Genomic DNA, 272798 nt, shown 5'->3' with positions numbered 1-272798 from the left:
TGAAGAAATATATGGAAACAGCCAGCATCAGCTACTCTCTCAGAAAGTGCGCTTGTGCACGGGAGGGATCCAGGGAGGAGCAGAGGTGTGAGGGAGGGCCTTCTTATTTCGCGGTGAGAATGAATGAGTGCAGGGTGGTGGCCACACTCTCTTCTGAGCACATCGACATACGACGGCTGCTTGGCTGCGGCCAAAGAGCAGTTTCTTCCCTTCCCAGTCCAGAGTGAGCCTCCAGCCTCATTAGGATCCCTCGACCTCAGTGGCTGCCGATCTAGAGAGCCATGTGACATGGAGCGGGACCCCGTGTAAAAGACAGCAATCTGGAGAGGCTTCCAGAGGCAGGGGCTGGGCAGAAAGGGGACCAGCGGGGAGCCAGCCTCCCATGCTGCTGGCCTGGCTCTCTGCAGGCTGCGGGGGCGGGTGGCAGTGTGGGGGCTGTCCAGAGGCTTCGGCCTGGCCACCCAGGAACCCTGGATCCAGTTTGCCACCATCCGAGACAACATCCTCTTTGGGAAGATGTTTGATGCCCAGCTGTACAAGGAAGTGCTGGAAGCCTGTGCCCTCAACGATGACCTCAGCGTGAGTGCCTGGCCGCCCACTTCCCCGCGTCCCTAACACCGCAGGTCAGAGACTTGCTTCTCTGGGAGGGGGTTGCTTGTACTCAGGCATCATTTACCCAGGACTGGCCATCAGGCTTTGATCCTCCCAGAGTGTCCAGCTTCTGCACAGGGCCTGGGGGGTGGGGTGGAGACTGGGTGTTCCACACAGCAGCCGAGGGAACCCTGCAGCCTTTGGGACTAGGGGAGGGTTTCCTATGAGGCTTAGCTCTCTGTAGGTCTGGCTGATGGTCTGATTCAAGAGGCCTTCTCCCACCTCCCACTGGAAGAGTCAAGGTTATTCTAGAGAAGTCTGGCAAGCCCATCAGACCCCCCACATCCAGAATGCTAAATTTAAGGGGGATGAGAGTCCAGCTCTCTCCCGTGACTTTCCCACCCAACCCCCATATCCCCTGCAGGATTGTCATCAGCACAACCCTGTCCAGGTAGATGTGGAACTTCCCTGGAGAGGAGGACCTTTGACTCCAACCATGGAGCACCTTATGTCCACTTATCATTTGTTTCTACATCAGGCATTTCCCAAATGTCTCCTGGGTACTGGGAGCTGTTCTGGGTACTAAGAAAAATGAATCACAAAGCTTTTCCCTCAGGGGAGCCACCATCTGGTCGACCACAGGTGCTTCCTCTGGTATGGGGACCCCTTAGCTAGGGAGACCTCTCCCAAGGCCACAGGATACCTCTTCCAAGGCTCGGGATACCTTCCTTCTCTAAAAACCTAGGAAAGTTTCACTTTGAACTTGGCCATCTTCATCCTTGCCTGTTAAAAAGGCAGGGTAGTGAGTGTGACGGAGTGGTTAAGGATCTACATTCATGTCCTGCCCTTTACTAGCTGTGGAATGACCTTGGGCATGGTACTTACTCTGAGCTTTGGTCTCATCTGTGAAAATGAAATAATGTCAACTTCATAAAGTTGCCGTGGGGGTCAGATGAGATGATGCCTGTAATGTGCTCAGCACATAGAAAGTGTTCAACAGGGGACTTCCCTGGCAGTCCAGTTGTTAAGACTCCGCGCTTCCACTGCAGGAGCCACGGGTTCGATCCCAGGTCGGGGAACTAAGATTCTGCATGCTGCGTGGCGCAGCCAGAAAAACAAAAAGAGGAAAGCTTATTAAAAATTCCTCAAGAAAAAAAAGAAGAAAAACGTGTTCAACAAATGCTCTTTTTTGTTGGAGTTGTGGTTTGTCCCCTCTGGCTCACATACCCCAAAGTCAAGTCCAGTCTCCTCAAGTTCCCTGGCTCTCTGACCCCCGCCATCTCTTCCCTGCAGAGGGATAGGAAATGGGGTGGAAAGTATTGGGGGGCTCGCTGACCAACACTGCGGGGCCTGTCCTGTCAGATCCTGCCTGCTGGGGACCAGACAGAGGTGGGGGAGAAGGGTGTGACCCTCAGCGGAGGACAGCGGGCCCGGATTGCCCTTGCTCGTGCCGTGTACCAGGTAAGTTGAAGATGGGGGAGCCCGGAGCCTCAGGAGCTTCGCTGGGGAGGGGGCAGTGTGGGGATATTTTCATAGGCATCCGGTTTCTTCCCTCCCCCCCCCATACTCCTAAGGTGTTGGTCCCTTGGCCATCCCATCCCCCTTTTGTAGATTGAAGGCAGAATTAAAGGCTCTTTAAAAAGCATTATGTGGCTTGAGGCACTGGGACCCAGCAAAACTGAACACTGGCCCTGGGGCACTGGCCTTGCATAACTGGAGGGAAGTCCACCCTCTGGTCTCACCACCTTCTTTACTGCTGTAGCCCCAGAGTTCCTCTCAACCGTATTCCGGGATGGCCTCAAGATCACGTCCTAGGAGAGGTCTGGGTTCTGGCCAGAGGACTTGATATCCGTGATGCCCCCACCCTCCCTAGGAGAAGGAGCTCTATCTCCTCGATGACCCTCTGGCCGCCGTGGATGCGGACGTGGCCAACCACCTGCTGCACAGGTGCATCCTGGGAGTGTTGAGCCACACCACGCGGCTGCTGTGCACCCACCGCACCGAGTACCTGGAGAGGGCTGACGTGGTGCTGCTGATGGAGGCTGGGCGCCTCATCCAAGCTGGTAATGTGGGCCACCAGGGTGGGAGCCCGGCTGAGCGAGGGAGCCATCTGCTCGGGTGCGACAGATGGATTGTCAAGTGCAGACTCTGCCACCCCCTCTGTGTGTGATCTGGGCCCCGTCATACTTCTGTCTAATGGGAGACCCTCTTCTGCCTTCACAAAACTGGTGTGAGGAACAGAGAGCAGGAGGGAAAGGAGCCTTGTGGCTTTGTGACGCAGGCTTTGTGACTGGGAGCTTTGGGAACTTAGAGGCCCAGGATCTCAGAGAACAGTTGGATGTCCTCGGAGAAAGGAAAGCAGTCAGGTTTAGAACAATCATTTTATTTAAAAACAAATAAACAGAAACTCTGATGGATTATTATCCAGAGGGACATGACCATTGGCACGTTCAGTGGAGAGAAACAGGAGCAGATGAGGCTCCACCAGCGGGTTAGGAGTTCCAGGAAGCATGAGGAGAAAGCCCAGCGGTAGTGAGCGGTGCCTCTGGACAGGGTTCTCACAGGTGGCCGTGACTCTCCTCCCAGGGGTGAACATTTTCTGTCTGTGCTGATCGGACACCAGACACAGAGGGATGGACTTGATGGTCCTGCTCAGGGTCTGCGGGTCCAGGGCACAGCCCTGCTAGGGTAGGTCAGGGAGGGGGTCCAAAGAGCATGGGAGGTGGATTGGCTCACATGTCTAGAAAGGCATAGAATATACCCAGGAGAGCCCCCTCCTAATCTCCCCTGCTGCCTTCCAGGGCCCCCTTCTGAGATCCTACCATTGGTACAAGCTGCCCCCAAAACCTGGGCTGAGGATGGACAAGAGTCTGACCCAGGTACGGCCCGGGGTGAGAGGAAAGAGCCTGCTCTTCGCCACCACACTTGTAGGGAGATGTTTCTAGGAAGCTTGCCTGCCCCTGAAAACACTAAGGTTTTCAACTGTCATCCTGTAAGCTTAATACCCCCCCGCCCACCTCTCTGATTCTCACAGTCACAGCCCAATCAGTACAGAACCCAGAGAAAACAAAGGAGGGCCTGGAGGTGGAGGAGAGCACGTCTGGCCGCCTGCTGCAGGAAGAAAGCAAGAAGGAGGGCGCCGTGGCCTTCCACGTGTACCGTGCATACTGGAGGGCCGTGGGCTGGGGCCTGGCCCTCGCCATCCTCTTCTCTCTGCTCCTCATGCAAGGTAAGAGTAAACCCTGCAGGCCTTCATCCCACCCCCAGCCCTGTCGCCTAGGTCCCCATCACATCCATCACCTTGTACTAATCACTACAAAGCCCAGACACTCAACCATGTGTGGGCGGCAGCTGGGACTAGAGACATGTCCCCAGTTCTGAGGGTCCCAGGGGCCGGGAGCCGGGGGGGAGCAGGGATGCTCCGTAGCCTTCTTCTGATCTGCCCCCAAGGCTGACTCCCGTTCTGCGGATTCAAGATCACACTCTCCCCAGAGTTGAAGGGTGATGGGCCCAGGAAAGAAGTGCACACTGGGGAGGACATAAGGTGGGGATGGCTGGGGAGGAGGGTAGAAACGGGGCTGTCTGAATAGAAAGAAGAAGATGAGCTGTCTGGCAGCTTTCTCCTTCCCACCCCCACCCAGCAACCAGGAATTCGGCTGACTGGTGGCTCGCCCACTGGATCGCTCAGCTGAAGGCAGCCAAGAATAGCTCCCAGGAGGCGCCAGCTCCCACCAGCCTGGGCTCCGCAGGGCCACTGTCTGCCCAGTTGCTCCTCTTCTTCCCCGGAAGCCTCTAGTGAGTGGCTGGGGCCGGGAGCAGGCCTGGGGCTCTCAGAGTGGTTGCCAGGCAGGGAGTGAGTTGGGGGGCTGGTGTTCCAGGGCCTGTGTCTCCTGGAGGGTGGGGAGCAGTGGCGTTGGGAGGGGCCGTGGGGAAGGGACCCCTGAGTGGCCCCACTTTTGGTTACCCACAGCCCCCTCCCCACCACCCAGCACCTCAGTGTTCCCACTGCCCAAAGCTGCCCCCAATGGCTCCTCAGACATCCGCTTTTACCTCACCGTGTATGCGACCATTGCTGGCGTCAACTCCCTCTGCACCCTTCTCCGGGCAGTGCTCTTTGCAGCGGGCACCCTCCGAGCAGCCGCCACCCTGCACCGCCGCCTGCTGAGTCGAGTCCTCATGGTGAGGGGATGGGAGGGTGGGGGTGGCATGGGGGGCCCTTCCCGGTACCTGGGCTCCATCAGGGGCCTGTCCCCACTCCTGGTGCTCAGGAGAAAACAGCCCCTCACAGATGGGTGCAGCACTTGAGACCTGGAGAGGCCAAGAGCAGAGCAGCTGCCTGGGTTCAAGCCCAATTACTTAGGCCTATAGCTTTCTCATCTATAAAGTGGGGAGAAGAGAATCTTCCTCAGATTTACTTCCGGCGCAGAGGACTGAATTAATCACCCCTGAGTTCATGTGAGATCCCTTTTTAATTTTATGTATTGATCCATTCCTATTTACCTGCAAACCCTGTTTTCGTTTCCTCTGCTTTCCTTGATAAGCAGCCATCCTGGGTGTGTTTAATATGTATCTTTTTGGCTTTTTGCAAAATGCCTGTGTTTTGTGTGCCCATAGTTTCACAAATGACATTCCTTTTCTCACAGTTTTTACTTAGAGTCTTTCTGAGGTCCATCCCTGTTGCTGTGTGTATATATAGTCTGTTGCTTGCCCCATAGGTCATTATAAGGATTAATCAGTACATCGAAAGTGCTTGGGATATAGTACCTGGCATATACTAAGTGCCCAATTACAATTATTATTACCGATGTTGTTATTATTACGAAGCTCTTTTTTTGTCTGTTATCTTATTAGGGCCTCATCATAACCCTGTGAGGTGGGTACTATTATCCTCCTTTTACAGATGAGGAAACAGGCTCTGAGAGTGTGTGCAACCTGGGCAAGGCTAGTTCTGTGGCCGTGAACCCAGGACATGTGGGTCTTTCCCTTGCCTTTCCAGGAGCAGCTACCCATTGTCTGCCCACATCTTCAGGCTGTGAAGGAATTAATTTCTCATAAGCTGGCTTTAGGAAATGCTTCAGCAAGCCTTTTGACCTAGTGCCCTGCCTTAAGATAGGACTGATCCCCAAGTAAAGGCAGAGAGTTGGGGGACAGGGAAGGTAGAGAAAGGGAAAGGGTCTTTGAGACCGTACCTCCCAATAGTAAGTAGTCTAAGTAGCTAGCAGTTACCAAGCACCTGCTCTGTGGCAGGCAGACCCTACTAAGCTCCTGACTGCTGTCTGTGGCTTCAGTCCTGCTGTCAGCCCCGGGAGGTACAGTTTCATTACTATCCCCCTTTTTGAGATGAGGGACAGGGGCCTTGAGGAGATGAAGCCCTCTTACGTGGGGTCTCACATCTGGTAAGTGGCAGGGCTGGAATCCAAGAAGCAGTCTGACTCCGGAGCCTGAGCGCTTGACCATGGGACAGTGTGGACTTTGACTGCCGCCCTCCCCACTCTGTCCCGCCCCAGGCAATCAGGATGTTCCTCCTAACATCTAACTAAATCTCACTCATGGCCTGAAGACTCCATCTTCTGAAAAGAGATTAGCTACCTGCCCTTGAAAGGGGGGTAGGCACGCCTAGCACAGAAGTAGAGGGGTGGCCCGCCTGGCCTCTCAGGGCCCCCGCTAGCCAGAGGGATGGGAGAGACTGTCTCTTTCCCACCTGGGGTATTCTTCCTCTAAGCTCCTCCAGCCCCGCCTCAGTGCCCCCAAACTCTGGGGACACTTTACTCCTTTCCTCTTCTCTACCTTGGGCCTTTCCCCCCATCCCACCTCCCCCGGGGGCTGCCTCCATGGCTTCTCCGCTGGCCCCTGCCCTGGCCCACCCACACCCCTCCTCCCAGGCACCGGTGACTTTCTTCGACTCCACGCCCACGGGCCGGGTCCTCAACCGCTTTTCCTCCGACGTGGCCTGTGCGGATGACAGCCTGCCCTTCATCCTCAACATCCTCCTGGCCAACGCAGCAGGCCTGCTGGGCCTCCTGGCTGTGCTGGGCTCTGGCCTGCCCTGGCTGCTGCTGCTGCTGCCGCCTTTGAGCCTCATCCACTACCGCATGCAGCGCCACTACAGGGCCTCCTCGAGGGAGCTGCGGCGCCTGGGCAGCCTCACCCTCTCTCCTCTCTACACCCACCTGGCCGACACCTTGGCGGGCCTCCCTGTGCTCCGGGCCACTGGGACCACCTACAGGTGTGTGAGGTCCGCCTCCTCCAACCAGTGCGAGGGGGGTGAGGTGCTGGGGGGAGGGGGGACCCCTGAGAAGGAGGGGGTCGGGTCTCAGTCTCCTGAGAAGGGAAGGGTGGGTGAGGGCATAGGGGGAAGAGGAAAGAAACAGAAAAGGGGGAGAGTGACGCTGAGCAGACCCCTACGAGAGAGCACATTGGCTCTTCTGTACCACTGAGGTGCAGCCCGTGGGCGTGCAGGTCAGCTCCGAGGAGGAGGCATCCTACGGGCAGGGCGTCTGGGCAGGTCCGTGCAGCTGTGGTGTGGCTTCCCCCAGGTTTGAGGAGGAGAACCAGAGACTCCTGGAGCTAAACCAGAGGTGCCAGTTCGCTGCCAGCGCCACGATGCAGTGGCTGGACATTCGGCTACAGTTAATGGGGGCTGCAGTGGTCAGCGCCATCGCAGGCATTGCCCTGGTGCAGCACCAGCAGGGCCTCGCCAACCCAGGTGCCGCCCCGGGACCCTTCACTCTCACCTCAGAAGTCTGTTACTCCCAGCACCTGCCCCAGACCTCTCCCTGCACTGCCCCTACAGCCCCAAGCATTTTCACCTCCCAGCCGGGGTTCCCCGTGAGGATATGTTGTCATTCTCATCACCCGCATTTTAGAGTTGAGGAAACTGAGTCTCAAGGAGTCACTCACCCCGGTGGTCGTGGATCTGGGACTAGTCAAGTCTTCTGATCTCCGCCCCTCCCTGCTCACTCGTCCTCAGCACTTAGCAACTGGCCCTAGCCCACCTGCCTTCCACCCGTCCTCCCTCGTAGCCTTTCCACTCTGCTGCAGCCAGCCTCCTGTGGGCCTGGGCTGGCTCCTGCATCTTCTTCCGTCAGTGCCAGCTTCCTCTAAATGCCCACGGTCCACAGCTCAGGGTTCGCCCGTTCTCCCCAGCCATCCCCACACACGTCCCAGCGTCCAAGCCTCCCCCGGCGATTGTGTTCCCTTCCCCCAGGACTCGTGGGCCTGTCACTGTCCTACGCCCTGTCCCTGACGGGCCTGCTCTCCGGCTTGGTGAGCAGCTTCACACAGACAGAAGCCATGATGGTGAGCGTCGAGCGGCTGGAGGAATACTCCTGTGACCTGCCCCAGGAGCCCCAGGGCCAGCGGCCGCAGGTAGCCTGCGCCCTCACCCCAGCCTGGGTGCTGGAACCCTGAAGGATCCTCCTGACGGCCCCAGTCTCTCCCCCAGTTCCTTTCCTTGTGCCCCTCACCATTTTTTCTCTGCTCCTGTACCGTCCCCTGTGATCTCCCTGATTTTTGTGTCCATCCCCCCATCACTCCTCGTTTCCCCCACCTCTCCTCTCACGGCATCCACCCCTCATTCCTCTCCCTTCCACTCTCCTCATTCCTCCCCGTCTCACCCATCTCCCTCCCTCTCCCACCCACGGACCCCACCAGCTGGGCATTGGCTGGCTGAGCCAGGGGAGCGTGGAGTTCCAGGATGTGGTGTTGGTGTACCGGCCAGGGCTGCCCAATGCCCTGGATGGGGTGACCTTCTACGTGCAGCCTGGAGAGAAGCTGGGCATCGTGGGCCGCACGGGCTCTGGCAAGTCTTCCCTGTTGTTGGTGCTCTTTCGGCTGCTAGAGCCCAGTTCTGGGCGAGTGCTGCTGGACGGCGTGGACACCAGCCAGCTGGAGCTGGCCGAGCTCAGGTCTGGGGGAGGGAGGAGAGGGGACCAGACTACTGGCACTTAGAGGAAGGCCCAGTTAGGAAGGCTTTATATAAACTCAGGGCAGACAGGGTTGATCAGGTGAGACGGAGGATGGGACAAGCAGGCGAGGATAGTGAGCTGCCAGTGCTCAGGTCGGGGTTCATAGCTGTGGTCCTAAGGTTTTCACCTTCCCAGGTTCACCTTGTACTTCCCAGCATACACCTTCCGCTCTAGACCACCAGTCACTGCCTCCTGAATCAGAGCCTCCCAGGTGCTGTGACCTTGGGCTTGGCAGGCGGTGCTTGGAACAGCTGGAGACCTGGGCCAGTTTCCTCTGGCCACGAGGGGTCTCATCTGGAGCTAAACACCCCTCCCAACCACGTTGCCCTAGTATCATTTTTTCTGAGTTCCATGATGTGGAAAAAGGTAGGGATGCTCTGTCCTAAAGCCCATTACTGATCCCAGGCCCTGGCCCTGGCCTTCCTGCCTTCTCTTCTAACCTGTGGTGGCCATAGGTTGACCATATGGCTCCTCAGGACCCAATTTCAGGCCTGCTTCCAACCTTGAAGCATCCCCTACCCAGTCATTCCTTGGTCCCCTCTGGTCATTCTTTGCCATCCACTGCTGTCCCGTGATTGGAGTCAGTACCATACTGTTTAGCTCGTGCTTGTTCTGTTTTGCCCCTCAGTGAGATGTAAGCTCCTTAAGGGCAGAGTCTAGGCCTTTGGTTCCTTTGGTATTCCTCATAGCACTGGCACAGTTCTAGGTACATGGCTGACCAAGCGGGGAACAGGACGGGGGTTATGTTCAGGTCTTATCCCCAAGCTTTTCTGAAGGGCTGGACCTATAGCTAAAACCTGTGCTGGGAGCAGAAGTGGCCACATCTCCAGCCAAGACCCCCATGTCCTGTCCCATCCTCATCCCCCAGATCCCAGCTGGCAATCATCCCCCAGGAGCCCTTTTTGTTCAGTGGAACTGTTCGGGAAAACCTGGACCCCCGGGGTCTGTACGAGGACAGGGCCCTGTGGCAGGCCCTGGAGCAGTGCCACCTGAGTGAGGTGATCATATCTCTGGGTGAGTTCTCGGTCCTATCCTGCGTGGTGGCAGGAGTGAGCGGGGAGGGGTTGAGGGAGGCTCAGAACCCAGGGATGAAGGTGCCGCGCTTCGCAGGTGGCCTGGATGGTGAGCTGGGCGAGGGGGGCCGGAGCTTGTCTCTGGGGCAGAGGCAGCTGCTGTGTCTGGCCAGGGCTCTCCTCACAGATGCCAAGGTAAGACAGACAAGAGGAGGGGGCATTCGAGAGGGCCGGGAAGAAGGCAGGGGACGTGTGAGAGGTGGGGGGTGAGGAAGTGGACTGGGGAGAGGTCTCAAGGGACCTAGTTAGTTTTTCTTTTAGAGCTGGAGGTGGGGAGCTGTGGGCTGGCCTGCGCCAGACCAGGAGGCGGGGGCTGGGGCTTATGTAGCAGCCACGGCTGACCCTCTTCTCCCTCCTCCCTGCTCATCCTCTCCACATGGTCCAGATCTTGTGTATCGATGAGGCCACAGCAAGCGTGGACCAGAAGACAGACCAGCTGCTCCAGCAGACCATCTGTAAACGCTTTGCCAGCAAGACAGTGCTGACCATCGCCCACAGGTGTGTAGGCATCCAGAGTGAGAATCTAACCAGGGGCTAAGGTGTCATGGACCCATAGCCTCCCTTCCTTTCAGAAACCCCAGGGGTCAGGGCTCTAGAGATTCCAACCCCCATGAATCTCAGCTCCGTGTTCTCCAGGCACCAACCCAGGCCCTTTGTAGCGCATTGTCTGAGGGAGCCTGCAGCCCCTCCCCTAGCACAGAGCCAGGGGCTGAAGCCTGTGGGGCAGGCTGGTGCTGTCCAGAGGAGAAGAGGAGGGAAAGCAGGTCAGCTTTCTCTAGGGCGTTGTCCTGCATCCCCACGCTGACCACCCTCTCCCACGCAGGCTCAACACGATCCTGAACTCAGACCGGGTGCTGGTTCTGCAAGCCGGGAGGGTGGCGGAGCTGGACTCCCCCGCCGTCCTGCGCAGCCAGCCCCACTCGCTGTTCCAGCAGCTGCTGTAGAGCAGCCGGCAGGGAGCCCGCTCCCCTCCCTGAGGGCCCCGAGTCCCCGCGCCACAGGGCCTTCCTCTGTCCTACCCACTGCTGCCTGGCACAGGGGGGCCTGCCGCCTGTTTACACCCTTCTGTGGCTCTACCTCTCTCTCACCTCCGCAGAGGGGAAAAGGGTACCCTGGGTTCCTCTTTACAAACCACTCCTTCTCGGGGGCAGAGTCCCGCGGCTTCCCCAGAAGCAGGCCTCTGCTCTGGCCCTCTTGCATCTGGGACTCCAGGCGGATTTTTTCTGACAAAGGAGCCCACATGCACTTCCATAGTTTTATTTGATAAAGTTCCATCTTACACTCTGTATTAAAAAAATAATATTTCTGGCGTGAGGCTGAGGTCCCTCAGTGTTGGGTATCCCAGCTGAGGGGTGGCGAGAAAGGGCCAATCCACTCTGAGCGGCAGAGGAGGCGAAGGAGGGGGCAGGAAAGCCCCCACCTCCATCACAGGGCTGTGGTCTTCCCAGGCTCAGGGGGCAAGTCAGGCGGCAGGGGGAGCCCTGCCGACAGCATGCTAACCTGACACTCCTGGTCCTGGCGCGCCGGGACATAGTGTGGGGCAGGGTAGCAACAGGGTCCAGGGGGGCAGACACCCCGGCGCCAGGCCCTCAGGGTCAGCAACACCGTGGACAGGACCAGAGCGGCAGTGACAGCCCCAAACAGCACTACGGCCACCAGGCTAGACTCGCCCAGCCTGGCCTCTTGCCTCCGCACTACCTCCTTCACGGAGATGCGCAGCAGACCGGCGCCCCCGCTGTGGGGAACAGGCCCCGTGGCAGGTACCACCACAGCCAAGGTGGGCCCTGGGGGGATGTCCGCTATGGTGGCGGGATCTGGGACGGGTAAGACTAGCTCACAAGTCTTGCCACCATAGCCACTTGGGCAGAGACAGTCAAAGTCGTGGACCCGGTCCCGACAGCGGGCCCCTCTCTGGCATGGGTGGCTGGCACAGTCATCCAGGTTGATGGTGCAGAAGCGCCCAGCAAAGCCCTCAGGGCAGAGGCAGGAGAAGCGGTTGATGCCGTCCAGGCAGGTGGCGCCGTTAGCACAAGGCCGCATCAGACAGTCGTCCACGTTCACCTCGCAGCGGGCACCCACAAAGCCCGCCAAGCAGCGGCATGTGAAGTTGAGGGCGAAGCCCTGGTCGTCCTGGCACTGCCCACCATTCCGGCACGGGGAGCTGAGTGGGGTGGGGGAGGGCATTTTACCGACTGCCATCTGCAGGGTAGCCCGGGTCGACATTCTGATCACTGCCACCACTACCACCCCCCTTCTAGGTATGTCACCTTGAGCCACTTTTCTGTGAGCCTCAAATGCCTCATTTTAAAACTAGGATTAGAGGAATTCCCTGGTGATCCAGTGGTTAGGACTGTGCTTTCACTGCCAAGGGCCTACGTTCGATCCCTGGTTGAGGAACTAAGATCCCACAAGCTGCACAGCACGGCCAACAAATAAATAAATAAAAGTGTTAGAAGAAATTTTAAAATAAATAAGTTTAAAAAATATATAAAAATGGGATAAGAGCAGTACCCAGCTTCCCAAATGGTAAGGGTTAGATGAGATAATCCAGGGTCAAGCAAGTAGCAGAGGGCCTGGCCCCAAAGCAAGGCTCAAGGCAAGTGTACAGTTATTATCCACGCAGGCTCTCAGGCTTGACGTGGAAATGAGGAAGAGTCCAGACCTGTAGGCTATTTCCCCATTCACCACGAGGCATAAGGCTGCTGTGTGGAACAACTTTAGGGGCTGCGTGCCACCCTTCCTGGGAGGATGAGGGGAGTCCTAGGCCCTCAGCCTCCCCACCCAGGGGAGTCACACATTGATGTGTTACACCTCCAGCCCCTGTAGATTTTTGTCGTTGGAGAAATGGTTCACATGGTACCAAAAAAGTTGAGAAACCCTACAGATACTCTGACAGACTGGGTTTTATCTTCGAGTACCCCTGTGTGGGACTTCTGACTGTCAGCCCTAACACTGCCCCACCATCCTCTCAACAGTCCTCTCTCCTCCATCACCAGATCCTCATCTAACCTGGGGCCAGCACTCACCCTGCCTGCTCACAGGGTCCGGCCTTGCGCTCACAGTCACGCCCGTAGAAACCCGGTGGGCACACACAGTGGTACTTGCCGCCCCCGTCATATACGCACTGGCCTCCGTTCCGGCAGGGGGACTGTGTGGTACAGATGTGCTCATCTGGAGAGGAGACCAGGAGGGCTCGGGGTTAGCCCCTCATGTCTGGCACCCGGACCTGCCCAGGCCCCACCCAAAGTTCTGTGAGTGTGGCTCATACTACAATCCCAGCCCGGGCTGGTACAGTGTAGTGGGGGAAAACAACAACACTGAATTTGGAGTCGGGAGGCACTCAGCCCTGGCCCTGTTAGTCTGTCTCAAAGTGCCTTTGGGCAAGTTGTATCTTGTCTGTAGATCTCAGTTTCCTCATCTGTGATATGAGTACAGTTTTCTGCAGGTGTCTTGCCTACCACATAGGGTTGTGTTTAGGACCAGTTCAGACAACAGATAGGTATAAAGTCTAAAATTATAAGCTACCATATATTTTCGGGTTTGAGCCAGACACAAGAGGCGCTCAATAAATAAGGATGGACGTTCTCCCAAGACACATGGGGTCCCCAGACAACAGCTACCCTCTCTACTCCCCTACCTTTGTCACAGAACTTGCCTGCCCAGCCACTGTGACAGATGCACTGCCAGGGCTGGTGGCAGGTACCATGCTGGCAGCCAGGCATCCTCACACAGCGCTCACAGTGCAGCCCCTCCCAGCCTGGGTCACACCTGATGGGGAGAAGCATAGGGTCAGGGCTCTGGGTAGAAGGATGTGAAGAAATGGAGGAGGCAAGATCAGAGCTTCTAGAAAACAGACAAATATGACAGCCCCCAAGTGAAAGCAGGCCTATCCCAGGTTGATATAGGGCTGTGCAGGGTCACGGGACACATACATGGTATCAGACCATCAGACACCAGCATTCAAGTCCTGGTTCTGCACTTTGTCTAACCTTTCTGAGCCTCAGTTTTTTCACCTGTAAACTAGGGATACACCTGGCAGGGATGTGTGGAGGAGGAAATTACGATGATGTCTGTAAGTGCTCCCAGCACAACTCCTGGCATGTCTGAGGTGCTTAGAAACATTTTTTTTAAAAGAGTGACCTTGAAAGGTCATCAGGACTATCTTCCTACCCTGATTCCAGGGCAAAGGCCTGCTCTACTTCGGAGAGTCCCAAGCACCCTCAGCCCCTCCAGGACCTTGCCCTGTCAGCTCATTTCCTTATGACCAGACACTCCTTTCCTCCTGCTGCAGAATTTGCCCAACCCCACCCCACTGAGTCAATTACTCAAATTCATCAGAAAAGACTCTCGTAAGCGCTTCTCCCCAGCAACCCTTGCAACAGCCTTTCTTTTCCAGGCTAAACCAATTCTATTTATGTCTTTCCTTTATCTCCCCTTTTCCTTATGGCTCCCACTCTCCACACTCCCTCAAGCTTCGGGTCTTTCTCCTGGTATCTTGAAGAGGAATGTTGCAGAATGCCTGGTTGGGAGAGTGAAGTGGGGAGCCATAGGCTAGAAGAAGCAAAGGAGAGGCAAGGCAAAGGGGAACTGGGGAGGAGTAAGCACAGGGTGAAGGGCTGGCCTTCTGCCCTGTGTACCATGTGCACGAGGGGATGGGGAGAGAGCAGTAGAGTCTTAAGCCCCTAGACATTCTGCTCTGGGGCTTGAGCTGGTTGTGGGTGTGGAGGCCCGGGAAATGTGGAGCACAGCGTTTGGGAGCATGTGCTCGGAGAGGTACCTGCAGGAGCCATCAGGCGCACAGCAGCCATGGGCCAGGTCACAGTGGGAGCTGCAGTCATCAGCTGAAAGAGATTGATGTGAGAGGAGTGATCCCGGGGTCAGCGCTCAGCTGCCTGAGATGCGGGGCTAGGGAGAGGATGCAGGGTCCCAGTAATTGGGTGGACTCAGCTCTGGGACAGGGCAGAACAGAGACTCATCCCATTCCAAAGGGATGTCCTGGGTGTCGCCAACCCCGCGGGTCGGAGCGCCTGCAGTGCCATCTCTGGCCGGCAGAGGTCAACGTGCAAGCGAGGGACAGCCGGACAGGGACGCGACCTGAGCCCAGGGGAGCGCTCACCTCGGGCAGGCTTTACGGGTGCCCCCAGGATGCACAACAGGCACACGAGATGTAGGCAGCGGCAGCCGCTGGGCATGGTCAGCCCCGGCCCCGGGAGGGACAGACGGACCGCCAGACGTGCTGACACCTGTGGGACGGCACAGGCTGGGAGGCGGCCGGACGCGGAGATAGCGGCACAGATTCCGGTTCCGAGTGATAACGAGCCGAGAGGGGAGAGGGGCATCCAGACAGAAAAAAGCGGTGGGGGCAGCGGAGGGCGGGGGCTGGGAAGGTCTGAGCAGACGAGGGGATTGGAGACAGGAACCGGGAGCGGGCTCTGTAGGAAGGAGTTGAAAGATGGGCAGCGCAGAGCGAGGTCAGGACACTGGAAGGGCCGGGGAACGCAGTCGGACGGAGAGGGACATGGAACAGCGCCGAGGGGCGTCCTCGAGCACGGGGGCGACTAGGGGGCTGGTTCCCGGCAGCGAGCTGTCTCTGCCCCCCACCTCCGACTCCCCGCAGGACTTGCTCCCGCATCCCCTTCCTACCTCCACGGCACTCGGCTCGGCCGCGGCGCGGGGCCTGGGCACCCCAGAACGCCCCCAGCCCAGCGCGCCCCTGCCCTCGCGGTCCTCACCTCGGGCTGGGAGGCGGCGCGCCCCGGGGCGCAGAGCGAGGCCGGATCCGACGGACTCACCTGAAGGGCTGGGCCGGGGCGCTGGACCGCCCTTAGCGGGTCGCGGGGCCAGGCGCCCAGGCGGCTGCCATGCGAGCCAGCGCTGGGGAATCTGGGGCTCAAGGCGACCCCGAGCGGCGGCAGCGGCGGCTCTTCGCACGCGCTCAGGCCGCCTGCCAGGCGCGGCGTGTGCCGGCGGAGCCCGCCCCCCCCTTCCCCTCCCGGCCCGTAGCCGGCCCGCCCCACACCCGCCCGCGCCCGGCGCCCACCCCCGGCGACGCACCGCGCACCCCCGCCCAGGCGCTCACCCTTCCTCTGGGCCTCGCGCTCTCCTGGGACCCCACCCTCCGCAGCCGCCCGACCTCTCCGCACCTCGCTCTCCCTGATGGGAGGAGGAAATTATGGGAGTCTAAATGGGAGCAGACTGTAAAGGGTCGGCCAAATGTGCACAGCCGTTATTCTCCATCTCACATCTCCGCTTTCGTGACCCGCACTGCTCACCCCACGCCCCATCTCTGCTCTCACCAGCCCGCTTCCCATCACGCTTCTCATATATATCCCATGCACGTTCAGGGCATATTTGCCGCTCCTGGCCCTCCTCCTGTCACCAGCCCACGCCTCCTCCATTTGTAAATCCTACATCACCTGCTTAATCTGTCTGCTCCCCTCCTCCTCCGCCCCGTCCGCTTCTTTCCCCCCTCATTGCCAACCACAGCCTTCCAGGATCGATCCGTGCCTAAGTATTAGCCTGGCCCACTCACCCACCCCCTCCATCCCTCCTTCCGTCACGTCTGTCTTTCCTATCCCACTACTTTCGTGACCACTACTGGGAAGCTTCTCTGAACTGGGAACGCCCCTGACTTTGTAAATGTGCCCCCCAAGTTCCCACCTGTGTACCCCGGAAAACATCCATTCTTGACCTCAGGCTAATCGTCGACTGCCCCAAACCCAGAGCTCAGACTGAGAGAGTTATGTAGGGGGAGTGAGGGAGCTCTATCCCTCCAGGCTAATGGCTCAGAGATATCTGTTCAAGGCAGAGGCAAGGGCAGGAAACCGTTTCTTGTTTGCACAAGGCAAGGGGGCAGAGATTAGGACCACCATTGTCCATCTCTAGTCCTTCAAATCAAGATTTCACCAACTTTGGACTTCCCTGGTGGTTCAGTGGTTGAGAATCCGCCTGGCGGTGCGGGGGGACACGGGTTCAAACCCTGGTCCGGGAAGATCCCACATGCCGTGGAGCAACTAAGCCCGTGTGCCACAACCACTGAGCCTGCGCTCTAGAGCCTGTGAGCCACAACTACTGAGCCCGCGTCCCACAACTACTGAAGCCCGCGCGCTTAGAGCCCATGTTCCACAAGAGAAGCCACCGCAATGAGACGCCTGCGCACTGCAACGAAGAGTAGTCCCCGCTCGCCACAACTAGAGAAAGCCCGCACGCAGCGACGAAGGCCCAACGCAGCCAAAAATGTAAAAAAAAAAAAAGATTTCACGATCTTTAAGTTCAAAACATGGGAAGGAGGAGTCCTAGCCCGTGCAGAACAGCTTCCCATAGACACCCCCCAACAAGTCGGAGCCGCTGGACTAATTTTTCTTGCATTCTCCATTGGACAGAACAGCCACACCCACCCTATCTTCCTAGCCACCTTCCCTGGAACTCTGATCACCTCTTTCCTCAAGAGCTTTCTAAATTTGAGTTGAGTAATGCCACGGCTCTGACCATTTATTTTAATTTTTTTCACTGAAAAATTGCAAAGAACCTATCATGTCCAAAATTACTGTAAGTCAAATAGATTATGGTATATCAACCCTATGTGACTATTAAAAGTCACCTCTTGGAAGTCTAAAGATATATTTTTTTAAAAGCTAAGAATACGTCAGGTGAAGGGGAAAAAAAGCAAGGAACAAAACAGAATGTGTCTCAATGTTGGCAGTGACTTTTTTTTCCTGGATGATGGAGTTATAGGTTATTTTTTCTTATTGCCGCTTTTCAACATTTCTCATCTTTCCAAAATGAATGTGTTCAACTTTTTCTTACCATAAAAGAAATTCAGTAACATTAAGAACTTTTAGAATAAACTAAAAATTTGGGGAATTCCCTGGTGGTCCAGTGGTTAGGACTCGGCACTTTCACTGCCGTGGCCCAGGTTCAATCCCTGGTTGGGGAACTAAGATCCCACAAGCCTCGTGGTGTGGCAAAAAAAAAAAAAAAAAGTAAAAAGTTAAAAATCACTCATGATTCTATTTGCTTCATAAAACCACTGCTGTTGTTTGACTCCTTTTCCTATCCAGCTGTTTTTACACAGAACCTGTAATGTTATATCCTGCTTTCTTTTCACTCCTCATCATATATTGATAGTCCTTAAAATCATAATTTTTGTTATGGCTGCATGATAGTCTATGAAATAGATACACCCAAATTTAACCTAGCCCTCATTATTGGATACTTAGGTTGTATTTACTTTTTGCCATTATAAATTCATTCAACATATATTTACTGAGCACCTATGTGTTACTGCTCCATGCCAGACATCATCCTAGGCACTGGGGCAGGCACTGGGGCTACAGCTCCCAGATAAATAAAAGTGCTACAAATTTTCATGCATAAGTTTTAGGTTCCTTCCTTAAGATAGAGTCTGAATTGATGAGTGACTGAGTCAAAGTTGTGAAAAATGAAGAGTTCCTTTTCATTAATGAAATTCACTCGCATTCACTGATGAAACAATAAAGATACTTGAAGCTTTAGAAGTTGATAGCATCAGATTGTATCACTTACTACTCCCTCATGCTTTGAAGATTTTAGCACCTGGCTTGTCACTCTCTTCACTCTCCCTTCTGTCAAATTCTTGGTGATGCTTGATTTGGTACCACATAGACAATTTTTCCAACATGTGCGATACTTTGTTTGCAAAGATGGCCTCTCCAGTTCCTCTTGTCCCACGTGACACTTTGCAGTGATTTTGCTGCTCCTTGCAACAAGAGGTGGAGTCTGTTTCTCAACCCCTTGCATCTGGGCTGGTCCTAGGACTTGTTTTGACTAACAGAATGTGGCAGAAATGACACTGTGTGAGTCCGCAGAGTCTGGGCTTCAAGAGCTCTTGCAACTTCCCCTTTGCCCTCTTAGAAAACTTCCAACATCATGTAGAGAAGTCCAGTCTGGCCTGCTGGAAGATGAGAAGCCACATGAAGGAGAACTGAGATGCCCTGAGCAACATCCACCACATATGAGGTCCTGTTACCCAGCCCCAGTCAAGCTTCCAGCTGACTGCAGCCTCATGAAAGAGCCCTGGCAAGACCAAGAGAAGAACTGCTCAGCAGAGCGCAGCCATATTACCGGATCAATGGTGGATGAGCAGATAAATCGTCGGTAAACAGATAAATGGTGAGTGTTTTAAGCCACTGTGTTTTGGGATGTTGTTAATATGGCAGTAGATAACCAATAAAACCAGCTTCCCATCACCTTGGTTTCTTCTCCACCAATGAGAAGGATGTTCCCACCCAAACCTTGTTACTACCAATTGCTTCACACAGTCCATAATCTCAGTTTTAAGTATCACACTTTCCTATTACCAACTCCTATCTTTTCAGCCCGTCGTACCTGGACTCAAACAATTCTGGATACTTAGGTATGTTTACTTTTTTGCCATTATAAATGAATTCAACAAATATTGAACTTGGATCCATTGGGATCACTCATAAGGGTCACATTATGACTTTTGTGGGCCCTAGACACTTCGCCTTCATGGGCCCCTTCCTCTATGAGAGAATATTAAAAGTTATATTTTATGATTTCCTTGGTATCAGGATGAATATAATCCAGGCTGGGTCCATTATTATATATTCATTTTTATTATATTCACTTTTTTCTTCTGATTTTAAACTAAATTAAAATATTTTGTGGACCCCTAAAACTATTGTGGGCCTTCGGCACTATGCCTCCAGGGATAAGTCAGCCCTGTCTCTCATCCATTGATCCTACCCCCTTTTCAGCAACACCTACCCCCATCACATCCACCCTTCCCTCCTTACTCAGCTTTGATTCAATGATCTATCATCATAATCAGCTCCTTGCATATACCAACTCCCCGGCCCTTCTTTCCCATCATATTCATCTGGGAAGACCCCACCGCAGTGACTTCTCCAGCCTGCACCCAAGCAGCTGAACGTGGCTGGAAATAACACATATCTAGGCTGACTGGTCTCCCTTAAATTCATGCCCTCAAACACCCTTTGTGTTGACCATCCATGCTCCTGCCTTTCCCCAGTTCTGTGCACTCTCTCAGCCCCCTCGACGGCTATTTTTACTTCCTCCTCTCTCCTCCAAACCTCCAGCCCCTCCTGTTCCTCCTCCCTCTGCTGGTGGTCTTGTTTCCAACTTCATGAAGAAAATAGAAGCAGTCTGAAGAGAATTTCCACGTGCTTCCTCCGCCTACCTACATCTGTCTCCATATACTTGCATCTGTTACCATTGATGCGATGCCAGTGTTCTTACACAGGTGAAGCCCTCCCTCCTCCTGGGCACTAGTTCCCATCCCTTCTCACCTGTGTTACTATGGGGCCCCAGCGGTTCTCCACATCCCCTCTGCATCATCAGTTTGCTCTCTATGAGATCATTTTCATCGTCCTGTCTCCCATCTTAAAATAACCTCGCTCAATCCCATATTCTCTTCCAGCTACATTTTTCTGCTTCTCTTTACTGAAACCTCTTCAGAAACATTTGTCTATACCTGCTGTCTTCGCCTCGTCTCCTCTCATTTTCTGTTGAACCCACTCTTGCCCCACCACTCCACGAGATTTACTCTTGTCAAGGTCACCAGTGCCCTCACCATTGCCAAATCCAACAGTTGCTTCTCAGTCTTCATCTTGATGGCTCTGTAAGCTGCACTGGACACAGTGGTTCCCTGGGCTTCTAGGCTCAGTCTCAGGAGCTTCCCTACCTACCACAATGGCCGCCCCTCCTCAGCCTCCTTTGCTTCCTCCTCAACCTTCCAATTTCTTCCACAGACCCAGGGCTCAATCCTCAGACCTCTTTTCATTTGTTTACTTATTTGGTTGCACTGGGTCTTAGTTGTGGCAGGCAGGCTCCTTAGTTGCAGCTTGCCAGCTCCTTAGTTGTGGCATGTGAACTCTTAGTTGCAGCATGCATGTGGGATCTAGTTCCCTGACCAGGGATCAAACCCGGGCCCCCTGCACTGGAGGCACGGACTCTTAACCACTGCGCCACCAGGGAAATCCCCCTCTTCTCTTTTCTACCTTCACCCACTCCCTTCGTGATCTCATCCAGCCTAATGACTTTAAATACTACCTCTAAGCTAATGACTCCCAAGTTTATATTTCCAGCTAAGATGTATCCTTGAAATCCAGCCTCGTGTATCCAACTGCCTGCTTGACGACTCCACTTAACCACTGTCCAATAAGCAACTGAGACCTAGCATGTTCAAATGCAAACTCCTGATTTCCAGCCCCCAATAGTCTTCCTATGTCAGTCTCACCCATATCAGTGAATGGCCAAGTGTTTTAGGCTAAAATCCTTGGCATCATACTTAACTCTCCTCTTTCTCTCACATCCCATGTCCTGCAAATCCTGTTGACTCTGCCTCCAACCGAGAATTTGTCCGCCCTCCACAATCTGACCTCTAACACTTGGGTTCAAGCCCCACTATCTCCTTCCTGGACTACTGCAACAGCTTCCTAATGGATCTTCTATTATCATGAAGAAGCTGGGGTGATCCTGATAAAGTGGAAGCCAGCTAAATGCCATGTGATATTCTAAACTGAATCCTGAAACAGAAAAAAAAAAAAATCATTAGCGGAAAAACTGGTGAAGTCTGCGTAAAGTCTGAAGTTTAGTTTACACAAGGTACCAATACTGGCTTCATAGTTTTGACAAATGTACCACGGTAATGTATAATGTTAACACTGGGGCAAACTGGGTGAATGGTGTATGGGAACTGTCTTTACTATCTTTACAAACTTCCTGTAAGTTGAAAATTATTCAGGGACTTCCCTGGTGGTCCAGTGGGTAAGACTCGGCGCTCCCAATGCAGGAGTCCCAGGTTCGATCCCTGGTCAGGGAACTAGAGCCCACATGCATGTCACAACTAAAAGAGCCCGCATGCCTCAACGAAGATCCGGTGTGCCACAACTAAGACCTGGCAGAGCCTAAATAAATATTTTTTTTAAAGGAAAATTATTCAAAATAAAAAGTTTGTTTAAAAGATAGAGGTCATAATTAAGTCACATCTCTGCCCAAAACCTTCCAGTGGATCCCATCTGACCTTGTTCCCTACACTCCCCCTGCCTTGCTCTGCTCCAGCTAAATTGGCCTCTGTGTTGATCCTCGAACACATCAAGCATGTTCCCTGCCTCAGGAACTTTGCACTAGCTGTTCCCTCTTCCTGAAATGCTCTTACTCAGATATTTTCGCAGTTCACTCCCCCCATTTCATTCAGTCTTCTGTTCAAATTTCATTTTAGTAAAGAGGCCCTCCCTGGTTATCCTATATAATAACCCCTCCCACCCCGGCATATTTCCATTACCCTACTTTATTTTTCCCCAGAACACTTTTTCCACCTGACATGTATATGTATTAGCATATTGATATATAGACTGGCTCCCTCTACTAGATTATAAACTCCGTGAGGGGAAGGACGTTATTTTTCTTTACTGCTATAACCCAGCTCTTGATTTATCATATCACATCTTGTACTGTGTAGCACTGAATTTGTTTTTCTGTCTTTATTGAGACTTGGGTTTGTTTCATGGTCAGGGTGCAAGATTTAGGTTGATGGTGTGTTCACTGCTTTCTCATAACTTGGAAGAAGAAAAAAAGATGAATTTTCTATGGGCCAGGCCCTTCCATTCAATCCTTACCCCAACCCTGCAAGACAGGCATTACTACTTTTTTTTGACAGGCGTTACGATTATTCTGGTTTCGTGGATGAGGAAGGAGGAGATACGAGGGGTTAGGTGACTCCCCCAAGGTCACAGAGCTAGTGAGTGATGAAGCCAGGGCTTTGACCCAGGCTGGCCTTTGCCCTGTGCCAAGCTATCGATTTTGGCAATTGTGCAAGGGTATAGCAGACTGTGGTCTCCAAAAGCGGCTGCCACAAGATCTCCCGCTCCACATGCTCTTCTTATGTGACTTTGACATTCCTCCCATTGAGAGATAGGGTCTATGTTCCCTCCCCTTGCCTTTAGACAGGCTTGTAACTATGGTGGAAGTGATGCTATGTGACTTCTGAGGTTAGATCACAAAATATGATTCAGGTTTCACCTGACTCTCTTGGGACACTTGCCTTTGGAGGCCTGAGTTGCTGTGTAATCAGTCTTATTGCCCTGAGGTCACCATGCTGTGAGGAACCCAAACTAGCCCCAGTGGAGACGCCACATGGAGAGGACCTGAGACACGTGGCGAAACAGAGGGGCCCGGAGAGCCCAGCCGCTCCCGCTCCTGCTGTTTCAGCTCCAACTGACAGTTGCATGAGAGACAAAGTCAGAGCCGCCCAGCTGAGCCCTTCCTGAATCACCCACAGGAATCTGAGAGATAATACAATGATTGTTGTCTTAAGCCACTAAGTTTTGAGGTGATTTGTTATATTCAGTGATAGATACCTGGAACAAAGGGAGTAACAAAATGTCAGAAGCATTCAGTGGGCAAGTCCCTTCTTTCTGGCCCTAAGTTTCCCTTGTAAACAGTGGGCATTAACTCAGTGGCCTCTAAGGATGGTTCCAGCCCTAATGGTTGGTGCTTATCCATAATGATGCCACATCCCTCATTGTCCATTTTTTTGCTGCCTCCTTAATACCCAGTCATTATCCCACCACACCATTATTCCCAGAGAGAAAACGAATGCCCTCCAATACCAAGGAATGTCTGTGGATCTGCTGGGGAAAGGAGATGGGCGCCTCTGGCCCTAATCTGCTTGAGATGTCTTGAAGTGGAGGTAGTGAAGTAAAATGAACAGGATTTGGAATCTGGCCACTGATTGGCATTGGCTGTGTGACCTCTGAGAAAGTCTCATAACCTTTTTGGGCCTCAGTTTCCTCGTTTGTAAAATGGGGAGAATAGTACCAGCCTTCCTCTCTAACGGGGTTGCTGCGAGGGCAGGATGAGATAGTGTGTGTACAAGCGAAGCTATGTGTATAGGAGGCGGGAGAATGGAGGCTGGGATGAGTGGTTGCTGAGGTTTTGGGGAGGGGGTGGTCCCTGGTAAAGTCAGTTTCCTGCCCTGGAGTAGGAGAAGGGGTTAGTGATCAGAGCAATGATGGGAAGTTGAACTGGGCTGTGCTGGGCTGTGCTGGGGCTTGTATCTCAGCATCTGTTTCTGTTCCACTATCTTTTTTTTTTTTTTTTAATATTTATTTATTTAGTTGCACTGGGTCTTAGTTGCGGCAGGCAGGCTCCTTAGTTGTGGCAGGTGGGCTTCTTAGTTGCGGCTCGCCAGCTCTTTAGTTGTGACATGCATGTGGGATCTAGTTCCCTGACCAGGGATCGAACCCAGGCCCCCCGCACTGGGAGCGTGGAGTCTTAACCACTGTGCCACCACGGAAGTCCCCCGTTCCAGTATCTCTGAGAATCCATTACTAGGGGTGGAGGCACATTGACGTAAAGGACACCACTGAGTCCAGGCTTCAGTCTCTGCAAAACTTTCTAACACACACACCCCTCGCCTATTTAACAGTCACCCAGGAAAGAGGGCTTGTCTCACTGCTTGGATTTCCAAGAATCCCCTGAAACAAACCTATTTCCAGCAGAGAACTTTCTATTCTCTGGGTAACTGAGGCTTCAAACCTTAAAGCCATCCTCACCTCCTCTATTCCCTTGTTCAGGCTGCTCACCAAACGTTGTCCAGTCCTCTTTCTCTTGGGACCCTGGGTCCATTCGGTCTCACTGTCTCAGTCCTTGTCCACCTTCCTCAACACACCAGACTCAAGACAAGCATTTCCTACCTGGTCTCTCAGCTTCAGAACTGCTTCTTCCTCCCACGCACCTGTTCTGCAGCATGCCTTGAGGTTAAACGCTCCGCATCACCATCCTCCCTGGCTCAGCAGCCTGAGATTGCTCCTATTACTCTTCAGGCCATGTGATATCAAGGTAAGAGTACCAGAAGCTGCTTCAAATCCTGGCTCCATCATCCACAGCTGAGTGACCTTCAGGAGATAACTAACTTCTCTGAGCCTCAAGGTCCTCGCTGATAAAAGAGAGGAACGCCCTATGTACCAGGCATTGTTCTAAGCACTTTACATGCATGAACTCATCTGAGCATTACAACTCTGTGAGGAAGGTACGATGCTTAACCCCATTTTACAGATGGGGAAAGTGAGGCACAGAGCACTTCAGTCATTTGCCCATGTTTTGCAGCTAGTTAACTGCAGGATAGCAACCCAGGCAGTCTGTTTCAGACACCCTGCTATTTTTTTTTTTTTTTTTTTTTTTTTTTTTTGGCCACGACATGTGGAATCTTAGTTCCCTGACCAGGGATCACACCCTCGCCCCCTGCAGTGGAAGCACGAAGTCCTAACCACTGGACCACCAGGGAAGTCCATCAAAGACCCTGCTCTTATCCTTGGGAAAAGTGACTGGTATGGGCTGTCTGGTGCTAATCAATTCTTGTCTTTAATTTCTGCTTCACAATACCACTTAGTGGCTACTCTTCGGAGGACTTTGGGAATAGGTTGGGCTAGAAGCCTGATGACTTTGGGATCCTCCTAAACCTACCTGAATAGTGGCCTCTTTTGGAGGGGTGCCAGTAGACATCTGAGACTCATTTCTGGCTTTGATCCCAGACCCTACCAGTAACTACTGCTCTAGAATACCCCAGATTCCCAACCCTCTGGATTCCCCACTTCCCTGAGCATTTCCTTTCTGAGTACCTGCCAATCAACCCTTCCTCCAGGGCCCCCAGCCACGTGGATTCATCTTTTTGGCCTTCCCTTGGGGGCGGGTTCCCAGGTTCCCTTCCTCTCTCCCTAATCTCCTTTCAAACCAAAAGTTTTGTGTATTACCAACACCAAATAAGGGTGCAGAGACAAGAGAACAGGGAGCAAGAGGAGCTCCTCATTCATTTGCATATTTATTGACCCACCCACAGATATTTCTCTGTCTCCCCATCAGAGCCTCACATATGGTCAGGAGCTGGGAAGGGATCACAGATGCTCAGTAAGCATTAGTCAAATGAGTGCAACAATTAATACGAATGAAAACAGGTACTGGGCCTTGATCTCAAGCAGCTTACAGTCTAGTAGGGCAGGCACACCCATTCACTACCCACACACCCCAAGTAAACAGGGGACCAGATGCACCTGCGGGGCCTGGGCCTCACGGAGATCCAGGGGCATGCAGGCCTGGCCCTTGTCCTCACCAGGTAAGGGACCATCATCTGCCTGCTTGTTTTGTCCTGCCACTGCCCCTCCAAGCCGGTTCTGACCAGTCCAACAAGTAGGGGCTGCAGGTGGGCACTGAATTCGTGCAGGGAGGGAGTCAGGTGTATCCATGTTGTCCCACCCTTCGCTGGGCCTTTCTGCCAGCACAGGGCCCTGACACAAATGCCCTCCCCCTCTGGTTGTTTCCTGTCCTCCACCCCAACCTCTCCCTCACAGCAGGAGTTGGAGACAGCTGCTTAAGGCCTGAAATCTAAACCAACAATTGTGCCCCTCCTTTTGGCTTTGTTGGACTGTGGGTGTTGTGGGGGGAGAGGGCTTATTATGTGCCTTAGGGGCTCCCTGAGGAGTGCCAAGTCTCAGGCCCTGGATGCCACACTTGGGGTATCTGGAGATACCTGCTCAGGGAAAGGAAGGAAGCTGGATGAGGGTAGATGCTGACTGTGGGTGTTGGGTTAGTTGAGAAGTGGCAGAGGGGGACACTTTGCCCGCTGATGTGCTAAGTGCGCAGTCGCGCAGTTAGTGTCCAAATGTCAAGAGAGGGGATGCATCCATTTGGAATCATGAGAGTTTGCAGATTCCTGTGCACAGGTCTGAAAGGGCAAGAGGTTCACCCATATCCAGAACTATGAGTGTAAAGCATAGCACTACCAGTGCCCATGAGGGGGTGGTGGAGGAGACAGCCCAGGCAGGTCCTGCTCCAGCCTCTCCAGCAGCCGCTAAAGGAGCCATCCCAGGAGGTTTACCTGAAGCTTCTGGGAGCTGGGCCTCCTCTTTTAACATTTCATGTATGAACAGTTACTTGGTCTATGGGACAGCACAAACATTCAAGGCCAAGTTTCAGGTACAGACCTGGGATGGAGGGAAGCCCTCTTGATTCGGCAAAGAGACAGGGGATGGCAGAACGACCCAGATGCTACTGGGTCAGAGTGAAGTTGGACCTGCCAAACAGGCCCCAGTGCCGTCCAGAAGAGGGAGGTAAGCTGGTGCTTCTGCACTTTCTGAGCTTCCCCAGGACTCAAAATTGAAGTCTGAGAAGGGAGGCACCTGCCCAAAGTCTGAGTGGGGAGACAAGCCCTGCCCTCAGGGAGCCCACCAGAAGCCAGAAGACAAGACTCAGTATCATATAAAGATATACGGGATGTATATTTTAAAGTTTTTTTTTTTACCGGAAATATTTTTATTGTGGTAAAATATATATAATATTTTCCTTTGTAGCCAACTTTAAGTGTACAATTCAGTGGCATTAACACTGATTGCCAACATACACATTGTTGTACAACGATCACCACTATCCGGCTCCAGAATTTTTCATCTTCCCAAACTGAAACTCTACACCCATTAAATAGTAACTCCCCATCCCCCATTTCCCAGCACCTGGCAACCACCATTCTATTTTCTGTCTCTAAGAATGTGATTACTCTAGGAACCTCGTATAAGTGGAATCGTGGAGTATTTGTGACTGGCTTAATGTACATAGCATGGTGCCTTCAAAGTGCATCCATGCTGTAGCATGTGTCAGAATTTCCTTTTTACGGCTGAAAAATATTATATTGTGTGTATATACCACATTTTGTTAGTCCATTTGTGCTTTACACTTGGGTTGCTTCCACCTTTTGGCTATTGTAATAGTGCTGCTGTGCATAGCATTATTTCATATATATCAGTGAAGAAATATTTATTTGAGTTCCTGCCTTTATTAAGTACCTTTTAAGAGTTAAGTGGGTTTAAGAATATTTAAGAATACAAGATCCTGCAAAGACTCAAGGTCTTGATTTATTTATTTTTAAAAATATTTATTTATTTGGCTGCGTCGGGTCTTAGTTGCAGCATGTGGGCTCTTACCTGGGCCCCCTGCATTGGGAGTGCAGAGTCTTAACCACTGGACCACCAGGGAAGTCCCTGTTTATTTATTTATTTATGGTCTTTAAAATTACATTTCTTAGGGACTTCCCTGGTGGCCCAGTGGTTAAGAATCCACCTGCCACTGCAGGAGACACGGGTTTGAGCCCTGGTCCGGGAAGATCCCACATGCTGAGGAGCAGCTAAGCCCATGTGCAACAACTACTGAGCCTCAGCTCTAGAGCCTGTGAGCCACAACTACTGAGCCCGCGTGCCACAACTACTGAAGCCCGTGCGCCTAGAACCTGTGCTCGGCAACAAGAGAAGCCACCACAATGAGAAGCCCACGCACTGCAACGAAGAGTAGCCCCCGTTTGCCGCAGCTAGAGAAAGCCTGTGCACAGCAATGAAGACCCAATGCAGCCAAAAATATAAATAACTAAAAATAAATAAATTTTAAAAATTACATTTCTTAGACTCCCATCAAATTCAACATCCCAAATTAGGAAAAAGACATTTATACATAATAAAAGCTTATCCACCAGTGTGGCAGTCATGGACTTCTATTAATAGACAGAAGAATTAGGAAATGTGTACAACTTAAATCTAGGGAAGCAGACTGAGTTTTCACCTGTTGAGGTTTTGAAAACATTGTCAAAACAACCAGGTAAATAGGGTTCAGCTTGTCTAATCAGGTCATAAATGAGAAGATAGGTAGCCTTTCAGCTTCAAACTATTAGTAGATAATGTCAGTTGCAACCAGAATGGCTGAATATGGTTTAAGGCCCTTCAAGCTAACATGATGAACAGTTCAAAGGACTCTGGGGCTGAAGCCAGGATGGTTTCAGCTCTTTTCCCAGCAGTTTCCTCCAATACCTGCAGCTCAAATTGCTGTCTTATTCTAAGACCCACTTCTTCTTCCTTTTTAAAATTTTTATTGAAGTAGAGTTGGTTTACAGCGTTGTGTTAATTTCTGCTGTACAGCAGTGTGACTCAGTTACACATCTATGTACGCTCTCCTTCATATTCTTTTCCATCATGGCTAATCACAGGATATTGAATAGAGTTCCCTGTGCTCTACAATAGGACCTTGTTGTTTATCCATCCTATGTATAATAGTTTGCACCTGCCAATTCCAAATTCCCAATCTTTCCCTCCCCTAACCCCCCTACCCCTTGGCAACCACAAGTCTGTTCTCTATGTTTGTATGTTTCTGTTTCGTAGATATGTTCCTTTGTGTCATATTTTAGATTCCATATATAAGTGATATATGGTATTTGTCTTTCTCTTTCTGACTTACTTCACTTAGTATGATAATCTCTAGGTCCGTCCATGTTGCTGAAAATGGCATTATTTCATTCCTTTTTATGGCTGAGTAATATATATATATATATATATATATATGCCATAGGTTCTTTGTCCATTCATCTGTCGATGGACATTTAGGTTGTTTCCATGTCTTGGCTATTGTAAATAATGCTGCTATGAACATAGGGGCGAATGTATCCTAAGACCCACTTCCATTCCGAAGCTCTCTTCTGCTAAGTGTGGACACCACACAAACATTCATTCCAATGGGGAGACTGGATCTACATGAGTGAAATCAGGAGAAAGAACTGTCTTGGACCTGGGTGGATTGTGACCTGGGAAATACTTGCCCATGCTTACTCAGGTGGGCCCTACAGCCCCTGTAGCCCTGTGAACACCAAGGCACAGTCATGAAAACTGCCATCAAAAGGTAGTTAGCTTGACTCTACCACAAATTGCAGCTACTTCGTAAAACCCTGAAAGCCTAGAAGAGATCCTTAATCTTTACCGCCTTCCTCATAGTTCTTTTACAGTGAGAGCGAACAAGTATGTAATTGTGGTCTAATGAATGTATAGGTACACACGCATGTGTGCATTTGTACATCCATGGAGAAAGGAGTGATGAGGTCAGCCAGCCTCCTCATAGTAAAAAGAACTTTATCTTACATATCCTAAAAGTTAAAAACTCTGGAGGACTGTGACTCCCTTTCTTTTCAAAGGTATATTTATGTTTACTGACACGTCCCCTGTTTACAAAATATAAACTTAAATCGTTTTTCAGATTTATATACCCTAAGTTTGTTTACCTGACAGTTCATGGGCCTCCCTTCTCCTCTGGATCCCAAAACAATTTAGGGAAAAGTAGAGAGACGATCTTTCTTTTCTCTTTCTTCTTTCAGTCAGATTCCTTTAGCAAAGAGTAAAAGTCATCTCAAAAAAATCTGAGTTTGTGGTCTTATATCGCAATGAATGTCACATTTTGAAAGTAGTGTATGGACAATTTAAAGGGAACCATGTGGAAACGTACAATGACCGGGAACCCCTATTTGATAAAGCTCTGCAAGAACCAATATAATTGATTCATTTAGTATAATTTTATTAAATTAATAATAATAAACAGTTGAATGGGATTGAAAAAAGTGGACAGGATGAGAAATAAAGATGACTGACCCCTCCTTCCAAGGGCCTGGGGATCTTTGCTGAGGTTTTATTTGTTGTGCTGTTAGAGGAGTGAGTGCTTGAGGCCAGCTCCACCAAGGGACAAACTGGGCGCCCAAACCTCGGCCCAGGGAAATGGGACACCTCTCCACTCTAAAATGTTGATGAGCTGTAGAGGGGAGAAGAACAGGGGAGCAGATGGAATTCCTGGACAATTGTTCCGGCTGTCACCAGAGAAGACAGGCAGGAGGGAGCACTGGATAATTTACAGAGGAACAGATGCTGAGGCTCCTCCGGAACCATCTGGCCAAAAGAGGCCTGGGCTCGGGGTGGATTTCGTCTTTAGATCTGAGTAAACTCCTCAGCCTCCTGCCCATCCCATTTCCTCTACCTGAACTGGGGCTTTCCCAGGAGAGCTCTGCTCCCTGAGGACCCTGCTCCAGAGTTCCACCTGGCCCTCACCCTACTCCCTCCCTCCCTTGCTGCGTCTGGCTTCTGTCTTCCTTCCCATTCTTGATATGGCCAAGTCTGGCCTTAGGGACCTGTACCTTCCATTTATGCATTTCCCTATTTTACAGTATTTTCAATTTCTTCTCCCCATCACTACATTCCAAAATCCCTCTATCACTTATCTCCATGCCATTTATTCATTCAATAAACATTTATTGAGTGCCTACTATACCAGGCATTGCTTTAGATACAGTAATGAATGAGAAAAAGGTCCCAGAGCTCTGGAGTTTGCATTATAGTGGGAGATGGTCAACAAACAAACAAAAATATAATATGTCACATAGTGATAAGTGCTGTGAAAGAAAACATTAAAGCAGGGTAAGGGAGAGTGATTGGGGATGTTGTTTTAGATAGTTTGGCCAGGGAAGGCTTCTCTGAGGTGGTAACATCTGGGCAGAGACACAATGAGAGGAAATATCTGGAGGAAGCTCATCCCAGGCACAAGGAAGAGCAAGCCTAAAAGCCCTGAGGCAGGAGTATTCTTAGTGAGTGGCAGAATGCTATGCTATTTATTTCTTAAGTATTTATTGTGTGCCAGGCACCTGCTAGGGAATATGAAGATGTAATCAGATGTAGTTTTTGCCCTGAAGGAGCAGCAGTTTAGTGAGAGACACAACATGTAAATAAATAATTACAGCACAGGTAGCTACAATGAAGTTATGTGCAAGTGGCTAGAGATACCCAGCAAAAGGAGCACCAAATCCAATCTAGGATATTGGGAAAGGCTTCCTGGAGGAGGTGATAATTTGAGTTGAGGGCTGAAGGAGGAGTAGGAATTCATAATGCAAGGGGAGGAGAGGGCTTGGACGTTTTCAGGCCTAATGGCCTGAAAACAGGACAATGGGGAACATGAAGTCCCCGGGAGAGGTGGAAAATGAGGCTGATGAACGGGCGAAGAAGCTGGGTCTTAGAGATTTCCATGTGGCAAGTTAAAAAACTGCCTTTTATCCTTTGGGTGATGGGGAACCAGTGCTGCAACTCCCTCACTATATTTTTGTGCTGTTTGCCCCCAGTCTTTTTTGGTTTTGTTTTTTGAATACCAGAATCTTTCCCCACTTTTCTCGCTATCGCCCTACTCCTGACACCTCCTTCCTTCTTCTGCTGCCAGGCCACCAAAGCCTGCTCTTACGAGCTCCCCGTCTTTCCACCTTGTCTGGCGCCCCACTATTCCCCAGTTGGAAGCCACGCCCCCATGACCACGCCCCCGATGACGCACGGCGCCTAGTGCGTGGGGATTCCCGCGGCCGTGACCACTACCCGGCCTGCCCTGCGGCAAGATGGCGGTCTGAAGGGAGTGGGCAGCGGCAGAAAGTTTGTTGTGGGATTGGAGTAGTCGGGCCGGGAGTTTAGACTTGTAGGGGATCATGGGGACACCAACATGGAGTTGGGGCGGAGGAAGGACTAGCACCGGGGTTAAGAAGAGGAAATGGAGTGGTGGAAGGTTGGAGGCGGAGAGAAAAAAAGGCGATAGGAATGGAGGGGAGGGGGCCTAGATTCCAGTGGTAGCCCTGGGGCAGGGGATCCGAGGCGGGGCAACCAGAAGTAGGTACGCAGCCCCGGAAAAGCAGAGTCACGAACTGGAGCGGAACTTCTTAGCGGAGAGTAAAAAGCCTGGAGTGTGGGGCGGAGGCCCGACCGTACCAGGCCGGTGGGAGAGGAAAGGGGTCTTTTCCGTGGAGGAGGAGAGTAGGGAAGGGGGGAAGAGAGACCTGAAGGATGTTGGGCAGGTTTGGTAAAGAGGGAACTAAAGCCAATCAAATGACCATCTTCTAGACTTAGATCAGCCTTTTCACAGTTCTTATAGCAGCATCTGCCCCAATTTCAGCTGAAGACTCAGGGGCCCCAGGGACTGGAAGAAATCACAATACTTGGAAAGAAGAAGAGGTAGCGACTTGCCCCAGCTCAACCCCAGAGCGGGTAAGGTGGCCTCCGGTGACAGGCTGGCATGCTCCCTGGGAGCGGAGCAGGATGCATGGGCTACGAGTGATGCTGAAAATTATTTAATCTGAGAAGGGCACTCTTCTATAGAGGCTGCCCTTTGCCTGTGGTCCCTAAGTTAATGTTCTTAGATCTCACGCTGATTTTTGAGAGTTGGGTGTAGAATTGAGCCGTGTATGCCTTCACCTGTGCAGGCGAACGTGGGCAAGAGCGTAGAGATCAGGCTGAAAGTATTTGAACACATCCCTGTCACAAGCAGTTCATGCTCACTGTATTTTCTTTGCTCTCCCCATCACATCTTCAGTTTGGTATCCTGCCGGAAGTGGAGATTTGTGGGTGTCAGATGGTGGGGAGTCATAAGAAAACAAATTTCTGGTGGTGTTCACTAACCATTTAGGTACCTGCTGTCACCAGTTCCTGAATTCACTCTTGCAGCATGTCTGTCTCTTTCGATCGTTTCTTTTGGTAAGAAGGGCTTGTTAGTGTTCTTTGGGGGTGTGGATTTGGTGGGTAGGTGGGGTCAGAGGAGGGCGGGAGGCAGGTTGGGATTAGGGAGGAGAAACCCAGGTCAGTTTATGGTAAGAGGTCAAGCTGACTGGGGTAAAGCTCTGCGAACATTTTTCACATCATTCTGTCCGTGAGGCACCTGATTTTGGAGAGCTGCTTTACAACCTGGACCAGTGTGGTGATGGAAGGAAAGGATTGTAAAAGTTGCCCCTTTCTCTTCTGGTAGTTTTCTTCTCTTCCTTTATATTCTTCCCATCAAACCACATTAAAAAAAAAAATCAGTTTCATTAGCAAAACTAAGCATGGCTTGAGAGATAGTGGACTTGGGGTTGGAGAAAAGAGAAGGGGTCTGGAGCTACAGAGTGCTGTGAGTATGGTCCTCACTTCCTTTGATGCCCTGTGGTTATGCCCAAGCCAGAGTTGGGAGCATGCTTCTTACTGGAGCCTGTTTCAGGGCCAGCATCTGCTCCATGATTGGACTGGCAAATCTGGTTTGATCTAGGACTCCGCACTAACCATCTCCTGCTCCCCACTCCTACCCCATCCCTGCCTGCAAAAGGCTTACTCCAGGCAGACCAATCCGAATCACTGTCACTAGACTAGCTTCAGTATCTTCAAGTATCTGAAGAACTAGTGTTATTTAGCTGTGACTTCCTTTCTAGAAGGTTGAGAAACTTCTCTTTCTGCGAACAATTTGTGGATGTCCCTAGGAAATTGCGATCAGCAAGGACAGTGTGGTGAGCGCACATAGAGATTAAGAGCACTGACTCTGGAGCCAGATTGCCTATTCAAATCTGCACTTTGCCATATGTAGCTCTGTGACCTTTAGAAATTGCACAGCTCACTATGCCTCAGCTTTCTTATCAATCAAATGGGGATGGTAAGATTACCTATCTCATAGGGTTGTGTGAGGGTCAAATAAGTCAGTATATTAATGTATTTAGAACAGTGCCTGACACACAATATGTATTTGTTGTTATTATACTAGTCAGATCTCAGCACTAATTTCTGCTTCATGATTGAACTTGGTGTCTCTCTGTGGAGGACCTGTACTGGTTTGAGCTGCTCTCCTGATGTTAAGGAGAAGAGGCACAGCTTTGGGATAGTATAGATTGTGTGTGTAGTGAGAATATCCTTGTTAAGCTATTTAAAGTGATGTTTAAATGCCAGTGACTTCCTGTTTGAAGCTGTGAGGCTGCAGAATTATCTAATTTGTAGTTGAGTGATAATAATAATAATAGTGCTTTTTGAGCACATTCTTTGTGCTTGGCACTATTGTAAGTGCCTTACCTGTATTAAGTAATTTAATACTGTTAGTATCCCCATCTTACAGATGAGTAAATAGAGGTGCAGAGTGGTTAAGTAATTTGCTCAATGTCACCTAGCTAGTAAGTGTTAGAGCTGGGATTTGAACCCAGGCAATCTGGCTTCAGCAGTTGAGCCTTTTTTTTTGCATTTGGTATGAAATTAACTTTTAAATATGCCTACTGGCAACGTGTATCTCGTTTGCTTGTAATGATAGTTAGATGTATACCCATATTGTAGTAAAATATTTTTTGTTTGTTTAAAAAATGTTTTAGGAGCTGAGCTCTTCATCTCAGCTCTCCTTCCTCTCAGAGATAATAACTGATGCAGGGATTGGTGAGGGAGCGCCCTGTGCCATGTTAGCCAAATCTGGACTCTCTCTTTGTGATTCAACTTGGTGACTGTGCTTTGGGAAACCTTGGGCTGGGTTGGGTGAGCAGACAGAGTTACATTGGGATCCATTCTTAGCATGCATTAAAGGTGTGGGTGTGGGTGTTAGTTAATGTAGATGTAAATATAAGGCTCAATCTGACTATGATTACTGACATGAGCAGTTGAAGTAGCCATAGTGTTAAACTCATAGACGGTCTGGATGCACCTTTCTTTTAAAAATAAAAAGTAGCAAACTACACAGGGGGAAAAATGTGGCGTTTTAGACAGCTCCCTCCCTCTAACATGAGAGGAAAGTGGAAAGTAAATGTGCTTCTGCTAAAGCTTATGTTGTTGAGGAAGGCCCTGTTGCCGAGCCCAGGTCTCTTTCCTTTTAACAGGCAGGAGACCTGTGTGCAGCCTTGGGGCAGAGGTGTACCCAAGGGTTGATTGACTGGCTTTCCTTTGCCCTGTATTTATGACTTACTCTTCCCCTCCTTCTGAGTCATGTCCTGTCTATTTAACACACCCTCGGGGTCCATCTTTTTCTTCAGTAAATGACTCTCCATTCTGCCATCAGGGTAGGCACGCGCCTGGTGTCGGGGGCTCAGGACCTAGGGTTTGCCCTGGGAATTCTGATGCAGCCCTGTGATGAACTTTTCAGTCTGTTGTGGCATGTGTGATTTTGAGAGTTAGCATCTGTGAGTCTGCTCCCCTTCTCCATCAATAGAGGAGCCACGTATCTCAGGATAATGTGCTTTATCTTGACTCGTGCTTCGGTCAGCATGCTGAAACGTGTTATCTCCATAGAGTACACCTTTGTGTTTTGGTAGAAGTCCTCAGACTTTCTAGATTCAGGTCACATTTTAGCAAATGATTGAACTTCAGGGTGAAGGCTGATAGATTTTGAGCCAATTCTCCCCCTTTAGCATTTTCTTTTTGTTGTTGTCTAAATCAGTTTCTTCTCATAACACCCCATATTCATGTATTATCTTTGAATCGAATCCCTTCACCTCCTTCTCACCACCATATTTTGAGTGCCGAGGACCTGTGGGTAAACTGGGCCTTCATTTCTTCACCTGGATTCAGCCTCTTAACAGCTCTCTAAATTTATCTCATTCTCTGTAGCTTCTGGGCCTTTGCACAAGCTCGTCGTGCTGTCTGGAATGCAGACATTCCAGACTCCCTTTACCTTCCTTATTGCTCTTGTGGTCTCAGTTTAAATGTCACTTCCTTTGGGATCCCACCGCCCTTTACTGTCCTTCTGTGCTTACTTCTATTTTGGCACTTAGGCTGCATTGTAATTGCCTGTTTACTTGTCTGACTCTCACAAGACTCTAAGTGCCTTGAGAACAGATACTGTCTTACTATTGTATTCTAGCATTTAGGATAGTGCAGGGCACATAAGAGGTGCTTTATAATGCTGTGGTGCATACAGATGAATGAAATGTGGGCAGTCTCTCCCTACTCTACCCTACTGCTCTAAAAATTATTTTCCTAGAAAAAAACCCAATGTCTCTGCGGCTTCCCTGGTGGCGCAGTGGTTGAGAGTCCGCCTGCCAATGCAGGGAACACAGGTTCGTGTCCCGGTCCGGGAAGATCCCACATGCCGCGGAGCGGCTGGGCCCGTGAGCCATGGCCGCTGAGCCTGCACGTCCGGAGCCTGTGCTCTGCAACGGGAGAGGCCACAACCGTGAGAGGCCCGCGTACTGCAAAAAAAAAAAAAAAAAAAAAAAAACACAACAAAAAACCAATGTCTCTTCCCTTAGAAAGGCCATGGTTTCTCCCTTGTTTGGGATAAAGTCCACACTCTTTAACGTGGTATGCACAAAGCACTCTGGCCCAAATTCAACCCTCTGGCCTGAGTTGCTGCCACTCTGCTTCATTTGTCCTGTATTTCCTTGCTTCTGAGTTTCCTACTGCTCCTGAACCTTTTCTAGACATCTGCTTACTTTTTTCTTCTTGCTTGTGCACTTCACTCTCCATAATGCTCACCTCTGTCTCTGAAGCTCTGCTCATCCCCTGAGACCCAGCTTCTCTGTCTCCTCCGATGAGAAGACTTCCCTGCTTTCCTTTCTTCCTCTTGGTCCCCACAGCACTTTGAACCTCTGTCCTGGCACTTACCATGTTGTGTGGTGAGTTCTCTGTTTACCTGTCTATCTCTTTCACTGAGCTGACCCTGTAGAGGAGGCACCCTCCCTGATCATGGGGTGGGGGTGGGGAGATAGGGGAGACTGGGAGGGTGGGGGTGAGGGGAGTTGGAAGTGGGGTGAGCAATGTGGTAGATGGAGTCTGATTTTGGAGCTGGGTTTTAATCCCGACTCTGCCCCTTACCAGCTGTGCGACTTTGGGCAGGTTGCTTAACCAGTAGGATCACTGGTCTTGTCCCCTATAAAGTGAAGGTTACATTACCTTTTTTGCAAGAGTATTGAGCATTAGAGGTAATGAGTACACAGCCTGTAGCAAGGTGCCTGGCGTATGAAGGATACTCAGTAAATATTTGTTAAATGAATGAATCCCACTTTGGAGAACTCAGTGGATAAGAAAAGGCTTTGTTTTTATTCAAGGTAGACTAAACCTTTTGATTTTTGCCAGGTAGCCAGGAACATTTCTGAGATGGGAGTAAAATTGAGAGAGTCTCCTTTTTTGTGATGAAGCAACAAAAAAGGTGAGATTGGGTACAGCATCAGTGTGCAAAATAAGATTGTTGATCCTTCTCCCCATCTGTTACGTTGAAACAACTCCTTTGATGGACTGTGACATGCATGCGAGATTGGTGATGACCTTGGTGGGTACAGGTGGGGGTGGGTAGGTGGTGGATTTGTAAGATGGTACAGAAAAACCCGAACGAACTTTTTGGTCAATCCAATAGTTAAGGCTGGGGATGACTGGATGGCATGTTTGATGATCCATGTTCCCCGGTGTTTTGTAGACTGAAAAATGTTGGGTGAAGCTGATGGAACACATCTAGGCATTGAGGAAGCCAGACTTCTTGTCCCAGTTTTCTTACGGCTTCGATGATCTTCTTGTGCCACAGAACAGGCTTAACTCAGGTGCTCCCCAGAAATGGGGTTGGAAGCTGAGGGTCGCTGTCCATTCTTTGCCTTTTTGTTTTTGGTATCGTTGATGGGAGTAGTTCTTCGGGCACCAGTTCTGAACAAACACCAAAGGAATTTGTTTCCAGAAGTCTAGACCTCTTAATTGTATAATGCCGGGTGGTGCTCCAGTGTGAGTTTACAACCAGAGGAAGATTTGTCTGGGTTCTCGGGAGGGCAACCTTTTTGTCTGGTCCTTAAACCCCTGCCCCAGCCAGGTGCCTCTCCTCTTTGCCCTCAGAGCACTCATCACACTGTGATGGTGGGGGAGCAGTTAACCTGTGTCTCCCCGTCTCGGGGCAAGATCTTCTTTCTTTGAAGCTTCTTAGGGGCAAGGTCATTTATTGAAGGCTGAGCGTTTAGTTAGACTGTACATAGTAGGTGCTGAGCAACTCTGGTTCCTGTGTGACCCAACCCAGTCCTTCCTTAGACTAAAGCAGATAAGATCTATCTGGCAAAGCTTTTTGAACCCTCAGGAAGGAAGGTCCTGCATAAACAAACGGTGATAGTATTAACAATTGCATTACTAATTATTTTCCAGGGTTGAGTTAATGTGGTTAAATGATCTTCCAGGTGCTTGGCTTCAGCTGTCTCCCTTTTCAGCCTTATGTTCTAATCACACATCCCTAAGCCAGCAGGAAGGAGTTAAAAGAGGAATCGAAGTACACACAGGTGTATTTTCTTGCTTAATTAGCATCTTCTAAAAGGTCTTTGGTTGCTGACATCCTCTTTGTTATTCATTAAGCTCCTTTTAGTGCCCACTGTAACCTGCTTGCTTTTCTGTTGTATCACTGGTCCTGTCTTGGTGGGCTCCATGCTCACAACCAGGACTTACTACAGCCTTGTTAGTGCCTAGATGAACTAAAAGGATGAAACCAGCAGGCAGAAGTGGATTGAAGGAGTTTTCCCCGGGCTCTACCCCTCATCCCTCGGTGTGGGGTGCACACTGCAATGTGGCATATCTTCCTGATGGCATCTTGGCAGGAGTAATAAGCTGCATTGTATGTTAAGCAGATTTGAGAGGAGATTGGGTGAGCCAGCTGGACTGGATTGTGCTGTGTGCTTTTAGGCTTCAGAGGGACTGAGTCCATGAGTAGAAGAGTGAGAACTTTGTTTGGTCTATCTCGTAAGTGCCAACTGTCTACTAGGTGACATTTGGAATCTATAAAGGACATGGCCCCCTATTTGTGAAGAGCTTCTGTGCTCTCACAGTAAACTGTGGCAGGGATCTCCCTGAGGGTAGGGACTGCTTTTTGGGAAGTCAGCCTAGACCCGAGAGCCCTGTGCTTCCACTCAGCCAACCAGAGAGATAGAACTCTGTGCTTATCGCCTTGCGTACTGAGCAGTGGCCTCTTTGCACCTTCCCAGGAAAGCCAAGTGGGGAATTCAATCTCAGAAGTCTTTGAGGGTCTTTAATTAGGGCAGAATTGTAGTCGCTTTCCTGTGCTCCCTGGAGAAGACAGCTTTCCAGGCTTTGCACTGGAATTGGATATGGAGGGTTCTGTCCCAGTGTGTCTGTGGCCTTGGGCAAGTCACTTGACCTCTCTTGTCGCTTCAAAATGGGAGAACTCCACTTGTTCCGTGGGCCTCACTAGGCTATAAGGATCAAAGGAAATGTAATGGAAGGGACAGCACTTCCAGAATGGTAAAGCACAGTACAGATGGAGGGATTTTGTCCGTTTGTTGAGGAGCTGTATGTTTTCATCATAAACATAATGTATGTCCTCGTTTAAAATACCAACCATACAGAAAAGTATACAAAATTAAAAGTAAAGTAAAAAGACCTTTCCTTTCTTCCCCCACTGCTCCTGTCTAAGCCTTTTCCCAAAGATAGGGAACTACTGTTAACCGTCTATCATGTATCTTTCTAATCATTTTTGTGTACTTCCAGACATTCCCCATCGTGTATCGCCTGTAAAATAAACAAAACTCGATAGTAATACATACTGTTCTTCAGCTTGCTCTGCCCTCCTAACAGTTAACCCCCGGGGGGTGAGGGTGGGAGTGAGTCCCTCCCCGTTGGAGCCTTTGAGGAGCCTGGTTGCAGCCTCCTGCCCAGCGTGGTGCGTTCGTGGGGGCTGGCTGCTTGGGAGGATGGACCAGCTTTCCTAGAGGCTCTTGCCACAGCGGGCACCCTGCTTATCTCTGAGGGATTGTCTTTTATTCTGGGATGAAATTTTCTAGCAGGAGTGCCCTTGAGTGGGAACCAGGATGGGTGCAAGTGTGATGCGGGCATCAACACTCTCGCCTCACGTGTTTCTCTCCTTCACTCCTCTTTCATCTTTGGCTGGGAAGGGAGTAGAATTACCTAATTTCTCAACCCCTGTTTTAGTGCAGAGAGAGTCTCCTCTAGTTCCTGAAACCTTGGATTAGCCAGGTCACTTGCTGCTCTACCTTTCAAAAGCAAACCAGACCCAGCTGGTGTTTATTTATTTATTTGTGTGTGTGTGTGGTGAGGATTCGGAAGGTAGCCTGCCCGTGGCCATGCTTCCTTGCCAGTCCAGCGAAGAGGTCAGAGCCCACAGGAAGAGTTGTCATCTTCTCTGCTAGATGGTTATCTCACCCTTCATGGCCTTTTGACCTCTGGGGCTGTCAGAGCGATGTGGGGAGCCCAGTGAGGAGGCAGTTGGGAAGCCTGTCGGAGGCTTCTCCTGCCTGTGTTTATTGTTGGCCTGGGCTTGGGAGAAGGCCAGGCCCATATGTGGGGCCAGGGTGGTCTCTGTTCTCCCCTTCCTTCCCCGAGTCATCTTGTCATCTGCAGGCCTTTCAGACAGAAGGGCTTTCCTGTCCTGCTGACCCAGGGGTCACATCTTGGGTGGGGGTCTCTGGGACTCCACTGCTGTGGCACATTTGCCTTGAGATCTCAAAGCCGGGGTGTGTCGCTTCCCCTAGGTGGTTCTGGAGGCTTTCAGGAAAGAGTGTTCCTTGGGCTAGCTGTGTGGGAACGCTAGCCTTTCTGGGCATTGCTCATTCTGAGGGGGTGAGGTAGTCCCTCTCAGGGTCTGGGGAGCCTGGCTGTAGCATAGTCCTTATCCTTGCTCTGTGGGTTCCTCTGGTGGCAGCTCACTGGGAAGCATCATTCCCTGGCCCTTTCAGAAACTGAAAGGTGGCAGTGTGTCACCCGTTCCTTTGACTGGCCCAGCTGGCTGGGGTGCACACTGCCCCATTGTACTGGGCTTTCCATGCAGCTCTTGTTGCAGCCTCCGGTCCCTGGGCCAGTTCTCTCCCAGCCCCTTTCCTTGGAGCCCGTGGGAGGTGGTGGGGTGAACTCTGCTGGCACAGGCCTGGGCTAGGTGGCAGCTGCAGCTGTAGCTGTGGGTGGCTTTGTTCTTACAAGCAGCTTTCAGGGCTCTGGTGCAGCCTGGCAGCAATGTTCCGGGAATAGGTGAGACAGGGGAGCTTCCCCCTGGTAGCAGTGCCCCGTTCCAAAACGGCAGTCCTCTCTTTCTGTTGACCATCCCTGGGGTCATGAGCTGGGCTCACTGCTATACTTTCACGAGGCATGCTTTCTAGAGTGGAGAAAGCCCCTGAGGGTCTGGTGGTAAGTCTGGGGGAGTGTCCCTGTCAGGAGAGTGCAGTGTGTACCCTCAGGCATCCTGCAGCTTGGCAATCCTTCTGCTCTCTCTTTGCAGCTCCGGAGTTGGGCTGCTCACAAACCAAGCTGTCTGTTTGTATGGAGTGCCTGGAGGGCGTCTGCCATGAGTCTGTCGCTAACCGTGCTAACCAGGAGAGCTGGCTGGTTGGGGAGAAGACACTAACCCTGTGAGTCTGACCTGGGCCAGCTGAGGGTGCCGCCAGCCATGCCTCTCTTCTCCCTTCCTCCCCCTGACCTGTGCCTTCTCCCCTTTGCTTACATCATGCCATCTCCTCTGCTCGCTTGTCCTTACTACTGGGTTCCCTCCATTTTCCCAGTCTCCTTGCTGTGGGTGGGGCTGTGCATGGGCACCTGCCCATCTGCTGCTGGACTTTGCCCCTCCTTCTCCCTTTAGTTAGTACCATGGCTATCAGTTCTCCCTTAAAACAGAATGGTTAGCATTTCTGTTTAATCTGCTTTTAGCACCGTGGAGTTTGAGAACATCCCTCAGTTACCATACTGTTGGTTTCACGCCTCAGAGACAGATGGAACGAGAGTAGGAAGGGAATTTTCTGCTAGACTGGATAGTTTCCTCCCTTTATCAACAGGGGAAGATGGTGGGGATTCCCTGGTGGTCCAGTGGTTAGGACTCGGCGCTTTCCCTGCCGTGGCCTGGGTTTAGTCCCTGGTCCGGGGACTAAGATCCTACAAGGCCTGTGGCGGAGCCAAAAAAAAAAAGAGGGGAAGATGCTGTAGCCATTATTCTCATCCCAGGGTACGAAGTGAATTTAGGATCAGTTGCAGGTTCTTCTTGGGGGTGGGGAAGTTGAGAAACACCTTGGCCTGGCTGTGGGAAATTGCCTGGGCAGAAGAGTGAAACTACTTAAACTGAAAGCTGGAGCCCAGAACCAGAGATGTAGCTCCCATTGGTGACCGTGGCTCTGGGAGGTGGAGTGGGTGGAGTTAGTCCCCCCACCGCCTTCCACGTCTGGAGCTTCACGGGGACTCTAACCATAAAGAGCTGGGAAGGGCGGCTCAGCCAGAGGGGGAAGGACCTGGCTTTGGACTCCACAGTGGGCCTAGGAGAGGCCTTGGCCTCAGCTTGCCATGGAGAAGCCCCCGACAAGCTCCCACCTCCCTCCAGGCTTGGAAAGGAGAAGGGGGGGGTCCAGAGGTAGCAGGAAGGCCGATTGCTCGGGGCTCCCTGGTGTTCTGCATGGGTAACTCTGTAGACAGACACTGTCTCCAGCCTCTGGAGGCAGTGCAGGGTGGGGTGGGCTGGATGGGGGAACTTGAGACCTGGAGGTCCTCTAAGTGGATTCTGTTTCCCTTGAGCCAGGAGGGAGATGGCAGGGAGCTGCCTGCGACCATGAGGTGTAAGTGTGTAAATGAGAGAGGGGGTAGGTGCTGCGCGGATGTGTAGGGACCCTGAGCAGGGAGGTAGCAAGCTGGAGGGGTTTGTGGCTTGGCTGTGACCAGAAGAGCAGAAGGGGCGTGGAGTGCAGGGCTGATTCAGGGCCACCCTCACTTTGCGCTTCCTTAGGAGAGGGCATGGGGACTGAGGTCAAGTGCTGGTTATGGTCCTGGGGATCTTCTGGCCCTCGCTTTGGGCGGGGGTTGGTTTGCTTGGACCATCATCATCAGTAGTCTTCAGCCCCTTTGTTCCTGTCAAGTGTTTGCCTGAATGAGAGGCCAGGTGGATAGACTTGAGGTATTTGCTCAGGTGGGGATCCAGGTGAGCTCTCACAGGTCTCCAGCACTAGTTCTGAGGCCTCAGGATGACTTTGGGGCACAATAATTCCCACCCATTCTGGCTTTTAAAAACCTGTCAGTCTGTTCTGCTTAGAGCGGGCAGGGGGCCAGGTCAGGGCCGCAGGCAGCATGCCCCAAGAGGGTGAGGTTGAACTTGCCCTGAGGGGTGACAGGCCTGCCTGGGGGAGGGGCAGCAGGGCTGGTCTGGGCACAGACTGGCATCTTCCAGCCTTGTCATCAGCCCAGAGCAGAGCCTGCCTGGGCCCCACCTGTGCTCTGCTGGCTGCTTGCCTGCCACGCGCCCAGCATCGCTGAGGGCTTTGCTTAGGTATCTCAGGAACAGCTATGCCGGAAACTGGGGGCCTGGTGTGGGGAAGGCTGAACCCAGCCTGCTTTGGTCGGATCGGCTCACTGTGCGGCTGTTCACTGACAGTCGAGGTGGAGAGGAGCCATACTGACTGGGAGCGGTGGCGGGGGGTGGGGGGGGGGCGGTCCTTGTGGGCAATCTCAGGGGCCCCTGCTGGTTATAGCGCTGGCCCTTGTAGGGTGGTGGTTTGTGTTTCTTGGGCCTCAGCTGGAGGCAGAGCCTGGATTTCAGAGGCTTGAAAAGCAGCTAGATATGTATGGCAGGAGTATGTCCTGCCCTGAGAGGTGCAGCTTCCTCCAGGCCTGTAGTGTTCAGAGACTACATCAGGGCTCACAGCTGAGGACGATTTCCGCAGGGGAGGCGCTAGTCCCTGTGATCAGATGTTCCTGTTTAGCGGTTGATTAGGGGCTTCAGGAAGGGCCCATATTTGTTTTTATTATTTATTTATATCCTGCTGGGTTAAGGTACCATACAGCACAGCTGGAGTATTCAGAAAAGGGGCCGTTTTCCTTTCATTTTAAAAGCAGCAGTGATTGCTAACGTCCATTTGACTTTCTTTGGGTGAATTACAAAAGAAGAGCTTTAATGGTTTTTGTGGTGAGGTGTGTGCCTTCCCTGAATCAGAAGGTTGGGTTCATTGGCCCCTTGAGGTCCTTCACTTGCTTGATTCAGTGACGGCTGGGAGCAGAGAGACATTAGTAAGTTCAGAAATGGTCTGAGCCCAGAGGAACTGTTGGGACCCTAATTTCTTGAAGAGAGTGTGGGTGATGTGGGGAGCTGGGGAAGCAGGCGGTGTCTCTGGGCAGGCAGCTGAACTGGGCCGGTGGACAGGGTAGTGCAGAGCTTGGGAGCTAGAGGAGACCTCCAGTGGGGGAGGGCAGAGTTTGAAAAGCCAAAGAGCCAGACCTATTTTGGATTCAATCCTGTCTCCCTCTGCTGGGCCAGTGTTGAGGGGGTAGCCTCTGAGCCCTGAGCAGAGAGAAAGCTGGATGCTGGGACCTTCCTTCCTCTCCTGCACTGGTGACTTTGCCCTTGGGCAGACCCACAGAAAGGATGGCAGAGGGAAGTAACAGGGCATCCTTGGCTCTTGGAATTGAACCTTTTGCTGTTGCCTCTGTGGGTGTTTGCAGGGAATGGGAGAGAGGATAGTTTGGAGATAATCTGAATTCTGAAGAGGTTTCTCCTTATCCTACTTCGCCTCCAGCAGCGTCCCTGACCTCGACGGAGGCCCCAGGTCACATACCCACACTCTCCGTATCCACAAAGGGGAGTGGGTAGGAGTCCCATCTCCTGGTTTGAGAGAGATGCTTGGCAGATGTTTTGTCCTTTGATTAAAGGACACTGCTCAGCCAGCTCCTGGCACACATTGCTCCTTGTATCTGTCTCTGATACGTGCTCTGCTCAGCTGTTCAGTGGGTTCACAGTGCAGGTTCCCTGTGCGTGCCGAGTCCCATTTCTAATGAAAGTAGACTTTGTTCTCTGGAGGTAGCTAATCGTGCCCGTGGGCTGTAATCAGAGAGAAGGTATTTCATGCAGGGCAGGCGGTAACAGGCGGCCTGAGCTGACTGGCAGATTGCAACATGACAATTACGAAGCTATCAACACCCCCCCCACGCCTCCGCCCCAGCAGATAGGGGGTTGAGTCTGTCCTCTGAACTGATTCTGAGTAACTGGAGAATGAATACTATGCAGGAGAGGAAGGAGAAGGAGGAGTTAGGTGGGGTGGGGGCAGTGAGGAGAGCTGCTTTCCTTTCTCACCTCACCTCCACGAGATGGGAGGGTTTACTGCTGCTCTGGGTGTCTTCCTCAGCCGTGCCTGCAGGTCCAGCCCGAGGAGCTGCAGACCAGACTGGGTCAGCCAGGGGTTTTAACTTAGGCTTCAGCCTTTCTCCCAGAGCACAGCTGTTCTTGTAGTACAAACCCAGCATGTGATCTGGTACCCCACATCCTGAGTCATCTGCGTCCAATTCCTTGAAGCTCAGGTAGTTTGTGGTGAGGGATGGGAGTGGGATTCTTCCCTGTCAATTTCTAGAACTTCTAGAAGACTCTTTTCTCGGAGGTGCCCTGGAGCCAGCTCAGCATCCAGAGGCCAAGAGGACCCAAAAGGCCTTGTTTGCTCCTTGTGGCCCATGGCACATTCTGAGTTGTCCAGCTTTCCCTGGGGGCCTCTTCTTCTTGACATGGGATTGGGAGTCCTCCTTGGGCTGCAGCACTCCAAAGCAACCTGGGAATCTTGAGGTGAAGGAGATCTGGCCAGTGGAGGCTGCATCTAGTAGCTGGGTCTTCCTGGAGGGACCACTCTGCTGCCTTCCAGCTCATCTTTCCTCTTCTCCCAGCTTGTGGACCTGCTGTTCAGCTGCTTCTTACTTTGTTCTGCAGTGTACCTGGCATTGCTCTCACTCCTGGGTCTGACCTTCCCTGCGGTGCTTCCAGTCAGGGACAGCAGCCTGCCAGGCGCATCGAGTCCCTGTTCAGTGCTGGAATTGTGGTCCCCTATGGGCTGGATCTGGGGCGCTTAGCAGATCTCAGGAGTTGGAGCCAGGGCCCCAACAAGCACTGGAATTTATGGACATGGGGCAGGGGGCGGCACGGACTTTTCCTCATGGACTTGTGTTGGGGTCACTGCAGGCTCCCTGGTCGACTGTCTCGCTAGTGGGCATTGTCTTCTGCTTCCCCAGTTGGGAGTCGTTTCCCTCCCTGTGACTCTGACACATACGAAAAGAGTTTTCTCTGGCTGGCAGAGAGAACCTCCCATCACCACTACCATTCATCCCATAGTCTGAGCCTGCACTTATGATCCATCTCACCGCCAGCCACATCCACACTGTCTGTCCCCTCAGCAAGCCAGATTATCTTGCCATGAAAGCCTTGGGAATATGTGCTGTGGGGCCGTGAGGTCAAGATGAGGCAGGATGAGCTTGTAGGACATGTGATGGCTAGAGCTGGGCCAGCAGGGTATGGAGTGAGACCGCTCTCTCTCCTCACAGGTAGAATGACCAGTTACCTGGGCCTGTCAGTGTCCTCCCTGCCCACCCACCGCCCACACAGGTGTCCCAGTACCTAGAGGACAGTGTGGGCATTGGCAGGAATAGGGAAGAGAAGAGGCTGAGAATAGAGGGGGTATATATAAAGGGGCCTGCAAAGAGAAAGGGCTACTGAGCTGAGTGGGGAGCAGGTGGGGAAGGGAGGAGGGACCTGGCTTCTCCGCAGAGAAGGGGAGAAGGCAGAAGCCAGCTCTGGATTTCCCGGGAGCTCTTGGCTACCTGTATCTCTTACTCCTGCAGCTCTGGCTCTTTCCTCTTTTGTAACTCATATACACCCCCACGCTGAGACCCCCTGGCGATCAGAACCCAGGTGCCCAGGCTGGCTTGGGACTTTTTGGGCCTTTCCCCTGGGCCGGAGGAGCTCCCACCCAGGGTCCCACCGGAAGGGTAGCCCTGGGGAACCTGTAGGGGTGACTACACCTCAGCAGTGTGCTGTCCCTTCGGGCCTGCCCGGATTCCTGCGCGTGGAGTCAGCCCGACACGGCCTGCTGCAAGTGCCCTGTGGGGACCCGCTCTGCCTCACTATCAAAGGGCTGGGGTGGCGGCTCGTGCCTGCTGCCAAGCCCCAGAACCCCACACCAGAGGCCAGGCTGCCCAGAGGAGGGAGGCCACTCCTGCTTCCCGCCCTCCCCGCCCCCTCACCGTGCTTCCTGCCTCAGGCCCTGTTGGAATGTGACAGGAGTCGTGGCCAGGGCATGTCCCAGCAGCAGGAACACACGCTTTAGCCCGCAAGGCTTCCCTCAGCCCCAGCCCTGGTGAGGTGGATGGCGGCCACGAGATTGTTTATGCCCAGAAGGCCACCTGAGGTTACTGCCTCCATTGGCCCCTGTGGTGGCTGCTGCCCCCATGCTGCAGCCCAGCTCATTACAGGTGGGGGAGAGGTCAGAACCCCAAGAACCTGGAGGGGACCTCAGAGGTCACTCAGTCCAGCCACCTCTGTGCAGATGACAGATTTATCCAGTGAGGAAAGGACTTACCCAGGGCCACACTGTGTGTCAGACGCAGCACTGAGCCCAGAAGCCAGGCGTCTCAGCCCCCCAGACTGGGGCTTTCTACACAGAGTTTTGCAGCCTAGGCACCATCGACATTTTGTGCTGATAATTCTTTGTCTTGGGAGGCTGTATTGTGCCTTATAGGATGTTTAGGAGCACCCCTGGCCTCTACCCACTAGATGCCAGTACCACCCACCCCTGGTGTGACAACCAAAAATGTCTTCAGACGTTTGCCAGCTATCAGGGGTCGGGGGAGGAGGGGGCGGGGGAGACCAAAATCACCCTGGTTGAGAGCCATCATTGCTCTAAAATGCTCCTTTTTCTGCTTTTCTCCTGGACCTGCCCCTCCTCATCACACAGTCTGTTCGCCACCATTGTTCACAGAACTAGGTGTTTGGGCTCCTCCTGGAAACATTGCCAGGAGCTTTTCCCCCAGCGTCTCCTTGAGCCTCTATTAGGCTTTTTCCTGGTGTTGTCTTCAGCCCTTGTCCCCCAAGTCTCTCAGCTGTTTCTAGACTCTGAGGGGCCCGGGGGATGAACAGGACAGATGTGAGGTAGGATAGGGACAAGACAGGACCAGACCTGTCCCGGGATCAGGCATGTGATAAGCCGAGACCATGAACACGCACACAGACACACATGTGTCTCCTCTGGGCCTGGACAGAGCTTTCATGGGGAGCCCAGTGCTTCCACTCTTGTCCAGCTCTCCCTGGCGGGTACTGACAGACAGGCGGCTGACACCTGGTTTCCACTTTCTTCCCTTCTCTGGTTTCAGGAGCTATTGGCTAGAGGAAGTGGCGGGGCTGTGGGATGCGGAGAGCCGAGGGCTGACTCCCGGACAGCGGAACAGAGAGAGCTGCCGACAGACGGACGGTATGTTTCTGGTGAGGCCTGCACCCCCCACTGGGTTCCCTCCTGGGGAGGCTGGCAGGTGAGGCGGCAGCAGGCAGCCCCTCTTGGTGGGGGCTGGTGAAAAGAGTGGTGGAGGCCAGAGAGGCTTGACCTTGAAGGCCCTTAAGCTTGGTGACCCCCTGGAGGAGCTCAGGTTGGGAACGCATCTCAAACCCTTACTTTCTGGTTACGATTTTTTTTAAAGCTAACATTTATCGAACATTTCCTGAGTGCAAGCTACTGTTGTTAGTGCTTTACATAATCGTTAAAACAACCCTATGAAATTGGTGACATTCTCAACCCAGTTTAGAGTTGAGGAAACTGGTGCTTGGAGAGCAGCTTTTTCTCTGAGGCTGCTTTCCGAGCCCACAGGGGCAAGGGGTGGGCTGCTCCTCGGGCCCAATCCATACTCCCTGCACCCAGTCCCTGGACCCTGGCTTCCTCTAATCTGTTCCCCCTGGACCCGGGCCCCCATCCAGCACACCCCTGACCCATGGGCACTGACACACCAGAGTTCAGCCCTTCGAATGACCCCAGCAGCAGCCCAGGCCTGTCTGCCTGCCTGGTGGCTCCTACATGTCCTCTTTTTTTCTCAGTTCAGAGGCCTCTTGCCACATCGCTGAGCCTCCTTCCTTGTTCCCCTTAGCAGGTTGAGGAGCTCTCACCTCCCAGAATGACCAGTGCAGCCCCTGCTAAGAAACCCTACCGGAAGGCACCACCTGAGCATCGGGAGCTGCGGCTGGAAGTTCCTGGCTCCCAGCTCGAGCAGGAGGTCAGCAAGAGTGGTGCCCCTGCCCTGGCTGGCAGATGCAGGCCCCTGAGGCGGGGTTCTGGCTGTCCTGAGGGCACATCTGGTCCCACCAGTTGGGGTGAGGGTGTGGCATTCCTGGTACACACTTGGGCTCTCAGTTGCAGCAGTGCTGGTGGCAGCCATGTAGACTCATAGGGGACAGCTGTGACACACGTCCATGTGTTCAGGACATGTAGCTCAGCAGAAGTGATCCCACGCAGTATTGTTTTTCGTGCAAGAGGCAGCCCACCCGATAGAGGGGTGCTAACCTGCCCGGAGGCCAGGACTCTGGTCCTCCACTGGTGGAGCAGAGCCATTCAACTTGCGGCCCCTCTGGGGGCCATTAGGAAGCAGTGCTCCAGCGACTTCCCCAAGACTAGCTGTTCTTTGCTGTCCCTGAAAGTCAGGCCCTCCTCCAGCTTTCCTTTTTCTGGCTGACACTTATCAAATACGTGCTCCCTGCTCGGAACTGCATTAGATTCTTAGGAGGGCTTCTTCAGGCAACTGCAAAGCACTCTCCAGGTCGGTTTTCCTCCCTCGTTCAGCTTGCTGCAGGAGGAAACGAGGGCTGCAGTTTATTCATCTTGCTTCCGTGTCTCTATCCTGTTGCAGTGCGTGAAACACATTTAAAGAACTTGAGAGATGGCCAGCACGTGCCGAGCATCAGGCACACCATGGCCCACTCTGGTCACATTCACAGCAGAAATGCCGCCCATGACTTGCCCATTTTCAGTTCAGGAAACATTAAATTAAAAGGCCAGATATTGTGCTAGGTGCCACCCACTGGGCATTCCCCTGGTTTTGTAGATGAGGCCACTAGGGTTCAGCAAGATTAACATAACCAGTGTATGGTACAACAGGATCAATCCAGGTGTCAGTGGCTCCCGAGTCCATGGTCTGGGCCACCCACCTCGTTGCCCTGCCTGTGATTGGCATCCTCAGGCAGTCAGGCCAGTCAGATGCTGCTTGACGTTCCCTCCTGTCGTGGCGCGGGTCTGCTCTGCTTTGCGCTTGGCGGAGCTCTGGCTCGTGACCAACGTGGAGGCTTGAGGAGGATGCGGCAGGAGGGTGAAAGCAGAAGACGCTTTACTTGTCTCAGTCAGGTTTAGCCCAGAGGCTCTCCTTCCCCCACGTGCTTGTGCTTCCCGAGCCTCTGTGAGGGCCTGATTCTGCCCTGGGGGCCAGAAGGGCTTTGGCAGACCTCAGAACCCTACTCTAGCTCGCCTGGCTTCATCACTTCTCTGGAAAGTCTTGGCTGTGCCTGCAGGGCCCGCTAGGAGCCCAGTGAACAGCTGAGAGGCTCTCTTTAGCCCTGGGAGAGGTAGCATGGGTACCAGGGCTCATTTGCAGTTGGCTCTAGTATTAAGAGGGGTTGGAGCTAGTATGGGTAAGGGTGAGGGTTGGAAGCTGGTTGGCATGGGAGAGAGTAGGCTGGTCCAGGTGTTACTGGATTGCCTCTATCTGTGGGGCCCCGCAGCCCACTTCTGCTGTGAGAGTCTCTGGGCTTCAGACATGGCCGTTTCCAGGGCTATTTGGAGGGGGTGGGGAACAAGCAGGAGGCCAGTGGTCCAGAGCTGAGCCTCACACTTCTGTTCTTTTGTGCCCAGGAGCCCCTGACTGACACGGAGAGGATGAAGTGAGTATCTGCTGCCCGAGAGCCTGCCCTGCCTCAACTCTGCCCCTCTTAGCTGCAGGCGAGGCTGTTGTTTCATTTGGGCTTTTCCTTGGATTAGGTAGAGGTAAAGGTTGGGGTGGGGTGTTTTAGGGACTCTGGGAGGAGGCTTGAAGTTTGGGATATTCCTTCTGGAAAAAGAGGTTTGTTCCATGGGCTCCAAGAGGACCTGGCCTCAAGGAGGTGGATGGCTCTGAGAGGCCTGCTCTTGCCAAAGCTCCCTTCCCCAGCTCCTGGCCCTCCTGTGCCAGCTGCCTCCCCGCAGCCCTTTCTATCAGCTACATGAGGCCTCTGCAGAGGAGGGCAGCACTGGGCTGGGTTTCTAAAAGATGAATAATGGAGCAGCCTGATTGTGCAGTGGGGAAACTGGAGCTGGCGGCTTGCTGGCCAGCTGGCTTGGGCTGTAACCAGAGACAGACTGGGAACTGTAGCCCCTGCAATTCTGTCTTCTCGTTCTTCTGCAGTGAGGGGGGCAGACTGTCCTCTCCCATCCCCTCTGCCCCTCCCAGCCAAGCTGTGATCTCAGGGCCAGCAGGCCTATGGGATACGCTGCCCCAGACTCAGGCTGAATCTCAAGGAGTCCCCTGCCCACAGCTACCTGTTCTCACGTCACCCCTACTGCTTCCTTCCTGAATCCATCCTGGAACTCTAGGGTGGCCCTTCTATCTCTGATGCCCCTCTGCCCTTGACCCCTCACCCTACCAGGCTTTTGCAGCAGGAGAATGAGGAGCTTCGCCGGCGCCTGGCCTCAGCCACCAGGCGCACTGAGGCCCTGGAGCGCGAGCTGGAGATTGGGCAGGACTGCCTGGAGCTGGAGCTGGGCCAGAGCCGTGAGGAACTGGACAAATTTAAGGACAAGTTCCGCAGGTGTGGGAACGAGGGGCCGGGACACACATGCACGCATCTCCCTGTTCATAGGAGGGAGCCTGGAGAGGCTTCAGAGATCATCTGATTCTGATGTGAAAACTGAAGTTCTGGGAGGGGCGCTTGCCCAAGATCCCTTATGAAGGAGGGGCTGAGCAGGGTCTGAAGAACAGGATCTTGATCCAGGGGTCTGCCTTGTGTCCCTCTACAGGCTGCAGCACAGCTACACAGCTTCCCAGAGGACCAACCAGGAGCTAGAGGACAAGCTGCATACGCTGGTAATCTGTCCAGGAGGGCAGCTTGGCTGGCGCTGTGCTCACAGGATAGCAGGGGCTGGGACTTGCCAGGGGACGGCCATCCTGCCCTGGGCTCGGGGAGGGGGTGGGCCGTGGTGGGGAGGGGTCCGCAGTGTGCTGTGAGAGTCAGGACTGTCTTAATGCTCACACTGTTTCTCTTCTCTCCTCGTCTTCCCTCATGCTGCCACCGTTGCTGCCGCATTCTCCTCTCAGGCCTCTCTTAGCCACAGCTGGATTTTTGCAGTTGCGTCTGAGTTTGTGTGTTTTCTCCCTTGCCCTCACCTCCTCCTCAGCTGAGATCTGGGATTGCTGGGGCCCGGCCATTGCCCTCTGCCCACTCCTTTCCTCTTCCTCATGTGAGGCCTGTTCAGCAGTCAGTGCCTCCCTCCTGGGGGACAGCTGGGGAGCCTGTTCTTGGCTTGGGCAGAGTTACTGATTGATGTCACCACTGGATGCTCACAGCTTCTTGGCTGCAGTGGGCAGCAAGCCCCAGCCATTTGGGGGAAGGGGGCCTGTGGACCCAGTCCATGAGCTGAAGATCAGAAGACTGCTTCTGAGCCTGCAGCTCCCTCCCTGCTCAACTAGATAATCTCACAGGCACCCCCAGCCGCCACGCAGCCCCACTCCCCACCTCCTCCAGCTTCCCAACCTGATCCTGGAAACAGCCACAGGCAGCACCGGCTTCAGCCCCTGGGTTTGCACAGTTCTTGCCTCTCAGGTACCAGCTGCCTCGCCTGGTGTGTAGAGCCCCTTGAGTGCCCTCCAGGGCCGGGCAGCTCTTAGACTGCTCTGCCCCGGCCTGGGCAGCTGTCAGTCATGCTCAGAGAGCCCCCTCCCCACAGCCAGCCTGGACTACAGGAGAGGTGTCTGGTCTCCTTCTGTCTGTCCATCGTCTGTCTCTGTGTGCCTTGGCTGCCCTAGCACCTGTGGCTTCCTGTGTCTCTGGGCCGGGAGGAGGGGGAGGGGAGGGGAGAAAGGGCTGGCTGAGGTGTGGGCTGGGTTCACTGTGAGTCTTGTGCCTCAGATCAAGAAGGCTGAGATGGACAGGAAGACACTGGACTGGGAGATCGTGGAGCTGACCAACAAGCTGCTGGACGCCAGGAACACCATCAACAAGCTGGAGGAGCTCAATGTACGGTCACCTCGGGAGCCTCCCTGCCTGTGCTGCCATGTCCTGGCCCTGCCCTGCTCCCCTGGGCTGTGCCGGGCTCTGAACTGCGTCTGTGTCCGCAGGAGCGGTACCGGCTGGACTGCAACCTGGCTGTGCAGCTCCTGAAGTGCAACAAGTCTCACTTCCGTAACCACAAGTTCGCTGATGTGAGTGGGGCACTCTCCCTGCCAGTGCCCGTCTGCCCTTGTTAGGACGCTTCCAACTCCAGTTTCTACAACTCTCTCTGTCCTGTCCTCATACCTTCAGCTCCCTGCTTTCTGCTTTTCCTTCTCCTCGCCTCCCTGTGCCCTCTGAAGCCAGTCAGCTCGGCCGCTGGTTGGTGTCCTGCATGCTGTCAAGGGCCCGTCACTAGGGGTAGAGTGGGGACTGGCCCTGTTGGTATTTCTGGAACAGACACAGGGAGAGAGGATCTCAATTTCTGGATCCCATGCAGGAAGGAGGGGGTTGCCAGAGGTATGGGCCATAAGAATAATTGAGAGGGGCCCTTGCTCCAAGGGGCAAACCCTAGACCCCAGCGCTCAGGCTCAAGGTTGATGGGGCCTACAGAAGGAGTGGAGGTATTTCTAAGGCTTCTGGTCAATACTGATTCTCAAGCTTGTGTCTGGTTTGGGCAGAATCTACCACTGAGATGGGGAAGTTAGACGTTTGAGAGCATGTGGGCCTTAGCACCAGTTCTGGGTTCAGATCCTGGCTGTGTTAATCAAAAGCTTCAACTTCTTTTACCACTACCGAGCCTCAGTTTATCTGCGAAATGAGGACATACCTTTGTGTGCTGCGGAACAGGTGATGGCAAAGTGCCCAGCACACGGGGGGGCCTTTTATGTGGCAGCCGTCATATTTGCCCTGAAGCAAGCTGTCTTAGGCTGGGCTCATTCACGTCTCTCTTCCCTTCTCTCGCTCCTTTACCCCAGCTGCCCTGTGAGCTACAGGACATGGTTCGGAAACATCTGCACACTGGTCAGGAGGCTACCAGCCCGGGGCCTGCCCCCAGCCTGGCCCCAGGGGCTGTGGTGCCCACCTCGGTCATTGCCCGCGTGTTGGAGAAGCCGGAGTCTCTTCTGCTCAATTCGGCCCAGTCAGGCAGCGCCGGGCACCCCCTGGCTGAGGATGTCTTTGTGCACGTGGATATGAGTGGGAGTGACCCAGGTGACCCAGCCAGCTGCCCAGCTCCGGGAAGCCCCGTCCCCCAACCCAACGGGGAGTGCTGCTCTCTGGGCACCGTGGGGGGCTCCCCAGAGGAGGAGATGTCCCTGCCGGCCTTTGAGAAGCTGAGTCCCTACCCCACCCCGTCTCCACCCCACCCGCTGTATCCTGGCCGCAAGGTGATAGAATTCTCTGAGGATAAGGTGCGGATTCCCCGCAACAGCCCCCTGCCCAACTGCACTTACGCCACCCGCCAGGCCATCTCCCTGAGCCTGGTGGAGGAGGGCAGTGAGCGAGCCCGCCCCAGCCCAGTGCCCAGCAGCCCTGCCTCAGCCCAGGCCTCCCCGCAGCACCAGCCCAGCCCCGCCCCCCCGGGGCTCAGTGCCCCAGCCAGCTCCGCCAGCTCCGAGGAGGACCTGCTGGCCAGCTGGCAGCGGGCATTTGTGGACCGCACTCCGCCCCCAGCCACTGTGGCCCAGCGCACAGCCTTTGGACGTGACGCGCTCCCTGAACTGCAGCGCCACTTTGCTTTTGGTCCCGCTGGCGGAGATGAGGAGGTGCAGGCACCTTCTTTCCCACCCGGTGAAAGTGGGCTTTTGCTGCCAACAGAAGCTGACCCTGGCTTTCCCAGGGAGGAGGAAGAGGAACAGCTGAACCTGCCCATCAGCCCCGAGGAAGAGCGCCAGAGCCTGCTGCCCAGTGATGGTGGCACAGAGGAGGGGCCTGGCACTCCTCGCACTGAGGGCAGGGCCTGGGCACTCCCCAGCTCCAGCCGCCCCCAGCGCAGCCCCAAGAGGATGGGGGTGCACCACCTGCACCGCAAGGACAGCCTGACCCAGGCCCAGGAGCAGGGCAACCTGCTCAACTAGGGCCCTGCTTGCCTTCCTGCCACTGCTGCACGGGGACTGCAAAGGTGCCCCAACCCTCGCAGCTCAGGGTCCCCACCTAGCCCAAGCCCTTGGCCTCTGCTCCCTGTGCAGATAGGGTCAGGCTACACCAGGCCTTTCGCTGCACTGACTGTAACTGGTACCAGCTTGCCTCATGGTTTTTCCCTCCTGGAATATTTATTCTCCAAAGGTAACATGCAGCTGGGGCTCATGACCTTTCTTCCAGTCGGCCCAAATTGGTCTGTTCTGGGGAGCTGAGGGGGTTATTACATCAGTGTTTATCCTCCATCCTCCTTTCATATCCACCAGTTTTCTATTTTTTCTGGCAGGGGGGTGGGGGGAGGAGGGTCATTGGGATTATTAACCTCTAATTTCAGTTTTCACCTGTTTCCCTCTCCCCCCAAATCCTCTGCACGAGCTGTTGCCTTCAAGGGCCTGGCACAGCAGGCCCTCGGGGGGATGAGGGAGAGGACTGACTCAGGGCTCCCCTCAGCTGTTTCCTTCCTCCCTCTGGAAGGGAGTAGAGGGTGGGATTCAGGGCCCTCAAGCTGGGTTCTAGGTGAATCCTGGTCCCACTCCCAACCTTGGCTCTAGACTGTTAACTCCCAGCTTTGGGAAATTTTCACATCAATAACTATTTTAAAATTAAATAAAACTATTTTACTGGTATGGCCTAATTTGTCTATTAATGACCTTCCTTCTGCCCTTATTCTCCCCATTCTTGAGTATTCCCAGTCCTAATCACGTCCTAGTCTTTTTGCTGCTGACTGACCCCTACCACTGTTCTGCCTGGGGCTTCCCTGGGCACAGAGCATCAGGTGGTGGGAGAGGGTGTACCTCAAGTAACCCTGGCAGGGCCCCTGAGTCTCTCCTTGAGGTAGGGTCCAGCCCAGCTCGGGGGGGCTCTTTACCTCAGTTACGATCCTTACAGGGCCTGTGTAAGGTGTCACCCCAGAACCCCAGGTCCTGTAAGTCAGAGACCTGAGCCAGACCTGTTGAAGACATCTGGGGCCAGTGGACGCTGCCTGGAGCTTGGGCCGTGGGGTGGCACTGCCCCCTAGTGATGTCTAGTGGTAATTCCAATTCCTCCCTCGCTGCCAGCCCCCAGTGACCAGAGCCACACGTCAGGTTGTCGAGTTCATAAAATCTCTTCCGAGCCAGCGGGCTGCAGCCAGAGCTGCCAACAAGTCCAGAGGCATTGCCTTGGGTTCCAACGCCCCCAACGATTTTGTTTAGTCACAGCTTCCAGAGCCTCCCACCATGCTGCCAGGAGCTGCCAGAGCCCCAGGCACACCAACCCCCCACCCTCCTAAGCCCCAGGGCCTGACCCTGACATCGGGGGCAAAGTGCTGGAGATGCAAATGTAATGACGTGCAGAAGCCTGAATGGAGAGTCACATCTCCGTCTCAGCCAACAGACTGTCCCCTAGTCCTGACGTCATTAGCACCATCTGAGAGCTGGGATCTGTGGAAGGGCAGAGAGGTGTTCAGACCACCATGCATTCCTCCGCTGGGGACCACAAATAGAAGTGGCCTAAGTTTCTCACACCCACTCTCCCTGGTCCCAAGCCTCTTTCAGACCTGACTCTGATCAACCCTTGCGGCTCTTACCACTGGGGCACATCCAGGAGCTACTGCCCCTCTGGTGGGCAGCAGGCTCCCGCCCTCTCTCTCGTTCCTGGGTGTCGCCAGCCCCTCCTGCCACCTCCTCCTCCTCCTCCCCCTCAGAGAGGAGGTCACAGATCTGCTGCTGCAGCTCGGGGCTAATGCTGTTCTCAGCCAACACCAGACTCCGCAAAGCTGTGGGGTAATTTTCCACCATGTCCAGCAGGGTCTGCAGTGGGGAAGAGTACGGAAAATGATGAACACAGTTAAGGCAGCTCCGGAATCCAACCTGCCACCCCTTCAGTATGTCCACAGACACACTGGCTAACCTCAACCCCTGGCCCATCCCCAAACATGAAGACTTCTCACCTGAGCTGACTGGTTGGTGAGCCCTGTACCCTCCAAGTCTAGGACCTCTAAGGTGCGGCTGGAGGCCACAGCTACAGCCAGCATCGCTGCCACATGGTCACCTGGGGAGACAGTACACGTGCACACACTCACCGGCATTCACAGGCCTGCTAACCCTTTCTCCCCACGGCCTCCCCATTGCCCTGACAACCTCAGAATCCACCCCCAGGCCAGGAAACGCCGGCAATTGGTAGGTGGCCAGGAGGGGAGCATTGTGACTGATGAGTGAATGGATGAAGCAAGCCAGGCCCAGGGGTGGTGATGGATGCTCTGATCTACCTGTCGGTCATCTGGTCCTCAACACAGGTGGCTCCTCTACTTCCACCCAGAACCTCCCTTCTTTCCTCTGCCAGTGTGCTGGTTGCCATGGCAACTGACGGTCCCAGGTTCTTGGACAGGGGTGAGGGGTGGTGAGAATCAAAGGGGGCTTTCTTGAGCCTCACCCAGGGGGTTGTAGTCCAGATTGAGGACGCGGACCTGGGAGCTGTGGGCCACGGCAATGGCGAGGCGGCTCCAGCCCTTAGGGGTGATGCCAGGGTTGGCGCTCAGCGTCAGCTCCTTCAAGCCTGGGCAGCATCATAGCGAGAAGCCAGGATGGAGAGGGTCAGGCCTTTCTCAAGCCCATTCCCCACCTGGGGATCTCTGGGGTATCCCTAGTGACTGAGAGCTACCCCACCTCCTCCACAGAGCTCCAGAGACACTAGCGGCCCATGCCTTTCCTGCCCGCTGCAGCCTGGATTCCTGAGTCTGCATCCTGCTCAGCTCCCAATCCTTCTCCCTCCTAAGAGGATTCGAAAAACATTCTCACCCACACAGTCAGAGCCCTCATCTCTAGGCCATGCCCCCTGCCCTCTGCACTGAGCTTTTCATGAAGGCCACACTAGCCCATGCCCTCAGCAGGGCCCTGCTCACCAGACTTGGCCCCATCAGGGGGGAGAAGGCCACAGATGAGGTTGATGGCTTCATCACCCAGCATGCAGTCCCCCAGGTCCAGAGCCACGAGGGCAGGGTGGAGGGCCAGAGCTGGATTCAGCAAGGCCAGCCCCGCATCTGTCAGAGGGCTCCCATGCAGGCTGGGGGGTGAGACCAGAGAGCAGAGGTTACTGCAGTCATCAGTCCTTACTGTAAGGGGGAAGGGGCACCCTCCCTTATGGTGAGCTGTAGAGCTGAGGGGGACATTCAGTCACAGCACTTGGGACAGGCCTTGGGAAGGAAAAAAGAAAATTCTAGACTCTTAAGAATGCAGTTAGAAGGGGAAAATTCGGTTTCTTTTCTGAGGCAGGGACTGGGATCCAGATCAGAACACAGAGAAAGGGTGTGTGGGTGGTGTTCTGGACAGAACATAGGTGCAGGATCTAGTCCTCAGGGGAGTATTCCTTCTTGGGTACTGAGCAAGCTACCCCAGAGAAGTCCAATGCGGGTGATTAGGTTGGGAGGTACAAGGGTCCTGCCAGGAAGGGGTGGGTATCCTATATCATTCGGGGTGGGTCTGGTGTTCAAAGTCTGGAGGTGAAGCAGGAGCTTGGAGGGTGTTGTGGAGGCATGGGCAGAGGAATGAGGTGCGTGAATAGGGGGTGAGAAGGTAGGCTGGTGCAAGCACAGGTACCAGAAGGTGTGCGGAGGAACAGGAGATGGCAGGGGGAGTGCGAGGAGGGGTGCGGTGCCCGGGACCCCTTTTAGAGGGAGCGCACTCACAAGAGGGACTGGATGGAGCGGTTGGTCCGCAGCGCCTCCGCCAGCTGCTTGATGCGGCTGGGGCTGGACACGACGCCCAGGTTAAGGTTGAGCTGCGCCAGGGACGTGGCCCCGGCCAGGGCCCGGCAGATGCGGCCGAAGTCGCGGTCGCAGAGACGGCAGCCGCGCAGTGAGAGCAGGCGCACGGCGTTGTCGCGCAGGCCGCGGCAGATGTCCCGCACTTCGGCGCCTGACAGCGGCTCCCCCGATATCTGGATGGAGCTGGGCAGCATCGTACCCACGGCTGGGCCTCCGGGGCCAGGGCCCGGGCCGCGGCCGAGTTTGGCGGGGCCGCGGGCGGGGTCGGGTCCGGGGTCCGGGGTGGGGTCGCCGACGCAGCGGGGTATAGGGGGAGGCAGAGGCACAGGCTGCGGCGGCGGGGGCGGGGGCGGCGGCGGCGGAGAGGAGCGCCGGGGTCCGCGCGGGAGCCGGCCGGGATTGCGGAGGCGCCGAGGTCGCCGGCCGGGCTGAGACCGCGCGGCACTGGGGCCGGGGCGGACCGTGCCGTCCGTGTCTGGGCGGCGAGCCGGGGCGCGCCTTCCGGGGCCGGGCGGGCGCTGCTCCGCGCTGGTCTTCGTCCCTCGCGGTTACGGCGCCGGCTCAGGGGCCTCGGCTTAGGACGCGCGGAACCGGTCTCCGCTCGGAGGCCGCATCTGTTCCCTCCCTTCCTCCAGCCCCACTCCCCCTACCGCCCCGCAGGGAGAGCCCGAGGCGGGCAGGCGGGCGGGCCGGCAGGCGGGCAGCGGGTGGCGGGCGGCAGCTCTGGCTCAGGCTGCTGCGCAGGAGCGGGCGGCGGGTTCCCATGGCAACGGTATCGTCATCGCCGATCGCCCCGCCTCCTGCCCGGCCTAGACCACGCGGGCACACGAGGTTTGCGCACACCCGATGTTCAGGAGCGGTGGGGGCGCTCTTCCCCTGGGTGTAGGGCCAGACAACAGGTGGCCAGGTGGAAGCCTGGGACGGACAGGGGTAGGGAGGGGAGAATAGAGGCACATCAGGTGGAGACGGCATTTGAGACAGTTACACGGTTCTTTTGCTCATTTTCTCGTCGTTCCCCGTTCCTAAGGGCCAGACCCCTCGGTGCCTTCGCCTGGATCCCAGGGACGCCCCCCACCCCCCACCCCCCGGTCCAGTTTGGAAGTCCCAAGGGCACTTTAATTCGCGCCTCGCCCCGCCCCCGCGACAAGAGGCGCCGCGTGCGCGGGCGTTCCAGGCGCGAGGAATTCCTCGCGTGCCCCTCGCCAAGATGGCTGCCTCGCAGTGGCGGCGGCGGGAGCCCCTGCTCCGTGGAGGCGGCCTCAGCTGCCAGGCCCAGTGGAACCCCAAAGGGTCCTTGAAGCAGGTGAGCCTTAGGTAGATGCAACGCGCTGATGCCGTTCCTTTCCCAGGTGATTAGGGCACTGCTGATGCTCTGACGTCCTCAGTATCCGTGGGACTGGAGTAGCCAAAATGAAGGGGGGTGGTAACCAGGAGAGCAGGCTGCAGTGGCCGTGGGGCCGTGAAAAGTGGGCCGGAGCTTTCAGTAAGGGCACACTGCACAATACAGGCAGTGCCCTTAGAACGTTGTCCACTGGTGATAGTGTAGGGGCCTCACATCACATAGGATCACATAGCGTGAATGAAGGGCACATCTTTCTTAGTCCCTTTATTAGAAGAGAAAAACGCTAACCCAGATTTACTAGGGTAATGAATTAAAAAAAAAAGAATAATATAAACATAGTGAAGGGAGGTCAAAGATTCTGTTCCCTCCATTAACCACCTGACTTAAGTGGAACAGATTAAATGGGTAGTGGGAAAGGATGGTGCTGTGCTTGGGGTGGTTATCGCTTTTAAGAGTAAATAGCACTCTTGAAGAGAAAGGACTGAGGGAACTCCTGAAGAAAGCTTTGTTCCCCTGGGCCCAGTATAACCAGGGCAAAGCCAACTTTGGCTTCAAATGTGCACCTCCACAGAAAAATTATCCCTACACAATGGCCCAGGTGCATAAGGGCCTTGTAATGACATGGTGTTGAGTCTGGAAGTTTTTGTCCAGTTGTCACTGCTCCATAGGCATCCCAAGAGTGAGGCTGAGCCCAGACCTAAGCCGGGTGCACTGTTCCATCAGACTTATGGTTCTTGAGTTTGAGGCCTCCCTGATGCTGCATGGATCTTGTGCTCCCTGCCCTGGGGGCAGGTTCCATATTCAGTCTTTCAATGCAGTCTGGGCTGTCCCACTTTCATTCTGCTTGGATAGGGGTATAATGAAGTGACCATGTGACATTACCACCACTGACAGAACAGGAAAGTGTACAGGAAGTAGGGTGGCAGGGAGGACCACTGGAACGGGTAGCTGTGGCTCCAGACTTCAATCAACATTTTAATTACCAAGTCTATATTTAGCAAGACAATGTGGAAGAGATAAAGAGGAAGGAAGGGGTAGGTGGTGAGAGGACCTCAGAGGAGCTGACCCACTTTCCGCACTGGCTGCAGAGCCCTGCAGTCCCAGCCAGGACTTCCTGGCCTTGTGCCCTTCAGAAGCTCGACAGGCATCAAGGAGGTGCTTAAGTGGCTATAGCTCTGTGGCAGCTGCAGACCCCTCAAAGAGACACATGTCATCAGTACTGTCCTTCAGTCTTCCTCCACTTTGCAGCTGGGGGAAAGGGGGCCGGCCAAGGATCTCAGGTGGGGTCAGTGTGACTGCAGGGTCACCGCGACAGCCTTGGCTGTGGCGTTGAGCGCAGTGGTGGGAAGCCTAGCAGCAGGGAGCACAGCGGGGATGTCTCTGGGGACCCTCTGCATGGGTGGGATGTTGGGGCCCTCCAGCGTGTCCAGGATCCCTGAAAGGAGGAGGATGGAAAGTAAGTGAGGGTTGGTAGTGCCCTGCCCTAGGCAGCTGTCCTTCCTCTCCCCCGCACCCCTCCTGTCACTTACCCTCTACCACCTTGTGGTAAGCAAAATGCAGATAGAGCAGGAAAAGCATGTGCAGGGTAGCCAGGGTGCCACAGAGGAGCAGCCGCTGTGTGGGGCCCACAGTCCGTGACACCAACACTGCCACCTAGGGCAACAGGAATACAGTTCAGAGGGCCTGATCCAAGTGACTAGTGTAGAGAAGCCACTCTTACCCAGAGCAGAACCGTCTTTGGGCTCTTCCCTCCCATTCAGAGCCCCTTGTGGGACTGGGCCTGAGCTCTGGGCTGTTTTCCCTACTCCTTCGGAGGACAGCCCACCCCTGGAAACCTCCTGCCGAGCTTACCATGCGCAGGGTGGACAGCCCACCCACCAGCAGCCAGAAGAGGTAGAAGAGGGCATGGAGGTGGATGTTATAGGTGACGAACAGGACAATGCAGTGCCCAAAGAGGCCGTAGCCCTAGGAAAGAGGATGGCGGAGAGGAAAATCACTCAGGCTGGGCTGGCCTCTGGACCCTCAAGGGGACCCTGAGAAATAAATGGTCCATTGGCCAGCTCACCCCATCCCAGGCCCTGGGGCCCCTAGGACAGATGCAGACCAAAGCCTGGTTACTCTTTTAAGATCACCCTTGCCCACCACCATGCTGGACTCCTTACCAGCAGTGCCAGCATCTGGAGCATGGTGATCTGGGCATTGCACAGGTAGGCGAGGAAGTAAATGAAGGACGAGACGCCCAGCCAGTAGCCGAAGCAGGTGCCAATGGCTGTGCCCATCAGGGTGCCCTCCCGCTGTGGGGTGAAGGCTTTATTAGTCCTGGGAGGCCTCTTAGCTCACTCAGGGCCTTCCTCAGGGGCTGCTTCTATCTTACTCCACCATCGTCTCCTTGGGCAGCTTTCAACTCATATCAGCCACCCCCCAAAGTCCTCTGTCCTGCTTACGATAATGGTGTCAGACGTCTTCATCCCATGGAGGAGGATGGCCACCAGCGTGAAGACAAGCATGAGAGGTCCGTAAAGCTCACCTGCGATTTTCTGTCAATACACCAACTCATTCAGGCTGGATGGTACAGTGGCTCTTCCGTTTATGCCTTCCCAGGCTTTGCGTGGTGGCCCCACCCTCTGCCCTAGTGCCTCCCCCGGCTCTTCCAGACATGCTACCCGCTATTCACCTGGGGGAAGTTGACCATCTTGATAGGGATCATGGACTCCAGGAGCCTGGGAGGGGAGAGGAGAGATGAGAGCAGAGGCAGCACTAGGCTGTGAGGTTCTGGAAAGCCTGAATCTTAGTCATCTTGCTAACTGAAGAGAACATGCTGGATGGTAAAGGGAGAAGAGGGTGGTAAAGACAGACAAGGAATGAGGAAATCACTTTTTTGCCCCTGAATGCTTCCAGGAAGAACAGCCTTCTGATGCTGTGCTGACTGATGCAGCAGCAACACGGAGAATTTAGAAAGCCCTGCTGGGCCCTGGGAGAGGGCTTGGACCCCGTTACCTATGTGACCTGCTCCCCTTTAAACCTCAGCAGAGAATGCCCCAAATTCAAGGCTGTGATAGTAAAGCCCTGAGAAAGGTTTAGAGGGAAAGTTGTTACTTGAGGGAACCAGCGTGCCTCCTGCCTCGTCCTGCTTGTCATTCCTCCAGGCACCACTGAGCATTTTCTTGAAAAATATATTTGAAGTGGTATGAAAATTCCAGGCAGAAAGAATAAAAGTACCAATAACTTCCCCACTTCTTAAGTGACTAGCTAGCTCCTAATAATACCCTGGATCTTGACTAAATTTTACTTCCTCTGAGAAAGCTGCCCTGTCCAATCCTCCAACCAACCCCGGGTCAGGTGTCCCTCCTGCGTGTCCCTTCATGGCAAATGAGTGCTCGAGGGCTGCACTCCAGGGTAAGGCTCCCATCTGTCTTCACCACTGAATCAGACACAACGACTGTAGTGCCTGACGCAGAGCAAAAGCTCAGTAAATACTTGCTGAGTGGTACGGGTATTTGATAAGCATTGGTTGAATTAAAGGATGAGCAAAGAACGAAACCAAGATTAAATCCAGCTCTTGAAAAGTCATTCAACAACTAGGTACCGATATTCGAGTTCAGAGACTGTTCTGGTGCTGGGAATAAAAATGTGAAACAGTGCCTGCTTTTGAAAAGGAGGTCTCTGGGGAGACAGACCCAGAAATAAGAAAGTACAGCACTGCTGAAGTGTTATCTGTTAGAGGAAAGCGCAGAGCTCTATTGGAGCACCAGGAAAGGACAAACTGGCAATGGGGAGCAAAGGAAGTGACATCTGAGCTAAGCTTTGAGGGAACATGAGTAGTTTGCTAGATGGAGAAGGGGAGGAAGGCAATGTGTTATCGCCATGCCCTGTTCCGTGACTGGTAAGACGTATAATGTGGCTGGGGTCATGAAGAGGGGAGTCTAAGGGTTTGGTGTCCGGTTGTAGTTTGGATGAAGGACTAGGTGTTAGGGGGGCAGCTTCTGTCAGGAGGAGGATCCTCACCTGCTTCGCACCTGGGCAGGCTCCACGTCAAAGTAGGGTCTCAGGATGTCGATGTTGGCATACAAGCTGAAGGCCCTGGAGGCTTGTCTCTTCCCTGCCTGCCACATCTGAAGCAAGGAAGACGGGTGGGGTGGGAGGGTACTGTGAGACTCTTGGCTCTATTGCTTATTTTTTGGTGGATGTCTACATGGTTCTAACTGGACAACCCGGGATGAACTTCACCCAACACCAACTCCAGAACCAGGGGCCTCCTAGGTATACTTTTCCACCTGTCAGGGAGCCAGTCTTGCTTACCTGATCAGCCACCTGCCGGCTCAATTGTCCTTTAAAGCCCTTCATGCCCAGGAACTCCCCATCCTCTTCTTCAGCGGCAGCTGCATCAGCATCCACTTCTTCCTCACGCAGGCGCTGGTGCAACTCACCCATGTCCTCGAAGCTGGAGCCTGAGGTATCATCCATGTTCTCCATGTCAATCACAGCTGAGCCCCCACCCTGCGAAGACAACAGATCCTAAAGTGCAGTGCCTTTCTGCTCCATCCGTTAAGTCCTTCTCTGTTCACCACAGAGTTTGGGTCTCTGTTCTTACACTGCAGGGGATATGGCTTGGCATTACCATAGATCACGCCATTCTCTCCCCCTCATTTGCTCTCAGAACCCTTGGTTGTTTGTCTGTCTTTTCTAGACTGGGAAACCTATTCCCTGTCTTCCATACACGTCTTTCTCCTACCTTCCCTACCAAAGCCCCCTAAGGGCTACAAAAGTGCCCATTTCCTTTGTCTTTCCCAAGCCCAAAACAAGGCCGTGCGCACACAGTGTGGTTTTGGCCAGTGAATCCCGCCCACCCCCAAGCCCACTCCAGCCCCGCGCCATGCCAGACCCCGACCGACCTTCTAACTTGTGCGGAAAGCAAGAGCAAGCGGGCCCAGAGACCTGAGGCCCCTGGTCGGAACCGTGGGGCTATTACCTGGATGTTTTCTTCGAACCCTCCCCATTCCGGGCCAGCCCCATTTCGGGCGCCGCCGGCCGGCGCCGCCGGAGTTGCCATGTCCCTCGAGGGCTCCCGTCGCTGAAGCCCGCGCTAGTCCCGCGCGCTGAAGAGGAGTGGGAGAGACGTGGGCCTAACGCAGGGACAGGTCCACGGACGAGAAAGAAAGGAGGATCCGTCGGAACGCAAAAAAGAGAAACCCGGATGTTTGGCCCAAACTGACTTCCGGTAGCTGGAGACGTGGACGGAGGCGGGGCAGAGTCTCGCGATATCTAGGATTCCAGGAGGTGATGCGTTGCCCCGGAGACGGAGGAGGGCCACTAGGACGCACGCACCAGTTAGGTGCCCTAGTCACGTGGAGGAGTTGAAGATGGCGGCGGCCCAGGCAGTGGAGGAAATGCGGAGGCGCGTGGTTTTAGGGGAGTTCGGGGTTCGCAATGTAAGCCTTGTGGCCTTGAGCTCGGGAGGAGAAATGGGAGCGGAACAGGGATGAGTTGGGGTCAGAGTGGGGACAGGCTTGGCCTCGCTGCCCCTTCGCGGACAGGCTCGTCTCTCTTTGCTCTAGGTTCATACCACCGACTTTCCCGGTAACTATTCGGGCTACGATGATGCCTGGGACCAGGACCGCTTCGAAAAGGTGGGTGGAGCTGGAGGTGCCCGGAGAGAGTACGGGGATCGGACCTTGTAGTCTGAGTAGCCTGTGCCTCAGAAGCTGTCCTTGTGATGCTGTTCAGGCTAAATTAAAGGTCCAGCTTCGTGTTCTACCTGTCCAAAAGAATCTGGACAGGGAACGCAAGAAAGGTCACACACAGAGACTAAGGCGTAGAGAGAAACAAAGAAGCAATTTATTAAGGGGGAGAAGGGAAAGTACGTACTCAGAGAACAATGAGGGCGTCCTCGCGAGTGAGGGGCGCACCCGAGGAGTTTTGTGACCACCACCCCTGGGGTGGGATCTTGATTGCACCTGGTTACATCAGCTTCTCTTGCGCATTGGTCTTTTAAAGCCACCGCACTTCTGAAAGCTGTTTTCTCTTAAATTTTTCCTTAGCGCCAGGTGTGGAAGGTTGTATAGCAGCCACCCGCAGCCTGTGCATTTTTATTGCTCATGCTCCGCCAAGCTCTAGCTCTGTGGGTTTTCTGGTTAGGGTTCTCTGTTTAGGTATCACGAAGTTTAATCAAGGTTGAATTTATGTTCTTGTTGCTGATGGCCATTCCTCCATGCTTCACAGTCTCATTAAGTGCAAAACAAGGAGAGGTGGCTTTGCCTGTTGCCTAAAGTCTGTGTTTGAGGAGGCTGTCCTTGGGTCCAGCCCTGTCTTTCCTGCCTCAATTCCACCCTGAAAGAGTTCCTTTCCAAAATCTTTTGGGGTTATTCAGGGCCAAAAGTCTCATTGTTCTGTAACTTCTTCAAGCTGGCAGGGGCAGTCTTCCCTTGTCTGACCCTGGGAACGAAACTTTCCTGCTTTCTGGTCAAGGAGTCCCAAGATTTACATAGAGGCCTCAGCAGTAGGCAGTGGCTGGAGTCCCTGTATGACCATCATGTTTATGTCAAATTGTTGCAACCTGGAGGAAACAAATTTAACAAGCAAGTAAAAAGGCAGGGGCCAGAAATCAGCAAAAGTATTAATGCAGCCAGAGGTCCGAGGGTGCCTTTGGTTATATCCTTTTGACTGCAGTCCATGTGGAGTGGGCACTGGGGTTATCCTTTCCAAAACTGTAACACCTGGCCAGGGGTGTTGATGTAGGTGTAACATGTTTTGTTGATAACTGCACATCTCCTTACCTGCTCAGCTAGGAGATAATCCAAGACCAGTCTATTATCCATCACCACATTAGCTAGGGAATTAAGAGATGCTGAGAGTCTAGAGAGTGAGTCCCCTCTGGTCCTGGCCAGGGTAGACAGAGTATCTGACAGGTTATAAAGTGTTGCCTCGTGGTAGGCAAAGCCCCCTCCCCCCCGCCCCGTGGAGCTGCCAAACCAATAGCAACTCCTTTCCTTGCCAGGATGAGTCCAGTTGCCCTCTTATTTCAGGAATGGGATTATAAATGGTTATACTGAGGTCCCTCTGATTACTTAGTTGGCCTAGCATGCATTGTCCCACTATCAGGGCATTATCTAGATAAGGAGAGGCCTTAGCCAATCCCAGGGAAGGGAAGGAGGAGTTGGGGTTGTCATCTAAAATATCTGGGGTATTTTGGTCTCTTTTCTTTGGTTCAGCGAAACAAATCTGACATGATTCCTTCAATGAAGGGTTTTGGTATAGCATCATAAAAGCCTGCACGTAAGGATCCTCAGTCTATTTCTCTAGTTTCCTGCAAAATAAATCCAGTTGTGAAATAGTATCATAATTTGAAGAGCCATTTTGGAGCCAGGTTTCCCTGACCCTTACTTGTATTGAGGCCAAAATGTGTTGCAGCAAAAGATGAGTTTCTTGTGTTTTAGCTCATCAACGTTGAATTCCTTCCAGTTTTTCAGGATGTGTCCTAAGAGGGACTGCTCGGGTATTGAAGGGGCACCTCCTATGGTGTTTATACCTAAAGTGGACAGAAAAGAAAACAGCACAAAAATCAGGGCATCCTGTGAGTTTTGCTCTCGGCTTTGGTAACAGCAAGGGCGTCGCCTTCTACCAGTTACCTACTTCCTAGGCCTTGGAGGCGTCCCCTCAGTGACCTTACTAGTCCTTGGATGTCTCCAAGGAGAGAGGGTCTGGGACCCTGCCCATTCGTCCCTGTTGGCCAGGTAGGGGGATTGCCTTTTCTTTTTCTATCCTTCTTTTTGATATAGGGCATGACCAGTAATGTGTCTGCCTGTGGTGCCCAGATGTATCCACTTTTCTTGTGAATCTAAGAATCCTTCATAGTGGTGGAATTGCCACCTAGCTCGGGAATCTAAGATTTTAAATAAAACTTCTATATTTAAAGACATTAATAGAAGAGGACTCCTCAGAGAGACAGAGAGAGAGAGAGAGAGAGGCGAAGAGAAAGCCTGCCTTGGAAGCTTTGGATATTGCCAGAGTAAGCAGATCTTTCCTAAAAGTGAGACCCAAGGAATTAAGCCATGAGTAATTTTTGAAAGATTTACAGTTGCATTAAGTTCCTATTCCCCTAATGCAGACACCCAAAGGAGGGAGAGAGAGGTTAAGATGAATAACGATTTTGTGGTGGCAGCGGCAGTGGTGAGCTAAAAACAAACAGTCCTTTTTAAACCCAGCATGGACAGAGCAGAGCCCTCTCCGGTAAAGGTGCTGAATCAAGACAACACTCAGAAAGGATTACCAGAGCAGCGAGAAGGAACACGAGGAGGATAACAGGTATCCAGGTTCACCAAAGCATATTAATTAGTTTATGGGCGGACTGGTGTAACGGGACAGAAGGAAAATAGTGGCCATAGGTACTTAGCCTTGGATTTATGAAGTTTTTTTGTCCTTCGTTAATAAGAACTCTAGGTTTGGAAGGGGGCTCACTCGCCTGTCTGGACTCTTCTGGTTCTCTGTGGTCCTCGATGTCCTGTGAAGACTTGGGAGGAGGGAGGGATAGGTTTAACTCTAGACAGGTTCCCTGCTTAGCTAATGGTTGGTCATCCATTCTTGGTGTCCCCAAAATACTTATTTGGTCCTGTTGGGTTTGATAACAGGCAGAATAGCAGTATTGTGTGTGACTGACAAAAGACTAGTAACCTGCACCTAGTAATAATCAGCTTGGCCTGGGGGGCCCTTCCTGGGATGTCTCTGTCTCAGGCTTGAAAATTTATGGGTGTTAGGTTTCACCCAAATGTTAGGTTTCAGCCAGAGCAGTTTAAAAGTTGGGGCCTGTTCCTAGTCGCTGAAGTGTCTCCCAAGCTTTTATAACGTATTGTCCCGTTAAAGGATGGGGGCATTCAGGGACTACCGAGAAGGCATGTGAGACCAAATATTGTTCAGATTGGCAATTGAGTGGCTTAATGAAATACCAACTGTGGGGATTTTTATCAATACCAGGCAGCTTTTAACATTTGAGAGTCCAGCATAATTGTTTAAAGACAGAACAAGTGGCTCCTGTATTGATTAAAAAATTAGACCCGCTTACCTGCCTTGTTAAGGATCACCTGAGGCTCTTCTGTTGAGATGGTGAATTTTTCCATGGGAGCCAAGGACCCCCGGCCCTGTCAGCTATCTGCAGCTACCATTTGGAGTTTCGAAACCCCTTTGTCCAAATCGGACATGGGACATTCTCACGTCTGATGGCCTGACTTTCCACAGTTTGGACATGGGGCAAGCAGTTTCGCCTTTTGCCCTCAGCAGGAACGGGTGCAGTGGCCTGGCTTACCACATTTGAAGCAGACCCCTTGTGGAGTCTGTTGATCTGGTGTCGTGTCTTCTCTTTGTCCCTGAGGTTGCAAGGCACTGCTGACAGCAAGAGCTGTCAGTTGAGCCTGTTTCTTAGTTTGTTCCCCTTTGTGCCAGTTCCTCAGGGCTTCCTCTGCCTGCTCACGGTTATTAAATACCCCATAGGCCATATCTAGCAGCTAAGGCATCAGAGCCTGAGGGCCCAACTGTAACTTTTGGAGCTTTCACCTAATATCAGGGACACACTAGCTTATAAAAATGTTGTCCCAGTAGGGACTAGTTCTTGGGGTGGAGGAGTCTGTGTTAGTGCATTCTCTAAAAACTTTCACAAGTTTAATCCTAGATGAGGCTCATTTGGTCAGAGAAGGAATTCAACTGCCTGGACTTGTCCCAAATTAATTAAGTACTGCTCTTAACGAGTTCACTGGTTTTACGTGCCTTTAGAGTTTAACTAGTTCTGAAATATAGCCCTCGATGGTCAGGGTCCCCAGGCAACATGGGGTGCACAAAAGCCCAAAAGAGAAAATGTCCTTGGTGTCTCTGAATACTCCCAAAGGGTATGTCCCTGGGAGTAAAGATTACCTGTGATCCTTCAGGGGAACCAAGCTCCTGCCAAAAGGAGGAGCATTGTCGGTCACGACTGGCTACGGGTGTCCCTGTTTTTCTCACTCCTGCTGACAGTAGCCTGTGTGAGGGTAGCGACCCCATCATATGGCAACCCTGCCAGCCCCTGTCCTGAGGCCCGTGTCCTCCCCTGGTGTCTGCGATACCCAGGGTGAGCGACCTTCCTGAAGGCTTCAAGGCTTCTCTGTAGATTCTGTAGCCAGTGATTAATTCTTGTGTTCCTGGGGTGCATTCCCCTAAAATGGACATCCTTATGGTTCCAGGACCTATTTAGGTTCTAGTTTTCATTCTCTGAAAGGGTGGTAAGTATCTGAAGATGGGTACCAGCCACTAAGGGAGGCGGTATGTGTAATTATGTTAAAAAAAAAAAAATCTAAGAAAACCTCAGCTTTCTTCAACTTACAGTCTGTCCAAGTAAGGCTGTATTTTATATTTTTGCTAATTTGAACCTGACAGTAGTTAATCAAATGGTGGATAAGATAAACCCAGAGGGCAAAGCTCCTGTGGTTCAGGCCCCTGACTGCCTGTGAGCAGAGGCTGGCCTGACATGCCTTGCAACAATGAGAAGCGCAAGACCTAGCAGCAAGCTTGGAAAGCACCTGACAAATTCCTCTTCCCGCACTTCCGGGAGAGCAAGACACGAAAATATGAGTGAGATGGGCCGCATAGGCGCGACAAAGAGCGAAAGAGAAAAGTAATGATAGGAAGTCAGGCAGCACCACTCAAGTGCAAGGGAGGTGGGAGGCTAAGACTTACCAGAGACCAAGATGAGGGGTAATTAACTTCCAATAAATCTCCTGGCTTGCTTGCCAAAGACTGTTGCCAGACAGGCTAAATTAAAGGTCCAGGTTCTTGTTCTACCTGTCCAAAAGAATTTGGACAGGGAACGCAAAAAAAGTCACACAGACTGAGGTGTAGAGAGAAACAAAGAAGCAGTGTATTAAGGGGCAGAAGCAAACGCACTTGAAAAAGAACTCGGGCGTCCTCGCCAGTGAGGAGGGCATCTGAGGAGTTTTCTGACCCCCCCCCTCCTTTTATTTCAATTCCTTGAATGGATGCAGGTTTCTTTGATTAGGGGCAGAATATTCATTGGTGGGAGGATGGGGTGGGATCTTAATTGCACCTGGTTACATCTGCTTCTCTTGCGAGTCTGTCTCCTGAAGCCACTGCACATGTGCTCTAAGAGCCATTTTTCCCTTAGCAGTCAAGCACCAGGTGTGGAAGGTTGTATAGCAGTCAGCTGCAGCCTGTGCATTTTTATTGCTCATGCTGGGCTGAGCTCTGTGGGTTTTCTGGTCAGGGTTCTCTGTTCAGGTGTCACAAAGTTTAATGAAGGTTTAATGTATGTTCTTGTTGCTGATGCCATTCCTCCATGCTTCATAATCTCATTAAGTGCAACACAAGGAGAGGTGGCTTTGCCTTTTGCCTAATGTCTGTGTATGAGGAGGCTGTCCTTGGGTTGGGCCCTGTCCTTCCTGCCTCACTTGGGGTTTGCTCCGTATATCAAGCAACATGCTAGGTGCTCGGTATACACAACTTCTGCCCTGCTTTGCAAACAAGGTGTTCAGTCTTGTTGGAGAAGAGCATGCGTAGACAAATGAGTCCAGTGTAATGCGGTAAAGGCGGTTGAAAGCAAAAAAGGTGATGGGGTTGGGGCGGGTGTATCCTGCACAGGCACTTAATCCAGAATGAGAAGGGGGGGCAGAAGTATGGGAGATTTCCTGAAGAGATGACATCTCAGTTCAGCCTTGAACGATGAGCAGGAGCTGGGAACAGCGAAGGCTGGGGAGTGTCCAAGCAGTTCATTGTTGCTAGAGTATGAAGTGGGTCAGCATGAGCGTTAGGCAAGACTGAAGTGCATTTTAGGCACTGTAGGTGATAGGGAGCTTTTGAAGAGCTCTTAAGCAGATATTATCATATCTGCAAGCTTAATGGTTGGGAGAGAATGAATTTGAGGATTGTCATGCGTGTGCAGATTTGTGACAGAATTGCATAGGGGAGCTGAGGCCGAAGGCAGAAACTAAGATTGTGATCATGGAAACAGAGCACAGGAGACAGAAGGTAAATTTGGTGGTTGCTTGGATGTGGGCTGTGAGGGGGGAGTGTAAAATTCGCTTGTTGGGGAACCACTTTGACGGATGGTGGTGTCATTTACTGATGAGAAATGGGTCTGGGGAAAGGGAGTGTTGACGCATTCAGTTTCCTGTAGATGGAGAGGTCTAGCAGGCTAGCAGGAGATATATATGAGATCAGAAGTGAGATACAATTTGGGGAGTTGTCCGCACAGATAGTTGCTAAGACCATGAGTGGGGTTGAGGTCACCCTGGAGAGACACAAACACTTGGGAAATGGTAACATGTATATGGTAGGTGGAAGATTGTGAATTTAGTAGAAGGACGGATCAGACAAGGAAGATTGGTGCTCAGAAATCAAGGCAGTAGTTTGGAAATGGGATTCTCTCAATGCCAGGTGCAAGGGAGGTGTCTAGTAAGATAAGGATTGAGTAGTATCAACTGGACTGAGCAATATGTGAGCCTATTCTTAGTAAAATAGCCTCTGTGGATGGCCTGGCTGGAAGCCATATTGCAGAGGATTTTAAATGAAGATAAAAATGAAGACTTTTCTAGAAACTAATAAATGATTGGAAGAGAGAGGGACATCTGGGCAAAGGGAGGTTCTTGAGGGGACTCTCTGGGGGGAGGTATTGCCTGTGTAGAGAGCAGGCTTCATTTTGTGTTTTTCCTGTTCCTTTAGAATTTCCGCGTGGATGTGGTACACATGGATGAAAACTCATTGGAGTTTGACATGGTGGGAATCGACGCAGCCATTGCCAATGCTTTTCGACGCATTCTATTAGCTGAGGTATAGGTGGGCACGATGGCAAAGGTGGAGTTGTGTGGGGAGTCCTCATTTGTAGAATTGTCTCAAGTGGTATTTTTCCTGCCGTTTTGCTGAGCATTCCTCCTGCTCATTCTTTGTAAACTTTTCATCAAGCGTTCTTCTAGGAGGAAGTCTCCATCTCCCTATGTCAGGAGGCAGGGAGTAGATGGGGAATCTACAGGGTCTTTGTAGATGAGTGGCTTTCTTTTCTTGGGCAGGTGCCAACCATGGCTGTGGAGAAGGTCCTGGTGTACAACAACACTTCCATTGTCCAGGATGAGATCCTCGCTCACCGCTTGGGGCTCATCCCCATTCATGCTGATCCCCGCCTTTTTGAATATCGGAACCAAGGTGAGGGTTTGAGAAAATGAAATTTTGGGGGAAGGTGGGCAGCTCTCCTCTGAAGTTGATTCTGGAATCAGACTGCCTGTGTTCGAACCGTTGATTGGCTACTGTATGACCTTGGGCCCGGTACCAGTCTTTTGGTACATCAGTGCTGTTGTCTGTGAGGACACCTGCCCTTGCCTTACCAGGGTTGCCAAGAGGATGAGAGAAACATGCAAGGCATTCAGCGTAGTGCCTGGCACCGAAGTCCACTAGCTCTTTAACAGCCCCCACCTCCTCCCTTTGTGTAGGAGATGAAGAAGGCACAGAGATAGATACCCTGCAGTTTCGGCTGCAGGTCAGGTGCACTCGGAACCCCCACGCCGCTAAAGATTCCTCTGACCCCAATGAGCTCTATGTCAACCACAAAGGTAGGTACCGGTGGGGTGAGGAAGAGGGCCCCCTGTTGGTGGGTGCCAGTTTTAGGGACTTCGGTCTGATGTGCTTCCTCCCGCAGTGTACACCAGGCACATGACATGGGTCCCCCTGGGGAACCAGGCTGACCTCTTCCCGGAGGGCACCATCCGACCGGTACATGATGATATCCTCATCGCTCAGCTGCGGCCTGGCCAGGAGATTGACCTGCTCATGCACTGTGTCAAGGGCATTGGTGAGACCCTTTGATTACCCTGGGGTGAGGTATGACTAAGGGACTCGGCTGAGATGTCCCCGACAGGCAGAGAGCCAATGGGCCTTTGATGTCAGGAGCTTAGGGAATGTGAGAAAGGGTCTCCTCCCAGGCTCTGAGTTCCCTCTTCCCTCCAGGCAAAGATCATGCCAAGTTTTCACCTGTGGCAACAGCCAGTTACCGGCTCCTGCCGGACATCACCCTGCTTGAGCCCGTGGAAGGGGATGCGGCTGAGGAGCTGAGCCGGTGCTTCTCACCTGGTGTTATTGAGGTGCAAGAAATCCAAGGTATGGGATTTGGGATGCCAGGCCCTAAAGTGTATTTTCTTTGAAGGTAGCAGAGAAATAAAAGCTCTGGGCTCATGTATTTACAGTATGGTTTGTTTTCACTAGGTACAAAGGTGGCCAGAGTCGCCAGCCCCCGGCTCGACACCTCCAGCAGGGAGGTCTTCCGGAATGAGACGCTAAAGAAGGTTGTCCGGCTTGCTCGTGTTCGGAACCATTACATCTGTGAGTTTCAAGCTGGAGGGTGGGGTGGGGCTGGAGTTCTTTGGTGCTGCAGCTGCCTTGCGGAGTTCAGATGTGGAATCTAGCAATACGTATAAGGAGCTTTTGTAAGCCCTGCCTGGGCTAAAGTGTCCCTTTGGTCCCCAGTCTCTGTGGAGTCAACAGGGGTGTTGCCACCAGACGTGCTGGTGAGTGAAGCCATCAAGGTACTGATGGGGAAGTGCCGGCGGTTCTTGGATGAACTGGATGCGGTTCAGATGGATTGAGGCTGCGCTGGACCTGGCATGGCTGGGATTGGATGCTCCTGAGGCAAGCTGAAGATTTTAGGTTCTGACCTGCCCCCACAGGACTGCCGTAGAGAGCCCAGAGACTAGGGGTCCTGAGTTTTCTGGGGACAATTCCAGCTTTATTTTCAGTCAATACACTTCGTTAAATGTGCCACAAAATGTGACTTTTATGCCTTTGTAAGGTCTTAATGTAAATAAATTCACATCCAGACAAAAATCCTTTTGTTGGAGACCACTTTTTCAGTTTTCACCCAAAACTATGGGGCACCTCAGAAGAGATCTGGCGTTATTTAGCAGTTAAGAGCATTGGGCTCAGACATCACTGCAAGTCAGGGCGAAGTCCCTCTGAAGCCCCTTGAGAAATGCCAAGTGTGATGGTTTCTGGGGGCACAGCCAGACCACAGGAAAACACCGTGTTCTGCTTAACCTATTTCCTGGATACCAGAGGAAGTTCCTGAGAGAAAAAAGGGTGCTCCATGGCAGTCAAGTCACATCAAGAGCCACACAAGGAAGAGTAACAGTCCCCTTGGGCAGCCCCTCTGGGTTAGGTCCAGTGGCCACCAATGACGACACTGAGAGAATGGAAGGGCCGCCTGGTCTACGTGTCAGGAATAGAAAGCTGCTTCTGGCTGGCATGCTATTTCAGAGGGTTTGACAGAGCAGGTCTGTCAGTCACAGTTCTTCCTGTCCAGCCCCCTTAGCAAGCAAGATGCTCATGAGGAACAGTGACCCTGGAGTATGTTACTAGTTTGAAAAAGGGAGATGGGGCCCTTTCTATATGAAATTGAGATTTTTACTGACATGCAGATGTGCTTTAGAGTTAATGTTTCTACAAAAAGGTTCTATAAACAATAGAAAACTTCTAGCATGAAGTCACAGGATGTTAAAAATATTACAACACAATAAATACAACTATACCCTCCACAGCCCCACCGCAGAGAAGAGTAGGCAGCTAACAAGTTTGGAGGGAAACATGCTGAGATGGCCTTCACAGTGGACAAGAAGCCCAAAGCACCACCCAGGAAGAGGGGATGGACCAAGTCTGTGCTATAGAAAGCGCAATGTGGGACTCCCAAGTCCGTTTCCCCAGCTTTGCCTCTTCCTGACCTTACCCTACCTGGGTGGGGGCGGGGGGGGGGAGGCCACACCAGCTAAAAGCTGCAGCTTCAGCATCACCAAAACCCTGGTCAGTGGATTGGATCAATGCCAGGCCTCTGTGGGGAACACATGGACACACACTCTAAATGTGTGTCCTTCTGTATAGATTAACTAGTCGTGCATCCATGTCCCCTGTGCTTGCTTATAGGGCCATCCAGTGATGTTTAGAACAGACTGGAGACTCACAGGCTGTGACGGGAAGGCATATTTTTTCTTTTGGAAATGGCCCATGAGGGAAGTGACCAGGGACCTGAAAGACCACGAGATTTTTGAAGGCACCTGGACTGAGCTAGTCCTAGGAGAGACCAGTGGCTTTGCCAGCTGCTTGTGACAGATGTAGCCTAGTTGGTCTGGGTTATCCTTAAATGCCAATGACATCATGTGACACTAGATAGGGTACTGTGGCTCTTGTGCCTGAGTGGACCCTGGGGACTGGGGAAACCACACTGAGGGGTCATTCATGGAGGGACAAAATGTGTGAGCTCTAAGGGATGTTACAGAGCGCTACAGACCCTGGCCCAGCCCTGGTCCCTGAAGGTACTAACATTTGATACTGTGCCCAGAGCTTAGCAGTGGCCTGTACCATGGATCCCATCAGGTGACCAGATTCTTGCTCAAAACAAACAAAGCAGGAACTGGCCAAATTCAGTTCAGCACTCAGCACCTGACCCAGATATGCCCCTGGGGGATGGGGAAGGTCCCTGTCAGCCCAGCAGCAAGGGGGCTCAGTGGGACTTTCAACGATCCAGGAGAAACTCTGGCACAAGTAGTTCAGGGCTGAGCCCCCGCTGCAAGCCTGGCTTGTCGCAGCATTGGGTATAGCACCCCTAGTTACCACTCTGCACAGGTGTATGGCTGCCTGGGGGCGGGAGGGCTTGGGGAGAAGGGCCGCTCTGCTCTAGCTTTTCTCTCTTGGAAAAGGCAAAACTCCAGGTAGGATGGGAGATACCTGGGTAATCTAGACAGAATGGTGTAAGCCCTAACTCCCTTTCTTGATGCTTTAGCGTGGCTTCCGGCCCTGTACGGGGCCCACTCTCTCCAGCTCCAGACCTGGATCTCTCTCCAGGCTGACGACGGTGTAAAGTGAGGTGGCAGTGGAGAGGGGCCTAGAGAATAGCTACAAAGGGGAAGAAGAGATGACAATAAAGGTCGAGGAAGAATGCCCAAAAGCTTGACTCAGGGTTCAAAGATGGCGGCCAGGCTTCCCTCCTCATTGTCCAGCACCTCTGCTTCCAGCATTGGCTTTGTCTTTTTGAAAAGTGAGGGGAGATTCTTAATGTGAACTTCTTTTCGGAACTGCTCGCCCAAGGGTTTCTGTGGAAGACAAACGAGAAAGAACTAATGCTGGGTCTCGAGTGGTGGGTTGTTTTAAAGATCATCTCACCATAATGGTCGTGACTACCGCTGGTTTCTGGTTTGCCTGTACACATGGTCCAAGAAGACTGCAAAGGTGGTTGGGAGCACTAAGGAAAGGGTGTGAAGGTTGTGACCTACCCCAATGCACCCAGCAATGAGGCGTTTGAATTGGTCCTTCCGGCGCTTGTCAGCCACTTTCTGCAGAGAGGGGTTCAAAAGCTTGCAATCAAACTGGTCCAGTGAGTCCTTCTGAATTTCAGGGATCTGCTCCATCACAGCTCTTATCTCCAGGTACCTGGGACGCTGAGAAGTAGGGGTAAACCCACTCAATGGCACAGTTTTGGGCCCCGTCACCTTCCCTATCCCTTGCCACACCCACTTCTCAGGGGCAGCACTAGCAACTTGGCAGCTGCCTACGTTTAGGATTAAGGCCCAAGTGACCAGGAGCAGGCAGGCTGTGAGGGATGAAGCCGCAGCCATCCTGCCCCCAGGCTTTCTCCACTCACCAGCGCCTCATATATCTGGAAGGCCAGGTGGACCAGGGAAGCCATGCAGCCGTCGTGCTGCCCATGCGTCTGTAAGCCCTTCAGCACACTGGTGAACAGCCACGTAACAGCATCTGCGAGCAGTGTCCCTGACAGCACCTGGGGAGACAGCTGTGCTCAGGGCCAAAGCGGGACTCTGAAGGCCTCAGCACCCTAGCTCTTCCAACTGATTCAGTCAATCCTCATGACCCAAATGTTTCATGAGGGGAGGGGAGAAAGGGTGAGTAACCATACTTGTTTGAGGAGAGGCCAGCAGAGCTGTGTGGTCGTCCTCTGGCAGGACAGAGTATCCTTCCAGGCCAGGGAATTGAAGGCTGTAATTAACAGCGCTGTACAAACATCCTAACAGAAAAGGATGGAGAATTACAATGGGAAAATAAGTACAATGTTCTCTGAATTCTTATGCATCAGGAGCTAGAGTTTTAATAGGTAAGCAGGAAAACGATAAAAGCAGCTACTGGAGAGATGGGAGTTTGTTTCCTCTATGTCTATCAGGCCATCCAAAAAAGAAAAACTAACCAATACAGAAGAGAAAACCTATGTGCAGGAAAGAGAGCTCAGGCCTGGGGGAGGCTGAACACCAGGGACTGGTGGCAATGTGCCTGGGTGTTTTTCTGAGCCTTTGCCCATGCCAGCATGGGAACACAGTGGCCTTGTGCCTTCCCCACTGTTTTCTTTAACTCATATAAAGGCGTATTACCAAAAAACCCTCCTGATGGCATCAGAAAATGAGAAAAGTGGAAGCAAGCTCCCTGGCTGGGCAAGGAAAAAGTCTCGCCTGCCCCTCCACCCACCTCATGCTTCATTAGACATTTTCCCAGGTCTGTAAGCTCTGCCATGGCCGAGGGGGTTACCTCTGTGGCCATCATCTCTTCATCTGTAAGTAGAGACCAAAATGTTAAGCTCCATCCTTTCAGAACAGAGACCGTCCTTTCTGACAGAAGCCCACAGAGTAAAGGAGAGGTGAGTATCCTGGGCTGACTGGTGGTTAAAGGTACTAGGACAGCCCCCCAGCCTCATAAGAGGGCGTAGAAGCCTCTGCCCATGGCAGATCTAGAGATGCATCTAGCCATGCGTTTGTAGAACAAGGAATTTTTCTGGACAGTTACCTAAAAAGCTGCAAATGCTGAGGATCTTTTGTCGTTAAACAAATATTTGAGGACCCACTATAGCAGTTACTGGGGATATAAGAGGAATACGACCAAGTCCCTTCCCTGTTAGGAGTTAAATTCTAGTGAGGGAGAGAAGTAATTGATAACACAAATAAAACATGTCAGGTAGTGATCAGCGCTGGAAGACAGAGCAGAGGAAGAATCTAGAGGCCGGCGTTGCTATTTTTGATAAGCTGGTCATGGAAGACCTCTCAGAAGTGACATCTGAGCAGAGACCTGAATAAAAAGCAAGGGGATGGGCCAGGTATATAGTTGGGAGAACAATCATTCTAGGTAGAGGAATCACCAAGCGCAGAGGCTCTGAGGAGGGACTGTGCTGGGGAATACAGCAAGGGGGCCAGCATGGACGAAAGCTAGATGTACAAAGTCTCCTCCACACCAGACTGCTAGGGACACAGTTTCTATGGGAACTGACCTGGTTACAGAAGTAACAATATTTAGGAGCTTAACGGCTGACCTCCAAGGGCCGCAACAGGCTCACTTACCATCTCCATCTGCAGGGGGAGCAGTACCATGGTCAGCACCTTTCTTTGAAACACAGCACACAGCTAAAGCAAGAAAGCAGGGTTACTAGGCTTATTACCACCAGACAACAGCCGTCTCAGGCCAATGGATCCCAAACTGTCTCTGGGCAGGTGAGGAGTGGGGGAAGGTGGGATACCGTCCAGGCACAAAGTCAGCTTCACCAACAGAAATAGAGGCATTTGACCAGACTGTGTTCTGGTCCCTCGTCAAGTTCAGTCAACTGGCGGGAAATTACAGAATTATCTGAGAGTAAATGACCAGGAGAGGATGCCTGATATGTATACTTGGTCTACTTTGGATCTCAAACAAATGAACTGACCAAAAAATAAAAACGAAATATAACCACCTTCATGTCTAAGAATTAAAGAATTTCCCTATTTTGACAAAGCTAGAAGTGATTCCTACCATTAATCCAACTTCCTCCTGCTATTTTAAACCATTTCCTCATAATCTGCCCTTAGTATGAACAACTACAATGCAGTTCACAACTCATAAAGTGTCCTTAAATTGACTTAAGAATTACATGGTTTCTATCCAGTTAATTATTTCTTATCAGTCTGTCAGTGTTGCTGCAAACATGTTAGGTGAGTGACCAGCTTTTTTTCCAGAAAAAGGCTTGTCTTCTACCCCTGGTTCCCACGCCACTTACTGATCAGGTCCATGACTTCTCGGGTTAACATCCTCACCAGTTGTTCCTCCAGCATCTCTTGAGACTCTGGGTTTTCATCTGTTGTCTCATCTTCTCCACTGCAGAAAACCAGGGGCCAAGTTCCATGGGAATGCAAAAGGAGCAGTGACCCTAGCTAGACCTTCTGTGCCCACTTCCTTCTCCTGACTTCCTCTGGTATACATTCCACTCAAAAGTTAGGAATGGGTAGCAGTGATCCACTGAGGGGCATTATTACTTGTGACTATATCCAGTTGGCTTGAGGGGAATGGATCAAAATCCTAAGAATGTCTCAGCATTCACCTAAGGCAGCTGAAGGTACCCCCTATGAAGGCTTGAGCTGAGTCTGCCTAATGGTCACAGAAAAGCGATCTACCATCTAGGCTGAGGATGACTATAACCCACTACTGTTCTAGCCCTGGGATGGCAGAGTCCTTCCTCCATGTCTACCTTCTCCCACCCCAAGCCTGGCTGCCAGCTCATCCATCATAGAGAAGAGAAAGTCCCTTACCACAGCAGGCTCCTCTGGTTGATGACTTGCCACTTTTGGGAAAGCCTCTGGGAAAACAAAAAAAGAAGTGCGTGCTACACTAGGGAGAAAAGATAATATCTAAGGGCCACTTCATGGTTAGAATTACCTGAACATGAGTCCAGGTAACAATGACAGGGCCTTGGGAGACCCCACAAGGTTAAAAAACCAGATACGGTTCCTGTAACCTCTCCCACACCCACGACAAGGGCAGCATATCAAACACTTCTTTGCTTGGAAAGGATCAATGACATTTCAGAACTCCTGAGTCTCTCTGGACACACCTATTCTCTGCCCAGCTGGTCCCCCTGCTTAATTCCAGAGTCAGGGAAACAGACCCAGGAAGAGCACTCCCCTGATCACCTCTCCTCAGTTAACAGGAGGATAGGAGTAGAATCTGAGTCTGCAGGTGCTTTGCAGGCAATGGAACCAGTTTAGTTCTTCAGGGGGGCTGCTCTACCCTGGGCAGCAAGGGTGGAGCGGCTGTGCAGCCATCCTGGCAGGGCTAGGAGACGATGCTTTCAGGAGCTCTTGACTTGTGAGACTCATGAGAGGCCACCCACTCTAAGAGGCCTCTTTGCCACCCTTTCCTGGCCAATCTCTTACCATGTGAAGGTAGGTGAAAAGAGGTCCAAGGATGGGAGACACCAGAGCTTCGTAGTGCTCCGGGGGACAGAAGAGCACCAGAGGCTTCACAAAGACCCATGCCGCGGTAGGTTAAGAAGCTTTAGCACACGAGCGCACACCCGTCGTTCTAAGGCACCACTCCCCTGCCAGGCTGGAATTGTAATAAACTCTCCTTACAATATAACTTGCAGGGAAGAACCATACTCCCCCAAACAAAAACAAAGAGTCTGAATGAGAATGCAGTATGAGAGTGCTTCTTCAAAGAGAAGCACCTGACAAAGTACAGAAAAGGGATAAAAGCTGCATTTTTCATCTTTCCAAGAAATGGGATGGTAAGAATTTCCCCTAAGGAGAAAGAGCTTTCAACACCCCCTGGACTGCTTTCAGGTTTTTCCTTTTATTTACTTCAATCTTCTTGTCCTTCTAATGTGGCTACTATATACTGTCAAAAATGTTTCCATCTATTTCATATAGCTCAGCTCTGCCTCCTCTGGTGCTTCTGAACTGTTCCTGTCTTCAATCTTCTGGCCCTTTGGGTTATCTAGGGAGGTTTTTTTTTTTCTTTTTTCTTTTTTTTTTTGTGCTGTACGCGGGCCTCTCACTGTTGTGGCCTCTACCGTTGAGGAGCACAGGCTCCGGACGCGCAGGCTCAGTGGCCATGGCTCACGGGCCCAGCCGCTCCGCGGCATGTGGGATCTTCCCGGACCGGGGCACGAACCCATGTCCCCTGCATCGGCAGGCGGACTCTCAACCACTGTGCCACCAGGGAAGCCCATCTAGGGAGTTTTGAAAGGATATGAAGCATGGGTCTGAGTCGGTAGTCAGGAATATTGTTCAAGTTGACGAAGGCAGAGCTGAGGAGCTGGGTGGCCAGGTGCTCCACGGTGTAGAAGTCCTGCTGCATGGAAGGGCCTGCCTTCCCTAGGATATGGAAACTGTAAGGGAAAATCATGAATAACATCAAATCCATTATCTGTTATCGCCAGCCCTGACTGCCTTGGGAATTTCTAGTCTGCAAGAAGACTTCTCAGCTAGAAAAGCAATTAATTGTATTTTCTTTTTAAGAGAACTTTAGCTTAATCAGTACACTTCGAAGATGTGGACTTAATCTTCTATCAGAAGGGAAAATAACAGCCACCCCCCCCCCCGCCCCAACGTTTAAGGAAACATCTTGAAACCAGATTCAGCATCTTTTAAAAGACAGATGTCAGTACCCAAGATCAACAGTAGCCTTTCATTACTTTGTAAGTAATATGGATTTACAATGGAGAATCTTTTGTTAGTTGGCTGACTAGAGCACTGTGTTAGCGAGATCAGTGCCCTGGGGAAGTTGGTGTGCAGAAGGGCCAGTTACACGCCCCACGCCACAACCAGGACCCCAAGACAAAATATGGCCAGCTATCTCCCAGTGTCCATGAAGAGTGGGCTATGAGAGTGAGGGGTCTGAGAAAATGCATCCCCATCACTGTAACTTCTACTTGGGCCTCATCACTTTATGCACTGGAAACAGACAAGTTGGGCATTAAAATATCAAGTCATGGCCAGGACTTAAAGGCACATGTGACAGTTAAAATAGAAATTGCAGGAAACCAGCCTGTTCATTTTGATTTGACACTAGAATCATTAGTTTCCTGTCAAATTCTTTCCTCACATTACCTGTACACTAGAATTCTAGATCAGATGTCCAACCCAAGGCCATCCTATACAATGCATGTCTAGGAGGAGAATATGAAAAGGCAGCATTGGCTCCTTACCAGTTTTCATAGAGGGTGCAGAAGAAACGCTGCATTCTTTCTAAGACCGTTTTGTAGACAGGAGAGTCATTCAGTTCCAAGAGAGGCTGAGGTAATCCTACAGACAAAGATGGATCAGGAACCTGCTGCTCCTCTGCTGAGGGTCTCAACCTGCCAACACCCTCCCGTAGGCAGAGGTGGTTTGGGGGGCGGGGTGCTATAAATGCAAAGCAGCTGACCAAGTCTTCTACCAGCTGGAAGTGCTAACAGCTTCCCTAAAGTGACTGCTACACTGTATTTGCAGGGAAAGGTGAAAGCTATTTAAGTGTCCAGGTTTGAGTACTCTAACTTTTGCCTGGGTTTCTCCAGGTGGAACTTGTACCAAAACACACAATGATAGCCCAAAATGATCTCTCCATAAAGTACTGGGAATGTCCCCCCCTTCCTTTTAAAGTCACAGAACCTCTTTTTTCAAGCAAAATTTTATGCAAAAGCCCGAGGTGTATAGCAGGTAAAAATGAAACCCACTTATCTCAGGATAACAATTGCCTTAAAAGATCTATACTTCTAATCAGAGGCAATTTTGTTTCCAATCTTGCTCCTGGTTGGAAGCTGCCAGGGGGAACTGTTTGTCCATTCTAGTATGTTTTGGTTGGTCATACATTTCTACAGCAGCAGTTCCTGGCTTAATATGAATAACTGAAGGGGGGGCAGGAGGGTAACAGGTGGTGAAGCAACACCTAATTTTTATATTAATAACAAGACATTTTTTGGACGTTTCATTTTTACTGGTGTCTCCAAAAGGGAGCTTAAGTGTAGTGGTGCCAAAGGAAATGGCCCAGGACCATTTAGGCCAAGAGAGATAGCCATGGGCCCTGGAAAGACAAGCTAACAGTCTTCTTTTCATTAAGTCATAGCTGAGGCATGCTCACTAGACTGCTTAATCATGGCCAGGCCCAGGCAGAGGTGATAGCCGGGGCAAAAACACACTGTCGGGGTTGTGATGGTAAGCCAGCCTGAAGCTCCAGAGATAGGCACAAGGTTTAGACATCTCTGGTGTCTCTAGCTCTAACTTCTTTTTTTTTTTTTTTAAATAAATTTATTTACTTATTTATTTTTTATTTTTGGCTGCGCTAGGTCTTCGTTGCTGCGCGCGGGCTTTCTCTAGTTGCAGTGAGCGGGTGCTGCTCTCTGTGGTGCGCGGGCTTCTCGTTGCTGTGGCTTCTCTTGTTGTAGAGCACAGGCTCTAGGTGTGCGGGCTTCAGCTGTTGTGGCACGCAGCCTCAGTAGTTGTGCTGTGCAGGCTCAGTAGTTGTGGTGCACAGGCTTCGTTGCTCTGCGGCATGTGGGATCTTCCCAGACCAGGGCTCGAACCTGTGTCCCCTGCATTGGCAGGCGGATTCTTAACCGCTGCACCACCAGGGAAGTCCTCTAGCTCTAACTTCTAACCAACTGCCTTGCCCTCTGTGTTCCAGCCACACAAGTCACCTTCCTATTCCCTGGACATATCGAGCTCTTTGCTGCATGCCTCGGGATCTTGCACCTGCCATTCTGTCTGCCTAGAAGGCTCAGCATCTCCTTTTGCCCCCAGCCTGGCTGGCCCCTGTTCATCCTTCAAGTTTCCACTGGGAGGCAGTCTTGTGACTCCACTCCAAGACTGGGTCAGGTCTCCCAATAAACACTCCCACAGTCACTTGCCTTCACAGCACGTATCACAATTATGATCGTGAAGTTATTTGCTAATGGGAGAAATGAGTTAAAGCAACATTCTGATCAAGGTAAAAATTGGGAAACTTGGCCCAGAAACTATTCCTTAAAAAAGTGATAACATACATAATATTTTACTGATTAAACCTATTTAACCTTAATTGTTTGAATACTTCCCCCCCCATACACAAAAGGCAGGAAAGTACACTAATATCCTTCAGGTCAAAAAGCATGGTTTATTTATAATCTAAAGGCTCTAACACATACTACCAGCTGGCAGCTAAAGTGAAGGAGGGGTTAACATGGGGTGTGTGTGCTTCTGAAGACCTTCTCTGCATGATAAGATAATGAAGTAAACAAACTTGCTCCTAGAGAACCTGTAGGAGCTCCATACATGCATTTCTGAACAAACAGGTGGTCAAGGTGGTGCCAGGTGAGGAGAAGGTGACACAAGGCACACTGAAGCTGCATTAGAGATAAGGTATAGAAATATAAAGGCATACAAAGGTATAGAAAACTTCAAGAAAAAAAAAAGGTTACATTTCTTACCTAAAATAGCAGATTTTTCCACTTCAAGCATATCTAGAACCCTCGTAAAAGGTTCTGCCATTTTGGCTAGCATTTCTGGTGCATATAAAGTATTGTGAGTTCTGAAAAAAATAGGAATGCTATGTGAACTTTTCTTAGTCTGCTGGAGAAGGAAAGAGTGGGTTTCCATCTTGTAATTCAGTGATACTACATTTCCACACAGATACCTCTCTGTCAACACTACTCTTGGCAGGGGAATTTAAACGTTCCCCTGGAGAAGGGGATAGGCTTGATGCTATTAAGTTTATTTGTACAGTATACAACACCTAACAGCAATCAACCACAAGAACTGAATTCTGAGAGAGCCGGACAACATCACAGTCTAAAGCTGGAAAGCAAAATTCTTTCAAACCTGAGACAATGCCAAGGCACTCCCAGTTTTCTGACTGCCCGTGATAGAGGATGAAATGTCAGAGGCATCATGGTTCACAGGCAGGAACACAGAGCAGGTAGTAACATGCCCCCATTTTTAGGATGTTTTGTCTCTGAATCAAGAGCATGGACCCAACAATGCTCTGGCAGCTGTTTAGTCTCCTAGAGGCACATCTGCAACTCCCAGCACGAGCATCTCTTCCCCACCAAAATGACTTACCTTTGTTAGACTACAGACCTGATCTACCTGCCTTCCACAGCAATGGCACCACGGAACAATCTATAGCCAGAGGGCATAACTACCTATTTCTCTTTTCAAAGTTAACTATAAAACATTTCAAATGTATAGAAAATTACAGAACGTGGACCAGCAAGATTAAATATTTAAGATGAACAATGAAAAGATCATTTTAGACCATGCTTATTTTTTAAAAACCCTCAATAATGTTTTTGAAGTCTAACCATGTGCATTCATTAGTACCCACGTTTAAGCTGCCTTTTTATGCCTGGCTTATTCCACTTAGCATAGTCAGGGTTCACCCATGTTGTAGTATGTTGCAGAAATGCCTTCCTTTTTAAGGCTGAATGATATTCCACTGTTTGTATAGACCACATTTTGCGTATCCATTCATCCACTGATGGGCACTGGTTGCTTCCATGTTTTAGCTACTGTGAGTAATGCTGCCATGAACATAGGTGTATAAACACCTCTTTAGGACCCACTTCCAATTCTCTTGAGCACATGCCTCAAGCTGGACTTGCTGCTTAACACGGTAATTCTGCTTTTAATTTTTAAATTGATTTTCATGCTTTTGGCCGTGCTGCACGGCGTGCAGGATCTTAGCTCCTCAACCAGGGATAGAATCCGGGCCCCCTGCAGTGGAAGCACGGAGTCCTAACCACTGGACCACCAGGGAATTCCCACTATTTTTAATTTTTTGAGGAACCGCCAAACTGTTTTCCAGAGTGGCTGTACCATTTTACATTCCTACCAACAGTGTACAAGAGTTCCAATTTCTCCACACCCTTGCTAACACCTATTACTTTCTTTTTTCAACATTATTATTTTTTTAATGTATAATATCTTTTTTTTAGCATCTTTATTGGAGTATAACTGCTTTACAATATTGTGTTAGTTTCTGTTGTATAACAAAGTGAATCAGTTATACATATACATACATCCCCATAACTCCTCCCTCTTGCGTCTCCCTCCCACCCTCCCTATCCCACCCCTCTAGGTGGACACAAAGCACCGAGCTGATCTCCCTGTGCTATGTGGCTGCTTCCCACTAGCTATCTATTTTACATTTGGTAGTGTATATATGTCCATACCACTCTCTCACTTAATCCCAGCTTCCCCTTCCCCTTCCCCATGTCCTCAAGTCCATTCTCTACCTCTGTGTCTTTATTCCTGTCCTGCCCCTAGGTTCATCAGAACCACTTTTTTTGTTTGTTTTAGATTCCATATATATGTTAGCATATGGTATTTGTTTTTCTCTTTCTGACTTACTTCACTCTGTATGACAGACTCTAGGTCCATTCACCTCACTACAAGTAACTCCATTTCATTTTATGGCTGAGTAATATTCCATTGTATATTCGTGCCACATCTTCTTTATCCATTCATCTGTCGATGGACACTTAGGTTGCTTCCGTGTCTTGGCTATTGTAAACAGAGCTGCAATGAACATTGTGGTACATGACTCTTTTTGAATTATGGTTTTCTCAAGGTATATATGTCCAGTAGTGGGATTGCTGGCTCATACGGTAGTTCTATTTTTAGGTTTTTAAGGAACCTCCGTACTGTTCTCCATTGTGGCTGTATCAATTTACATTCCCACCAGCAGTGCAAGAGGGTTCCCTTTTCTCCACACCCCCTCCAGCATTTATTGTTTGTAGATTTTTTGATGATGGCCATTCTGACTGGTGTGAGGTGATATCTCATTGTAGTTTTGATTTGCATTTCTCTAATGATTAGTGATGTTGAGCATCCTTTCATGTGTTTGTTGGCAATGTGTATATCTTCTTTGGAGAAATGTCTACTTAGGTCTTCTGCCCATTTTTGGATTGGGTTGTCTGTTTTTTTGATATTGAGCTGCATGAGTTGCTTGTATGTTTTGCAGATTAATCCTTTGTCAGTTGCTTCATTTACAAATATTTTCTCCCATTCTGAGGGTTGTCTTTTCGTCTTGATTATGGTTTCCTTTGCTGTGCAAAAGCTTTGAAGTTTCATTAGGTCCCATTTGTTTATTTTTGTTTTTATTTCCATTTCCCTAGGAGTTGGGTCAGAAAGGATCTTGCTGTGATTTATGTCATAGAGTGTTCTGCCTATGTTTTCCTCTAAGAGTTTGATAGTTTCTAGCCTTACATTTAGGTCTTTAATCCATTTTGAACCTATCTTTGTGTATGGTGTCATGGAGTGATCTAATCTTATGCTTTTAAATGTACCTGTCCAGTTTTCCCAGCACCACTTATTGAAGAGGCTGTCTTTTCTCCATTGTATATTCTTGCCTCCTTTATCAAAGATAAGGTGACCATATGTGTGTGGGTTTATCTCTGGGCTTTCTATCCTGTTCCATTGATCTAATTTCTGTTTTGTGTCAGTACCATACTATCTTGATTACTGTAGCTTTGTAGTATAGTTTGAAGGCAGGGAGCCTGATTCCTCCAGCTCCGTTTTTCTTTCTCAAGATTGCTTTGGCTATTCGGGGTCTTTTGTGTTTCCATACAAATGGTGAAATTTTTTATTCTAGTTCTGTGAAAAATGCCATTGGTAGTTTGATAGGGATTGCACTGAATCTGTAGATTGCTTTGGATAGTAGAGTCATTTTCACAATGTTGATTCTTCCAATCCAAGAACATGGTATATCTCTCCATCTGTCTGTATCATCTTTAATTTCTTTCATCAGTGTCTTATAGTTTTCTGCATACAGGTCTTTTGTCTCCTTAGGTAGGTTTATTCCTAGGTATTTTATTCTTTTTGTTGCAATGGTAAATGGGAGTGTTTCCTTAATTTCTCCTTCAGATTTTTCATCATTAGTGTATAGGAATGCAAGAGATTTCTGTGCATTACTTTTATACCCTGCTACTTCACCCAATCCATTGATTAGCTCTAGTAGTTTTCTGGTAGCATCTTTGGGATTCTCTACATATAGTATCATGTCAAATGCAAACAGTGACAGTTTTACTTCTTCTTTTCCGATTTGGATTCCTTTAATTTCTTTTTCTTCTCTGATTGCTGGGGCTCAGCAAAGTCTATTTTGAAACTAACACAATATTGTAACTATTTTGAAACTAACACAATATTGTAAATAGACCACAAAGTCTATTTTGTCTGATATGAGAATTGCTACTCCAGCTTTCTTTTGATTTCAATTTGCATGGAGTATCTTTTTCCATCCCCTCACTTTCAGTCTGTATGTGTCCCTAGGTCTGAAGTGGGTCTCTCGTAGACAGCATATATACAGGTCTTGTTTTTGTATCCATTCAGCCAGTCTATGTCTTTTGGTTGGAGCATTTAATCCATTTACATTTAAGGCAGTTATCGATACGTGTGTTCCTATTACCATTTTCTTAATTGTTTTGGGTTTGTTATTGATGGTGTCTTCCTTTTCTTGTGTTTCTTGCCTAGAGAAGTTCCTTTAGCATTTGTTGTAAAGCTGGTTTGGTGGTGCTGAATTCTCTTAGCTTTTGCTTGTCTGTAAAGATTTTAATTTCTCCGTCGAATCTCAATGAGATCCTTGCTGGGTAGAGTAATGTTGGTTGTAGGTTTTTCTCTTTAATCACTTTAAATATGTCCTGCCACTCCCTTCTGGCTTGCAGAGTTTCTGCTGAAAGATCAGCTGTTAACCTTATGGGGATTCCCTTGTATGTTACTTGTTGCTTTTCCCTTGCTGCTTTTAATATTTTTTCTTTGTATTTAATTTTTGATAGTTTGATTAATATGTATCTTGGTGAGTTTCTCCTTGGATTTATCCTGTATGGGACACTCTGTGCTTCCTGGACTTGGCTGACTATATCCTTTCCCGTATTAGGGAAGTTTTCAACTACAACTTCCTCAAATATTTTCTCAGTCCCTTTTTTTTCCCTCTTCTTCTTCTGGGACCCCTATAATTCAAATGTTGGTGCGTTTAATGTTGTCCCAGAGGTCTCTGAGACTGCCCTCAATTCTTTTCGTTCTTTTTTCTTTATTCTGCTCTGCGGTAGTTACTTCCACTATTTTATCTTCCAGGTCACTTATCCGTTCTTCTGCCTCAGTTATTCTGCTGTTGATTCCTTCTAGAGAATTTTATATTTCACTTACTGTGTTGTTCATCACTGTTTGTTTGCTCTTTAGTTCTTCGAGGTCCTTGTTAAACGTTTCTTGTATTTTCTCCATTCTATTTCCAAGATTTTGGATCATCTTTACTTATTACTCTGAATTCTTTTTCAGGTAGACTGCCTATTTCCTCTTCATTTGTTTGGACTGGTGCGTTTTTACCTTGCTCCTTCATCTGCTGTGTGTTTCTCTGTCTTCTCATTTTGCTTAACTTACTGTGTTTGGGGTCTCCTTTTTGCAGGCTGCAGGTTCGTAGTTCCCGTTGTTTTTGGTGTCTGCCCCCAGTGGCTAAGGTTGGTTCAGTGGGTTGTGTAGGGTTCCTGGTGGAGGGGACTGGTGTCTATTTTCTGGTGGATGAGGCTGGATCTTGTCTTTCTGGTGGGCAGGACCACATTTGGTGGTGTATCTTGGGGTGCTGTGAACTTATTATGATTTTAGGTAGCCTCTCTGCTAATGGGTGGGGTGGTGTTCCTGTCTTGCTAGTTGTTTGGCATAAGGTGTCCAGCACTGTAGCTTGCTGGTCATTGAGTGGAGCTGGGTCTTCGCGTTTAGACGGAGATCTCTGAGAGAGCTTTTGCCATTTAATATTACGTGGGGCCGGGAGGTCTCTGGTGGACCAATGTCCTGAACTCAGCTCTCCCACCTCAGAGACTCAGGCCTGACACCTGGCCAGAGCACCAAGACCCTGTTACCCACATGGTCAGGTACGTGGGGAGTTTCTTGCCTTTGGGGAAGTCTGAGGTCTTCTGCTAGCGTTCAGTAGGTGTTCTGTAGGAGCTGTTCCTCATGTCGATGTATATTTTATATATTTGTGGGGAGGAAGGCGATCTCCACGTCTTACTCCTCCGCCATCTTGAAGCTATCTCAACATTTTTTATTGTAACCATCCTATTGGGTATGAAGTGGTATCTCATTATGGTTTTGATTTGCATTTCCCTAATGACTATAGATGTTGAGCATCTTTTCATGGCCTTGTTGGCCATTTGTATATCTATTCAAGCCTTTTGCCTATTTTGATCAGATTATCTTTTTCTATGTGTCTATCCTTCTCAGTACCAAACTATTTTGATTTCTGTAGCTTTGCAGTAAGTTTTGAAAAGGAGAAGTTTGAGTCTCCCAACTTTCTTTTTCAAGACTGTTTAGGGGCCCCTTGCAATTCCATATGAATCTGAGGATAAGCTTTGTGCAAAAAAAAACTGTTGGAAATTGTTTTTTTTTAATGTATGTATGTATGTATGTATGTATGTGCCGTGCTGCACAGCATGAGGGACCTTAGTTCCCTGACCATGGATTGAACCTGTGCCCCCTGCAGTGGAAACGCCTGGAGTCCTAACCACTGGACCACTAGGGAATTCCCACTGTTGGAAATTTTAACAGGGGCTGCATTCAATCTGTAGATTGCTTTGAGTAATATTTCCATCTTAACGAACGTAAGTCTTTCAATTCATGAATACAGGACACCTTTTCATTTAGGTCATCTTTAATTCCAGAATGTTTTTTAGTTTTCAGTGTATAAGTCTTTCATATCCTTGGTTAAATTTATTCCTGGGTACTTTAGTCTTTTGAATGCTATTGTATATGGAATTATTTTCTTAATTTCCTTTTGGGATCATTCATTGCTGGTGTATAAGAACACAACTGATTTTTGTATGATGATCTTGTATCCTATAACTTTGTTGAATTTATTTATTAGCAGGAGTAGTTTTTGAACTCCCTTCTAGTCCTAGTTTGCTGGGTGTTTTTATCATGAGAGGGTGCTGGATTCTGTCAAATGCTTTTTCTGTGTCAATTAAGATGATCAAGTGGGTTGTTTTCCTTTGTTCTATTAATATGGTGTGCTATGCTGACTTATTTTTGTATGTTGAACCACTCTTATATCCTTGAGATAAATCCCACTTGGTCATAGTGTATAATCCTTATAACATGCTGTTGGATTCAATTTGCTTGTATTCTGTGAGGCTATCCACAACTCTACCTTAGCCCTTACCTCCTGCTGTGTGGAGCTCAAGGGTTGGTAAGTGGTGCCACTTACTTTTAAAAACTGCAATTTGCCAACTTTTTAGTTTCTGAATTAAGTTTTTCTTGGTTGTTTGGGAAGATGTCTAATACTATGAAATGATCTCTGATAAAATCAGTCCTTTTTTTTAAAAAAATAGAGCTTTTTTCCTATTTATTGATTTATTTATTTACTGGCTGTGTTGGGTCTTCGTTGCTGCACGCAGGATTTGTCTAGTTGCTGCGAGCGGGGCTACTCTTCACTGCGGTGAGTGGGCTTCTCATTGCAGTGGCCTCTCTTGTTGTGCAGCACGGGCTCTAGGCACGCAGGCTTCAGTAGTTGTGGCTCGCGGGCTCTAGAGCTCAGGCTCAGTAGTTGTGGTGCACGGGCTTAGTTGCTCCGCGGCATGTGGGATCTTCCCGGACCAGGGATCGAACCCGTGTCCTCTGCATTGGCAGGCAGATTCTTATCCACTGCATCATCAGGGAAACCCCACATCAGTTCTTCTTGAAAAGAAATTCATAGTCTTAAATTTGATGAGGAACAGATGAGATGTTTTTAATTTTTATTCTTTAATTAAGTGTGACTGTGATCCCAAGATATAATTTAAAAAGTATAACACATCATATGTCAAATGTCCCTGATGGTACAACAAAATCTTGTATTCTGTATAGTCTCCTCTCCTCCTCCTCCCCTTCGCCAAGGAGGTGGCACCATGGTGGCTGCACCTGTAACTCACAAGTAATGGAAGGAGGACTCAGTACATACTGCTCTCGTATCTATGGCTCCAGGGAGTCCTACAAGCCCTAGTAACATTCAGGTTCCTGAAATATCACCTTTCCTGACACACTTGCAAGTTAGAGCACTATGATTCCACATTAAGAGGAACTAGTTATTGCTTTGGCAAAGAAAAAGACAATCAAGTGATAAAAGTTTTAAGTTCTGCAGTCTGTACCTATCTGAAATATTCTTAGTATCACCAACTAAGAGTGTAATTGCCATACACACAGGTATATATTATTCAGCCATAACAGAGGAGAAAATCTTGCTATTTGTGACAATGTGATGGACCTTGAGGGCATTATGCTAAGTGAAACACATCAGACACTGAAAGACAAATACAGTATGATCTTACTTGTACGTTGAATCAAAAAAACCAAACTCATAGAAACAGAACAGTTTGATGGTTGCCCGAGGAGGGAGATGGGGGGTGGGGGAAATGGGCAAAGGTGGTCAAAGGTACAGACTTCAGTTAAAAAGGTAAGTTAAGTTCTGGAGATGTAAAATATACAGCACACTGACAATAGTTAATACTGTATTGTGTATTTGAAAGTTGCTAAGAGAGATCTTAAAAGTTCTCATCACAAGAAAAAATATGTGTAACTATGTGAGCTGATGGGTGTTAACTAAACCTACTGTGGTAATCATTTCACAATATATACATATATCAAACCAAAAAAAAAAGTATAATCGCTATGCTAAACAAGACTTCCCACATACAAAGATTTCAATAAAACATATAGAAGATATCTGGAAACAATGTAACAAACTTTAAGTTAACAGAAAAGGTGTTATTCTAAACAGATAGTGAATGATAATAATGAACCTTCTGAGAACCAGAGAATTCTGCTCCCCACATCTATCTTCCACCCAACCCACTAAGAACACACCGTGCAATAGAAACAGAATGTAAGCCACATAAGCCATTTAAAATTTTTTAACCAGCCAAACTTAAAAAGTGAAAAGAAACAGGTTAAATTAATTATCTTTTTATTTAACCCAACACATCAAAAAATCATTTCAATATGTTAGCAATATAAAAATTAGAGATATTTTTACATTTTTTGTACTAAGTTTTCAAAATATAGTGTGTGTTTTACACCTACAGTTTATCTCAATTCAGACTAGCCATATTTCAAGCGCTCAGTAGCCAGCCACATGTGGCTAGTGGCTACCATACTAGGCAGCGCAGCTCTAACACCTTCGATTATCAGACTTTGTTTGACAACGGGTTAAAACAGGAGTTTTATAACAAGGAGTTAATACACAAACTGGTAGGAATGTAAACTAGTACACCACTTTAGAAAACTATTTGATTCTATCTATGAAAACTGAAAATATGCATACCTTATAAACAGGAATTCTACTCCTACATGTAGGATTCTGCTCCTACCCAACAGAAATTATGCATACACCAAAAAACATTTGGAAGAATGTTAACAGCAGCACTCGTAGTGATAAAAAAAATGCTGGAAACTACCAAAAGTCCATCAACACTAAATGGATAAATGAGTTACAGCACACTCACACAATGGAATACCATCCCACCAATGAGAATGAACAAGCCACAACTACATGCAATAACACGGATGAGCTCACAAACATAATATTACACAAGAGAAGCCAAGGCACAAAAGAGTGCATGCTTTTGACTCCATTTATTAAAGCTCAAAAAACCAGGCAAAATGTTAAAGTTGGAAGAGTGGTTACCCTTGGGGGCGCGCAGGACTGAAAAGAGGTGCTGGGAAGGAAAGGTGGAAGAGTGGTTACCCTTGGGGGCGCGCAGGACTGAAAAGAGGTGCTGGGAAGGAAAGGTGGAAGAGTGGTTACCCTTGGGGGCGCGCAGGACTGAAAAGAGGTGCTGGGAAGGAAAGGTGGAAGAGTGGTTACCCTTGGGGGCGCGCAGGACTGAAAAGAGGTGCTGGGAAGGAAAGGTGGAAGAGTGGTTACCCTTGGGGGGCGCGCAGGACTGAAAAGAGGTGCTGGGAAGGAAAGGTGGAAGAGTGGTTACCCTTGGGGGCGCGCAGGACTGAAAAGAGGTGCTGGGAAGGAAAGGTGGAAGAGTGGTTACCCTTGGGGGCGCGCAGGACTGAAAAGAGGTGCTGGGAAGGAAAGGTGGAAGAGTGGTTACCCTTGGGGGGCGCGCAGGACTGAAAAGAGGTGCTGGGAAGGAAAGGTGGAAGAGTGGTTACCCTTGGGGGGCGCGCAGGACTGAAAAGAGGTGCTGGGAAGGAAAGGTGGAAGAGTGGTTACCCTTGGGGGCGCGCAGGACTGAAAAGAGGTGCTGGGAAGGAAAGGTGGAAGAGTGGTTACCCTTGGGGGGCGCGCAGGACTGAAAAGAGGTGCTGGGAAGGAAAGGTGGAAGAGTGGTTACCCTTGGGGGGCGCGCAGGACTGAAAAGAGGTGCTGGGAAGGAAAGGTGGAAGAGTGGTTACCCTTGGGGGCGCGCAGGACTGAAAAGAGGTGCTGGGAAGGAAAGGTGGAAGAGTGGTTACCCTTGGGGGGCGCGCAGGACTGAAAAGAGGTGCTGGGAAGGAAAGGTGGAAGAGTGGTTACCCTTGGGGGCGCGCAGGACTGAAAAGAGGTGCTGGGAAGGAAAGGTGGAAGAGTGGTTACCCTTGGGGGCGCGCAGGACTGAAAAGAGGTGCTGGGAAGGAAAGGTGGAAGAGTGGTTACCCTTGGGGGGCACGCAGGACTGAAAAGAGGTGCTGGGAAGGAAAGGTGGAAGAGTGGTTACCCTTGGGGGGCACGCAGGACTGAAAAGAGGTGCTGGGAAGGAAAGGTGGAAGAGTGGTTACCCTTGGGGGCGCGCAGGACTGAAAAGAGGTGCTGGGAAGGAAAGGTGGAAGAGTGGTTACCCTTGGGGGGCGCGCAGGACTGAAAAGAGGTGCTGGGAAGGAAAGGTGGAAGAGTGGTTACCCTTGGGGGGCGCGCAGGACTGAAAAGAGGTGCTGGGAAGGAAAGTTGGAAGAGTGGTTACCCTTGGGGGCGCGCAGGACTGAAAAGAGGTGCTGGGAAGGAAAGGTGGAAGAGTGGTTACCCTTGGGGGCGCGCAGGACTGAAAAGAGGTGCTGGGAAGGAAAGGTGGAAGAGTGGTTACCCTTGGGGGGCGCGCAGGACTGAAAAGAGGTGCTGGGAAGGAAAGGTGGAAGAGTGGTTACCCTTGGGGGCGCGCAGGACTGAAAAGAGGTGCTGGGAAGGAAAGGTGGAAGAGTGGTTACCCTTGGGGGGCGCGCAGGACTGAAAAGAGGTGCTGGGAAGGAAAGGTGGAAGAGTGGTTACCCTTGGGGGCGCGCAGGACTGAAAAGAGGTGCTGGGAAGGAAAGGTGGAAGAGTGGTTACCCTTGGGGGGCGCGCAGGACTGAAAAGAGGTGCTGGGAAGGAAAGGTGGAAGAGTGGTTACCCTTGGGGGCGCGCAGGACTGAAAAGAGGTGCTGGGAAGGAAAGGTGGAAGAGTGGTTACCCTTGGGGGGCGCGCAGGACTGAAAAGAGGTGCTGGGAAGGAAAGGTGGAAGAGTGGTTACCCTTGGGGGCGCGCAGGACTGAAAAGAGGTGCTGGGAAGGAAAGTTGGAAGAGTGGTTACCCTTGGGGGGCGCGCAGGACTGAAAAGAGGTGCTGGGAAGGAAAGTTGGAAGAGTGGTTACCCTTGGGGGCACGCAGGACTGAAAAGAGGTGCTGGGAAGGAAAGTTGGAAGAGTGGTTACCCTTGGGGGGCGCGCAGGACTGAAAAGAGGTGCTGGGAAGGAAAGTTGGAAGAGTGGTTACCCTTGGGGGCCGCGCAGGACTGAAAAGAGGTGCTGGGAAGGAAAGTTGGAAGAGTGGTTACCCTTGGGGGCGCGCAGGACTGAAAAGAGGTGCTGGGAAGGAAAGTTGGAAGAGTGGTTACCCTTGGGGGCGCGCAGGACTGAAAAGAGGTGCTGGGAAGGAAAGTTGGAAGAGTGGTTACCCTTGGGGGCGCGCAGGACTGAAAAGAGGTGCTGGGAAGGTCGTTTCTTGACCTGGATGCTGATTACATGGAGGTGTCCACTTTGTCAAAATTCATCTACCCGCACTCACAGTTTGTGTCCTTTTCTTATGTATATTTGTACCCTTAACATTATACTTCAAGATAAAACTTACTACGAAAACAAGACAAAACTCTAACAGCTCCAGCTGCACACTGCTCAGGGAGTCTAACTACTCCATTTACTGCGGTCAGCATTTTTCAAATACCTTTTGATTGACTCTGGGCTTTTCCAAAAGTGTTGTACTCTTAGAAGAATACCACGATGACAATCTCTTGTCTCCTCACCTAACCAGGGATGAACCTTGTTTCCAGGTCTAGGTTCCCACCACAGGACTCTGGCCACAGGCCTAAAAAGTCAGGGAGTCTGTTGCTATCTGACTTCATCACTTTCACATTTCTCTAAACTACAGAAGATCCTTTCGGTCTTAAAAACATCAATATGGAGACAAACTTTTCCTTGACTAAATATTTTACTACCCTCCCAACATGTAACCCATACTTCTTTTTGAAATCTTTTTCCTCCTTTTGAAATCAGAGCAAAGTATTGTCTATTTCCATAGACATGTCCACAATGACAACTTGTTCAGACACTCCAGCCCTCCAATTTGGTCAACATTAACTTAAAACCTTGGATTCTTAAGCATATGGTCCAGGGTGTCTGTTTCAGCAGAGCATCCCTGAGACATGAGGAATTTGATTTACTTATATTGAGTAAATTTGGTTTACTCAGTTGAGACTCCGCTCTAACACCCTGGGTAAGAGGCCAAAAAACAGTGGAACAGAGTTCTAACCTGAACTCAGAAACACTGGGAGATGTAAAAAGCAATCAAATTTTGCTTTGGCCAGTAAAAACTGATTCTCTCCAAAGGCTCTCTTTCACTGTAGAGAGCATCTATCCCTGAATCATCAAACATATACTGAGTAACCAACAAGCCTAGACTTGGCCTACTTCCGCTTGATTATATTAGCTCATGTGATTTATAACAGTGGTTCTGAACCTTTAATGTGCACACAAACAACCTGGGGATCTTGTTAAAATGCAGATTCTGATTTAGTAGTATGTCTGGGGTGAAGCCCTAACACTGCATTTTAAACAAGCTCTCAGGTGACTGCTGATGCTGCTGGTCTGAGGACTCAGCTTTGAGAAGTAAAAACCTAGGACTCTGATGTGGAGCACATATCATGCCTTCCTTTGGCATGTTCAGCCACTGGATGTTTGGTCCATTTGAGAACACAGTCACTACCGATAAATTCAGATTAGCTCGTCTGAATACCTGACCCAGAGCAGCACCACTACAGAAAGCAACGGCCCTGCTCCCAATGAACAATTCCTTTAGTGGCAAAACTTTAGACCAAATGAAACAAAGTAAAAAGTAGAAATGAAGTATAAAGAAGTAAAAGAACACAGAGGAGGCTCAAAATGAGAAAAGCCATTTTGAGATTAGCCCCCATGTGTTCACTTGGGATGCAAGACGTATAAAAGTGAGAGCCGGGGCTTCCCTGGTGGCACAGTGGTTAAGAATCCGCCTGCCAATGCAGGGGACATTGGCTCGGGTTCGAGCCCTGGTCCGGGAATATCCCACATAGCGTGGAGCAACTAAGCCAATGTGCCACAACTACTGAGCCCGTGCTCTAGAGTCTGTGAGCCACAACTACTGAAGCCTGTGCACCTAGAGCCCATGCTCTGCAACAAGAAGCCACCGCAATGAGAAGCCTGCGCACCACAACGAAGAGTAGCCCCCGCTTGCCACAACTAGAGAAAGCCCACGCACAGCAATGAAGACCCAACGCAGCCAAAAATAAATAAAATAAAATTATAATAACAACAACAAAAAAAGTGAGAGTCCATGTTACTTTTAAAAAGGAGAGTCCCTCTAGAACGAAACAAGACCTAATCTCTTATTTATCACCATATGATCTGAAGAAGTATAAACAAATTAAGCTTTTGAGATTTTTAAGGCAAAAATACAACAGAGAAAAACCATTATTCTGACTCACCTTATAAGGGCAAGCAAATTGTCAAGAAGTTTCAGAATCTGTTCTGTGCAGGGGTTACGGAAGATTGGATTTCCAGGGGGTGTATAACCCACCACAAATCCCCCAGCTTTGGCCTCTTCTAGGTCAGTGGGCCAGCAAGTTCGTTTCACAACACCCAGAATGCTATACACACAAAAGCTCATCTACAGAAAAACATAAAAATGAAAGGTAAATATAAAAGGGGAAGAAAAGACAAAAGTGCTATTAGATATTTGCAAGATTACGGCAAAGGTGACATAGAAGTTGGACAAAAGGAAAAGCCGCCCCCACCCCCACCCCCATCCCTGTCCCTTCCTTTGAGGTCAAGTCCAAAAGGGATCCTTTCAATGCCATCTTCAGGACCAGTGGTAGGCTCTAAAAGCTTCCCTTTCATGAGGATATTCTTCCAGAGGCTTAGTGGACCCCAATTAGAAGGTGGTTTGGACATACTTCAAAACAGTATTTACCCTGCTAACATTTCATCTTGTTTTTGAGTTGGCCCTGCATCCTCCGGTTTAGGCCTTCATAGATTTTGCCCTAATCCTCACTCACAGTACTTTCTGCCAATCGACTACTTGACAGGTTAATTAGTAAGACTTTTGCCGTAATGGAGCCAGGAACAATGCTTATTTGAATAGCAAAGAACTGGAAAATCTCAGGTTTGCAAGTTAGGCCACCATTTAGGACTTTACTTCCCAGAGAGCAAAGGCAGGGAGAACCCACCCTGCTGACCAAGTTCTGACCTACTTCCTCATTACACCTTCAGTCCTCCAAGCTATTTACAGATCCTTAAAGCCAAAATAATGATTTCATAGAAAAGACCACCTGCTCTGCTGTGAGAACTAACTCGAGAATTTAAGACTGAAGAAGAAAAGAAAGGAGACACTAACGGAAGTGGAGATTCCCAGATTTCTTGCTCGTATACAAAAACACATAAGTCTACAAGAACCTGGACAAATGACAACACCCTACTCCTACCTGTGGCCTACGCACCTTCCCTATCCCAGGAGAGGCTTACTCACTCGTGCACGGTTTAAGCCACAGGGATCCTCCAGGCCCGGGTCACAGCTTGTCCGATCTGCACCCACATAGGCAATAAAAGCATCAACATCTGACAGCACTCTAAAGGTTGGTGGGGGAAAGACAAGTTACAGCATGATTTTAAGCAAGGGTAGTTTCTTCCTCAAGAGCTAATAAGCTGTGATTATTTGACCCCCAAAGAGCAGTTGTTACAGTGAGAGGAATCTAATCAAATTGTCAGCTGTCATATGAAGATTTATTAACTTCTCTTCCCACTTCTAAATGTTATTAGTGACACCTTAAGAATCAAAAAGGGTACAAGCTTGAGAAGGCTATGTGGGCACAGAGGGGTGTCTGTGCAGCTCCTACTCTGTATGGCCCTACTGGCTGTTCTCACTTCTTTATATGTGCTGAAGCTGCAACTAGACACCACAGCAGACCTCACTCTGTGGCGTTCCAACCCACACTATCCATCTTAGTCACTTCATCTCTGTTCCTACGCCTCTGCAGAGCAAGGCGATGTTTTCGGCACTTCACTTATAAGACTGCTTTTAGAGCAGCGGTGCCAACCTCTTTGGCACCACAGGGACTGGTTTCGTGGAAGACAATTTTTCCACAGACCCGGGGTCGGGGGTGTATGGGGGATGGTTCAGGCGGTAATGCGAGCGATGGGGAGCGGTGATGAAGCTCTTCTCTGCCGCTCACCTCCTGCTGTGCAGCCCAGTTTCTAACAGGCAGCGGACCAGTACCGGTCTGTGGCCCGGGGGGGTGGGGACCCCTGTTTCAGAGGCCTTCAGCTATCACGGATAGTGCCACTACACCTCAATATCCTTACACCCCGACCCCGGACATAGTCTTAGAAGAGAATGGGTACTCAAGTGCAGTCAAGGTCAAGGGCAAAGGATCTCCCCTACCTGTGCATGTCTTCAGAAAGCCAGATGCTGGCCACAGGTGCCATCAGCTCCTCTAGAAACACCTTCTGACGCTCGTAGTTCTTGAACTGGTTACTAATGAGAACCAGGGCTTCCATGAGGGCACACTTCTCCATCTGTGTCAGGAGCAGCTCATTGGAGAGCAGCTGCTTCACATGGTTATACAGCATGTCAAAATTGGGCTGCATTTCACAAAGAAAAAAACCCAGAGGTGGTGACGGTCTGAGTTTCAAGGCGTGGTGGGTCACTCAAGGAAGGTAAAAAAGAGGATGAAGACACTTCCAGGACAGTCAGGCCAATAAGACTGTCACTTAATAATTTAATTATAACGCTCTTCTTTTGGCTGAACAGGCAAGGCAATTTAGGTTTGAGTATTTGGGTAACTGCACTTTCCGACTCTACAACTGTGAAAACCATCTGTCTTTTATTTCTATATCAACTTTAACGGTATCTTCATGGACAAAGATCAGTTTGTTTTCTATACATATATACTTATGTATATATATTTTATAGAGAGAGAGAGAGAAGGAGGGAGAGGGGGAGAGAGACAGACAGACACACACAAATAACTGCTGTGTATTCAGAGAAGAAATTTTTGGTTAATTTGTTATCTGGAGTAGTGCTAAACTTCTTACAGAAACCCTCCAAAAAAGGTTGGGGTTTGCACCTGGCTTCTCTCAAGACCAGGCACATCACTTGGCAGTGGTGGTTAAGGACATCACGCATAGTACGGTAAAGAGGTGTACACTGACGTGGTATCAAATATTTGATAAATGAAAACGTGGTCATCCATGTGCAAGAGAACAATTCATTCTGAGGCAATATATTTGCATTTCTAAACTTCACTGAGTAACTCTGGAGTTGGGGAAGACCAACCTTATGTGAGGTATAATTAGGTGTGGATTTAAAGAGAAATGTACCCAAACTCAGCATGTCTCAGTGGCTACTTGAACAGAGTCCAGGGCTTACCAGCACGAGCTGGGGGTAGTCACGACACATCTTGATGATGGAGGAACAAGCATGTCTCCTCACATTCCTCACCGCCCGGGTCCTGGGTGCCTGGGAAGAGATATTCGATAAAATCAAAGCTACTTTTAATATAACTAACAGATGCTGCAGAGAATCACGTAAATATCTCCTTCAGAGGTAAATTCACAATTTTCACAGCTAGGGGAGTATAATCAAGTGATATTTATAGTTAGCAAGAATCCACATGTTTACTGTTTGTCCTAGAGTATCTCTAGTGCAAAATAGCCCATCATATGACTATCTCCTGCCTTTATTAACCCCGTTTGCGTATTAGAAAAATCTACAATAAGTGTTGGGTACTCACATTTTTGTTCTTAAGAAGTTAGAATTGGTAGGCTGAATTAATGATCTTACCTTACTTTCCTCAACAGTTTCAAAAGTGACAGATGAAAATAGCTAAGGGGAAGAAAAAAGGTCACTCATCAGTACCAAATGCATAAAGTATTTTACAAAGTTTTTAACAAAATCCCTAAAGTGCAAACAATATGGTAACAAAAGGGTTTTCAACCGGCATTACAAAGTTTCAGACGTTCATTTTCTCGGATAACTCTGCAAGAGGCTTGAGATTCACAATTTTACCAGCAAACGCTTTACGAAGATAAAGGCCACAGAATCCCAGAACAATCTAGGCTATCACCCAAGAACTCAGCCATGGTCATATCTCCCCACTTTTTGTTAAAAGTTGAGCGGTCTACTCTCCCTGATTCCATTTCATAACTTCCCACTTACTCCTTAACCCAATGCAATGTGACTGCTGCCCTAGCCACTATGATGGAATAACACGCTGACAAAGGTCTAGAGGAACCCAATGGACACTCTCCAATTCTTAAAGAATTTCTGTGGCAACAAATGAGTCCACATTTTTGAAGTTCTCCTGGACTTTGTAACACAATATTTTCTCCATCTCTCTGGCCATCCCTTTTTTTGTTCTTTGAGGGCTTCTTCCTCAATGATGGTGACTGTCGGGGTTCTCTGCTTGAGCTACATGTCCAACTCTACATAAAACTCCTTTTTGCTAGGGCTTCACCGCTACTATTAGCATTTCTATGATGGCGATGCCTTAATTTTCTCTCATAATTTTCTGAGTCTAGACCTTTACCTCAAATAGCCATTTTAGCATGAGATGTCTCCACTGAGATATTATATGTATACTTTAAACCTAGTCCTGCAAAACAGAACTCACCCCCTCTCTGCCTTACTCCTTCCCTCCTCCTGGTCCAATATTCTCACTCAGGTGGTGCTTCACCTCTCGCTAGTCACCTCAACTGGACCCCAAAACCTTTCCTCTTACAAATCACCTCCCAACCTGACAGCACACATTGACACCTCCTCCTTCAGGTACTCTCTTCCATCTCAGTGTACATGTCTACTAACTGCAATGCCACGTAGGTACCACATCTGTCTATGTGCCTTTCTCCCCAAACCGAGAGGTGGTAAAGGACAAGGCGTTCCTACTAGCATGGTGCCTGCTCCACATTAAGTACTGAGTAAATATTTGATAAATGAATAAACAACTGTTTATTAGCTTGTCTCATATACTTACAAAAACAGTTACAAAAAATAATTAGCTTAGAAATGCCAAAATAAAGTTTACAAAGGAGAGGGAGTTTACCTTAGAGAAGACCTGGGGCAGGAACTCTGGTCTGTAGGTGACAAATGGAAAGAGTGCTGAGACATTAGTGAGGACACAGGACAGGATGAGGGGATCCTTGGTGTCAAAGTTCAGGACCATCTGCAATAGCTCTACTCCATCATTAATAGGAATCTCCTGTGATACAGACATGAAAAGGAGATTGACATAACTGAAAATCACTTTTGCTAAATTTCCTTCACACTCTATATAAATATGGTTGTCACATATGGTTTTATATAGTGCTTCTTAACCCTTAAAATTCTAAGCATTACCCCATGTTATTAAAATTTTTCACAAATGATGCTGCCTTTATTAGGAACGTAGCATTACCTACAACTAGAAATTGAACAAACTCAGAATGCCACCATTTCAAACTGAAGTGAATATAAAAACAGATGAAGTTAATGATCCTAAGATCTAATTTGTTAATAAGCCATTTATGAGAAAAAGCACTGTATTTCACTTATATTCAAGGGACTTAGATTCTTTCTACAACTAACCTAGAATGAGTTAAGACGAATTACCCCAAAATAAGTGATCCAATTATTTTTAATCTAATTAACATAGTTAATATAGTATATGCTGTTATCTGGTTTAATCAGATTATTCAGGAAAGAGGGACACAGATCTGCCATCATGAATATTCTGGTCAATTTGCCATAAATTGGCAGGTATCTCTTAGATTTTCCAATTCAAGGCTTCCATCACTGTCCTCCCTATAATAGTTACCCTACTGTGGTTCACTGTACTATCAGGCTCATCTTATTATCCCCTAAAACGAATACTAAACACCACGGAGCTTAAAGTCAGAGAGACCTAATTTGGGTCCCAGCTCTATTTATTAGCTATGTGACCTTGAGCATGTTATTTACCCTCTCTGAATCTCAGTTTCCTCTTCTGTAAGATGCACACTCACATATTTTCCTATCCTACTGCCAATTTTAAGAAGATCAAAATTGGGGACTTCCCTGGTGGCGCAGTGGTTAAGACTCTGCGCTCCCAATGCAGGGGGCCCGGGTTCGATCCCTGTTCAGGGAACTAGATCCCAGATGCATGCTGCTATCAAGAGTTCGCATGCCACAACTAAGAAACCGGTGAGCCGCAACTAAGGAGCCCGCCTGCTGCAACTAAGACCCGGCGCAACCAAATAAATAAATGAATAATAATTTTAAAAAGATCAAAATTATTATGCAATCAGCACAAGAAACAATTACTTACTTCTTTATCTAATGTTCGAAACATCTGGTTGATCACACTTTCCAAAAAAAAGGTCATGGCTTCCCACTGCACAAATGAAGGTGAGAAGATGGAGCAGAGGCTGCCTTCTCCAGTTCCAGCTGCAGGGGAACAGGGTTTTAAAACACACACACACACACACACACACACACACACGCACGCACGCACTTATAAACACTGTAGGATCACAGAAGACACAGAGACCACGGGGCTGTAGAAACCACTAGGTAATTTCACAGTTGAAGGAACAAGGTAATCTAACCCTTCTCAGCCTGGGAAAAGAAAAGGAAGCAGAAAGGGATCCCTATCCTGCCTCTACCTCTAAAAACAAACTGTCTGAATTCACCTTTGTGAGCCTTGTCTGTAAAGCCAGTTTAAGTACTGAATGAGAATATACATGTAAGCATCAAAACCAGTGCCTGGCCAATTGAGAAATATTAATTAATTTCCCCCCTCCTTTCATAATCTGTCCACGGGAATCTAAATAATTATGATATCTAAGACCATAAAGAATCTTTCCAACAAGGAATTGCTGTAAGATACAAAATGCTGTTCACACCCAGTAGCCTCATGACAACTGCAAGGGCCCTGTGCAGAAAACTGTGCCACCCTCCAAATTCACAAGTATCATCAAGTTCCCTGGTGGCCTAGTGGTTAGGATTTGGTGCTGTCACTGCCATGACACAGGTTCGATCCCTGGTCAGGGAACTGAGATCCCGCAAGCCACGTGGCACGACCAAAATATGAAAAAAAAGAAAAGAAAAAGCCCCACAAGTATCATCAAAGGGCGTCACTTCAACAGCAAGGCCCCCGCGAAACGAATTACAAATTACTTTTCTTGCTTCCATACAGTGCTCACATTCACTAGCTTCATCTTGGTACAACATATTTGGGCCTCTGCAAACATTCAAGTTACTAGATACCAGGGACCTTTACAGTCAACTGTGAACACATAAAACTGAATGTTAAATCCCATGAATGCCAAGTAACTAGTGTACTTGGTAACTGACCATAGTGTGGACTTTTTCCAAAGCTGTGACTTACACCCTTTCCTTACAATCTTCTCACCCACTGCCTGCGTTAATAAGATGACAGACAGAAGATACAGAGCACAGAGAAGTTACCTAGCTTATGCTTTTGGGTAGAGGGGGGTTATTTTGATTTTAAATAAAGTGGCATTTCCCAAAGGCTTTGAGGGGGCTGAGCGATACGGGAAACCCCTGCACTGCTTGTTGTGCCTGACTAACAAGTCACTTTTTCCGAGTTTAAGAGAAATGCCATGCAAGAACTTGGTTGAAAAGCTTTAAAAAGTTAGGTCTAGACATGTTTGTTAGATGCTGCCTGAGGTGAAGTCATAAAATCAACAAGAAACAATTGTTGACTCTGTTAGAAAAGAAAAATGAAGGCAAAACTGATAGGGTCATGGTTTTACCCTAATTTAAACAGAGTTAAAATCTGGTATTATATCTGCTTTCTCTGCCTGTATGTGCAAATGAAAAGGCTCACTGTCTAGGATGGAACTGGGCAGTGAGCAAAGCTGTTTTTGAACACTATTAGCATACTGTTTTGAAATGTGGCTCAGAGGTTTATTTCTACGTACAGTTTTGATACATAGAAATACTTCACTAATGTTCAGTCGGAAAAAGAACAAAAGAAGTCTTACAGTTCATGGATCCAGTATCAACAGAAGTTGAGAGTTGATACTTTAGCCACTCCCCAGCCATCTGGAAGCTAGTCTTGGGATCCAAGCGACATGCTAACCTCATTACTTCTCCTTGTTGAGCCCGAGAGGCTGCCAAGAGAAAGACATGAATCAATAACCGCATATAACAGATACTTAGTTAATGTTTATTCATTTATCCATCCCAGGAGGAAAACATTCAAGAGATTTTGTTTTGCAGACTTATGCTCTGAATCTAACAAATGTTCAGTAAAGCTTTGTTAACAAATCTAGCAATTTTCAAAACTAAATTCTAAGAAGCCACCATACCAGCTAGAGGCTATAAGCGGCAAACCAAAAGTGGTCTCCCCTTTCTGTTGGAATTAAAAGGAGATCAGGTTGGTACAGATGTAAAATGGTATGGCTGCTGAAGAAAATGGTCTGGCAGTTCCTCAAAACATTAAACATGGAATTACCATATGATCTAGTAATTCTCTTCCTAGGCATATGCCCAATAAAAATAAAAACATATGTCCACTCAAAAACTTGTACTGGGCTTCCCTGGTGGTGCAGTGGTTGAGAGTCCGCCTGCTGATGCAGGGGACATGGGTTCGTGCCCCAGTCCGGGAAGATCCCACATGCTGTGGAGCGGCTGGGCCCGTGAGCCATGGCCGCTGAGCCTGCGCATCTGGAGCCTGTGCTCCGCAATGGGAGAGGCCACAACAGTGAGAGGCCGTGTACCGCCAAAAAAAAAAAAAAAAACTTCTACCCAGGGGGATTTCCCTGGTGGCGCAGTGGTTTAAGAATCCACCTGCCAATGCAGGGGACATGGGTTCGAGCCCTGGTCCGGGAAGATCCCACATGCTGCGGAGCAGCTAAGCCCGTGCACCACAACTACTGAGCCTGCACTCTACAGCCCGTGAGCCACAACTACTGAAGCCTGCGCTCCACAACAAAAGAAGCCACCGCAATGAGAGGCCCGCACACCACAATGAAGAGTAGCCCCCGCTTGCCGCAACTAGAGAAAGCCCGTGCACAGAAACAAAGACCCAACACAGCCAAAATAAATAATAAGTAAATAAATTTATTTTAAAAAAATAACAAAAAAACTTGTACCCAAATGTTATAATAGCATTATTCTTAATAGTCAAGATGTGGAAACAACTCAAGTATTTATCAACTTATCAATAGATGAATAAAATGTGGTATATCCATACAATGAAGTATTATTGGCAATAAAAAGAAATGAAGTACTGATACATACTACAACATGGACGAAGTTTTAAAACGCTACACTAAGAAAAAGAAGGCAGTTACCAAAGACAGCACACTGTATGATTCCATTTATATGAAATGTTCGGAATAGGTGAAAGGCAGAAATAGAAAGTAGCTTTTCCAGGGCTGAGAGGGATAAGGGGATTGGAAGATGACTGCTAATGGTTACAGGGTTTCTTGGGGTCATGAAAATATCCTAACATTGACTGTGGTTGTGGTTGTACAACTCTGAAAATACAAAAAAAAACCCACTGTATTATATACTATAAATGAATGAACTGTATGACAAAAGAAATTACATCAATAAAGTTGTTATTAAAAAAGGGGGGGGACCAAGTTACAGAAAACCCAGAAGAATTAGGAATAGTGGGGTTTTCCTCTCTTTTTTAGAAAAAAGACCCATAATGTAAGATGGTATTTAATTCTAATATATAAATATAAAAAAAAATGAGAGTGCCTTACCTTAAGTTACTATCTCTAAACTTCAATGTCCAAAGGCAGTGTATGTGTGTATATGTTTGGGGGAGTGTGTGTGTAAGAGATAAAACAATGCGTGGAATAAGTACAATCCCAGCATTCTCTGCAATGTGCAAATGGGGATTAAACAGGCTGCTGTCCAGACTTGGGGCTCTTTAATACAGAACCTGAAGGGTCATGCACCATGACTCATAACACTAGATGCCATTCTGAGACTGGAAGAAATTCCAGGCCGATTCACTCACAGTTGAAGAAAGCATTGAAGTCCTCGTCGCTATCAAAATCAAATCGAGAGTATTCACAGCTAGGGCTGTCTGTTTTAGAAGGAAAGCCCATCTGGAAAGAGAAACATAATTGGGGTAAGGGGTGAGGGTTTTCATGAGATATATGATGATAAATAACTGCTTCTGGTCTACCCCTAAGTCTACAATTTGCTTCCAGCAGGAATAATCCTGGGAGTGGTAGAAAGAGAACGTTTTTTATTTGATACTCTCTTCCAGGTTCCTCAGGGAAAATTGAATTCTGGAATTAGTTTAAGGTCTTTGATTATAAAGATGTCCCAAAACAAAGTGCTGATACAGCTTGCAATAAGTAAAAGAATTGAAACAATTTGTCTTCTTAAATGCTGAACCCTGGAAATAAGCATGTAACTTTTTATGTTTCATTCAAAAAGTACTGAAGACCATGACGGCAGAGAACTAGAGGATGGTGTGCAACGTGCTAGGTGAATTCCTTGAGGAAATAAGGGGACCCTTGAATGGGTCCTATTCTCTGATTTTACAAATCAAGATGAAGCATCTGTCAGCTGCAAGAGCCTTGAACAGATCTCAGTGTTCATAAGCAACTCTCTATTGAGGTAATGAGCAATCTGCTTCCATTCTCCCCTTCTCATTCACCTTCCTGACCCTCACTTGGCCTTCAGAAAGTCAGACATTACTTCCTCTTGGAATCTCCCTGGCTCCACCATCCTTTCTATTTTTAACCTCTGAAAAGCAATGATCATATTGTATGGTCATGGTCACTGCTCTCGTCCTATCACTCTTTTTCCTAGCACTTAGCCCAATGCTTGGCATATAAGTGCTCCAAAATATGAAAGAGTAGATATTTCTTCTTGAGGAATAAAAGACTAATATGCCCAAGGAAAGGATCTTAGTGACCAAGACAGGGCTGTCAATGATGCCATCTAAGTCCTATGATGTGTATTCACCGACATTCCACGTTTTACCTTCCCACTGCATACCTTGACCAAGTTAGTCATAGAAGCACGAAGATATTTTGGTATTATTGCTAATAGCAAAGGGTCACGGGATAGGATCTCATGCCGGAAGAGGGCTCCCCAAGTCATCTGAGTTGAAGAGCGCAAAAACTAAAGGGAAAAAAGAAAAAACTCAGTTTAAGGATTTGGGTTTTATATACCAAGACTATTACTTAGCTCAGCAATTATCCACTATATTTTTCCATGGAAATAAATATCTGTAATACTTTGAAACTGCCCATACTGTAGTACAGCAGTAATGACTGCTCACTATGGACTGTATGTTAATAAGACAGACTGGGTCAGGTGCAATTCCCGGAGTATGAGCTGAATTCTACCACTTTCTGTTTTATGCAAGAAATGATATAGGAACCTCAGGATGATATTACAAGGAAAATCTTGGACTGGATAAAATTAATTTTATAATAACACAATCAGACTTTGTATTTAAAACGTCTTTAGTGGTAAATCACCTGGGACATACCTCATATCTGACTGAGCCTTATCAGAATGACACGACCTGAGGGGTAACTGCTGACCTAGACTGTAATGCTTAGCTCAGGAAGAAGGCTCAGCAATTTTCTTAATGAAATGCTACTACAGTTATTCCCTAGGATCTTAAGAGTCACATTTTATACTTCAGCTGCTAATTACTTCAGGCCATAGCACTTGATTTTAATTTACCTAACTAATATTTTGAGAAGTCACCTCCATAAAGTTTACCTGACTTGGATGAGTTGTGAAAGCCAGAAAAGATTCCAGGTATTTTCCAAAGTTTGCTGGTGTTTCTACATCAGAATCCACACCCTGTAGGACAAAAAGACCACTACATTAACGATGTTGATGGGGAGGTCAGGGTAGAGAGTGGAGTAACAAATACAGACAACTTATACCCTCAAAAATTTCAGGTTTGAAAGGACTTTATACTTCCTTGTGGCCTAAGGAAGGCATCATTTCAAGGGCTAAAACACAGGAAAGCTGTTTTATCTCCTTAACCATCATCATTAAAACCTATTCTGTGGTCAAATAGTAAAACAAGAGTATTGATTTCAGAAATCCGTATATTTCTTCAGATCTACTCTAGTCACATCTCTGTGACCTAACCTATTAAATAACCACTTGACGGTACACATCTTATGTCTGAAGTTCCATCCTCTCTAGCCATTCAAGCCACCACAAAAAGGCATAACATCAAGCGCAAATGTCTGTACCAATATCCTTTTAACACACAAGACTGAGTATTAAACATTTCCCTAAAGAAAGTTAATTCCAGGTCAATCAGACTAAAGTTTTCTTTTATGATCTAATAATACATCCTTTAGATTTGGGAAAAGTGTTCTTTATTCAAATCCATAATGTTTCATGACCTAATAGGACTTTAAAGGGTAACGCACTCGGCAGACTGAAGTTTTACAAGTACCAAAATGAACAGGAGTAGCAACACTGACTTTAGTCAGATGTTATAACAGATGGAATAACAGATGTGAATGTTTACTATTGACATTAATAATTGATTTGTTAAAAAAAACTGTATCATTCAAACTCAATTAAAATAATTTAATCTATAGAATTATAAGAAATAATCTGTAGGGAAATGCCCCCTCAGGCTAAAATCAATGGCATGTGTCACCCCTTACACAAATATAACTTTCTAAATCCTCTCCTCAAATGGCCCTGAAACTCTCCAGAAAGTGCTCACCAGCAATGCACACAGCTGATTGCCCAGCGCACACAACACCTGACAGAGTCTCTTCAGGAAGACATAGTGCTTTTCTACCAAGCCTCCTCCGTCAGCAGTCCTGAAGAGGAGAAAACAGTGTGATTAGCAGCACATCAAGAGCACCAAAGAGAGTCCCATGGAATGGAGCTGTATGTGGTCTGTGCTCCAATATTCAAATTTCAGTTGATTATTAAAGATAAAAAAAAAAATCAAAAAACAAAACCAACCCAAAAACCTCCAACCAAACACTGAAAGATCGATGAGGAATAGGGTTCAATGCCATCTCATCCTTCAAGAGACACACTAATTTTGGGTAATGCAGTCCTTGAGTACTTTGGGATAATATTGTAAACTCTGAGCATGACTCCACAAAGCAATATATATACTTATATGCATAAAAACTGCACAAAAAGACATCGGTTGATACTGAGGAAGGACTTAGAGAGATCTCTAGGGGAGCATGCAGTAATTCCTTACACCACTGACAAAATCAAAAGGACTATAATCAAGAGAATGAAAAGACAAGTGACAGACTAGGAGAAAATATTTGCAAAAGACACATCTGATAAAAGACTGTTATCCAAAATATACAAGAACTCTTAAAACTCAATAAGAACAAAATCTGATTAAAAAATGGGCCAAAGGCCTTAATAGACACCTCACTAAAGAAGACACACAGATGGGAAATAAACATATGAAAAGAAGCTCCACATCAAATGTCATCAGGGAATTGCAAATTAAAACGAGATAGCACTATACACCTATTAGAATAGCCAAAATCCAGAACACTGACAACACCAAATGCTGGTGAGGATGTGGAGCAACAGGAACTCTCATTCATTGTTGGTGGGAATGCAAAGTGGTACAGCCCCTTTGGAAGACAGTTTGACAGTTTCTTACAAAACTAAACATACTCTTACCATATGATTTAGCAATCACACTCCTTGATAATTACCCAAAGGAGCTGAACATACAAAAACCTACACATGGATGTTTATAGCAGCTTTATTCATAACTGCAAAAATTTGGAAGCAACCAAGATGTCCTTCAGTAAGTGAATGGATAAATAAACTTTGGTACATCCAGACAACAGAATATTATTCAGTGGTAAAAAGGAATGAGCTAACCAAGCCATGAAAAGACGTGTAGGAACTATAAATGCATGATACTAAGTGAAAGGAAACAATCTGAAAAGGTTATATACTATATGATTACAACTATACAACATTCTGGAAAAGGCAAAACCATGGAGAAAGTAAAAAGATCAGTGGTTGCCAGGAGTTTGGGTGGGAGAGGAGGGATAAACAGGCAGAGCACAGAGGATTTTTAGGGTAGTGAAAAGCCTGTAAGATACTATTATGATGAATATGTGTTATTACACGTTTGTTGAAACTCAGAGAACGTACCCATAAAATGTATAACAGCAGGGTTAACCCTAAGGTAAACTATGGCCTTTGGATGATTATGATGTGTCAATGTAAGTTCAACAGCTCTAACAAATGTACCACTCTGATAGCGGATGGCTATAATGGAGGAGGCTATGCGTGCGTGTGGGCAGGGAATATATGGGAAATCTCTGTACCTTCCCCTGAATTTTGCTGTGAACCTTAATCTGCTCTAAAAAAACAAAATCTTTTTTTAAAGATGGTATTAAAAACGTAACTTGGTATCTCATTTCTCCAAGTCATTTAGTTCAGATCAGTAATCACTTATGTGCTATTTTAGAATGCAAATACCCCTTTAAATTAAAAAAAAGATTGTTTGGTGGCAAAACCTGACCTACAATGATGTAGGATGATTTGCACTAACAAGAATTAATAAGGGGGCTTCCCTGGTGGCGCAGTGGTTGAGAGTCCGCCTGCCAATGCAGGGGGCACGGGTTCGTGCCCCGGTCCGGGAAGATCCCACATGCCGCAGAGCGGCTGGGCCCGTGAGCCATGGCTGCTGAGCCTGCGCGCCCGGAGCCTGTGCTCCACAGCGGGAGAGGCCACAACAGTGAGAGGCCCGCGTACCGCAAAAAAAAAAAAAAAAGAATTAATAAGACTGGTGTGGACAGCAGCCATATTAGCGTGTTCTGGAGGCAGTGCAGTATAACATAAAAAGCATGGGCCTCAGGGTAAGAAAGGCCTAGGCTCTAGTGATGTTGAAGGACAGCGTGGCATCATGGTTTCTAGTGCAGGATCTGAAGTCTGACTTTGAATCACAGCTTTACTAACCAGTACCAGTAGCACAAAGGGAGATGGGACACCTCAGTGTGAATGTCATAGTCTCTAGGGAACTAAGAAATGGGCCCTGCAAACAGTAACTACAGTGGCCACCCAAAAGACATGTTATTAATTTAATTAACAGGACTCCTTAAAAACAGACCTGTAGTATCCACAGGAAAGAGCCATCATAAAAGCTATGTTAGAACGGTCAGCAAGAAATTTTAAGTAATATAGATATATTACTGTGTCTCACATCTTTTCATTTGTCCCTGGCACCGAAAGTGAAGAAATGGTATTGAAGAAAAATGGGTGCTGTGACAGTTTCAACTACTGTAGTACACAGTTCTACCTGACTCCCTGGTAAGAAAAACATATCAGGAAATGCTTTAACATTTTTCAGAGCGATTAGAAGCAAAATAAGCAGAAGCCACTATCTCAGGACATAGAATGTTTTTACAGAATTTATACACATATTTCACATTGACCACATTGTTCCTGCTGCTTCCTAGAGCCTCAGCACTTCAGGCATTGATTACTTTGACAAGGAGAGAGGGAGGAGTGTCTCGAGTTCTGCAATCAAGGAAGGCCCTGGGACAGACTCTGGTCAGATCAGAGCATTCTCTGGCCTAGTCACCAAGGCTACTAGGAGGCTCAGGGATCATCAAAAGCAGACAAAGAGAACCAAGGGGATGAGCTGTCTGGGGAGAATGTGGAAAACTGTGAATGTGAGTGGATGCTGAGTCAACAGCCACAACTTATTTCCAGCATAAGATCTTCAAAAAGGTGAAACAGTCCCTTTAAGAGTGCCTGATTTTCCTATTAAAAACACAGTCCACTGACTGCCAACAGTCAAACAGGAACTTCAGATACATCCAAATGAGATACAAAAATGACAAAGAAATTAGAAAACACATAGGAAAGAAGATACTCACTGCGCAGCGGAGAGTATATAATGCATGGCAACATCTCCAAATAAGACCATCAAGGGCTTCCGGTCTTCCAACTTGCCCTAGACCCGATTTTAGGGAAACACAGGTAATAACTATGTTATTAAAAACCTCCAAGTACTAACAACTTCTATACCTATAAAATCAAATATACTGACTTCCTAATTTCTCACATAGCCCTGGGGCTAACTGAACACTGAAAAAAACCTCTTTAAATCCAAACCTGGATAAGACTTATATTTTAAAATGTGTTGGGCAATAATGATGATATGAAAGCAAAATAAATTACATCTGAAAATAACATTCTTATGGAGAAAAGAGTCACAATCCCATCTGTTAGCCAAGACAGCTATAAAGCCAGTAGAGTCACCTTCTACAATTCTTTGACGTAACACTATGTGAGTTTTAAACTTTAACATTACGCTTATACAGTTTCTTAAGCATGAAGTACCAAGATTCACAGCTCTTTCAAGAACCAAGTAGCCCTACAAATCTCTATATATCCTGACAAATGGATTCCTAGGATATCGGCAAACTGTTGTCCAAAAGGTTGGAGGCAGGTAATTAAGTTGGTGTCAAGTAAAACAAAAAAACAAACAAAAAAACCCAAACCTTTAAATATCTTTCACCACAACATGGAATTAAACACACATATGTATCACTCAGGGACTGTCAAAGTCAGTGTGAAGCGGTAACTTACTTTCCTGCTGACTGCAATGAGAAGACACTCAGCTGCTCCCAGCTGAAGTTCCTGTTCGTTCAGAAGCAGGCACAGCATCTCCAGGAGTTTACAGTTTTCAGCAGTAATGTGACTCATGGACACCCAGTCAATGTAGCCCGCTAGAGTATTCAGTGCTGCAATTCCTACTCGACAGTTTGCTTGGGCCTGCATGAAAAGAAGTAACTTTTAGCCATTAAGTCCTCACTAACAGACAAGAAAGCTGTGATTATACCCGAGCTCCTTCTACTTTCTAATTCTAAAAAGAAAAACAAACAATAAAATGTACTCATGCAACTGTTACTGATAGGCAACTCAAAGGTTTTCTTCTGATACACACACTTATCAAATGATGGCATTCTTGATGCCCATCAGTACGACTATATTGGCATGTGTGGCCATTTTACGTCCTTCAACAAATCTCAGGTATTAACATTTTAACTCCCTTCCACCATAGCTCAGTGATCAAATAAACCAAGGCTGAGGGAATTCCCTGGCGGTCCTGTGATAGGACTTCTTGCTTTCACTGCTGAGAGCATGGGTCTGATCCCTGGTCGGGGAACTAAAGCTCCTACAAGCCGCACGGCACAGCCAAAAAAAAAAAAAGCAAAACAAAAAAAAACCAAGGCCGAGGTCACCCTCCACTAGGTATATGCATCCCTGTACCTGAAAGCCTCAAAGAAGCCTCCTTCCAACTGCACCAAGAGCTCTTACCTTTGACTCCTGAGAATTATCTGTCTTCTGAAAGAAAAGAAGTATAAGGATCTAAATGTTTTTAAAGAGCAAAAGGCTATGTAATAACTTTCCACCCCCATAATCTAGGCCCTTGAACAATGATTTTCCAATACTCAACTTTTAATCTTGGAAAAGAATACAACTTTACTAAGAATACAAAACTGATATTCTCCCAAAGAAGGACGGGTTATTTTAGTTTCAGCAATATGACAAAATCTACTAGAACATTAAGATCCACAAAGACAGTTTCAACGCACACAGTTTACAAAGAAATACAACTAACAGATGAACAATGAAGCAGGCTCAACATTGCTAGCGATAAAAGAAATATAGTTTAAATCAAAGTATTAGCATTTTTTCTATATTAAAATAGAGACAAATTATAACTGGCAAAGGTATACTGAAATGATGTAATGTTAATGGAAAAAAGCAAGAAACAAAATTAAAATGAGTACAATTTATGACCGTGTATGTAGGGACATAACTGTAGGAAAACCACAAACACAAAAATATTAAATGCTAAGTAGACCAAAATAATGTCTGTTCAGTAAATTATACAATTTATAATTTTACAAGCAGGAATAACAACTCCTGACGGACATGAAAACTTACCACCATTAGCATCATAAAGGATTTGTTTTACAATTCCTTTTCTCAACTTTCAAAAAGTAATTTTTCTAACAAAGAACAAGTATTAAGCCCTCACCATCGGTGGTCAAAGAGCAGTGTTAATGGGGCAGAGATGAATAGAACCCTCTCACCAGCATCTGTTGATGCTGCCCAAGAAGGAAAGGGATCCAGGCAACAACAGCCAAGTCCAGTCTTCACCATCTCCTCCAACAAATCCTGCATTCCCATTCGGATCCTATCCTCCTGCCCCCTGGGAGCAGTGCAGGCGCCAAGTGATGGACAGGGAGAGTAAGCCTACCCATCCCATCCTTGTCTACCATCCAGCCGACTCCCTAAGTGGGAAGGTGAAGGGACGGAAGCAGAGAAGGAACTATGAGGAAACTGAGAAGTTTCAGGTACAAGAGATGTCCCTTGGTGTGCTCTGGTCCTGGTAGCCTGGTTTAACAGATGGAGATAATGGACACCAAGGCTAAAGAAAAACACCAGTGGATGTACTTCTAACTTGTGTCAGACCATCATCAATCGGCCCTGCTCTGGCATGTTGGCTAGATTTCTAGGGCACTGAAGCATTCATAATTTGTTCATGTCTCTTAGGGATTAAATCTCCTAGGGGAAAATGGAAAGAATACCTCTCTGGACTTCCCTGGTGGTACAGTGGTTAAGAATCTGCATGCCAGTGCAGGGGACACGGGTTCAAGCCCTGGTCCGGGAAGATCCCACACGCCGCGGAGCAACTAAGCCCGGGCGCCACAACTACTGAGCCTGCACTCTAGAGCCCGCAAGCCACAACTACTGAGGTCCGCACGCCTAGAGCCCGTGCTTTGCAACGAGAGAAGCCACTGCAATAAGAAGCCCGTGTACCGCAACAAAGAGTAGCCCCCACTCGCCGTAACTAGAGAAAGCCCGTGCAGCAACGAAGACCCAACGCAGCCAAAAAAAAAAACCCAACCTCTTTCACCCTCAATACACATAGGTTTTTAAATGCAAATACTTTGATATTTTCTTTTGTAAAATCCCAGGGAGATATGTGGGGGAAAAGAGTCCATTCTGGTAAAAAGAATGGGGCGTGAATTCTACTATAATCATTTATAAGGGGATCTTCAATAATTATTCTCTGAAATTCAGTTTCCTCATCCATAATATGGAGACAATACTTTCTGACTCTTAGGGTTGTTTTGAGGATTAAATAACATGTAAAGCAAGAAAAAGTATATAACCATTGTAAAGCGATTATACTCCAATAAAGATGTTAAAAAAAAAAAAAAAGAAAAAGTATATAGCATATATTAGGTATTCATTGTGAGTTTCTCCCTACCCTGACACCAATAGTACCTTGTCATCATTTGTGTTAGTATCTAGTGCTTCCCTGAAAATAGACTTAAGATGTCAGGGGCAGAAAACCCCTGGCAACCCAAATTTCAATGATTTTTTGTGTGTGAAATAAGCATGTATGAGGATTCTAGATTAGGGTTCTTAAACCTCAATACTATTGACATTTTGGGTCAGAAAATTATTTTGGAAGACTGTTCTGGGCATTATAGAATGTTTAGCATCGTGCCTGGCTTCTACCCATTAGAGGCCAGTAGCAACCCCTAGTTGTGACAACCTGGGGGGCAAAATCACCCCTCCCTTTGAGAACCACGGTACTAGATTAACTTTCACACGGCCTTCTTCTAAAGGCTCTCAGCTAAAAATGACAATGATTGGACAGACAGTATCTGGTTTGCCTTTTTCTGCAGAAGAAAAACCTCATCAGTAAGAAATACCAGGAATCATGTAATCAAGATTAATAAAACTTGGCACAGTTTCCACTGCAAAAGGGACCAAGACTAAATGGGACATCGAAATTTAACAGGGATACTATCCTGACCTATCAGGAATCTGGGTTTCAAATATTAAGAATTAACCTACAGGGAGCTCCTTGGTGGTCTAGTGGTTAGGATTCGGTGCTTTCACTGCCATGACCCAGGTTCAATCCTTGGTCAGGGAACTGAGATCGCACAAGCTGCACAGCATGGCCAAAATTTTAAAAATAAATTAAACAACAAAAAAAGAAATTAATCTTCATTTTTATACTATTTTCTTAGGAATTTTCTTACTATAAAAGGAATTATTTTTTTCTGGTAGGTATGGAAACTCACTGAATTGAGCTTCTTAGAAAATTAATTCCAGTTTTTCCTGTCATCTTTGTTTCTTTTTTGCTTATAAAATAGCCGTTCCGTTTACTAAACTGAACACCCTAGTTTCTTGCTAAAGGATTAACTTTAAGAAACAAACAAACCCACTCATTAGAAAACAGAACTTTAGGGAGGTGGTATTTATCCCTTACCACTTGTTGGTACTTGTTTACATTTTCTTGAAGTGTGTTAAGTAGAAAAGTGAAGATTCTCTCCATGTTCTGGGTTAACGTTTGCTGGATATCCCTTCGTCTTTGAGGGGGTAGCGTCTGAAAGGTCACTACGTCCTCTGCCAGTCGCAAAAGGATGAACATCACTAATTCTGTCTGTGTTTCCTATACCAACAGAGAGAAGGTAGTTAAATGAAATTGAAATATGTTTTTCATTATAAATATGACCAAAGGCTCTTTTCTGCTGACAAGACAAACCAACCAACCAAAAAAACCCTGAAGAGCAAACAAAAACAAAAACCTGAATTGGGGCTTCCCTGGTGGCCCAGTGGTTGAGAGTCCGCCTGCCGATGCAGAGGACATGGGTTCATGCCCCGGTCTGGGAAGATCCCACATGCCGCGGAGCGGCTAGGCCCGTGAGCCATGGCCGCTGAGCCTGCGCGTCCGGAGCCTGTGCTCCGCAACGGGAGAGGCCACAACAGTGAGAGGCCCGCGTACCGCAAAAAAAACCCAAAAAAAAACCGTGAATTGATACAGCTGTACTACATACCCCTTGTTTGGAAAGAATGTCCAATTCTATTAGCATGTCAGGCCAGTGCTGTGGCCACTCCCGCTTGATCATTTCTACTACAATTCGAGACAGAACATCTTTAATATGGTTCTCCTCTTCCAAAATGTTCAGTGTTCCCTGAAAAAGAATAAGAGATATTAAGAGGTCTGCAAGACTGAATTCAAGGGAAAAAATTGGGCTGTAAAAGTGTACGAAACTTATGAGCAGGCCTACTTTTAAACTAAACAGAATAAACAAACCTGTTCTCCATATCTGAGTCACCTGTCCTGAATTCTCACTAATCATCCTTCCCACTTAAAGCTTAACAGAGGGTTGCATCACCTAATAAAATGGCTGTCTCATGGAGCAAGGAAGACATCACTGCTCTTCTCCTTTCCAAACTGAAGAGACTCTCATATTGATTGTTTTCATTTTGTAAGAGGGCCAGGGTGGAAAAGTATGGAAATAAGGAACACATTGAGAGGCTGATAAAGTGGGACAATAAGGAGCAACTGAATATTTTACCAATAGTTCTAGTATTAGAAGATACAGAAAGACCATTACTGGGACTCTCTTCTGAAGTTTGATATCAAGACTAATGAATTATGACTTCTATCAAATTTCCCCAGAATTAATAAAATACAAATCCTTAGCTAGCTAAGTTAATAATTTTGAAGGGAATTTTTTTTTTTTCTATTAACAACACTAGACTTTGGGGACGTAAAGGGGTGTGAATTCCCATTTTCATGCCCTTTGTGAAACAGAACATAAACGGCTATGGATTCTAAACATGTTCAAAGTCATATTCTAACTCCTGAATCAAACTCATTCAGCATATTTTTATTGCTAATATCATAAAGTAATTCACTTTAGAATAAAAGGAAACAAATAGCAAAGTGTAATCTAATTTAGAATTGATTAATCTAAGACTCTTACTCATTTGCTGAAAATGTTTAATCTCTCTGCCCTGTCTTCATAATTTTAAAAACAGAAGTCAACACATAAGGGATTAATTAAATCCAGTAAGAGAAACGTGATGAACTGTGATTTCTAGTGATGGTGGTTCTTTTTATCTTGAAGGTAACATTTAATATTATATAAAGCATGCTGTTTGACCTATGTAGAAGCAGTGAATTTTTACACAAATGCTACATTGGAAAAGTTACACTTTGTCTAAACTACCTCGGAAACACAGGACTTCCAACCAACCATTCCTTACATTTGCAATCAGCTCCATGACACTGTTCTTCAGATAGACCTTCTCCAATCGAGACATGCTGTTCCACCGAAACCTGGCCACCAAAATGCATAAAGTCAACAGAACTAAATTAGAAGTCTTCTCTTCAGAACAGATTAGCTTTGATTCCTGTGTTAAAATAATGCTGGTGATTTCACTAAGAAACTATACTTTGGATTTTGGTATCCTTCAAAGAATGGACAGAAACAGTCCACATTTAACCAAAATGCTAACAGAAAAAAAGAGTTTTATATAGGCAGTAGTCCATTAATTAGAATCCACACAGGATCTGTGCACAGATGAGCTTTTCTCCTTGATTTTATTGACAGACCAAAAGCAAATATGTACCTGGAACAACTGCAACAATGTAGCTGATTTTCAGAAAATAGAATTTGAAAACACTAACTTCCTTTCTGAACTGGCTTCAGTTCAGTAATTCCCAAATTACTGGAAAGTAATAGCACAATTCCAGAAAAACTGTGGCTAAATCTTAAAAGCTGATTCTTCTGATAGGCACTGGGAGTAGGAGACTCAAGTTAGGAAGGGTTTTCAGTTATTCTCATATAATCTTGCTTAGAATTTGCCATTCACACTCAAACTTAAAAAAGAAAAGGAGAAAAGAAAAGAAATTAAAGGCGTGTTGCCTAATCAGAGATTCATTTACCTATACACTGCATTATTCTAAAAAACTCTGAGGTCTGCTGGCATATACTAGGAGCTCAATAAGTGCTAGCTAAATGACTATGAGCTAATACTTGCAGAATGCTTAGTATGTACCATGCACTTTACACAGATGAAGAAACTTGAGAAAGGTTAAGTTCTGAATGAGAGCTCCTGTGAGGTTGTGATAACCTCTCAGGAATCATTCCTTTCTCCCTGGGGATTGCTCTTTTCTACTCACCTAAACAGTACCTCTATGAGTTATACACTAAATAAAGATTTGCTCTCTCACACACTTCAGTGGTAAGGTACAAAAGCTCCTTACTTGACAACGTGTTCCAGGATCTGAAGGCCAAAATGTCTGACGATGGCAATTTGTGTTTTCTCAGCCAACCGCAAGCCACAAGGGACACATATAGGGCACTTTTCTTTAAACTCCTCACAAAACTGAAAAGAAGAAAAGTTAGTGTTTCCCTTAGAAGCCAAGAAAGAGTGTGGACTAAAAAAAGAAAACTTCATCTTCAACTCCAACCTGAGCTATATATATATATTTTTTTTTTGCGGTACGCGGGCCTCTCACTGTTGTGGCCTCTCCTGTTTTGGAGCACAGGCTCTGGACGCGCAGGCTCAGCGGCCATGACTTACGGGCCCAGCCGCTCCGCGGCATGTGGGATCTTCCCGGACCGGGGCACGAACCCGCGTCCCCTGCATGGGCAGGCGGACTCTCAACCACTGCGCCACCAGGGAAGCCCCTGAGCTATATTTTTAAGCTGCAAAATCTAGATCAATATTATATGAATAAAGAACTGATAAACATTCCTTTCACTTTGATAGTTCCAGATTTCCCATGCAATGGCCAATTAGTGTTAGAAAAAATAAATTTGACATAAATGAGTAAAAAATTGTTAGAGATACACCCCTGAAGTATACAGGTAAAATGACAATTTCTAGGATTTGCTTTAAAAACCTTTGGTGGGGGGAGGGATAAAGCAAATGTGGTAAAATCTTTACAGCTGCTGAGTTTAGGTGATGGGTATACACAAGACCATTGCAGTATTCTACTTTTGTGTCTATCTTTAATATTTCATAGTAAAAGAGAAACTAACAGAACCCAAATATTTCTGATTCCAAATCCTGTGGCATACATCTATATATTGTAAAGTTTCCTCCAAGTGATGCTCACTCTACTTTATGAAGTCACATCTCTTAAAATACACACGGCACAAATATTTCTTCCTAGAGGTCATTTCTCACAGCCCACATACATTGTTTGATGGGGGAATAAACTCGAATTGTATTAGCATCCCCATTGGTTTTGTATTAGCATTCCCAAATTACACTACAAGAGTCAGTCCCGGTAGCAGAGCATCCGACACTCAAGAAAACTACTTTCAGGAAACCAAAAGACCCTTGTTAAAATGCAAAGTAAGTGGTAGAAGTTCATCTTTGCGCAAAACAGCCTAAGAATATCACACAATAAAAAACATGGAGGGGTGGGGTGAGAATTAGGCCAGAAATACCCAAGACACAGAAGTGGGTTATGGAGAGGTGTAAGGGTGTTAAGGGGCACTAGAGGGGCTGGAGCTCGGTTAGGGCGGGTCAGGAGTGGGTCAGCAAGGAAACGTTTAGTGCAGCGGAAACTATAAAGAATGTGGCCGGTGTTGGGGACGGGTTGGACATGGGCTGGACACGTGCGCCACGGGAAAGCGAGGGGATGCAGGGATGTGGGGTTTGAGGGAATAAAGTGGGTGCAGCAGGCTGTGGAGGGAGTCGTGGTACGGAGAAGAGCAAACAGAAGTGGCGAGAGGGGAGGAGAGGCAGTGGGAAGTGGTGGTGAGATGAGACGGCCACAGAGAGCTAGGGACGACAGCGTCCCGGGAGAAGGGCAGGCGCGGCGAGCACAGAAGGCGGGGAGTGGGAAGAGGCGCGGAAAGCGGTGAGGGGAGGGCCCCTGGGGGTTGGGGACCGAGGTCCAGGGGCCGCGTGGGCGGGAGACGGCCACGGTCTTGGGCTGCGCCGGTACTGCTGGGGCTGGGGGAGGGTCTCGGAGCAGGCCCGGGGCGACAGACTCCAGCTACCTTGAGGGCTTCTAGCCGGTAGCGCTGGGTGGAGCTGGGGTCCATCATGATCGTCACCGCTTTCACCAGCTGCTCGCACAGCGCGTTCACTTGATCCATCGACATGACTAGTGCCACGCGCCGCAAGCGCGCACAACGGACGTCCCGGAAGCACGAGGCACGGATCGCTCCGTTGGCGGGACCACACACTGGTACCCGGCCGCGGCGGGCTTAAAGGGGACGGTGGGGAGCGGGAGGAGAAGCGGGAGCCGCAGAAGACCCAGCCGGGAAAAAGCCAGCGCTGCGCACGCGCCCGACCCTCCAGTACGCATGCGCCCGCGGAAGTGGCGACTTCCTTTTGACTGTTGCTCCTTGGTGGGCGGAGCGAGAGACTTAGGGGCCACGGTGCGCAGGCGCGTCAACGGCCCTCGGCGGCGCGCGCGGCGAATAACTGTCGGGAAGGCTGTGAGCAGATCTTGGTGGCTAAGGCTGGACCCGCCCGGCTGTGCCGACTGCTGCCAAGGCGAGGATCGTCAGCGCGCGTAGGTCCTTTTCTCCGTCGTTGCCGGGAATAAATCTCTCTCGAAACCGACTGATCCGTTCCCGGAAAGGGGACGGATATTCAAGACCACTTCATCGTCCTTCCAGTGGACACCGAGTCCAGCATCGGTGGCGTCCGCTGGTGGCGGTTTTGCCAAGTGTTGTCACATTGGTAAGAGAATTTAGAACAGTTCTGTATCTCTGTTTTTAGACTTTTCATGTTGCCTTGGCTATTGGTTGTATAGTATAGAAGTGACTGGGGACAACTTTGGGCCGAAATTACATGAAATAGAAATACTTGCTCACAGAGAGAAAAGGCCCTGGTATTGCCTCTTAAGAGGATTTTTCTTGTGGAAAGAAAATGGTAGCTCTTAAACCTCCCTCTTCACCTGTACGTATTTTCCTTGGGTGTGTTATCACCTGATTGGCACCAAACTTGTTTTTAAAGATTGGGGTAAATCTAGATCGTTAATGATGAATAATTGCAAATACCGAAGGTTTGTACAGTTTTGATCATTTGAAGTGCTACATATATCATATATGTATGTATTTTTGCTTGGAGAAAGCAAGCAAAAAACTCTTGCTTTCTCCAGCAAAATACATAAACTGAAAACTAAAACAGTTAAAATCTGAATATCCGTTTTGGTGTTGTATATTTAGGAAATGTTTGCTCTACTTAAATCACTGCTCCCTGTTCATACTCCACTTCTGGTGTTTGTATCTAATATAGTACTTACCTGGGTGTGTGTGTGTGACAATGCATTTACTATTTTTAATTTGGCGTTATCTGTTCCAGGACTGTACAAAAGCCACTTCAAGGTAAAGTGATTTCTGGCATGTTATGGTTTTAACTTATAAATGTTTAAAGTATTACGTTCTGCCTGTTTTAGGTGAGTGGAATTTGTAAGGAATTAATGCTTTGAATACTCTGATTTTTTGAATTCATCATTTTCTTTTCCCTAATCTTCCAGCTTTGTAGTTGCATGACACTTTTTTCAAGGTGAATGTTAATTTTTGATACTTTTTTAAAAAAAGAATACAGTTGGACTTCCCTGGTGGCTCAGTGGTTGAGAGTCCACCTGCCGATGCAGGGGACACGGGTTCGTGCCCCGGTCCGGGAAGATCCCACATGCCGCGGAGCGGCTGGGTCCGTGAGCCATGGCCGCTGGGCCTGCGTGTCTGGAGCCTGTGCTCCGCAACGGGAGAGGCCACAGCGGTGAGAGGCCCGCGTACCGCAAAAAAAAAAAAAAAAAAAGAATACAGTTGAGTGCTTACTCAACTGTATAACCTGTGTTCTCTCATATTTAAATCATGAATTACTGTGTTTCCACAAATATCTTATTTACTTTAAGTCAGTGGTTTTCAATCTCTGCTTTTAAAAATCATGAGAGAGGGCTTCCCTGGTGGCGCAGTGGTTGAGAGTCCGCCTGCCCATGCAGGGGACACAAGTTCGTGCCCCGGTCCGGGAAGATCCCACGTGCCGCGGAGCGGCTGGGCCCGTGAGCCATGGCCGCTGAGCCTGCGCGCCCGGAGCCTGTGCTCCGCAGCGGGAGAGGCCACAACGGTGAGAGGCCCGTGTACCACACACACACACACACACACACACACACACACACGAATTCTTTCTTTAATAATAAACCAAAGATTATTGTCTTCCTTTTTCTCTTTTTCTTTAAATGAAGCCTTTCTGCACCCAGCTTCTAATCCCTGACGCCTTCTTTCAAAAATAAATAAATAAATAAAAATAAAAATCATGAGAGAGAGAGAGCTTATTAGAGAGAGCTTTTAAAAATCATGATGGCCAGGTCACACCCATACCAATTAAGTTACATGTCTGGTGGTAGAAGCCAGAAATCAATAGTATTAAAGGTTCTTAGGTGATTCTAATCTGTAGCAAAGTTTGCAGAGCCACTGCTTTAGTTTACTGAATCCTTCTGGATTTCTAACAATGTTAAATGAAAACGTTAGTCTGTATTCACTGTGTATAAGGTTTGTTCTTTCAGTCTAGCATCCATACCTTTATATATGTCTGTCTACAAATAGTATGTAGTATTGTTTTCTTTTTGTCTTCAAAAATTTACATGAATGGGTAGAAAATCACCTTTAGAACATCACAAAGTAATTGTGACAGGCCAGATCCACTGATGGGTGCTTAGTGGTTGAAAGTTTGAGGAGAAACAGGGTATTTGCATAGTCTCAAAGTATCTCTCCTAAGAAAGGAAAAAATAGTAACTTTACAGTGAGAAACCTAGCAAACACTATCTCAACTAAATGATATGCTTAACATCACCAGTATTAACACACAGCGACATCATGTACCTCCCAACATGATACACTGAGAAAAGCAGAACCCTTCCATAATATTCTTGCTAAAAATGCATAACCTCAGTCTAATCAAGAGAAAACATCAGACAAACCTAAACTGAGAGACATTCTCAAAGCAACTGAGTAGTTCCCTTCAAAAGTGTCAAGGTCATGAAAAACATGAAGTGTCACAGATTGGAGAAGACTAAGGAGACGTGATGACTAAGACTGGATCCTAAGCTGGACCCTGGAACCAAAAATGAACATTAGTGGAATAACTGGTAAAATTCAAGTAAAGTTTGTAGTGTGAATATTATACTAATGTTCATTCTTTAGTTTTGATAATTGTGCTGTATAAAATGTTAGCATTAGGGGAAACTGGGTATAGGAGAACCCTACTATGTTTGCAACTTTTCTGTAAGTGTAAAAGTATTTCAAAATAAAAAGTTTTAAAAATTCACATGAATGCTTTGATGTTATATATCATTTTCTGCTTCTCTTTTCCCTGAACTTATATTTGAGATTTGTCTGTCAACTAGATTAACTGTTGACTTTATCCCTCCATTGACGTGCATTGTAGTTGTTTTTTTTTTTGCGGTACGCGGGCCTCTCACTGTTGTGGCCTCTCCCGTTGCGGAGCACAGGCTCCGGACGCACAGGCCCAGCAGCCACGGCTCACGGGCCCAGCCGCTCCGCGGCATGTGGGATCTTCCCGGACCGGGGCACGAACCTGCGTCCCCTGCATCGGCAGGCGGACTCTCAACCACTGTGCCACCAGGGAAGCCTGCATTGTGGTTTTAATTTGCATTTCCCTATGACTAATGATGCTGAGCCATTTTCATGTGACTGTTGACTATTTGTATATCTTCTTTTGTGAAGTGTTCAATTCTTTGGGGGGATGGGTATTCTTTAAAGCTTTCAATATTTATTACCTTTCTAAAGTTGTGTCAGTTTATTATTTTCCTGCCAGCAGTATATGAAAATGCCTGTTTCATTATTGTTAGTTTCCATGTTCCCATGCTTATGGTAATTCAACAATGGAAGAATGGAAGTATAATTTTCTTTGGCACTTTTTATTCAATATCCTTTCTAACTGTCCATAAAATATTGTCTTACAGAAAAATGGCTAATGGACAAGACCGGGTAATTACTCTAGTGGACATGGACTGTTTTTTTGTTCAAGTGGAACAGCGGCAAAATCCTCATTTGAGGAATAAACCTTGTGCAGTTGTACAGTACAAATCATGGAAGGGTGGTGGGTATGTATCATAGTTATTGTTGTAACTCTCAACTACTGTTTTAATCTATAAGAATACATGGCAAAAAAAAAAAATACATGGCACTATGCTAGGTCCTGTTTTGGGGGGTTCTGAACTGCTATATTTGAGAATGAATAGTAGCATCAGTGACCAAAAAGTTTATACTATTATGTTTATAACCTATTCATCATGTTAAATTTTAATTATTTTTGCTTGTGATCATGTAATATTTTTCTGTTCCCCTTTTTTTCCTAACCTTAGAATCATTGCAGTAAGTTATGAAGCTCGTGCATTTGGGGTCACTAGAAACATGTGGGCAGATGATGCTAAGAAGTTATGTCCAGATCTTCTACTGGCACAAGTTCGTGAGTCCCATGGAAAATCTAACCTCACCAAGTAAGAAGAAAAGCTTGTTTAAGGGGAATGGAAGAGTTGGAAGCATTTCATGAGGCTAGGAACTCATGTTTCTAATTCATTTTATGTAAATAACATCTGAAAAAGTTCCCTTTAGTCAGCTAAATTTTCAGTGTGGAATGAAAACAGATTTTAATACTGCGTTTTAGGAACAGTTCAGAATCATTATTACCTATAATAATTGCCACCCTTAATACCCTTTCAGTTCCTTAATTATTTAACAATTGGTTGTTATAATTAAAACTTAATTCCACTTCCCATGTTCTCAGGCCAAAAGTCTGAAATGTTTGAAGTAATTAAATTGACTGTGAAACTAATAAGAGTTTTTCCAGAGAAGGCTGAGTCAAACTCACATTCTAGTGCAATATCTAGAATTATTTGCCAGAATTGAACAGTCCCAAAGAAGCTTAATTTCTCTGTTTTTGAACTGAGCTATCTCTGCCCAGATTTTAGAAAGTTAGCCTTGGAATGGGAGGCATTAGTATAGGCATAGCCAAGTTAGAGGTAGATACAAGCTCCAGTCATTATAATAATCCTAATAGCTAGTGTATAGTGAACATATGTCATATGCCAGGCACTGTGTTAAATTCTTCATTGGCAGTGTCTCTTAAATCTCACATTGTTATAAGGAAGGTTCTAGTATTATCCCCCGCACCCCCACGCACACACAAATGAGGGACCAATTTAGAGAGGTTAAATAATTTAAGTTCGCACAGTTAGGAAGTGGAAGACTGAGGATTCATTTTCAGATCTCCACGTTCTCACAGTACACTATACTGTGTGGGGTGGTGTGTGTAGGGATCATGCTTTGACTTGGGACTTGAGATACCCCTGAATTCGCCTATCAATTAGAAGTCTAAAGGTGGAGTGTCATAGCCAACCTCACATTGGGATTATTGCCAGAAAAGAAGATAGATTTGACTGAAGATTAATACTGTAACCCTAAAGTAGAATTAATTCAGCTAATGGACATATGCTACGTTGCATTGAATAGAATTTTATGCTGGGAAAGACAGTGTAACTTCCCAGAAATACAGTTGACTTCAGAGTGTGATTTTGAAAAGCCACATGCCACCAACTTAAAACTGGATCATTTATTTTACTCTTAAAATCTTCATCAAATAATGAACAAAGGCAGTTTTAGAAAATTTAGGAATAAGTTTGTAGACCAGAGAGTTATTAATAAAGACCTGGTAATTTTAAATTATTATTTTAATAATTAACCTGAGATGCCAGGTTATAAAAATAAAAATATGATTTGCAAAAACATATATATACTTAGTTTATCAAATATTCTTAAAAATACCTTGGAGTGATTATACTTAAGAGTCTGTGAAAGAACACCAACTACTGCAATAGAGCATCCTTTCCTTGCTCTGTATGTGTGTGAGTATATTGTGCTCTCACGCTCTTAGGTACCGGGAAGCCAGTGTGGAAGTGATGGAGGTAATGTCTCGTTTTGCTGTGATTGAACGTGCCAGCATTGATGAGGCTTATGTAGACCTGACCAGTGCTGTACAAGAGAGACTGCAAAAGCTCCAAGGTCAGCCTCTCTCAGCAGACTTATTGCCAACCACCTACATTGAAGGGTTGCCCCAAAGCCCTACAACAGCAGAAGGGACTGTTCAGAAAGGTACTTGCATAGCATCATATTGCTTCTGCTTCCTGCCTTTGGAACCTGCTTTGCTTGGTCATACTGCTCCTTCTTGGATTGATTGAAAGGAAACTTAAACTACAACATGAATGAATCACAAGGACTCACATGGAAGGATATACAAATTCTTTTATCTTTCCAGGTATATGGATGTTGAGAAGCTGTGAAATCTGTATTAACATCAAGTTTCTCTTGAGACATAACTAGGGCAGGTTAAAGTTATCAGTAGAAGGCTGACTGCGCACTTCCATTATTTGTAGGTTAATTTATATTATTGTAACTTGGTTCATAAAAAGAGTGAGCTTTTTTTTTTTTCTTGCGTTACGCGGGCCTCTCACTGTTGTGGCCTCTCCCATTGCGGAGCAGAGGCTCCGGACGCGCAGGCTCAGCAGCCACGGCTCACGGGCCCAGCTGCTCCGCGGCATGTGGGATCTTCCCGGACCGGGGCACGAACCCATGTCCCCTGCATCGGCAGGCGGACTCTCAACCACTGCGCCACCAGGGAAGCCCGAAGAGTGAGCTTTTTTAAGGGGACCTAAACAACAGGGAGTTGAATTACTCAAAATTTCTAATCAGTTATCAGGATAATGTCATCGATGGGCTGTTCAAGGCCTCTCTTATTTTACTTTACTTATTTTACTTCTTTTCCCCTTCATAGTGATTCCCCCTTCTCCCTTCCTACCCCACAAACCCTCTGGCACTCACTGATGTATATCTTCTTAAATATGTATATGTCTTTATAAATTGTACAGTGTTGCTTTGTACATGTGCTTTTAATTATTTTTATTTGTCTGCTATTATCATTTTTCATTTATTTTTTATTTATTTATTGAAATATAGTTGATTTACTATTATATTACTTTCAGGGGTACAACATATTGATTCAATATTTTTATAGATTATACTCCATTTAAAGTTATTATAAAATAATTGCTGCATAATATATCCTTATTGCTTATTTATTTTATGCACAGTATTTTGTATCTCTAAAACCTCTACCCCTATCTTGCCCCTTGCCCTCCCCTCTCCTCACTGGTAACCACTAGTTTGTTCTCTCTATCTGTGAGTCTGTTCCGGTTTTGTTGTATTAATTCATTTATTTTTTAGATTCCACATATAAGTGATAACACAGTATTTGTCTTTCTCTGTCTGACTTATATAACGCGTGCTTTTAAAACTTGTGCTTTTTAAGCACATGAAAAGGTACTCAACATCACTAATTATTAGAGAAATGCAAATCAAAACTACAATGAGGTATCACCTCACACTGGTCAGAATGGCCATCATCAAAAAATCTACAAACAGGGCTTTCCTGGTGGCTCAGTGGTTTGGAGTCCGCCTGCCGATGCAGGGGACACGGGTTCGTGCCCCAGTCCGGGAGGATCCCACATGCCGCAGAGCGGCTAGGCCCGTGAGCCATGGCCACTGAGGCTGTGCGTCTGGAGGCTGTGCTCCACAACGGGAGAGACAACAGCGGTGAGAGGCCCACGTACCACAAAAAAAAAAAAAATCTACAAACAACAAATGCTGGAGAGGGTGTGGAGAAAAGGGAACCCTCCTACACTGTTGGTGGGAATGTAAATTGGTACAACCACTATGGAGAACAGTATGGAGGTTTCTTAAAAAACTAAAAATAGAACTACGATAGCGGGGCTTCCCTGGTGGCACAGTGGTTGAGAATCCGCCTGCCAATGCAGGGGACACGGGTTTGATCCCTGGTCCGGGAAGATCCCACATACCCTGGAGCAACTAAGCCTGTGTGCCACAACTACTGAGCCTGTGCTCTGGAGCCCACGAGCCACAATTACTGATCCTGCGTGCTGCAACTACTGAAGCCCGTGCACCTAGAGCCCATGCTCCACAACAAGAGAGGCCACCACAGTAAGAAGCTGTGCACCACAACGAAGAGTAGTCCCCGCTCGCTGCAACTAGATAAAGCCCATGTGCAGCAATGAAGACCCAACACAGCCAAAAATAAATAAAATAAATAAAGTTAAAAAAAAAAAAGTTGTTGGGCTTCGCTGGTGGCGCAGTGGTTGAGAATCTGCCTGCTAATGCAGGGGACATGGGTTCGAGCCCTGGTCTGGAAGGATCCCACATGCCACGGAGCAACTAAGCCCGTGCGCTACAGCTACTGAGCCTGCGCATCTGGAGCCTGTGAGCCACAACAAGAGAGGCCGCAATAGTAAGAGGCCCGCGCACCGCGATGAAGAGCGGCCCCCGCTTGCCACAACTAGAGAAAGCCTTCGCACAGAAACAAAGACCCAACACAGCAAAAATAAATTAATTAATAAACTCCTACCCCCAACATATTTAAAAAAAAAAAAAAGTAAAAAAAAAAAAAGAACTACCATATGACCCAGTAATCTCACTCCTGGGCATATACCCAGAGAAAACCATAATTCAAAAATATACATGCACCCCAGTGTTCCATTGCAGCACTATTTACAATAGCCAGGACATGGAAGCAACCTAAATGTCCATCAACAGAGGAATGGGTAAAGAAGATGTGTTACATATATACAATGGAATATAACTCAGCCATAAAAAAGAACAAAATAATGCCATTTGTAGCAACATGGATGGACCTAGAGATTGTCATACTGTGTGAAGTAAGACACAGAAAGACAAACATATGATATTGCTTATATGTGGAATCTAAAAAAAAAAAGAAGGTACAAATGAACTTATGTACAAAACAGAAGTAGCGTCATGAATGTAGAAAACAAACTTATGGTTACCAGGGGATAAGGTGGTGGGGGAGGGATAAATTGGGAGATTGGGACTGACATATACACACTACCATATATGAAATAGATAACTAATAAGAACCTGCTGTATAGCACAGGGAACTCTACTCAATACTCTGTAATGACATGGGAAAAGAATCTAAAACAAAGAGTGGTTGTATGTATATGTGTGACTGATTCACTTTGCTGTACACCTGAAACTAATACAACATTGTAAATTAGCTATACTCCAATAAAAATTTTTTAAAAAAAGATGCAGTTGAGTATAAACTGCATTAATTTGCTGTGAAACAATGTTTAAAAAAATTTGTGCTTTTTAATTACATGATAGTACTGTTATTATAGGTCTCATTATTAATTTTCATTGCTGATTTTATACATCTATTCATGTAGCTGTATTTATGTGTAATTGATTTCTTTTAATTGCAGCATAATCCGTGGTATGGATCTACCATGTTTACAGACCCTTCTCCTACTGATGAGCTCATTGGTTGCTTCTCACGTCCTTCTGTTTATATGATGAATGTCCTCATTAATCCTCTTGGACATATGCAAGGGTTTCTCTGGGAAGTATTTTCAGGAGTGGACTGCTAGATTATAGGGTATACACATATACTTAGTTTCACTAAATACTGCCAAATTGCTCCCCAGAATAACTGTAACAATTTGCCCTACCTCTGACAGTACACAAGAATTCCTGTTTCCTCCATATCCTCACCAGCAATTGGTATTATCTAATATTTTAAAGTACCTGCCAATGTGATGGCTATAAAGGGGTATTTTATATTTTGGGGTTTGTTTTAATTTATACTTCTCTTTACTAATTGAGGTTGAGCTTCTCTTCATATACTTGTTAGCCAGTTGAGTTTCTACTTTTGTGAATTGTTTATTTATAATCTTCATCCCATTTTCCATTGGATTTCTGCCGTTGTTTTTTGTTTTTGTTTTTGGAAGAGCTCCTTGTGTATCCTAGTTGTTGGTCCCTTGTCTATTTTTGACTCTTCAAATATCTTTTCCCAAGTCTGTCATCCATTAACTTTTTTTTTTTTTTGCGGTACGCGGGCCTTTCACTGTTGTGGCCTCTCCCGTTGCGGAGCAACAGGCTCCGGACGCGCAGGCTCAGTGTCCATGGCTCACGGGCCTAGTCACTCCGCGGCATGTGGGATCTTCCCGGACCGGGGCACGAACCCGTGCCCCCTGCATCGGCAGGTGGACTCTCAACCACTGCGCCACCAGGGAAGCTCCCATCCATTAACTTTGTTTATGCTGTACTTTGTTGTACAAATTCTTTTAGTTCTTAAGTTTTTCACCTTATGGTTTGTGTATTTTGAATCTCATTTTAGACATCCATTTCTACCAGATGTTCCTAAAGACATTTTTCTACATTTTCTTCTACTTGCCTTATAGCTTAGTTTTAGGTATTTCAGCTATATGGAATTTACCTTTATTTGATTTAAGGTAGGGAGCCACCTTAGTTATTATTCTTATAGTGAGTCAGTTTTCCCAGCATTTATTAATAATCCGTTCTTTCTCAACTTATATATCAGTGGGTCTGTTTCTGTAGTGTCCCATTAGTGTCTGCTTCTGCTTCAGAAACACATTATTTTTATTAGTTTGTAGTATGTCATAATATTTGATAAGGACTCCCCTCTGCTTTTGTTTTTCAAAATTGTCTTGGGTATTTATGCACCTTTATTGTTCAATATATGTTTTAGAATACATTAGTTTAATTCTTCAAAAAATCCTGGGAGTTACATTAAATTTACATATTTAGAGAGGATAGTTATCTTAATGCTTAGTTATCCCATCCATAAACATTTCACCAATTTTAGGTCTTCATTTATGTCCCTTTTAGTGATTTTTGTTTATTTTTTAAAATTTATTTTATTGAAGTATAGTTGATTTACAATGTGTTAATTTCTGCTGTACAGCAAAGTGATTCAGTAAGACATATATATAATTCCTTTCATATTGTTTTCCTTTATAGTTTATCACAGGATATTGAATATAGTTCTCTGTGCTATACAGCAGGACCTTGTTGTTTATCCATTCTATATACTATAATAGTTGTATCTAATAATCCCAAACTCCCAATCCATGCCTCCCCCTGCCCTTGACAACCACAGGTCTGTTCTCTATGTCTGTAAGTCTGTTTCTGTTTTATAGATAAGTTCATTTGTGTCATATTTTAGATTCCACATACCTTTTAGTGATTTAAAAAAATTTTTTTTAAATAATTTTTTGGAACAAGTTGCTTTTATTTTTTTTAATATTTATTTATTTAGGCTGCGCCAGGTCTTAGTTGCAGCGCGCGGGATCTTTGTTACGCCGTGTTTAGTTGCGGCATGTGGGATCCTTAGTTGCTGCATGAGGACTACTTAGTTGCGGCACGTGGACTACTTAGTTGCGGCATGCACTCATAGTTGCGGTGTGCATGTGGAATCTAGTTCCCTGACCAGGGATTGAACCCGGGCTCCCTGCATTGGGAGTGAGGAGTCTTACCAACTGGACCATCAGGGAAGTCCCCCTTTTAGTGACTTTTTTTTTTTTTTTTTTGCGGTACGCGGGCCTCTCACCGTTGTGGCCTCTCCCGTTGCGGACCACAGGCTCCGGACGCGCAGGCTCAGCGGCCATGGCTCATGGGCCCAGCCGCTCCGCGGCATGTGGGATCTTCCCGGACCGGGGCACGAACCCGTGTCCCCTGCATCGGCAGGTGGACTCTCAACCACTGCGCCATTTTAATTTTTAAATTAAAATTTTTGATTTATATTTCTGCTTCTTCTGAAATCTAGAATCCAGTATGTTTTCCTTTTTCTTTCTCCTCTAAACTTTTAACTGATGTAATATACATAAAGTATATAAATTGTACGTGTACACCTTGAGTGATTTCACAAAGTAAACCCACTTCTGTAAGCAGCACCCAGATCAAAAAATGTCAGAATTCTAGAAGCCACCCTTGCCTACCCTCCCAGTCATTATCTATTCCTCTCCCCGCTCTCCTATATAACCACTGTCCTGATTTCTATTTAGCTTATTTTTGAACTTTATAAAATTGAAATTATGCAGTATATACTTGAGTCTGGCTTCATTCACTCAACATTGTCTTTGTGAGATTCATACATTCTGTTGTATATAGTTGAGTTTCTGTAGTATTCCATTGTATGAATATACTACAATTTACCCATTCTACTCTTGATGGATATTTGGATTTCGTCCAGTTTTGGACCACTAAGAATAGTGCTGCTATGAACATTTTTGTAAATATCTTTTAGTGTGTGCATTTCTGTTGAGCATATGACTAGAAGTGCTCAGTTATGTGGTTTGTCTGTATTCAGCTTTAGTTTGCCTGTACTCAGCGTTAGTAGATACTACCAAAAGGTTTCCAAAAAGGGTATACTGATTTATAATTCCACTAGCGGTATATGAGAGTTCTAGTTGTGCCACTTTTTCAACACTTGCTTTTTTCTCTTTTGCTTTTTAGCCATTTTGATGAGTGTATAGTGATATCATATTATGGTTTTAGTCTGCATGTTCCTGGTGTTAATGAAATTGAGCACCTTTTTGTAAGTTGATGACCATTCTTCTTTCATGAAGTGCCTGTTTAAGTATTTGCCCATTTTTTTGGTTTAATTGTCTTATTCATCTATAGGACTTCTTTATGTATTCTGGATATGAGTCATTATCAAATATATGTATTGTAACATCTTCTGGTTTGTGGCTTGTTTTTCACTCTTTTTTTTTTTTTTAATTTTTTGGCCACACCGTGCGGCATGTGGGGTTCCAGTTCCCCAACCAGGGATTGAACCCGTGCCCCCTGCAGTGGAAGCGTGGAGCCCTAACCATTGGGCAGCCAGGGAATTCCCTTGTTTTTTACTCTCTTAATGGTGGATTTTGATGAATAGAGGCTCTTAATTTTAATTTGGTCCAGTTTGTCTTTTTTTTTCTTTATGGATAGTATTTTTTTAAGGTCTTCTTTACCTATTCAAGATCATGAAGAAACTCTCCTATATTATTTTAGAAGCTTTATTGTTTTGCCTTTTACATTTAGATTTACTATCCATTATGTGTGTGTCTGCAGGATGTGAGGTAGGGATCAAGATTCCTTTTTTTATTACATGAGTATCCAATTATAATATCCTTATTAAAGCTTTACTTTTTTCTATAAAGGTCTTGTGCATTCATTATGTTAGTTCCTAGATGCTTTAATTTTTTTTAATTGCCATTACGATTTTGTGTTTTTTTCTATTATAGTCTCCACTTGGTTATTGATGTGTAGGAGAATGATAAGTGATTTTTTTTTGGTAAGCTTATCTTTGTTTACTTTATCTGCCTGATAAAAACTTGAGATATAATCTGCATGAAAGTGCTTTAATAAAATGTACTTGATGGTTAAAAATATTTTCTTAGGGATTTCCCTGGCAGTTCAGTGGTTAAGACTACTGCAGGGGTCACGGGTTCAATCTCTGGTGGGGGAAGTTCTGCATGCTGTGTGGTGTGGCCAAAAAAAATTTTTTTCTTAGACTAGAATTAAATTAGGGCAATTAAAACTTGCTTTTAATCCGGGTCTTATTATTTTTTTAATCGAAATATTACGAAAGTGGAATTCAGCTGGAGCTCACAGAGCAAAGATTCTGCATCTAGAAGCTTTTTAACACCTTTTCACACACATTTTCTAGTACTTATGATAATGGCTATATTCAAAACAATGTATCTATTCTCCCCTTCATTTGTAACATGTACTTTAGCTTTATTTTGTAACATTATTCTTATTTATTTATTTTTAAAATTAATTTATTTTTTATTTACTTTTGGCTACATTGGGTCTTCACTGCTGCGCATGGGGTTTGTCTAGCTGGGGTGAGCGGGGGCTACTCTTCGTTGCGGTGCGCAGGCTTCTCACTGCGGTGGCTTCTCGTTACGGAGCACAGGCTCTAGGCACATGGGCTGTAGAGCACAGGCTCAGTAGTTGTGGCACATGGGCTTAGTTGCTTCGCGGCATGTGGAATCTTCCCAGACCAGGGATCGAACCTGTGTCCCCTGCACTGGCAGGCAGATTCTTGACCATTATGCCGCCAGGGAAATCCCAACATTATTCTTATTTAGAAGAGCTCTTTTAGTGAAAATCTTTGAATGTTGGACGTTAACCAAAAGGATACAAGTTAACTTCTTGGGGGACTTGTCAGGGCATATGTTATTACTTGTAGAAACAATACAGATTTGTTCAGAAAAAGCTCTAAGAGTGTTTAGCTTATTTCTAGTTACAGTGGTGAATTTTCCATGGGTTCCATGTTTTAAAGTAAGATGTAAGATACTAAAGTTTAGTTTTGCTGTCAACAGTTGTATGATGCCTTTTAACATGTTGTATTGAAGGGTAGAGGTGGAACTACCCAGGGAAACTTACGGGAAGGACCATTGAGGAATTATTTTATTTTCTGATCCTGATAGCTGAGTTTATCAAGGTGGAGGCTGCAGATCTTTTAGTTCTTTAGGGAGAATACAATGGACAATGTAATGTGCCACTCAAAGGAGGCAAAGTTATGGTACATTTGCCTTTATTGATTTATTATTATTATTCTGGGATCAGAGTAAGGAAGGGTTTTTTGGTTTTGTTTTTTGTGTTGTGTTTTTGTTTTTGTTGTTGTTGGGTTTTGGGGGGTTGTTTGTTTTTTGTTTTTGTTTTTTTTTTATTTTTCGCTGTGTTGGGTCTTCGTTGCTGTGCGAGGGCTTTCTCCAGTTGCGGCGAGTGGGGGCCACTCTTCATCGCAGTGTGCGGGCCTTTCACTGTCACGGCCTCTCCCGTTGTGGAGCACAGGCTCCAGACGCGCAGGCTCAGTAGTTGTGGCTCACGGGCTTAGTTGTTCCGCAGCATGTGGGATCTTCCCAGACCAGGGCATGAACCCGTGTCCCCTGCATTGGCAGGCAGATTCTTAACCACTGTGCCACCAGGGAAGCCCGGGGTTGTTGTTTTTAAAGGCAAATCTATTGATTATTTTTGACTGCATTGGGTCTTTGTTTCTGTGCGCAGGCGTTCTCTAGTTGTGGCAAGTAGGGGCTACTCTTCGTTGCGGTACGTGGGCTTCTCAATGCGGTGGTTCCTCTTGTGGAGCACGGGCTCTAGGCGCACGGGCTTCAGTAGTTGTAGCACGCGGGCTCAGTAGTTGTGGCATGCGGACCCTAGAGCCTGCGGGCTTCAGCAGTTGTGGCGCATGGGCTCAGTGGTTGCAGCGCACGGGCTCTAGGGTGCGTGGGCTTCAGCAGTTGTGGGTCACAGGCTTAGTTGCTCCGTGGCATGTGGGATCTTCCCAGACCAGGGCTCGAACCCGTGTCCCCTGCATTGGCAGGTGGATTCTTAACCACTGCACCACCAGGGAAGTCCTGTTATTGTTTTTTTTTCTTTCTTTCTTTTTTTTTTGTGGGGGGTCTTAGTTTTGTGTACTACATTTTACTGTGTAGCTAATTTTTTTAAATAAACATTTGGAATTGGTTTTATAATACTTTATTATTTCCTTCCTTCTGCTGGCTTTAGGATTTGTTCTTTTTCTAATTCTCATAGGTAGTAGGTTAGATTGTTTATTTGAGATTTTTCTGGGTTTTTCTTTGTTTTTTGGTTTTTTTTGGCTGTGCCACACAGTATGTGGAATCTTAGTTCCCAACCAGGGATTGAATCCATGCCCCCTGCAGTGGAAGCGCAGAATCTTAACCACTGGACCGCCAGGGAAGTCCCTGAGATTTTTCTTGTTTTTTTGAGGAAGGCCTGTATCTCTATGGACTTCCCTCTTAGGACTGCTTTTGCTGCATCCCATAGATTTTGTGTGGTTGTGTTTGGTTTTATAGTACTTTAAATTATTTGCTGTTTAAGGGTTTTTTTGAAGGCTATATGCCCTTTTGAAAATCTGTTGAAAGCTGTGGACCCTTGCTTGCCTCAGAAAAATACATATCTACATGTAAGACAGTTTTGCATGTAGTTTTCAGGAGATTCACAGACCCACTGAAACCTACATACCTCAGAATAAGAACTATTATTACACGCTACATTGGTTTTGGAGGGCAACTCATTGTTGAAGAGCTCTCTGGTGAAGATGATGGTACATACCTTTGTTGGTGGTCAAATGTTACTTCAAATGGACATGCTCCTCTTCTATACCTATCTTTCTTACATTTTTATATAAAATGCCAGTGTTTTAAAGAACTCTTATTTCTGTATGAGGAAATAAAAGGTATTCATATATGAAGGAAGAAGTTGCTTTATTGTGCCTAGTTTAAATATTAAGCTTCGAGATGCAGTGATGTCTTATTATTTAGAGTGCTCAGAACAGTACAATGTCTAGGAAATGATTTATGATGACATATCATACTCCTGAGTCTTCATATGATGTGTGTAAAAAAAAAAAGACCCTCATAACAGGAATTAGCTGATCTAAGTGCATATACCCTCCCAGAAATTGTTTTTCGTGGATGTGACATATTTTAAAGCTAGGAAAAAGAGTTGAGGTATTTGTGATGTTTTTATACTGAAGTTCCCATTCAACTTTACCATGGTGCCTCTTAATGGGTCCTACTCAGCCATGCTGCATTTGCAACTTTGTTTTTTCTGTTTCTGAAACAGTTATGTGTGTGGAAAGTTTAAGTAGAAAGATTAATTAAAAATAAAAGTTTAAATAGTAAGATTAATTAAAAATAACTCAAAAATTGTCAGAGTGAAAACTTACCCTTTGGGGCCATTTTGTAACGGGTTTGTGTTAGCTAAAGCACTCATTTGTTCTCCGTTTGCTTCCTCTTAATTCATTTATTTCTAAGCAAGTATTGAACATGTGAATGCATATAATAAGAAACAGTTGTGTAGTGGTATAAAAAAATATAAATCAACTGTCAGGGATTTCCCTGGAAGTCCAGTGGTTAAGACTCCGCACTTAAACTGCAGCGGGCATGAATTTGATCCCTGGTCAGGGAACTAAGATCCCCACATACCACCCGGAGCAGCCAAAAAAAAGATGATAATAATAATAAAAATAAAAAAAATAAATCAATCAACTGCCAGAGTTGAGAGCTGTAAGAGTTGGCTAGACTGCTTGCAGGCTTTGACGAAGTAAGCTGCCATATTGTAAGAGGGCCTTTGGAGAAGCCCCCATGGCTATGCTCTGAGAGCTGCTCTCTGCTGACAGCCAGCAAGAAAATGGGGACCTCAATTCTACAGCCACAAGATGATAAATTTATTTATTTTAATTAATTTATTTATTTTTGGCTGCGTTGGGTCTTCGTTGCTGCCCACGGGCTTTCTCTAGATGTGGCGAATGGGGTCTACTCTTTGTTGCTGTGTGTGGGCTTCTCATTGTGGTGGCTTCTCTTGCTGTGGAGCACGGGCTCTAGGGGCGTGGGCTCAGTAGTTGTTGTGGCTCACGGGCTCAGTAGTTGTGGCTCACCGGCTCTAGAGCGTAGGCTCAGTAGCTGTAGCGCACAGACTTAGCTGCTCCGTGGCATGTGGGATCTTCCCGGACCAGGGATCGAACCCACGTCCCCTGCCTTGGCAGGCGGATTCTTAACCACTTTGCCACCAGGGAAGTCCCCAAGATGATAAATTCTGCCAACAACCAGAGGGAGCTTGGAAGGCACTAATCAGCTCATAGCACAGAGGAAGGTACACCCGTTACCAGTATAGGGACTTCTCTTTTGTAGTTATGGTCTCTAGAGTTGTGGGCCATAGCTAGAGGTTTATCAGTTTAATTCCGAAGTTTTGGCACAAATTACCAGTGCTCACTCTTAGAACAGTTCTAGTCAAATGCAGGTGACATGCCCATGTTTATAGAAAATCCTAGGGAACCTACTCCCCCCCCAAAAAAGAACCTAGAATAAGTGAGATTAGCAAGGTTGCAGGGGACAAAGTCAATATGCAAAAATTGGTTGTATTTCTATATATTAAAATTTAAAATGGGAAGTTGACATTTAAAAAGCAATAGCATTAAAACCATAAAATTATTAGAGATATATTTAACAATATATGTGGAAAAACTAGTTCAGTGAAAACTACAAAACATCACTAACAAATTAAAGATGAAATCAATGAAGAGACCATGCTCATGGATTGAAAGATTAAATAATATTAGAGTTCAAATCTCCCCAAATTGACCTACAGATTCATTGCATTCCCTCCAAAATCCCAGCAGGATTTTATAGAAATTGATAAACTGATTGTAAAATTTGTATGGAAATGCAAAGGATGTGGAATAGGCAAACAATTTTGAAAAAGAACTAAGCTGGAAGACTTAACACTACCTGATTTTTAAGAGTTAACTATAAATTTATGGGGACTTCCCTGGTGGTCCAGTGGTTAAGATTTCGCGCTTCCACTACTAGGGGCATGGGTTTGATCCCTGGTGGGGGAACTAAGATCCTACATGCCGCACGGTGCAGCCAAAAACAAACAAACAAAAACCGCAAACAAAGAAGTTTGAGGTGGCCTAGGCAAGAATGAAGAAAAGCTGAATAAAATACAGTGGGTTGCAATGGATATGTGAAATATTTTGAAGTGGGCTTTGGTAACTAAATAACTATAATAAAGGGGAATAAAAGAAAAGAAGCCAAGGGACTTACCTGGTGGTGCAGTGGTTAAGAGTCCTCCTGCCATCGAAGGGGACATGGGTTCGAGCCCTGGTCCATGAAGATCCCACATGCCAAGGAGCAACTAAGCCCGCGTACTGCAACTACTAGAGCCCGCGCTCTGCAACAAGAGAAGCCACCGCAATGAGAAGCCCGCACACCTCAACGAAGAGTAGCACCCGCTTGCTGTAACTAGAGAAAGACCGTGTGCAGCAACGAAGACCCAAGGCAGCCAAAAATAAAAATAATTAATTAATTAAAAAAAAAGAAGCCAATATTAGATTTTAAACCTTTAAGAGAAATAGGGAGTTGTTTGGGAAAGAGAACCTTTGGGGAGGAAGATATAATAAAGGTTGACTTTAGTAGTATTTTGTTTGATACTGTAATGAAAAATTCAAGAAGACTTTTTCTGTAGGGAGGTAGAAATAAGGGATTAAAGTTAAGAGTTTGGGGATAGAGATTAAGATTTGCATGTACTTAGCATAAACAATTTGAAACATAAGCCAGTACCAGTTTACCAAGAGAAAAAGCATATATACAGAGAAGAGGAGAACGTTGCTCCGTATCTGCAGTTACGGTGTTAGAGGAGGGAGATAGACCAGCAAAGGAAAGAAACAGCAGCCCTCAATAGCTGGAAAATACTTCCTTCTATGTGCTCATCTTCCTCCTCTTCTCCATATATGTGACCCTTCACTCTGCCTTTCCAAGATATTTTGAATTTTCTTGCCTTGTTCATACCTCATTACAGCCTCTTTAAAACAGCATGTGTATATTTCCTAACTTCCTTGTTATATAATACTTTTAAAATGTTTTTCAAAACTGTGACTAGTTCTAAATTGGATAGTAAGGTATTTTCAAAGCCCTAAGGTACAAAGCTACTTCTAATTTAAATAGTTTGTCAAGAGAATAAATCTTCTAGTGCCTCTGATTGGACTTAAGCTATTCAACTGGAACCAGTCTCTAAAAATACATAAATGCTAACAAGTTTATACTGAAGCGTGTGATAATTCTGAGTATTTTCTAATTGAGTAACTTAATAGAATTCTTGGTGATGTGCAAGGGAAGTTGGAAGAAGAAAGTTCAAAAACTGGAGAGAGAAAACAGATGTACTTTTAAATCATTACTCATGAAAGACAATACAAAATATTTGTTGCTTATTAGAGCTTATAAGGTTCAGCCAATGCTGGGAGATAAGGCTGCTAGAATTGGTATGAAGGAGAAATTTATCTCTGTTGTGATACTGAATAGTCTTCTAAAACGGCTGCCATTTTTGGTGAAAACCTACATATGTAAAGTACCTGAAATCTAAGCATCTCTGCATTAGATAACACAAATAAAACCCTGATTTTTTAAAAAAAGAAGTCTAACTGTTACCTCTCAACTTTTCAGAGGAAATGCGAAAACAAGGCTTATTGCAATGGCTTGATTCTCTTCAGACTGATAACACCACCTCTCCAGACCTACAGCTCACTGTGGGAGCAGTGATCGTGGAGGAAATGAGAGCAGCCATAGAGAGGCAGACTGGTTTTCAGTGTTCAGCTGGGATTTCACACAATAAGGTGAAGGCTAATAGTAGATTTCGAAGAGAAACACAGATATCTGTAGTTAAACACAGCAGGCATAGAAACAAACAAAAAAAAGAAAAACAAAAACAAAACAAAAAACAAACAGCCAGGATAGATATGAGTGGGCATTTAAATCATTACACATATACTTTGAAATGGGTTTCTACTTAAACTTCACGGTGAAGACCACATAAAAACCTAAGTAATTCTTTATCATGGGAATTGACATTACACATGTACTTTCCTAAGAAGCAGGCTGAAAATTTTGCTGGAAATGGTTATTTACATAGTTGTATCCACAGTATTTCCTTAATGACTGAACTATCCAAAGAAAGGAGGAGGCAGGACTTCCCTGGTGGTCCAGTGGTTGGGACTCGGCGCTTTCACTGCCGGGGGCCCTGGGTTCAATCCCTGGTCAGGGGACTAAGATCCTGCAAGCAAACAAAGAAAGGAGGAGGCTAGTAGGAACCTATTTCTTTCCTTTTCGGTTGCTGAATTTTCTAGTATTATCTCACTTCTTATGTGGAGTTCTGGGTGTTGTTCTGTGCTTTTTGATTAAACTGCAGTGTGGCCCTGGGATCTTCATCCCCTTTGGTGTAGACTCAGTAGTTGGGCAGTGGCTGATTATTCCTAGTTACTACCTTTTCTCCCTCACTCAAGAAGAGGAAAGTTCTGCACTGCTCAGCTTGTGGGATCTTAGTTCCCCAACCAGGGATTAAACCCCAGCCCACGGCAGTGAGAGCACCGAGTCCTAACCACTGGAGCGCCAGGGAATTCCCAAGAAGAGGAAAGTTGCCAAACTGCTCAGTAGAGTTTTTGGTTGTTTTTTTTTTCTGGTTAGGTGGAGGGAGGGGAAACAAAAGTCTCAATGTAATAATTTAAACTAGACTAAATGTGGCCTAGTAGAAGTTTCAGGGAATCTCCAATGAATTTGAAGAGTGATTTTATATTTTTCCTACCAATTATAAGTTGTTAAATGATACCACTGAAGTACCTTATTCTTTGAAAAGACTTCTCAAGGGTTTTTTCATTTTGAAGTCTTATTTAATATAAGATGTTTGCTATTGGACAATGACTTCGAGCCCAGTCTTTGTCACAGATGCTAAATGATGGTAATCTGTATTAAATCCGGGACTCAGAATGGACTAACCATTAATCAAGAAATGTATATAAATGGAGTAGGGTAAAATGAGTTTGTTTTAGCATTTTCATATGGACATGCTAAGAAATGCATCTTAAGTCTCTTCTGTAGCTTCTCTACCTTTTCACCCTCTTGAAATAGGAAAACCTTAAGGAATAGATGAGGGTGGAATAAATGACTAAAGAAAGACTGAGAATGGAAGATGTGGAAAGAACAATGAGGATAATGATAGTGGGTCATGTTTTCCACTGTGGATATTGTGGGACACCAAGCTTTGGAGATGTCTTGAGTTTCTGGTTTTGTTTTTGTTTTTAACGTGGAAACCATTAGTTACAGCCCTTAAGCTGTGCCGTGTATATGCGTGTATATGTGTGTGTTAATATTCACCAACTCTGTGTGTGGGTGTTGACAGTAATGGGGTTTTTATACTTTCCATGCTCCAGGTTCTGGCAAAGCTGGCCTGTGGACTAAACAAGCCCAACCGGCAGACCCTGGTCTCACATGGGTCAGTCCCACAGCTCTTCAGCCAAGTGCCTATTAGCAAAATGTAAGTATTCAGGGAGCACCTTAGATTTCACTTCTATATATGTGAAGGCCGTCTCTGGTTGTAGTTTCTTCTGTTCCTTAAGGATTGGAGCCAGGGAAAATAGGTACCATGGGGACAGGAGGGAGATGACACAGAAAATTTTACAAACATGCTGAGATTTTTTTCTTAATGAACTTTCAATTCCGGATTATCTGTGGAAGATACTTAATCCTGAATTTTAAAAAAATGAACTGTTTTTTAGCCATATGTTTAACTTCCTTCTAGGTTTTTTACTCAAGCCTGTTACTAAATAACAAATAGGAATTTTACTTCTTTTCTTTGTTCTAGTAGCGTATCAAGCTGTTCAGGGCTACTGAATTGCTCCCAAATAAAATTAATAACTAGGTTGTGCATACCAATAGTGTGTCCTTGACACGGGCTTATAATATTGTTGAAGGGACAAGATATATCTGTTCAAAGCAATAGTGAAAGTGCTATCATCAAGACTATATGTGAGTAACTGCTAAATGAATTGTACAGGTAGTTACCAAAGTTCATAAGAGTCATCTGAGAAGGACTTATGAAAAAGGCATGGGATTTTGTTTTGAGATTGGCACAATTCAGAGAGTCAGATGAGAATAGAAGAGAAATACCAATTTGGAGACTGTTTTGAGCACCAAGAGGGAGAAAATATATTTCCAGTGAACTGGGACCATATTGAGGAAGATAAGTGATGGAAAAAGGACTGAACAGAGAGGTTGAGGACAGATTATTAGACATCTCAAAGGCCAAGCTGAAGAGTTTTTTTTTTTTTTTTACTATATTCTTAAATATAAAATGTTTTAGCTATGGAAGGAGTTTGTTTTGGAGGTGGAATTTTAATCCCTAAATGGGACAGTAGATCCTGTACAATTGAAAGTTTTATACACAGTTGACTTGATAACTAATTAATGACTTTACCCTTGTGTTTATGCTATGGTTAGTCTTCTTGCCAGGCCCTAACTTCCAGAGTACTGAATTCCCAGAGTCGTCTAGTCTTATGCTAGAAAATCAATAGTTTACAGGACCAGTGTGTGTTCTCATTTTCCCTGAACTTTCTGGAGAGCTTCTTATACAGGCAAAATGTTTTGCATCTACTGCTAACTAGATATTTATGATGTGACCTATAAATCTTTTGTCTTTTTTTGGTTGTTGTTAGCCGTAGTCTTGGAGGAAAGCTAGGGGCTTCTGTCATTGAAATCCTGGGGGTAGAATACATGGGAGAACTGACCCAGTTCACTGAATCCCAGCTCCAGAGTCATTTTGGGGAGAAGAACGGGTAAGTGATTCCTAATACTTTTCAATCATAACCTTTATGGATATGCTAAATTCAAATGTAGACAAGAGCATCAGGTAAAATCTAGACCTATCTTTGGGTTAATATTTGCTCCTCGAGGTAATTGCATTGGTCCTTTTGCTTTAAAATATTAAATCATTATAACCTATTAGTCTAGTTTTTTTCACGTGCCTAAATAGGTTGGTAGATAGGAACTGTTACTCTGAAGCTCTGATATACACATGTACAACATTTATGTGTGCTAAGATGCTGTTGTTCTCTTAAAAATCCTTGTATTTATGCTTACTAAGTACCAAAAATACTTGGGGATATGAAATATGTGGCTTAGTTGGCACTTTTCCAAAAACACAAATGATGACTTGGCTTTAGAAAGCATAATGTGTTCTCCTTGGCAATTTATCATTACTGGAATTCATTGGGAAGGGCAAGGATTCTGTTACGGGTGAGGTGTACTTAATTTTGAACAAATTTTTCCTTTTTCATGAAAGGGATAAAAGGTAGTATAATATAGGTATTTTGTTTTAACAAGAATAATCATTTGCTTTCACCTTAAACTTTTTTGCTGCTTTCTTAGATCTTGGCTATATGCCATGTGCCGGGGGATTGAACATGATCCAGTTAAACCCAGGCAAATACCCAAAACCATTGGCTGCAGCAAGAACTTCCCAGGAAAAACAGCTCTGGCTGCTCGGGAACAGGTAGGCAGACATTCTTGACAGAACATTGCCTCTTTTAAGGGAGTTGGTGGGTAGGTTTTGGTAGCTGTGGAAAGTTAGATGGGACCTTTATGCTGTAAAATATGAAGGAAGTAGAAGGTTTTTTGTGTGCTGAAAATTGATTAGTTTAACTTGGGATTTTTTTTATTATTATTTTTTCCCTTTCTTCCATCTAAAAAGAAATAGAATGGAGCTGATTGAAGTTTGAAATGGAATTACTCATTTTTTGGTAGGTGAAATCTTAGGAGGCCAGGATACTGTGCCTCAAGTTTGTGTCTTTTTTTTTTTTTTTTTTTTTTTTTTTGCGGTACGCGGGCCTCTCACTGTTGTGGCCTCTCCCGTTGTGGAGCACAGGCTCCGGACGCGCAGGCTTAGCAGCCATGGCTCACGGGCCCAGCTGCTCCGCGGCATGTGGGATCTTCCCGGACTGGGACACGAACCCATGTCCCCTAGCATCGGCAGACGGACTCTCAACCACTGCGCCACCAGGGAAGCCCACTGTGTCTTTTTTTCTCAGAGCTGGAACATGCCTGAAATTCACCTGATGGCATGCCAGCAGGAAAAGAATGAAAGCTCTTGAGCTAGGGCAGGTCAGAGTACTGAAGATTTCTATGATCTGGGGATCTTTACAGGGGAGACTTTGTTGCACACTTCCATTTTGGGGAGAACTGAACAAAACCACCATTTAGTTCTTTGAAATGAAAGATTAAAGTCTCAATACTTTTTTTAGGTACAATGGTGGCTTTTGCAATTAGCCCAGGAACTAGAGGAGAGACTAATCAAGGACCGAAATGATGTAAGATTTTCTTTCTTTATTCCTGGGGTGAGGTTTGGGATTTAAATACAAGTTGCTCCTTACCTTATGGAGCAGAAACAAAGATACAAAAAGATACCAGCTGGAAAATTTTAAGAAATCTTTTATCTTTTCCCATAAAACTGCCATAAAACTCAGTATGATTCTCAAAAGCGTGGATCTGTGAACGTAAGACCTGACTACCCCTGTCTCCCTCATTACCATTTGCTTTTACTTTTTTGTATATTATCTAAATGTTACTGCAACTCTGAATATACAGTGGATCTTCATCAGAACCATTAAGCAGGACATTTAGGGTTTGGACTGTAAATTATTCGGCTTTAACATAGTCCATGTGACAAAGAAGTACTCAGTTTTAGAGACAGAGTCGTAGGTCAAAGATGAAACATCTGATTAGTTTATCTTCTCTCTTTCAAAAAAAAAGCTCTATTGATACATATATATATATTTACATACCATGAAATTCACCCATTTATAGTATACAGTTCAGTAGTTTTAGTATATGTCAGAGTTGTTCAACTATTCCATAATCAATTTAACATTTCATAACCCAGAAAAGAAATCCTATACCCACTAATAGTTACTCCCCTAGCCCTACGCAACCACTAGTCTGCTTTCTGTCTCTATAGACTTAATTATTCTGGACATTTCATATCTATGGAATAATATAATATGTGGCTTTTTGTGTGACTGGCTTGAAATCTTTCAATTAACATAATATTTTCAAGGTTTACCCATATTGTAGCATCTATCGGTACTTTATTCCTTTTTATCACAACATTCTATTGAATGGATATACCACATTTTATTTATCAATTCATCAGTGAATGGATATTTCCACTTTTTGGCTATTATGAATGATGTTGCTGTGAACATTCATGGACAGATTTTTGTGTAGACATGTTTTCACTTCCCTTGTATATATACCTAGGAGTAGAATTGCTGAGTCACATGGCAACTCTATGTTAGCATACCAGACTGTTGCTGCACTATTTTACACTCCCAGCAGTGTAAGAGGGTTCTAATTTCTCTATATCTTTGTTATTGTCTTTTAAAAAATTTTTAGTGGGTGTGAAGTGGTATCTCATGGTTTTCAGGTGCTTATTGGCTATTTTATTTTCTTTGGAGAAATGTCTGTCAAGATCCTTTGCCCATTTTTGAAGTGGGTTGTCTCTTTATATTGAGTTTTAAAAGTTCTGTGTGTATTCTGGGTATAAGTCCCTTGTCAAATATATAATTTGCAAATATTTTCTCCCATTCTGTGGATTTTCTTTCCATTTTCCTGATGGTATTGTTTGATGTGTCCTCTCCAGTTGAGACATCAACTATATACTGTCAGGAATCATCTATAATTACCTGTTTGCCCCTTTTTAGCTGAGGTGGTGGTAAATGTTTGTTCTTTGGGAGGCATCGTAAAGAGGTTGTGTTATGGGTCTATTTGACTTTTCCCACTAGGTGTCGCTCCGTTCTCATCTCTTTATTCTCTAACAGTCAATGACCTTATGTCCTATCATCTCCCCCTAGCTCACTCCGCTCTAGACTCCACTTGCTGGCCTCCTCCCCATTTATTTAACACACCAAGTAAATTTCACCTTCACCTTTTCCCCAACTCCCCTGTCATATCAGCAGCCTCCATCACTCCCTGCCTTACTCTGCTTTTTTCCATGGCACTTTGTGGTCATTTCTATTACATGCCTACTTATTTATTATATGCAGCTCCTACTACAAGATTAGATCCAGAAGGGCCTGGACTTTTTGTTCTCTCCTGTATCTCTAGATAGTGCCTGATACATAGTAGGCAGTCAGTTATAGTTGAACGGTTTTAGTCAACAAGGACTTGTTTGTAATTGCCTATTTGTATTCTCTCGAGATATACAAATCTGTATAAACTGTATTTACAAAATGCACAAAAATACAAAATGTATTTTTACCTAGAAGTTGGTTGCTGCTCTTGGTTTGTCTTAGGGGTGTTTCTTCTCACTAGAATCTTTTGATTTTGAGGGGACCCCTATGTATACTTTTTACCTTCTTGCCTCGACCTTTATTTCTTAGTTTGCTTTGCATCAACAGTATTCATGTGCTTAGACGTCACTGAAAAGTGTATCAATGATCATGCTCTCTAGAGGCAGGCTCACTACACTTTATCTTCTATAGGTGGGCTGTAAGGAGGTGCTAGTGGAAACTACTGCTGTTTTTTTGTTGTTGTTGTTAAGATTGAAATATTTATGCATTTAACAAACACGTATTTTTTAATTAATTAATTAATTTTTTGGCTGCGTTGGATCTTCGTTACTGCGCGTGGGCTTTCTCTAGTTGCATCGAGCAGGGGCAACTCTTCATAGCAGTGTGTGGGCTTCTCATTGCGGTGGCTTCTCTTGTTGAGGAGCACAGGCTCTAGGTGCATGGGCTTCAGTAGTTGTGGAACACGGGCTCAGTAGTTGTGGCTCGCGGGCTCTAGAGCGCAGGCTCAGTAGTTGTGGCACATGGGCTTAGTTGCTCTGCGGCATGTGGAGTCTTCCCGGACCAGGGATCGAATCCGTGTCCCCTTCATTGGCAGGCGGATTCTTAACCACTTGTGCCACCAGGTAAGTCCACTTCTGCTCTTAAGCATAAGAGCATCAGAGCAGATTAAAGAATAGATCCACTACTCAATCCTGACACCCTTTCAATGACTTACATGAACCCTCCTTCAGTCACAAACTAGAATATAGTATTAAAAGTATTTAGTATAATCTTCCTGCACGGACACCACCAAAAAACAAAACAAAACATTCAGGAGAATCCATTTTCATTTATTCTGTCCTGTTCCCATTACCTGTCAAAATATCCTAGATATTCTAATATTCCATCATCTAAATTATGTCTTCTCCAATTATTTATACTCAGAAACAGCACAAAATTTTAAAAAATTAAACCTATTCCCAAACCATTCTGTCAGCCTGGTTTTTTCCTCTCACAGACATCACTATATAGAATCCACATGCTCAAGGTAACTTCAGTTCTGTCCCAATCCATTTACACCCACAGAATGACAGGGTGGCCACTCAGTTGGTCGTGAGCATTCGCATCCAAGGAGACAGACGTCTCAGCAGCCTGCGCCGCTGCTGTGCCCTTACTCGCTATGATGCTCACAAGATGAGCCACGATGCATTTGCTGTCATCAGGAACTGTAACACTTCAGGAACCCAAACTGAATGGTGAGTTTCCTTCTAACTCATCTTCTTTTGAGACTTAAACCCTGTCTTTATTTAAAATTAGTGGGTATATAAGCATTCCAGCTGGGGTAGGACACAGTAGAAGCACCAGAAACAAGGCAGCTCAGCTGCAGCCTCTTTGCCTACATTTGGTTTGAGAGGCAGAGTGAACCAATACTATCCCTGCCTATATCAATTTGCTATAGTCATGGGAAGGACCACCTGTACTTAGGAGTCCAGAACTCAAGTTTCAGGGAACTTTTCTCTCAACTGCTTGATGCTTCTATCTTAAAATCATCTTCCTTGATAATGAAAGTGACCTATTCACCAGTAATCTCTCTCTCACATCCCAACTCAGTTACAAGCTCCACTGGTGTAATACCAAATGTCATAATAATAGACTTCACTTCAGCTGGCCATTAAAGATAACCAGGTATATACTGGAGTGTGTTCATTTACTGTCCAGATATTAATGATTTCAGTATTGGAATACCATAATTATTTATTTAACATAGCCTCTTAAATTGAAAAAAGTATTCCAGATTCACAATGTAAATATAATTATGTGAGGAAGATAAATTGGTTGTTTATTTATAGATCTACATTGGAGACTATAGAAAGAAAAGTTTAGTTAGGCACCTAAGTTACTGCATATCTGAATATAAGGGTACTACATGTATGGGTCTCTAAAGGTAGAGTCTTTGTTCTTAGAATAATTTACTTTTACTTCCTGGTATATTTATTTTCAAATATTGAATGGTTTTACTGAACCAAATGATAATTGTGATACTATGTTCACATTAAACCTTGTAAATTGACAGACTGTAACAAATACTACTCACCAGGAGTGTGAAATATTGACAGGGAAGCATAACGCTGTCGGATTATGAGACTGTCCCAGAGCATGAAAGAGGAGAATAGTGAGATACTGTCATGATAACTTTTAAATTTACCTCATCAAGGGACTAATCTGTATATAAAAGCACATTTCATCTTCCAAAATTCAACTCATGTGAAAATTTATTTGGGTAATTAGACATGAGGAACTTTAGGACAGGAATGTCTTGAAATATTTCTGAGACCAGATAACCAAAGCAGCTGTGAAATTTCATTCTCTAAAAATTCCAGGGTTCAAAGTCTGTCAGAGTTCCGGTTCTGTTTAAAAACAGAAGAGTGCGTAAGAGGATTTTTTCAAAAGTCTTTCCACTCTAAATATTCTAAAGCTTTTTTATTGCCCTGAATAGTTTCTTGCCTCAACCCTGAATTTCAGCAGCTCTGCAGAAGTATCTTATGAAAACAATAAACCCAGCTGTCAGGGGATCCGACTTACACATCTGACTTGGTAGGTGTTCACCAAAGTCAGTGGTTCTCAAGGTGTGGTCCTAGACCAGCAACATCAGCATCACCTGAGAACTTGTTAGAATGGCAAATTCTCTGCCCATCCCAGGTCTACTGAATCTATTAATCCAATATACCCTAAAGTCTGAGAACCACTGCAGTAACAGTTTCCTTTTGTGGCAGAACCAGAATCCCAATCATTTACAAACTGAACCTGTGACCTGGTGCTAATCTTATTCTTTTACTTTCTATTCAGGTCCCCTCCCCTTAAAATGGTTTTCCTCTGTGCTACCAAATTCTCTGCCTCTGCCCCTTCACCTGGCACAGACATCACCATCTTCTTGAGCAGTGACCCAAGTTCTCCGTCAAAGGTGCCAATTACCAGTTCAGAAGCTAAGACCCAGGAAAATGGCCCAGCGGTGACAACCACTAAGAAAGCAACCACTTCTCTGGAATCATTCTTCCAGAAAGCTGCAGAAAAGCAGAAAGTCAAAGAAGCTTCACTTTCTTCTCTTACTGCCACTACGCAGGCCCCCATAAGCAATTCACCCTCCAAGCCCTCATTACCTTTCCAAACCAGTCGTACTTCAGGAACTGAGCCCTTCTTTAAACAGAAGAGTCTGCTTCTAAAGCAGAAACAGCTTACTAATGTTTTCTTCCCTCCACAAAAAACACAGTCCAGTCCTAAAGAGTTACCAAATTGTTTTCCAACAGAGTGTCCAGACTGTGCCCCTGTCTGTGAAAAGGTGCTGAAGCTAGGATCCTTCAAAGCAACTCCTGCAGAGATGGATTTGGCCCAGAACAGCCTAAGCAGCCTTGCTTCTTTAACTTCCAAGTCTGCTCTGGAGGTGGCTCAGAAGGCATCTACCACCTCCAGTCTTCTGGCTGCTGAGGACCAAGTGCCCTGTGAGAAGTGTGGCTCTCTGGTACCTGTATGGGAGATGCCAGAGCATACAGACTATCACTTTGCGTTGGACTTGCAGAAATCCTTTTTGCAGCCCCACTCCAACCCCCAGGTTGCTCCTGCCAGTTCTCCTCAAGGCAAAAGAAATCCCAAGAGCCCTTTGGCCTCCAGTAATAAACGCCCTAGGCCTGAGGGCATGCAGACATTGGAATCATTTTTTAAGCCATTAACACACTAGTGCTGCCCTCAGGCTTGCTGCAGGGTTTTAATATTTTATTTGTAACTGGGAGATGGAAATATGTTCACTTCTCAAGGATATTGATAACTTTATAAAATTTTTAATAAGGAAAATAATCTGGTTAGATGCTGAGTTAAGGCTCCCACCTCAGGGATTCTAATTCTATTGCTGACAGAGATGTAAAAACTCATCTTGCAGAGGTACAACCGTATTGAGTTTTTAATTGTTGGTCTTTAGGGAAGCAGTGTCATACAGTTTAAAATGCCTGGGCCTCGGAAGTTAAGAGATCTGGTTCCAAACCTGGCTTTGCCTCTTGGAATACGGCCTTGAGCAAGTCACTTTCCTCACGTGTAAAACTGAGATAATGCCTTAGATTACTGAAGATTAAGAAAAATGTACTTAAAGTATGTAGCTTAACATTGGCACATAAAAGGAACTGAGTGAAAAAAACTTTTATGTGAGGTGAAGACCTGAAACCCTAAAGTGGTAGCTAATTTAGGGCAGGACTGTGTACAGAGAAGCTACTCAATAAATACTGAATTTCATTCAAGTAAACCCTATCATAGCCACAATTTTAGCCATTGGCCCTTCTACCTCTTGCAGTGAGACTGTTACTGGACCAGCTCAGGAACTCTGTTTAGATTGGCTAAGTCATGATCAGAACTAGATCATCTCTAGGACCTTGTTACTCCAAGTGTGATTTTGAGGGGCAGCAGCTCCACCACCAGAGAACTTGTTAGAAATAGTCTCAGCCTTACCCCCACCCCTACTGAATTTGTATATTAACAAATTTGAGAAATACCCATCTAGAAGATAATAACAGCCCACCAGGTTTGTAGAGGGCAAGGTCATTTCCTTAAACCCTAAAGACAAATGTAAGAGGTAAATGCTTGGGCCTTCAGGGTCACTGGCACGTTCATCTCTTCCCTACTGAAGTGTGAATCTTTAGTTTAGGGTTTTAAATGAATTACTGTAGCTTTTTGCACTAGTCCGTGTTTATAGTACTGTATTCTTAATCTCCATTCTTATGTGTGGAAAGTCAGTTTTGGCTTTTCTGATATGGGAAATGTTGATTACACAGAGAACCCAATCAAAGATGAACTGAGTGGTGGCAGTGGAGGGGGGAGATAAGAGGGTAGGGAGAACGGTATACATAGTCCCCCTTCCCATACATGTACTCAAACCAGTACTTTTAGGCTTATTTTAGCTTATTTATAAATTGGGGGTCTGTAATTTGAAGGGGGAACATTTGAAAACCACTGTGTCTAGCAAATTATTTCTTCTTCCAGAAAGACCTTCCACTTTTGTGGCAGTTAAATATCTAATAAAAGATAGTGCTTACTGTATATATGGCTCTTTCCCTACTAGATTTGTAGATTTCTTAAAGGCAAGAATTCTTCAGAGTGCCTTGCACACAACAGGTGCTTGATATTCACTGGATGAAATGTATATACTGAAAATTTTAAGATTACCAGAACTGTAACAATAAAAATGTACATACTACTTATACACCTTTTTATACTCCTCAATGTTGCATTAATGTAGCAAAGTGCCTCATTAGTTTGTGGAGATGTCTGGGTATCATTTTCCAAAACTTCCTTTCCTAATCTAGGGAGAAGTTTAAAAAAAAAATCTCCTCTGGGTGCTGTACAGATCAAGTTGAACAAATTTTTAACACTTCAGTTGACTGGAAGGAGTCAAATAGAAAAGTAATGTGGTAGAAACCTTGGTTTCATTGACCTTCTAGAGGCCAAGACAGGTGAGGGGAGGGGAGGGGGAGCACTAGTGAATAACCAATAAAGACAATACCAGCAGCACACGTTGTTTTCTTGGGAATGCCAGCCCTGCCCCAGCATACTGGCAGTGAGCCTGTGGAGGGGGCAGCAGACAGACATGCAAACGTCAGTGTTGGGAGAAGGCTATAGTACCTTTTTGCTGACTATAACCTTCCCTCATAGCGGTTTATCAGCAACTGTACAGAAGGAAGTAAATGGTTCTTAGTTCCCAACACCAAGAGGAAGTTCTTCAACCACAGGCTTCTTAGTAGCAAGTTAAACCAGTGATATATAAAAAGCAGCTGAGCCTGAAGGGTAGGGAGGCCATCACTTTAATACCCTGGAGGCAGGATACCTGTGGGACCATGGCCCACATTTATCATTAAATTTGTTTTGCAAGGATCAGTACTGAAAATGTAGTCCCTGCTTTTTTTTTTTTTTTTTGCCACACTGCGCAGCACGCGGGATCTTAGTTCCCCTACCAGGATCAAACCCTCGCCCCGCTGCAGTGGAAGCGTGGAGTCTTAACCACTGGCTGCCAGGGAAGTCCCTGTAGTCCCTGCTTTTTACAGTTGACTTTAACCTTGGGCCATATTTCTTCACCCATAAAATGTGGTAGTCAGGTACTCTGAACACAAACAGGAGGAAGGGACAAAGGTTTCGCCAGCTGGCTTTCGGCTCCAAAAAGCCAGTTTAGATTATATAAACCTCACTTCAGGCTACTTTGCATTGCTAGGAAGAGCGTGAGGACCAGACTGCCATGTCCCTAAGTTCTACTCGTCATTAAGTAGCTGGCACGCTTATCTCCAAATCTCTGACAGGGCACAGTCATCAGCCTCCTTACCCCTGTGACCATCAGCAAGTGGCCAACTCCTCAAGTACAGGGTGGACACCTATCTTAGCTGAAAAGGTGGTAGTTTCACTTTCTATTCTGCTCACTCAAAGAACTATGCAAAACAGGCCAGAATCCTTGAGTCACACCGCTGGAATTCTGATCGCCAAGTGGGGGAGAGGAAAGGAGGCAGGGTGAATGAGATACCAAATGTGTTCTTCCCCCATTCAGGGCTCAGCAGTGTAAGGGTTTCACTCGTCTCTGATCCTGGAGAGGAATCCAGCTCTGGAAGATGCGCCTGGGTCTTAAGCATAAGCACAGTGTGTTCAATAAAACATTTTTATTCTGTACAATATATATATATGTGTATTTAAATATATATATATATATATATATAATATATATGTATATATATATGCAGAGAAACCTCAACCAAATCCCTGAGTCCATGGGAACCCAGGACACTAACAAAGGGAAAGAGGGGGGAATCCATGCTCTAAAGAATAGCAAGTATGGCAACATCTTTCCCTTTCCTCCAGGTTCCCTGCAACAGTGGGAAAGGGATGATCACTACAAATTACTAAAACGAGAGGACTTACATGGGGGCAGGATGGGGAGCTGTGAGTCAGGTCCCCAGCCACCAGTCTGGGGACTGTGGCAAAACAACCTGTTTGATCCAGCATTAAAACTAGCAGATCGCTGCAGAGGAGGGGACAAGACTGATTGACATGCAGCTGACCTTCGGTACGCCAAGTCTTAGCTTGGCGGCCCCACACCTGGGCCAGCACAACAAATAGCACCTGTGGGGCCTTTGAGAGGAGGAATTGGGGACATGGCCCTTGAGTGAAGAAGGGAAGGGAGACAAAGCTGAAGAGCAGACCTCATGTCTCAGCACAGGGCGGGAGCACTGCCATTCACTGTCCCTGTGCCATTTCTTCAGACCCTGGGCCACCAGAGGGCCAGGAGCAGATGTCTTTTGTCCACAGTCAAGTAGAGATGGGCAACTTACATGGCCTTGAGAAGAGGTATAGAAAAAAGGAGTGCTTTCGAGGACCACCCCCAGTTGTTGTGACAATTCCTGACGTGCAGGGACCACACCGGCGAATCATGCCCAGTCCTGACAGTGGGGCCAATGTGGCGGTGATCAGCTCCCTCCGGTAGACAGGCCGTTAGGGATGCCAGGCTTGATGAGCCAACCAGGCGGACACACGGCTGCTGAGCACTGCCCTGAATTCTCCTGTCCTCTCCCTCAGGACTGCCCCTCCCTGGTCACACCAAGCTTGGCGTCTCTCCAGAAGAGGTGGCAGGGAGCAAGCAGTAGAGAGCACCCCTCACTCCCTAGCCTACTAACAAACACGCAGAGCCGCCAACAGGGGGCAGCATGGCCGGAAGTCGCCTTATGTACTGTAGAGACAGCAGTAGAGCTGTGCCTGCCTGGAGGAGTTCAGAAGCCCATGTTGGCCTGGGCCTCTCCCGCTGCAATGGCTTGCACATCGGTGACATGGCCGATGCCCTTGGTGACACCCTCCCGGAACAGCAGCTTGGCGCCCACCTTCAGGTACTCTGGGTGTTTCAGGAAGCGGAAACGTACCACTGCCTTCTCCCCTGTCCGCAGCTTGTCCTGCAGCAGATACATGGTCACTGGCCCTGGAAAGCACCTCCTGTCTCTACCAGCCTTGGCTCTCCACCCTCGGGGGCCTAGCAGGTGTCTGCCCCCACCCCCCAAGTGGGGCTTTGTCCCCTTTGTGGGATAAGGGAGCTCTCTACGAATATGGGGACAGGCTTTCCTCCTTTCTGGAAGCAGAATTCTGACTTTTCCCTGGGAAAACAGGGGCATGGCTGGGTCCCCCTCACCTTGGCATGGATCTTTTCTACCACTGCTGTCTGACGTACGTTGCCCACGTGTACTGTCACCTGGAAGCCTCGCCGGAAGGTGGTGGCGTGGAACAGCAGGACTATCTCTGCCTCGAACACTGAGCAGATGGTGGGATTCATCTCTGGGCTCACCATCACCATGCCCTGGGGAGGCACAGCCCCCAGACCCAGGAAGGGCAGACCTCACATTAGCCTCTCCTCCCCGGCCACCCTCACACCCCTTACAGCTCCTCAACTTCCTCCTCCTCCAGGACTTCCAACACAAAGACCTCAGAATACGGAAAACTCTTCTTTTTGAGGGAACCCTTCCTTACCCACCTTTCATGTCCTCTAACCCTTCTAACGCTTAGTGCTTTCAGAGTCCTGGACATTCGGGTTGCACCACAGTAATTCACATTTAGTGATCTGCGCTTTGTGAGTACCCTAAGCCTTTTTCATACACGGACAGTCTGCGTAACCAGCTTCTTGGGTTAGGGACTAGGTTCTCTTCAAGTTCCCCTGAAGCACCTTAGACAGATGCTTCTCATTCAAGGAGCCAGCCTCCCAGGCATTTCTCTTTGTGTTCTCCAACCCACCCTCCCACCTCACCTTGCGAAGGAGTGCTCGGTCAAAGTCCCCGAGGGCCAGCGTAGCGGCCTGACCAGCTCGCAGCACACGACAGGCAGAGCGGTTGCGTTGGATGCTGCATACTCTCAGCTCCAGGAAGCAGCCATCGTCCGTGGGGCCCACCACCAGCTGGTCCCCCTCACGGCAAATCCCACTGCAGCCCACAGGGCAGGTGGCACAGCGTCAGCCTAAGCCCCCCTACCTGCTTCTCTACTAGGTCCTTCCCTTCTAAGACTGGGTCCCTCGGGTGGGAGAAAGAGACCCTAAATTCCAACTGGAAGGTAGGGGAGATGACTGCTTTGCCCCAGTCCAGAATTCAGACTGAAGGCTAACACCAGGAAAGGCTGGCAGTGACGCTGGCAGACAGGTACCTGTTGATTCGACACTGAGCACTTGATCCCTGAAAGAGCAATTATCCCCTTGCGTTTCATCCTCTGCTTTGGAAAGAGTCTTAAGGGACCTCTCATTTCCCTAGCTGGAGATGAAGTCAGTTGATACACTCTAGTTTTCTTCCTGGGGCCAAGACCCACACTTCTCCCCCAGGGGCCTGGAGAGTCCTAATAAACAGCAATACTGTTTCTCCCCTTATAAGCCAATACACAAGCTTTCTCCAGCTCCTCTGATGGTGAAAGCCTAATTTACAAACAAGCACATCCTTTAGATGGGCTCTGTTCAACTCCAGGGTCTCCTTTGGGCTATGATGTCTTCCAGAGTTTGGGTATGTGAGGGCTGAGCAGGGTGGGTAGCAAGAAAGGCAATTCACCTGGAAAGTGTCCCTCCAACAACTGTCCCCACCTCTGGTACTGTGTAGATTTCATCCACCTGAAGCCAAAGAAGATTCTATCAAGGGCTGGCAGGTCCAAAACCTCTAAACAGACTCGGGGCTTGGAATTGGTCCCTCCCAGATCCCCAGCTCACTGCCTGTTCAGATGGCCAGTTACCTGGAACTCCGTCAGCTGCTGCATGAGTTCCTCCTGCTCTTTGCTGTTGGTGAGTGGCGGCAGAATATTCAGAAAGACTTTGAGCAGGTCCAGACTCTCTCCAGACACGCTGGACAGTGTGAAGATGGGGGTGACACTGTAGAGGGAGGCACGGAATGGGTAGATGAGGAAAGTTCCAACAGGAAGCAGAGGCTGGAGCCCTATACATGGAAAGGTGAGCTTCTCTTGGAGTGGCGAGGGGCTCCTCTGTTGTCTGCTAAGTTTCTCAGGAGCTTGGGGCCCTCTCTCTGTGAGCCATGGAGCGTGGCACGTGAGGCCCATCCCAGAACCCAGGGAGATCGAAATGCCTGGCACAGCACTTCGTCTCCAGGGTCCCAGGCGTCGGCAAAGCTGGCTTGGGGGAAGGGTCCAGCCTTCAGCAAAGACTCCCTCCTATAATCCCAACCTGAAAAACCACAGAACTGAACCAGAACTGGTCTGGCCCTAGGGGGAGGGGTACCCCATGCTCCGGGGCCCTGTGGAGCCATCCCTGTGGATCAGGGCTCTGGAGTGAGAAAGGCTTACTTGGGGGACTGGGCAAACTGCTGGGCAGCAGTGACGGCATCGTCCTCAGAGGTGACCAGCATGGGGACCTTGTGGCAGCCAGGCTGCTTGAGGACCCGCTCTAGCTGGCGTACCGTCCTCTCCACTGTGGTCTTGGCACACAGGTCCACCTTGCTGACCACGATGAAGAAGGGCACTTTCAGGGCCAGGGCCAGCCCCAGATGTTCCCTTGTGGTGCCGGCTGCTCAGAGAAGCAGGCAGGCAGCAAAAAGAAGAGTTAGAATGAGGGAAGGAGGAGAGAGCAAGAGGGGAGTTGGTCTGGCTCCCAGATTTAAGGAGGCCCAGGGTAGGAGAGTCAGCACCCCCCTCCAGCCCCATCCCTGCCCCGATGCCTCGTACCAATCCCAGTGTTAGCACTGACGAGGAGCAGGGCACAGTCAGGGCAGTAGGACGTTAGGCCGAAGATGGTGGTGTGCAGGTACTTGTGGTGGCCTGCCAGGTCGATGAAGGTGATCATCTTGGAGCTGCTCTCACAGATCTCTTCTGCCGTCCGTGAGTCACTGTAATTCACCACCTGGCCCAGAGCCCAGGGCTCTCAGTGCCCCCTGCCAGCCTCCCCAACCCTTCAAGAGTTGCCAGGACCTAAACCAGTCCCTGGGTGACCCTGCCTCTTAACCCTGAGCCCCATTTCAGATCTAGTTCAGTTGATTCCCCATTTGTTTTCTAAGGAGGTCAGAGCTGGTTCAGTGCCCTCAGGGCCTTCGTCTACACTATTCCAGAAAGGCTCCACACTCTGACCTCAGACTCTGTCCTTCACCACTACCATCCCATCCTTAGAGTCTGGTCCCACTGGGTCCCGTTGATTGCATGCACCTCTCCCTTGCTGTTAAAGCCCAGGATCTCGAAGCTGATGCTGGAGGTTCGGCCGGACTGAATCTCATGCAGGTGGCGGAAAAGGTTCAGCCGAGCCCGGCCCCGCCCATTGTCCAGCTCTCCTTGGGTCAGGACTCCAAGCAGAGTCGACTTCCCTGAGTCCACATTCCCCAGGACAGCCACACGGAGGTCCAGGAACTGTGGATGAATTGTCAGAGGTCAGGGCTCCAACCCTTCACCTCTCTCCACTGAGAGTTAAGGTCAAAGGCAGTGGCACTCTCTGGGGACCAAACGATGAACTGGACCCCCCCACACACCAGGGTCCCAGGCCAGGGGAGAGTCTGCCACCACGGGGTCCTCCCAGGGAGCATAGGCATGAGAGGCAGGGAAGGGTGTGGGCCCACCTGTTGGTTGTCAGGGACCTTTCGTACCAGCACCTCGGTGATCTTCCGGGGCATGTCACTATCATAGTCCACTTCTCGCTCCCGGAGAACAGTGATGTCTGCCCCGACCCTGTCACAGCAAGGCCACAGCTGCCACATCTCACCTGTACTCCCCTTCCCCCTTCCATCCCTGCTCTGGACCAATGGCCTTCTTATACCTCCCACAGAGCTCCCAACACCTTTCTTCACTTCCTACCCACCCTCCAGTCTATCCCATATCCACAGCTCCCTTTACACAAACAAACCTTAAGTAAAGGAGCAAAAAAGCCTGGATCCAATGCAGAGGATCCCAGAAAACTAACCCTCCCCACTTCAGCCCTTTGTCAAGAGGAGGCAGGCCCTAGGTGACTGGGCATGCGTGGGTCCAGATTTAGGGAAAGGAGAACCAAGGGGAAGGGGAAGCATACTTCTCTGCCATCCGGTGCAGGGTCTTGAGGGAGGCCCGCATCTCCTCCTCAGCCAGCCCCACCAGCAGCCCATTGTCTTCTACTCCAATCTGGTAGACAGCCTCACCGCGGCCCTCCTGGAGCCGCCACTTCATCTGTGTCACCAGGTGCTCAAAACGATACTGGGATGGATTCACCAGCTTCAGCTTAGGGCAGGTGAGGTATCATGAGAAGGTAAAGTCAGAGATGCTCCTCCTGAACCCACATGCTCCCCATCTGTCCTACCGAAAGGACCAGGACCTTCCCTTCCCTCTTAACTACCCTCATCCCTGACCTCCTCTAACAGTGAGTCCTCTTCCAACAGAATGAGGTACAGAGCCCTTACCCTGTACCACATCTTTAAATTACTACAGATTATGAAGTTAGAAGGATCTCAAAGAAATCATCCCACGCCAGCAAGGACAGCCTGACCCTCCCCAACCTAAGACTCACTTTATATTCGATGTTTCCATCTTCAGCCTGAAAAGAAACAGGAAGCAGTTACCACACACTGTCCAGACCTAACCCCTACTTCCCCTTGATTCCCACTGGGGTCCAGGCAGCTAACTTAAGAGAGCAGGAAGCCTCGGCTGCACCTGCTTAGGCAGGTGTCTGTCAAAGGTCATGGCAGACCAGCCCTATACTCAGTCCCAGTGTGACCTCTCTGAAGGAAAGGCCTCTGAGAACACAGTCAGTCACCCATCTAAGCCAGGAACAGAACCCGGATTCCCTCCTTTTCTGATCACTGGCAGCACGCTCTTCCTGGATGCAAGATTCTCCCCCTCCCTTCCCCCCAGGGCCTCAAACTGTTGTCCCCACAAGTCTATGTCTTCTCCGTGTCCAGGCTGCTGAGGCCATTCTTTGCCACTCATCTGAGAGACACCATTTCCTTCCTGCCCGCCCCTCTCAGCTGATGACATCAAGAATAAGAGGTTGCAAGAGGTTCTGGAGCACGGCCAAAGGGTGAGCTCAGCACTGGTCACTACAAGCCTGATAAGAAAGGAGTCCAGGTGAAAGAGAGGCGGGGCTCCAAAGTTGGGGGTTGAGATGAAGAGAAGAAACTCAAAATATAATGAAGAAGACAGACGCCACAAACTAGACTCACTGTGGCTTTTCCCCTCCTGTCCCCTAACTCTCATGCCTCAGTTGAGGTGAAATCTTGGGTCCATCCCACAATCTCCTCCTCTTCCCTACATCAGGTGACCCAACACAGAAGGATCCTGTTGCCTGAGCTTGCCCCTCTTGGGTACAAAAGGATATGAGATTTGCCTGTTCTGCCTGTCCTGCATTTCTGCACTCCTCCTCCCTGACCATTTTATTTTTCTTTTCCCCTTCCTGTCATCATTCCATCCGTTCAAGGCCCTTTGACTCTCAGGCTCTTACAGGTCTTCACCCATAATCTCCACCTCAGGGAGTATAAAGGAGATCTTTTCCCATCAGTAAAGACCTTCCTTTTTATCATTTTGCTGGAGATGAAGAATTAGGATGGTTTCAAAAAGTGGTACAAGTCTAGGCTAATGGTTATCAAAGTGTGGTCCCAGGACCAGCAGCATTCATATCACCTGGGAACTTACAAGAAACGCAGACTATCAGGGCCACCTTTGACCTACTGAATCAGAAATTCTAGGGGTGGAGCAGCAATCCAGGTGGTTCTCATACATGCTAAAGTTTTATAACCACTTGATGAGGCTTTTCCCCTGGGTCCTCCTTTTCTAAGAGGAACAAAGTAGCAGTTATTGTCTGCCTTAGGGACAGATGGAGCAGGAAGGTGGAGGCTGTCCCCACTCCCTCATAGGACAGGGAAAGGGCGGGAGGACTAAGCCTGACTGTCGCGCGCGTGTGTGTGTGTGTGTGTGTGTGTGTGTGTGTAAGGACGGAACATATTGCTCTTTTCCCGGGTACTCCCCTCCTCCCCGTGGAACAAGTTCAGAAAACTCGCTAACTCCTCATCCCAGGATGCAGTCTCCCTTCTCCTGTTGCAGCAGGGAGGGGACCGGGGCATTTTACTCTGCTCTTCCCAAAGGGATGCAGGTGGGATCCCCTTTCCCCACTCTTCCTCCCTGGGGTCCTAACACCGGAGGGGGAGGCCCAGGCTCTCTGTCCCTCCTCCCTAGGGTCCTAGGACCGGAAAGAAGGGTTCTCCTCTCCTGGGGGTCTTGACACCGGAAGGGGGTACTAATTCTCTCTGACCCGCCTTCCTGGAGTCCTGGGACCGGAAGGAGTGGTTTCCTCTCACCCCGCCACTTCTCATGTGCTTACCTCGGGGGGCAGGTACGGGGGGTTGTTGGCTTTGCTCCCTCTGTTCCTTCCGTTCTTCTTCTTCCCCTTCGGGCCACCGCAGCTGCTGCTGCCGCCGGCGCCCCTAGCCTTGAGGGTTCCGCCCACGGCCGGGCCCCCTCCGGGCCGGCAGCAGCCGCCGAACAGCTCCGATACCCGCGAGTCCATCCGCTGCTGCCGCCAGCCCCCCGCCCGGCCCCTCCCCCCCCGCCGCTGCTGCCGCTGCCGCTGCCGCTGCCGCCGCCGCCGCCGCCGCCGCCGCGCCTACTGCCACGGCCGAGTCGAGCCAGCCAGAGGAGGGCTGGGTGGGGCCTTGCGCAGGCCACGCCCCCACCTTCCCTGGCCACCGGGTCGCGTCAGAAACAGCCGCAGGGCACCAAGGGATATAGAGTCCTCAAGCCTGCGAGCTCCCTGGAAAGAGCTCGACGCCGCCCTACAACTCCCGGGCGGCATCGCGGCGCAAGGAGCCGCGGGTGGCTTCGGGGCGTAGGCAAGGAGCGCGCCTTTGCCCGCAAAGGCCTAAGGGAGCTGTAGTCTGGTTCCCAGTCTCCAAGCGCTGAGCGGGTCTTTTCCTGGGGCCTGGTGGTGGGGCAGTCATCAGAGGCGGGGGGGCTTATATCAGAATCAAACTTTGTAGGCGCTTCTGGGTTTAGCCCCTTACCGCGATCCCAGACAACGGGTTTTGGATTGGAGAGCTGCAGAACTCAGGGCGACAGGTCCCTCCAGCCTACTGGCTCCGCCCGTGCCTCAGTTTCTCCCTCAACGGCCGGGGTGCCGTTTGGGTGAGTCAGGACCAATGTCAGGGCGGAGGCGGATGGTGGTTAGCCTAATTACGGCTTTTATTTTTACGATGATTATGCCACCTTTACACAGTAGTCACTGGTTTATTACCAGGCTGGCACTCTCCGCGGGCTGGTTTTAGCAGCCCGAGATACCGCGGTGGTCCCGACACGAGGCCCGAGCCCATAAACCAGCCTTGCAGCGAGGGCCCGCAGCGAGTACTACCCCTCCCCTTTGTTTTGAAGCGGAACCAATCCGGGAGAACCGAGTTTGGCTTTAAAACCGCCAGGGCTGTAGGCGGGGCCTGGCCCCTACTTGGGGCGGGGCTGGGGCTCAGGTTACGTCAACCAAGGCGAGGGAGGGAGAAGTTGCCTGGAATAGAAACTTGGCCAAGGGCCCAGGGGACTGCTGACTTCTGACTTTCTTGCCAAGCTGTCGTCTCTCTTGCTCTTTAGGGCTCTTGCAGTCAGCAAAGAGTAAACACATTCAGTGACATAAACCAGTGTACGAGACACTAGAAAGGCAGAGTGGAGAAGCAGTTAGTGTTGCTGACCTGGGAGTCAGGACGCGGAGTTCAATTCCCAGCCCCGCGGCTGTCTCGTATGCACCACTCACCCATTGTATGTGCACTTCCGCTCTCTTCACAAACAGCGAGATCCTCATACCCGGCCCAGAAATAAAACAGCCTTTCCCGCCAGACCTCAGTTTTCCTTGGAAAACTAGAAGCAGCAACAGTGGCTTACCTCTGGTGATCCTTTCAGGGGTTCAGACTTGGTGGAGTCCATGGCTTCCCCCCAGGACCACAAGGAGAAAGGCAAGTTACTGATCACGTAGTTGCTGTCCACATATAGCTCCCCAAACTGGTGAGAGCAGAAGGACCAAAATCTGTAAAAGGGCCTAGCAGACCTGGCCAATTATGTGGTCTTCAGTGGCTGAAAGCACACGTGACTTCTCAACCCTGTTCAGCTAAAGGAAGGTTTTGCTGCAGAGGTCAACCGTAGCCAGGGACACAACCCCACCAGGGAAGCTGCTACTTAGGGGCTGAGTGAGAGATCTCAAGAAGGTTGGGGATTGGAAGCGAGAGCTAAGACTATTACCCCAACATTATCACCACCACCAGCTCTGGGGTCTCTTGATAACCAGGGCCTGCTGCACTTGCCTGATAACACTTGTCCTCTCATCATCATAGATCTTTCAACCACCCCAACACACACAATTTCACTTCATTCTTTCCAATTCCCTTGTCTCCTAAGTGGAGAACTTTTAAGAGAAGGGAAGGGATAACCCATTCTGATATCCATTCTTAAACAACCTGGCTTACCACAGACAGGAGTGAAGGCTGGCAGAGGAGTAGGCTGAACAGGGATGTCTGTCCAGGAGGAGATCAGGGTCCTGGGAGATGGAAGGTGTTATATGTGTTTAGTTTCCTGGAGGGGTTGCTTATGAGGTGTTTACGATGTGGTTGCCTGTGAGGTAAATAATGGATGTATACATACAGACTTTTTTCCTGGTATGTAATTATTAGTCATTCATTCTTTGTGTATAGTACATTTACATATGTTTTAAAGTTAGACTTAGCAATATTCCCCTTTATATTTTCTTGGTTTTTGTCATGTCTAAGCCAACCCCACTCCTAAATTATGGATTATTCTCCAGTAGATGTTTAATCGATTTGGAATGTATCTTTATGTAGGATGTGTAATAGGAACTAACTTGATTTTTTTCCCCTCCTGAATGGATAGGGAGTTGTTTCGAGTTATTTGCTTTGAGAAGTCACCCTTATCATATACTAAGATCTACATATACATTGATCTGTTTCTGGACTGTCTTCTGTTTTATTATCTGTTTATTCCTGAGCCAACACCACAGTATTTTAATCATTATACTTTTATGATATGTTTTGATCTCTGGTCCCTGCTTCCTGAAGCACACTTTTTTCTTGGCCTCTATCACCTAATACTTGTCTATTTTTCTTTCTACTTCTCTGGCTACTCCTCAGTCTCCTCCACAGATTCTCTCTTTCTGCTCATCCCCTAAACATTAGTGTCTTCAGGATCCTTGCTCATTTTCATTCTATACAGCTTCCCTGGGTGATCTTATCCACTCCCATGCTGATGACTCTCAAATACATATTTCTGTTCCTAATGGTGTTCCTAAATATCTCTTCACTGTCCAATGGAACAGCAAACCTAACAAAAACTGAACTCATCTTTTCTCCTTACCTATACCCCAGTAAAGCTGGTCCTCCTCTGGTGTTCCCTCCTTCACTGAATGGCACAACTGGTCATAGAGTTGCTGAAGTAAAAAACCTGCTTGTCTTCTTGACAGTCTCTCTCTACCCCTCCTCCTCTTCCTGGGCTCAACCACCATGCTCATTGGACCTCCTAAATATCTCTGGGGTTCACCCAGTTATCTCCACCCCACTGTGACTACCCTAGTTCAGGCCTCTTTCACCATCTTTTCTGTGAGATATTATGGAAAAAACCCGAAAGAACTTTTTGGCCAATCCAATCGTTGGGTAATTCCAGTTGCTAGCTCTAACTGGTATCCCTGCCTCCTCCTTTATCCTGCCTGTAATCTAGACCCAGTGTAGTTAAATTTATAAAATGTAAATGTAATTATGTCACTCCCCTACTTAAATCTTTCAAAGGTTCCCCCACTCCCCTACCGGATCAAGTTCAAACGCTTTAACGTGGCTTATAAAGCCTTGCCATGATCTGGCTCCTGTTTGTCCATCACAGCCTTAACTCTTCATAAGCTGAACACTTTTTAATTCCTTGAATAGAGGATGCTCTTGTATCTCAAGGTCTTGTTAAAAAACAAAGTTCAACTGAAGATTTGAAGATCTAATTGGATTTATTTAACAGTTCATGAATCAGGCAGCATCCCATCTAGTAAATACGAAGGCACTCTGAGGGGCTGTTCAAAATGCAAGACTTTTATAGAAAGGGGGGGGCAGGATAAGGAGGTTGTAAGCAAAAGGAAAGAAAGGATTAGGGGGAATGTTGGGGGACTTATCTTGCAGATTACCTCACTAGCGCTGACTAGGAAATTCCAGACTGGTTAGTTTAAAATTCCACTCCAGGAGAAGCTGAAACTGCTACTAGGTTAGGAAATGAGTCTTGGTGAGATTTAGCACAAGTGAATCCGTTTGGGGGTTGTTTCTTTCTAACAGTCTCCAGGACCACCAGGCCCTCCTCTTTACCTTTACTCATCCTACAGGTCTCAGTTTCCTCCGGGACCACTCCTCACTCCCACCCCCTCTAGGTTAGGCGCTCCTGTTCTTCGCGTCCGCTGCCCATGTATGCCTTACTATATAATTCATCACATTGCATTGAATCTATTAGGCATTGAACACTTTGCGGACAGCGCCTGCCTCTGGCTTCTTCGCTGCAGAGTCTCCAGCACCTAGGACAGGGCCTCGCACGAAGTGGGTGCGCAGCGAATACGGAACGCAGGAGAGAACGGATGCATGCGGGCGGGTGTCCTTTGGAAGGCAGCGCTAAGTGGCTGAGAACCCATGGTTTCCCTGTAGGAGAAGGGCTCAGCGGACTTGCCGGACGGTGTTAAGAAGGAGAGCTCAGAGCTCAATTCCCACCCCCCCAGCCCAGCCTCCGCCACACTGACGCGGCGCCCCGCCCACTTTCCGGCAACGGAACCGGAAGTGGAGGCCGGGTTTCCCATGAGGCTGCGCGGGGCGCTTATTCAAACCGCACGGAGAGTGGGGAGGAGGTCATGATGGCGGCCCCAGAACCGGAAGTGCATTCCCCGGCCGCAGTCTCTGGTAAGGCGTGGGGTCCGGAGCTCGAGGAGTCTGTTTCCTCCCTACCGCTGCTCCTTCCAGTCACTTAGCCCCTGGCCCCTTCTCTGGCCTGTCTTCCTTGTCCCCATTTCCCGGCGTCCCTCCCAGTTCTGACTCGGCCCCGTTGACTCCATCGCCCCCAAGGCCCTGGATTCCATTGGTTCACCCCCCTTTTCGCGACGGGTTCTGGGCCCTGCTTGACTACACTTTCTCTCAACTCGTTTTCCCAGATCAGGGCCTCCACTTTGTGAGCAGAGCCCCAGTCGCTGCCTCCGAAATCCTCCACCCGTTCCCCACAAATCCCGCCGTCACTTCACCTTAGGCAACTGGGATCCGGAACCTTCGCGCCACCGCCCACAGGGGAGTTTGCGGAGGGAATCTGCATGTGTCGGGGTATCGCCTCCGCAGTGGTGGCCGATGTCGCCACAAGGGAATGAGAAGACTGGCTTTGGCCTTTTAAGTTTTTCATTTTTCTCTCTTGTCCCCCTGTGCACCTACCAGATTTGGAGTGGTGTGAGAAGTCGGAGGAAACCCACGACCCCCAGATAGAACTTGAGACCACCTCCCCCCAGGAACCTCCCAACCCTTCGGAGCCCCTTCGCCCCAGAGTCTGCGTGGTGCCAGTGGTGTTTCCCGGGCCTGTCAGCCAGGAAGGGTGCTGTCGGTTTACTTGTGAACTTCTGAAGCATATCATGTACCAACGCCAGCAACTCCCTCTGCCCTACGAACAGCTTAAGCACTTCTACCGAAAACCTCCCCAGGTGGGCACAGGCTTTGGGAGAAAATTGGTGGGGAGACTTTGTGGCTATTAGATGGTGGGCAGGTAAAAAGGGCGTCTAAGGAATCTTCAGGCCTGTCAGCCTAAGCAGCTGTAAGGGATGTTTCAGCCCTATGGCTTCTGTCCCTTTCTACCCACGCTGGTCTTTTTTTTTTTTTTTTTTGCGGTGTGCGGGCCTCTCACTGTTGTGGCCTCTCCCGTTGCGGAGCACAGGCTCCGGACGCACAGGCTCAGCGGCCATGGCTCACGGCCCCAGCCACTCCGCGGCATGTGGGATCTTCCCGGACCGGGGCACGAACCCGTGTCCCCTGCATCGGCAGGCGGACTCTCAACCACTGCGCCACCAGGGAAGCCCTGATCCTTTAATTTTAGTGTCTTTTCTGTCCATATCCTCATCTCTTTGTTTCTATGTTATATTTTCTGTGGGTTTATATTATGTTTATATAAATTTATATAAAGTTCCTTGAGTTTATATTCTAACACTTATATCAGTTTTTTTTCTTTTTTGGCAGTCATAGTCTTAAGAGCTTTTTCTTAATTTTTACATGTTCCTTTTAAATTGCATCCTGTTGTTTCCTGTCTGTATGAACTTCTCTTACCTGTGGATGTTAATTATTGTATTTTTGAAGCTTTTCTCTGTCGCTTGCAGTGTCTCCGTTTCTTCCGGATTCCTTTTCCTATTTATTTGTTTTTGTCTCTTTCATGTTAGAGGCTTTTATAAATATTTAAGAATAAGTCATTGAAAGTTCTGTGTGCATGGCTGGGCCTCTGAGCTAGCTGATAGCCTTGAAGGATATTGGGTGAGAAAGTAATGGTAGTGATAACAGGAAAGAAGATTGGTCTAATAAAGGTGATTCTGGAGTGGTCTTCCAGTTAAGCATGGCAAATTGAACACATGCTTATCTGTGCTCCCATCTGAAATACTACTAAATGAGAGAAATAGGAAGGAAGGAAAGAAAGAGAGAAAGAGGACTTCCAAAACATTCTGTCTGGGTGGAGGAAATTGGCAGGTGATCTAAGGGTCCTTGCACAGGTGTTCCCTCAGTCCCCATGTGTTCACTTTTGTCTTCTGTGGTGCTTAAGTGGACAATGCCTGGGCCTTTATGGGCTTCTGCATTGTGAATCATTTCAAACTTCTCAGGGGAGTCCCCTCTGTCAGTACTTGGTATTCAGCTCTTTCGAACTCTTTCGTCTGCTTTCTCTCTTCCAGAAATTTGTTGTTGCCTTTGGACACTGTTGTCTATTTTCCAGTTCTTTTTTTTGCAATTTATTTATTTATTTATTTTTGGCTGTGTTGAGTCTTTGTTGCTGTGCGCCGGCTTTCTCTAGTTGCAGCGAGTGGGGGCTGCTCTTTGTTGCGGTGCGCGGGCTTCTCATTGCAGTGGCTTCTCTTTTTGCGGAGCGCGGGCTCTAGGCGTGAAGACTTCAGTAGTTGTGGCACGCGGTCTCAGTAGTTGTGGCTTTGGGCTCTAGAGTGCAGGCCCAGTAGTTGTGGCGCACAGGCTTAGTTGCACCGCAGCATGTGGGATCTTCCTGGGCCAGGGCTTGAACCCGTGTCCCCTGTGTTGGCAGGTGGATTCTTAACCACTGTGCCACCAGGGAAGTCCCTTCCAGTTCTTTTTGCCCTTGGGAGTCCTCTTTCTCTCCCCTCCTTCCCTCCCTTCCTGTCTCCCTCCATTCCCTCTTTCCTTCCTGCCTTCCTTCCTTCCTCCCTCCCTCCCTCCCTCCCTCCATCCCTCCCTTCCTTCCATTTGCCATGTTTAACTGGAGGATGAACTCCAGAATTTATTAGACCAAATAATCCTCAGTCTTGTTATCGCTCTCAGCACAGCAAAAATTTGCCACCTACCGTGCCACCACATCTCCTTGAGTATTTTAGTTGCTAATTTCTGGATGCCTCCTGCTTCAGAACACTGTCTTTGCTGTTCTAAGTGTGGAAGAATTATGATTTTGTACAAAGAACATAGTTTCCTTTTTGATACATTACCCTCTGATAAAACCCAGTGTCTTGCCTGTGGCAGTTCACTGAACTGGAAATCCAGTCCCATAAATCTGCTCCAGCCCAGAGGGTTCTTCAAAGGTCATTAGCTTTCCCCTACTTGCAGAACTTCTCTGTCACCATTCTTTGTCCTCACAGGCAGAGGAAGTGGTGAAGAAGAAACCTCGGGCCACTGCCGAGGTGAGCAGCAGGAAATGCCAACAAACCCTGGCAGAACTGGAGAGCGTCCTCAGCCACCTGGAGGGTCTCTTTGCCAGGACACTAGTACCACGAGTGCTGATCCTCCTTGGGGGCAATGCCCTCAGTCCCAAGGAGTTCTATGAGCTTGACTTGTCCCGCTTGGTCCCCAACAGCATGGACCCGAGCCTGAGCACAGCAGCTTGTTTGCGCCGCCTCTTCCGAGCCATTTTCATGGCTGATGCCTTCAGTGAGCTGCAGGTTCCTCCACTCATGGGCACCATTGTCATGGCACAGGGTCACCGCGACTGTGGAGAAGACTGGTTTCGACCCAAGCTCAACTACAGAGTGCCCAGCCGGGGCCACAAATTGACTGTGACCCTGTCCTGTGGCCGACCCGCCATCCCAGCTACAGCCTGGGAGGATTACATTTGGTTCCAGGCACCAGTGACACTGAAGGGCTTCCACGAGTGAATGGGAATGCTCATCGTGAACACAATGGCTAAATTATCTTTCCCCCTGTGGCACCAAGTCACCCATCTCTTGCTTGGAGCTAGTTAATTCCTGGCGAGAGGAAGGTTCTCTCCTTCTGGCTGCCTGCCTCCCTTAGACTTCCCGGGGGGCTGATGGTATGGTTAGGGCTGTAATAATCATCACTGAACAAGCATCTCTTTGAATCAAAGGCTGATTTTCCCAGAGGGTTCTGGGTCAGGTGTTTCTTTTGGGGGTTGGAAAGCAAACATGGGCCCATAGACGGACACCCCTATGGAGGTGACCCTTTTCTGCTTTTTGCTGTGGCCTTTCAGAATTTTTACCAGGGACATAATGTGGATATGACTCATGAACTTAAATATAAAATGTATGGATTAATGTTACATTTTCCTGAAACTCTTTTAGCTTAAAGAGACTTTCCAGGCTTGAGGTTAGAGTATTTTATCTTCCCCCTTGGCCTCTTATGCTTTGGGCTTCCATGATTTTTTTTTTACTAATGATTCTTTCTCTTCATCAGCCCCAGGCCAATCTGGGAAGTTAAGTGACTTGGCCAAGGTTCTATAACAGTTCGATATCAGAGCTGGGGCAAGAGTTCTCATCAGCTAACTCCTAGCCCGATGTTCTTTGCTTGCCACGTGAGTATGTGTACCCAAAGCAGAGGTCACGTGGGGGAAGGGAGCTGAGAAAAGAAAACCGAGAGAGTCTTTGCAAAGCCTGATTGAACCATAGGCTAAGGCACCAAGACTGCCCTGCAGGCTCACTTCCCTGAGGCCAGATGTCCCTTCTGGAATTCTGCCCTGCCTCTCTCCATTGCAGTTGCATGGTGGCTGCTGGCCGTTACTGTTGGCAGTATTGTCCTCAGGCAAACCCTGCTCTCCTGCCTGTGGCTGTCCTTCCTAGGCTACATTTCTGGCTTGGCCATCCTGAGCCTTACTGTTATCCTCTCCAGCCTGATGCTGTCCTGTCCACTAAGCACTGAGGCCCTTTGTCCCTGAGAACACCTGCTTATTTCTTGGAAGCAAGTTGAAGACAGAATCCTCATCCTGCTGGTGTTGGAGATAGGGGTGTGTGTTTGAGAGTGTGTGTGTGTGTGTGTGTATGTATGTATGTGTAAATGGGGGCAATATATACTATTTTTCACGTTTTAAGAATGTTTTATATTTTAAGAAAACATAAAAATAGTTTATATTTTATAGTAGATTTTAAGCACTTTACATACATTATCTAATCTAATAACCTTGAAAAGTTCATATTATAGTCCCCATTTTATAGATGACGCTTGGGGAGATTGGGGAGGTTGAATAACTTGCCTAAGATAAGTGTCGAAACCTGGATTCATGAGATTGAATAACTTGCATAGGTGTCAAAACCTGGATTCAAACCCAGTCCAGCTGGCTCCAGAGGCTCAGTGCTTTACACTGCTGTACACCCTGTGTGATTTTACTCTGAGCTAATTAAACAGGGTTTGCCCTACTGAAGGTGGCAGAATTGGAAAGCAGCAGGACTTCCGTCTCTGGCTTCAGATTGTGTTTCGTGACATGGAACCTGCCATTTATTGGTGCGGAGTAAATATGGAATCAATGCAAACAAAAGGTTTGAGATCTTTTCTGTGCTGTGTCCACTTGAAGCATATTCCACCAGCTGGACTTTGCTGGTTTTGTGTCTGATATTACCTTACAGAAGAGGAGCAGGGCCATATCTCCCACTTGGGAAGGGACAGGCTAAGGGGTCTGCCTAAAGGGAGGGAGAGTTTTGAACAAGTTATAAATTGTTTTGAGATGTAAGACACATTAAGCCAAGTCAGATCCCTCAAGTACTACTTTTAAAAGCCTTCATAAACAATGTCTAGGCAATCAAAACAAAGTAATTATTCAGGTAATTTAGACACTTCTCTGTCGGGTTGGCATTGGGGCCAGGTCATTCTGATTTCATGAGTTCTCCAAAGGAATCCAGAAATTAAAATATCAGTTAATAATTTTATCAATAAATCCCATCTCCTCTGACAACAAGCCTGCTGAGGCACCTGTTTATCTCTTTTTAAAAATTTATTTATTTTTGGCTGCATTGGGTCTTCGTCGCTGAGCATGGGTTTTCTCTAGTTGTGGCGAGTGGGGCTACTCCTCGTTGTGGTGTGCGGGCTTCTCATCGCGGGGCCTTCTCTTTGTTGCGGAGCACGGGCTCTAGGTGCGCGGGCTTCAGTAGTTGTGGCACACGGGCTTCAGTAGTTGTGGCTCGCGGGCTCTATTGCGCAGGCTCAGTAGTTGTGGCGCGCAGGCTCAGTAGTTGTGGCGCACGGGCTTAGTTGCTCTTTGGCATGTGGGATCCTCCCGGACCAGGGATCAAACCCGTGTCCCCTGCATTGACAGGCGGATCCTTAACCACTGCGCCACTATTGCAAGTCCCTGTTTATCTCTTAACCTTGGCTGGGCACTCCAGAGATGGATGTGAAGAAATAGTATCTGGCCCAGGGAGTGAAGAGCCCCAGCTTCAGTGGGGTTCTGGCCTTTCATCTGTTGCCACCACTTTCGCCTAAAAGCAACAGTTGTGGGGCTTGAGGTAGGTAAATGTAGGTGGTAGGGAACATGTAGTTGTTAATGTAAATGTTGATGGGAAAGTGTAGTCTGTAAAATCACCCATTTTGTACCCCTCTTCGCACCCTCCTTTCCCAAGGTATGGCCCTATACCTTGCCCCATTGCCTAGGCCCCAGCTACCTGTGCCGCAGGGCTAGTGGGATCTTAATTCCCCCACCAGGGATTGGCTCAGGTCCTCAGGCAGTGAAAGCGGGGAGTCCTAACCAACCACTGGGCCACTGGGGAACTTCACCGCCCCCGCCCCCCCCATCACCTTGCCTAGGTCTTTGTAAGACCTGGCTTTGCGGGGGATTAATTGCCTTGGTATCCTAGAGCCAAGAGGATCTCAAATTCTTTTCTGCATAGATAATTCTGAGGCCAAGAAAGGACACGACTGGAGTGAAATAATATAGCTAGTGTCGCTGTTGCATTTTTCTTCCCAACCCCCCACTGCGTATACAGTGAGGACTCAGTAAATGTCGACCGTGTGTAAGGGCTTAGGGAAAGCAAAAATATCCCCAGAATTTGGCTTATTTGGACCTCCAACCTATCACTGTATCCTGCCTATTTGGAGGGGAAAACCACGCTGTTGCCCTGACAAGTGAACACCTCCCGACACCTACTCGGGAAAGGAAGCGGGAGGGAGCTAGTGTACCCCCAGGCTTTTCGGAAGGGCTCCATGGGAAGAAGGGCTGGCAGGAGGCCCTAGAAGGTTGAGCTGCAGGAGGTCGCGTGCGTGAAATCCCGCTTCCGGTCGGATGGAAGGGCGGAGCTTTAGGTCTCGGTGGACACCGGCTTCTCCTAGCAACCGGGCAGGCGTTGAGCAGAGCCGCTGGAGCAATGGACGAAGAGAGCCTCCTATTGTCTCTGGAGCTGGCGTCCGGTAGTGGGCAGGGCCTCAGCCCGGACCGTCGGGCCTCACTGCTCACTTCCCTTATGCTGGTTAAACGCGACTACCGTTTCGATCGGGTCCTTTTCTGGGGCCGCATCCTCGGCCTCGTCGCCGATTACTACATCGCGCAGGGTCTGAGCGAGGACCAGCTCGCACCGCGCAAGACCCTGTACAGGTGGAGGCGGCGCCCGGGCTGGCTGAGGCCACAGGACGATACTGAGGAGCCGGGGGCTAGCGAGGGCCAGGAAGGGGTGGGCGCGAGGTAGGATCGAAAGGGGAGAGGTCCAGGAAGCGAGTGGGCGAGGTCCTCCCTGGGAGGATACGTGGGGAGGGGCGCCAGAGAAACTTAGAGACTGGTGGGTTTATAATGGACGTGTGGCAAGAACGGAGGCAGGGCAAGGTGAAAGTTTCTGGAGAATGAAGACCCAGAGTAGACGTCAGGTGGTGGACCTGCTTTTTCAAAGAGTTCAGTTTGGAGAAGGGTCAGAAGCCTTGAGGGGGGTGGGGAGCTGTTTGGAAGTGGGCCCTGAAGCATCTTTGGTGGAGGTGTTGGCTCACAGGAGGCACTCTAGGAAGTAGTGAACGAATGTGGAATGGGAGAGAAGGGATTTAGAACTGAAGAAATTTCCCTGGACAGTGCCATACAGGACCATCCAGCCTCTTTTTGACTACCCCCGACGATGGGGAGCTCATCATCTTACAAGCATTCCGTTGAGGCCGCAGGAAGTTGGAGACTTCATTTATCTATCCATGCATCAATCCAACATTGATTGGATGTATCCTGTGCTAGACTTGGGGTTAAAAAGATGGCTAAGACTCACCCCTATCTCCAAGTTATTCACATCCTAGGAAGGGAGACCAATGGGTAACCCAGCAATTACAGCAAAGTGTCTTAAACCTGGGACAGAGGTGTACACAAAGGGGTGCCAGGGTGGGACATTCTCCTAGAGAGTAATTAGATAAGATTACTGAGATCTGATCTGGAGTTCTCTAGGAAAATGTGGGAGACAGGCATGCCAGTTAGAGGGAACAACTGCAAGCTTATTGGCTTGGGCTGGCTTTGGGTGTTTTGGGAGAATAGTGGGAAGACAAACATGGCAGTGGCAGCCTAGGGTGTTATGTTGAACTGGATGGAGAGGCCAAGCGGTTTGAACTTTGTCCACAGGCTATAGGGAGCCACTGAGGGCCTTTAGTCAAGAAGAGCCTGCTCAGACCTGAGTGGGTAGAATGGTCTGGAAGTGGGTGAGCATTTGGAAGTCCGTTGCAGTGTCCAGATGAAGGGGGACTGAAAGGAGGAGGTAGCTGAGGGAGTAGAGGGAAGGGATTGGAAAGATTTAAGTGGTAGAAGTGGCAGGACTTGTGACTAAATGGGGAAAGGTGAAGAGGAGGTTAAGGTTGACCCTTCCTTCCAGCTTAGGCAGCTGGGTAAGTGCTGGTGCCCCCCACTGGGAGAGAATTCAGGAGGTACTAGGGAAGGCCTAGTGAATTTGGTGTGACGTGCCTATGGGGCAGGGTGGTAAGGAGGCATATTAAAGTACAGATCTGGAGTACAGAAGAAAAATTTGGACTGAAGATAGAGATTTGAGACTCACTCTATTCCAATCAGTTTTTATTTCTTTGGCACCTAGTATGTGCCCAGCATTGATCTAGGCATGGGGAATTCACTGAGAAAAGAGACAAAGTCCTTGTCTTCATGGAGTTTACATTTTAGTGTGTATGTGGGGGAGGGGAGACAGACAATAAATAAACATACACATATACTGCATACACTTAGCATTGGTGCTAAAGGAGACAGAGAATACAGGATGGGGTACTATTATAAATAGTAACATTTGAGAAGAGACCTGAAGCAACTTGAGAGAGTAAGCTGTGTGTTTATCTCAGGAAAAAGCATTCCAGGCAAGTGCAAAGGCCCTGAGGCAGGTGTGTGCTTAGTGTAGTGTGGAACCCTGAAGAGGCTAGTGTAGCTAGAGAGAAGTGAGTGAGGGGAACCATTGCAGGACATGAGGTCAGAGAGGGTCCGAGACAATTGTGCAGGGCCCTGTGGGGCACTGTAAGGACTTGGCTCAATGGGAAGTCACTGGAAGGTTCTGCACAGAGACACGATCTGGCTTAGGTTTTAACAGCGGGGTGGGGACTGGACTGAAAGGGGAGCAGGTATGGACATGGGGAGACCGGTTAGGAAGCTACTGCAATATCTGGGCAAGAGTAGATGGTGGCTTGGACAAGGGTGGAAGCAGTGGAGGTGGTGAGAGGTGGCTGGATTCTGGATGTCAACTAGGGAGTAGCTGGGGTTCTAGGGGTCAGGTAGGTGAGACTGTGGAGAGAAAAGAGCAGTGAGAATAGATCCTTGGAAGTACTTAAGGCACTGGAGGAGGGAGAAGGGAGATGTCAAAGGAGATAGAAATGGAGATGCGTTCGTTGGCTTTTAGGTCCCATAGATGACCTTCTTTGGAGCAGTTTCTTGGGGTGCCAGGGGCAGAATCATGGTGCAGTGGTCAAAGAGTGAAAGTGAGGGAGAGCAAGGGCTGCCACAGAGCAAATTGTTCTCGCTTATGATTCAGAATTGGGGAAGAAGTGGGCGGGACAGGAAAGGGGCATTTTCTAGAGGGGCATGGATTTGAGGGCTGTTGTTTTATAAAGCTGGGGCGTTTTCATGTTGTGAAGGAGCCAGTGGAGAGTGAAGGGAGGAAACGTGAGCAGAGAGCAGGCTGGGGATGCAGGCCCTACGTGGATGAGGGAGGAATGGGAGGATATCCCCTCCTGGCAGGATGTGAGAAAGAAGGGAAGACCTCAGAGGAGGAGAGCTTCTTGGGCCTGGGCTGGGCTTTCCTGATAAGTGGGGGGAGATGGCCATGCTTTCAGCTCAGCAGGCAGGCTGAGCATGAATTTGGGGCCCACAGGAGCAGAGGCACCTGCAACTGAGGAAAGTTCAGCTTCCAGAAACTCATCCGGGACCTCACAGTCCAGATATCTATCTAGGAAGAAGCTCTTGGAATCTTGGCATGCTGAATTTCATCACGTGTAGGGTGGGGTGCACCACAGGCACTTAGCGGTTCATAGGGGAAAGATGTGACTCCCAACAGCTCTTCTTGGGCCTCACCTCTCTTGAGAAGGGGTGGGGGCAGGAAGCTGGAGTGAGAGGGGAGTTAGAATCGGGGTGATGGAGTTGTTGTTGGCAGCCTGAACTGCATGGAGTGGAGCCTCCTGCCCCCTGCCACAGAGGAGATGGAGATGCAGACGTCTGTGGTGAAGGGCCGCTTCATGGGGGACCCCTCACATGCGTATGAACACACCGAGCTGCAGAAGGTGAATGAGGGCGAAAAGGTCTTTGAAGAAGAAGTAGTGGTGAGTGAAGACAAGAGGAGGAGGAGGACCCGAATGAAAGGGACCTGGGCCATCCAAACCCCAGCCCAATGCACACTGCGGCAGAAACAACATTTATCATCACTGCCACTGGGGCGAGCTGGGCCTCGGGTGCTGGGTGTGTAAGGCCCTGTGCCACTGTATCAGTCCCATTGCTTCATCCTCACAGCTCTGGGAAGTTGGTACCTTACTCTCCAGGTGGTAGAGAGGAGGAAACTGAAACAGAGAGAGGTTAAGTGACTTGCCCAGGGTAACACCACTCCTGAGTGATGACAGGGTGTTAAAGTGGCTGGGCAGCTCTCGGGGGAGCCGTGCTATGGGGCTGGGGCTGGGAAGAAGGGGTGTGTGCTTTGCTCTGGGGCAAGGGGGTGTGCGCAGGTGCTTATATTTTTGTATAATGTGTATTTTACTAGGTAATACATTCACTTGGTTCACAATTCACAAAAAGGAATATAGTAAAGTTTCCCTCCTACCCTATCCACCAGTCACTCAGGTCGTCTTTCTGGGGGTCATTAATATAACCGTGTTGTGTGTGTGTGTGTGTGTGTGTGTCCAAGTCTTGCCACTCAAAGTGCAGTCTGTATCAGAAGCATCACCATGCCCTGGGAGTTAGAAATGCAGACTCTTGGGCTGGCATCAGGATCTGAATTTTAACATGTTCCAAGGGGATTTATTTTTAATTTTTATTATTTTTAAAATAAGTTTATTTATTTATTTTTGGCCGCATTGGGTCTTCATTAATGCAAGCGGGCTTTCTCTAGTTGGCGGCAAGTGGGGGCTTCTCATTGCGGTGGCTTCTCTTGCTGTAGAGCATGGGCACTAGGCGTGCAGACTCAGTAGTTGTGGCTCGTGGACTCTAGCACACAGGATCGGTAGTTGTGGAGCACGGGCTTAGTTGCTCCTCGGCATGGGGGATCTTCCTGGACCAGGGCTCGCACCTGTGTCCCCTGCATTGGCAGGCGGATTCTTAACCACTGTGCCGCCAGGGAAGTCCCTCCAAGGGGATTTAAATAATGCATTTTAAGTTTGAGAAGCTCTGCTTCCAGAGACATTTTATGCAAGTACAAACCTCAGCCAATACCTCACCCCGACATATTCTCTTTTTATCTTAAAAAACAAAACAAAACAAATGGCAACATGTTATGCACACAGTTCTGCACCTTGCTTTTTTCTCCTAACAATATATTTTGGAGATTTTTCTACATCAGTGCCTTGAAGAACCTCTCCATTCTTTTTACCATTGTGTGAACGTACCATATTTAACCGGCGTCTCATTCATGGAAATGTCGGTTTCCAAGTTTTCACTCTGACAAGTGATGCCACAGTGAATAAGCTTGTGCATGCGTCATTTCCCATGCGCGCACTCGATTTGAAGGATCAACTCCTAGAAATGGGATTGTGCAGTAAAAAAATAACCAGCCCAAGTTCTGAAACTAGAGAAACCTGGGATTCAAAACCCAGCCTCTGCACTGGAACCCAGGTGATGCCGAAACTCTGGGTCTAGGTCTATGATGCTTCAGCTGCAACCCCGTGCCCGCCTGACAAACTTAACCTCCCCTCAGTTTTATTTTCTGTAGAATTGGGATCATTATGTTTACTTTGCAGGCTTGTGCAGATTAAATGAGGTGACATATTTAAAGCCCCTGGCCTAGACACTTATTTAGTTTCAGTCTCCTCCTTTGTAATCAATTCTAGTCAGCAGCCCATGGGAAACAGGTGGTTCAGTGACTTTGGGGGCTCCCAGTGACATGTTTTCCCTGTCAAGTGCTGCTTTTTCCCAAACATCTCTATGAAGTCCTTTTGTTCAGGGCTGCCCTTGATATTGATTATAACCAAATTTCATCTGCGTAAAAATAGTATGGGGTGATGCTTGAGAAATAATGTTAAGTCAAAGGGCAGGATATGAAACTATATAAACTGTAACTCTAATTTTCCTTTGAATATAGGCATAGAAAAAAAGAATAGAAGGAAGTATACCAATGTGTTATCAGCGATTACCTTTAGAAGGTGGGATTATGAGTGGTTTTCATTTTCTTAGGTTTATTATAAAATATTTCTCTATTACCCAGATAGTCTACAGTGAGCATGATAGCTTTTATATTTTAAAAAGGCAAAATAAGCAACATTAAAATATGATAGAATGGTTTGTTTCTGGAAAGGTACATAAAAAACCATTAACGATGTCTGTCCCCAGTGAGGGCAATTTGGGGGCCAAGGATGAAATGAGAGAGACTGCTTTTTTTTTTTTTTTTTTAAGTTTTAAATATTGCACTCATCACCAATTTAAGAAAGGAACGGAGGGCGGGAAGGCAAGGACTCACCATCGTGATTTTCCATGGCCCTGGCATCTACACTGTGGTGACCCAGATCAGATGGTCATGCTGAGGCCCTTGCACCAGGGGTGACTGGGCACAGCGCCCTGGCAGGGTGGCTTGTCTCCTGTCTCCTCAGGTCCAGATCAAGGAAGAGACCCGCTTGGTGTCCATCATTGACCAGATCGACAAGGCTGTGGCTGTCATCCCCCGAGGTGCCCTCTTTAAGACCCCTTTTGGACCCATCCGTGTCAATCGGACCTTTGAAGGTGAATTCTCAGGCATCTCTTAGGGCCAGAAGGCATCTCTTCCTGAGCATAGTTGGACACGTGCCTGGGAGTCCAGGGGAGACTGCCCACTTTCTCAGAGAAAGAATAGCTGTGGCCACATCACTTGGGAGGATGTGCCCAATGACCTGGCATCTGTGCCTGGCAGGGGTACCCAGTCACTGGACCCTGACTCTTTTATGCCTGAGGGTGGGGGAGCATCTGGCCACCTGGGTCTGGGGCTTTGTGTGGTGCTGGGCTCCCCACCTTTTCCTACCCTCCTCTTCCATGGTCTGTCCTCATTGCAGGATCTGAGCCAAGTTCGGGCTGAGAGAACCCTGCTCCCTTTTCGCCCTTCAGTCCCCCGTCAGTAGCTGACTGACTCCTCTGCAACCCCCTCCACGTGGTCCCCAATCATAGAGGAAGGAGGCTGTGGGGTTTGGGAATGACCTTCACTTCCTACCTGCTGCCCCTTTTGTAGGACTGTCCTCGTCTGAAGCCAAGAAGCTCAGTTCCTACTTCCACTTCAGGGAGCCTGTTGAGCTGAAGAACAAGACCTTGCTTGAGAAGGCTGACCTGGACCCCTCCCTGGACTTCATGGACTCCTTGGAGCATGACATCCCCAAAGGTAACAGTCTTTTACTTGGAGGACATTGGATTTGCCCCAGGTCAGAGCAGTGGGCCGTGCCACCTGCCGTTCTCCTCTAAGAGTGGGACCTAGGGCCTGGGTGGGAACTGGGGGTTCACTGTGGGGCCTTGAGGATGGGGCTTCCCCAGGGCTCAGCTCCTAGTAAACAGCTGGTAAGTGTTTGCGGACGAAAGGATTGTCTTCCATGTGCTTTCACAGACAGGAAGTCTCTCAGTGTTTCTTTTGATTTTCATACCAATATTGAATGGAGGCAAATTGGGAATCTCCCCCCGACCCAAAACATCTCTGAAAACACCCCTGAAAATACTAGCCATACATACATCACAATGGTTAGTTTCAGGGTTAGATCCAGTGCTTGGCACACAGCTGGTGCTCAGTGAGTGGGTGCTGACCGACCTGCTGAGGTCACCTGCTAAGGAAATGAGTTCTATACATTTGCCTCCTGTTAAGTGGTTGTACTTTTTAATCATAAAACATACAACTTCAGAGGCCTTTTTAAAAAAAATATTTATTTATTTGGCTGTGTTGGGTCTTCATTGCTGCGTGTGGTCTTTCTCTAGTTGCAGCGAGCAGGGGCTACTCTCCGTTGCGGTGCATGGGCTTCTCATTGCAGTGGCTTCTCTTGCTGCAGAGCACAGGCTCTAGGTGCGCGGGCTCAGTAGTTGTGGCTCGTGGGCTCTAGAGCGCAGGCTCAGGAGTTGTGGTGCACGAGTTTAGTTGCTCCACGGCACATGGGATCTTCTCGGACCAGGGATCGAACCCTTGTCCCCTGCATTGGTAGGTGGATACTTAACCACCGTGCCACCAGGGAGGTCTCCAGAGGCCTTATTGTGCTTCAGGTCCCACCTGACCCAGGCATACAGCCAGCAGTTGGTGGAGTCACAGAGACCCCATTTCCTTCCTGGGGTCCACCAGTAGAGACGGGCATGTCCTTGGAAGATGTTCTTGCTTGGATGCTGCATCCCAGGACAGGTGCCAGGCTCTGGGCATTCGGGGGCCAGACCCAAGGCACTGACTCAGCACCCCTGCTTCTTTCCCTCCCCATGCTTGGTGTTCTGAGAACTGGAGGGATCTGTTGTTGATGATGGCAAAGATAATGATACTAGTAACTACTCATAAAAGCAATGACACTGCTTACCGTGTGCCAGACATTGTACTGTCCTTCCCATGCCTTATCTCATTTTAATCTTCACAGCTGACCTATGAGGTAGATACTATTACCCCCATTTTATAGATGAAGAAACAGAGGCTCAGAGAGTTAAACCCAAGGACATAGTTAAGTGTTAGAGCATTAGACTCCAAGGCTCTGGCCTTAACTATGGTGTCAAGTAGACGGTGTTTCATTTTAAGTGGACATTGGGAATGGCAGGACAATAGTCACCCCCACCACTAAGGGGAAACGCTTCTGAGGAGCAATGAGCAACCCAGTCGGGCTGGAACTCAGGGTAGGGGTGGGACGGCAGTAGTTGCTAAAGGAAAGGGCTCTAGAACCAGAAAGCCTGCGTTGGAATCCTGAATCTGCCCCATACTAGCTGGGTGACCTCAGGCAAGTCCCTCAATTTCCTTGTGCCTCAATTTGTAAAAGGGGAATAATACTTCCTACCTCATTGGGTTGTTATGAGAATTAAATGAGTTAACACATATAGAAAACATTTATAATAGTGCTTAACACATTAAGGACTCAAGTAAAAATTAATAATTATTACTGATCTTGTTGTCGGTGGCAAAAAGGCCTTAGAGGTGAGTCGGGCAGGCCTAGGAGAGCCTAGAAGGCCAAGGGGTAGGAGGCGTAGACCAAGGCAGTAGGAGCTGCTGGTGGCTTGTGAGCAGGTCTGTGATAACAAGGCAGTGGTGCATGGATGGATGGAAAGGGGCAAGCCAGGGATCTGGAGGCTGTTTCAGGGGTACTGCAGTGCCCCAGGGGCTGGGCCGTGGGTCCCAGGTGGGTAAGGACTGCCAGCAAAGAGTGGCTACTCTGGCCTCCACCACGTGGGGGCTCCAGAGTGAACCCTCCTTGAGCATAGAAAAGGGGGTCCTGGACCTCTGGGGGAGATGAAAAAGGTTTACTGGGGATGGGCATTTCTCAACCACCAGACATACTTCCCAGACTCCCATTACCTCCTCCAATTCTTTGCTCCCCGCCTGGCAAGGCCGGAGGGGGCTGCACATCCCTGGTTGATACAGGGAGCCAGGAACACTGTGGTGGTGGGACCTGGCGCCATGGGCTGAATGGTGAAAAGTCCTCTTAGAGCCCCTAATCTGGCGGCAGCAGCCCCTCACCCCTGATCCAGTATGTGGCTGGAAAGCTCTGTCCGGTGCTGACTTCTCAGCCTTGCTCACCTGCAGCAGAATGCTCCAGGGCCAGCGGATGAGGCAGTCCCTCCACAGCGCTGGGTGACTGGGCAGGGGCGGGGGCAGGTAACACAAGAGCGCCTCCTCCCCCTTGCGCCTAGACTTCTTGCCCTAATGGTGGGCCTTAGGGCTGAAGCGTCAGCCAATGATTCAACACCCCAGTCCACCCCCGCATTTTGCCATAGTCCTGGAGCCTTAGGGGCTGAGGGCTCCTGACATCTCCTGTGTGTGTGGGCCTGAGGGGAGGGATGCTCCTGGCCTGACCTTGGGAAACTCCACAGCTTCTGGGCCTCCAGCTCCCTTCCTCCCAGAGCCAACACCAGAAAGCCTCCAGGAAGTCAGGCCCAGCTTTTTCTCATGATGTCTTGATGGGGGCCATGGTGTGGGGGTAAAAGTGTGGATGGTCGGGGGAGAGCAGACACTCTGACTTTGCTCCCAGACTCCCTTCCTTATCTTCCAGTGAAAGAGCAAAAGGAGCAGCTGGGAGGCTGCCCCATCAGGCAGACAGCAGCCAGAATGGCTGGGCTGCTAAGTGAGGCCAAATCCCCGAGGAAGAGTTCCCCGGGACACCAGCACTGGCTGGAGGGGTGGAATTTGGGAGCCGTGTTTTCTGCCCAGGTAGGATCAGTTTCCTTTCTGGGTCTGAGGCAATTGTTCAGGGGAACTTCATGTCATCTGTGAGCAGGTATGGCTTAGATTGGCCCTGCCTGGGGCCACTAATGCCCTCCTAACTGTGCCTTGGGGTCTGCGGAGTTGTGTGGGAGTAGGGCTTTGGGAGCGGAACCATCCTCCTGGTGGATACAGGGCAACAGCTAAGAGTTCTCTGAGCTTGGGCTCTTGCCAGATGACACATGAAGTACCAGGTCAGGACGCCAGATTTCTAGGCAGTACTCTTGCCATTCAATGCTCCTTAATCTTCCACTCTATCAGCAAATAATAGCCACTGAGCAGCTACTATGTACCAGGCACCAGAGACGCCGCTGGGAACACGACACCATCTTTGCCTCACAGAGGTTTGGGAAGATCAAATGAAACAGAAAAGTAAGATAGAAGGTGCCTCACAAGCAAAGTCATAGGTGTCCTGGGAAGCAGAGCGAGCTGGGTAGAGGGCAGAGCGCCTCTCCTTGCTCCACTCTGGGCCGGAGCTGACAGATCTCAGGAACTGCTCAGCACAGGGCCGCTGAGGCTCCAGCACAATGCCCAGTTCAGGCAGCAGAGGGCAGCAAGGGGCCTGCTTCCCTGGAAAGCAGCAGGGGACCAGGGGGACAGCATCGAAGAGGGCCGGGGAACACGGTGTCCGGGATCAGCCTTCTCTTGGGGGGTGTGCAGGTGGCACCTCCCTTCCAGCCCTGTGGAAGCCTGGGTGACAGGTGCTCGGTCTTCTGGACCGGGGGGCCTGGCCTTGCTCATCAATAAGACTGGGAACTCTTCCGCCTGGTTCCCCACCCCGCCCCCACCCCCTTCCCATGCACTGTGGCCCTGGTGTCGCGGGAGAGGCTGCTGCTCCTCAAACTTAATCTCAGAGCTTTGCTGCCTTCCTTCCTGGCGGGCAGGAGAATGTAACTATGAGGAGCCTACCCCAGCCTGAGGTTTCCATATTGGCAAGGCGGGTGAGGCCCTGGAACTTCCTGCTGATGCAGGAGGGCCCATTCCTGATTTACCAGCTTATATCCCTCCCACCACACCCTCGAGGAAGAGCGCTTGTGGAGAAGAGTGCTTGCCAGGGGACCGGAAGGGAGGTCTGGGGAGACTTGGGAGAGACCAGAGGCTGTGAATGGAAACACCAGGGGTGCAGGAGGCTGCTTTCCCCGGAGTCCCACAAGTGGTGGCTGGCTGGGCCCAGCCTTTCCAGCAGTTGCAGTGAGAAAAGTGGGTGAAGGTGACAGCAAGCACCTGGCTTCCCAGGTAGACACTACGTGACTCCTGGCATGTTGAGTGTGTTTCCTGGGCGACAAGCTGCACCAGGGACAAGGAAAGGAGTGTGACAGGAATGCAAGGGAGGGAAGAGGTAGTGTCATTGGCTGGCCGGCCACTTCCCATGCCGCTCCTGTACTCGGCCAGCACCCTGGGCCTGCTCAGCACTGGCCCCCACCCTGGAGGCAGCAATGTATTTCTCTAGCATCCCCATCAGTTTCTCTTTGCTCTTGGGTGGGGTGGGGAGAGCCCCTGCTGATGAGCCTGGGCCCCCCGGTGGCCAAACCCTAGGTGGGCAGGCTGGTGCCAGGGGAGGCCAGGACCCAGCCCTTGCCCAGGGTGTGCCAAGGTGCCAGCAACAGGGAACTGCTGACAGTGGTCTGGGCCGGGGGACTCCAGGATTCCAGTTCTTTCTCCAGGGCAGCATCTGGCTGCAAGCTGCCCTCCCCAGGTGGGCAGAGACTGACCTTTTTCAGTTCAAGGGGGGCTGTGTGGCCCTGGTCTCCAAGGGCGGGGAGGGACACCCCAGACGATGCTCTGGGAACTGGCAGGGGGGGCTAACAGGGGCTGTCTTCTGGGGGGGCCTGTGCTTCTGGCCAGACGCTGAATGCAGTGCACTGGGAACACTTTGTTCTGTCACACCCCCTCTCCGGTTACCCCTAGGCCATCTGTTTTCTGAAACGAGTGACTGGGAAAGCAACAGGCCTTTAAGGCCTCTAGAACTCTGCAGGCAGGTCTGTGAGGTGGAGATGTGCAGAGGAAAGCTGCGAGCTAGGGGAAATACTCTCCACTTCTCTGACCAGGAAAGATACTGCCCCCATTCCCAACCTAGGCAGTGCCCCACCCAGAGCTCTGGGAACCCAGGAACACCTTTCTTAATGCTGTCTGGCCAGCACTGAGCGGGCCTGGGGGAGCGGGGTCAAGCCCACACTGCCTTCTGCTTCATCGTCTCGCTGCACGGGTGGTGGCACTTGGTGCAGGCCACTGCACAGTGCTGAGGTGGCCTCCAGGTGGCCTCTCCCTAAGCAGCCCAAGGCCAGCTGACCTACACACCCCCCAAAAGCTCTGGCTTTGACCTGGGCAAGTGCTGGCACCCTGAGTAGGGCTGAGCTGCCATCAGAGGCAGGGGTGCCTGGTGGTCAGGTCTCTTGGATTCAGGGTGGGAGGGTGGGACCTGAGCTCCGAGGCTGCTGGGTGTGGAGTGACCATGGTGGGCTGTGGCTGGAGGAGGCCTGGGGGCAGAGGGGCAGTGGAAGCTAGGCAGCCGGGCTGACCTGGCAGCTGATGAAGGCCTAGGCGCAGTTCTCAGCGCATCACTGGCTGGTCCAGCACCAAAACCTTCAAAGCATTTGCCTTTCTGGCAGGGCCTGGGGCAGAGCTGCGGCTGGGCCGGGAGAGGCCTCAGTGCGCAGGGGAATAGAAGTTCCAGATCTGCATCCAGAGGCGATTTTCCCAGGCTCCTTCCTCCCACACAACGGCTCCCTCCCTCGGTTCTGGAGCTGGATCAGGCCCTTCCCGCCAAGTCCTCACGGCTGCACAGCTCAGCCCCAGGCTGGGCTGCTCCCGTCTGGGGAGCAAAAACGCGGGCAGAACCCAGGACAGACAAAGGCTTAGTTGCAGCTCAAGTACCCCGCCGCAAAGGATGGCTCCCAGTCTGCCGGCTGCCAGAAAGGGCTACTGAGCTGGGAGGCCTGAAACGGCCCCACTTCTGTGTGAGCCTGGTCAGGTCTCATCCATCTCAGAGCAGAGGCTTCTGGCCTGGGGAAGAGAGCACAAATGGCAAACAGCAGTGAAGCGCACCAGGACTGAAGGCCACCAGTGAGCACCCCTAGCGCAGGGTGAGAGGGGGCCTGGAGCCTCTCCTAGCCCAGCCCCAGCTCCCCTCTGCCTGTGCACTGTGGATTCAGCTTCCTCCCCCACGCAACCTTTCACTAGACTTGCTGACAGGAACAAAACGGACTGCTTTGAGTTTTACCTCTTTTCATTTCCTTTGCCCTCCCTCTGGAAGTGGTTTTAATGAGCAGTGAAACGGCTCAAAGGCAATCAGAAGGAGTAAAGTGCCGGGATAATTAAACTGTCTTCCCTTTTCCCACTGGACCTTAATGCTAGGGCCTGGCTGCCTGGAGCCTGGGGCCTCTGCATGGCCGGCAGGGCTCTGCCTCCACAGTGCCCAGGCCTTGCCTCCTGCTCCTCCTCAGGGTCCTGGAGCATCCAGATGGAGAGAGGCAACACCCTGGTGGTGCTGCGCAGCCTGCTCTGGCCAGGTCTCACCTTCTACCACGCTCCTCGCACCAAGAACTATGGCTACATCTACGTGGGCACTGGCGAGAAGAACATCGACCTGCCGTTCATGCTGTAGGAGGGCTGCCTGGGGAGTCTGGAGAGTCTAAACAGTATTTTCATAAAGTCCAGTGAATTTGGTCTGTTTGTTCTGTGCTGCTGCCTCCCCTCATCTCCACCTCCATCTGGTGTCCAGGCTGAGGAGAGGCCCAGCTCAAATAGAGCAAGTGGCAGAGGGTTGGAATGTGCTAACGAGAGAGAAAGGTGGGAGGAAATGGCGGGGGGGAGGTGACAGCCAGGAGCCCTCTGAGGAGGGCAGCTTCCTGGACTCAGATGAGAGCTGCACATGGGCCAGGCAGCCTAACTTACCTCCTCCTTGCAGCCCCCCTGGCCAAAAAGCTAACAGCTGTCAATAGAGAGGAAGGGAACCTGTTTGGCCCGTGAACTCCCCTGTTGCATTCACGTGGCCCATCACAAGAGATCAGTGACTCAATGCTCAGTAACTGGCCGGAAACGGGTTGAGCCCCCCGCACTTCCCAAGCAGTGGGCGCACACCCAGTGGGTGAGTACAAGCCTGGTTTATAACATTCCTGTGGGCAAAGCTCCTGTCCACCAGCAATGAGCCCAGGCCAGTCACGAGACCACAGCAGCTGCCTGGGGACTCGACTGCCCCACCTGCACCCAGCGCCCAGCTCTGTTGCAGAGCAGGCCCAGGGCACTGGTGTTGGACCTGCTAGCCCTCGTGCCATCCACGTTGGAGGAGCCGGGCCACCCTGGTGGGATGGGGCGGGAGTGCAGGATGAGCTCACGGCCGGCTCTCAGGAGGCTGTGCTCTCAGTCAGTGATACAGCACCAAAGGCCTGCTCACGTAGGAGACGTTGTCCTTCAGGAGGGGGGACCCCACGGCCATGCGCACCTTGTTCCAGCGGTGGCCTTTGTTGTAGATGGGCTTGACGGAGCGGGGAGACCAGCGGGTGAGGTACCTGTGGAGCGAGGACGAGAGGTGGCTGTGGGACCGTGGGCATGGCCTCCTCAGGCCCAAGCCGTGCTTGGCCAACCAAACCCTTTCACCAGTTTTCCTTTCTTGAGAAGGGCTTTTCCTGGGAGCAACTGCTGAATATGCTGTAAACAGATGGGCTGGGCTCCTGCTGCCGCAGGTGTGTGTGGCCAGGGTCAGGCAGCACAAGGCCACACGCTTCCTGGATCTTTATGAGTCGTGTTTGTGTGTATTTGCTGGGGGAGGAGGTGAAGGAAGAGGCTGCTCAGAGAGCAGATCATCCCTCTGTGGCCCAGTCACGGGGAGAGGAGAGGCTGATGTAAGGGCCTGGAGGAATCCTTCCCTCTCCCCCACTTGGCTCACTCTGCCACCCCAGCCTTCAGGGAACAAGCCTAGGCAGCCATAACTCGTAGAGGATCCCTGCCCCTCACCCAACCCATGATGGGGGCCAGGAAGGTTCTTGTAAGTAGGAGGGGGTGGGGTGGGGAAAGATGGCTGCCACCCATAGTCCTTTTGCCTCCTTTGGGGATGGCAGCAGGGCCCTGATAGTTCCCGGAAAAGTGGCTCATGCCGGCTGGGACTGGGGTTTACTCCGTCCAGAACGAAACTTGAATCCTGTCCAGAGAGGCCCACCCTTCGTCCTGAAAGCTCAGCCACGGCAAAGGCCAGGATCCTCCCCTGCTTCCACACTAGGTTAGGGCTCAACCCAGCCGCCTCTAGAGACCCTCAAATGAGAGGTTTTAATTAAAAAAATTAATAACCATGGCTGAAAATTTTTAGCTAAGAGTGAAAAAATGACTGCTGATTTATACATTTCAACTGAGCTCCCCTGGACCTGTGTCATCTGCTCTGAGCTTTGAGAGGAAGTAAAAGCTGTGCGTGGTATTGGCCTCCATGCCACGTGCGAGGTGGGCCAGCAGGAGAGGGCTTCCCCACGTCCACTGTGGCTGTCAGTGCCCCAGCAGGGAGGCCTCTGTGCAGTAGGCTGGCCCCAGGGATGCCTTTGGTGTTGCTGGGACCTGGCAGGCCCCTGTGCTGGCATTTCCCAGGCTTCAGAAGGGTGGGTGAAAAGGTGGGGTGTGGGAGCAGCCTCCCCCAAAGGGTTGCTCCTTGGGTTTGAAGACCCTAGATCCCAAGGCTCACCAGGCTCTCCATAGTTGCTGCCCTAAAGGCTCCCTGCCCCTCCCACCCTGGAGAGACCCCAGGGAAGCTGGGATTCAGCTGGCCCTGGGCCTGATGCCTGTGCCACAAGGAGCAGCCAGCTGGCAGGGGAGGGGGCTGAGGGCCTCCGGACGGCTCTCTGGGAACACTCCAGCTCTAAGAAGAACCAAGGCTCCTTCCTCCTACCTCTCCTGAAGGAGTGGGGAAGGAGGACGCATGGCTCCCCGGGGCCCGGCCGGTGCATGGCAGCTCAAGGACCTCTGGATGGAATCATAAAGTCCCTTGTAAGGAAACAGCCTCCCATGTAGCCAGGACTCCCTCTCCTCCCCAGGGTGGCCTTTGCAACCCAAGAGCCCCCACGCATCATCAATCCGGTGTCATGTTAAAGGACACCGGATATATGGGAGGGAGCCTGGCTTTGCTTCAAAGGCCTGAGGGAAGGATGGATTGTGTCCTTAGGCCTGCGGCTTGTCTCTTAACGAGTCAGGGTAGGGGTGGGCTCAACCCCCAAAAGGTCCACAGCACATTTGGGAAAGACAGGAAGAGGTTAATATGTCCCGTTCCTCCGGGGCTGCTGGCAGATGGCCCAGCTAGCAGTGTGGGAGGTGCAGGTGGAGATGGGCAAGGGGCCAGGGTGTTGGCGAGGCGTCAGTGAAGACCCAGCTCTGGCCCTGCACCCCCAGCCCAGCAATCCATGGCTAGTATCTGCCTGGCCTCTCATCCTCCATGCCTGGGTTCTGTTGGGGATCAGCCTAGGAGATTTGCTGGGGGTGGGGTATCTTGCTTTGCTTTAACCACAGAGTGCAATTCCAGTGGCAGCGGGACAGGCTGAAGGCAGGGGGTTTATTGATACGATACGGGAGAACAAGAAGAAATACCAACATCGATTTTACAAACCTGGATCTACTCTCAACAAGGGGGTATTATAGTTCTAGGAGTATGTGAGTGTGGTAATGTCAGAGACAGCTGTTTAAGTGTTAGACAGGAATCTATTTCTACACCAGAGTGGGCCACCCTGCTTAGGCTGAAAGGCAGACTGACTGATTCTAGGACCTAGGGGACTTCCTCTCCTCCTCTATAAAACCTCAGGACCTCATGGGATACCATGTGCAGCTGTGCAGGTCGTTAACTGCACAACTCTAGGGAGCACCATTCACAATCTAGTCTACCTGGATGCTGCCTTAAAGTTTTGCAGTGTACGATTTGCGCAGCTATGTACAGTGGCCCTGCCCCAGACAGCCTTCCCATTTCTATTTCTAAGGCCTCATTTTGCCCTTTAATAACCCCAGTGCTATTACTGAAAGTTTGCAGAAGTGCTCTGACATTCCCATAGCAACTCAGTATGATGTCATAAACAGAAGATTAGCACATTCTAATGCCCAACGAACGACCTTCTTATCCCTGTGCTAAGTGCCCTACTGGGGAGGGACAAGGAAAGAGGCTGAGGCCGGCAGGGGAGGGTAACAGAAGCGTACACAGTGGTCGGACTGATGGGGTGGGTGCTTAGGCTGGAAGGGATGGAATGCTCCAGCTTTCCTGAACTGTGGAACGAGCTCCAGGAGAGAGCCTCCCCAGCCCAGATTACCTGCTTACCTGTTGAGTCGGGGTTTGCTCTGTGGAACAAATCCTTCTGGAAGCTTAGGCCTGTGATTTGGGAGCAGACCTGAGTGGAGAGAAAAGCATTTAAGGGGATGGTCTCTGCAGCTCCCTGTGTAGCTCTTGGGGGCTGGAGGGAAAGCCCAAGGGGGTGGGAGGTTGGCACTAGGGGGTAAGTATAATGAAGCCTCTGAATACCCATTGCCCTTTCAGGAGGGGCTGGAACACGGGGCAGCTGGAGGGTGGAAATGGTGCCCACAGCCCGCTTCTGCCCCTCTTAGCCCAAGGTGCTTTCTACCTGCTCGGTGGGCCATCTTCACACACTCCTCAATCTTGCGGTGCTCTTCCCGGCACAGGCCCGTGACCCTTCGGGGCAGCATGCCCCCGTGTGGCCGGATGAACTGACTGAGCAGCAGAACATCCTAGTGGAAACGGAAAACAGGAGATGAGGGTCCTCTGGACAGGCACTTGCTGCTGGGGAGCCAGGGCTGAGTGGCCTCCAGGGGAGGCTGCTGTACCCTGGCACTGCCAGAGGCTGAGGCTCCCCCGGAACAGACCTGAGGCCACTCCCTCCCCACAGAGCTCTGCATGCGGGCCTGCTATCTCCACCCTAACAAAGGTTCAGTCCCAACTTAGCAAGATTTCCTGACCCCATTACCAACCCCAAGAGTCCTCTCAGCTCCTCCATGAGATAAGTCTTCCGATAGACTAGGTTAGAGAACAGGAACTCTTCAAGAAGGTTAACAAGCTTTCACGCATCCACGGTATCTTTCCTGGTGATGAAAGGTGTGTTCTCCTCCTTGGGTGGGGTAGGGGGTATGTCATGTACTTCTGCACAACAGGGAAAACCTGTACCACTTCCGCCCCCAGAGTCTACATGCCACAGCCCAGAAGACCCACAGAGAGCCCCTCAACCTTGTGCCATGCCCTCTGAAGCCCCAGGCAGCAACGAGCTGAGGATGGGGCCAGGTTGCAAGGTTAAATCCCACATCTTCTAAGCCCCCTGTGACCAGATGTAAATGGATTCTTGGGCTTCCTTTGAACCATCAGACTGCTTTGGATGAGTCAAGGAGAGAGTCAAGAATTAAGAATCAGAATCAAGAGAGACCATGTCCCCTCCCAACTCTCACAGCACGGCTGAGAGGGTTAAAGAAAAGTCGCCCACCTGACCCGGAGGGGCCTGGCATGCCTGTCTCCATGGTCCTGGTCCTCAAGCTGACTCGCTGCCCTGGCAGGTACCTCGCTGTATAGCGGCAGGTTTGTTTTAATCACTGGAAAGCTCCCGGGGGACCCAAGCCCCCAAATGCCACCCCTGTAATCTCCAGAATCTGATGAAAAGAACTTGGATTGGATTATCCAGGGATAATACACTGGTCTCACAGCCCCAGTGCCCCCACTGCAGGCTGCCAAGAAGGCTGACAGCTTTGTGCAGCTCAAAGTGGCAGTGCCCTGAGTGGAAAGGGGTAAAAGGAAAACAACTTCTTCAGCCTTTACCTTGGAGGGGACTGGATTTCTTCTGCTTGATAAACAGAGCCAAGTCCATTTCCTGGAAATGGCTCGTAGGAAGAGTGCCCCACGGTGATCAGGCAGGTGTGGGGTTCACCTCTCTATTCACAGCTGGGATTCTAAGTATGGCCAGGACCCCACTAACTTCCATGTCACAAGAAGCTGAGAGCAGTGCCCCATGGCCTGCAAGTTCCCTGTTACTCCAGGTGGCCATCAGCGGAAGGGCCGGGACAGGTCAAAAGAATACCCCCACCCCCACCCCGGGGTGGCCTGAAGCCAAGGCTCCCAGCCCAGGAGATTAGTTGGGTCATTCTGTTCAGATCCCGTGGACATGTGGCCTCTCCTGCTCTGACCACCTGACCGGGATCTCTGCCCTTAGTCATCCCATTCCACAGAGGGACATAGGGACAACCTGCAGGTCAAACTGGCCCAGAGTCCGAATCACCTGAAACCTAAAAACAGGGTTGCTTAATGTCACCAATAGAATGCTAAAGGACAAGTATGGATTTCTCCAGGGCTGCATCCTTTCCCCCAGGCCCGCCCCATCTCTAGACACGATATAGAGTAGTAGCTGGGATCGTAGGCTCTGCCTGGGTTTTGTAGCCCCAGAGTGTGCATCCCAGCTCTGATACTTACTAGCTGGGTGGGTGATCTGAGGCAAGTTCATTAACTTGTTCATTAACAAGTTCATGCCTCAGATTTCCTCATCTGTAAAACAAGGATGAAAATAGTACCTACTTCACAGGGATATTGTGAAAACTAAGTGAATTATGCCCCATAGGTGCTTACACACAGAGCAGCACCCCGTGCAACTCACCTATTGTTGTTCACTCTTGTCATCTCTCTGTGAAACAATAGCTCTAGGAGACCTACAGCAAACAGGGGTCTCTGTAGCTCCAATATGGAAAGAGAATGATGTATCCCCAGATCACAGTAAGGACTCTCCAGAGATGTCCTCATTATAAAAGGAGGAAAGCCAAGCTCAGATTCTGATTCCACCCCCCTGGGAACACAGCCCTACGAGACTGGGCTCCAGGGCCCTGGTGGTCTGAATCGACCGCAACCAGACCATGAACTAAGTCAGTGACTCTCCACCCTCGCTGCACATTAGAATCATCTGGGGAGCTTTAAAATATAATGACGGCTGGGCTCCACCCCAGGCCAACAGAATCATCTGGAGGTGGAGCCTGAGCATTTTTAAAACTGGACAAAATGCTTCTGTCTTGGTGGTTCCATGAGATGCTGCTTAAGCCCATAGGGAACACAAGCTCCAAGACGCGCAGACACGTGTGTCTGTGCCCAGACTCACCTCGTAGTTATACTTGTGTTTCAGGTTCCAGCGGCAGATGGGGCACTGGCCGGAGGGGTTGGGGGGATTTGGACTTTCCTTGGGAGTCCCTGTGATTCGGCCTTCAATCTAGAAGGCAGAGAAAGACAGCCTGTGAGGGAGAGGGCTGTGCAGAGCCTCTCATCCTCAAACAACCCCCCGAGTGGTAGGAGTGCTGGTGAGACTTCATCTCTGGGGGCCTCAGGCGAGTAGCTAACGGGTCTCTCCGCCCGAATTGTGGTGCTGATTCCATAGCTGCTGGACAATGGACCTTGGAGTACCCACAGAGATGGGTTTGATGGTCTGCAAGAGTAGTAGAAACTGAACTTAATGCTGGTGGCAAGAGGGAGGGGTTTGCTCTATCAGCTGAATGCTACCTTTCCTTCCTCAAAAAGACAAAAACTCCAGAACATTATGCTTCCCTCTCACTCCTTTGGGAGAAAGTAATAAATGCACATGGTAGAAAGTTTCAAACTGTGCAGGGATGTGGAGTTGAAAGGAAGTCTCCCTCCCATCCTGCATGTCCTTCTCAGAGGAAATTGCACTGGATTTTATCACTCTGGATTCTACCTTTCAAACCGTGCTGAGGCCACATGTGAAGTGACCTCCTCCATGGCTGCTGTATCCTGTGACACAGCCTTGGAATTACTAAGCTCAATAAACCAATGATCTGGGCATCAGCTCCAATTGCAAGAAGGGGAGTTTAGAAAGCCTTGCTGATTGAGGCCACAGATTGTGTGATGTTGGGAGAGGTCTGAGAGACTCTGGGAGGGAAGCAACACTGTCTCCCAGGGAAGAACTGGCAGAAGGCAAAGGGGGCCAGAAGCAAGGCTTGGCCGTGCAGGGTGCTGTTACTACCCTTCTGCCAAGGCCACCACAGCTATGCCAGAAAGGGGAAAATGCGCTAGGGAAAATGTGCAGGTACATGGAAGGACTTGGGAGGGGGTCAAGGTGGGCCTGGTGGGGGAGAGCTAACACTTATTGACTCCCCACTATAGGCCTGGCTCTGTGCTAATAATGGTCCACATGTATCATCTCATTTAACCCCACAACCTAGTGAGGGCGGAATCATGATCTTATTTTACTGATGAAGAAAGTGAGACCCTGGAGAGTAATACCCAAAGTCAGCCATGGCAGCGCCTCTCCAGGCATGGCTGGGTTACCTCCCCCAAGGGCTCTCATGGGGCCACATACTTCTGTGTTCATTCCACAAATAGCAAATTCATGCCCCACCGGAAAAACACTCTTCACACTCAAAAGCCAGACGTGCTTCTCTCCACCAGCATGGAGTTTAAAGGGTGAATACTTGCTTTGGCTTTAGATAAGGGAACCAAAAAAGGTGCCCTAAGGGAATGGGATCCCCCTAGAAAGAACTGTTTTGGGGCTAAGCAGTGAAAAGGCTGAGGGCGTGTTCTGGGGAAGACCCAAAGACGGAACCCTAAGGCTTGTCCTGGGGATAAGAAGGCCTTAGGGAGGACTGGTCTTGACTGGCCGCCAGAGGGTTAAATCCCTGCTTGACATGGAAGCTACAGAGGCTTCTGGGAACTCGGTGGAGTGGTTGAGGATTTCTTGGAGGCGTGGAAGGCCATGTGAAAACAACGTTGTCTTTTAGGGATTATAGGATAATCTAGGCCCCATGACTCCCAGAGGAAGGGAGGTGAGATGGGCCCAGTGAGGGAGGGGGGGAGTAGGTGGGTGAAGAACTGTGCTAGCTTTCTCACCAACAGGGAAGACAGGGCGCCAGCTATGAGCCCAGGGCCCAGAGAGTGTCACCTTCTAACTACATCACTGAAGGAGTAGTAGCTTAGTCATTCTAGGCAGAAAGGAAAGATCCAGGCTCCTCGCCCGGCGTCTACTCTCTCTAGTCTTGTCATTACCTTAGTTTTCCCCTTTGGAAAACTGACTTATCACCCGCCAAAGAACATATCAGCAAATACCTATGAGCTCTTGTCATACAAAGGGCCACTTTAATCAAGTAACAGATGTCTTAGTCCAGGCACAGCAACTGTTCCTGATTAACCACACTCTCACACACAGGTTGAAAATAGTAGACTGTGGGATTTATGGTCACAGAGGGAGCAGATCCTGAAGCCAGGAGTCCAGTTGGGGCCTCCCACCCTCCCTCAGAGGAGCAGCCAGGCAGCTCCAAGCATTAAAGATGTTAGAAGTGGCCAACTCGACGATACTTACTATAGTTGTCTTCCCTGCTTGGATCTCCACCACTACAGAGATAAAGGGGAAAAACTAGGTCAGCCATTTAATAAGGAACAGGGAGTTTCAAGTAACAGCTCAAACTTTACACATGGAGAAAAACGGAGCCCTCTCTCTGCACTCTCCCACAGCCCTGACCTGGAAAAGGAAGTGTGCAGGGTTCACCTCCCAGTGCCAAGGCTCTGTGCCCTGGAGGATGGGCGGGGGCAAGCCCAGATGCCCACATCATATCATCTGTCTGGGATTAAGGGTCTCCACACTGTTTCTGCCTTTCTAAGCTGAGATTAATCTTGGTTCCATCCAAGGTACTTGGCAAGACCTTGCCCTACTGTGGCTAGCAACAATGGCCTAAGAGTTGAGGGTTGAAGGTGGGGGGTGGGAAGTGGGCAGAAGCCGCTAAAAGACCTTCAAAAATACCCATCGCATATGTTCTTTCATGAGGAGAACCCAGACAAATATGGTTCCTGACCTTGACGAGTTTGCAATCTAAGATACAGCACTGAGCTAACACTGCTCCAGGGGTCCCACGGTGGCTAGGTAATGAGACCAGTTCACTCCTAAAACATCCTGAGAGCCTTGTGTACAAGCTGTACAAGGGCAGCTGTGCGAGTCAAATCCTCTCCCTGCAGGGGTGCATTTTGTTATCCACACCGGAGAGGGGTGATGGGAGAGGTGGGAATGAGGGGCCTGCAGATATGGGGTCCAGGCAGAACTGCAGAGAGGGCTGCAGTTCCGCACTGAGAGGGCCTCCCTCAGCTCTTCACTGAGGCAGTCAGAAGAGAACCCGAGGGCAAGACAATTAAGCCGCACGCACACAGGCACGCAAGCCAGGCTGTACATATTTCCTCTTACTTAACCAGGATGCAGAAAGACAACTTCAACAATATCCAAAGGAAGAACCAAGCTAATAACCCACATTCGGCAAACAGAATCAAATAGAAAGTTCTTGGAGATTCTCCTTGGTCTCCCAGTTTCTTTAGAGAAAGAAGCCATGGCTTTTAGCATAGGAACTGGCATACCGCAGATGCTCCATAAAGGCTAGGGAGCAAAATACTTCTCATAACGCCCTTCTGACTGCTAACTACTGTAACAGAAAACATGAGTGCACATACTAGGCTGCAAACTGTCTCCCCAAATAGTAAAACCATATTTTAACAGTAGCTTGGCTACCACAATCCGTTCTACTCAGCCCTAGCCAGATTAGAAAGAGCCTAAGGTTAACTTTGTGAATCTAATGAAAGTTACGGACCTTGCCCTGGAAACGCTTCCGTAAGCGTACACACAATTAGACATGGATTACAGGAAGCTCACACACCCCTACAGCTACGCACCTAAATGGTAATACTGGTTTTCCCTCAGGGATGGGAGGAGGTGATTTTCTGAAGTTTCTAAAATAAACATGTACTGCCTTTGCAATAAAAAATAAACAGTAAAAAGAACGAAAATGTCTAAGAAAAAAAAGTGAGGCAATTCTAACCCACCCGGAGGCCCACAGCAGCATCTGTGATCACTGAGCTTTGTGACTGACACCAAACTGGACACAGATTGCCTGGAATTGTCCCCCGTTTGTTTTCTGGGCAAGGCCATTCATAAAGACTCATTACTTCAACCAACCAACCTGAGAGCCTCTCAACTTCAACTCCACACACACAAAGGAGTAACAATGGCCAGAAAGGCCCTGAGGCTTTCTCCAGAGAACACTGTATACTAATCAATTCAAAGACAAACTAGGTTTCTCTCCCTAAGAGAAAATGTGTCACCGCACAGATCAACTTGTTTCGAAGAGAGACCAGCCTAAATGGGATGTGGGTGAGACTCAGACTGGTACTCAGTCTGGTGGCCAGCACAGCTGCAGGGAGATGGTCACTGCACTGTGTCAGCTACAAAAGCAGGGAGGCAGAAGGACGCAGCCCTAGCCCAGCAGGCACCCCGGAAACTTTGCAAATTTGCAAAAACCAAGTTGGAAGAGGGACGGAGGGTGACCCAATCTGAGCAACAACAGGTGGGGGGCGAGTTTTTAAGAATCCGGATAGGAAACAAAAGGAAAGACCCACTCTGGTACCACTCAAGTCAGCGTGAGAACAGTGCCCTGAAACGAAGCGGACACACATATGCTTCCCCTCTAGGTGGAGGCACTTGGGTCCTAACCATCAAGTAAACAAGTCTAGCAAAACACACATCACTCCCGGCAAAGAACCAAACCCTGAAGTCATTCCACTGGCCCCTGGAAGAGAGATCAAAGCCCGTAGCAAGCTCCACTGTTAATGAGCTCCCCACACAGCAACTCTGAGCCAGGGAATCATCTCACTATAAGTCAGTGGGTAAAACAATAGGCAGATGCTTATCTAACAGAGACAATTCGTCAAATGAGAAGGAATGACTGGAGAACTCATACAGGACAGAGATTGGTCAGGGCGGTGTCTCAGTGCAGGGGCAGAGGGCCCACCGGAGCCTGAAGAGGCCCTAGGAGATTTCAAGTCTCTGAAAACAGGAGTTAGGAATCAAAATAGTATTGCTTTTCAGCATGCATACAAAAACATGTCAAAACCAAACAAAACCTGATATCCATTTGTTCCTGGCCTCCTCTCCATTCAACAGAAGTGGGGGTGGCTAAGAAAAGCTGGACTAAAAAACTGTTAGTCACTAACTGAAAACTTGTTTAGGAAAAGATGGAATTGCTCTTGTGTTCCGAGATATGGCTGTATCAAGTAAACTAAGGAAAGATACGAAGCAGTTTCCTAAACTAGAATTAAGGGCCAAAATCTTCTAAGATAGGCACTTCTCATACACTTCAAATAATCTGTGCCACAGGAGGCAACACATCTGCTGAGTACCCATGGAGTGTGCAGCCGGGCTCCACCCACTGTGGAGCGCTCCAGCCTACTAGGAGACACAGTCTTTGCCCTAGAGGAGAAAAGAGAACTAAACCAAGCAAGGGAATCTCACTCTAACAAAGTCCATGCCTCGTAAAGAGGTCCTTTGAGTACTTCAGTAAATACTCACCTAGGATGGAGTCCAAGATAACTGAAGTGTGTCTAGAGCAAACAGCATCGAGGTGAGATTGCAGTGAACGCAAAAAGACCTCAATGGCCACATAAACACAGACACAGTGAACTGCAGTGGGATAAAGACCCAGCTGTTTAGTAAAGGAGGAAGTGAGGAGAGCGGAATGACGAGGAGTAGAGGGCACTGCTGCAGGAAGTACCCAGAGACCAAGGTCCTTCTTGGAAAGGATCCATGGAAACCAAGTCCCAAGTAGAGTATGAAGGGACGGAGTAACCGAATGGCAAGGTGGCTAAACGGCAGCACCAACGATCTTACGTAGGGTCAGGGAGTAGAGCGCATGTTTGGGAAGTATGGCCATTGACTACTTTTCTCAAACTCCTTCCTTGCTCAAGCTCTGCTCCCTTCTGTTCATCTTTAATTCTGCCACTAAAGTTTTCTGATTCTCTCATCACCTACCCCTTCCTTTTCCCTTGGACATCTGAGGGAATGTCCCTCTGCACTATCCTTCAAATGAGGAGTCTTACTGCTACATAAAAACCTCCTTCCACTAGCAGGTTACTCTGGACTACGTCTTTTTTTTTTTTTTTTTTAAATATTTATTTATTTGGTTGCACTGGGTCTTAGTTGCAGCAGGTGGGCTCCTTAGTTGTGGCTCGCCAGCTCCTTAGTTGTGGCACGTGGGCTCCTTAGTTGTGGCATGTGAACTCTTGGTTGCAGCATGCATGTGAGATCTAGTTCCCTGGCCAGGGATTGAACCCGGGCCCCCTGCACTTGGAACAGTCCTAACCACTGCACCACCAGGGAAGTCCCTGGACTATGTCTTTTGAATTCTTTAAAGGCCCCAATTTGCTCACTCCTCTCTCAAAACTTTTACCTATAAGGATGCCCACCCTGCCAGGCATATCCTTGTCTGAAATGCTAAGTCCTCCAGAAAGCTCCCTTAGGAAAAGATGAAGAAAATTCCCTTCAGCCTTTATTCCTTTTCAACACACTCTGCTCTGAGGGTCTGACAGATCATTACTGTTAATTCAGATAGTCATATGTGTTTATTTTTCTTGTTTTAAATGCATTCCTTCACAAGGGCTCTAAGAGTGACAAGGCAGGAACAAGGTCTAACCTTTGCTAGGTCTGACAGTGTCAATCATGAAACTAAATGGTCTCCAGCAAGTTAACTGACAAGAGCTTTCAGGGAAGGGAGGGAACCATGCAGAAGCCCTGCTAATGGAATACCAAGGTGATGTTATTGGAGGGAAAAGTGCTGGCTGTTCTTCCAACTCTACTACTTACTAGCTGTGCGATACTGGGCAGCTACCCAACACCTCTGGACCGGATTTCCTCATTTGTAAAAATGCCTGTAATATTCACCTTTAAGGATTGTTGAGAAGACTGAATAAGTGTACGTGGGGAACCTAGCACGGTGTTTGCAGCAGGCACTTAGTAAGCCACAACTTCCATTTTTTTGTCTTCCTTTAGTCTTGCTTTTTCTGTAATTATCTTTTTTGGTTTTGTGTGTCCCTCTGTCAAACTTTATACCAGGCTTTCTCAACAGCAGCAGGATCAGTATTTCAGGCCAGGTGGTTCTTTGTTGTGGAGGGCTATCCTGTGCACTGGAAGATGCTTAGCAGCATCCCTGGCTTCTACCCACCACATGCCATGAGCACCAGCTGTGACAACCAAAAATGTCTCTGGACATTGCCAAATGTTCCCTGAGGGACAAAACTGCCCCCAATTGAGAATCACTGCTTCAGACAGAGAGATTCTATAGGCAGGAGGAGTGGTGCTGAGTGCCCATGAACTCTGACTAAAATTAAGGAAGTACTATCTGATACTCTGAAAAGTAGAATGCTTGAATATTTTCAGCAAGACACCCACCTTCCTCTCCATGACTTTAAATTCTACGTGTACTATATTATTTGTGTGTCACATATACCAGCCGGGACCAGTCAAAATTAACTTCATGTGTAATTCTTTATGCCTTACACATAATGGATAGAATATCAAGTTTTTTTTTGTTTTTTTGTTTTTTTTTTTCATTTAAAGGCTTTGGAGATAGGTGGTTCTCAAGAAAAATATAAAATATGGTAATGCCTTCATGTAAGATCACATAAATTCAATTATTTAGCCTTTAGGTCTGACAGTAACACAGAGAAGTTACCAGGTATTCATGGCAAGGAAGACTTCAAACACCCATCTCATCATACAGCCCAGCATTTCACAAACTCTCCAACTGGAAAATTCTAATCTCAAATATTCCTTTGTAAAAAATCAAAACTCTTCCGCTTGCTTATCCTCTGGGGACATAGCAAAAAACTGTTTTCAACTTTTGATTTCATAAAGGATAAGTAAATTGCAGCCGTTAGTGTTTGACACTTGGTAGACGCCCTCAAAAATGTTATGGGCGTATGCCTATTTTGCAGCATGGGAACAGATGAAACACCTTATCCAAGACACCTCTTTGTTGTCTTTCTTTATCAATGAATTAGTTTATCTAATGCTAACCAGGCAGTATCTGGATTTTGTTGTTCTTTCTAGCAAATGTTCCATCTTCCCTTCATAGCTAAATTTTTCAAACACACCTATTCATTTCTTCATGAACTATCTCTCTCATTTCCCCAAACTGGGTTCCTTGTATGCCACTCTCTTGAAATTGCTGTTTGAAAGCTAAAAAAAGACACCTTTTCTGAGACGAATCCAATGCTCTCTTCATTAGGCTCTTCTTTTTGGACTTTTATGGTCCCCCTGGCAAAAATGATCACTATTTTCCTCTGGATTCTTCTCAGCTTTAGTTAAAGGATATGCTGGTCAATACTACACCAGATCTTAAAAACACACACACACAAAACCACTTCACTTCTATTGCACATCACTCATCCTTTCCTGCTTCCAGCAGTGCACAAAGACTATGTCCTGAAAGGCCTCTTCACTCTCTGCCAGGTTCCATCCTTTTATGAGCCTGTTGAAGACACACCCCCTTCATGAAAACTTCCAATTCGGTCTGCTGTTGCCGGTAACCTAATCTCCCTGTGCTTCCGCATGTAAATACCTAATACCTAACTTGCATTTATTGGAGTGTATCATATCATCTTATTAGAACCTAAATTCTCAGGAAAAGGGTTATATATTTTTTTCTCCAGAATCCCTTAACAGCTTGAAGTACAGCACTTGGTCTTCAGTAAGCTCTCGGTGCAATACTAGAATCAGGCTGCTTTTCCATACTTAAGACTAATGAAAAGCAAAACCACCATCCAGCATATGCCTCTGTTTCAACTGTTCAATGGTCTTTCCACCTTAGCTTCCACTTCTCAGACTAGCGGCCCAGGCAGAAAAAGCTGCCATCAGATTACAGCATTTTCAGATGAGAAACTGGAAAGGGAGGCCCGGGGGAGGTTATCCAGATGTCCTTCCCCGATGGCGCAGGAATTCTTTAATGAAGGAGGCGGCGATTCGGCGAATACGGAACGGAGAATTAACACGCAGACCCTAACCAAAAACTTTCCTGAACCCTGGGATAGGTTTCCCTTCTGCCCCTGCTAACTAAGTAGGCTTTTCTCTCCGATCTCCATCCCCCTCCCCCGTCCCCACGCGTGAGGACAATCACGATGGGTGGGAGATCAAAGTAACAGCATCAGGGTCTGGAAGGGCACTGCAAGCACTCTCGGAGCCCAAGCATCTCCGGCGTTTCGGAACCGCCTGAAGGAAAGGGAGGGAGGGGAGCACGGGGGCAGAAGGAAGCAACCTTTGCTTCTCCTCTTCAACCCTGGGAGGTCACCAGGACCCAGGACTCACCTTCCCTGAACCCGCGAGCTGGAGGCCGGGCCCGGCTGGTCGCGGCCTGGCCTGCCAGGAGCCCTCTGAGCACCCGTCCGCAGCCGGACACCAGCACATTGAGGGCCACCATCTTGAAAACCAACGCTGACCTCTTGTGCACTTCCGCTTCCGGAACGGCGCGCGCGCAGCCGCAGTGGTGGGCGGGAAGCTTGCGTCCTGTGGGCCTCTAGCTGCGTTATTCTTGTCCGTTACTTCCATTTCCTCACCTCTCCCGCTTTCAGCAAAACGGTGCGGCGTTGTGTGAAGCCTGTGCTTTGTTCCGAGAGTCTAGGGAGATCTTTAGCTCCTGTCTGCCAGTCCTCGAAGTTCTCAAGGTCGCTTTCGTTCCCTGGCGGGCTTCTTCGGTAAAATCACATGCACTGCTCCTATTTCTTTAAAACTTTTTCTTCTCTTCAAGTGAGATGTGGATTTTCAGCTTCTTGAGGCTGGGCTTAAGTCTGTACCAGAGCAGTTGAAATGGTTAGAAACAATGGTTCTGGAACATCAGGTATCCCGCAGACCTGGGATAGAGTTAATACCACCCCCACGCCACCCCCCACGCGTCTTTCATTCTCATAACTTGGCGCTTCCCTTTGGCCCCAGGGACTTTGCTCAGCTATTTCCTTTGCCTGCTCTGTGGCTACTGGTAAACTTGTTTCTCAGGGCTCAGCTCAAACTTCACTTCCACGTTAGAGTCTTCCTTAACCTCCCTGTTACTTGTTCTCAGCACCAGATACCTCTCCATCTTAGTGCCCCACTCAACTGCAATTTTGCATCTGTTTGTGTAGTATGTGTCTCCTCACCAGACTGTAAGCTCCTTGACGGCAAGGGCATTGTTTTTTCTGGTTGACTCTCATAGCTCCAGCATCCATTATGCGCTTGACACGTAATGAGTGCATTATATACTTGTTGAATGAATGGGTAGAACCTATTTTATACCGTTTTTGTGAAGATTAGATGGGATAAAACATAAGTGCTCAATAAACATAATTTATTAATAGCACAGTTACTGAAATGGCCTTTGTGCTAGGTGCTTTTCATAAGTTTGACATACTTGCCTAATAAAGAAGCTTGTAGTACCAGAAACAAAACACAGCTGCCCAGTTTTCTGTCTTTTGGATTTGCAGGGTGTATAGGATATTCCCCTAGAGCTACATAAGAAAGGAAAGCCATTCACAGCTCAATTCTTCCACATTGTGGTTAGGATATTCTTTTCCACACCGGACGGGGGATTTTCTAGTTATCCTACTCTAATTCAAGGATGGGAAAATCAGGCTCATTAAATGGCAGAGCACATTCCCTGATGAAGGGGAGGGAAGGAGCCCATCTGACAGTTGGGACTGCCACGCTTGTGGACTAAGAGGATGCAGAGCAGCTGCTGCATGGGGAGCTTGAGTGGTGTCACCAGAGGTGAGGAGAGTGGGAGAAACGTGGCATTGGGTTTCCTTAAAACATCAAATTCAGCAAAAACAGGTCCTGGGAAGGGGAAACTTCCCAGGTCCTGGGAAGGGGAAACCCAGAGAAAGGTCAATCTCGGTGAGTGAGATGGACACATGGATTAGGAGTGGAGCAGAGGGTTTTGGCCAGGATAAGGAAATCCTTGGCTGTTCTTGTAGCTTCTATATACTTTCCTTTTGTACAGTTGACCTTGAGCCCTTCCTGCTTGTGCCATACCCCTTGTTTCTTTACGAGTCCCCAACTTCTGGGGATGACTGGGACCACGGCAGTAACAGAGCCCCACCCGGGGTTTGTTTTGGACATAGTGAGCTAAAGTATTTGAGTGCTAACCCTCCCTTTGTTATCATATCCTAATTTAATATAATCAAATTTTATTTTAAAAAGCAACTTATATTTTCTACAATGACAAGTAACATGTGATCATAATAAAAAAATATGACAATAAAGAGAAAAATATCCATAATCCATAGATAAGCATTCTTTGCATTCAGCAACATGAAATAATACTGTGCATATTCTTTGTTTTGTAATATCTTATTTTTCTGAATCCTTGCGTAATTAGCCCTTACATGAAAAAAGAACTCTCTGAGGCCAGATTTTGCTCAAGAGACTAGCCTTTACTTTAAAAAAAAATTGTTATTGAAGAATAACCTATATAAGAAAGTATACACGTTATCAGTATACAACTTGATAAAATTTCACAAAGGGAATACATTACTCACACCAGCAAGTAGAACATTCCTAGCACACCAGAACACCCCCTGGTGTCCCCTTCCAGACACTACCCCCTCAAGGGTAATCATTATCCTGACTTTTAGCACTATAAATTACTTTTTCCTGCATTTGAATGTTATATAAACAGAATCTCATGTAGCATGTACTCTTTTCTGTCTGCTTTCATCTGCTCACCAACATCATGTTTGTGAGATTCACCTGTATTGTTACATATTGTTGTCATCATTCATTCTCATTGTCGTATAATGTTCCATTGTGATTATACTACAATTTACTTATCCTTTCTTTTGTTGATAGGATTTAGATAATGTCCAGTTGGGACTGTTACAAATAGTGCTGTGATGTACATCTTCTACATGATTTTTGTGAAGACAAGAGCAAACTTCTCTTGGGACTATATCTAGGAGTGAAACCGTTCGGTTATAGGGTATGTATATACTCAGCTTAAGTAGATTCTGCCAAACAGTATTCCATAGTAGTTGTACCAGTTCCCAGTGTTCCACATCCTTATCAATAATTGATATTTTTTGTGATTTTTCATCTTGGCCATTCTGGTGAGTACATAGTAGGATCTCATTGTGTTTTTAATTTACATTTCTCTGATGCCTAAATGAGGATGAGTCACTTTTCGTATGTTTATAAGCCATCTCGATCTCCTCTTTTGTAAAATGCCTTTTCAAGTTCTGACCCATTTTATATTGGGTTGTCTTTCTTATTGATTTGTAGAAGTTCTTTATATATTCTGGATACTTGTCCTTCATTGGATGTGTGTATGGCAAATGTCTTCTGCCTCTCTGTGGGTTGCCTTTTCATTCTTCTGTATTACAGTTGACCCTTGAACAACGTGGGGGTCAAGGCACTGATCTCCACGTAGTCAGAAATCCGAGTATAACTTGTAGTCAGCCCTCTGTATACAGGGTTCCCCCATATCCAAGGTTCTTTTGTATTCATGGTTCCACAATCGGGGAACCAACCAACCAGGGATCAAATGGTACTGTAGTATTTACTATTGAAAAACAATCTACATATGAATGGACCCGTGCAATTCAAGCCTGTGTCATTCAAGGGTCAACTGTATATTTTTCGATAAGCATTGTTTTTAATTTTAACATAGTGTAATTTATCAGGTTTCTTTCCTTTTTGGTTGGCTTGTTTGGTTTCTTATTTAAAGTTTTTTCCTTGTCAGGGTCATGAAGATGTTCTCCTCTGTTTTCTTCCAAAAACTTTATTGTTTAACTTTCACATTAGATCTGAACTCATCTGGAATTGTTTTATTATGTGGTCTGAGATTGGGATTAAGATTCATTTTTTTCCCCCATAGCGAAATTTAACTGACCCAGCATCATTTATTAAAAATGTCATACTTCCATGGGCTTCCCTGGTGGCACAGTGGTTGGGAGTCCGCCTGCCGATGCAGGGGACGCGGGTTCGTGCCCCGGTCCGGGAGGAACCCGCATGCTGCGGAGCGGCTGGGCCCATGGGCCATGGCTGCTGGGCCTGTGCATCCGGAGCCTGTGCTCCACGGCAGGAGAGGCCGCAGCGGTGAGAGGCCCGCGTACCACACAAAACAAAGACAAAGACAAAAACAAAATGTCATACTTTCACCCATTGCATTTTATCTGGTATAGATCTATTTTTGGAATCTCTGTTTGATCTCGTTTTCTGTTCTTTAGCACTGTTTTTGATTTTTAATTAAAAAATTTTTGGCCGAGCCATGCAGCATGCAAGGTCTTAGTTCCCTGGCCAGGGATCAAACCTGCACCCCCTGCAGTGGAAGCATGACATCCCCTTTAGCACTGTTTTAAATGGCTGTATACTATTTGATTGTCTGCAAGTGCCATAACTTACTTAACCAATCCCCAATTACTAGGCATTTAGGTTGCTTTTAATTCAAACATATTTTCTAAGACCTATCTTCCTACTCCAAAAACAGCATCTTTTCATTAGTGAGTCTTATATACCCCTGTCCCCAGTTGGGTATGTTGTGGTTTTTGTTGTTGTTGTATTTCCAAGTACAACTGTACTGTGGGATATAAGGGAGTGAGGGCCCTTCTCTGGGGGGCTGCAAAGTGGTAGTTGCCACCCAAAGGAGAGGTCTTTTCAGGAGCCAGAGTTTCTGGGGCTGTTGGCAGAGTCACTCTCATGCACGGGAAGAACTATTTCCAGCTGCAGTAGTAATCCTGGGCCTTGAAGGGCAGCAGTGACACTGTGTGAACATGTATGAGAGAAGGGAGGCCGATGAACCATTCCTTATCCTGACACAATCTTCTGTCCACCTCCTCCTCCCAGGAGCCCCGCCCCCTTGTTTCCACCCCATTTTCCAAGGAAATCTTCCTTCTTTCCCCCACCCCTTGTCCTGGACCCTTGAGAGAACTCAAGTCGCAAGTAAACCGTCCTAATGAAGACGTTCAGGGAAACATTCATAACAGATGAACCCAGAAGTGTTCATTTAGCCAAGAAAAACTTAAAGTCGCAGCAGAGATGATCTGGTCTAAGTGACTTGCTGCTGGCCAACAGGACAGCCGTCTCAGGTCAGAGCAAAAGCAAGAGTTAGGAAGCCATGGGTGGATCAGCCTGTCTGTGGCTTCGGGGCTGAGGAAGTTCTGGTCCCAGCTGTGGGTGAGTGTGCTCTTCCAGCCTTCCTCCCACCTCACCCAGGAAGAGTGGGTCAGAGCCAAGAGCCACACAGATGTTCAGATGTTCGCTGTGAAGGAGCAGAGGCAGCAAAAAGGCACGGGAAGGAGAGAGCTGATGGGGTAGAGACAAGGGTGGGAGGGGGCTGCGGGAGAACTGGGAGAAAGGGCTGGCAGAGCCAGTGACAGTCCTTTTTGCTTTCTCCTAATTAATGTGGTTTCCTTACAACCCTCCTGCTGATTCCAGCTGGTCAACTCAAACCATAACAACACGTGGCCTGATGGCCGGGGCCAGGAGCTGAGGCTGGGCGCCTCCCAACAAGGGTCCGGTTTCCTCTGCCCCCGCTGCCCCTCCTCCCCAACTGGCTTTGTGCAGATGAGGGAAGGGACAGCACTTCAGTCAGGGTTGAGGTGACAGCCAGGGACTGCTGGCTTTGGGCTCGCCTGGCTGCTCACCTCGGTTTCCCATGACCTTTAAAAAAGGGGCAGTTCCCTGCTTGTTTGGGCTGCTGCCTCCAAATAGGTTTGAGTGGGGGTGGGTGAGGAGACCTTGACAAAGAACCCCTTGCTCAGCGGGGGCCTCTCTACCTACAGGTGTGCCCTGTTTGATGCAATGGGCCTGGAAACAATCAGGGTGTGTCCAGAGTCCTTGCTCATTCAGTGTTTTCCGGCAACTTTTTCAGTGTTGTTTCTTTTCCTCACCAGGACTTTACTCTGTCCAAATTACTCATCTTATCCCCTTATTTCTTCATTGATCCATTTCGACAGCAGGTTTCAATCGAGCAGCTACTATGTGCGTTTTGTGAACAAATGATTACATGTATCGGGGGAACACTCTCCAGGGTGTTGATAAAGAAACATTTTGTAAACTAGATGATTGGCCTGGGGTTTATTTGCTTTCTCTCCCCTCCCTGCTCTTCCCTTCGAAAACTAAAAAAAAACAAAAAACAAACCACACATCAGGAAAAGTACATAAAGTTTAAATGTACCATATAACAGATTAATTGTAAAGCAAAACTGATTCATTTCTATGCTGGATCACTACGGCATGCTGCTGCCCTGATGCGGATAAGGGGGGAAAATACAAAAGAGAAGTGGGATTGGTGAGAAGCAGCTTTAGGGGCCTTCAGCACCCCAGAACCTTTCTGGAAAGTGAGGCCAGAGGCAGGAGGCCCCAAACAAAACTGCCATTGGACAGAAAGCCTGCACTGCCCTTTGTGTGCACTCCCCAGGCCCAGGCCAGAAGCCTCTCCAAGTGAGTGCACCCTAGTCCAGACCCCCCAGTGCTTGGCTGGCATTTGCCTCACCCCAGCTTCACCCAGTGGTGGGGGCCAGTGAGACCCACTCCACTCAGTTTTCTCCCAAACCAAGCAAGCCCTGGTTGTGACTGGGCATTTCTGCAGAAGGCTGGATGACCTTTCAGAAAAGGCCTTCATGTCCCTGTCAGGCTGAGAAACTCATCAGATTTCTTTTTCCCAGCGCCTCAATTCAGTTATTGTATAAGGAGAAGGTTTTTAACCCTTTAGAACACTTTGGAATTACTGGCACATTTTTGCTACTGGGTATAAAATGGCACCTAGGGAGATGCTGTCCCCTGCATGCACATGGGGACACCTACGAAAGCAAAAGGAAGGAGCTGCAGACTGAAAATCAGGCTCTGCTTTAACCAACGGGCGACCTGAAGTCAGATACTCACGCTCCCTGGGCCTCAGTTTCTCCATCTGTGAGGAGTTCTGTGTGGTTCTAGAATTCTGGTTCTGTGAACATTCCCATCCTTGTAACCTGGAATGGCAGAGTTCAGTCTTCAGCTCCCACCTCCCCACTCTGCTCTCTTTCAGAGTCTCAGCCACTCTTGCCCTTCAGCTTTCACCTTCAGGCTGATAAGAGCAGCATCCACAGCAGTGCTTCTTTGAGCTCCAGCCTCTGGCTCCGACTACCTACAGAAGTTTCTATTTGGTTCTTCTGAAGGAGCTTAAGTATACACCATGTCTAAGTAAGGCCACCACCACCTTCCTGATAAATGCTGTCAGGGTTGTCGGTCTCCCTCTCACTTACAGAGTCACCATTGACTGCCCTCGTCCAATTTCCAAAGTTTTCATAAGTTTCATGAATTTCAAAGTTATCTCATGATTTCCCCCTCTTCCTTATCATTTAAATTTCCACCATCTTCTAATACCTCAATTTGTCCATCGTCTTCAGTTTCCCCATCTCCAATCTACTCTACTGTCTCTGTCTGATTTTCCTAAACACCCCAATCACTTTCCTGCTCCATGGCATCTCATCGCCCACAGCTGGAGTCTGAATTTGCATTTTTAAGGAACTGGAAGACTAAAGTCTGAGAACTGCTGACTAAGGGGAATAAAGTCCCAACTCTGCGGCCTGACGTGAGTGACGTGACATGCCTCCCACTACCCTTCCTACTCTTTTCCTCCCTCTTCTCCCGCACAGACTCTCAAAACCCACCCCTGCTCATTTTCCTTCCCTCCTCCACCTCCATCATGTTCCTCTTCAGGGGTGCCCTCCCTCATCTCCTAGTCGGAATCCCCCACTTCTTTCAAGGCCTGGCCCACCCCTTACCTCCTTTGTCTCTTTCTGCATTCTCTCTCTCTCTTTCCTTCCTGCCACTTCAGTGCTTGTCTGCCTTCTATCTCTGGCTCCTTAGTTACATGCTATTCCACATTAGCCAGGACTCTCTGAATTGTGACAGTCATCCAGTTTGTAGAAGGACATTTGCTACCTTTTAGAACCAACCTAGGATGGGCAGGGTTCAGTGGGGCCTCGGGACACCTGGAGCCAGAGACTCAACCACCACTGGGCTCTTCCCCTCCTCCTCTTGTCTCTGTTTCTCTCTGCACTTTGCCTTTATTCCCTTGTTCTCTCCTCAGGAGGCTGCCAGCAGTTCCCAGCCTTGAGGCAGGGGCTGAGTCACTAAGATTGGCAGTCCCCAGTGGAACTTGATGGAGAAGCTGCAGGACAGGCAAAAAGAAGAGCAGTTTCCCCAAAGAAGGGAAGTACTGTTTCAAGAGAAAGGGAAAGTGCTGGACAGAAAAGCCAACAAATGGCCACCACTGTATTAGTTAGGAGTCATGTCAGCTCTTCATGGCAGAAAACTCCAAACAGCAGCGACTTCAATAAGACGGCAAAGGACTCTGAGACCCAAGCTCCTTTCAGCTGGTTGCTGTGCTATCTCTTAGTTCTAGATGATGGCTTGAGCTCCAGTCATTCTGCCCTTATGGTCTAGGGAAGAGAAAGGAGAAAGACACAGAGAATGGCCCTGGAACTCCCTGGTAATCCAATGTTTAAGACTCTGAGCTCTCACTGCCGAGGGCCCGGATTCAATCCCTGGTTGGGGAACTAAGATGTCACAAGCTGCGCAGTGCGGCCAAAAATAAATAAATAGAAAAAAAAAATAGAATGGCCCAACCTGCTGTCCTTGAAAGCCGCCTTCTGGAAGTCGTACATGCTTTAGCTTATATCCCTGATATTGCCAGAACTGAGTTATATAGCTATCCCTAACTGAAAGGGCTTCTGGGAAATGTCTTAATTCTGGACAGCCATGTGCACAGCTAAGAATCAGAGGAGCTGTTACACACTAAGGGAGAAGGAAAGAATGGATGTTGGAGGACAGTAGATGTGCCATGACCCTAATCCATGAGGTGCTTTGAGGGGGCATTTCCCACTAATGGGGACATAGTGCTATCAAGGTGTCCTGCTCCGTTTGTGGACAGCCCAAACATGCCCCTCTGTGACTTATACCTGCTGGTCCTTGCTCTGCCCTCTGACCCTTTTCTACACCATGGTGTTTAAATGGTTGGAAGACAACACTGGCACCCAAGTCTTTGGTCTGATCATCCTTAACTTCTGTCTTTCTCTCATAAGTTCCAGACCTCAGCGACCTGGTGTGCAGCTGGGGCTGGTCAGTATCCTCCTTAAAATGTGATGCTGTAAGCTGGGCCCAGTGTCCCAGATGTTGTATGACCAGTACAGGATATAATTTGGGCTCTTGGCACCCCCATTTCAACACCCTACGTCTGTTAAGGTCCCCAGATTGAGAGAGAATGTTCCTGGCCCAATGGGCTTGTCCTCTAACCTCACACTCATCCTGGTGCTAAAGAGCTCACACTCTGTAATCTGCTCCTCTTCCAGACTGACCCCAAAGCAGGACTTTACAAGCATCTATGCCAATTGCCATCTTGCTCTTGCGGGCCCTTCATTTAATATCTTGACTGTCAGCTGGTGGATCTGTTTTCCCTTCCGACTTCTGTGAGCATCAGGGGCCATGCCCTCTTCATCTTCCATGTCCCCCATGCGGCTGTTTATTTTTTGTCTTCCTTTGGGTACGCTTATTTCCCTAAGTAAGGTGCAAGATCTCTCAGAGCAATGGAAACCCACACCCTGGATTCAGAGTATGTCACAGATTGGGTTCCTGAGAAGTAGACTCGGAGGCAAAGGTTAGCATGCAGTGGGTGTTCTAGGAGTGCTCCAGGATCGGAGTCTGCTAAAGGGAAGGAAGGGGGATCGGGAAGAGGGAGGGGTCAGGCTGCAGTAGGGCTCAGTGAGCTGCCGCAGCCTCTCACAGGGAGTTCTGATGCTAGGATGATCCTTCAGGGTTGACTCAAGCAGGGACAGGAGGGTCAGATCTTTATATCCACATGACAATCAGCCATCGGATGTGGGCAGGTCACCCCCACTTCAGCCAGGCAGTCTCCACAGGGGTTGGCAGCTCAGGCCTTTCTGCCTGCAGCACACTCAGCAACTGGAAGAATACGCCCTTTATTCCTGAAGTGGGGGTCTGCACAGTGCCTCGTGGAGTCTGCCACAGAGCGGAAGGCCTGGGGGCTCTAAGTTGCCACTAACCAGCTGGGTCGGCTGGGGCAAGTCCATTCACCTCACTGAGCCTCAGTTTCTCCTCTTGTACAAAATGATGTCTGGGGAGTCACCAGGTGTGGTGGGCTGAGAGTGATCGGAGTTGGTAGGAGCTCTGTTCAAAGCCTGATCGGAATCTGGAGGCGATCCTCAGGTCCTCCCGTAAATCCCTGACCTTATCTTTGTTGCTGTGGACATTATCAGAGGGTCAGGGAATCACTTGGGTCCCAGGCCAGCGATGGGCATCTAGGTGAGAAGGGGGCTACTTTAAGGACCAGCTGGCAGGGGCCCCTGGGGAGCTCTACTATTTGGAATGGTTTTCCTCAGAGTCCTGGAGAGGACTGGTAGGGGGGTGGGCAAAAGCCACACAGTGGTTGTCAGAGACTGAATGTTTGTGTGCCCCCACCCCACATGTGTGCCCTAAGCCCCCAGTGTGATTGTATTAGGAGGACAGGCCTTTGGGAGCTGATTAGATTTAGATGAGTCCTGAGGGTGAAGCCCCAGCGATGGGATTAGTGGCCTTATAAGAAGAGGAGGAGACACCAGAGCTTCCTCCGTCTGCCTTGTGAGGCTACTGTGAGAACAGGACCATCTGCAACCAGGAGGTGGACCCTCACCAAGAACCACATCTGTTGGCACCTGAATCTTGGACTGCCCAGCCTCCAGAGCCGTGGGAACTAAATGTCTAGTTTTTAAGCCACACAGCAGTATATACAGTATTTTGCCACAGCAACCCACACTGTGTAGCACAGTGGCAGTGGGGGGGGGGGGCGACGGCTGAGAAAGCCTGGGGAGCCACTGCTGATAGGAGAGTCAGGAGACCTGGGCCTCAGCGCTGGGTCCACTACTGACTGGCTGTGGGACCTGGGGCATGTCCCTGAGCTGCTCTGGACTCCAGTGACCTCACTGGAGAGTGAAAGGTGGGGTGTGAGTCTCTGAGGTCATATCTGACTTGATGGCCCCATCCTTCTAGAGCTGAAGTACATCCTTTGCACCTCCGTCCTGGGACTACGATGGGTGGGGGGGGAGAGGCTGGGAGCCAGGGGAGCTAAGCTTTCTCCTCTCTTCCTTCACGTTGGCCCTGCTGTCCCTACAGAAGCCACTGCAGGCCCCTCAGGAAGCCTGCCCTTGGGTGGAGGGGGATGGAGTGAGGTTGGAAGGTGCTGTGGGCAGTGAGAAGACTGCAGGGCCAGGAAAGGGCAGTCACAGCATCCCCTCAGCACTGTCCTTCTGGGCTGGTGGCAGTCTCTGGGTGAGCTTTGGATCTGACAGTTTCTGGGTGAATTGATTAAAGTTAAGGATATTAATAAAAAAAGAATGTAAACTAGATTTTCTCAGTGACACGGGTCTCTTGACCACGTGGTATGTGCTCTACGCACAGCTCATGTGTGTGTGGGGGGGGATGGGGGAATGTCTGTCATGTTTGGAAAAATGCCACCTTTTCCCTTTTCTCAGTTTCCTTTTGACCCCTGAGAAAGATTTTCGGTTGTATTTATCACCACGAGCTACCAAGCCTTGGAGCATGAGAACCCAGGCGAGGAAGTGGAGCCAGCCTCTCTGCTCAGTCCTGTGGGTGGTTGGAAGGTACCCGGGCACAGGGTGAGGGAGGAGGCCTTCTTTGCTCTCCCCTATCTAGCCCATCTGACCTTTCCTTCCTCTCTGAGAAGCTGCATGTGGGCTTGAGTGGAGGCCAGGGGATGGATGGGATGCTCTTAGGGGGGCATCTAGCTCAAGACTTCCAGGCCAGGTTAGTCCTGGGATCTCTGTGGGGACCATACCACAAGCCCAGCTGCCCCTGTCCCTGAAGGCCTGTGCATGTCACCTGCCTCAGGCCTCCAGGCTCCCAGATCTGAGGGTCTCTGACCAGTGGACTCACCCCTTGTTCTCACACCAGTCCTGGGAGGCAGGAAAGGGCAAGCAGAGGAAGTTCTTCTTTCTGGAATGACCTCCCAGCTGAAGAGAGGACTAGTGACTTGCCCAAAGTGACACAGCAAGTTAGAGAAAGAGTCCTAGTCAATCAAGTGACCCTACATCTAGAAATAGAGACACTGTGTCAATATTTGCTCTATCTTGCTGGGAGAGGGGAGGGGCTGGAAAAATTCTTTTTGGCTGGTCAGGTAGTCCTGTGGGGCAGAATATTCCTTGTGGTTGTTCCCATGGTCACCTAAGAAGTGCCTGCTTTGCCCTTTCCCCCTCTCCCCGCCAAATCTGCCCTGGGAGCTGGTGGAGGGAGGGAGCAGAATCCACGAAGGAGGGAGGGAGAAGCCAGGATGGAGAAGGCAGAAAGGGAGGAAAGGGCTTGGGGACAGAGGGAGCTGGAGAATGAGCAAACAATGTCCTAGAAAACAACTTGCTTCCCCTTTCCAGGCTCCCTGCCTGCCTGCCTTCCTTCCCCACTGGAGATGGTAATTTAGAATAACGAGTCATAATTTGATTACATTCTCTTCCAGTCTCAAAGGGTAAACAAGGATCTCCCATGGAAGGAAGGGACACGCGGCTTAGGCTGTGGAACACTCCCTGGGGCCTAGACAGGGGTTACCCCTCCTCCTGGGTACGCCTGAAACACGTATTTGAGTGGCTTCAACCCCCGCATTTTCTACCAGGGTTTACATTCTCCGTCTGTCTCCTGCCCCCTTCTTCCCCTCTTCCTCTTGGCCCTCCCCAGTAATGTCCTCACCCTGAAGCCTGCATACCGTGTAAATATTTAAACCTGTGTATTATTTCCTGTTTATTAGCAGTGTAAATGCTGAGTTCATTTATTGTGCATCTGTCTCCCTGTACCATCTCAGAAGGAAAGGCCTGAAGGCAGGGCCTGTGTCCACCCTTCCCTGGAACAGTCTTGCTCAGGCCTGTGGTCAGCTGTATCACCAATTCTGGCTGTGGTTTTACTTTCTCCACATTTAAAAAACTGTGGTAAAGTATGCATAATATACAATTTCTCATCCTAACCATTTTTTAAAAAATTTATTTGGCTGCTCCGGGTCTTACTTGCGGCACGCAAGATCTTCATTGCCGTATGCGGGATCTAGTTCTCTGACCAGGGATCGAACCAGGGCCCCCTGCATTGGGAGCACGGAGTCTTAACCACTGGACCACCAGGGGAGTCCCCATCCTAACCATTTTTTAAGTGTACAGCTCAGCTGTGTAAAATACATTTGTAATGTGCACCTTTCACCACCATCCTTCCCAGAACTGTCTTCGTCTTGTAAAGCTGAAACTCTGTACCCCTTAAACACTAACTGCCCATCCCCCTCTCTCCCCAGCCCCTGGCAACCACCATTCTACTTTCTGTCTCTCTGATGTTGACTCCAAGTACCTCATGTAAGTGGAATCATACAACATTTGTCTTATTTCACTTAGTATAACATCCTCAATGTGCGTCCATATTGTAGCATATTGCAGAATTTTCTTCCTTTTTAAGGCTGAATGATATTCCGTTGTATGTATAGACCACATTTTGCTTAGCCATTCTTCTATCGACGGACACTTGGGTTACTTCCATGTTTTAGCTCTTGTGAATAATACTGCTTTGAGCATGGGTGTACAAATTAGCTTTTATTTTATTTTTTACAATAAAAGTTACCTATTCCTGATTGCTTACTATGTGCTCAGAACCGTGTAGACCTAATCACTTAGTTATCACAGGTACCTCCCAGGTGGCAAATATTCTCTCCATGAGGCTCTGAGAAGCCAAGTAATTTGCCCAAGGCAAGGAAAGGGGAGTGAGAGGACCAGCATCTCTGTGTGCTCCAGCCATGACATTTTATTGCATCGTGTTGATGATGGACTTGAAGAAGGAGGCCAGGGTATATTACCTGCCCTGCACCCCCCAGAAAGGGCAGACACTTTCCCTGACCCTCTGCTCAGTTTGAGAATCCATCCTCCTGTCCGTATGGTTCTGCCAGGCAGGGGTCTCCCCCCGGGCTGCACATTAGAATCACGTGTGGAGATTTAAAAGCAGACGGCCCCTAGGGCCGGAGCCCAGGCATCAGTCGTTTTTATTTTTTATTATTTAAAAAAATTTTTTGGCCACACCGCAGGGCTTAGCAGGATCTTAGTTCCCCTACCAGGGATCGAACCTCGGCCCACGCCATGAAAGTACCAAGTCCTAACTACTGGACTGCCGGGGAAGCCCCCAGGCATCAGTCTTTTTTTTTAATTAAAAAAAAATTTTTTAAGGTATAATTGACATACAACACTATATTAGTTTCGGGTGTACAACATAATGATTTGATATTTGTATACACTGTGAAATGATCGCCGCGATATGCCTAGTTAACGTCCATCTCCACGGATAGTTACAAAAATGTTTTTTCTTGTAATGAAGACTTTTAAGATCTGTTCTCTTAGCAACTTTCAAATACCTAGGCATCAATATTTTAAAACCGCCCCCCCCCCACATGCTTCTTAGTGCTCCCAGGGTTGAGAAGCACTGGGTTAGAAGATAGGAGAGGAAGGGGACAGAAGTATTGACACCCTCCCCCCGCCATTCAGCCTCTTTGTCTTCCCCTGCGGCCCCGCCCACCCACCCAAGTCCAATGGCTCAGAACCCCTCAGATGCCTCCTCCTCTGCCTCCAGAAATTCTGTTTAGTGTGTGTGTGCCTCACAGACAGGATAGCCTGGATACAGGGCCCTGCAGGGCCCCAGATGGACCTATAAAGCCCGTCCAGACCCCAGAATGAAAACAGTTGCTGATACTCTGCAGGCCGCTGGCATTTTTGTCACCTCCCATCGGGGGCAGGGGAGAGGGTGGTGAAGTGGAGGGCAGGGGTCAGTACATCATTAGAAGGGTGGGGAATGGAGGGAGTGGGGAGTACGGGGCCCCACAGGGCAGGGCCAGGGAAGTCATCATCCATTCCTGCCCCCAGCCCTTTCACCATGGCTGTAGCACATCTCCCTTTGGTGTCCCTGCAGCAAGCCCCACCTGTCCCCCCAGTCTCCCTGAGCTCCTGTTAAATCCAGGGTGGTGTCCGAGGCCCGGAGAATTTCTGGGTTGGGCTCTGCCCTAAGGTGTCCAGCCTCAGGGGCTGCTTGGTGGGGGCATATTGGGGTGAGGGGGATCTGTCAGCCTGTCCTGGATTTCTCCTTTTGAGCCAAGAACCCCAAGGTCCATGTGGGAGTAGCAGTTGGCCAGCTCAGTTCCCACAACAACGTGCAGGATGGGGGCAGGGGCGCAGCAGAAGGAGGGCTGCCTTGGGCACTAGAACACTTGGGTCCGGCTTCGTGACCTTGGGCAGTCACTTCTCTTCCCTGGGTTTCGGCATCTCCATCTGCATTGTAAAGGGGTTGGCCCAGAGCCTTGGTTCTCAGACTCACTGCACATTGGAATCCTTTGGGGGAGCCTTGAAAACTACCCTTGACTAGATTTCATCCTCAGAGACACTGATTTAATTAGTATAGGTTGTGGTCTGAGCATTGGGATTTTTAGAAAATCCTCAGGGGATTCTAATTTATAGCCAAGTTTGAGAACCATTGTTCTAGATAACTGCTTCCTGACCACAGTCCCATCATGGCATCCATAGAACAAGGTAGTATTTGTTCTATGTTACCAGAGGTGATCCCAGAGGGTGCTCCAGCTGCCCACGTGCCTGGCTGTCCCTAAGGACTGCAGGGCTCAGTGTCTCTGTATCAACAAGAAGCTCTTGTGTCCTTCCAGCTGAAGTTTATTGCCTCATTGGTCCTCCAATCGAGGCATACATGATATTCCTGCTGAAGTCCCAGGCACTTTACGAAGTTATAGGTTACACGTGGGACATCTTCTTGCAGCATCAATTTCCTAGAAGATATTAGGAGAAAAATTATGATTCACCTTGTAAGTAACTTAAGACATTAAAAAAAAATACAGGCTCAAGAGGGAGGGGATATAGGTATACTTATAGCTGATTCACTTTATCGTGCAGCAGAAACTAACACAACATTGTAAAGCAATTATAATCCAATAAAGATGTAAAAAAATAAAATAATACAATATAATAACAGATATGTATGGCTATATCCTGGAGTAGAATGCAAAGCTCACATATATTTGAAGCTAAAAGATCAGATGTCAAAAGAATTTGACCATTGTGTCAGGAGGCATGGGCGCGCTGTACTCCCTGACTTGGATGACAGTTTGAGGAAAACACTGGAGAAGCCTTGAGTCAGTCTGTGCATTGGTACATGGATCAGAGGCGAGGAGAAGCATTAACTTCTGACAGTTCAGGAAGGCTATCTGGAGGAGGTAGAATTTCAGGGAGGTTCTTGGGGAAAGGGGAGGAAGAAAGGAACTGGTTGGAAGAAGGGCATGGCAGGGGCTCTGTAGAGCTTGCAGCAGGAATATAAGCTCAGATAATGCCTTTCTTGCCCTTGGCCTATGAATTTAAAAAATTCCCCAAAGATCCCTCCAATACACACTCCTACCCTAGTCCACACCCTTGAGGCTGCCCTGGCCCTCAGACCGCCTGCCTGGAGTAGCTGGCGCAAGATTGCAGCACCAAAGCCCTCTCCCCCTTGCCTGGCTTCAGTGGCTGCTGCTGAGTCATATTGCAGAGGTAGCTGCTGACCACCCAGGCAGGAGAGCAGCCCAGCTGCCCCAGTGTCCTGCTATTTCCTCCTACCTATTCGCTCTAGTCCCCAGGCCTGACAGAAGCCCTCGGTGCTGCAGGTTCGAGAAAAGACTTGGGGAAGGAGAAACTGAATCTCCTCTGTTTCTCCTGTGAAGTCTGCCTGGCAGACTGCCCTTCACCCTTCTAACCACACCCCCCCCCGCCCCAGTGGCTGCCAAGAGATTGGGCACAGCCCAGAGAGACGGTGAGAGGGACACTCTTCCCAGTGGTGAGGGTGGGTGCTGCAGGGCCTGAGCCCTAGGTCCTCTGTCCAGTAGCCTGGCTATCAGAGAGGGGGTCATGAGCCCCAGATGCCACCAACTTCTTAGCAGAGGGGCTGCTCTTTCTCCTTGGCAACTGGGCCAATAATGCCCTGGGGCACTGAGCATCATCTCCAGGCATGAGGACTGACCCTTGCTTCTGTTCATCCCACCTCAGGGAGGTAGTGCGGTGTACTTGTTGACAACATGGACTATTTGTAACTTCGCTGTTTATTCACCATTGTGTCCTAAGTGCCCAGACAGTGCCTGGCACATAGTAGGTGTTCAGTAAGTATTTATAATATAAGCAAAAGGAGCCTGACTCTGGATTTGAATCCCCTTGGTAGATACCGTGGGACTTCTCTGTGCTTTACTTGCTTCATTCTGTAAAATGAGGACAGTAATAGAGTCTACTTCATAGGATTAATATGTAAAAAGCATTGAGACAGTGCCCAGTATATGCTAAACACTCAATCAGTGTTTGCTGTCATCTTAAATCTCTCACCTTATTTCCAGTCTCTCCTCCCCCATGAAAGGCTCTCTTTGCTCTCCTCTGAGCCCCTGCTGGAGTTACGGTCGATAGCAATGGGGACCAGCTGGACCTGGCATTAGCCACCTTTGGGGCCTAGGACGGCGTCCAGACCAGCCATGTGTGGGGTTCTCTTCCTTTCTCGTCCCTTAACATGCCTGTGGGTGAAACATGGTTCAAACACACATAGACAGGATCCTGCTTTGTGTGAAGGGCAGCGGAGGCCCGCAGACCATGAGGCTGACCATCAAGGCCCAGGGTTCCCCCCTACCATGTCACGCCCTTGCTTACTGCCCCTCCGTGGTTCTCTGTCTCCTGCAGCATAAATCCAGGACCCTGCAGGGGCCCGAGTGGCTCCCAGCCCTCTGCTTCCCTCCCCTCTCCATCTTGCCTGTGGTTGATACTCTTGGGTTCCACAAGCCGGTCACCCCAGACGACCTACCCTCCCCAGCTAGCCTGCAGTCTCCCACAATATAAAGCATATGCTCTCCAGAGAGAGGCTGGCCTGGCCGCCACACAAATGAGATGGCCTCAGCGCTGCCTGGAAAGCTCATCCCCTTCCCTGCTCCCCCTGACCTCATTTATTACTTTTTTCAAAGTTCAGCTCGAACATTAACTAACTCCTTTAAGTAGCCTTGACTGACTCCTGCATCCATCGGGCTCACATATGTCCTTCCCAGCGTCTAACCGATGAGGACCCTCAGTGTACTTCCTTGTTCAGGCACCGCCTTTCCCCAATGGATGGGTAACTTCTAAGTGGGCCAGCATCCCTGGTGCCTAACACGGGGCTTCCAGTGTAGTGAGCTCGGGGAAAACTTATGGGAGAAGAATGAATGGATTTCTTGGGGTGTGTATTGACTGGTACACATCAAAGCTGAGGGTTGTTGTACCCCGGGAGGGTGTAGGGCCCCTCTGGTGGGCTGGGACACACTTGGGAGCACGGGTGGTTAGTGGGAGGGGTCAGCCCACTCTGGGCTGGGATTAGCAGTCTGGGAGCTGGAAAGCCCAACCTTCTTGTCTCTTGCCTGTTTCCTGGTGGCCTTGTTGGGGCCTCTGCCTGCCAGGCAGGGATTTGGGGTCAGATCGACATTTGTCTGTCTTCAGCAGCTGTGTTGTTCCCACCTTTAATCTCTGGCATGGGTGGCTGCTCCAAGCTGTAGCCATGAGGGACCCCCAAACATAGTCTTCTGCCCTTAGGGCTCTCAGCTCAGGTGCGAGTCAGAAGATGCTGAACACCTTGGAAGGTGATTGTGTCCAGCCCCCCACCCTCCAAGCAGGCCTGGACCGAGAGTGGTCCTCCCTTTCCTGGAAAAATCTCTGCAGAGGGAGATTCTATAAGGCAGCGGTCCCCCACCTTTTTGGCACCGGTTTTGTGGAAGACAATTTTTCCACGGACGGGGGTGGGTGGGGTGCTGGGGGTGGTTCAGGCAGTAATGAGGGCGATGGGGAGCCGCAGGTGAAGCTTCGCTGGCTCTCCCGCCGCTCACCTCCTGCTGTGCAGCCCAGCTCCTAACAGGCCGCAGACCACTCCGTGGCCCCGGGGATTGGAGACCCCTGCTATAAGGCCTTTTCTCCACCTCTCAGCCCCAGGCTCTGGCTGGGCTGAGCCCTTCCATCTCATTTGTGCAGTGGCCAGGCCAGGCTCTCTCTGGAGAGCATATGCTTTATACTGTGGTCATGTGAGATAAAGTTGGGAACATATGCTCTGGGTTCACACTGTGTTCAAATCCCAGCTTTGACACTTGTTTGCAGTGATATTGGCCAAGTTCCTTCATCGCTCCATGCCTCAGTTTCCTTATCGGTACAATGGGGATAATACAGGGTTGTTGGTAGTTGGTAAGGCTGTTGTGAAGATTAAATGAGGTAACACATGAAAAACTTTTAGAGGAGCACCTGGCAGGTAGTAAAATGCTCAGTTAACATGAGCTGTTATTATTATACAGCAGCTACTTTCCTGCTCCAGATCTGGCCCAAGTTCCACCCTCCCTGTCTATCTTTCCACATCCACACACTTACCTTACCAAACCAATTCAGTCTGACAGACATTTCCTAGCTGTGCTCTATGTGTGAGGTCTGAGCTGTCCTGTGCTAGGCATTGAGGGAGGAACAGATGTGATAATTTGGAGTTCCTGTCCTTAGGATGCTGTGAATCCCCTGGACAAATGTCGTGGTGTGCACGGCAAGCACCTATGAGGCTGGAGATAAAGGATGAATAAGACAAGTTTCTGCCCCCAAGAAACTCACAGTCCAGACGGGAGGCTGGTTTGGAAACAGACCTGGCAGAAAAACGAAAGGGCCATTTAATACAGAAGCTGCTGCCACTTTTTCTGCTTTCTAGGAATGTACTGTGTTTCGTCTTGAGGAAGTGGTTCTTTTGTGGGGAAAATACAGCAATGGGCCCTTTGGGAGAGACAGGCCTGGCCTTGAATGGGTGAAGATGAGGTCAAGAGAGAAAGTTTTGCATATTACAAGATGTTGAGGAAACTGGCATGTCTGAGGCAGCTGGGCAGAGAGAGGTGCGGGTAGGGCCCTCTAAAGAGGGCCAGTTGGTGAGGACCAGCAAAGACATCTCTAGGCAGAATGAAGTCTCATCTTTTATTTATTTATTATTTATTTATTTATTTTATTTTGTTATTATTATTTTTTGCGTCATGCGGGCCTCTCACTGTTGTGGCCTCTCCCATTGCGGAGCACAGGCTCTGGACGCGCAGGCTCAGCGGCCATGGCTCACGGGCCCAGCCGCTCCGCGGCATGTGGGATCTTCCCGGACCGGGGCACGAACCCACGTCCCCTACATCAGCAGGCGGACTCTCAACCACTGTGCCACCAGGGAAGCCCCTATTTTTTATTTTTTATTTTGGCTGTGTCATGAGGCTTGTGGGATCTCAGTTCCCCAACCAGGGATTGAACCCAGGCCACGGCAGTGAAAGCACCGAATCCTAACCACAGGACCACCAGGGAACTCCCAATGAAGTTTCATCTTGATTTTAAAAAATTATTATTTTTTTCTTAGTAAGTAATATATTTGCATATATCAAAATTTTAAGTGTACGAAGGTGTAAACAATGAAAAGTCTCCCTCTGCCTTGCCCCCAGCCACTAAGGTGACCACCAGTTTCTTATGTGGCTTCCCAGAGATAGTCTATGTACATAGAGCAAATGTGTATAAATCTATGGTCCTTTCCCTTTCTTTCACAAATGTGTCCTTCACAGTATCCTGCACCCAGCTTGGTATTTACTTAGTGATCCTTCTTTGGGCAGCAGGGGCTTTTGCATTATTATTATTTTTTTACAGCTGCACAGTGTTCCATTGTGTGTGTACTGGGGCTTATTTGCCCAGATGCCCATTGTTTCACCTCAATGTTGAAGGTGCTTCCCGCTCTGTGCTGTACTTTTCCACCGTACACTTGAACCTTCACTTAAGTCTCCCACATAGATGTAGGCCTGGTGAAGCTTAGGAGCAGCTCACCAAATGTCAGAGAGCTTCATGAGGAAAGACTTGGGAGAAGCCCCCCATCCCCCAGCCCTCAGAGATTCGGGGAAGGGCTCTGCGGGTGGGGCTCAAGCCTTGCATTGGATGTTACAGGAGAGGGTAAGTCAAAGAGGTCCATGGTGAAGGAGTCATCAGATTTGCGATGCCCAGGTTACAAATAACAACAACATATTGTGCATAATTAGAAATGCAGACAAATATGATGGTGCCGGCAGAACTCCAGCCAGAGCCGGAAGGGACCCCAGAGACCACTGGGCACTCCTACCTCATAGTCGTAATAATACAGACAGTTAACAGTTATGAGCCAGGCAGCATCCTGAGTGCTTTATATCGATCCACCTGTTTGTTCCTCACACTAACATTTGAGGGGGATGCTACCACTACCCCCACTTCGGTTAAAGATGTTGAGACACAAAGAGGACACATAATTTTCCCAGGTTCACAGAGCAGCTGGGTGAAGAGCTGGGAATCAAAACCCAGGAGTCTGGAGTTTCTGGTCTGGAACCTATGCTCTGAACCTTGCCATGTCCCCCAGCTTCACAGGTGAGGAGACGGAGTCCAGAGGGGCAGTCACACAGCAGGTTGATGGCAGAACCGGGGGGCTAGAAGCCAGGACCCCATTTAGGACCCTCCCTCCAGCACACTGCCTCAGTTTGCCTGATGAGCCCAGAGTGGGGCGGGGTGGTGTAGGGGGAGGGGCCAGCAGCGGTGTGGCTCTGGGGGTGGGGGAGGCGAAGACGAAGGCTGTGGTTAGCTCTGGGTGGCGGTGGTGGTGGTGGTGGTGGGGGGCAGCCTGGTGCCTGGGGACATGCTGGACGCCTGACATTACAGGTTGGTCTGGGCTGTCTCCCAAAGACATGTACTGTCGACTCAAGAGATATATCTGACTCTTGGTGCTCTTCCAGCTGTGGTTTGTCCACAGAAAGTGGCCCAAACGAACTCCTTGCCCTGTCCCCAAGCCCACCAGGTCTCTCCCTCCACCTGTCATCAAAAGCATGGCTTTACCACGTGAGCAGGACCCACCGTGTTTTGGGGTGGGAGGCATTTACTCAAGAAAACAAAGACACCACATGCAGGTTAGAGCTGTATATAAAGTGAGGACTCCATAAATGTTCTTGGTGGTCCCCTGTCAAGGTCTCATGGAAGCGATTTGGAGATCAAGGGTGATGGCTTCAGGACTCTCTGACTTCTTCTAGGATGGGACATTTTCAACAACTGTCCCAGTTAGACTAGGGAGCACCCTACCTTGCTATGCCTCGACCCCCAGTCACAGCCCAGGTGTCTGTCTGCCTCAGCACTGAGTCCACTGGTGAGTCTATCTCAGATCGAGACATCAAGCCCCCTCCAGCTGAAGACTGGGAGCAGGGCAGTGTCCTCCCTGCTTCCACCACACTCTGCGTGCCCTCCCATGGCTCTGCTCCTGTTGGCCTCGCCCAGGCACTGTGAGCACCTCGAGGGCATCTCAGCCTCCCAGTCCCTGGTACAGTGCCTGGTACTTGGTAGGCACCTATTAAAGCCCATGGCACGGAGGAGTGAGCCCACCAGCCCACCAGGCTGTCTTGGAGGAACGCCGTATCCTCGTCTCTTCTCTAAGTCTGGCCCTCGCTGAGTACCCCCTTCCTGGGAGCTTGTAGTTCTATCCAGCCTGCTTTTTTTTTTTTTTTAAAGCAGCTTTCTTGAGGTGTCACTCACATACCATACAATTCACCCACTTAAAGTGAGAGTTCAGTGGTTTAGTCTAGTCACAGAGCTGTGCAACCATCCCCACAGTCAGTTTTACAACATTTTCATCACTAGCCTGCCTCTCTTTTGGCTGCACCCATCCTCCTCAGCTTTCAAATACCCACAGTCTTCCACAATTAAAAAAAAAAAGTCTCCCTTGACCTTGCTCTGCACTCTCCGGCCATTGTGCAATATGTTTCCCTCTTTCTGTGACTAAACCTGAATGAGTGGTTCACACCCTCTGCCTTCATTTTCTCAGATTCAATAAACATTTTTTAAAAAGCATCTACAAGGTACTATGCCAGAAGTTTTCATATACATCATCTCATTTAATCCTCATAAACATTTTGTGAGCTGGGAATTATCTCTATTTTAAATGTGAGAAATCCAAGGCAGAGAGGAAGTGACTTGCCCAAGGGGCTTGGCCGGGATCTGGTTCCAGGTCCGTGTGAATCCAGAGTTGGTGCTTTGCTCTACTGCCTGTGGTCAAGTCCAGCTGCACAGTCCAACTGCTGACATTCTCACGCATCACATGGGCTGGGCGCTCTGCACATCCTACCACCCCTCAGATGACTTTGCTGTGCCAACCAGATTGATGCCCTTCATGCCAGCTCATTCTCTTCTCCAAGCCTTTGTTCAAGCTGTTCCTTCCACCTGGCATCCTTTTCCTTCTTCCTTTCTACCTTGGAATATTTGAAAATTCTTTTTTTTCTTTTGGTCTTAGATCTGGCTCAGATCTACTCTCTTCTTGAGAACTCCCTGTATCTTTGGTTGAGCCTACCTTCTCCTGAGGGCTATGGCTTGTTTGTTCCTTATCTAACAGCTTGGTCTTTTTACTGAAATAGTTTTAAATTTCCTGGGACTCTGAAACCACATTAGTACCCTACAACCCACAACTTGCTGTGTTATGAAAGGAACAGATGCTCAGTAAGTGTTCTAGAAGAAAGAAAAGAGGGAGAGAAGAAAGGGAGGGAGGGAGGGATGAAGGGAGGAAAGGAGGGAGGGTTTGGAGGTGATATGGTGGCAGTGATGGTGGGAGTCTCAGGAGATATGGATGGGAAGGTGTTTTCAACCGTGAACCCTATTTTAAGGGCAAAATAAAACTGGTGTCCTAGCAAGGGGCCTCACATATGCTATGTGCTCCGTGATTACTGTTTGTATTAAGCTGAATGACCTCCACTGAGACCCCACTCCTGGACATGGTACTTGTGTCCTCCTCTGGGTAAGGAGTCTCCAGAGCAGGGACCATGTCTGTCCCTGATCACTTTCCCGGACTCAGCACAGGGCCTGATACATGGCAGACCTCCAAAAATGCTTAGCAAAAAAGTGAATTTACCTTTCAAATAGCTCACCTGAATCCCCCAAGATGTGCTGTCCCATAGGTGTCTTTGGGATATATACCAGCTTAGTCACCTCATTCACTCAAGAAATATTTATTAAGCACCTACTATGTGCCAAGCATAGTTCTAGGTCCTTGGTATATGGCAGTGAACAAAACAGAGACATTTGCCTGCCCACATGGAGTTGGCACTCTAGTGGTTGAGAGAGATGATAAAGAAGAAACAAAAGTAAGTAAATTATAGGGTATATTAGAGACCTATAAGGGCTTTGGAAATTAAGAGTTGAATACGATAAGGGGAGAAGATTGAGAGTGTTGATGGAAAGGTTGGTACAGAAACAAATAGTTTGTTCAGAGTAGGCCTAATTGAGAGGTGAGATTTAGGATCAAAACCTGAAGGAGGTAAGGGAATGAGCCATGAGGATGTTTGGGGGCAAAGCATTCCAGGTAAAGAAAACAGCAGGAGCAAAGGCCCTGAGGCAGGAAAGTGCCTTGAATGTTTGAGGCCAGTGTGGCTGGAGCAGAGGGCACAGGGAAGGTGGTAAGAGGGGAGGGAGGGGGCAGAGGTCAGATGTGTGGGTGCTGGAGGCCATTGTAAGGGCCTGGCTTTTATGCCGAGTGGGAAGTAACACTGGGGTGTGTTGAGCAGAGGAGGCAAGAGGTTGGCTTGAAAAGGGTCAACTCTAACTCTGGTGACTGTGTAGAGAGTAGACTGTAGGGTCCAAAAGCAGAAGGAGGGAGACCTGTGAGAGGCCCCTGAACTAAACCAGGAGAGAGGAGATGGCAGCTTGGCGGTTGGGAGTCGTGGGGTTTGAATATATTTTGAAGGTAGAGCCAACAAGACCTCCTGATGATTGAAAGCAAGAGGCAGGGGAGAGGTGTTGATGGTGGCACCGAGATTTATGTCCTGAGCCATTTGTTGGAAGGATGGAGTTGCTATTCGCTGTGATGGGGAACCTGTGAGTGAAGTGCATTTGGAGGGAAAAATCAGGGGTTTGGTTTTGGACACGTTGAGTTTGAGACCCTAGTGGGCACCTAGGGAGCGCTGACGCATAGGCAGTTGATTGCTCAGGTCTAGAATCCTTTGCTCTGGGTGGACTTGGCTCTTTAACACCAGCGCAAGGCTGCTCACAAGCACAGAGGGTGCTGGTCCCATAGACTAGGTCTGCCCAGTGCATGGGGTGGCCCTGTTTCTGAGGCTTGGTTTCCTCATGTGCAAGATTGGTATAATAATACTCATTTGGGGGCTTGCTGTGGGGGTGTGTCAAATGAGACAGTAGACGTAAAGCACTTAGCACAGTGCCTGGCATAAAAGGAGCACTCGAATGGTTGTGAAAAAATAACGAGGAGTCAACCTGGATTGGCTACTGCGGACCAGTCATCAAATGGGTTAAGGGGGTGTGGAATGAGGGGTGGGGAGAGGAGAGGCTAAGAATGGGGTCAGAGCCCCGGAGGGGGCGGGTGGTGGTGGTGGGGGAAGGGGGGACGTGATTTCATTGTTCCAGAGGGACAGGAGCTTGTTGACCGGCAGGAAAGTGTGGATGTAGCGCCATCCAACTACAGGTGCTGGATCAGCTCCTTGGCTTGGGACTGAGCAGCCGTGCTTTGAGTGTCCCAACCAGGGTGACAACAGGCAGGGCAGGCTGTGTGGTGGCCTGGGGACACCACCCTTTTGCAGTAGTACCCATAGGAGATATTAGCCAGTCCTTGGCTTTTTAAAGCCCACGTCTTCTAAGGGGAGAATGCAGGATTTTCTCAGCTTTTCTTTCAGGCCCAGCACACGGCTTGGTGTGTAGCAAGTCTTCAGTGAATGTGAGCATCTGTCCTTCCCTCCATAGCTATAAAACGGTGGCTAAGAAACCGTATTTTCCAGAATTGCTGTGATGATGACACACGACAGCATGTAAACATCTTTGCAGCAGTGATGACATTGAACCCCCGGGATAACTGAGTCTCAGAGATGTTCGATAACCTCCCCAAGGCCACAGTTACTATGAGGTGGAGGGAGATTTGAGGCAGTCTCCCTCAGCAGGGGGTCTTCAGCAAGTTGAGAAAGTGAGGAGGGCAGAGCTGGGCAAAGAGGAGGGAGAGTCAGGCTCCATCTGGGTAGGGCATGGCTTTCAGAGCAGGTTCAGGCGTGGGGTGAATGAACTGGATGCAGTCACTAGTGAGTGAGACCCCAGAAAGTGGGGCAGGGTGTGGAGTGAGGGGAAGCCATCCCACGCAGCTTCCTGCAGCTCTTAGAGAGGAGGAAGCCAATGATTTGGGGTGTGAACCAAATCAGGGAACCCTCTGGCAGGGGAGGTACCATCTTCCCATTGCACAGATGAGGCTGCTCAGACCTGGAGAGGGTAAGGACCTTGTTCAAGGTCACACAGACCAACAGTAATGGAGCCAGGATTGTGACCCAGCTCTGCTCAACCACAAAGGCTACCCTCTGTCCACTACACTATGTGGTTGTTGTCGTGACCCCCAGGCAACAGGGGGATGGACAATATCAGATGACTTTTTGCAGATCTCTTCCAGCAGAAACATCCTCTCAGTCTCTGTTCCCTGGTCTCCCTTCACACTCTCCCCTGCCTCCTCCCTCTCTCTTCCCTCCTCATTACTCAACCCCTAGTAACCCCAAGGGCAGGCAGATGGTCTGCAAGGCTGGAGGAGGAGGAGACCAGCTCTTCTGGGTGGCGCATATGAAACCTCTGCAGCCTGCCCGCCTCCATCCCCCAGCACCAGCACAGTGGGGAGGACCCCCTCCCCCACCCCATGCAAGCATCCATGGCTGAGGGGTCCTTCCCAGAATTAGCCACCAAGAACAGCTGGAGCACGGAGGCGGAGGTGGGGGAGGGGATGGAGGCTAACAGCTTCCAGATGTGCCAGGGCATGAGAGAGCCGAAGGAGCCTCCGGTCCAGTGGTCTCCTGCCGTGGCTGGGAGGCTGGGATGAGCTGGCTCCCGTGTCTGGGACTTCCAGAACTGCCAAGGCAGCTGGGCAGATCCCTACTCAAGAACCGCATGCAAATCCATGTGTGCAGGGCAAGGGAGACTTCCGTGCTGCACCTGCAGGGGCCCCTGGGAAAACCCTGGCAGCCCATCTGCTCTCTATGCCTTTCTTCTTTTAATTAACATCCAACTATTACTTTATTTATATTACTATGCTTAAGTTACATGGAAGAGATAATTGAGAAGTTCTACCCCATTTTGGGAAAAGTTTCCAATCAACACCAATTATGTGGTGACAGATAACTAGAACTGGTGACATCTTTGGGTCAAGACTGACAATGAAGCATGGGCTCTGGTGCTATGGTCCATCTCCAGCAAGACTGCCGTGATGGCCAGCACAAGCAATACGAACATGGAACCTTTAGGGTTGGTCCCAAATTTGGATCTCTTCCCTAAAGCTAGCAAATCGAGTAAAATAACTGGGTTGAAAAAAAAGTTTTAAAATGAAGCCCAAGTAAGTTTAAAACTATACTTGATACCTTTTCCTTCCAAAATTTACGTAAGCACACTTTTTCTCTAATAATATTAATCCTAATACTATAGACCTTGGCTACACTGCCAGTGGTGTAGGCACAGAGCAGGGGCTGCATTCAAAGCACCTGGAATCAAATCCCAACTCAGCCACTTACCAGCTATGGGACACTGCTCAGCTCTCTTGGCCATGCAACGGTTTCTGTTTCATGACGTTATTATTAGGGTTGAATGAGTTAATCTATACAAAACACTTAACGCCGTGCTTGGCATTAGTACATTCTTACCATTCAGAGAACACCTACCTTGTTTCAGAAGCTGTGCCGTTTTATCCTTGCAATCTGGAAATTAACTATGAATACCCCCACTTTTATGAGAGGAAATTGAGGGTCAGAGAGGCTAAATCACCTGTCCAGGGTCACACGGGTGTTTAAGTGGCAGGGCTGCGACATAAACCCAGACCTATTAGACCCTAAAACCCAGGCTCATTATACTGGGCCCCTCCCTGCATGTTTCTTTACTATTTTTCCATCAGTAGTAAAAGGTCCCAGACCTGCTGGGGGCTGGGGGGCATGATTTTCAATCCTACTTATCTGAAGGGAGGACTGATTCAGAAAAATGGGCAACAGCTTGGGGGTTCAGAGGGGCCCTGGAAGGAGAAGCCAAGTGCCCTAGAGGGGGCGCTAAGGACAGGAGATTTCAGGAATGTGGGAGGAGCGGGGTGGAGGGGGTGAGAGGGTGGGGACAGGAGATCCAGAGGTTGGAAGAGTCTAGGTTGTCCTGGGGTGCCCTCAGAGTGCCCAAAGCCCCCTGAGCAAAGACCCAGGGTCTGCCAACTGCTCTTTCTCCCTGTGTGTGTTTCTTGCTTTGCCAATGCTGCTCCCCTTCTGCACGTCTTCTCTTTGGCCGGGGTGGGGTGGTGGTGGGGTCTCCAGAATTCCCCTTTGTGGGATGGAGAGGAGGACAGGAGGAGGAGGAGGACCAAGAGCAAGGGGGCTGGAGCTGGCCAGCAGGGAGGCCCGCCATTGGCCCAGCTCCCAGGGCCTGGGCCCGAGGAGGGAACTGCCTGCCCCTCGCCATTCCCTCCCCCTGCCCCCCAGGGCTCCTTGGCGGCGAGCCTGCCAGCTGGGACCCTGCCAAGCCAAACAGCTGCCAGGGGGAGAGGAAGAAGCATTTCCGAGCAGAGAGGCCCCTGTGGGCTCCAACTCAAGCCTAGAATCCCCCTTTCTCACCGCCAAGTGAAAAGGGGAGTCTGTGCACATGCACACAGGCATGCACGCATGGCACCAGGGAGCCCGGGTCCAGGGCTGAGGGCCTGGCAGTCTGTGGGAGGAGGGGAGGGGGCGGGGTGTCTGGGAGCAGGCCTGGGAGGCTCAGAGGGACAGGGCCCGTGACCGTGCCAGGTGGTGTGCGGGTTAGCAAATTAGGTTTGGCCTACTCAGAGGCTGGCGGGGGGCCTGGTGGTTTGAATAGTTTTCTCTGCAAATTTATATCCACCTGAGACCTCACCGTGTGATCTTTGGAAACAGGGTCTTTGCAGATGTAATTAAGGTGAGGATTGAGATGAGATAGTGCTGGATTAGGCTGGGCCTTAAATCCGATGAGAGTACTTTTAGAAGCAGAAAAGAACATACAGAAACCCACGGGAGAAAGCCATGTGAAGATCCACGTGAAGACGGTGGCACAGATGGGAGCCCCAAGCCAGGGAACGCCTCGAGCCACTGGAAACTGGAAAAGACAAGGGAAGATTCTTCCCTAGAGCCTTTGGAGGGAGCATGACCCTGCTGACACCTTCTGGCCTCCAAAACGGCAAGATAATACATTTCTGTGGTTTTAAGCCACCTAGTTTGTGGTAATTTGTTATGGCACTTCTAGAAAGCTAATACAGGGAGGCATGTGGCAAAAGGGGTTGGTGAGGCCACGGCTTGATAAGAAAGCCTTGGAAAACAGAATGAAGAAGATGTATTATTCATCGTGCTACTCTTCTGTGCCGGACACTTTTAAAGATACTCAGCTCAGTCTTTACAGTGACCCTGCCGGTAAGAATTATGGTTCCCATTCTACAGGGAGATTCAGACCTAAGTTTGTTCCATTTAGTTGCGATTCCAGTATTGGATCCTCCATCTCCTAAGCCTGGCCTCTTCCCACCTTCTCTCAAGGGAAGCCTCAGCAGTTTCTGGGCCAGATGATCCGGGCTTCAAGTCGGAGGGAAGGTCACTGAAGATCAGGGAGGGGCACATATCATGCCTCACTAGGGAACTGCGCAAGGGGTCATTACCTCATTGCTCTGGGGCTTTCTGTGACTAAATGCCCTGGTTAGTCTTTACTCCCCACTCTTCCTGGAGTCCTCAGGGACATGTCTGAGGGTCTAGTCGTGTCCCTGAGCTTTAGCGAGGGGAGAGAGAGACACCCCCTGTTCACCTCATTCCCGCTGCTTCAACCACCGTTGCTACCTCCACTGTTGTCACCATCCCAGCAATGCCACCACCTCTGCTATCACTGCCAGCCCTCTGTCACCACCACTGTCACCTCCACCACCGTGAGTACCCTCACCATTACCACCACGAACACCACCTCCATCACCATCACCACCACCGAAACTGCGAGAATGAGTGCAACGGCCATGTCCGCGTCATCACCTCCATCACTTCCCCTCTGCCTCTTCCGTCATCACACGACAATGGACATCACTGTGTGAAATAACGGACAGGTCAGAGGCGGGAAGGGGACTCAGGGGAGATCTCCTGTGGCAGGACAGCCGAGCAGAACTTAGCAGGGGAGAAGTCGGAGTTGGGATGTATCTGGCTGACAGATGGGAGCAGTAGAGGAGGGTGCCCGAAGTTCAGCCTTGTTGAGATGAGAGGTGAGCCTGCCTGGCTGGCGTAAACACTTAGTGGGACAGGCTGTCTTTGCAGGCGTGTGTTCGGGTGGGTGGAGGTTATCTGAGCGACATGTCCTGGCCCTGCCTGGCTCGTGCTAATCTCTAGGGGATGTGAATTTTGGCAGGTGCCTGGCTCCTGGCCACATGCCTGGCCTGGCCGTAGCAGTGAGGTCATGCGAGTAGCGGTACCCAGAGTACGGGGGTGGGGGGGTGGGGAGGGAAGGAGGGCCCGCCCTGGTTGGGAGAGGAAGGCCTCTCTCCCTGGGCTGACCCTACCAGAGATGATGATGTAAGCAGCCTTGACACTCCATTCCTCCAGACTCCCCGTGCCTCTGCCTGCCCCTCACTGGCTCTGGGTGCTGTGGGCACTCTCTGCCATGGGCTCAGAGTTTCTCTTTCCCAGGAGACACCTGGCTAGTCACCTGGTTCAGCCACTTGAGGGAATACAGGGACCGGAAGGCTCTGTTCTGGGGGCAGGGAGAGAACTGACTATCGGAGAGAGTTATCCCATTTTTCCACTCAGCTGGGAAGCCCCTCCTGCCACATGAGGCCAAGTGAGTGTGTATGGTGGTAGGGGAGGACAGCAGAATGTTCCAGAAGCTCAGGTCACAGCTGCTCCCCTTACCCCTTGCCTGCAGGCCCAGCCACCCCAACTGCCTCAAGGATGGGACTGGCCAGTTCTGGGAACAGCCTCTCTCGATCCTTCCAAACCCCTAAACAGCTCAAATGCCTGGCTAATCCCACCCTCTAGGATTGCACTTGAGAGCTTCTGGAAGTGGGAAACAATACTATCGCGGGATGTGTTTATCTCTGCATCAGGCGTGAGAGCCCGCCAGACAGGCTGGCGACTGGAGAGGCTGAGGGGCCACTGAATCCCAGAGGCCGGGGATTGGAAGGTGAGGTCAGTGAGAGCTCGGGGAAGGGCCCAGGCTCTTCCCACACCCTGGGAAATGGGTGTGACAGAGCTGCCTCCCACTTGCCCCCTGCAAATCACTCCTCAGGGGAAGGCCTTTTGCCGGGTTAGGAAAAACTTTGGCAGTACACGGAGACCTTTTGATGATGATTCAGTAGTGACAGCCGGTGTTTATTGAGCACTTACTACATATCAGGCCCCTTCCAGGCACTTTATATGTGTCAACTGATTGAGTTCCCTCAATATCACTGTAAGATTAGTACAGTCACTGCTATCCGTATTTTATAGATAGCATCCTCTGTGGCTGGGGGCAAACCCTTGCGCTCTGGCCTTTGTTTCCTCATCTGCCCTTTGCAGGCATCAGACTGAACCGGCTGCACCCCGAAGGCTTTTCCAGGTGACATTTGTAGTCGAGCTACCCGTTTGGAACTACTCCTGTTTCTCGGGTCTCCCTGGGATCAGCCTGGCCCCTGGGAGTGGCTGGGGGTGTGGGGAAGACAATGGCCTGGAAGACCCCTGTGTGTCTGGACAGCTCTTGTGTGGCCCTGTGGCAATACCTCTTTGATTCTGCTCTATCAAGAGGAGCAGGGGTGTCACAGATCAGAGACAATAGCCAAAGGTGCTTGCTCACACACCGACCCCGTCTGGGTGTGGGAGTAGGGGCGAGAGGAGGGTCTGCTGGAATCCGGTTCCCACCAGCTCTGGATTCCCCCTGGCCTCCCCCAGCTGTGTCCCCTCCCCCATCAAAGGCAGTGGAGGGGTTGGAGCAGACCATTGGCTCTCACCACCTTCCCATCTCATTTTCTCCTCTGGTCCTCAGAGCACCCAGTGGGCAGCATCTCAAATTATCCTCCTCACCCCAGCAAACCACCCCCTAGACAGCCTTTCTATTTATCCAGTAGACATTTACTAAGTGCCCACTATGTGCCAGGCACCATGCCAGGTACAGGAAGACAGGGACGGAAAAAGCTTGATCCCTGCCCTAAGGAGATCACAGCCTAGTGAGGTTTAGGCCAAACGAGTCCCCCATCCCTTACCCTCCATACTTCATCTCTTAGGCACATCCTCATGCTTTTGGGGGATCACCAAAGGTGGAGGACAGAGGTGGAGAGAGGGATTCTCTAGGGTTTGGAGGTCAGAGGAAATCTGGGGCACCAGAGCAAGCTGCAAGAGTTGGAGACAGCAGGCCCCGGGAGGGGCACACCTGGCCCTGGGACCCCTTTCTTCTTGTGGCTGCCTGGGCCAATGCCTGAGTGGGAAGAGGATGGCGAGTACCATCTTCCTCCTTGCTGGAGGAGACGCCCAGCAAGATAATAACCTGTTTGCTGAGCTGGAATTCTGAGACCCGTTAAGGCTAACTTGGCTGGGCTGAGGAATTTGTCTTTTTTCTAGACTGCCATGGGTTGAGCTACAGATCAGCAGTTTCTACTACTAAAGAAGAAGAGGAGATGGATAGAAGTCTATGACACAAGGACTTAGCTGGGGGAGAGGTGGGGTGGCGAAGACTGGAGAGAGTGCCAGAGAGGGACTGGCATGTGTGGAGGCCCTCAGGCAGGCAGGACACTGAGAATGACTCAATGACTCCCAGTTTTCAGTCTGATCAGCTGAGTGACTGGTGGTTGCATTTTTTGAGCTAAGGGACCCTGAAGAAGGAGCAGGTTTGGTGATCAGCACAAGTTCAGTGTTGGACTAATTGAGTTGAAGGGCCTATGAGCCATCTATGTAGCGAGGCTCACGGAGATACGGATATGGACTCAGGAGACGGGTCTGGGCTGGAGGTTTATGTTGGGAATTGTAGGCATGTTAGTGGGAGTAGTAAAAAGTGAGAAGAGAAAACACTAAAGGCACAGCCCTGAGAACCCTGGGAAGATGTTCACCCTCATTTTGTGGCTTCCTGGTCCTTGTTTCCCCTTTGGAGCATTGTCTTTCTGCCATCTTGTGGGGTGATAAATCAGATGATCTGCTCACACGCTCTAGAGTTTAGAAGGATCCCTAGAGACCTGTTCCATCAGACCCTCCCTCTCACCTGCATGGGATGGCCCAGGGCTGGCCATGTGAACTGGGCTCAGCTGGGCCAGACTGTTCCTTGGGACTGAGTATCTTGAGAGTCCTGACACCAGCGTGGAAGAGGCCTTTGGAATTCAGCCAAGTAACTTATATCTCATTTCCAAGCTAGGTACTCCAGCCTCCTAGTCCATTCCCTGAGCTACTTCCTCAATATTTTCCCAATAAATGCTATTTTTGGGGGGCTTAACAAATGCCAGAGTTGGTTTCTGTTACTTGCAAATGAAGAGGTGCCAGCAAAGGAAGAAGAGCCGGAAGGGACTTTGAAAGGGCCAGAGGAAAACTAGGGGAGTGAAGTTTTCACAAAAATAAGCAAAAGGGTATATTTTGAAGGAAGGAGTAGCCAGTGGTGTCAATTTTTATTTAAAAAATGTCCAGTATGTCTAAGTAAGCATAGGAGGAACAGGCAAGAAGGAGACACAGCTGTTAACAATGATTAACAATGGGGGTGGGGAGGCTCTGATAGATCTTTGTTTTGAAGGAAGGAACCTAGCTTATACTTGCTTAAGACAAGAACAACAAAGAAGTAACTTATTGGCTTATGGTCACTGAAAAGTCCAGGGATGGACCTGTCTTTGGCACAGCATGCATAAAGTCATCAGGACTGGCCTCTGCTCGCCTGTGTCAGCTTCCTTCTCAGGCAGCTTCTGACAGACACACATCCAGTTAGCAACTCCAGAGCAGAAAACTGTTCTCCTTCCCACTGGCTTTAGTAGAATCCTGGCATTGGCTCTGTTGGCCTGGTTTCGGTCATATGTAACTTCCTGAACCAATCAGGACGTTTTGGTGCTTGAGTGGCCAGGCCTGAATCACATGTCTCCCCCTGGAGATGGGGGTGGGGTGAGTCATCTCCATGCAAGCCATTTCTGTGGAGGGCCTGGGTATTGCCCCAAAGAAATCGAGACACGATGTTCAGAAGAGGGAGTGGGTCCTGGGCATGGAAAGCAAATCTGCAACCCAGTTTACCAGGAGGAAGGGTACAAGAGCTGGCCAGATTTGGATCCCTGGGCCATCCCTGGAGGGCAGGGGGCAAGGCCCATGGAGGCACATTTCCCCAAAGCAGTGGGTACTGGGCAGGCGTCGAACATGAAGGTGGCCCTGGCGGTGGGCAGATGCAAGAATAATGAGATAGCTTAGTGGGTAAGTGGATGGGCTGTGAAGTCAGAGAGCTGGATTTGAATCCAAGCTTTGCCATTTCCTAACTTTTTTACTTCTGAGTCTCAGTTTCATTTCTGAAAACTGGATTAATAACAGAGGTAGAAATAGTGCCTACTTCTTAGGATTCTTATGGGAATCAGATGGAATAACCTATATAAAAGTTTAGCTGTGTTCCTGGAAGATAGTGCTCAGTGAATGTCTGCTATTATTAGAGGGGTCTTGTGGGTGTCCCATGCCCTTGAGAGGGGGGCAGGCCATCTTTGGAGCCCCCTTCCTCGTGCCATCAGAATCTCCCCAGTTCAGGCCCCAGAATTTGCTAATGGGCTTTATCACAGCCCAGCCAGATTCCAGTCCCAGCGATGGGAAAATGAGTGGGGTCCTGGTGGCAGGGTGTGGTCAGGGGTGGATCCCCATAGGCCTGGGTGGAGGCATTGGGGAAGATGCTGGAGGGTCAGGGGTTGAGGAGGAGAAGGTGGGTGAGGAGGGTGAGGTAGACCAGGAAGGTGAGGACAAGGGGAGGGGTGATTTTGGGCAGAGCCAGCAGGGGTCACTGCAGATCTAAGTAACCTCAGGCAGGTGGCCGGGCCACCCAAGGTCCCTCTCACATTACCACCTGCCTTCACCGGGATGCGGAGCTCTGGCCAGCTCTGCGCAGAGGGGTTGGCGTTTGACTCATGCAGTCCCAGGAGGCCGCCTAGGGCGTCTGCCCTCGCTGCCCTCCGAGGCCTGCCATCTCTTCTCCCATGGCGGCCCTTCATGGTTGGGTGTGTGCCTGGCTCTCCGCCTCACTGGACCCTGAGTTCCCACAGTACCTAGAAAGTGTCTTTCGAGGTGCTTCCCTATAAAGAGCTCTGAGAACAAATGTGTTTCCTCGTCTCACTCTTCCTCACAGAAGGTCTCGGCCCAGAGACGTTGGAGGCTCAGAGCAGTCCTTCGAGCAAGAAAACCTGTCGGACTTTGTTTAGCCCAGGTTTCCTATGCTGATTCCTTTCACCGCAAGGCACGTAAGGAAACACTGGCTTAAGGCATCATCCTGGGCGGAGGGCAAATGCCCCCAGGGAAGGTTAATGTGTCGAGCTCATCCCCGCCTTCTATTGCAAAGTAATATGTAACACATGTTTGTTGTAGAGCAATGGAAAAAAACAAGTGCAGAGAAGAAAGTTACCTCCCCTATCTCCTGCTCCTTAGAGCCACCTCAAAAAGCTCTGGCCGCAGCCCTGCCTCTTCTAGGGAGGAGGTGACCATGGCATTCCGCTTAAGGCACACCCACTTCTGTTGGGGGAGAAGCCCCATCTGAGAAGGGCCCTTTTAGAGGCCATCTCATCCAACCCTCTGTCTCCACGCTGCATAATTCCCGCCTCCCTTTCTCGTAGACTTTCCTAGGGGAAAGGAGGATGTTGGTGGTGGTTCAGAGGGTGCTGAGTGGCATGGAGGGAAAGGGGTATCTGGATCATGAAGGTAGAAGGAGATCTTCCTTTATAGGTGGGGAGACAGGCTCTGGGGACATGACTTACTGGGGTTTCACAGTGAGCTGGTGGCGGAGCCCGCAGAATCCTGGCTCCTGGCCAGGCGTCCGCCCCACTGCTCGCCCGGCTCTCCATGCCAGGAGCTTGTAGAGGGCCCTGTGCCCTCCGTGCAAGGCTGCGGTTTCCTCTGTGGACCCCGGCCATCCGGGGTGTGTGGGTGCCGTATGCGCGCACCACAGTTGTGTAACCAGCTCTGGGCTGTGTGCACGCGCTTGGTAACCTGATGCAACAGGGAAGTTGTGGTCCCGTGAGCTGGGGTGTGGGCGCTTGGCTGGGACCCAAACCACAAGGAGTATTTGGCTTTTGGCTGCGGAGGCCGTGCATGGGGAGTCGCAGACTTGTCTACGTCAGGGCTTGTCCGTCCCTGGGTGCCCACATCCTGGTCCCTGTGGGCATGAGGCTTGAAATGGGGCTGCCTGGTCAGCTGATGCTCAAGGGGGTGTTGGTGCGGAGCGGAGGGCCTTGCTCCATCCTCATCCTGTTTGTCGGAATGCCTATTGTGCTGGGGGTGGGGCGGGTGGGCTTTCTCCCTGTGGTTCCATCTCTTCCATGTCTTCCTGGTTGTAAACCCCCTGCGACCCCCCAATCCTGGAGCCCTCACTTCAGCTTCAGGTCATTCTGCACAGCAACATCTGCCTCACTCCCTCCACCCTCCTGAGTCTCCCAGCCCTCCCCACCCACCCCCATGGTCTTTCCTGCACACTCCCTGCTGCTGTTGAGGGGAAGCAGAGTGGGGGAGGATAAAAAGAACAGCCGCTTCGTGGCCAGGCCAGATTTTAAATTCCTCTGCCATTTCTGAACTGAGTGACCGAGAATGATCTGTATTCTCCCTTAGCCTCTGTGTGCTCATCTGAAAGATGGGGGCAGTGATACTAATACCACAGAGCTGTTGGAAGGGATCCTAGGATCTAGGGAGGGACTCCAGGAATGGAAGTTGCTCTTTCATTCAATCTCACATGGATTGAGCATCTGGGGGCCCTCACACCCTGCATCTCCATCACCAAATGGGGCAGTGGGCACTTTGGAGAGCCAGGGGCCCTGGAAGGGGATGGCCGTGAAATCAGGCACTCTCCCATTTGCCCTGGGCCTGGCGAGGGCCTCAGTGGACACCTGTGAACCCTCCCTCCTCTCTTGTCCTAGAGGGAGGTGAGGCATGTGTGTTTCTTCTGCCCCACCCCACCCGCTCCAGTCCCTTAGAGAAGCAACATCCTTGGGGGTGGCCAGTGGGCTGCAGGGCTGTGGGTGGGGTGGGGAGGAGGAGCATCTGTGTTCAGCGCCCTCACCTCCATCCCTGTTTGGGCCACACCTGGCCCCCTGGAGCTCCTCCCCAGTGCTCTCAGAATGCCTCACGTCTATATCACTTTATCCTACACTGACTGCCTGGTGTTTTGATGATCTGTTTGTGCATTTATTTTTTTTAAAAAAGATAACTTATAGTGCTTACTATGTGCTAGGCTTCACATGTGTTAATTCACTTCCTCCTCACAGCAGAGGTAGGTGTAATTGCTATCTCAGAGAAGGCCCTGCTGAGATTCGAATAGGTTGCGCTGTCCAACCTCAGTCACTACCATATCAATCTGTTTTATTTTCTTTAGAGCCTTGATCATGGATAGTTGCCCATCTGTTTATGCATTGGTTTGCCCATTGTCTGTCTTTCTGTCTAGAAGGTAAGCTCCATGAGGGCAGGGATTTCATCTTTCTTATTCACAATCCCAAAGCCTTGACTGGTGCCTGACGCATGGAAGATGCTCAATAAATATTCCTGGAAAGAAGGAGCCACTGACCCACCTCAGTGGAGACACCTTGAGGGTGTGCTCTGTGGTTGTTCATTTCTGTTTTCCCTGCTCTGCCCAGTACGGGGCTTGGCCCAGACACAGTGCTCAGTAAGCAGTTTGTTAAATGAATAAATGAATGAATGAATGAAAGGAAGAAAATCCAGAAGATTCAGTTGTTGCTGCTGTCCCCTCCAGACTCCGAGAACTAGTGGAAGATCTTCAGCCACAGGAAATGTGGGGGAAGAATGTATTCTTCCTGGATCTCTGTTTTGGTTTTCTGTGTGATTTTGTTTGTGGGCACAGACTGGGTACACAGGGGGAAAAGTATAAGAAAAAGACTGGAAACAAAACAATCCCTGGGAAATGACTCCTGGGATAATTGCTTAATGTCCAAAGGCAGGAGGAGATATAAACAGAGTGTATGTGTGTGGCCCAGAGGAGGCTCCTAGTAAGTGATAAATAAATGAGTGAGTGGGTGAGTGAGTGAGTGGGTAAGCTGAGCTGACTACACAGTGAACTCCCTGAAGGCAGGCCCAGGCCATAATTTTCTTTGTAGCCCCAGCCTCCAGTACAGGCCCAGAGTTTGGTACAGTTGCTAAATGAATGAATGAAGGTTAGTACCAAGGAGCATGGGAATGAACAGAAAGGGTTGGTGCTGCAGAGAGCCCCAGAGCCCTAGTGGACCAGACCACAGATGCCGATTCCAACCTCTGGGCCTTTTTCATAGGAGTCAGGGTCTGAGAAGTAAGGAGGGGGTCTGGTGAATGCTAGGAGCCTGGCTCCCACCCATTCATTCTTTTCAGGTGATCTGCCTGGGATACTATGTATATACTAATAATAATTATAAAAAATAATCAGAGCACATATTTACTGAGCACTGACTATGTGCCAGGCTCTAAGCTCTAAGTAATTGAATTCTTTCAGCAACCATATGAGGTAGTGTACTATTTCCCCTATTTCATAGAGCAGGAGACTGAGGCACAGAGAGGTTATGTGAATGTGAACGTCACACAACTAGAAGGTGAACACACAGTCATTGCTCAGGCTCTGCTGGGGATAGCTGTGCTCCTGCCCATGTGGCTAATAAATGATGTTCTCTGGGTCTTGCTCTGGTTGCATCACCTCTCCAGGCCTCCGTTTCTTCATCTGTGGAATGGGAACAACATTCTGATGTGCTAAGAGATGGAAGTCAGAGGACTTTGCCAGCTGTAAAGGGACTACAGGATTCTTTCAATGGGAATTTTCCTCCCCCTCCTTCATGATCACCTCTAGACCTGGCCTCCTGCCATTAGTATGCCAGGCTAGGCTACAGCACTGGAGAGTCTGGTGAGACAGACTAATCCACTTCCCATTCATGGGTAATTGTTGTCTGATTTGGCCTCCACTTATCTTGTATTTACATTTTTATTCTCTACCCTCTAAGCCGTGACTCACCTCCAGTCCCATCTTCTTTTCCCTTAATTAGTGCAACAGCTTTCACACTGGCCTTCCAGCCTCTGGGTTCTTCCCCATCCCCATTCACTAATTTGCTTAACATGTAAATCAAAACCTGTTATCTCCTGCCCTCATGCCAAGAACTAATTCCATACTCTTTTTTAAAAAATATATATTTTATTTATTTATCTATCTTTGGCTGCGTTGGGTCTTCATTGCTGTGCACAGGCTTTCCCTAGTTGCAGTGAGCGGGGGCTACTCTTCGTTGCGGTGCATGGGCTTCTCATTGCAGTGGCTTCTCTTGCTGCGGAGCTCAGGCTCCAGGCGCGTGGGCTTCAGTAGTTGCAGCACGTGGGCTCAGTAGTTGTGGCACATGGGTTTAGTTGCTCTGCGGCATGTGGGATCTTCCCGGACCAGGGCTCGAACCCATATCCCCTGCATTGGCAGGTGGATTCTTAACCACTGCGCCACCTGGGAAGTCCTCTTTTTTTTTTTTTGCAGTATGCAGGCCTCTCACTGCTGTGGCCTCTCTCGTTGCGGAGCACAGGCTCCGGACGTGCAGGCTCAGCGGCTATGGCTCACGGGCCCAGCCGCTCCGTGGCGTGTGGGATCTTCCTGGACCGGGGCACGAACCCGTGTCCCCTGCATTGGCAGGCGGACCCTCAACCACTGCGCCACCAGGGAAGCCCTCTTTTTTTTTTTTTAAATGAAATGAAAGGGCCTTGGTAATATGGTCCCTGGAAATACTTCTTTTCCAACCATCTCCAATGCCCTACAGCCATGCCTATGGCTGGCAGTTCCTGTAATAGAGCATGGTTTTCATGCCTCTTTGCTGTTCCTTCTGCCTAACAGATCCTTCCCCACTTTGTCTCCACAGTGAATGCCTACTTATTCTTTTTACCCTTCAGAACAAAAAAGACATTGTTGCTTTTCCTGGTTATAAAAGTGATGCATGCTCATTATAAATAATTCAAACAATATAGAATGCACTAGAAAAAAAAGAAAGGAAATGTTTCCTCTTCCCATAGTTCCAACAATTGGAGATAACCACTGTTAAAGTACTATGAGTATAATCATGAATTTTTTCTATGCATATGTACACATATATCTTGAAATATGTATAAATACACACATACTGACAAAAATGAAATCATTCATGCTGTTTGATAACCAACTTTTTGCACTAAGTGAAATATTTTGGACATCTTTTCCTGTGAGTGAGCAGCTTTACATAGTAATTTTTTTTTATTATTCTTTAAAACTCAGTTTTAATTCAAATGTGTACTGTCCTGAAAGGCTCTGCTGGTTCTTTACTTTTCCTCCAGTCCCCATACACAGTGCCCATCCTTTGAGGGCTCATCATACCTTGTACTTCTTTCTTTGAAACCTTTCCCTCTTGTAAGATCATTATTTGATTTAAAAAGCAAATGCATAAAACAATAATTATAAATCTATGGGGGTTTTTGTTTATTTTATTTTAATTTTGTAAAAAATTTATTTATTTATTTTTGGCTGTGTTGGATCTTCGTTGCTGTGCGCGGGGTTTCTCTAGTTGCGGCGAGTGGGGGCTACTCTTTGCTGCAGTGCGTGGGCTTCTCATTGTGGTGGCTTCTCTCATTGTGGAGCACAGGTTCTAGGTGTGTGGGCTTCAGTAGTTGCAGCACGCAGGCTCAGTAGTTGTGGCTCATGGGCTCTAGAGCACAGGCTCAGTAGTTGTGGCACATGAGCTCAGTTGCTCCGCGGCATGTGGGATCTTCCTGGACCAGGGCTTGAACCCATGTCCCCTACATTGGCAGGTGGTTTCTTAACCACTGTACCTCCAGAGAAGCCCTAAATCTGTGTTAATGGGCACATGATGTATAAAGATATCTTCTGTGATGATACTATAAAGGGGGAGAGATGGAGATGTAAAGGAGCAGAATGTTTATATATTGAAACTAAGGTGGTATTATTAAAACTAGGTTCTTATAAGTTTAAGATGTTAATTATAATCCCAAGATAATAATTAAGAAAATTATAAAAAATATACAAAAAAGGAAAAAGGAAGGGTGTCAAATGATACATTACAAAAAGTCGACTAAATACCAAAATAGGCAGTAATGAAGGCATTGGGAAAAAACAAACAAACAGATAAGACATACAGAAAACAGCTAAATGGCAGAAATAAATCATTTTTAATTAGTAATCACAGTAAATGTAAATGGATTAAACTCTCCTATTAAAAGGCAAAGATTGGATTAAAAAAACACACAATCTGCTGTCTACAAGAGGCTTACTTTAGATATAATGGCATAAAGAGATTGAAAGTAAAAGGATGGAAAAAGATATCCAATGCAAATAGTAGTCAAAAGAGAGCTGGAGTGGTTAAATTATTGTCATACGAAATAGACTGTAAGTCAAAAAATATTAAAAGAGACAAAGGGGCTTCCCTGGTGGCGCAGAGGTTGAGAGCCCACCTGCCGATGCAGGGGAGATGGGTTCGTGCCCCGGTCCGGGAGGATCCCACATGCCGCGGAGCGGCTGGGCCCGTGAGCCATGGCCGCTGAGCCTGCGCGTCCGGAGCCTGTGTGCCGCAATGGGAGAGGCCACAGCAGTGAGAGGCCTGCGTACCGCAAAAAAACAAAACAACAAAAAAAAAAAACAGACAAAGAAGGCCATTATATATTAATGAAAGATTCAATTCAGCAAGAAGATATAACAATTATAAATCTATAAATACCTAAAAACAGAGGCCCAAAATATATGAAGCAAAAATTGACATGACTGAAAGGAGAAATAGACAAGTCTACAGTAATAGTTGGACACTTCAATACACCACATCCAATAATGGATAGGACAATTGGACAGAAGATCAATAAAGAAATAGGGTAACTGAACAACACTATGAACCAATTAGACATAACAGACATATACAGAATACACATTCTTCTCAAGTTCACAGGAAACATTCTCTAGGATCAACTGTATCTTAGCTACAAAGTAAGTCTTAATACATTTTAAAATATTGAAATCATACAAAGTGTCTTTTCTGATCACAGTGAGATGTAACTAGAAATCAGTAACAGAAGGAAAACTGAAAAATTCACAAAAATGTGGAAATCAAACAATATACTCTTAAACAACCATTGAGTCAAAGAAGAAATCATAAGGAAAATTAGAAAATACATAGAGATGAATGAAAATAAAAACACAACATGCCAAAACGTATGAGATGCAGAGAAAGCAGTGCTCAGAGAGAATTTTATAGCTGTAAATTCCTACATTAAAAAAAGGAAAGATCTCTAATCAATAACCTAAGTGTGCACCTTAAAGAACTAGAAAAAGAGGAGCAAAGTAACCCCAAAGCTAACAGAAGAAGGCAAATAAATGCGAGTAGAGATAAACAGAGAATAGAGAAGCAACATGAAAAATAAACAAAACCAAAAATTCTTTGCAAAGATCAACAAAATTCACAATCTTTAACTAGACTGACTAAGAAAAAAAGAAAGAATGCTAAAATCAGAAATGAAAGTGTGTACATGGCTACTGATTTTACAGAAATAAAATAGATTAAAAGAGAATATTACAACCAATAATATGCCAACAAATTGGATAGCTTAGATAAAATGAATCAATTCCTAGAAACACACAGAATTCCAAAACTGACTGAAACAGAAATGGAAGCTCTGAATAGACCTATAACAATGGAAAAGGTTGAATCAGTAACGAAACCCCCACAGAAGGGAATTTTCTCAACAGGGCAAAGAAAAGTCAAGGACTTTTCACTGGTGAATTCTACCAAACATGTAAAGAATTAACACCAATCCTTCTCAAAATCTTCCAAAACATTGAAGAGGAGGGAACATTTCCAACTCATTCTATGAGGTGAGAATTACCCTGATACCAAAACCAGACCAAAAAAACACTACAAGGAAAGAAAATTACAGGCCAAAATCACTTATACATATAGATGCAAAAATCCTCAACAAAATACTAGCAAACCAAATTCAGCAGTGTTTAGAAAGAATTATACACCATGACTAAGGATGGTCTACTATATGAGGGATGGTTCAATGATGGTTCAATATATGAAAATCAGTCAATGTAATACACATTAATAGAACAAAGGAAAAAAAGATAGAAAATCATCACAATTGATGTGGAAAAAGCATTTGACAAAATACAAAAAATTTCATAATTAAATCTCTCAAAAAACTGGCATAGAAGGGAACTTCCTCAACATGACAGAGGCCATACATGAAAAGTCCACAGCTAACCTCATTTTTAATGGTGAAAGACAGAAAGCTTTTCCCCTACAGTCAGAAACAAGACAAGGAGGCCTGCTTTTTGTCACTTCTATTCAACACAGTAACAGAAGTTCTAGCTGGAGCAAGCAGGCAAGAAAAAGAAAAGACATCCAGCTGGAATGGAAGAACCAAAATGATCCGTGTGCAGATTTCATAATGTTACCTTACCTTACACTATATATAAAAATTGCTTCAAAATGGATTAGTGATCTAAATTTAACAGCTAAAACTTTAAAACTCTTAGAAGAAAATAGGGGAAAATCTTCAAGACCTTGGATTTGGCAATGATTTCTTTAGTATGACACCAAAACACAGGGAACAAAAGAAAAGATTAATTGAACTTCATTAAAACTAAAAACTGTCACTAAATTGTACACTTCAAATGGTTAAAATGGTAAATTTTATGTTATGTATATTTTACCATAAAAACAAAAAGTTAAAAAAAAAAAACCAACTAAAGTAGAAAAAACCCCTTCAATTTCAATTCAAAAGTTTACTGTATGGTTCTCCCTTTCCCCCCTACCCCCATCCACAGTGCCCCTCATTGTACCTTGTACATCTCTATTTCCCATTTATAAGGTCATTATTTATTTACAAATTGCTTACAATTTGGCATGTCTTCCTGACCCCACCATGAGTTCCCTGCAGGCAGTAGCACAGTGTTTAAGGCCTCAAGCCCTGGGGACTGAGTTCACATCTTGACTCTGCCTGTGACCACTGTGTGACCACTGGAAAGTTCTTAACCACTCTGGGCTTCTATGTCCTCATCTATAAAATAAGGGTGATGATAGCACCTACCTCATAGGGCTGTGGTGAGGAGTCAATGAGCTCATACCCCTAGAGGTCTTAGAAGGATGCCCAGCACACAGGACATGCTCAGTGAATGTTAGCTATTATGAGGTGGGCCTGGCAAAAGGTAGATGGCTATACACTTTGTAAAATGAATGCTCAGCAACAATCCCTGCTCTCCTCTCTGCCATCCCTGGAGGCTAGATAGATAAAATCTATTTCTGTGTGTATATATTTGAATGTTCAAACATGTGCGTATGCACCCCCGGATGCGGAGAGGAGGGAGCAAACCCCTTGCCCCTCTTCCCTCGCCTGTCCTCCTGGGCTCTGGCTTGGTCCACCTCCCACGGCCCAGCCCTAGACTCCCCTCCCTGCTGGGCTGGGGCAGGAAGATTAGACAGGCTTCCCTCTCCTGGTCCTTGGGGTATTGTCCCCAGTGGCAGCAGGAGCCCCTCTCTTCTCTTCTCCCTGGCTTTTGCCTATCCTTAAAGAGGGCCCCTGGGTGTGCCCAGGTTGGGGAGGATGGGAAGGGCTCCAATGTGAGGGTTAGAGTCAGTCCCTGCTGCCATATCAATCAGGGCCCTTTCATTAGCCGGAAACAGCTGCACCTGGCTGCCCCAACAAGTCCAGACGGGGGTTCCCTGCCCTTCCCCAGCCTGCCCCTCTTGCCCCCCTTCCCCAGCTGACAGTCACTCTCACCCTTCCCCGGATACAGGGGACAGGCTGGGGCAAGCCAGGGACACACTTAGTTTCCCTTCCCTGCTGCTCCTCCCTGAGGTGATACCCACTTCCCCCCCTCCCTCCACCCCATCTGCCCTAAGTCTCTAGGACCTGGCTGGGGTAGGGGCTGGAGGGCTAGTCAGGAGAGGAGTCCACAGGAGGCTGACCGTGGTTGGACCTGAGTTCCTTGGGCAAGATGCTTTAACCAGAACCCTGGAACAGCAAGGTGGGGGTGGGGGGATCCCAGAGCACAGAGCGGGGAAGACGCTCGCCCAGGGTCACACAGTGGCTGAGCCAATACCAGAACCCAGAGCTTTGGAAGCCCATTTTTCTTTCCTTTATCCCACAGCCTCAGTTTCCCTATCTGTGTATTGAGGGACTGCCTGGTGGGTCTCCTGACTCCCTTCTGGCTCCGACACTGTGGGCCTCTCAGGGTCCTTCCTCTTCCCCTCCTTGTTTCTCCCTGTTGAGGTGCCGAGGTTTGTTAGTGGAGGTGGACGGGGTGGGGTGGGGTGGGGGAAGGGGGCCCTTCCAGCAGATTCAGCCTCTGTCTTCTTTTTTCTTTCTTTTTTTTTAAACAGAAGATTATTTTTATCGATGTATAATTGACACATAACATTATATTAGTCATATATACAACATAACGATCTGATATTTGTCTATATTGTGAAATGATCACCACAATAAGTGTAATTAATATTCCTCACCATGCATAGTTACAATGTTTTTTCTTGTGATGAGAACTTGTAAGATCTACTCAGTCTCTGTTTTCAACAACATAACGTCTCTGCCAACTAAGAGATCAGAGGCTATTGTATGGGGAGTGTCTGGTTTGGGTGGTGGCCAGATTGGCTCCGCTGGGTTCACAGCTCAGTCAGAGCTCTGCCCACTGTGCTATCTAGCCTGGAGACTGACAGATGCCTGATGGTTGATTTCTGCCAGGATGTGATTATTCAAGGCAAGCCCAAGATGTGGGGAGGGTGTGGATGGATATGGAGGCAACGACCGGGGGCAGGACCCCTGGGGGTCGGGAGTCAGGATCCCCAACGGAGTGGGTAGGGGAACGCTGGCTCAGCCTAATTCTGAACCAGGCATCTGGGGATCCAGAATTTGGTGCTGGCCTGCCCCAGCCCCTCTGAGGGTCAGGACCTAGGCCGATTGTGCAGGGGTCCCAAAGGTGAGGGAAATGCTTCTCTTCCCCCTCTGACTTCTGATGGCTCTGCGTGAAGGAGTGAGAGGGCTTCACTATGATAACAGCCAGTGTCTTCCCTTTTGGCCAGCACCACCATAGTCGTGGGTGGATGGGGGGAGGGAGGTGGTGGGAGTCCTGGGGTATGCTCTGGGACCCCCGGGGCTCTTCTCCCGGCTCCACCCTCCTCCCATGGGCTGCGTGACTTTAGGTGAGTCACTGGGACTTGGCTTCTCCATCTGGACAATGGGTCTCTGCCCTACCCTCTCTGTACCGCAGGTGGGTGTGGGAATCTCCAGGAAAGAGAGGGTGCGTCTCTGGGACAAGATAGTCCTTCAGCATCTACAGCATCCCTCACCCCATGGCCTGAGGCAGCTGCTGCCAAAAAAACAACTGTCAACCAATTCTGAGTCAAAACACCGCCATCTCCAGAGAACATCTGACACGGCAACATGGCCCTGCCCTCAAGGAGCTTACTGTCAGAGCCAGTCAGCCCGTAGAGGCGGGGGCAGAGAGAAGCCCAATTTAAACCTGAGGAGGAGTGGGAGGAGGAGTCTCCACAGCCACAGCCTAGATGCAGTGGCTGCCCAGGTGTGTCTGCCTTATGAAACCTGAAAGGTCTTCCTGATGTTCTCAAGGCAGCCATGTCCTCTGTCCTTACCTCTCTCTGCCCCTCCCTCACTGTCTGATGAGTGTCCTCTGTCTCCCGGTGGGCTGGCAGTGGCTTGAGGCCCTCGGCCACTGCTGTCCTGGGGCCTAGTGCAGTGCCCACACATCGGAGGTGCTTATTCCACGCAGGCAGGGATGCTGGTGGAATCCAATCCCCACCTGCTGCCCCGTTCTCTGTACAAGACCCCTGGCCTGGGCTTGAATACTACAGTGATGGGGACTATTACAGGTTCATGGGCAAGTGTGTTTTGGGAGGGGTGTGGGGCCCAGAAGAAGAGAGGGGACAAGAAACCCTGTTTCAACCAGACCCTTGGTGAAGGGGAGAAAGTCAGAAGAGGGAGGAAGGCAGGGTGTCTGAGGTCCCCTGGAGCTGCAGACCCCCTCCTCCCTCCAATCCTCCTAACTTGAAGAAAATGCTGTGGAGATGGGGTGTCCTCAGACACAGTCATGTCCAGAAAACTACCCCCTACATCCTTGCAGGCTCCCCGTCTGGCACGAGGGTTGAGGTCCTGGGACTCTCTGGGAGAAAAGGCCTGGTGCTTGGGGACTTAGGAGATCTGAGAGAGGCCTTGAGGCCAAAGCGGGGCTCCCTGAGGTCTAGCAGGGGACCAAGGGGTCTAGCAGGGGCACATGGTAAGGGGGGTGGGGCAGAGGAGATCTTGGACCGTCGGTGGGCCTGAGCGGTGGAGGTGCCTTGGGTATTCTATTCGCTATCCTCACCCCTGTGCCTCACAGAAAGTCACCAGATAAAATGGAAGATTCCCAGTTAAATTTGAATTTCAGAGTGCTTGGCTCCAGGACTCCCTTTGGCATAAAGAAGAGAGAAAATATAACAAATAATTTCCTGTATATTGCATGGGACAATGAATGTCCTGTATTTTTATTTGCTAAACCTGGCAAGCCTGCCTCCATATCCACCATGGGGACACCTGTCTCCCCAAGGCTGCCCGGAAGTGGGCTAGGCCCAAGTTTCGGTGGGCTGGTCACCCTGCTCCCAACCAGGCTGGCAAGGCCCTGGGATGAGCTGGCTGTATCTGTGGCCGCAGATACAGCCAGTGGCTGTGGTGAGCAGCGAGGCTGGGTGTGTGTGGAATGGGGGAGGGGGAACTGGGCAGTGGCAGAGCCAGAGACAAGAGAACTTTTTTCTGTGGGTTCCTGTCTCATCCCCTCCCCAGACTCACCACCACCCAGGGCCTGAGTCACTGGGAGAAGGGGCTGGGACAGGCCAAATTTTTCCACTCAGCCCCCAGCCCTGTAACACAGCTCACCTGATCAGCCCCACCCACCCAGAGGGAAATTCCAGTTTTAAATCCTGTCCGGAATTCTCAGTCTGGCCAGCAAACTCCGCACTGGGGGTTGGGAGCTTCTGGGGTCAGGAGACACCTCTGGGACTCCCTTCTGCATAAAGAAGAGAGAAGGTTGCTGAGGGCACAGCTGGGACAACTTCGGGGCTGGGCGTGGGGACAGGAGGGCTGTGAAATCTGAGGCTGAGGACAGGACAATGTGTGGAAAGATTTCTCTTGGGGCTTCCCAGGTTCGGTTGACATCAATTTAGACTGTCCCCAGACCCTGTGTGTGTGTGTGTGCGCGCGCGCGCGCCCGTGTGCGTGCATGTCCTTCTCACCCAGCTGCGGGTGGTGGAGGGGCTATAATTACACAGCTATTGCCAACATAAAGCCCATATTCTTTAGCCCAGTGTTCAAGGCCCTTTGTGTCTAGACCTCAAGGTATCTTCCCATGGTTATCCGCTGTTGCTCTCTTCGGTGCCGTGGGCTCTCATCCAGGTCCTCAAACTCAGATGCCTACAGGGGCCAGACAGGTAACTGGGGACAAGGGAAGTGGACTGGACTGAGGGGGAGGTGTGCTGCTCCGCTTCTCAATGGTTGTTGCATTTCTGGAATTTAAGGCTACAAAGCCCGCCTTCCTCCACCCCCACCCTCATTGTTTACCTTCTGGCTCTGGCGATGGACTGCGCCTTTTTCAAGGACACTGTGCAGGCCAGTGCGGGTGGGCCAGACAGAGCACGTCTGAGGCCCGGATGTGGCCCATGGGCGCTCGTTTGCAGCCTCCCTATCTGGTCAAATTGCACCTTTCACTGTTTCTTATATAGGTCCCTCCCATTCATGCCCCTGTGCCTTTGCTTAAGCTGTTCCCTTGGCCTAGAATGCCCCCTGCCACCTCCAGGTGTCCAAACTCTATCCAGCCTTCTAAGTCCAGCTCACAGGCCACCTCCCCCATGAAGCCTCTGTCACCATTGCCTTGTACTTTCTCCATCCTCTGTCTGTACATCTTTTTGAACCAAATTACTTCCTGTTTTATGTTAAGGTTATTTATAGTCCTGCTGGATCACCCGTAGAGGTCAGTTCTGTGGTCAGTTAGCCTCTGACTGTCTGGTACAGAGCAGTAGTTAATAAATAATTGTTGAATGAATGTCAAATGGACAAATGTAAAAACACAAACATCCTTTTCAGTGAAAATTGGGCTCAAATCATGGCTCTGCTCATTTATTATAGCTGTGTGACTTACTGCAACTTACTCTGAGCCTTGGTTTCACCATCTGTAAAATGGGCATATTAATAGTATCTACATCTGGTGGTAGTATGAAGAATAAATAAGTTAATGCATAAAAAGTACTGAGAAGTGTGCCAGACAAATCCAATAAATCTAAGCCATCATCATCGTCACTATTATTGTTATTATTACATAGCTCACACGCTGCCTCCTCCAGTCCTGCAGTTGGAATTAACCTCTCCCTCCACTGAGTTCCTGCTGTATTTTGTTTGCCTCGTGTTATAATTAGTAGTCTACATAACTGATTCCTCCATCAGCTTGTCACCTCTTGGAGGGCAGGTCCACGCCTCACTGATCTTTGTGTTTGTCAGTCATTCATGCAGCAGTTACGGAGTGTTTTCAAAAGCCAGGCACCGTGCTAAGGGGCTGGAAATATGCTGGTGAAAAGATATGTCCCGTATAACACTTGGCGCCATGCCTAGGTTAGTGTTCGTGTTTGCAGAGGCCCCCTTCTTCTTGCTACCCAGTGTCTCCTGGCATCACTGTGGGGTGGTCTGGAATGGGGTGGAAGGGTGGGGGCCCAGCAGAGCCCAGGCTTAGCTGACCACTGAGGGGCAGCTCTCCCCACGGTGTGCTGGGAGGGCAGGGCTGAGCTGGCACTAAAGACACAGTGAGCAGCCTGGGCATGGGGGCACCTGGTCTCCCTGCCTGCCCTGGGTCCTCCAGGCGGGGACTGGGATGGTCCTAGAAGGGTAGGGACGAGCTCTGTGCCCCAGCCAAGTAGAGAGCCCCCACCTCCTAGGTCAGCCCCCAGTTCCTGCACCCCTGCATCCCCAGAGACACTCTGCTTCAGCTTCAGGATTCAGGCCTCATGCCCAAGAAGCGATCTGGAGAGATCACTGTGAACCAGACATTTACCAGCCTTAGAGCCAGACTCCTCGTGTGACTTTCAGCAAGTTACTTGGCTTCTCTGAGTCTCAGTTTCTTCATAAGAGGAATTAGGTGAGTTAATACCTTTCTAGGTCTCAGCACTAGTGTGGGTTGGTTGCACTAGGCTGGTTGGTGGGAGCACTGGGTTGATTCCAGGCTCACTCCTAACTCCCTGTGGGACCTTGGACTAGCCCTTTGCCCTTTCTGGGTCTGAGGCTCCCGGCTCAGTGGCATGGACATATATACACTTCCAAACGTAAAATAGATAGCTAGTGGGAAGCAGATGCATAGCACAGGGAGATCAGCTTGGTGCTTTGTGACCACCTAGAGGGGTGGGATAGGGAGGGTGGGAGGGAGGGAGACGCAAGAGGGAAGAGATATGGGAACATATGTATAACTGATTCACTTTGTTATAAAGCAGAAACTAACACACCAGTGTAAAGCAATTATACTCCAATAAAGATGTAAAAAAAATAAATAAATAAAAAATAAAAAGTTTTCAAATTGTAAAAAAAAAAAAGAAAGCAGGGGTGTGTACTGAGCTCCGAGGCTCCTCGCATCCCTAAGGGCCTTGAGATTCTCTCCCTGGGGTCCAGCCCTGGTAAGTAGGCCTTGCCCTCTCCATCCCCGGGGGCCATTTTCTCCCTGAGAAATGGGGTCACTGTGCACTCAGTCCGAGGGATCCCAGCCCCAGTTCCCCAAGCTTTAGTCTTGGGACCCGACTGCTCAGTCCCTGCCCTAACCCCCCACCTGCTCCCCTTTTACCACCTCCACTTGCACGTGGGGCTCAGCTCAGTGTCACCCCAGGCAGTAGTCACAGTGGGTCTCGGTGTCTATGCACCTCCCACCCCCACCCCTTTTCCAGAGGTCATTTACTGGGTCCATGGCCCACGGCCAGGAGACGCAGAGAGAAGGGAAGGAGCCTCTGAAATCCACCTGCAGGGGTGCGTGGTAGAAGACAGGCAGGAGGCATGGGCTCTGTCCTTAAGGCCCACAGCTGTGAGTGGGGATTCTGAGTGTGTGTGGCTCTGGTAGGCTCTGACTGCAGAGTCCTGGTGGGCCATGGACAGGAGGGGCAGCCATTATTTGGCCTCCCACATGCACCCCAGCAGGACCCAACCGTGAGCCTCCAAAGACAGGGGAATAGGGAGGCGGTGCTGAAAGAGGGGGCTTGGGAAGCCCAGCACGGGACACGGGACACTGGGCTCCCTCCCTGACCCAGGCCAGGATGAAAGCCCCCTCCCTAACCCCGTAAGTCCCTGGTCCTCATTAAAGACCTAATCCTCCAGCCCTGCTGCAGATTCAGAGGCCTCCGCCCCCAGGTCTGGAGGGGAGGGAACAAGTAATGGTTTCTCTATCCCTTTCCCCCTCCCCCACCAACCAGGCGGGGCTTGGGCACCTGACTGAGTGGTCAGTGGGCCTCTGGGGGCCACCAGCATCCCAGGATGGCGCTTCCGGGAAGTGGAGGACGGAGAGGAACGGGCCTCTGAGGGGAGGAGTCCTGGGAAAAGAGGGAAGGAGGAGGAGGTGGTGGCAATGTTCTGACCAAGTGGGAGAGTCCCTGGCAAGAGACACTTCTCCCTTCCCCTCGCCCCTTGACTCCCGGAGATCCCCCACTGAGGGGAGCCTGGAGGGTGGGCATGGGCACCCAGCTCAGCACCTCTGCTGGGGCAGAGCCAGGTCGGGGGCCCTCGGGTCTCAGTTTCCTCGGCTCTCCGATGAGGCTGGTTCCTCCCTCACTTGCTCTTGCCTGTCTCCTGGGCCCGGCCTGAGGGCAGAGGGGCAGGCCAAGGGGAACACATTTTGGCAGGTAAGCATAGCAAGTGCTGGAGGAGGCCAGGCCCAGCGTTTGCAAGTGGCTCCTGGTCTGGGTGGCCTAGTGCTGGCCTACGCTGTTTCCAATGGCCTAGAGCTTCCTGGAGAAGTGTGGGGCAATCCTGTTCCTTCCCTTTGACCTCCATTCCTCCGGGGATCTGCTGAGATCAGCTTCCCAGCACTCTCTGTGCTGCCTAAAAAGGGTTTGTTTGGAAGCTCCAGGATACTCCGTGCCCCCTCATCCCCCCATATCTAGTGGGCCTCCCTAGCTGGGGGTGCTGGGCTGGGGGCTGCTGGGAGCTCTGGGGAGAGAAGACAGCCTGTTCTCAGGCAGCCCCCAGGCTGATGGGTTGAGACACAACCTCCACCCCCAGGACTTGGAAACAGAGAAACAAGAACTGTCTCTCATCCACTATTGATTAAAAGGGGCAGGTGGTCAGTTATGTAGGCCATGGACGTAGTCAACTATATTTCATCAAAAGCAAAACAAACAAATGACGTACTATTAAGAAGAAAGAATACTGCTAATTAAACTCTGACACAGTGACTTCTTGTTATTGATTGCAAGGCGCATCCTGATTTCAGAGATGTTAAAATGTGTGTCAGAGAACCAAAATAAAGTTAAAAACATTTCTCTTGAACACACAATTTTTGTGCGTCTAGTAGTGTTTACTTAGAAGGGCTGTTCTGAGATTTATGAGATTAGACATATAAAGCAGCTGGCACAGAGCCTGGCATGCAGTAAATGATCACTAAATGTTAATTATTATTGCAGCTGCTATTATACGTACTTGAATTTTATATGTACATGAAAATCCTTTTTGATAATTTTGTATTGTTTTAGAGGCTAAGGTCTTTGAGTAGAGGCAGAGGAGCCAGGAGAGCCGAGGAGGCAGCCTGGAGGGGCACTAGTCCATGGGTGAAATCTACGGTGTATTTATAAACCCCATGGAGGCATCAGACGGGGGCTGGGCCCAGAGGCCGCATTTGCCAGTCTCTCAGAAAAGCACCGCCCTATCACTCAATCAATCATTCAATCAATGCATTCATTAAGACATTTATTGAGCTATGACAGTCACAGTGCTAAGTCCCCTCCTCCAGCAGCCCCCCGACACGGCTGGCCTGGCCCCTGCCTATTAGAAGCATCCAGGCCTCAGTTATTTGAACTGGCACATCAAAGGCGGATTGGCCCTGACCCATCATCTGGGGATTTTTCCCATGGATCAGCACAGCTCCTCCCCCTCTTTCACCCAAAGGGGGTGAGGTGGGGTAATCTTCATTTCCCAGGCACTTCTAGGCCTTTGTAGAGGCTGTTCTCTCCATCAGGACACCCTCAGCCCTGTTCCGTGCAAAGCCTCACTCTTTCTCCTTTGTCATAAAGAGGTTTGTTTCAAGTCCCCTCTCCGGGAAGCCTTCTCTGAAAATGCCTGCCCCTGCCCCCCACCCCGTCCTGCTCAGCTTCTGTGCCCTATTTCTTTTTTCTTTCTTTTCTTTTTAAGATAAATTTATTTATTTATTTATGGCTGCGTTGGGTCTTTGTTGCTGCGCGCGGGCTTTCTCTGGTTGTGGCGGGCGGGGGCTACTCTTTGTTGTGGTGCACAAGCTTCTCATTGCGGTCGCTTCTCTTGTTGCAGAGCACGGGCTCTAGGCGTGCGGGCTTCAGTAGTTGTGGCTCGTGGGCTCTAGAGCGCAGGCTCAGTAGTTGTGGCGCACGGGCTTAGTTGCTCTGCGGTGTGTGGGATCTTCCCGGACCATGGCTCGAACCCGTGTCCCCTGCATTGGCAGGCGGATTCTTAACCACTGCGCCACCAGGGAAGCCCCCGTGCCCTATTTCTTAGTGGACTCAGAACATAGTCTGTACCCTGCAAATTGAACCCTCCTATGGTCTGGGCTTTTCTCTTGCTTCTCTGTCCCAGCTCAGGTGGCCAGATGCCAGCTGTGCAAGGACGGGGCACCTACTGCCTCTGACTGTAATTCTGAATCCTCACCTCCCAAACCCATATGGCGTGTCCATGGGAACCGGGCACTGTGACGGGCCCTGCCCTGAGCCCTCTCAGCCTGCTGGGCTATGACATCCTCCCCTGCCACCCTGCATGCCTCTGCCTCACACCCTCGAATCCCAGCCTCCTCCCGTGCCCCTCCTCTGATTGGAGTATTCCCCTTGAGCGGGGAAGGCTGTGTGGTAAGCTCTTGGAGGGACCCTTGTCTCCCCCCAGCCACAGAGCACTGGCTAAACCCTGTCCCCACTCCCCCTCCTACACAAGTGGGCCCTCGGTTGTTTATTGTTCAAGCGCAGACCCTAGAGGCCTAGGCCTTTCCCACACCCAGGACTGAGCTGTCCCGTCCCCAGCTTTCCAAGAACAGGCTCCATCGAGCACACACGTTGTGAAATGATCCTGCTGGGCCCTCCGAGGGATGAGGCCATTTGTGGGCTGAATGGGCTGCTGCCGGCTGCCAAGGGTCAGGCCTGGGGCCTGCATGTGCCAGGAGCCTCAGCAGGGCCCACCTCCTCCCTGCACGTAGCCTTTAGGAGCCAGGAAGCCAAGCCCCTCAGACCGCCCTCCTGCTCTCCTCCCCACCAGGGCTTCTCCAGAGGAGAAGACACAGGGAAGAAAATAGACCTTCTGGGCTGGGGGGCAAGACTGGGAATATAATCTGTGGGTCCAGTGAAAATGAAAATGCAGGTCCTTTGTTTGACAACAGAGCACTGAGCTGAGCAGGAGGGCCTGACACACATCCTGTTGGAGGTGCCCTCGGAGTCCTGTGGCCGAGCTCCACATTGTGCTGAGGAGGCATCTGTGGCCTGAGAGGGGCAGGGCCTTGGCCGCTGCCACCTGAAAAGGAGCCTGGGATCCTAATCCCTGTCCAGTGCCCATTCCCAGGCTCTGCTGCCCTAGGGAGGCCTTCTCTCTGTCCTGGGCCCTCCCACTCACCTTGTCCTCCTTGCTCATTTCTGAGCCTCCAGAAATGTTCTCTGTCCCATAGAGTCTCTTCCTCCAGGAAGCCTTCCTTTCCTGCCTAGACCAGTTTCACCTGCTGATGGTTCCTGTGCACCTTCCAGGCTCACTCACGTAGCTTTGCCCTTGAACTTCTGAGTCTTTATATGTTAGTATAAGTTAGCTAGAGAGCACAGCCTCCTTCCTCCCTTGCCCACTCTTTGTGGGGAGTCTCCCTCATCAGACTCTGGGCTCCCTGAGGACAAGCAGGGCCTCCCTTCAGACTGGGGGCTCCCTGGAGTTGGAAGCCTTTCCCAGGGCTTCCCTCAGGTTTGCTTCTGCACACCAGAGGCTCTCCAGACATTGCACTCAAGAGGGGACCATGCCCTGTGTGGTGCCCCACTGGCTGTGTGCCTTGTGGAGGATCTCGCTTCTCATTCTCCACCACCTTCGCTGTCCTTTCCCGATCAGTGGCAGCAGATTTTGTGAGTAGGGCCAGGTGGGGGAGACAGAGCCAGGGGTGAGGGAGGGAAATGGGAGCAGCAGGAGGCAGCAGCGTGGTCCCCAACCTCTTCCCAGCAGGGGGCCAGAGGAGAGTAGGCAGCATGATCTCTCTCCTGTGGCCTCCCTCTCGGGGTGTGAGGGACGAGGGCTGGTCTGAGGCTGGGGTCAGTGCCCAGGAGCAGACACTCAGCTGAGGCTGGTCACTCGGAGGCAGGGTTTGCGGCATTCGGGCCACAGGAGAAGGGAGGGAATGTGAGGAATATCCTGACTCAGCACTCGCCCACCCCCCGACTCCAGCCCCGGACAGGCGTCGGGGGAGGACGATTTGATTGCTGAGAACATGCAGATGGTGGAGGCCTATCTGCCCCTCCCTCCCTCATCCCCATCCTGAGTCCCCCTGAGCTGCGTTTAGGGAGGAGGCTGGGGACAGAGAGAAGGCAGGAACACTGGAGTCCTCCCAACGATACTGGGGAGGCAAGAAAGGCAGCTGAGGGAGGCGGGCGTGGGGGGGGGCGTGCCTTTTGACATTGTCATAGCTGTGAATATCAGTGACATGCCAAGGAATGTCCCGTACATGGAGAGGTTTCCTCCTCTGTGGGGACAAGCTGGGGGACAGGATGAGGGGAGAGCTTGGCTAGGGAGTAATGTGGGGGAGGGGAAGGGGTATTAAGAGTGAGCAGACAGTGGCCAGAGCCCCGGGGCCAGCCAAGTGGGAGGGAGATGGAAGCCTGCTTTAGTGGATTCTAGAGCTTTCCATAACTTGATTATAGGCTTCATTAAGGCAGGGACCGTCTCATAACATCTCTTAATTACCTGACAACCCCTCCACAGGGCTGGGCGCATAGTAGGCATTCTGCCCAAGCTTCATCTTGAGCATGCTTACATTATTTTTAAAGTGGTCTCGTAATATCAGGTCCCCCAAACTAAACTCACACCCATAATCCCGGCTATTTACATTTCTCCTTGTACCTTCCAGTGTCTTTATAGGTATACACTTACGTAAGGCTGACTTATGTAAACTCAGCCTGAGTCAAGCTTTTCCAGCAGCCTTGGCAGGAGAGAGCCCTGGCTGACAGGGTGTAAACACGTGTGTCACGCTCTCTGCTCCTTCGCTCTGAAGTAACCCTTGTTCACGGGCAAGGTGAGCTGTGACACCCTCACTAGGCAGGTTTCCGTCTTTTCCCGTGTTTACATTGCTGCCAAGCAGATACCTGCTTCATTTATCTCCTGATTTGAAAGGATTCTGACTTATGTAAAAACGGACTTATGTAACATTTGCCAGAATGGAATACTAATGTGACTGGGGATCGCACATGTGCAGCAATCATTGGTTGACTTCGTGTGCAGATCCCCAACCATCTTGAGCTGGAAAACCCGATTTTAACACCAAAAAACCCCTTCAAAACATCCCGGAACTCCAAAGGACAGTTGCTGTATGAAAGGTATCCATCATTTGAGAAAATCTGTGAAGGCAACAATCTATGATGAAGTTAGGAACAATTTGAAATGACATCGCCTGTCATTAATCTCCACAGTGTCTACACAAGTTTGAAAGAACAATAGCAGATGTATTCGGGAATCAGTGTATGGGGGGCTGAGATGAATTGGGAGACTGGGATTGACATATATACACTAATATGTGTAAAATCGATAACTAGTAAGAACCTGCTGTATAGCACAGGGAACTCCACTTTGCTGTACAGTAGAAACTAACACAACATTGTAAGACAACTCTACCCAAATAAAAAAAAAATTTTTTAAAGAAGAAAAAAGAACTCTTTGTCAAAAAATAAAATAAAATAGTGCAAAATGCCACCCCATTGATTCAAAAAAAATGTATTCGGAAATCTATTCACGTGATTAAGTGAGCTGCGGAGATGTTCGTTGCAGATTGCCGCGTTACTGTTTAAAGTGAAAGAACTAGGACCCACTGGGTCCACGACGGGTAATCTGGGTACACGGTGCCACTATTTAACCGTACTGTGCAGAACTGTGGGGGGCAGTGCAGGTGAAAACTGGGAAGGGAAGACATTAGAACATAGCATTTGGCTTGTGAAAATTCAGTGGTCCTTGGGGGGAGGAGGGGGAAGGGTGGGTGGCAGGAGCTACGTTGATGGTCTCAAATCTGTAGGTGTTGGAATTCCATTCTGAGAGCAAATAAGTTAGTGTCCGGCCTTTAGTTCTGGATGGGGGTGGGGAGAGGAGGCAGGCACCCACCAGATCATGCAGACTCCCATGGGCAATGCTAAGCCGAGGCTTTTTATCTTTAGAGAGGAGACTGTTTCTCTGGGTGCGGCGTGAGAGACAGCTGGGAAGTTCTTCCCTGTGCTAGCTGAGATCCTTCTTGCAGTGGTTTCTGACCCATCTTTTCTTCATTTCCCTCCATTTTATAGAATTGCTCACTGTGCCCAGGCCAGCTGAGTCTAGATCTTCAAACTGCAGTTCCAGGGACCCTATTTCCCAAACCCCAAATCTGGGCCTGAGGTCTGACAAGTCCCAGAAGAGCTGTGGGGATTATGAAGCAGGAGATATAATCAGGGCCGTCCAGGAAACCAGAGCCTGAGCGGAGAAGCTGGGGACCCACTCCCACCTCCCCTCCCTGCTGTGGCCTCCTGCCTCCCGCCTCGGGAGTGGAGAGCCGTCAGCCCAAGCCATCCCCGGGTCAGGTCTCCGTAGCATCCTCCGCTGGGTGCTTCTCCCAGGGCAACGTGCTGAGAAAGCACTTGTGAGGACGGGGGCAGGGGCGGGGTCAGGGGTCAGGGTGCTTTTTAATTTCTCGTTAGCCATGACAGCTGTAGAACTCAAGCAATTAAGGAGGAAGACTCCTCCAGGATGCCAGAGGGCCAGCACCCCCCCAAAGCTGTGCACATCTTCCTCCCTTCCTCCTCTTGCGTTGCGCCTCTCATCTTCCCGGGTCTCCCCTCCGCCCACCCCGCCCCGCGCCTGCGCACACACATAGAGCCTGCCCCTCTCTAGGCCCTGAGCTGTGGGCTACAATCACAGGGGAGCAAGGATTGCAAAGGGGTCCCCTTCTCTGGGCTTCAATCAGGGGAACGGGACAGATGGAATAGGGAGAGTGTGATGGATCTAGAAGATGCCTTCTCCATCATTCACTCCTGGGGTGGGTTGGACTTGTGGAAAGGGGGTCCATTCTCTTTGGAGTTGGTAATAAGGTTGGGGGCATGGAAATGACCAAAGTCATAGCAGCCTTCCCTGCACTTCTTGACTGAGTGACCAACGCTCCAGCCCAGCCTGACCTTTGGGGGTGTAGGAAAAGGGTCTCAGGTGGGGTCGATGGGAGGAATTTTTTTTTATTTTGGGCATTCGACATCTCACAAATTTTCTCTGCATCTCCTCACTGGGGATTCTTAACAGCAGCCTGCTCTGGATCCTGCCCATTTCCTGGATTCTTGTTCTGTTCCCAGCTGGGGGGGGAGGGTATGCATGTTCAATGCTATTCTTTTATTGACATCAGTCCTGCTGCACGGGTGGGGGTGTGTTTTTGGATGCTGGAGTAAAACTCTATGTCCCGGTCCAAACATCTCAATCCACCCACCAGCTGATACTTGAACCTCTACCATTAACATTTGCTTCCTTTAAGACCATCTCCATGTTAAATTGCATATACCCTCGGGAAGGGAACCCCTTTATTGTGAACAAAAGATCTGACAGCTGATATAGATAAAGGAGTAACTGGGGTGGGAGTTGCATGCTGGCCAGGATTCCAAGGGGCGGGGAGGGGTTGGGGGTAGTAGGTTTATAGAGAAGAATAGACACGCTTCACAGCTTTCTCCTGCTTCTGATTAAGGCTTTAGAGCGTGGGAGAATGACAGCCCAGGCTGGTCTTCTCCGACCTAGAAGAAAAGGAAGCCTCCAAATTCCCATGGTCATGACCATTATCATCATAGCTTCATACGGGCATGGGATATCAATGATGCTACAAAGAAGCTCAACGCATGGCCCTTGCCCTCAAGATGCTCACAGCCTGGTGTGGGGCAACCAGCTCACCTAAGTGACCAGTGAGGAGCCTATGGACGTCTTAGAGAAAGAGCTTACATTGCCAAGTGTTATCTTAGGGGGTTAGCCAGGTGGTGGACCAAGGAGGATTTGAGGCAGGGAAGAGGGAACGGCGAAGCTCTTTGGGAGCCCTTGCCCTCATGCAGGTGAGAGCAGAAGAAGCCTCAGTTAGGCTGACAGTGGTGGGAACATGATGGCTGGGACTTATGGAGAGGCATTTTGGAAAATGAATTTCTAGGACTCCAACTATGGGGTGGATGGGAGAGGCAGGAATTGAGTGTGAGTTTAAGGTTCAGAGCTTGGGTACCTGGGCGATGGTGGTGTTACTGGCAATGGAAGGGAAGGTCTGGTGGAGCTGTGTTTGGACGGTAGGTGAGTTCTATTTCAGCATGTTGCATTTGAAGATGTCATTCCCCCCAGAAGAGGGCAAAACTTACGTATACAATGTGCAACTTTTTCTTAAAGAGCTTACACATATATCAGCAGTCCTCCAAACTGGTTAGTACAAGAGGCTAGGCAGTTTTCCCAAATAGCTTGCCTTTGATCAAAATGTTTTACCCATTTGTGGAATAGTTCCTGGGTGTTCATGTGGCAACTGGTCCAGTCTTCTGGAAGGACACAGAGACACACAGAGACTGTTGGGTTTATGCCTTCAGGGAGCTTATTATCTAATTGGGGTGACAAAGTAAGACTCATAAAAAAGGCTACATGTACCTATGGCTTCCCATCATACTGAGTGTATTAGTTGTCTGTTGTGGTATAATAAATGACCCCCAATTTAGTACCTCAAAGCAACATCCATTTATTAGCTCACAGTTCTGTAAGTCAGAAGTCTGGCATGGATGGCTGGGTTCTCTGCTTAGGGTATCACAAGTTCGAAATCAAGGTGTTGGCCGGACTGAGATTTTATCTGGAGGCTCTGGGGGGAAAAAATCCACTTCCAAGCTCATTCTTATTGTTGGCAGAATTTGGTTCTTTGTGACTGTAGGATTGAGATTCCATTTCCTTGCTGGCTGTCAGCCAGGGCTGGCTGCCTGCAGCTCCTAAAGGCTGCCTGTATACCTTGCCACACAGTCCCCTCCATACTGAAGCCAGCAGTGGAACATCAACGCATCATGCTTTAAATCTCTGACTTCTTCTTTGACCAGCCAAAGAAAACTCTGCTGTTTTTTTTTCCTTTTTTTTTTTGCGGTACGCGGGCCTCTCACTGCTGTGGCCTCTCCCGTTGCGGAGCACAGGCTCCGGACGCACAGGCTCAGTGGCCATGGCTCATGGGCCCAGCCGCTCCGCGGCATGTGGGATCCTCCCAGACCGGGGCACGAACCCGTGTCCCCTGCATGGGCAGGCGGACTCTGAACCACTGCGCCACCAGGGAAGCCCTGCAATTTTTTTTTATTGTGGTAAAAGACACATAACATAAAATTTACCATCTTAACCATTTTTAAGTGCACAGTTCAGCTGTATTAAATACAGTCATAATGTTGTGCAAACATCATCACCATATGTTTGCAGAATTCTTTCATCTTATAAAACTGAAACTGTATCTCCATTAAACAATAACTCCCCATCCTCCCCTCACCCTGGCCCCTTGGCCGCTACCATTCTACTTTTCGTCTCTGTGATTTTGACTACACTGAGTACTTCATGTAAGCGGAATCACATAGTACTTGTCTTTTCGTGATGCTTACTTCACTTAGCCTAATGTCCTCAAGATGCACCCATGTTGTAGCATATTAAAGAATTTTGATATGCTGAGTGATATTGCGTTGTATGTATAGACCACATTTTGCTTATTTACTCATCTCTTGATGGACACTTTGGTTACTTCCATGTTTTAGCTCTTGGGAATAATGCTGCTGTAACCATGGATGTACAAATATCTCTTTGAGATCCTGCTTTCAATTCTTTTGGGTGTATGCCCAGAAGTAGAATTGCTGGATCATATAATAATTCTCTTTTTAAATTTTTGAAGACCTCCATACAGTGTTCCACAGTGGCTGTAGCATTTTACATTCCCCCCAACAGTGCACAAGTGTTCCAATTTCTCTACATCCCTCACAAACACTTTCTATTTTCTGGTTTTTTTTTTTTTGGAATAGCCATCCTAATGGATGTATAGTTGTATCTCACTGTAGTTTTGATTTACATTTCCCTAATGAATAGTGGTGTTAAGCATCTTTTCATATGCTTATAGGTCATTTGTATATCTTTGGAGAAATGTCTCTTCAGGTCTTTTGCCCATTTTTGAATTGGCTGTTTGTTTTTCATTGTTGAGAAAACTCTACTTTTAAAAGGTTCATGTTCAAGCTGAGTGAAGTAAGTCAGACAGAGAAAGACAAATATCATAGGATATCGCTTATATGTGGAATCTAAAAAAAATGCTACAAATGATCCTATTTACAAAACAGAAATAGAATCACAGATGTAGAAATCATACGTATGGTTACCAAGGGGGAAAGGGAGAGGAGGGATAAACTGGGAGAATTGGATTGACATATACACACTACTATATATAAAATAGATAACTAATAAGAACCTACTGTAGAGCACAGGGAACTCTACTCAATACTCTGTAATGACCTCTATGGGAAAAGAATAAAAAAGAGTGGATATATGTATATGTATAACTGATTCACTTTGCTGTACAGCAGAAACTAACACAACATTTTAAATCAACTGTACTCCAATAAAAAATAAAATAAGGTTCACGTGACTAGGTCTGACCCATTGGGACAGTCTCTCATTTCTAGAATCAACTGTGCCATGTAATATAACCTAATCACAGGAGTGAAAGCTGTCATATTCACAGTCTTGGGAGTGTACACAGCGGGTGAGGAATCCTGGGAGGCCATCTCAGAATTCTCCCTACCGCACTCAGAAAAGGTGCCTGGAAAGAAGGTGCCTGCCCTTCGAAGTTTCTACAGCACTTATTAGACTTTACATGTTCTGACCCCTAGCTTCCTCTCTCGCCTGCCATTTAGACATTCTCACTTTTCCTCAGATAAACAAGCATGTTCCAACTTTAGGTACTTTGTGCTTGCTGCTCTCTCAGACATTTTTTGGCCTTCTCCCATATTTCCTCAAGGTCTCTGTTCAGAGCCAGCCCTTTGCTGAGCCCGTTTGAAATAGAAATAGTCCCACCCAGCCTGCTCAGTTTCTATCCCCTCTTACCTTGCTTTATTTTTCTGTATAGCATTTATTACTACCTGACGTCTTATACATGTATCTGCCTACTTATTTATCGCCTTATGTCCTTCAACTAGAAGTCAGCTCAGTGAGGGCGTTAACTTTGTTTTATTTGCTATTCTACCTCCAGTGCCTAGAATAGTGTCCAACACTTACAGGTGCTCAATATTTGCTGAATGAATGATTGGATGTGTTTTCATACCTACTGAGAGCTTTTGAAATGGAAAGTTTATTCCAGAGCACAAAATAGATGAAAAATTGTTCCTGTGTTATTTTTGTTTTACAGTTTAAAATTTTTTAATGAATTTTAAAACTTTTATTTTTATTTTTGGCTGTGACTCACAGCTTGTGGGATCTTAGTTCCCAGACCAGGGATTGAACCTCCAGGGACGGAATCCGGGCCACGGCAGTGAAAGCACTGAGTCCTAGCCACTGGACAGCCAGGGAATTCCGGAATCTAAAAACTTTTAACTAGAGCAAATTAAACACAAAGTAAGCAGAAGAAAGGAAATAATAAAGATCAGAGAAAAATTAATGAAGTAGAAACAGAAAAATATTAGAGAAGATCAATGAAACCAAAAACTGTCTTTTAAGATCAATAAAATTAATAAACATCTAGCCAGATTGATCAGGAAAAAAAGAAGACACAAATTACCAGTATCAAGAATGAAAGTGGTGGGACTTCCTGGGTGGTGAAGTGGTTAAGAATCCGCCTGCCAATGCAGGGGACATGGGTTCGAGCCCTGGTTCAGGAAGATCCCACATGCCGCAGAGCAACTAAGCCTGTGTGCCACAACTACTGAGTCTGTGCGCTCTAGAGCCCGCGAGCCACAACTACTGAGACCACGTGCCACAACTACTGAAGCCTGTGCGCCTAGAACCCATGCTCCACAACAAGAGAAGCCACTGCAATAAGAAGCCCGCACATTGCAGTGAAGAGTAGCCGCCCCCCACCCCCGGCTCAACGCAATTAGAGAAAGCCCACACACAGCAACAAAGACCAAACGCAGCCATAAATAAATAAATTTATTTTTAAAAAAAGAATGAAAGTGATGACTTCACTATAGATTATACAGATACTTAAAAGATAATAAGAAACTATTATAAATAATTTTACTCTAATGATTCCCATAACTTAGATGAAATAAACAAATTCCTTGAAAGACACAAACTGTAGAAATTTACTCGAAAAGAAATAGATAACCTGAATAGACCTATATCAATTTTTAAAAAATTGGATTTATAGTTAAAAGCCTTCCCACAAAGAAAACTCCAGGCCCGGATGGCTTTACTAATGAACTTTGCCAAACATTTAAGGAAGAAAAAAATATCGATTCTATACAAATTTTCTAGAAAATTATAAAGGAGGGAAATCTCAACTCATTGTATGAGGCCAACATTACTCTGATACCAAAACCAGATAAAGATATTACAAGAATGAAAAACTATAGATCAATATCCCTCATGGGCGTTGATGCAGAAATTCCCAACAAAATTTTTGTAAATCAAATCTAACTCTATCTTTATCTCTATCTCTATGATGACACATCATGCCCAAGTGGGATTTATCCTAGGAATGAAGGTTGGTAACATTAAAAAAAAAAATCAATCAACATAATTCATCATACTACCTAATTAAAAAAGAAAAAAATGTTCATCTTTATAGATGTAGAAGAAGCATTTGACAAGATTCAATATCCATTCCTGATAAAAGAATTTCCACAAATCAGGAGTAGAAAGGAACTTCCACAACCTGATAAAGAACCTCTACAAAAAACCGGTGACGGTGAAAGATTGAATGTTCTCCCTCTAAGATCAGGAACAGGACAAGGATGTTTATTCTTACTGTTTCTATTCAACATTGTACCAGAGGTTCTAACAGTGCAACAAGGCAAGAAAAATAAATACAAAGCATTCAGACGGGAAAGAAAGAAGTAAAATTATCATTATTTGCTGACACCATGATTATCCATGTAGAAAATCTGATGGAATATACAAAGAAGCTACTAGAACTAATAAATGGATTTAGTAAGGTTGCAAGATGCAAGGTAGATATTCAAAAATCAATTGTATTCCTATATATTCGTAATGAACAATTAGAAATTGAAAAAACAATACTTTTAAAAATGATTGTCCAGGGACTTCCCTGGTGTCGCTGTGGTTAAGAATCTGCCTGCCAATGCAGGGCACACGGGTTCGAGCCCTGGTCCGGGAAGATCCCACATGCCCCAGAGCAACTAAGCCCGTGCGCCACAACTGCTGAGCCTGCGAGCCACAACTACTGAGCCCGTGTGCCTAGAGCCCATGCTCTGCAACAAGAGAAGCCACCAGTATGAGAAGCCTGCGCACCACAACGAAGAGTAGCCCCTGCTCACTGCAACTAGAGAAAGGCCCCGCGCAGCAAAGAAGACCCAATGCAGCCAAAAATAAATAAATTAAAAAAAATTATCCATTGCACTGGGATCTCAGAAGTTCTTCAGTTCTTTTTTAGATTATGTCATTGATGGTGTCTTTCCCTTAGTTTCTCTGTTTCTCCAACTATTTGGATGTTCTCCTGTTACTTGGTTACTATTGCCTGAACTGGTCTTCCAGTTTTATTGTACAGTCGTTCAAAAATTTCCATCCTTTTGTTATCTTCCCTCCACTTCATGATCATTTCCTCAGCGTTATCTTCCAAACTTCTACTGAGTTGTCTTTATTTCTGCTGACATGTTTGATTTTTAAGCTCTCTCTCGTTCCCTTTTTAGAAAATACTATTAGACTTTTGTTGCATTTTTTTTTTTTTTTTTTTTTTGCGGTACGCGGGCCTCTCACTGTTGTGGCCTCTCCCTTTGCGGAGCACAGGCTCCGGACGCGCAGGCTCAGAGGCCATGGCTCACGGACCCAGCTGATCCACGGCATGTGGGATCTTCCCGGACCGGGGCACGAACCCGTGTCCCCTGCATCGGCAGGCGGACTCTCAACCACTGCGCCACCAGGGAAGCCCTTTTGTTGCATTTTTGCAATATTTTTCCTTATCATGCTCAGGATATAATAATATGTTGTCATTTTTAAGCTTTCTTCTTGGTACGTGATCTTGGCTTCCTCCAAGTCACTTTTTTTTTTTTAAAGAATCAATTTTATTTATTTGTTTATTTTTGGTGGCATTGGGTCTTCTTTGCTGCACGCAGACTTTCTCTAGTGTGGCGAGCGGGGGCTACTCTTCGTTATGGTGTGCGGGCTTCTCATTGCGGTGGCTTCTCTTGTTGCAGAGCACGGGCTCTAGAGCGCAGGCTCAGTAGTTGTGGTGCATGGGCTTAGTTGCTTTGTGGCATGTGGGATCTTCCCAGACCAGGGATTGAACCCGTGTCCCCTGCATTGGCAGGCGGATTCTTAACCACAGCACCACCAGGGAAGTCCCCCAAGTCAATTTTTGTTTTGTTTTGTTTTGCTCTGCCTTTTGTGTTAGAAGCCTCAGATGTCTCATAAGCCTTGGTTGTTTGCTTATTTTTAAATGTGGGGATCTGAAAAGCTGGTGGGAAGCTGTGTGTGTGTGCGTGCACGCACAAGTGTGTGTGCCTTGTCTGTGAGCCTCATGCGAGGGTGATCTGGCTGGAATATTTCATTTTCAAGCCCCCAGTATTAGTATCTTTGGTCTTTTCTTCCTTTCAGGTTGGTCAGATTCCTCAGAGATGCACCCTCTAGGTTCTAGCCTGGAGGACAATGGCCAGTGTTCTGAGATTTCAGGGGGTAAGAGGACCCAGGTCTCAGCATCCACTATGTGAGCATTTTCAATGAGATACTCCTTCCTTAAGTGTCCTGGGGTTTCCTTGTCAGAGACCCTCTGCTTTCCCCTCACCAGGGAATAGCCTCTAGCTTTTGCCTGGCTGTATGGGGTAGGGGAAGAATCTGAGGATCTGATGGCTTTTTTAAAAATAAAATTTATTTATTTATTTATGGCTGTGTTGGGTCTTCATTGCTGCACGCAGGCTTTCTCTAGTTGCGGTGAGCGGGAGCTACTCTTCGTTGCGGTGCGCGGGCTTCTCATTGTGGTGGCTTCTCTTGTTGTGGAGCACGGGCTCCAGGCTCACGAGCTTCAGTAGTTGTGGCACGTGGGCTCAGTAGTTGTGGCTCGCAGGCTCTAGAGCGCAGGCTCAGTCAGTAGTTGTGGCGCACGGACTTAGTTGCTTCGCGGCACGTGGGATCTTCCCAGACCAAGGCTCGAACCCATGTCCCCTGCATTGGCAGGAAGATTCTTAACCACTGAGCCACCAGGGAAGTCCAGATCTGGCTGCTTTTTAAAAACACTTTCCCAGTCCTCTTTACTTACTCAATTCCCTTCACCCTCAGTTGCTGAGGTAACTGGTGTCACCAATTCCTGAGCCTTTTGGGGATTCTGGGGTATAGATTAGGTGGTAATGACTTTCACCACCAGCTGTTCCGTGTTCTTTACTGTTCTTCCACCTGCTTTCCAGCTTCCAAAATTTTGTTGCTTTTATCTCCTCTCCCATCCTCCCTGTCCTCGTGGGTATATATCTTAAGAAACAAAATCAAAAGGAAAGAAAAATTTAGAAAGCCTTTCACTTTGTTTTAGTGGCTTCAGGAAAGAGCAAAAGTGGATGCAGGTGTTCAGGCTGCCATCTTTTCCTGGAAGTCCCTTAATCCATTATTACAGGCTTTTCTTATTACCACTTCCACATAATCATAGACCATGTATGCTTTGCTCAGGAACTAACATGACCATTCCAAAAGGGCAGAAATTGTGTGCTTGGTTTACAATGGTATTTCATCCTCCTGCACAAGGGCTGGTATATAAGAAAGTATCTAGAAATACTTACTAACTTTATGAACCAACAGATGAACAATGAACAGATGAACCTACCTTCAGAACCTTTATTACATTCAAATTTTTCCTCAGCGATATCAAGATTTCATCCTTGGGAACTGAATAGTATGTGGAAATAGCCAAAAGTTATTTAATGCCAAGATGTGTGACCCAGAAGAGTAAGCAAACTGAGCAGGTAATAACAACACCTCTTTTTTTGTTTTTGTTTTTGGTCCAAAACAAGGTGTGGCACCAAATTATGAGATTGATTTCCTTGTTTGGTGTACAATGAAATCTGAGGTCAATTCACAAAGAGAAATAAAGTCCCAAAGTGTTTTGAGCAAACTTGGATTTGTTGGCCAAGGTGTGTAAAGCTCCATTTTTTGAATATATAGGATTTTGCAGGTAGTCTGGAAGAAAATGGTATATGATTTGGGGAAAGCCATGTAGGTTGCAGAAGGTTTTGCCTTCCACGTCAGGAAAAATACAGTTAAACTGGATAAGCTCCCACTACCTCTTAGCCATGGAGCTCGATGATGAGTCTAAGTCTCTTGGGGGCTGAGGTGTGACTGGAGGGGCAAGAGAGTGCAGAAGGCTGATTTCCAGGGACACCCATCCTAGTAGGCAGGAGGGGAGGGGCGCTGGGAGAAGCTGTTTCTCTGCGGCCAGAGTGGGGTCAGCATCTGGGCACATCTACCCAGCTCGAAATGACAACACCACAGCCTCAAATGTTGATAACACATTCACTCCATGCCAACCCCTGTGCTTTATTTACACAGGTCACCTCATTAGGTGCTTGCCATAGCTCTGTGGAGTCAGTACCGTTATTATCCCCATTTTCCAGATAAGAAAACTGAGTCACAGGGAGAGGAATGTAGCGTAGACATTCCAAGGTGGTTCAGCCCTGGAATGACAAAAGGACGATAGCAAAGGAGGACAGAGGCATGAAGGGGATACATTTCCAATGGCCAAATTTTACTATAACAGCTGGGGATTGATGGGGGTATATGTGAAAATCAGTCAGCGAGTGGTTTTCTGGTGATCACTCCGTGTGA

The 272798-nt window shown here is 48.5% G+C and overlaps 12 protein-coding genes and 1 non-coding gene across 34 annotated transcripts in view; 7 read left to right on the top strand and 6 right to left on the bottom strand.

The window, feature by feature from the left end:
• The window catches only part of ABCC10 (ATP binding cassette subfamily C member 10), a 20495-nt gene extending 9550 nt beyond the window's left edge, over positions 1–10945 (top strand). Inside the window, exons 8-22 of one of the 2 annotated variants that reach the window (XM_022581969.2) lie at positions 408–579; positions 1954–2052; positions 2465–2654; positions 3393–3470; positions 3626–3820; positions 4233–4386; positions 4581–4770; positions 6474–6817; positions 7128–7297; positions 7799–7959; positions 8245–8498; positions 9427–9572; positions 9669–9766; positions 10017–10129; positions 10455–10945. In XM_022581969.2, the coding sequence (XP_022437677.2) occupies positions 408–579; positions 1954–2052; positions 2465–2654; positions 3393–3470; positions 3626–3820; positions 4233–4386; positions 4581–4770; positions 6474–6817; positions 7128–7297; positions 7799–7959; positions 8245–8498; positions 9427–9572; positions 9669–9766; positions 10017–10129; positions 10455–10575 (2485 nt within the window). In that variant the 3' untranslated portion in view covers positions 10576–10945. Of the gene's footprint in view, positions 1–407; positions 580–1953; positions 2053–2464; positions 2655–3392; positions 3471–3625; positions 3821–4232; positions 4387–4580; positions 4771–6473; positions 6818–7127; positions 7298–7798; positions 7960–8244; positions 8499–9426; positions 9573–9652; positions 9767–10016; positions 10130–10454 lie in introns of those variants that run through there. The other variant, XR_002645768.2, reaches the window with a different exon arrangement.
• DLK2 (delta like non-canonical Notch ligand 2) lies at positions 10475–15594 on the bottom strand. 2 transcript variants are annotated; one of them, XM_089918692.1, is made up of 6 exons: positions 15424–15594; positions 14748–14874; positions 14409–14472; positions 13269–13399; positions 12658–12802; positions 10475–11792 (listed from the first exon to the last, which is right to left on the bottom strand). In XM_089918692.1, the coding sequence occupies exons 2-6, from the start codon at positions 14821–14823 to the stop codon at positions 11057–11059; spliced, it is 1152 nt and encodes a 383-aa protein (XP_089774818.1). In that variant the 5' UTR covers positions 14824–14874; positions 15424–15594; the 3' UTR covers positions 10475–11056. The 2 variants fall into 2 exon arrangements, with proteins under 2 accessions (XP_089774818.1, XP_030615485.1); XM_030759625.2 differs by having other exon boundaries at positions 14748–15513.
• A 1901-nt stretch (positions 15595–17495) lies between these two features.
• On the top strand, positions 17496–17567 carry TRNAE-UUC (transfer RNA glutamic acid (anticodon UUC)). The gene has a single exon. It is a non-coding gene; the product is annotated as a tRNA-Glu (tRNA).
• A 13290-nt stretch (positions 17568–30857) lies between these two features.
• On the top strand, positions 30858–55926 carry TJAP1 (tight junction associated protein 1). 7 transcript variants are annotated; one of them, XM_089918677.1, is made up of 11 exons: positions 30858–31911; positions 32426–32517; positions 41447–41576; positions 48319–48427; positions 49081–49206; positions 50832–50860; positions 51602–51763; positions 51972–52038; positions 53081–53188; positions 53290–53373; positions 54139–55926. In XM_089918677.1, exons 3-11 carry the CDS (start codon positions 41488–41490, stop codon positions 55237–55239), a joined length of 1875 nt encoding a protein of 624 aa, XP_089774803.1. In that variant the 5' UTR covers positions 30858–31911; positions 32426–32517; positions 41447–41487; the 3' UTR covers positions 55240–55926. The 7 variants fall into 7 exon arrangements, with proteins under 7 accessions (XP_089774803.1, XP_089774810.1, XP_089774806.1 ...); XM_089918684.1 differs by lacking the exon at positions 41447–41576 and having other exon boundaries at positions 48319–48416; positions 49084–49206; XM_089918680.1 differs by lacking the exon at positions 41447–41576.
• LRRC73 (leucine rich repeat containing 73) lies at positions 55054–61240 on the bottom strand. Its single transcript, XM_022581991.2, has 6 exons — positions 58965–61240; positions 58182–58342; positions 57713–57835; positions 57231–57331; positions 56868–57090; positions 55054–56721 (listed from the first exon to the last, which is right to left on the bottom strand). Exons 1-6 carry the CDS (start codon positions 59234–59236, stop codon positions 56651–56653), a joined length of 951 nt encoding a protein of 316 aa, XP_022437699.1. The 5' UTR covers positions 59237–61240; the 3' UTR covers positions 55054–56650.
• Positions 61241–61346: 106 nt separating this feature from the next.
• Positions 61347–65587, bottom strand: YIPF3 (Yip1 domain family member 3). The gene is made up of 9 exons (XM_022581993.3): positions 65354–65587; positions 64684–64881; positions 64390–64496; positions 63059–63104; positions 62829–62921; positions 62547–62678; positions 62236–62349; positions 61914–62037; positions 61347–61819 (listed from the first exon to the last, which is right to left on the bottom strand). The coding sequence occupies exons 1-9, from the start codon at positions 65432–65434 to the stop codon at positions 61671–61673; spliced, it is 1044 nt and encodes a 347-aa protein (XP_022437701.1). The 5' UTR covers positions 65435–65587; the 3' UTR covers positions 61347–61670.
• A 99-nt stretch (positions 65588–65686) lies between these two features.
• POLR1C (RNA polymerase I and III subunit C) lies at positions 65687–75252 on the top strand. 3 transcript variants are annotated; one of them, XM_022582001.2, is made up of 9 exons: positions 65687–65813; positions 65940–66011; positions 73078–73185; positions 73422–73554; positions 73839–73958; positions 74045–74197; positions 74353–74502; positions 74608–74724; positions 74869–75251. In XM_022582001.2, the coding sequence occupies exons 1-9, from the start codon at positions 65745–65747 to the stop codon at positions 74985–74987; spliced, it is 1041 nt and encodes a 346-aa protein (XP_022437709.1). In that variant the 5' UTR covers positions 65687–65744; the 3' UTR covers positions 74988–75251. The 3 variants fall into 3 exon arrangements, with proteins under 3 accessions (XP_022437709.1, XP_089774813.1, XP_089774814.1); XM_089918687.1 differs by lacking the exon at positions 73078–73185 and having other exon boundaries at positions 65689–65813; positions 74869–75252; XM_089918688.1 differs by lacking the exons at positions 65687–65813; positions 65940–66011 and adding an exon at positions 70566–72384.
• Positions 72176–123743, bottom strand: XPO5 (exportin 5). Its single transcript, XM_089918690.1, has 32 exons — positions 123451–123743; positions 121698–121819; positions 120695–120767; positions 119476–119613; positions 118908–119090; positions 115928–115954; positions 115196–115381; positions 114481–114557; positions 111321–111420; positions 110345–110428; positions 109607–109732; positions 108612–108702; positions 106618–106746; positions 104937–105055; positions 103698–103853; positions 102440–102481; positions 102026–102115; positions 101039–101238; positions 100127–100226; positions 99087–99268; positions 85577–85677; positions 83342–83438; positions 82351–82522; positions 81567–81650; positions 80943–80989; positions 80414–80511; positions 79725–79787; positions 78862–78944; positions 78302–78409; positions 78029–78166; positions 77661–77825; positions 72176–77480 (listed from the first exon to the last, which is right to left on the bottom strand). Exons 1-32 carry the CDS (start codon positions 123553–123555, stop codon positions 77343–77345), a joined length of 3624 nt encoding a protein of 1207 aa, XP_089774816.1. The 5' UTR covers positions 123556–123743; the 3' UTR covers positions 72176–77342.
• POLH (DNA polymerase eta) lies at positions 123733–155225 on the top strand. Of its 3 annotated transcripts, none has more exons than XM_030759645.2 (11): positions 123733–124141; positions 127392–127532; positions 127794–127928; positions 129362–129489; positions 143334–143503; positions 145094–145197; positions 146375–146494; positions 147087–147210; positions 147959–148024; positions 151070–151239; positions 152831–155225. In XM_030759645.2, exons 2-11 carry the CDS (start codon positions 127396–127398, stop codon positions 153714–153716), a joined length of 2040 nt encoding a protein of 679 aa, XP_030615505.1. In that variant the 5' UTR covers positions 123733–124141; positions 127392–127395; the 3' UTR covers positions 153717–155225. The 3 variants fall into 3 exon arrangements, with proteins under 3 accessions (XP_030615505.1, XP_022437705.1, XP_022437707.1); XM_022581997.3 differs by having other exon boundaries at positions 123737–124141; positions 129362–129579; XM_022581999.2 differs by having other exon boundaries at positions 123739–124141; positions 129362–129579; positions 153289–153400.
• On the bottom strand, positions 148410–164503 carry GTPBP2 (GTP binding protein 2). Of its 8 annotated transcripts, XR_016394607.1 has the most exons (15): positions 164289–164503; positions 162483–162509; positions 162012–162196; positions 161566–161674; positions 161162–161359; positions 160688–160862; positions 160310–160529; positions 159746–159881; positions 159568–159626; positions 158787–158958; positions 158178–158342; positions 156531–156627; positions 153142–155585; positions 152957–153045; positions 148410–152391 (listed from the first exon to the last, which is right to left on the bottom strand). XR_016394607.1 is itself a non-coding variant. In XM_089918685.1 (13 exons), exons 1-13 carry the CDS (start codon positions 164472–164474, stop codon positions 155449–155451), a joined length of 1866 nt encoding a protein of 621 aa, XP_089774811.1. In that variant the 5' UTR covers positions 164475–164503; the 3' UTR covers positions 148410–155448. The 8 variants fall into 8 exon arrangements, 3 of the variants coding, with proteins under 3 accessions (XP_089774811.1, XP_030615509.1, XP_089774812.1); XR_016394605.1 differs by having other exon boundaries at positions 152893–155585; XR_016394606.1 differs by having other exon boundaries at positions 152957–155585.
• Positions 164504–168758: 4255 nt separating this feature from the next.
• MAD2L1BP (MAD2L1 binding protein) lies at positions 168759–172717 on the top strand. Its single transcript, XM_022582004.2, has 3 exons — positions 168759–168870; positions 169390–169649; positions 171804–172717. The coding sequence occupies exons 1-3, from the start codon at positions 168822–168824 to the stop codon at positions 172314–172316; spliced, it is 822 nt and encodes a 273-aa protein (XP_022437712.1). The 5' UTR covers positions 168759–168821; the 3' UTR covers positions 172317–172717.
• Positions 172718–172830: 113 nt separating this feature from the next.
• RSPH9 (radial spoke head component 9) lies at positions 172831–189062 on the top strand. Of its 2 annotated transcripts, none has more exons than XM_022582003.2 (5): positions 172831–175972; positions 178980–179145; positions 181615–181744; positions 182223–182369; positions 188855–189062. In XM_022582003.2, exons 1-5 carry the CDS (start codon positions 175746–175748, stop codon positions 189013–189015), a joined length of 831 nt encoding a protein of 276 aa, XP_022437711.2. In that variant the 5' UTR covers positions 172831–175745; the 3' UTR covers positions 189016–189062. The 2 variants fall into 2 exon arrangements, with proteins under 2 accessions (XP_022437711.2, XP_089774817.1); XM_089918691.1 differs by having other exon boundaries at positions 188831–189062.
• MRPS18A (mitochondrial ribosomal protein S18A) lies at positions 182880–204675 on the bottom strand. 2 transcript variants are annotated; one of them, XM_022582005.2, is made up of 6 exons: positions 204527–204670; positions 197714–197745; positions 195506–195613; positions 192989–193112; positions 192688–192757; positions 182880–189919 (listed from the first exon to the last, which is right to left on the bottom strand). In XM_022582005.2, the coding sequence occupies exons 1-6, from the start codon at positions 204636–204638 to the stop codon at positions 189775–189777; spliced, it is 591 nt and encodes a 196-aa protein (XP_022437713.1). In that variant the 5' UTR covers positions 204639–204670; the 3' UTR covers positions 182880–189774. The 2 variants fall into 2 exon arrangements, with proteins under 2 accessions (XP_022437713.1, XP_089774815.1); XM_089918689.1 differs by lacking the exon at positions 195506–195613 and having other exon boundaries at positions 204527–204675.
• Between the last annotated feature and the right edge of the window lie 68123 nt (positions 204676–272798).

Source organism: Delphinapterus leucas, chromosome 10, assembly GCF_059928025.1.
Source record: "Delphinapterus leucas isolate spDelLeu-1000000601 "Yukka" chromosome 10, BTC_Dleu_Yukka2, whole genome shotgun sequence".
Lineage (NCBI taxonomy): Eukaryota > Metazoa > Chordata > Mammalia > Artiodactyla > Monodontidae > Delphinapterus > Delphinapterus leucas.
Note: the sequence above shows the minus strand (reverse complement) of the source record. Positions and strands in the feature narration are given on the sequence as shown.

Coding starts and splice junctions, on each gene's coding strand:
- DLK2 (XM_030759625.2), bottom strand. CDS start 14,970: ATGCCCCTCTCCCCTCTCGGCTCGTTATCACTCGGAACCGGAATCTGT. Junction 14,473..14,747: donor ACCCGTAAAGCCTGCCCGAG/GTGAGCGCTCCC, acceptor AATCTCTTTCAG/CTGATGACTGCAGCTCCCAC. Junction 12,803..13,268: donor AGGCAAGTTCTGTGACAAAG/GTAGGGGAGTAG, acceptor TCTCCTCTCCAG/ATGAGCACATCTGTACCACA.
- TJAP1 (XM_089918677.1), top strand. CDS start 41,488: ATGGAGTGCCTGGAGGGCGTCTGCCATGAGTCTGTCGCTAACCGTGCT. Junction 41,577..48,318: donor GGGGAGAAGACACTAACCCT/GTGAGTCTGACC, acceptor CTCTGGTTTCAG/GAGCTATTGGCTAGAGGAAG. Junction 48,428..49,080: donor AGACGGACGGTATGTTTCTG/GTGAGGCCTGCA, acceptor TGTTCCCCTTAG/CAGGTTGAGGAGCTCTCACC.
- LRRC73 (XM_022581991.2), bottom strand. CDS start 59,236: ATGCTGCCCAGCTCCATCCAGATATCGGGGGAGCCGCTGTCAGGCGCC. Junction 58,343..58,964: donor CGCTCCATCCAGTCCCTCTT/GTGAGTGCGCTC, acceptor CTCACCCCCCAG/CCTGCATGGGAGCCCTCTGA. Junction 57,091..57,230: donor TCACCAACCAGTCAGCTCAG/GTGAGAAGTCTT, acceptor TCCCCACTGCAG/ACCCTGCTGGACATGGTGGA.
- YIPF3 (XM_022581993.3), bottom strand. CDS start 65,434: ATGGCAACTCCGGCGGCGCCGGCCGGCGGCGCCCGAAATGGGGCTGGC. Junction 64,882..65,353: donor GGTTCGAAGAAAACATCCAG/GTAATAGCCCCA, acceptor TTGTCTTCGCAG/GGTGGGGGCTCAGCTGTGAT. Junction 62,038..62,235: donor GGCTGTCCACCCTGCGCATG/GTAAGCTCGGCA, acceptor CTGTTGCCCTAG/GTGGCAGTGTTGGTGTCACG.
- POLR1C (XM_022582001.2), top strand. CDS start 65,745: ATGGCGGCGGCCCAGGCAGTGGAGGAAATGCGGAGGCGCGTGGTTTTA. Junction 66,012..73,077: donor ACCAGGACCGCTTCGAAAAG/GTGGGTGGAGCT, acceptor CTGTTCCTTTAG/AATTTCCGCGTGGATGTGGT. Junction 73,959..74,044: donor GCTCTATGTCAACCACAAAG/GTAGGTACCGGT, acceptor TTCCTCCCGCAG/TGTACACCAGGCACATGACA.
- XPO5 (XM_089918690.1), bottom strand. CDS start 123,555: ATGTCGATGGATCAAGTGAACGCGCTGTGCGAGCAGCTGGTGAAAGCG. Junction 109,733..110,344: donor TCACAACTCATCCAAGTCAG/GTAAACTTTATG, acceptor TTTTCCCTTTAG/TTTTTGCGCTCTTCAACTCA. Junction 103,854..104,936: donor TTCGAACATTAGATAAAGAA/GTAAGTAATTGT, acceptor TCTGTATCACAG/GAGATTCCTATTAATGATGG.
- POLH (XM_022581997.3), top strand. CDS start 127,396: ATGGCTAATGGACAAGACCGGGTAATTACTCTAGTGGACATGGACTGT. Junction 145,198..146,374: donor CAAGTGCCTATTAGCAAAAT/GTAAGTATTCAG, acceptor GGTTGTTGTTAG/CCGTAGTCTTGGAGGAAAGC. Junction 151,240..152,830: donor TCAGGAACCCAAACTGAATG/GTGAGTTTCCTT, acceptor CTTTCTATTCAG/GTCCCCTCCCCTTAAAATGG.
- GTPBP2 (XM_089918685.1), bottom strand. CDS start 164,474: ATGGACTCGCGGGTATCGGAGCTGTTCGGCGGCTGCTGCCGGCCCGGA. Junction 159,627..159,745: donor AGCAGCTGACGGAGTTCCAG/GTAACTGGCCAT, acceptor CTTTGGCTTCAG/GTGGATGAAATCTACACAGT. Junction 158,959..159,567: donor GTTGGAGGGACACTTTCCAG/GTGAATTGCCTT, acceptor TGTGGGCTGCAG/TGGGATTTGCCGTGAGGGGG.
- MAD2L1BP (XM_022582004.2), top strand. CDS start 168,822: ATGATGGCGGCCCCAGAACCGGAAGTGCATTCCCCGGCCGCAGTCTCT. Junction 168,871..169,389: donor TTCCCCGGCCGCAGTCTCTG/GTAAGGCGTGGG, acceptor TGCACCTACCAG/ATTTGGAGTGGTGTGAGAAG. Junction 169,650..171,803: donor TCTACCGAAAACCTCCCCAG/GTGGGCACAGGC, acceptor TTGTCCTCACAG/GCAGAGGAAGTGGTGAAGAA.
- RSPH9 (XM_089918691.1), top strand. CDS start 175,746: ATGGACGAAGAGAGCCTCCTATTGTCTCTGGAGCTGGCGTCCGGTAGT. Junction 179,146..181,614: donor TCTTTGAAGAAGAAGTAGTG/GTGAGTGAAGAC, acceptor CTGTCTCCTCAG/GTCCAGATCAAGGAAGAGAC. Junction 181,745..182,222: donor TGTCAATCGGACCTTTGAAG/GTGAATTCTCAG, acceptor CCCCTTTTGTAG/GACTGTCCTCGTCTGAAGCC.
- MRPS18A (XM_022582005.2), bottom strand. CDS start 204,638: ATGGTGGCCCTCAATGTGCTGGTGTCCGGCTGCGGACGGGTGCTCAGA. Junction 192,758..192,988: donor GAAGATGGCCCACCGAGCAG/GTAGAAAGCACC, acceptor CTCTCCACTCAG/GTCTGCTCCCAAATCACAGG. Junction 189,920..192,687: donor AGCAAACCCCGACTCAACAG/GTAAGCAGGTAA, acceptor CTCGCTCCACAG/GTACCTCACCCGCTGGTCTC.